Genomic DNA, 218,625 nt, shown 5'->3' with positions numbered 1-218,625 from the left:
AAAAACAAAGCTATTTAATAATAAATCTAGATCTGAACATTCCAAGTTGATATTCACGAACAAAACTAAATAAAAAAGAAGAAGAATTATCAAAGTAAAAGTTACCTAAATTTAAATCAAGACTATAGGTCGCTAAACTATCCGCCACAAAATTCTTTTTAAGTGGATAGGCGCCAAGATCTTGAAGACAAAACAAGGGGACCAAAGAATAATTATTGACACAACTTGCAACACCAAATGAACTTTGAGGATAGAGTCTGATTCCACTAGTAATTTATCAATTTGTAATCTCCATGCCAATTGTAATCCAAATAATGTCCTGATGACTTAGCAGTGAGAATCTCACTTGTGCCCAAATTGGCGCAAAACTCAAAAATCCATTAACCATAAGAATCTCTTAAAACGCTGCCTAATCCAATAGAATATTATTTCCCTTATTGCAACCATCAACATTAAGCTTAAACCAATGAGCTTCCCAACAGAGCAAAGATTCAATACTATAGGGTTTATTAATCTTGTGAGTCTTAGCATTCAACCATTTATGAAGGTAAGTACAAATATAAATTGTAGGCTTGTCAGTCATTCAAAATCCAGCTAAAACAAATGTATTTCTCCAACACCAAATAAATCAACAAGCAACGGAAAAAAAAAATGAATGAAAATGGCTTGAAAACTTTGACTTTTAATGATAAGGACAAAATAAAGGGTAAAGTGAATAGTACCAGGTTTGACTTTTTAATGTAAAAATGTGGTTTTCGTTAAAGTGAACAATACCGTGGGCTTTTCGTTAAAACTCCCATAAAAAAACCAGTCTATACTCTCAACCCCCAATATGAGTGATTTAGTAGTGAGATTAAAATGTAGTCAATTATGAAAATTAATGTGGTCTGGTTGTTAATTATACATTCCTAATAAGTTTTTCAATTCTAGTTCCTGGTTGACGTATATCATATTTATTTAAAGTAAACATAAATTTTCAGGTTTTTCTTGACATGCATGTGTTATAGGAAAACGTATACTGATTTAGGGTTTGAAACCCTCCAATATAAAAATGCTTACACTAATTTTCTTTTGTTCTGCAGTTGATCAACTCCAGGAAATCGATAGCAGTACACATCGATTAATCACCAAATCTGAAATTATACACGGCAGTATTCATCTAAATTTGGGCTGTGCATATCCATTGATTTCGTGCTATGTGATGAATGGCTGGTTTGGTATTGCTGTGCTTTGAAAAAAAGCTGCTGTGAGAATAAGCGGTTGTGCTGTGAGAATAAGCGGCTGTAAAATAAATCAGCAGAGTATTTGGTAAATTTTTTTGTAAAAGTGCTTTTGGAAAAAAAAAAGCAGTCTGATAGTGGGTCTTTTCATTAAAGGAGCACTGTAGCTCCCTGTGCTTTGAAAAAAAACCAGTTTTCCAAAGCTGCAAATAGCAACTTCAGCTTTTTCTTTTGATTTCAGCTTATTCTCATAGCAGCTTCCAAAATAAGCCCTTTTTTTTTTAGTTTATACCAAACACCTAAAACCCTCACAGCTTTTTTTCATGGGTGCTTTTTTTTTAAGCACCTCACTCCCAAACCACCCCGAAGACTGTGATAACTAATTAAGATCAGGTGCACAGATGAGATGAATTATTAACAATTGATCGTTGATTCGAACATCGTATTAATCATGCATGCATGCAATACTGACTCAAATGATGCCATACTTGTAACTTTTAAATTTAGTGACACACATAATTAAACAAATGAAATTCGATCTCTCTACACAAATATTAAATCATGTTTAGGGATTTTTATTACGAGATCGAACATAGTAATTATACATATTGTGTGATGGATCGTACGTGTATTGGTCACTATTTGATTATCCCTCCCTGTGATCAAGAGTTGATCCGTTCGAGCTTGAAACGTTCTTGAACCGAGGAAATATAGCTGGCAGCCTTCATATCGACATCCTCGTCACCAGCACCGCCATAATGATCAAAGTACTGCTGCTTGACGAGGCTGTTTTTGGTGTGATGATCTGCAGCGCCTGCGGGAAGTATAAACGAAACCTTCTGCTTTGGCTGAGCTGCTGCAATCACGTAATCCTGGCCGTGGACTGTATACCCAACTGAGTAAGCTGGTGAAGTAGTAGCCTGGCTCGGCTTCACCTTGCTTGTTGTTATGGCGATGCTACTATATTGCATACTTGTTTTCGAAATAGGTTTTGCAGCTCGGTAGAACGGCATCAACTTCCCCTTCATGAAACCTCCGCGTTTGCGATTTGACTCCATTTTGTAATCTGAGTCCCTTTTTTCTGTGTAGCTCTATATCAAATGTGTTAGAGCAAATATGTTGTAGTGCAACGACTGAGGAGTCTATATATATATATAGATAACATTTTTTGTTGCGGTACGTATTTTCTTTTTCTTTCGAAAAAGTTGCTGATCAAGTTGAAATGGGTGCAGCAGATGGACATGGTCGATCAGTATATATCGTGGTCCTTCTACTAAATATCTGGAAGAATCATCTTTAATTATGTACGTGTTCCATTTATCCCGATGTATGGATCATCACTATCAGCTAATTAGATAACAAATACTTTATAAGATATGAGTATTTGTTTTTTAACTATTGCCAAATTTCAGAGAAACGAACTAATTTTACAACACAATATCATTCACAACTTACCCAGCTGCTAGCTCAGTTGGAATTGATTTTTATCATAAAAGTTTCCGGTGCAATAAAAATAACACCATATATTATCTATTGCAATTAGTATTGTCAATTTTTCCATGTGGAAGTTTCAACAATTATTCTTCTAAAACCAATCATTATTGTTTGATTAATTATGTCTTTCACATTGTTTGGGGAGGTTAGGGACACTAATAAACTAATAATTAGTTGCCAGTGACAAATAAAATAAGTAAGCGTTAGAATATATAAAGAGAACAGAATCACTTGGAACACTAATTAATTAAGAACTTATAGAGAAAGGCCATATATCTTACTGCAGTTAAATGTGCCATTTTAGAGAATTAAGCAAGAATTTTATGCTTCTCCCACTATCTAAACTATTACTATTAGTCTATGTTACAATTAAGGACATGTTTTCGTGATGTATTAAATGCTTAATTTGCATATCTTGATCATGATTCCCCAAGTTTTAAAAAGTGATTTTTAATCAACTTTTTGTTGCTTGATCCATGAGGACAACCAAATAGATTATACATACGTCTCCAAAAAGAGATAAAGTGCTCGAAAGAATAACGATCGGTAGTGCATGTGTTGCAGATCAATTTTCAAGTAACTGACCATGGAAAAATATCATGCAACTGATCGTCATCGTCATCGTCATCTTTTACAAATTTACAGGGATAATTGTTGGAGTTTTGAGACTCTTAGTGTCCCATATCGGTTTCCATTGCCATTTATATAGGTCTAGTTCTTTGTTCTAGTAATTAAAACTTGGACCATTTGGAAATGGATTGAAGGCTTGGGCCTTATGGTTGTGTGAATTGCCATTTATATAGGTCTAGTCCTTTGTTCTAGTAATTAGAACTTGGACCATTTGAAAATAGATTGAAGGCTTGGGCCTTATGATTGTGTGAATTTGGTTTGTATAATATAGCCTAATGCCTTGGAAGTTAAAATTAATCCAAGTTCATTAATTTTAATTTCAGATTAAGTTTTTTAATCAACGTGTTAATTAAGAAATGTTTGATTAAGAGACATAGCTCTTAGAAAGAGTTGTGTCTTTTGAAATACGCTCAATAGGTATTTGAAAGGGTGTGGAACAACCTATATATTTGCAATCACAGTTTCCAAATAGAATCATCTTTTCTTCATCTTTCTCTTTTGTACAAAATTTTTAGAGAGTAAACACACAAAACAATTCGCTAGAATTCTATAATCTAGTGAGGGTTATATAATTAGGTAGTTGTATCCTGGTCGAGCAAACGTTGTAGAACCACAAGCACAAGGTGGGACGGAAATACTGTTCGAAGGACATAGCGTTTGCGCTAGCCTCTACCTATGGTTAATCAAGTTAGTACCAATTTAATTGTTGTATTTATTCCTGTTATTTTATTCTGTATAGCAAGTATTTTTCGTCAATAAAGTATTTCAAGTTCTGTTATTTTTTATTTATTTCTAAATTGTTCTCCAACAAGAATATATGTCTATGGTGGTACACTGGTAGCTAGCAGGCACTAGACAATACCTTATGCTTCTTGTTTGTGTGCTTGGGTCGTTGGACGAGGCATATGGTGCTAGAGACTTAGACAGCAAGCATAATTTCTTGAAAAAAAAAGAAAAAGAAAAAAAAAACCTAAACTGGCAAACTTGCAGGGGGCATATATTTGGTGGGATAAGAACGGTGTCTTTTTCAAAGTACACCAGCACTCTCGGTCGATCCACTTTCATCTTATATGAGGAGATTCAGATTGCTTTGCTTTTCATGTAGCAAATCTAGAGAGTGCAAACTCAGACACATGATATATATACTGATCAGCATGAAGTAATTACGAATTATATATATACACACAAGCCATTTCTTAACAAGAATATCGTTATACTGTAGCAAAACCGGAATAAAGATATTAGCGTTGTAGTATATATAGTAAGGATCATGTATTTACCATATACGTACAAAGAGATATACCATATCTATGTAGTAGTATTTTGGAGGTTAATGAAAGAGAGAGAGAGGAGAATATGATCTGATGATATATACTTTAGGATGATGGATCAAGCTATGGTTAAGGATACTTGCAAATTGGGATGCTTTGCTTTACTCAAGCATGTGCTATCTAGACAGTAGAAAGAAAGTGATAAAAGCTTCCACATTTCTCTAACTTTTAAATTTCGCGGATAAGATATTCTTTTTCTACCTGATTGAAAAGTCCGTATTCCTAATTCCCTCTCTATATACAAGTTGGTTTATTAGTGCTTGTTGGAATTCTTGTTTATTTTCCATGTTTGCTTTGTTTTTCTATCTTCTTTTCTCCAAAAAGAGTATCTAATGATGTAAGTTCCTTCTCCCTCCCAGCCTTTGACTCTTACTATGTTCTCAGTTTGAATTTTGAATTTTTTTATGCGGCAAGTGATCGAATATTTTCATGAACCAAACTAGCGTGGTCGCTTTGCATCCATCCACAACTTTTGTGTTTGTGCGATTTTCTAAGGGGTGAGGAGAGACTTTGAATTTGAGATGTAACAGGCTTAAAGAGAAATACTCTATCCATCAGGATAATCCACCATTTACAATACTTCTATAGTAGTTGATTTCGCTGAATAATAAGAGCAACTTTTAATTTATTATGAGCCCAAACGATGGATTCAATAATTTCTTGCCAATAACCACACCCACTGAATAGAAAGATTAAACTAAAAGGCTATACAAAATGAGCACCTAGGAAAAAAAGACCATACACAAATAATGAAGAACCATAAGACTGATTACTTTAACATGACAACAGAGATTTCTTTTCCACTTTTTGGGGGTCTCAATTGTCAAGGAATTCGACTAATCCCAATCCAAGGGCCGTGACAACATGAATTGTCCCCAAGATAGGATCTCATCTTAATTTACTCAAATTCTTCTATATTAGCATGGAAGCGAGAAAAACTTGATTTTGGGTGTCGACCGAGAAGATGTTATTCAAAAGACACCTTTCACAATAGGATGAAACTCATATGATTCCGTTTTCACTGGACCCACAATGGTCTTACCAGTGTGCGAGTTACTAAAATTAGACAACACTAGCTGACTAAAGGAGAGTCCATTTTGTCTGAGTTTTGGGCTTTCGCCCTTTTCCCATCCTGGGTTTTCTGTCTGAGTTCGTAATTAAAATTGATGAAGCCCAATGTATTCCACAGAGAAGAAAAGGCCACAACAAGAAGTTAGAACTTAGATACACACAATGGGAGGACTATCTATGTGTAGTGTGTACACATTATGTGCAGCATGTTTGTGTTTTCTAATAAAGTTGTTGGTTGATGAGGTTTTTTTTTATTGGGGAGATACGTGAAGTGCGGTGAGATTGAAGATGATATTGGCACGGTTCAATTAGATTAATGACCCGATCAATTAACCATCAAGAACTTTTGTTTGATTGAACCATGCCAGCATCATTGTCATCATTCCACCAAATCATTATATGTATGATAGAGAGGAAGATACTGAAATAATGGCTTTGGGTAAGAGAATGCTTGGAACTTTGAAATGTTGGCTTCTTTTATTGAAGAAGGGAGCGAAACCCATGCAGAAAATATTCATAAATCAGTATTAAAAGTCTAAAATGGTGATTTTCTAATTAATGTCAAACTTTGAGGCAAAATATTCAATCAGGTACATTTTAAGCACACTAATTGGCATCATGAGCTCAACTCTATATCACGACGAATTCTTGAATGTATCCAATGTTATATCTTATTTCTTTATCTTTTTCGTCACGTGATAACACATGTTAGAATTCGGCCATCATCTTAATTTGGTCATTTTATGTTGGGAATCTGGTCATTTTATGTTGGGAATCGATTCGAACAAATAATGATTAATTTTACTATAGTTGGGATTGTTTGGGAGCAATTGCCTTCAAACTTCATCCGAGTTTCAAGATGATGCCTTAGCTTAGTGTCGATAACTCTTTGAATTCCTTCCTCAACCATGGGCTTATATTGTTGTCTATTATAAGAGAGGAAACTCTAATAGAATGTATGTCATGGGAAATAATTTCGGCACTACTCTCTTATCCTTCTAGCCACTCTTGTTTATTTCTATCACTTTTTTTTTTGTCGAATTTATTTATGTCACTTGATTTTTTTCTAATTTATTCAATTCAAATACTAAAAATAAACACGGTAGTCATGTAGAAAACAAGTGGGTGTTAAAACTCCTGATATCATCCGTCTCACTCTTCAGACTTTATTTGATTATATATTGATATAATCAAGCACAAATCATACTAACTTTTCATCTCCAAGTTTGGAAATCAAATGGAAGAAACATAATTGTTCGTTTCCATAAAACACAAATACTTCAAAACATTCAAATGGTTGGGGGAGTTTTCTACGGTTGACTAGTCCCAGATTAGTTGTTCAATCAACATCAGAGAAACTAGTAAAGTATCAAAAACACAAGCTACTCCAATAAAATCGGAAGCATTTGCGCTCAGTTGTCCCAAAAGCAATCAGGGCGCATTGGAAACATCATTTCTGGATTTACAGGCCTGTCCTCCACATCATGTGAGCATGGATGAGTAGTGGTGACAGTGGACTGAGCCAAGTGGTCTGGCCCACTCACTGAATTTTGTGTTGGATGAGATGACAGAAGATAGAGGGCACAACTCTTTGTGCTTTTTGGTGAGGCAGCAGCAACGGTTGTTGGAAACGTCTGCTGCTGGCACATGGAAGCTTGAGGGGCTGCTCGGTTGCCTGCAGCGGCTTTAGGATCATTAGCTTGCAAGAAAATAAATTGTTTATCTCCTCCGCCGTTGAAGGAATTGGGATGACTTCGTTCGTCAGTTGCGGACAACCACTGGTGGTGGTGGTTAGAACGCATGGATTCTGCTCCTTTTTTGTCCTTAACAGGCCAGATACATCTCACATTAGTTGTTGCACATACTCGTGGAATACTAAATTGCAGGATCCTGGGACCTGAACGTTAAGAAATAGAGAGGCATAAATAACAATCCCATGATGTTGAAATATCTCACATCGGCCATAGAAAGAAAAAAAGAAGAGTTTAAATATTCTAACCCCACTTTATCTAACACCGAAGTTTTTTGTGATAAAATCTCACACCTGTCGGATTGTGCAGGTGATAATTAACAAGTTAAGGATAATATCGGTGTTGTTTGAAGTGGGCCGATGACCCATCTCTCTGATAATTTAACATCGAAGCTTTTTGTGATAAAATCTCACATCTGTAGGACTGTGTAGGTGGTAATTAATAAATTAAGGACAATATCAGTGTTGTTTGAAATGGGTCTCTGATAATTTTACACGCAAGACAATAATCAATATAGATGACTACCAAACGAATGAAAATATAAAAAGTCTCCATACAGGACGTCTGTCAATAGATATTGTAGGGGATATTGATAAAAATCCATCAATTCATTTCTATTTGTTTTGTTGGTGACAATGATACCAATAATTTGTTCTTTTATTAGAACGGTGTGTCAGTACTCTTAAAGACAAATGTACTCTCTCAAGTCTCAATTCCATTTTTGGTTCTAAACCAAGAGTTAATCACAATTTAGCAAAATAAATCCAGTTCGGAAAATATCTATCAAGACTGAAGACTGCAACAAAAATATAGTTACTTAGTCCTAATTAAACAATTCAAGTGATTTGGTGCATAGACTCCATACCTTGGTATGTGGAGAAGAAGAAGTGGGAACTGAAGTAGAAGGATTCCGGTTTAGGTTTCCGCCGGCGCTGGTTGTGTCCATTGAGACGTTTTCTGCAGCTTCTCTTCACCTTATCAAAGTCCACCAGAGAATGGAATCTACAATCATATCTAAATATTGTGATTCAAACTGATAAAAAAAAAAAAAAAAACTCTTTGTTAATCAATTGTCCATAAAACTCGCCGGGCAAGATACATAAAACAACGAAAACACCGGAGATTATTCATTTTAGAAAGATAATTCATCGGATGGGAAGTAGCTTTAAGCCTTGAACCAACTACATTAGGACTTGTTTGAAACTGTTTTTGTATAAAGCACTTATGCTAAAAGTGCTCTTGTTACAAACATGTAGAATTTATTATTAACATTCCAGTGCCTTTCTATGAAGTATTTATACGATAAGTTTTCAATTGTTCAAAAATACTTTGAAGTTTTAGCCTTTGCAGAAGCAATATAAAACCTACTCTTACTATCGGATTTAAATAAAACAATTAGACTATTCTTACCAAAAACTATTAATTAAGCATGGTGAACTGTTCGTATATATGTGTGTGCGCGCGTGTATATTAATCACTGTTCATATATATGTGTGTGTGTGTGTGTGTACATATATTATGCACCTGCTGCACTGCTGGCAGAATCGCTTCTGTTCGCCCCTGACGACGACAACAGGGGCCTTGGAGTGGAGCTCGCAGACTCTGTGCCGCCGATGATATTCCCGACAACGGCTGAGGTCTGCCCTGCAACCGTCGACCAGGCATAGAAATTTCAGTTGATCACCTCCATTGTTACTACCACTAAGCCTTCCGGACGATGAGAGCTTCACTGGGTCCTCCTCCAATCCTAGTGATTCAGCTGGTCGATGCTCCATCTGGGGTTGTGAGATACTGGACCCCACCAGAGCAGCAAGGTCGCTGTCCTCGAAGTCCCAGTACTCCATTGCTGCTCGGTGTAAGAATAACTCGGATCTGCTGGAAAAGAAAAACAGAGGAATTTAATTCCTTAGAAACTGGGTTGAGTTTTGAGGATAATGAGCACTATGAACTATGATAATTCTGTTCCCACTAAAACAAGGAAGGTCAAGGGATTCATTGCAAAGTGAAAAACCCAAGTTGGAAATATATAAGTTTAATCCCCTCCACTAAGAGACTCAGAGGGGAATATAAATACATAGATTTCCCCATAGTTGGTAAATTGTTTTTGTTTAAACACTAGAAAGAGAGCAGATAAATCAAGGGAGGACCACCTGAGGCCGAGAGGTTTTGGCTTAGATTTCCCCATAGTTGGTAAATTGTTTTTGTTTAAACACTAGAAAGAGAGCAGATAAATCAAGGGAGGACCACCTGAGGCCGAGAGGTTTTGGCTTGTTTTTACTTTTATTATTCTGTTTGTCCCTAGTTTATTGGCTTCTTTATAGAAAAATTAATTAAAATTGTTAGAAAATTTTGAATTTTAAACAAGCTAATAAAAAATGTTGCAAGTGAATAGTATCAAAAGTGAGTAAAAGTGTTCTCAACGTTAAAAATGAACAATACCATGAGTGTTTCATTAAGATTTCATTTTTTTATTTTAGTGCAAAATAAATAATAATTTAAAGAACAAAAGTTGTATGATATTGAAGATAGAGGTATTTATCAATTCCCCCCCTAAACTTGTGATCATTGGCCAATTTCCCCCCTCAAATTTAATTTTGGCCAATTTCCCCCTTCAACTCTCATAATTAGTCAATTTCCCCCTTCAACTTTAATTTGGCCAATTTCCCCCCTCAACTCTCATAATTAGTCAATTTGCCCCCTTCCGTTAAATTTTTTTAATTTTCCATCTATTTTTTTTTTTTTCTTTCAATCTTTCTAATAACTTCCAACAAAGTACTAAAATTAACATAAATTCACCTGCATAATATAGGGTAAAATGTACAAAAACATAATACAATTAGTATGTGATATGGGTTGATTATAAGAAAAAGTTATGAATCGGGTTTAAAGCATGTAGAAGAAGAAATAATAATCCTAAACTCATGGATCAGACCTATTTCAATAAAATTGGTTATTCTTAATAAGGAGTTGATAATTATGAATTGACTAGCCATTTTTGCACTAAAACTCAATTCTCCGCAATTTACTTGAACTTAGCTTTCACTTTTATAAAGAAAATTGTATTTACATACAAAAATGTACACATCAATCATTTTCGTTATCAAATTTGTATAGTAAAAACTCAAACAAAATTACTCCATACTGATTTATTATGACTAATAATACTATCTATGATAAATTGTAAAATTCTAAATTTTAATCTATTTGTAATAGGATAAAGACATAGGAAAATGATTAACATACATCTTATTTAGTTTCTTACACACACTTGTTTAATTATGATCAAATTAAAAAATTAACAGTAGGGTGCAAATTGACAAATTATGAGAGTTGAGGGGGAAATTGGCCAAATTAAAGTTGAGGGGGGAAATTGACTAATTATGAGAGTTGAGGGGGAAATTGGCCAAAATTAAAGTTGAGGGGGGAAATTGGCCAATAGTCACAAGTTCAGGGGGGAAATTGATGAATACCTCTTGAAGATAATTATAGGGAGAGGACTGGTAACGAAAGAGACAGGTATATTTTCAATCCAGTTGCACATTTTATAATGATCAGCATGGAGAATATAAAACTTGTAATCATGTGAATAGTAATGCTAGGAAGATCTTCTATTTAAATTATATTTTGTAAATTATATGATTTGGTTATTGATGATTGATTGAATTATTATTTAAATATTTATTAACGTGCTTATTTCTTATTTGTGACACATTACATAGTTTATAAATTTAGACTAAAAAATTAATCTACCTAGCATTATTAATGGAAAATCCCCTTCTTGAAACGAGAAAATTTGGTGTACAAATATTTGTCGCATAACATATTATTTCACATATTAGTAATTGAGTGTGCGAAATGATTGATATACGAGGGTGTGCCTGAATACATTAGAAAAGCTCTTCTCGAAAATTGGACTACTTACACACAAAATTATTCACATTACATACAAAATGCTCTTGTATTAGAGAGTGTATCACAGTGTTGCCAGTTTTGTGTCTAATTGACATTTTTGAACATATAAATGTGTGATTCTCTAAAATTAGAAATGAAACCTTTTGTGCTAAAATCTTAAACATGTAATACTAGTAAATGAAAGTTAGGTTGATATCGACGGTGATAAGTAGTGGCCTAGCAAGCCCATAAATTTCAGCATCCATATTATAATCATAAAAATTTCAGCATCTACCATGAGTATAATCATAAAAAATTCAGCACCTACCGTGAGTATGACCAGGCTCCATTTCATTCCACTTATGATCCATATGAATCCCAAAAATGGTATAAGAAATCTTAAGGTCGGCTTAAGAATTAGGTTATACAATTCATCAAGATAAGAACGACTACTTAAACACTAAATTAAAGAATAGTGTTTGGATTATAATCATAAAAAATTCAGCATCTACCATGAGTATAATCATGAAAAATTCTACCATGAGCATGACCAGGCTCCATTTCATTCCACTTATGATCCACATGAATCCCAAAAATGGTATATATAAGAAATCTTAATGTCGGCTTAAGAATTAGGTTATACAATTCATCAAGATAAGAACGACTACTTAAACACTAAATTAAAGGATAGTGTTTGGTGTTATTCAAACACTTTGTTAAATTTTAGCCATTGATATTTTTTAGTTCATTAGATCCGACGGTTGAAAATTGAGAAATGTGTGTGAAAAATAAAAATAGATATGTGGATAACACTACCCCAATTGAAATAATTAATAGTGATGAAAGTCACTACCATATCTTAGTAGATATAGTGGTGAGTTTCAATTCATGCGTTCGGGTTTGAAACTTTTTTTTTCTTAATCTTTTTTATAAGCAAACAATATTATTTACATTAAGAGAAATCAGATGAATTTAGGGAAATAATAAAATTTAAAAAAAAAATTGAAAGTCACTGCCCACTGTGCCCACGCCCATATCTTTAATTCAATTTTAATGAATGGGTCGCACCACTAGTAGTATTAGATTATTCGTACGAGTAGGACTCATTCTTCTTTCACTCATCCCTAATTTCATATTCGTGGTTTGGTGGTGACTCAATTCATTAGTTCGTGGTTTGGCATTATTTTTTCATTGGGTAATGTTAGGGAGACTTAATTTAGATACTAAATTTTGAAAATTAAAAAACATGAAAGTTTATGATTGATTTATTACTTAAGCATAAAATAAAAACCTAATGTTGGCCAATATATTGCGAGTTGTGGAGAAAACTACTTTGACACGTAAGCAAGCAAAAAATCCAAAAATCAACCCGTAAATGGAAAATGATAATGCTATGGAGACTAAATTTGCAAACTAAATTATGTGTCACCAATAGGTACGGGTTGATTTTTGGATTTTTTGCTTGCTTACGTGTCAAAGTAGTTTTCTCGACAACTCTGCAATATATTGGCCAACATTAGGATTTTATTTTATTTTTTATTAATGGCTATTTGAAAGATACGTAATAAAATAAGTTTGATAGTAAGTCTCATTCCTTTTCAAGCCTTTGTTGTTCTACTTTAGCTTGGATTAGGTAGGTTCGAATTTTCATTCCTGGTCCTGTATGTGGATAAGCAACTTATAGCTTCTTCTAGAATCTCAACTGAGTCTTGTAAAGCTCCTTCTATAGTTCCTGAGTAATGTCAAAGTGAATCAGATGGTCTTACTAAAGTTAACCCAAGCCCTACAATTTGTTGTTGGTTTTTTGAGATTCAGCAAGTTATTTTTTTGGTGGTTTCTCCCTGAGCTTGGGGCATCATACTTCTTTCTATGCGAAGTTTCATGCTTAATCCTTGTTGTGGAGTTGGCTTATGCACGTGATTCGAAAATTTTATGGCTAGAAAGTGACTCTTTTAGTGTGATATCTTTCTTTGCTTTTGGTTATTTTTCTCCTCCTTTGGTACTCCAGACCCATTGGAAAAACAGTATATCCCAGTTGCAGCACATGGTTTTCCATTGCTCTCATACATTTTGAGAAGGGAATGAAGTTGCTGACAAATTACCTAATTTAGGGCTTCTCTTGCCTTTACTTGTTTGGCATGACACTCATTCGAAGGGATCTTCCTTTCCGAATTTAAATTTCTTCAACATGTCGGCCTAAAGGTTTCTTTCCCCTTCTTGATGTATGATTTTCTTTTTACCTAATCCTTTTGGATTTTCATTTTGTTTTGTAGCTTATCTTGCATGGTCTTACCTTTAAGGTTTTATTTTAGGGCTGGTTTGGTATTGCTGTGCTTTGAAAAAAAGCTGCTGTGAGAATAAGCGGCTGTGCTGTGAGAATAAGCGGCTGTGAAATAAATCAGCAGAGTGTTTGGTAAACTTTTTTGTAAAAGTGCTTTTGAAAAAAAAAAACAGTCTGATAGTGGATCTTTTCATTAAAGGAGCACTGTAGTTCTATGTGCTTTGAAAAAAAACCAGTTTTCCAAAGCTACAAATTGCAGCTTTAGCTTTTTCCTTTGATTTCAGCTTATTCTCACAGCAGCTTCCAAAATAAGCCATTTTTTTTAAGTTTACCAAACACCAAAAACACTCCCAGCTTTTTTTCATAGGAGCTTTTTTTAAAATCACCTCAACCCCAAACTGGGGCTTAGAGGGGTTTGGTCCTATGTCCCCCTCCCATTTTTTTCTTGTATTCATTTTTAAGAGGGGTAAAGTTTATGTCCCCTTTTCAAGAAAGGCAAGGTTTATGTCCCCCCTAATTAGGTGTAACTTTTTTTTTTTGTATGAGTAAAATTTTCTTACCCTTGTTAAAAAACTATAGTTCAAGTAAATATACATATATATTTAGGGCTTTTTAGCTAAAATAGTCCATGAGATTTGCACAACTCCTCACTTTGGTCCTTGATATTTGAAATCAATTGAAGTGGTCTCTGAGATTGTCCACCATCAATCATTTTGGTCCTTAGGTGAAAAATTATGTTAAGTAAGGACCAAAATGATAAAATTACCCTCAATTTAATAAATCATATGCCAAAATAATTTGACCAAAATTGAGGGTATTTTTGTCATTTTACTCTTATTTTATGGAGATTTTTCAATTCTATCTATTTCAAATATTAGGAACCAAAATGAGAAGTTATGCAAATCTGAGGGATCATTTTGGCTAAAAAGCCTATATTTAGTTCATAAAAGTGACCACACCCCAGACTTGGCCCTAACGGCTAAAGGCAAACATGTAGTATTAATATGTAAGCTTATGAATTATTTGAAGAAATTATTTGTGAACTACTCATGATGAAAGAATGAGTTGAGTTGTTGGGAAAGAATTTTTGGGAGTTGTGTTAGGATCTTTTTGAGTTCAATTCTTTGTAGGTATCAAGTCTCAAGTCAGTTCAAAGTGCACATAGTCTTTATTGGGTAATTCAGAACTGGCGACAAAGAGTTAGGCAAAAAGATTAACAAAATATGGGCCTTGAATGTTTTGTGAAGAGAGTTAGTTCATATAATTGAGTATACCACATTGCCACTACTGTATTATACGGATTAACGGAAATATAGGTGGTGTTCAACATTGCGTTCATGCATGCATATCATTTTATATGTGCGTTTGAAGCAGGTATATGAACTAGGAAATCCAAGAAGGTAGGCAAGTTGAGGTCAAATTAATTAGATAGGAGACGAGAAATTTTCTTGTATCATTTGAAGAATAGGAGTTTTATTATTGCCCCCTTATTGTTTCTTTGTAACTTTGTAAAGAATTCTTGGTTAATTATATAAGAGGCACGTGATGGTAGTGATGAGGACCCTGATGTGCCTCCTGGTTTTGGTTGATGAGTTCTCATGCTATTCCGTTTTCAGTGTTATTATGCAGCCATCAATTTACGTAAACAATGCGGTAAATGATGGCCATGGTAACTTCCTGAGGAAGCTTATATTGAGGTGATGCAGTGGGAAGCTTTATTCGCGATTGCCTTGATAGAAGTGAAGATTAATTATTGAGTCTTGGATATTTAGTGTATCGAAATGTTTAGCTTCTAGATGGTTAGACCTGATGCCCTGATGTGTGAGCAACATGAAATCTGTATTCGGGTTTGGCAGATCATGAACAAGATGCCAACATTTGCTACAAAAATGTGCAGTTAAGAATTGAAACACATAGGACAACGATCAAATAATTACGGAATAGGAAGTTGATGTGGGGTGTACGTAGGTGTATGTAGAAAATATGGGATGTGAGAGTATGGAAAAGTTTATAAGGTTAATTGAAAAGTAGATACGGGGGTTAAAACATCCTTTTTTTTTTAAAGAGAATCCTTGTAGTTTTTTTCTTTCTTTATTTCGATACCAATAATAGTGTGAGAGAGGAAATCGAACCTAAGACTTTGAATATTAAGGTAAATTCTCTTAATTAAATCAAGGGCTAATCACAATTTACACCCTTAAGGTTTGAGGTGATTTTTAAAATGGGCCATGAGGTTTTAATTTTCTCAACTTGTCCCCTAAGATTTTAAAATTATATCAATATACAACTTTTGTATATTTGAATGTCTAATTATTCATTAAAATGATGAATTTTTTTTGTCAATATGGTGTAAATGGCTTACATATCAACCACTTACGAGTTTCATGCTCACCATGTTATCAATTTAATGAAAATTTAAATAATTCCATAGACAAAAGGTGTAAATTGCCACAATTTCACAACTATGAGAAGCAATATGAGAAAATTGGAATTTCGTGGCCCAATTTGAAAATCACCCAAACGTAGAGAGGGTACGGGGAATGTATTCAATTAAGAATGTGAGAGATTTTAATTGATTTATATAAATCCGTGGATTTTTATGGAGTTTAATTGATTTGTAGAGATTCCATATAAAATTTTAATTAAATTCCCTCGAAATCTCATGGGAAGAGATGAGATTTGTGGATGCTTAAAATACACTACGAAATCTCTCCAATTCACTCTAATTCCTCAACTTTCTCAAATTCTTTAAAATCAATTTCTAATTGAATACACCTGGAATGTTATAAACTTCTTTAAAATCTTAATTGAATACCGCTGGATTTCTAAGGATTTTAATAAACTATCTTAAAATTCTAATTGAATACATCTAGAATTTCAGAGAATCACTTAAAATCCTGATTGAATACCCCTAGATTCATTAAAAGAATTAAAATATCTTAAAATCCCAATTGAATACACCCCCCGTAGTTGGCCCTTATTTTAACTACAAACCCAAGAATCGTATAGTTTATAATCAATCTATATAGAAATGCTTTGATACCATGTAAATATGACTCCGTTAACATACAACGTCTACAGATCATTCCGAATTAACTGCCTTGAATCTAACACAATCAATAGCACAAATTAGCTAGTGAGGCAGATGCTCTAGGGACTTCAAGGCATGGACCCTAGTTGAAAATGAAACCTACTGAGATCAGATTGAACAGAATTTTGCCAAACTAATTGAAATATTCTTGAATTTGTGATTGGGAAGAAAAGAAAAACGATAAAACTGAACTAAAGAGAAGACATTGTTCATCTTCCCTAACTAATTGAATTAACAGAACAGCTCTAAAAAGAATAATAATATAATCAATATAAACCCGCATGCACTTGATAAATTAGCATAGCAAAACCAGTCAATAAATCCACTGGCCACTGCCTAGTCAATTAAGATATATATAGCACAAAACTCCATAATAATATTGACGAGTGCAATTTCTTTTACAAAAGCAAGCAAGCATATTACTTGGATATTTCTATAAATATATATACGGAAATTATGTAAACTGAATAAATGAATACTTAATTATAATTTCAGATGTGGGTGTAAATTTGCATCTGACTCAAGATATGTTCAAAATTATCAGATGGCTTGTCGATGGGATGGGTGTGCATTCCTTCGTAAGTGGTCACCACAATGCCTTCGTCCTTGTTTAGGCGTTGGACTTGTTTTTTAACGTTGCACCCTTGATACGTGCATCGGTAGTAGCTTCTGCAGATTAATTAGCAAGATCCAGTATTGTTATTTCATATATATTCAGGACATATCATACAATTAATACAAAGCAAGCATACCTGCATGCAGGCATATGTGTAATCACATGATTCAAAAGATAAATATCAGTTGGAAAATGCATTATTCTTTAGGCATTGAAAATTTGAAATGATCGATCACGTTGCACTGGTTCTGATTATTGATGATCTTACACTGCTACCTGGTGCAGTTCCCAGACGATAGAACTGGAGCAAATCTATCAACAAATAGATTGAATATGTAACACCCTTTTGTGTAGCTTGTAGTTCTAGCATATAGTCATGGGTCACGGCATGTACGTCTCAAATATATTACAATTTACACACAAGTTGTTTGTTCCGCATCAAAAGGTAAACTAACATTTACATAATTGTTAGGAAAACTTTTGTACGGATCAAAACTTTTTGCTCCCAGTTAGCTAGAGAAAACCCTAGCTAGAACTCAAAACAATGAAAAATAAATTAAACACTAAACAATTTGTTGAATAATGATCCCACATCGAAAATCTTAATAAATTTTAGGAGAAATTAGGATGCAATCCCCAACCACCAATATCCTTTGATTGAAATCCTATTGATTTTAAATTTTTGACCAAAGTCCTTCTACTTTATACACATCAACATGTTTACATTTAAAACTTTATGCCACCCATAAATGTAATTAATTCATTTCTTTTCAAAATTTCATAAGATTATTGAGAACTAATCCATTCCTATATATTTGGCAAAACAAAATATGTTTTGGTACATAACTTTTTATTTCGTTTATATCTTAGTTTGAATTCAAGTTTTATTTCGTTTATATTTCTGGTACATAGCTTTTTATTTCGTTTATATCTTAGTTTGAATTCAAGTTGCGATCTCGCTTAACTTCGGAGTTCGTACGGAACCCGAAGTCAGTGAACTTCTAAAAGGCCTCGTGCTAGGTAGAGATGAGAATATACATATAAGGCTTAAATGATCCACTCCCTTGAACAATGTGCGATGTTACACATAATCATGTTATGGTTTTTCTAGACTTGTTACATATGCAATTTTTATAACGTGTATATTTGAGTTCCACATTACAATTGGTACATTCTTTCTCACAATTCCTTTGTTGGGGTACAAGTACAGTGGGTATATATAAATTTGAGATAATATTATAGATGGGTACAAAGATGAACACAAAAGGCAGGTTTAATTTGCACTTTGTGGGTAGAAAGACAAGAAAATTTTGGTTCATGGGTACAAAGATTGAAACATAAACAATTGTACTGCAAATATAATACAATTAACGGTGTTATGACTTTGTACTTGCAACTTTTGGATTGCTTGGGTGATTTTACAGAAGAAAATTGTGTGTGGGTTCTCGTTGGCTAGGTTGTACCCACCAGTAAGCAGTGCAGATTATTTCAAATCTGAAAATCAAATTAAACTAATATTTGGTGTGCCTGATATCACTGATATGTGATATAAATTTGGGATAATTTGGAGGTTAATTAGATTGGATAATTTGGAGGTCTCAGTGGAAAGGTTAGTAATTTAAGGTGCATATATGTTTATCGTTAAGGTGAGCTAGTAGAATGTAATTTATCACAATGTAATAAATGGAGGACTTGAATCAAAGTTTTTAAACTAATAAGATGTGAGTCTATAATATATGATCAAAAGGGACCGGAAACCAAGTGTCCCAAGCTAAAGTAAATAAAGGAGAGATCCCCCAATTTTCCTTCGCCTAATGCCTGATACACTTCTTAATGGAAAATCGAGTTAGGATCTTGCTTTATTGGTGGAATCTACTAGCTTGTACTAATGTATTTGCAAAAAACAAAACAAATCTGAAACACAAGCATCAAAATCACATAAAGAAAATCAAATGAAACACAAGCACCAAGGCATGGTATGCACCGAGTTTTCGAGATGTCTTATTATTTTGGACCATTTGACTGAATAAAAATAAATAAAGGATTTTAGCTTTTCATTGCCCCGATTCATGTCATACACCAAAGTAAGATAGATTTTTCAACAATCATATAGAAAGATGAAAGAAACAAAAATATAATGAAGGTATAGCTATATGTATATACCTGGGAAACTTGTTGGCTTTCACAGCTTTTTGACCGTATTTTCTCCACCGATAGCCATCGTCAAGTACATCGACCTGACTTCTTGTTTGAAAAGCATATTTTGGCTTCTTCATCTTCTTCTCCCCCTTCTTCTTTTTCTCTGAATAATTATTATTGGCCCGATGAGGATCGACGCTGCTCTGATCACCTCCAACAACAATATTATTCATGCTTGCATTTGCACTCGGATAATACTGCTGATAATATTGTTGGTACGGATGACCATCTTTATGAACTAATACTTCACCTGACGATGATCCAACGTGGTCTTCCGTTTTCGTCGTCGAACTCAAGCGCAACAACCCATCTGAAGTTTGATCAACACGCCCATCAAAGTTATTCGTGTAAACGTGAGAGCTTCCCATATGATGATGATCTGTATTTATGGAGTTAGGGTTTGGATAATTAGCTGATGAGGAGCAAGGAAAGAACATTTGATACTTCTCCATGATGGGGTATCTAGGGTTGATGTAGCTAGCCTAAATAGAAGCAGTATATATAGCTAGCTAGAGGCGGCTAGCCTATGGCCAACAACTTTGTAAGTTGTAAATATATGATTTGAATGTATGTGGTCCAATATCCTAGTGGATAAAGTGTTGGGTTTCTATACATGCGTATCAGGTTCGAAACTCTTCATCTCCTAAACACATATATACAAAGTTGTAAATATATGATTTGAATATATGTGGTCCAATATCCTAATAAATAGAGTGTTGGGTTTCTATACATGCATTCCAAGTTGGAAACTCACATCTCCTAAATCATATATACAGCAGATATAAAATAATAAATTAATGCTAAATTCAAAAATCATGGGTGATATGATATGTGAGAACTGAGACATGTCGTAAGGGGCACGAAAATTGTCCAAGTTAGTAAACGATAATTAGAGCTTCATCATCGGATGTGATTAGAAAAAACGAGTGATGATGGTCGTTAGAAGGAGCTAGCTAGCAGTGAGGCAGCTGTTGATTCTTTGTTGGAATAATGGTGGCGGCTTCATCATTACCATTACCATTACGACTACGACATTACTTCTTTACTTTTTATTAGTTATTTATTTTGGATAAATGAATGGCAGAGTTTGGAGTGAAATAATATCGGATTATAAGAGAATAACTGTCATGATACTAGTGTATTGTCAATCACATATCAATAATATAACATCATATGTACATTTTTTATATAATGTTGTCTAATTAGCAAATAATTAATTATTATAAGAGGTATAATCGTGTCATAAATGTTGCTCTCTTGTTTTAGTGTTCAAAGTAGAAACACACACGTAAATGAGAGTTCTACAAATTTGGCAGTGATGCATGCTCGGTTCCCTGTGCTTGGTAATATAAATAATATGCAGGTATATGTTCACACAATTCTCAATTGGTACAAGTCAAAACGTAGACTAAGAGCAGTTGCCTTTGGAATGGAGACTAGCTATATACAGAGTAATATATATATATATATATAGACATCGCACATGTGTTGAATTTTGCAGTAGTTGGACCATATGTCGCGCGTCCAATGCGGACTCTGTTTAATAATAATAATAGTATCTTTACTTAATTAACTTTGATCAAACCATGAAATTAATTTTACGGCTAGGTTCTTGGTTTTGTAGTGCATTATATATATATATATATATATATATATATATATATATATATATATATATATTTGTCTGCAAATTGTTTGCAAACACAAACAGACACCCTACCCGTGGTTTCCACGAAATGCTAGCTTAGCATAAATATGTAAAAAGTTGTTCACTATAACCTTTCATATCATGCACCATTCAATTTTTTTTTTTATCATGTGCATTTTAAGAACAAACACCTATATTTTAAAGGAAAACTAATGAAAATGTCTTGAAAACTTTGAGTTTTAATGATAAGGATAAAATAAAGGATAAAGTGAATAGTACCATGATTGACTTTTTAGTGTAAAAATGTGGTTTTTCGTTAAAATGAATAGTACCGTGGACTTTTTGTTAAAACTCCCATATTTTAATGGTAGCCAGCATCCCGATCTTCTGGAAGGAGATTTTCATTACCTTTTTTTTGTTCAAAAAATATTTTCATTACTTGTACTTATGTACAAGGTGAGTCCCTAAAAAATTGATGATATATCATATATGCATTTGTGTGCGTATAAAGATTAAACATTTGAGGCATAAGTATATTACCAAATGACAATTATGAGGACATTTTTTAAGATGTTTAATAGAATTTTTTTAATTTGTATTTCTTAATTACAGGGATATTAGTATATTAATTAATCTTAAATTGAAAAGGATTTGAATCCGGATTGAAGAGTTAAGACTTTTATTCACCAAAATAACCCACCACTGGCTTTACATCCTTGATATTTAAGAGACTAAACAAAAACTCAAACACACAGACCAAAAATACAAAACAAAAACAGTAAACTCGTTTAGGCATTCACCAGGAAATCGAAAGCTGATTAGTTTGGTCTTAAGACAAATTCCGAAATACAAAGACATGTGTTTGAATTTGGAAAAAGAGGTTCACGTGATTGGGACTTTCCCCGCAGCCCTCCATGATTATCAATTTGAAAAGCAAACTAAAAGTTTTGGATTTTTTTCAAAAGATGTTGAACCCTCAAGTAGTCAAATTCCACACGTTATGTTGCAAACTTGCAATCATGCACACGAGCCCCTGTGCTTGATTTTTCTTCTTCCGGATTTCAACACATATTTTCCTTTTTTTTTCTTTCCATATTTTTGTTTTAATATTTACTGAACCTATCAATTTTCCGGCATTTGAAAGCAGTGGTGGATCTAAAAAATTTAGAAGAGGTGTCAAGAAAAATAGTGCACGTATTAGAATAGTGCACGTATTATGTAAATTTTTTTTTTTGCCCGATAACATCTAAATTGACATTTTATTGAGCCGTGATATGCCTGAGGTCATTTACCAAGTCATATTGCACGCCTACTGGCTAACACCAACTTCCAAGCAAGCATGTCAATTCATGTGAATAACTTTTGAAAGAACATGTCGACATATGGTGAGTGAGCCTATCGAAAGATGCCCATAGCAACACATACAAAGGCATGAGGCTAGTAGCTCTTCCATGGAGAATTTCTAAGCTTGGGGGAGTCAGTTGACTCACCTTGCCCCAAGGTGGATCCGCATTGTTTGAAAGATCATGTTTGTTGGGCCAACTCTGAGAATTTGGGGGCCTTAGGCGAATCTTCGAATTGGAGCCCTAAAATTATCTGATCTTTGATTCTTTGTATATTTATTTGTATAAAAAAGAATTCACTAAATGCATAACAAGTTTTATTTTCACATTAAATATCATTAAAAATTAATATCAAAAGAAGATAAATATACAAACATTATTTAAACATTACACAATTCACATTTTTAGACACAAATGTACTGAATGTTTGCAGTTAAGAGTCTAAAATTGAGAGTGAAGAACAATAAAACTTGATGATCAAGAGAGTAAATAACAATAAAACTTGATTGACGAGTATAATAAATTCAACGCCAATTGTTTATTCTTCTAAAAACAACATCACACTAACGAATTGAATATTAAAATAATCCATTGAATAAAAGTTATTGAAAAGAAAAATATAAATCCAAAGTTTTGATTACCTTAAAGTACAATCTTTAAGACCATATGATAGTTGATTTAAACATTCAATAGAAATGGAGAGAATGGGAAGTTGGTTTAAACATTCCATAGAAATGGAGAGAATGAGAAGTTGAAAGAAAAAAGATTGCAAAGAGACTTGAGTTTTATAACTTTATATGCATTTGGACAAATGGATTGAGAAGAGTCTAAAATTGAGAGTGAAGAACAATAAAACTTGATTGACGAGTATAATAAATTCAACGCCAATTGTTTATTCTTATAAAAACAACATCACACTAACGAATTGAATATTAAAATAATCCATTGAATAAAAAGTTATTGAAAAGAAAAATATAAATCCAAAGTTTTGATTACCTTAAAGTACAATCTTTAAGACCATATGATAGTTGATTTAAACATTCAATAGAAATGGAGAGAATTGGAAGTTGGTTTAAACATTCGATAGAAATGGAGAGAATGAGAAGTTGAAAGAAAAAAGATTGCAAAGAGACTTGAGTTTTATAACTTTATATGCATTTGGACAAATGGATTGAGAAGAGTCTAAAATTGAGAGTGAAGAACAATAAAACTTGATGATCAAGAGAGTAAATAACAATAAAACTTGATTGACGAGTATAATAAATTTAACGCCAATTGTTTATTCTTCTAAAAACAACATCACACTAACGAATTGAATATTAAAATAATCCATTGAATAAAAAGTTATTGAAAAGAAAAATATAAATCCAAAGTTTTGATTACCTTAAAGTACAATCTTTAAGACCATATGATAGTTGATTTAAACATTCAATAGAAATGGAGAGAATGGGAAGTTGGTTTAAACATTCCATAGAAATGGAGAGAATGAGAAGTTGAAAGAAAAAAGATTGCAAAGAGACTTGAGTTTTATAACTTTATATGCATTTGGACAAATGGATTGAGAAGAGTCTAAAATTGAGAGTGAAGAACAATAAAACTTGATGATCGAGAGAGTAAATAACAATAAAACTTGATTGACGAGTATAATAAATTCAACGCCAATTGTTTATTCTTATAAAAACAACATCACACTAACGAATTGAATATTAAAATAATCCATTGAATAAAAAGTTATTGAAAAGAAAAATATAAATCCAAAGTTTTGATTACCTTAAAGTACAATCTTTAAGATCATATGATAGTTGATTTAAACATTCAATAGAAATGGAGAGAATTGGAAGTTGGTTTAAACATTCGATAGAAATTGAGAGAATGAGAAGTTGAAAGAAAAAAGATTGCAAAGAGACTTGAGTTTTATAACTTTATATGCATTTGGACAAATGGATTGAGAGTTAGACAGATAGATTGGCAGTAAATTTGAAAAACAAGAAAGATCTAGTGACTACATTTTCACTGCACTAACAAATGAATTATGATATTTCTTTTTTTTTTTTTTGTATTTATATGTTAATTACAAGATGTGAAATTTTTTTGGGGCCCTTTCGAAGTGGGGGCCCTAGGCGGGCGCCTACTTGGGCTACCCTTAGGACGGGCCCTATTTGTTGAAGTGGTAGATTGCCTTGGTAGATAAAAACTTTCACTTCAACTCATTGCATCCCGGATCCAAACTCTCTTTCTCTCCATAATTTAAATGAATTTAGTGTACATAATTTATTGTTTGTAATTCTAATGAATAGAGAACATATAATACTAATGAATCTGATAATATTTTGTTGACAGTTCAAACTTTCGGCAAGAACTACTCCTACAACATAACGAACAAAATATATACTAATGATTCGATGTCTTTGATTCGTCATATTTTGATATTATTGACCGATTTGTGCATATATGCAAAAATCTTTCTCATTATTATAATGGATTTTAGAGAAAAAAGAGTTTATATCGAATAAAATATATACTTCAACTTTCTTGTGTTAAAACTTCAACTTGTAAACACAAAAGTACTGTACGAACTTTTTTGAAAATATTAAGTTATAAATTATTGGACGAATTCTTTACCGAAGCCATTTGAACTTTGATTATTCGAATTGGCAAATGGTTTAACGAACGACGGACCGTAATATACCAGAAAGGCAGTTGAAAATTCAACAACCAGTGACAAAAATGTAGGCACTCTAATCATTTCCAACATAGACAAAGGGAAAATGCAGGCATCTACTTTCCAGTTTCAATCCAAGTTTGAAAATGGGTCACGTTAAACTCATTGCTTCGTGTCTTCAAGCGTCGAGATAACCAGATGACGGAATCTTATCCAAACATTTAACTCGGCAGCTCTGCTCACAGCTTTAAATCGTTGCTTACACATTTCCATCACAGATCATGAAACCGGGCGAAAGCAGTAATATTTGACATCTTGAGCCTCAGCAAGCTTCGCCCACCATTTCTTTGTAATGCGATCGATTTAATTTTGTGATTCGTAAAGGAACGGAATTTGACAATACTGTTTCTGGAATGTGGGTTGTAAGGTGCTTATTCCAATTACCTCACTTGAATGAATGCATGAGCAGTGACGCAGCACGAGCGTATAAGGATTACAAATGTAAATTATGAAGAACAAAGGTTTCTGAAATCCAACAGAGATTGGGATAAAACCAATGGTTGTTTTGATTATTTCTGAATTGGTGTCTTATCTAGGGAGCAAATGACTTAAATAGAATTAAACACAGCCGCGGAAAGGCTAAGAGCCTTTGGAAATTAAAAAAGATATTAATCGGACGACAAACGAAAAGTCTGATTTTTATTACTGAATTTAAAATACAGTTTTGGAAGCCAAAACAACTTCAGATGACTAAAATTCATTATAGTTCATGGCAAAGCAGTGAGTTTAAATCGGAATATTGTGCTCTTTTCAGAAAAGTACTATACGCTAAAATGGAGCTTGGACACCAGATCAGCAAAAATCCGATGCATCTGGTTGTCTTATCAATTTTAAAGAGCTTCCTTGTTTTACTTTTCCTCGTAAAAATCCACTCCAATCCTGTCCTAAATCAGTCACCTTCACTCGTCACCTTCACTCATAAAGAAGTTGCCCTCGGGTTCATCTTACAAAGAACTAGGGTTGACATGAACCTTGATGAGTAGACATATACTTCAACCCGACGAACCCAATATTCTTGGTGTTCAGTTGGTATCACAAAAGATCTAATACCATACAAAAGATTAGAATATCCAACTTGATAATCTAGCCTCTTCATGCATTCCATATTTACTTGTTTCCCCAATCTTGCAGTTTAATTCCACATCGACTTTATCACCGACAACCATGTCAATCTTAACATTTTCAGATTAAACAATACCTTGATTTTCATGGATGTATTCTTGTGGGATTTCAACTCGCAGGATCTCGTCTTCCTCAATCTTGTTCTCCTTTCTCATAATCTCCTCAACTTGAGAAGAACTTGACCGCGACTTCTCTTGTATTAAAGACACCTCCACATTGGTCTTTTGAGGTACATCTTTTATTTTGTTTTCGTTCGTAATCACTTGTGGAGTTTCTCCTTTGTGAATATATTTTTCAACTTTGATAGGGTTGTCAACTGGTTCAACAACTTCCTTTTTTTCCATTTGCCCAACATGCCGTATCAATTATTTTCTTAAGAGCTTCTGAAATTTTCTTTGTTTGCTCTATCAATTTTTCACAAGCCAATTTATCAAATTTGATTGTACGATCATCAACACCATCAACTATAAAGCCATATGAAGGAAAATACCATTCGACAAGAACTCTTTTCATCTTTCGCCATGTTTTGATCTTCAACTTGCCTTGTCTTTCTCAGGGTTCTTGTAGATGATTCCACTAGGAAGCTACACTTTTAGATAGTCTAGATGAAGCCCTCTTTACCATCTTCTTTTTTGGAACTTTCTTGATCTCAAAGTAATGCCCGATTTCATCTACCCAATCTTGAAAATTTCAACATACAAACTTCCTCCAAAGTAAGGAGTATCTTCAATATCTTCAAAGTTATATTGATGTGGTTGGCCACGGGGAATCCCACAACATTCCTCTTCAATATTTGGTACTGTCGTATGAATGTTGCCGAGGACTTCGCTACTCACATGATCGATTGTCATTAGAACAATCAAATTCCTGCTCCGATACCAATTGACGCATTACAAGTATAGTAAAAGGAATACAAGCACAAACCCAAAAAAATTGGAAAGCTGGAATCCACTAGAATAGAGATAAAATCTCAAAGGTTATGACTTATATAGAATTAAACACAACCTTGGAAAGGCTAAGAGTCTTTGGAAACTAAAAACAAAACATTAATCGGGCGACAAAAGAAAAGTCTGATTTTTATTACATAATTTAAAATGAATTTTGGAAGCCTAAATGATCTTGGATGACTAAAATCCATCATAGGTTACATCAAAGCAGTGTGTTGGAACCGGAATGTCATGTTAGTCATACTAAACATATTGTCCACGTGTTCTTCTCTTACTGGTTGTAGTTAATTTTTGTCTCCACAATAAACATGAAGTTCCAGAAATTAGCCACAAAGTGTTTTGAGGAGAAATTCATTCACAACAACTTTGAAGCCAAGTATCGTTCATAAGCAGAGATGTGAACGATGAGGTTGTTAAACAATGGTAAACATACATGTGTTTAAGAAAAGTAACTATAGCATTGTGCTTTTTTAGTACGATCGCCACATCTTAATATCTTATTATTTTTTCACTCATGTTATAATACGTGGATTATTTATTAATACTATATCTTATTTTTTAGTGTGAATGATAACACTGAAAATTTTATCCTTTTCACCAAGAATTTCACGTATTTTTGTAAAAATAGTTTATTCTATTATGTTTATATAACAATTGTCGTTCATAAGTATGAATGTCAGTAAATCAAATGGTGCTTCAGTCACAATCAAGAGAAATTTACGCATGAATTGTTGCTGCTTTGTACTAATGCTATCGTTTGACAGAAGCCCTTCTAATTCTAGGTCAATTGGGTCCATAGGTCAAGGCCCTCTTCAGCAAGCCTTCAGAAAAAAGTTTGAGTGCAACTTCCATTCATCCTACGACTGCTTGAAGCCCAGTTCGGTCACCCCTGTCAATCAACACCACGAACTTACCACCACAAAATCCCACTTCGCCACGCGTCTATCTTTGATCAGAAACTTGTATTTATTGTGCATGTCGAAAAAGAAGTAGCCACCAACAAAACATTAGGTAATACGACCAAAATTATAAACAATGAATAAGTTGATGGTTCATGTTGTTACCTATTGGTTAGGTAATGTTCCCTTCATTCAATGATATATTTATAGGAAAGAATTTGAAAAATAAATTGGTTACGGATTTATCATTTTTAAAATAAACTTCGGATTTCTCAAATATTGACTCATTTATCCATGAATATTAGGTACGTACCTTACATTTATTGGTACGGTACTATTAGGGTTTTCATCCCTTCAGTTGATAATGTTTATTTGACGATTTATCATTAACAAACATACACCATGGACAATATGTTTTTAGAGAAACAATTGCCGAAAATTTAATTATGAAGAAATAGTTTTAGATGAAGTAGTAGTTTTAAATAATTTGTGAATAAATAGTTGACGGTGCCATCAAACTTTAACTTAATTAAAATGATATCACTACCCCCAAATTCGTTGTATTCTTGATACTGCTATGGCTCCATTGTTTTTGTCCTTGTTATTAACAAAAGTTTATTAGGTGCTTTTCATTAAAGGTTTTTCTTTTAACTCCACAAGAAGTTAACTAGCCAAACATCAACAGCAGCATGGAACAAGTTCTCAAGTTTATATATCATGAAAACTGAAAATTATGCTTCTTTCCACCTATAATGAAGAGTAATGTTAGATGGCTAAATGTGTAGATTAAATTTCATAAACTAAATAACATGATTAATAATTAGATTATTATTTAAGTATTAATTAACGTATTTATGTTTTATTAATGATACATTATTTAGTTTGTAAATTTAATCTACCAATTTAGTCTAGCTATCATTAACTTTAAAATGAAACATGATAGCTCCTGTTCCAGTAAACGGTTTCTTACCAACTGACGTTGCACACAATTGCAGCCAGTGCCATCATGTCACCATCTGTACGGGTCTCTCACAGGGTCGGACTTTAACCCGACATTTACTCAAGTATCCAGCGTCACAGGGTCGGACTTTAACCCGACATTTACTCAAGTATCCAGCGTTACGATTTGGTTCGCATACACTAAGCATTAAGCAGCGCTCATACTTAATCCATCGTCTTCATCGATGTCAGCGAGAAGACGAGACTGACCGAGCCCGCCTCCAACAATGTAACTCGCTCGCTTTTCACGTGTTCTTATTACATACACACCATCCTTTTTTAATTAATAATAATTATGTATACAAGGGTGTCAGCACAGCAGCTTGATCCTAGCTTGATTATATCAGCCAACAAATGGGGAGTCCTCCTGCGAAGAAAGTCCTGATCACCTCCAATGGCAACGAGATTTCACAGAGCATCGCCTTCTCTCTGGCCCAACGCGGCTGCAGGTGATTAAACCTCAATGGGTTGAATTAAATGGGTGAGATTTCTTCTGTTCTGCGTATTAAAGATTTGATTTTTGTTTGTGGTTTTGAATAAGCAGTTTGGTGTTAATGGGAAAAGAGAGCTTCCTGCGGGGTATTGTGCAGAAAATAACGGCCTCACTGGAGTGTGCGGTGGCGCCGGTGGAGATGGTGGACGTGGACATGGAGGACGAGAGGGAGGGAGCTTTTGATGAGGCGGTGGAGAAGGCATGCAACATCCTGGGTAATTTGGATGCCTTTGTGCATTGCTATAGTTACGAAGGTCTATAAGTTGACTAATTTAATCTAATTTCTTCGCTCGGAGATGATTTGAAAGATTGTTTTACTTTTAAGTGCATTGAATCTAGCGATTTAGCAGGTTATCCAATCCAAATCAATAATGTGTGCCAAACGAGGTGAGGAGTAATACTTGGCACTCGATTCCTGTAAAGTTCTAATAAGAAGTTGTCACGATTTTGCATTGTTTGGAAGTACTATTATTATAAAATATAGAGAATTGTTATTGACACTCCAAAAATCTTATTTTACACTTCAACATTTCTATTTAAAAAATAAAATGTGAGGAGGAGGGACTAGTATTCTCTCCCCTCCTCTTTCCATTCTCTTTCATCCCCTCCTCTCACATTCTCTATTTTGTCTTTGTTTTTTTATAAAAAATTAATATAAAATGTTGATGTGACTTAACCGTGACCGTTCAAATAAGAGAGGAGGAAAGGGGAGGGAAAAAAAGAGGGGAGATAATCTACTCCGAGAAGGAGTGTAGAATGGAATTTTAGAATACTAATAGCAATTCCCAAAATAAAAGTACATACAATGAATAAAAGAAAACAGGGGAAAAACTTGGATTAGAAAATTGTATTAAGTGAACAAATTTTTTCTTGGAAATATGTTGATCCCGTGTTAAAACATGTTTTAACAAATTATTTTACATTCGGACATTCTTCGGTTTTGTGCATATATGTAAAGTTTGGTGCAGTAATTTTTTTTTTTTTGGGACAATGGTTTGTTGCAGTTTAATTGAACCTAAGCATAGTGATCATTTCTGATTTTGGGAACAGGAAAAATGCAAGACCAGCTACAATTACCTGAAGGTGAATTAAAAAAGATAATGAAGATTAACTTCATCTCTGCGTGGTTTCTGTTGAACGCCGTTGGCAGAAGAATGCGAGATCATAAGTCAGGTGGTTCAATCGTATTGTTGACATCGATAATTGGAGCTGAAAGAGGGATTTATCCAGGAGCTGCTGCCTATAGTGCATGTTCGGCAGGCCTTCAGCAGTTAGCTAGGGTATGTTTATTGGATTCTTTCGTGTACTTACACTCTGATCTATATTACTGCTGCTGCATCTATTTTCTTAATAAGGAAGATGAACCTTTATAATATCAGTCAGGAGTCACGCCAACCATTAATATCTGTATATGAAAAACAAAAGCAACCCTTGGTTTTACGGGTTTTATGTGATTGGTTTTACATTAGGTGGCTCGTCATAACCAGCAGAAGCAAATTAATTTTCAGGGAAATACATTGAGAGTCTCATGATCATGATTGATTGTTATCACGTCTACTGGATAGAAGTAGAGAATAATAAGTCGCCACATCAATGAGGAGAAGTCTAATTGAGTTTGCTAGCATAGTCCTAAAATTTTGATCAGTCAAGAAGCTACTAGTACTTTGTAGACGGTAGGGCTTTTTAAGTACTTCAACTTCTATCTTTGTTCTAAAAAATATCTCCGATTGCTATTTTCAGACGTCAGCCTTGGGGATTGGTGTTAGCAAGAACATATTCCTATATACATGTAATATGAACCACAGACCTCAAACACAAAACCATGTTCATAACCTTCAAACATATAGCAAGATTACTTACCTGCAGATGAATTCGAAGAACCTGCCATGACTTGTTCCTGCAGCAGATCCGAAGTGCACCTTCTCCTCTCTTCAGTAATCAATTTGCTCTTAACTAATAATAGGTCTTAGTCCAGAAGAATAGAGCGTATGTACTGCGAGAGCAGAGGCCACTATATATACAACATAATCCTAGCCAAGTTCTATTAAGGATTCCCCTATTAAAATCCATATAGACAACCAACATAGTGTTTCAGCATAACATAGATTACAAATCCATTCTCAATAAGACTTCCTATCCAAACTTAAATCAAATAACTTAATCCACGGATTCATACTCATGCTCATATTCTAACAATTGGACGATGCCAGATCAGGGTCTATGCTATTGCCCGTGGTTTGCATCTACAAGACGAATATCCAAAGTTTGTGGGAGTGGAAAGAGCGAAGAAGCTGGTGAAGGAGGCAGCTCTATTGGGGAGATGGCTTGATGTTAAAAATGATCTGGTTTCAACTGTCATATATTGGTCACGGTACATGACAGGCACAACAATATTTGTGGATGGGGCAATGTCTCTGACAAGACCTCGGATGCGTTCTTTTATGTGATTCTTCTACCCCATTTTCCTAGCCATTAGTTGATTTTAGGTCTGCTTGATGTAGGACAAGATGAGGAAAAATAAAGAAAAGGAAGCGCTTTAAATTTGACAAGATAAAAGAACGCAGCGAGAATTTCTAGATTTAGCGTCTGAGCTCTCTTTTGGATGCATAATATCTTTCTGATGTATTATTAGGATTTTATAGCTAAAGCAATCCTGATACGATTAGTAAACCTAATTAGATATGAATCTAAAGTTCAGGTGATAAAGTCTTGTTCGAGTAGAATTACATGATGGGAGGTTCCCTACTCAGATTACACCTCTTTTACTATATAACAGGTCCCTGCTCTCACACTCGACACATGGAAATAACCCTTCTAGCCCCATTGAATAGAGTTGTGATAAGGTGAGTGAAAGAGAGTAGAAGATCATTTGTTTTGCTATGGAGTTGTCACGATACAAGGAGAGATGCAAACACTCAGAAGATTGTTCAACAGAGGTTCTAATCCCAGATAAGTGTTTTAAGTTGATTATGAATTTCCTTCTTACAATTACGTAACTGTCTTTTTGGTCAGATAGTTGTCAGGTAACTAATTTATGATTTTTTTGGTGGTGCAGATTCTACATGTTTCTGAGGCAGAAGTTAAAGAGATCAAAATGATGGAACATGCTCCCATAATTATTGTAACGGTAGGATTTTTTTCGATTTTGTTTTCTATTTGCGATTTGTTTAGCAGATGTTGATATAATGATATCCATTTTTGATGAATTTAACAGTTCCAAACGCAGCAAGTGTACTGTGTACGAGATAGAAATGGTGATGTAACAGATGGTGGTAAGTTAAATATTACTACACACACACCCCTACACAAGTTATATAAAATGTGTTATATTCCCCATTCACACCATTGTTCTCTACGAAAACATGTGCTACAGTAGTATCGGGTCGTTATATTGTTTATCAGAGTTTTTATATGTACGAACTCTCATGTTTTGTTAAATCGTATTGTTTCATCAGGACACAATCCACACGGTGTATATTATGCCTAGGCCATGCAACAGGTGGATCCAGAAGAACCTGGCGAAGATGCTAATTAATCATCCAATTTGGAAAGTAAGAGAGATGCAGCAATTGGAGTTCCAGCCCTCATTTAGTGCAAGCTTTCTTCATGGATGTTGTAACCTCCAATTTTAGATATGACTGTCAAACTGCTTAGCTTTTCAAATCCGTTCAACGTGGTTTCTCGAATCAAACCTGCTTTTTTGCCATCTATTCAGTAACCTACTTGTGTTTTTCTTTCATGACAAACGCGTAGACTTCCTCCAATCCCGTAGTATAAAACTGCACAAGACGAATCCACAATCCAAATTAAGCTGAACGAATCTAATAGCTTATAAAAAATAAAAAGCCATTATAACACTCTTCGTAAGAATCGCAACCCTCCAGGCATCCACTAGCCATCTCTTGCTTGAGACTGAGGCTTCCACCATGCAGCCAGAAGGACTTGGAAGAACTTCACTTCCAAACAACAAAGCAAACTCGACAAACCTAAAGGCATCACCAAATCTCGAAAAAGCCATGTCAAATCCATCACTTCTGCTGCTTTTTCATCTTCTGCTTTTGCTTTTGTTGGACTAAAACCCTACAAGTTTCTCCAACTACGTTTCAAATGAAGAGGGCGTCTCGCCCTACATTTCCTCTACAACGGCGGTAGCACTGCACATATCTACGTTGACAATCTTTTTAAAGAGCCTGTTGGGATTGAGCTGGTGGAGAGTTCTCAGCCTCAGGTGGCGAAGTGCAAGCAAGCTTGTTGCTGCTGCCGGTGCTGAAGGTGGGGCGGAGAGAGGTTGCTCTACGGTGGTTGATGATATGTGGGAGTCATTAGGATTTGCTTCCCCGATGATGTATGGCAATGATGAGAGAGCATGCAGAGTTCATACCTAAGTTCAGAAAGGAAATGGAGGTTGAGGAGAAGTTGGCACGTGAGCGTTTGTAGCATAATTTTTTTTTTTAAATTGTGGATTAAGAAAGCTACATTATGCATATTGAGTGTGATTATTCTGAAAAATAATTTGTTTCGCATGAATTTCTGTTATATTTATTGGCTTCAAGGGGAAGGGCAAAAAAAAAACACGAGTGAGAGGAAGAATAATAGGAAGCTTTAGCAACTTTTACATAATGGTTGCCAAGGGGGAGATTATCGGCTGTCCCCGAGGATATGATGTGATCAAGTGATGGAACACGGCGGGGATATATTCCATTGTTCCTATCTCTTTAAATTACGTAACATGATCACGTGATGAAACATATAAGAATAGCAGAATATATCTCTAGTTGTATGCAAGAATCTAATAATGTAAACAAATATATATTCCGATTGTATGCAATCAATTTAATAGATATAGGATGATTCATCAGAAGTGTATACAGCATTTTTGCTTGTCAACAATTTACCAAATATCATCATGAGTACCTGAATTATGTTGGAAGTTCAAATCAAATACAGTGGCCGAAAGTGGTGGAACACTTTTCAAAAATTGTTGGAACACTTTTCAGAAAGTGTGAGCTACTAGCAGAGAGGTTGTGATGTTTGTTTATTAAAGATGGTAAACACCATAATTGATTGCATGTGTGTGTATTTTTTTATTAAAAAGCATTTGAGTGGTTTGTAACTTATGCATGTATAATTAAGCCTCTTGTAAGGCTTTAAAAAAACCATCCGAATTCTCATTCCATTAGAATCCCATTTCCATTTCAGCTTCTAAGCAATTGAGTTTGAAAACTCTTATTAAATATATCAAAGTGTTTTGCTTGTTTGCCGTGCAGTTTGTCCAACACAAAAAGTTTGCTTCTTCATTTACTTTTTTTCTTTTCTTGTCCAATTGTATTGAGAGTGATAGTGAGAGGTGTGATAAAGTTAGAAAACTTATCACCCACATATTTTTGATATTGAGTTAGTAAACTTCGAATACCAACAAATTCAAGGTAATGCCATGATAAAAGATGGTTTCAAATTCGCAGCATGAGTGTGAGACAAAGGTGGTCTTGACGTAAATGAAGAATAATCTGAAGAAATTAAGACATAGACATCTTGAAAGAGAAAGCTCGAGACAGAAATGACAGCGACTGAAAAACGTCTGAATAATATTCTGTTACAAATGAATGAAACTTAAACTATAAAAGAAGGAAGAGAGGCGTATATTATAGAGACAATTAGATATAAATCCAAATGCACAATGAATGATTGGGAAATTGAGATAAAACTTTGTCAACAGACTCACAACTCCATCAGCACACAGAAGAAAGATGATTACAATCTAATACTTCTTATCTTTTAGCTTGATTCATCAACACTCGCTCACTAACAAATACGCCCACACTGAAAGATAATATTACAAAGCACAATGTTGACATCCCGACACACAAAGGACGACCACTGTCTGTTTCTTACAACTGCGGTTGCTACAGCTCCAAGACCAAGTCTGCAATGCAAAATGCAAATAGTGCCAAACTGTTAAATGTATTCATAGTAGGTTCAGTTTTCCAGACCTTGAGTACATAATGTGGTGCTTATGTGGAAAAACTTGCTACGAAATGACTAGATAGATCCGAGCGAGTTTTTCTTTCATGAAATGACAATATATTCAGAAACATTGTTTTTTGGGTTAATGTATTCTGGACGTTAATGTCATATTACAGATCATTTTTATTTTTACTTGGGTTTTTCATTTCCTTTTTTGTTTGTTCCAAGTTTATGTGTGCTCCTTTCCTCAAAAATCTTTTTCTAGAAGTACAACAGTAGGATCTAGAGACTTTGAAAGAGACTGTAAGAAAAGATAAAGAGTACTTGGAGCTAACGAAAGACTTCGCACAAAAGTAAGCCAACCCCACTTTAGTGGGATAAGGCTTGGTGGTTGTTGTTGTACAATAGTAGGATATAGGCTCAGTTCATTGTGGTTTCTCTTAAAGTTTCTTTTTTCGTAACGGCTGATGGTAGATTTTGAACTTTTTCTTAGATGTTGTGCACTTTTTGTTCTCCTGGATTTTTGGTGTTCTGTACTTGATTTGCCAGAACCTGTGGGGACTAAATCAAAATATGTCAGCAATGCATAAAAGTGATACTTACATTCTGCATCTGTTTTGATCCAGTGCTCTCCCTTTCTCCTAGAACTGCTGCCACTCTGCCTGTATTGGGGAAAGTTCATGAATTTTTTACAATTTTCAGTCCCCTCTTTTGCCATTGCCCCGTCAGGGAACCTTCCGTTGTCTCCACTCATGAGCATCATATTTTCATTACAACCACTACCTGCACTGGAATTATTCTTCTTCTCGTATTTCTCGGACTTGACCGATTCTCTAGCAGCTATAGAGCATTCAGGATGGATCCTTCTATGGAACATACGTAAGACCTGCATGTAAGACACAATAAATTTGAATGTTAAGTTTTATCTTTTTTTATTCCCCGTATAAGTGATGGCTGCACCAGGCAGTTTGGGACAAATTATTAAAAGAATGATTGTTGTCTGATGAAGACATCTAATGGAAATAATGGAAACACTACCATATATTGTTTAACTGTTCTGTGTGTGTATTTGTGTGTGTGTGTGTGTGTGTGTGTGATGAAGAGCCATCAGATGCACTGTTCTCAGAAGATCTAGCTGTAGGAACCCAACCTTATGGGGTTTCTTCTTGGTTGAAAGCGAATCAGATGCCTCACCAAGTTTCTTCTTGATGGAAACAGGATCAGTTGCATCACCACCTGTAGAAGGGGAAGATCTCTTTGAAGAAGCATGGAATTTTTTAATCATATTCTTCATGAACCCCATTGCAGATTTATGCTTATATTTGACTTCTATCTCCTCAGTCTCACTTTTCTCCTTATAATCAGTTGTGATTTTGGTCCTGTCAAACAGCTCTTGCAGTGATGCCCTTTCTTTCTTTGCCTCCATTGTTGTTTCTGGTAATTCAGTTGAGGACCCAAAGAGATATCCTTTGAGCGGATATGCTGCAGTCCAGTATTCTTCATCTTCGGATTCCTCCATTTGCATGCCACTGAGTGTAATAGAGCTAGCATTACTGTCCCTTGCTGATGATGCATGGACCCCTTCTTCCTTTGTCTCAGCCTCAAGAAACTTCTCTAGCTCATAGCTGATGAGCTTCAAGTCGTTCTCTGTTACCTCTGCTTTTTGCTGAGTTAAGTTCTCTAAAGTCGTCGCAAAAGTTGGTGTTTCAGGCTCATTGATACTTGATTCTGAACCAAGAGTTCCAATGGTGAGAAAACCATGAAACAGCTCTGAGATGGTAGCAGATGTTTCTCCTTCTCTCTTGGCTTCAGATTCAGCTAAAGATTTTTCTTGGTCTCTTGCAGGTGGCTGCAAGGATGTAGATCCGTATCTGGAGCCAAAGCTTGACTTCATATAGGCATCTTGGTCATCAAGTGATGGCTGAGCTGAAAAAGCAAACACAAGGGTTCCCTGAAGTTAGTTACACAAAGAATTAGGTCCGAAAATAACAAAGGAAGAAAGGGTTGATCTGTGCGTATAAGCACGTCATCTCAGTGGCGGCACTGCTCGCCAAATAAACTGTCAGCTGATGGCTGAATGACTTCATTAGTTAGTATAAGTTGGTCCGTGGTCGAGAGACCACTTGGTTTCCAACTTTTTCTTGAGATTCCGAGATTTTTTCGGACAAGCAGAATTCAAATATCGGTTATTCATGTCAATTATGTAGAATCGATGAACTCTTAGTTCTTAACTGTAGCATAATGTAGCAAAGGCGATTGTTATGCTAATTTTGTAACCTGATTATGTGTGAATTCTTAGTACATTACTTAGCATTACTTACTAAGATCCTTGCGAGGCTCAATGCTACCGTGCCGAAATTTGTAGTGCACCCATTGTAATAACTGCATCAATGTAAGTAATGCGAAGATAAAGTAAAAAAGATTGAAAACATCTCTCGTTCTAAATTTGGGTCGAGTGTACACGTACCTTCATTTTTGTGTTTCTTTGAGGTCTTGATGTTACATTAGTTTGCATGCAAGATTGGCTTTAAACAGAGATGTTAGGAAGAGGGGCAGAACAACTTCTTTTCGTTAGGAATTCCAAGCGAGGTGGAAGTCACTAATTGCTAGAAGAATCTGACGATGGTTGACCGTTGAGTAGAGAGAAACATTTAGAAAGATACAAGACTGTAGTTGGCTATTCTTGTCAAGGCCAAATCATGTAAACAAATTGAAGGGTGGTTCGAGTATGCATTAGTATATTCTTGTCAACGTGTAATAATGTTTCACATAAATCTCCATAAAGGTCATAACAATTGTGGTTTGGAGTATCGCAACGATGCACCCGAGGGGAAAAGGGGTATAGGCAATTCTGCTTGTTTCCTTCTGTATACGGTACTAACAACAATACTAATACCAGTAATCTAAACCTTTCGAGCGGTTATAATTTTGACGTCATTAGCTATTGATCGAGGTTTGGTTTCAACCGGTTGTCTTGTTCATCGTGTCTAAGTATCTTATGGATGGAGGAGGCAGCAGGTCAAGGTTGCTGGCCCAGAAATATTAGCATGCCCCGCACACATCTCTGGAAGTTAAGTATTTAGGGAAAGGGTAAAGCTGCTGTAGGCTTAGAGACAAAGCCATTAGCCCTTCGTGCTTACATCCTCGATTAGACCTCTTACCGTCTTACAAGTGGGCTCGGTAGTTACGCATGGCAGATAAAGCATAGAAGAGAGATTTTTTAGTGTGTCTGGAACACGGATACATACGTCATATGCCATTTTATAAGTGGATGAACACTTGAAAAAAAGATCTCCCATCACTTGTACAATGACATGAGGCGTACCGCCTTGTGTTCCAGATGCACGGAAAAATCTCTCATCGAGGAGAAATGAAGATTCCTTTACAGAAAGTACATTCATAGTTTATGCATGTAAACCGAGTCTAAGAATTCGCTTCAAAGCATTGAATATAACTGCTTTAGCAGAAAGTATATTGATAGTTGCAGAATTTGTTATGCAAATGCAAGAGATGCATCGTGTTAGTCCGGTGGGTTTATATACCGGACATTCTATTGTTATGTCGTCGATATTGTGTTAAAAAAACAAACGTTCTGCACATGGAAGTAACCCGTAATATGAATAGCATCTTCGTTTTGTTTTCCTTTTTTGTACGAAATGATTTTGGGACAAGACTGGTGAATAATGACTCACCCTCTATAATTGAGACAAGCTTGCGCAAATCTGTCAAAATACCAACCATTAGTTTTAGGGTATCCTTATTTTTAGCTACTTTTGGAGGACTAAAGACAGAGACAATCACAGCCCATTTCACCTTCCATACACCACAACAAACACTTCCAATCCAGTAGTTTTGGAAAAGTATTGGATTGGACAGTTTCTGTTTTTTGGTCTGATTCATATTCTTTGTTGTTTTTGCATGGTATGGAGTTACTGCATGATCATACCCATCACTGTTGTTATTGTTGAAACTCAGTTCGTTCTTATTTGCATGAACTTGTTCATGATCATAATGTGATAAGACCCCAACTTAAGAGAGCAGTTGAGCGGATGAGGATCCTCTCCGTGTGGAATCCTAGGAATCCTCACATTATGGCCGTTCATCGTACATCGTGCGATCAGTTTTCGTTAAATATCATTTGTGTTTAATTTTAAATAAATAAATTCAAAATGATTTCTGATTGCATGATGTATGATGAACGGTTAGGATGTGAGGATCTCTTGTATTCTCACAACTTGGATCCGGATGGGATCCAAATCCCAATTTAGCCATCTTAATTTTTTAATTAGTGGATAAAACCAATTTGGTTTCTAGGCATTGGATTATCATCATGGATGGTTGCATTTCTCTATAGTGTTAAGACTTGTATTTTCTTTTTGGGAGTTGTTACTGAGTTTCGAAAAAGTCATCTTGCACTTCTTGAATGCATCTTCATTTGTGTTTTCATAATAGAAGAATCAAAAACTACATTTTTTTTCTATTGGGTTACAAAAGATTACTTTCTCTGAGTGCTAATAACACATCTTAACATTTTTCCAATTCGTAGAATGGGGGTTAACACGAACTAACAATACTTGAGTAGTGTAAGATCGAGCGGACCAAAATAGAGGGCCTTATGATTTTATGCGAGCTTTCCTACTTATGACGTGGTCGGATCCACCTACGTAAATTTTCTTCTGAAATCATATCAAGACTACCATAGAAAAGATATTTGAAATCGTTGACATATTAGGACTACTTTCACACCAAGTGATTCTATGTATGAGGCTAGGTATGATTAAATTACAATGTTATTCTATATTTTGTGATAGGTGTCTTACAAATGAGGGATGACTTATCTATACTCGAATGCCTCATGACATCCTGAACTAATGACATAATATCACGTGCTTTAACTTTCTCACGTTTCATTGTATCATTAGTTTGGAATACCACGTCGAAATCGCCTCAAGAAAAATTATCATAATTTAACCTAGCAAAAGACATTCAGCTTAACGTAATCAAACACCCTACTGAAGTTTTTCACCCGACGCAAAAAACAAAATGATAAAATAGCATTCGCAATGTACAATATCCATGAAACAGCTCAGGGGTGATGACAAAATACAGGGAGCATGATGGGGCGATACACGCGGCATATTTTAATTGGACCAACAAAAATTTACCCGCGTCCGGATTGGTTGGATAAACTGAGATTCAACAAACTTTCAAAACGGCGCCGGTAGCTTGTCCAGCTACGTCTCTGCAACTGCACGCCTCCCCACACGCCATCCCTCGAAATCCATTGACCTCGATTGAATAAAAAAAATTCCCTATTCATATCCCAGCAATCCACACCGTCTGATCACCATCTCAGAGTCATGGGGACCGAATCATCAACAGCGTCCGTGGAGATATCAGAGCCGTTGCTTCACGATTCCGACGACAAAATCAAGGCCGTCGACTCCGACTCCGACGACCAAATCCCCGAATGGAAGGACCAGATCACCATCAGAGGGCTGGTCGTCAGCGCCGTGCTCGGAAGCCTCTTCTGCATCATCACCCACAAGCTCAATCTGACCGTCGGGATTATCCCCTCGTTGAACGTCGCCGCCGGGCTGCTCGGATTCTTCTTCGTCAAGTCATGGACTGGATTATTGGGAAATTTAGGGTTTTCAGTTGCCCCCTTTACCAGGCAGGAGAACACCGTCATCCAGACCTGCGTCGTTGCCTGCTATGGCCTCGCTTTTAGCGGTAAATCTAATTGCTTCTGTTCTGTTCTTCACTAATTAGTATTTATCACATTACTAACTGATAAGCTAGTTCTTAGCTCTCGCTCTCCCCCTTTTGTTAGTTAATTTTGATGTTAATCATGGAAAATTGGTGTTTCTTTTATCGTGTGTAGTCATATAATTTGTCAATGTGAAATGAATTTTCAGGCGGGTTTGGTTCGTATTTGATTGCCATGGATGAGAGAACGTATAACCTAATTGGTTCTGATTACCCGGGTAATCGGGCTGAAGATGTTATTAATCCGAGCTTGTGGTGGATGAGTGGTTTCATGTTTGTTGTCAGCTTCCTCGGCATTTTTTGCCTTGTTCCGCTTCGCAAGGTGACTACTTTTTCTCTGGATATGAATGTCTTATGGGTGCTACCTATGTTTTTGACTTTGAGCTAATACTGATGTTAACTTTCTAACTGAATACTGCATTGGTTCTGGCGTTTCCATCGAAAGAATCATCTTTTTAAGTTGATCTTGGCATCTTGATTCATTCGGTTATGTGATAATTGTTAGACCCTTTGATAGAAGCAGTTGTTCCTTGATGTGTGTTCGTTGGCTAGGACTTTTTTATGACAGAAGTTAACGTGCCCGTTGGCTACCTATTATGGTATTTTTTGTATACTTGTCTTTTGTTAATGTATCCTATCTCATCTTTATTAATCTGATATCAGGTTATGGTCCTGGATTACAAACTAACATATCCCAGTGGGACAGCCACGGCAATGTTGATAAATAGCTTCCACACTAAGAGTGGTGCAGAGCTTGCCGGGTAAAGTCTCTGTATCAAACTACTTTGTCGCTTTGTGTCTGTTTTTATAAAAACAGATGCATTAAATGAATCTTTTAAATTAACACCGTCATAATCTTACTTTGCAGGAAGCAAGTTCATGCTCTAGGGAAGTATTTAAGTATAAGTCTAATTTGGAGCTGCTTCAAGTGGTTCTTTAGTGGTGTTGGAGATTCATGTGGATTTGACAACTTTCCTAGCTTTGGATTGACACTATTTAAGAACACGTAAGGCTATTGGTTCTTTGGTTTTCCAACCCCTCCCTTTCGACATTCTTTCACCCCTTGTGTATAAGTTGAGAAAGTGGCACACGCTACTTGGTGGAGCTAGTGGGGGTCCTTTCTTCTTCTTCTTTTTTTTCATACCAATTTTGGGATGAAATATCAAAATCAGAATAGAATTGGTGTTTTGCATTCCCTAGTTATGAATGGTGAATTCCACAAAAGCAAATAAAAAGGCTTTCTAAGGAAGTGGCATTCGTTTTAGTAAGATTTACAATATTTGTACAGCAGTGAAGTTGCTGATGTTTTACATAACTGGCTTCATGCAGGTTTTATTTTGACTTCAGTCCAACATATGTTGGATGTGGTCTTATATGCCCTCACATAGTCAACTGCTCGGTTCTTTTGGGGGCTATCTTATCATGGGGTTTTCTTTGGCCGTTAATATCCCAATATTCTGGGGTCTGGTATCCAGCTGACCTTGGTAGCAATGATTTCAAAGGTCTTTACGGATATAAGGTATTGTGCTTCGATTTCCATTTCAGGCACACTACCTTGATTCTTAGGCTAATTGCATGGGTGTAGTACTGTAGTTTAACTATTTCTAGTATGGATTCTATTGCATTTCTTATGACAAAAACCTAAAGGTAGAGTAAGGGAGCATAGACTGTTGACTACACACTCATTCATAGTTATTATTTTTGGTCATCTAATTTGCTCAAAAAGCTATATACGGAGCTAGAAACTTCTTCTAGTGGGGGCAACCCGAAAAACAACTAAGAAAACCTTTTTATAGTATGGCTTATACCCAATAGGGATGATTTCAAATGATGATGTATCACAATTCCAATGTTACAAAAATTTTAGTATAGTAGTGGAAAGTGGCAAAGTGATGAGAAAAATATTAATACATGATAGGCGGGAGAGGAGTTTTTCGGTTTGAATGACAGAACAAGAGCACTTTTGCTCATATAATATTTGATATGGAGTATAAGTAGTATGAAGGTATGTTGGATATTAGATACATATATTTTCTTCAAAGATAATGCATGTATATTAAATAACTATGGTTTGCAACTTAACAAACAAATTACTTGAGTGGGGACATCTGCCCCCAGTGAGCCTTCGTTGGCTCCGTCCATGTTTTCTTACCCATTATGTTGTTTGCAGGTCTTCATAGCTATTGCCCTCATCCTAGGGGATGGTATCTACAATTTGATCAAGATTATAGCCGTTACTCTTAAGGAAATATCCAATAAGAGTAACAAAAAGAGCAACCTTCCTGTTGTCAAAGAGGTCATAGGTCAGTATTTACATGGTCTCTGATATTCATTGAAAATGTTGTCACTGTTCGTTCAATGCCAATGTTGTCACTCTTCACATTAGACAGTTTGAACCCATATAGGCTGGCATGTGTTCACAGCACTGATGTTTGAACTGTATGTTCCTGTAGTAGTGCTTGTATATTAGTAATCTTGTTTGAGTTGTGACATAATAGCATAACTGGCTGAATTCTTACTATCAATTTTGGCTGTAACAAAATCTAATGTATTTACCACAAGCAATGTATCGTGCTATAAATAGAAACTAAAATTGAGTTTTCTATTGTATTTAAATGTATTAGGTATTTTCAAGAAAGACTCAAATTTTATACCTTTTGTAGGGTTCCTTGAACCAAATTGATTTTTCGTGGCAGCCTTTATTGGCTAAAACATGTGATTGGTGTGATATTGCCTCATGTTAGCAGATAACCTGTCAAAGAAAAGAAGAGGGGATAACATCTTACACTTGGCATAGTATAAACAGATTAAAGTTTGCATGCATCTTAATTATGAGGTAACCTATTCTATGCTGAAGACTAATAGGTTTTTGATTTGTGCTAAGCAGGTGATGAGAGTTCAGAAGTAACACTGGAGCAAAAAAAGAGGGATGCAATATTTCTTAAGGACAGGATACCAACTTGGGTTGCCGGTGCTGGATATCTGGGCCTAGTTGTAATATCCACAGCAACAATGCCAATCATCTTTCCGCCTCTGAAATGGTATTTGGTTCTATGCTCATACATCCTTGCTCCTGCCCTTGCCTTCTGCAACTCCTATGGCACTGGCCTCACAGACTGGAGTTTAGCTTCAACTTATGGGAAAATTGGTCTTTTCATCATTGCTTCATTAGTTGGAAGTGACGGCGGGGTTATAGCTGGGTTAGCAGCCTGTGGGGTGATGATGTCGATTGTCTCTACTGCAGCTGATCTCATGCAAGACTTCAAGACAGGTTACCTCACTATGTCTTCGGCCAAGTCTATGTTTATAAGCCAGTTGGTGGGAACAGCCATGGGTTGTGTGATTGCTCCGTTAACATTTTGGTTGTTTTGGAGTGCATTTGATATCGGGTCACCTGATGGTCCATACAAGGCACCCTATGCTGTTATATTCAGGGAAATGGCAATCCTAGGTATCGAGGGCTTCTCTGAGCTCCCCAAGCATTGCTTGGCTATGTGCGTTGGTTTTTTCGTGGCAGCTGTGGCTATAAACCTGCTGAGGGATGTGACTCCTACGAAAATATCACAGTTCATTCCAATTCCCATGGCAATGGCAGTCCCATTCTACATCGGAGCATACTTCGCCATTGACATGTTTGTTGGGACGGTGATATTGTTCGTATGGGAGCGAGTGAACAGGAAGGATGCAGAGGATTATGCAGGGGCAGTCGCTTCGGGTTTAATATGTGGTGATGGGATTTGGACAATCCCGTCGGCGATCCTCTCTATTTTCAAGGTCAATCCACCCATCTGCATGTACTTTGGGCCTTCGAGCAGATGAGTTGAGCCACATGCTGTGTTGTAACACTGTTGGTTGCAAGTTCAAAATTTGAGCTGCTGGGAGGTTTGGTTAGACTTTGTAAATCACTACTTATGATTCAGTTGGGGTTGTCCTTCCATGTACATTAAACAAACGGTTGCATACTCCGAATTCGCAGTCTCGTCTTGCCTTTCCCCTTTCATTTCCCTTTTCTCAAAGAAATGTGGCGAGAAGCACTATTGTCCACAAGTGCTTTTTCTGTAGTCGTTTTTATTACAAACGCATTGAAGGTTTTTTTTTAAATTCAAGTGCTTCTAGCGCTTTTCTTCTAATAAGTGGTTTTATTAGAAATCCGTCGAAATTTTAATCACGGACCCAGTCGATCATAAGCAACGTAAATGTCTTTTTAGAGATAATCACGTTAAAATTCCTGAGTGTTTAGTGGAAAAGTAGTTGGAGGTGCAGATTAAGATATGTGTGAAAAGGAAATCTAGATATGTAGCTAAATCAAGAGGCTAGGTACCAAAACTTGAATTTTGAAAGCGAATATTTTTGCTCACCACTCTTAAGTAATGGTTACGTGCTTTGCTCATTATGTAGTGGATAGACACGAATCTTAAAATTTAAACATATTCAGTGATCATAAATAGGACGGTGAGTATTACCACCGCTTAAAGGCTGTGAGCAAATGCACACATCTCAGAAATGGGGCACATGGCATAGATGGTGACCTTTCTAGCCTCTACTTGGCACTTGCATTTCCACTGGATTCCTTTTTTCAATATCCCCAATTTTGATGGATTGATGCATCTAAACCACCCATCAATTGGGTAATGGGTTATATCTATCCATCCAAAATTATTGCCATCAATTCGTCAAGTAACATCATCGACCAATACCAAAAAGTGCAAAGTCATCACCTGTTTTTCTATATATATATATATGTATATGTACATATATATTTGTCAAATTTAGAGGTTAAATAACCATATAACCTTATGAAATTTACTTTATACATTTCTATGAGATTTAGTTTTTATTATTTATTTATTTTAAGAAATTTCTTCAGAACTTTGGCATGTTACAGAAATTGAAAAAAATCTGAGTGTCGATAGAGAAAATTACACAACTTAGAAGTCCAAAACAAATTAACAAATAAAAAGCAAAAGAAGGGGATAATGGTGAGGTCCATGTCTCTCTCTCTCTGTCTCTCTCTCTTTATCTTATCAAAAGGAGTCATTCAGTTAGAGATTCTGGCTATTTATTAATTGGAGCTCAGCAATTGGAGGTTGTGGCGCTCTTGTTTGATGTGCACCATGCAACTTCTGCTGCTTTTCCCATTTCTCATCATTGTTCTTCCTAAACCATGTATCATCTTTATAAAATATAAATTATGCTACTGTAACTATCTTATCTATGTAGATGGGAAATAAGTCTTCATTGACATATATAAGCAGCGGTAGATTCAAGATTTGATTTTTAAGGGATCCCAATATTAACGGTCCAAAATTTTAAAATAAAATTTTAGTTTTATTTACTGATACATTTCGTTGAACACTTGAAGTGTTTGTTATCGTCAGCCGAATCAAGTTGCTATGCTGAAGCAATATGATAAGTCGAGAATTTGCCGAGCGTTGTCGACGCAACCTGCGAGAAACATTTCGTCAAACACTTGGTGGGTACCAAATGACCTGTACTAAATATTCAGATGATTCTCAAAATACCTTCGCATGTATATTTTTTGGACTTCAAGTGGTCCTGGAACCAGCTCGGTCTCAATGTGCATCCGCCACTATACACAATTAGGATGATTCTATATGCATGTAAGCTAATAACCTATAACGCGTTCTAAGTAGTTTGATTATCTTGAAGTTTATACATTGTTGATGTGTCCTCTTGAATTATAAATGGTGAATTATGTTTCTGTTCAATATAATTTTTTTTACAGGTTGCCTTCTACTTCGATTCCTTGCTATATAAATCACCTATATTATTATTATTATATATACAAGTCATTCTCTTTTCACAGAGCAATTAATCTTATATATGAACTGAAAGCAAAGTTGTTTTCGGATTGAAGATTTGAATTCATAGGATATGTAAAACGGGGGTTTGATATTTCAACAGCTAACTTTAGAGGAGGGGCCTCCTTTGTCTCCACGATGGGATGCACATACGACTACCAATTCAATCACCACCACACACATCGCCGTTCCCGCCATTATTATCATCACACAAATCAATAGGTCTTCTCCCACACCACACCGTATCAAGCACAAACCTCACGAATATATATATATATAGCTTTGAATATTTTCATATACACAAAGAAAAAAAAGAAGAAGGAAAAAACCATGCTCTTTAACGGCCTTAATTAAAGTTGCTTAGCAATTGATTATGTTCATCATATTAAAAATTAAATTTAAATATAGATCCCACTACGGTGACCGAAAGCTGCATGCATGCATGCATGCTTGCATAAGTTCAATTCGTTCATATATTCATGCAGAGAAACTGAGGAAGTCAATGAGTTAGCGGTAGAATTGGTGACTTCGATTCTTGCAAGGGAAGAAAAATCGATCGGTGGTCTTTGTCAAGTTAATTGTATATATGCTGAGTTCCTAACTTAATAGTAAAAAGGAAAACACAATAATCATATCAACTTGCAAGCTTTTGAACTTTGAAAACTAAAGCAACTTTGGACCAACTAAACCGACTGATTAAACCATTCTTGTGGTTGTCGTCGACTGGTTTATACATCACGAAAGTGATATTGTTGGCTCCTTTAAGTTTTTTGAAAAAGAATGAACACGTAACCCTTCAAATTTCCATTAGGGTTTCATCATTTGTTTTTTCTTCTAAGGTTCTAGCTAGCTAGCTTGAGAATATGTACGTCCTAGATTATATATAATCCACAATATTGAAGGGGGTCGATATATATATCAAAGAAGGAGATTCCATTTTGCACTCAAATTTGTTTGTAAGTTAATTTGTAACCTATTTATGCATGATATAATTCACGACCTTTTATTTCCGTTTGTCTGCTTCGACCATTCTCATCACATCGTGCGACGTGTGATAGTATTGATGGTTGTTTTACAAAAGCTACCATGGTAAAATTAAAAAGCACTTCTTTTGGTAATATAATAATGGTAAAGCAAATTGTGATCAAGTAAGCACAACTTAGTAGTCAGAAAAGCATAATTAACTCAGTAGTCAATTCTTTATCCTAAAGAAAAAGGAAAGTCTGAAATTTGGTTCAAATATATAACTAGGGCACAGTTAGGTAGTGGCTAATTTATCCTCGTTTCATCCCATAATAGCCCACAAAGTCAAAAAAACATTTCTAATTTATTTGGTCAAGCAGTTTGTTGAACAATTGGCAAACTCTTATCATTGTGTGCTTAACATACATTTTCGCTCTTTAATGCTCTTTTAATTGTGTCTTTAGGTACATATTGTTGTAGTCAATCATACAAAGAGCAAGGAGAGCTAGCAAAATCCCAAGCTTTCGCAAGCAGTGAACGATGCCACACCATCGGATTGGAAGAAGACTGCCCCACAAAAGCATGCAGGTTAGATAAACAAAAATTGAATGATAATACTAGGAAGATCAAATTTTAAACCAAATAATATGTCACCAATAGGAAATAAGCACGTCAGTAGACATTTAATCAATAGTCCAATCATCTACAACTACATTATTTAGTTTGTAAATTTGATTTAAATTTTTGATATCCCTAACATTACCCAAAATTAAATTAAAGAAGCGAGGTAATGTGCATTGACCGTAATGTATATCATCATTGATTCTTCAACCTTTACCATCCACACTGTAATATTGTATAATGATAGTTAGGGATAATTTGGTAAATTTCATTTCGTAGAAATTAAATAATAATGTGGGTTGATAAATTTAAAAAAAATGTGGGTATTAACAAGTAGCTTAAGTTGAACTTTTATGCTTTAAAAAGTGAACTTGTGTGATTATTATTATTATTTTTTTTTTGTTCTTTTTTTTTTCTTTCAAAGTAATGGAAGAAAACATAACGTGTGTGCTTGTTGTGATTATAGTATATTTAACTTAATTAAACCCTTAAATTATGAACGGTAGAGAACACACACACACATGCACTTATCTCATCAAAAATAATAATTCCCTTGTCGGGATTATTCATATCTTATGATATCTAATTAATTATGTGGTGGACATTAACACACAGAAAATCGCTTTCAAAGTACAATTAAAAATGGATTTAATTGTTTAAGAAATTGAGATTAGGCATCTTTGTCATACGAGAAATTTAAGGGACTATTTTGTCACCTTGCTGAGTTGTTATTGGCATCCAGTGCTCACACCAATTATCATTGACAAGTGTGAATCTCTATCTCATGCAGAACAATCTCTTCTACTTCTACCATCATTCCCATGGAGACCAGAACAATCCTGAGAGATAATTACCACATTGCCATTATCCTTGAACACTAGGGAATATTATTTCTTTTATGTAAAAGTTAATTTCAAGGTTCAAGAGAAGGGTAAAAATGTGCATGAACTTTGGGATGAAGGGAAGTGACATAAGCACATAATTTTTCTCTTTTTTTTGCATATAATTCCTTTTTGTTAGAGCATCTTTAATGGTATAGGCAATTGAGTAGTCAGACCGATTTTGATGAGTCACATAGGCAAAAACTAGCTCCAATTGTATAGGCCTTGAGTTTGCAAATGTTGCCTATGTTAGAATTCCTAAGAACAAGCCCTTTAAATATAATTACCCCACTATAACTAACACTGAGGCCTTTTGTATTAAAAATCCCACACCTGACGGATTGAGCAGGTGGCCAAATAGGGACAGTATCGGTGTTGTTGGAGTGGGCCCATAGCCCGTCTACCTGAAATTTAAGATGGTATCAAAGCCAGGGGACGGGTCCGTACATCCAGGTGAACATGTGGGTCCCCTTTGGCCCCGCGCAAATGGGTGAGCCCCGACTTGGCTCCACGTAGGCCAAGAGATGCCACGTGCATTGGCCCAGCGCAAACGGGTGAGCCTCGGTTTGGCTCCATGTGGTTGCCGATGTGTGGAACTCCACGTGTGACCCATAAAATAAGGTCTCACGTAAGGGGGAGTGTTAGAATTTCTCTGTCCCACATCGGCCACAAAACTTGAGAACAAGCCCTTTAAATAGAATTACCTCACTCTAACTAACAACGAGGCCTTTGTATTAAAAACCTCACACCTGACGGATTGAGCAGGTGGCTAAGTATGGACAGTATCAGTGTTGTTGAAGTGGGCCCATGGCCCGTCTACCTGAAATTTAAGAGCCTACCCTCCCAAAGTAGGCAATGTTGCCTACAACACCGTAAAGTAGGCAAATGAGACCGCACATATCTTTATATGGTAAAAAATTCTATGTGGAGGAAGAGCACAAAACCAAAAGGTAAATGTAGATGTTACAAATGAAAGAAAATAATAAAATACAATTTTGCTCATTTGATTTGTCTAATCTATTAGAATGAGATTTTTTTATAAGGCAATTGAATAGACAACATGTCACGTCAGCCCTTAATATAATTTTATCTACTTTGGTTGTCCATGCCATTGGATTTGGGTAAGGAAAGAAGAGTAATTTCTAATTGTAAACTTCGAATATAGCAAGCATGCTCCCATGAGAAGTAAGATTTTGTATATGGCCCATGAACTGTTGGAAATTAGAGTAAAAGGCCCCACCCCATACGGGCCCACTAAGTTAGTATCATCTTTATTTTTATTTTTTTTGGGTCAAAGAAGTGTAATTAGAGTATTGTGACGTTTTTAATAAATAATATAAAATTATGTTAATTTGTTTCATTGAACCAGAATATTAGAATAAAATGTAAGGGTGTGTTTGTTTCCCTTCACTGGCCCTCACTGGATTGGACTAGACTAACAGTTGGTCCAGTCCCGTGTTTGATAGCAACCAGGACTACGTTTAATGGAATTAACCGGGACTCGCGTCGACTAAAACCTTCGCTAGAAGGTCTTGGCGAAGAACCCCCAGAATGAGCGGACTGCTAGTCCCGCCCTCTCCCTTCTCTTTCGCACCTTTCGCCCTTTCGCCCTTTCATCTTCTTCCTCGTCGCACCATCGCCCTTTCATCTTCTTCCTCGTCGCACCATCGCCCTCTCTTCTTCTGCTCCTTTGTCAGTTTCCAACCGCGTACTCTGCGTTCGCCACCAAAGGCCTCCTCGAGTGGGTGGATAAGCACTGCGTTCGCATCCAAAGGCCCCCCGCACCGACCGATTCTCCAACCCCAACAGCCTATTAATTAGGTTTGTGTTAATGGGGTTTGATGAATTTATGTTAATTTGGGTTAAATTTTGTTAATTTGGATAAATCTCGTTAATGGGTTTGATAAATTTATGTTAGTTTGGATAAATCTTATTGGATATTAAAATTCAATTATTGTTCTTTTTTTTTGTCTGCAGATTCTTGAAGCAGCAGAGAAAAAAATGGGAGTTTCAATTGTTTTGGAATCATTGGTTTTGGCATTGGAAGTCTGAAGGGATTCTTGGTGGGTTTCCATGTTTTCGTCAATTCAAAGCATGAGGAAGTGAATGTAAATTTTTATTATCTGAAGCTTTTGATTTCTAGGTTTTTGAGATGGTGCAAGAATCTTTCAGTGGAAATTATTATCCCTGTGTTTTTTGTTGTTATTCATGGTGTTTGCTCAATTGATTGGGTATTTTGTGTTTAGAGATTTTGGATTAAGCAAATTGGTTGAACTTGTCAGTCTTGCATGTATTTGATTGCATTTAGTATCACCTGCATCTCATGAATCACTGAATTTTGCAGGGACATTGTTCTATAGCTCTATGAGAGGTACAATTGCTCGTGTATGATTTCTTAGAATTGATTTAAATTCCAATGATGTAGTTAGATGTACGTAGTTGAAGGGCATTGAAGAATATGTGAAGGAACTCAAGTTTAAGCACAAGTAGTCGCAACTTGTAAATGTATTGATAGCTGATGGTGAAAAATATTTGTAGACTTTCATGTAAAGCAAAATCCTTTCCCCATTTTGTTTATGAGATGAATAATATTTTCAATAAAGCATCTTTTATATCTTAAAAAAAAAAAATTAGATAAGAAAGTGGAAGTTTTCATAATTAAATATAAAAAAATAAAAAATAAAAATTTAGTCATAGCTAGTCCGGCACTGCACCAAACACTTCACAATTCTAGTACTGCTTAGTCCAGGCCAAGCCAATCTAGCTTAGTCCCTGAAGCTAGTCCAGTCTAAGACAGTCCGGTGCAACAAACGCACCCTAAACTTATTCTATGTAATTTACTTGACTTATTCTTTAGAGTAATTGTTTGTTTAATACCTTAAAATTTCTTAGTTTTCAATATTTTATACATCAAGTTTTTTTTCATCTCAGTTGATATCTAACGTGGTAATTTTGAGACACTTTCATACATTATTAATTTTTTTTTATAAAAACAACCGTTAATCTATGACGTGACGTCTACATGGACAATGACTAAGTGCCACGTTTCCATCTAAGTCCACATGGACACTAAAAAAATTAAAAAAAAAACCCTCTGTAGTCTGTAACAACCAACAACAACAACGTAATATGTACAGACTCCATATCACCAAGCGTTGGTGTTGCTGAATGCTGCTGGGCCACTCATACAATCTTGTTCTTTCCCTGTGTGTCTTTTTAAAATTCATATATCAATTTTTATATAATATATCAAAGATGGGTCTAGAGCTAGAAGAGTGGGTTAGAAGCAAACCCCACCACCAGCCATTCATGAGTTGCCAGGTGTCGAAATCTCAAGCGTCCAGCTGGCAGTTGAGTCCCTTACAAGAGATGGCATCATAAATATTGGTTTGCTATTGCAATTATAGCATATGCAGGAGAAATCAATAATGAATAAGGGGAATCGAATCAATGATCAACCCATGGACCATGGTCCCTATGACTCCATGGAATGTGGGAAATATAAGGGAATGGGCTTTTGATTTATCTGCTCCAAGATCTTAAGGTGCGTTTGTTGTGCCGGACTATTTCAGACAGAACTAACTTCAGGGACTAAACTGAATTGGTTTGGCTTGGACTAAGCAGGATAAAAATATTGAATTATTTAGCGCAGTGCCGGACTATGTCGTAGACTAAAATATTTTTTTAGCTCAAAAACATTCATTTCAATTTTCTTTTATTTTATTATTTCACTCTTCATCTGTTGCACCCCTCACTCAACAAAATGCAATACAAACAACCACCCACTCGATCAATTGTTCAAAATTGATGGTTTGAGAAAGTAGTAATCTGATGCATGCCTTGTGTAAATCTATACAACGCTTCTTTAATCAGAAAGCAAGTTTCTTACCTAATGCTAAAAACTCTGTATCAATTTATAGAAAAATATAAAAAGATGGTTGGAAAAGGATCCTCGCCATATCATTTTCCTAGGGATCCTGTAATTGTGTTTGTTCATCGTACATCGTATGGTCAATTTTCATTAGGTATTATTTATATTTGAATTTTAAATTTTAAATAATTTATTACCACACAATCTACGATAAATGGATACAACTACATGGATCCTTCTCCTTTGATTTACATTCACAACAATTATATCACTGCTCCTGTCTCTTCTTTGACCTCTCTAACTGTAGCTTTACAAATATCCTCACCGTGTCCTTGGATAAATTTTTTAATCCACGATGATACAACAGGTGCTAAAAGAGACCAAAAATTCAAAAATAAACAAAAAAACCCAGAAATCGGTCAAAAGCTCCAGTGACAAAAAATCAATCAAGACCCAGTATAATTTCACGAATTTTCATAACAAAATCGAAGAAAGTGAAGAGAAAATGAAATTAATCACTTCGGGCAACAAACATGGGACTAGCTAATTCTTAATCCAGTCCAGTGCAATGAAACTTAAGGAAGGCAAACAAACGCACATTTAGAGTATAATGATTTATGATATATATTATTAGAACGATACAATGTGCGTTTAATGATTTAAGAGAATTTAATGGGTTAATTCAAATTTAAGTGATAGTGTAATATGATACATTGATGTTTGGTAGAAAGACTCGTCTATTTTATCAATATACATAAAGCCAAGGGCCCAATGAATTGTATTTTTTGGTGTCACAAGCTTCACACAAAATAATTAGACAAAAATGCCCATCAAATAAAAAACTTCAAAAGCAACTCAAAATAATGCATCAAATATAGTAGAGGTCTTTTCGTCATTTTAATAGTGTTTTTTTTAATAATTAATTTCTTTTGTACAATTTTTTTTAATTAGTACCTCACAGTAGACTAATAATAATGTTATTTAATCAATTTTTCATTAAATATTACTTTCTCTATCTTTAAACACGTTCAAAACATCTTAAGAGCCGTATAATGTCGGTTATAAAAAAGGTTTTTCGCACGCGGATAATAATGTGATTAAATTAGCTGTCAAATGATTTTTTTTTTTTTTGAACAAACGATATTATTAAGGGGATGGGGTGGGCGTAACCTCACAATAGGGTAACAATAATGTGATTCAGTCAATTGTTCATTATATATTATTTTCTCTATTCTTAATATAAATTCAATAGACACCAATTTTAATATGTGAATTCAGCTGCTTTAATTGGTTTATGAGATGTTCCTTCTAGCTTGATTTAAGATTATTCATTTACTTAAAATATTTGACTTTTATTTTATCAATTTACGCATATAAATATAAGGTTTTAAAACGTATAAGTCGTACGTAGCATATTGTAATTCAAAAAATGTCTTAGGCACCAACTTTTTGTAAATTAGGAGGAGAATTCAAATTTTGAATACAGATAGTAGAACACGTTGTTCTTAAATACTTTGCTAAACTCATATTTGCTTAGAAGGAATCTTGTCTGACTAATCATATCTTGTCGTAAGTTGAACTCGTTTATATAAATGTGTAACTAATTTGAAGTACCGACACACCGATATTTGGAGACCGGAGGGTGAAAACACGAAGTTGGCAGTCGAAACTTGAAGTTGTGTTCATATCTGCGTAGTCAAAATCCGCTACAGTGTCAAAAGTGGCAAGAGAAAAAGTTAAGAAAGGAAGGACAGGTTGCAGAGAGAGAGAGAGAGAGAGAGAGAGTAAAAAACAACCAAAGGCAGGCTGCCGGGAGGAGAGAGTAGAATTTGACAATGGGATACGTTCGGATTTTAATATTTTGATGGTTTTGTCATCTCCTTCTTTACCAAAACAGTGAAAACTAATGAAAGTGTAGGACTTTTCAGGTCACCTTCTTCAATCAAAGAGGACCCATTTTTCTCTTTTTTTCATTTTATTTTTTGAATCCCCTGTTCATGGATCCCAAGGGCTCAAAGCAGACACAAGACATACCCAGCTTCTTGAGCCTTCCCCCACAATCACAACCACAACCTGAGCAGCAGCAGCAACCACAACAACAACCTCAACCCAACAACAACATGAGCGACAACAAACCTGCTGAAATCAAAGACTTCCAGATTGTAATCGCCGACAAAGATGAGTCGGGAAAGAAGCAGTTGGCGCCCAAGAGAAGCTCCAACAAAGACAGACACACTAAAGTCGAAGGCAGGGGAAGGAGGATACGGATGCCGGCCCTCTGCGCCGCCAGAATCTTTCAATTGACCAGAGAGTTGGGTCACAAATCCGATGGGGAAACAATCCAGTGGCTCCTCCAGCAGGCCGAGCCGTCGATTGTTGCCACCACCGGGACCGGGACGATTCCGGCGTCGGCTTTGGCGGCGGCAGGGGGCTCTGTTTCGCAACAGGGGACTTCTTTATCAGCTGGATTGCACCAAAAGATCGATGAATTGGGGGGGTCCAGTGGGGGTAGGACCAGTTGGGCAATGGTGGGCGGGAATTTGGGGAGACCCCATGTGGCAGGGGTGGGCGGGCTATGGCCCCCTGTCAGTAGCTTTGGGTTCCAGTCATCATCTGGTCCTCCATCGGCCACCACAAATCTGGGCACTGAGAGTTCAAATTACCTGCAAAAAATTGGGTTTCCTGGCTTTGACTTGCCTGTCTCTAACATGGGTCCGATGAGTTTTACTTCAATTTTGGGTGGGGGCAATCAGCAGCAGCAGCAGCAGCTTCCTGGGTTGGAACTTGGGTTGTCACAGGATGGACATATTGGGGTTCTGAACTCTCAGGCTTTGAGCCAGATTTACCAGCAGATGGGGCATGCTAGAGTGCACCAGCAGCCGCCGCAGCACCACCACCAGCAACACCACCACCAGCAGCAGCAACCGCCTTCCAAGGACGATTCTCAAGGATCCGGACAGTAGTGGTCGCATTAGATTTTGTGAAATTTGGATGGGAGAATGCAAAAAGCAGTAGCATTTTGTTGGGAGACTGAGTTTGTTGTTTTTGGTAATGGTATTTGTATTGTATAATTGGAAAAAAAGTGAAGAAAAAGATACTTGAGGGAGTTCAATAGGGACTGGATTTTGTTTTGCCCCTTGTTTTTCTCTCCACTGCATGACTCAAGTCTCCATATTTACAGGTGCTTTTGCTTAAATCTGCTTAATTTTTCAGCATTCTGTTAGCTTTAGCCTATAGGGGAATTTGATTGTTAAAAAGTGCTTTTGCAGGTGGGATAATTGTTGACAGTCAAATTGCTTTGGGTTTGGGCTCAACTGCTGCTGCTTTGAATTCAGAGGTGTGTTGATTGTAGTGTAAGGCATCCTTTTAATTGGTTTTGTTCTCCACTTGGTGTGGATCAAGTGGTGCTCAGTTTGTTTGTGAAAAATTTAAACATAGAGTTCTATAGTCATACTTAATCTCCAATTTTCTTCTTAGATTTCTTAATTATATTATATCTTCATTGTGCTTTTTCACGCCACTTCCGAAGAACGCCTCTTTGGACCAATCTCGCTTCGTCTTCATAAACCATTTGTGTTTTCCCCCCATGAATTCCTCACTTGCAACCCAATATTATTTTTCTTTGTTATAACTACAGGGTTTAGGCTGTTAGATATGCGTTTTGTAGGTTCTCTGTAGTTGATTCATGTGATATTGGTATCACAGCAGTGGCGTCGTTAATAGGCTGATAGCCTAGTTGCCTTCCATGTTGTCTACTTGAATGTCCAAGTGCATTTCACTCCCTGGACATGATATTGCATTCTAACGTCTTTGACTCCAGAATATCAATTAGGTACTCAAATTTTTTGCAGCTTTGCTAATCGATCTGGTTTACCGAACTGAAATCTATTGCTGGATATTGGCTAACATTATCATGACTCTTGAGTCCAATTAGAAGACTTATCCTGGATGCTAATTGTAATTCACTAAGAATATGCCAAAGTAGGTCACTTTAAGGATCTTCAGAGATTTTCTTTCTTTTGAGCATCTGAGTTGTATTTGCCAGTATATGCTGACTACTGTATTCTGTTCCTAGTTAATGTTTCATCGTTACACAGCTTAAGAGCCATTAGTTGTGCTTAGTGTTTATATACAAGTACAGTACATTTGTGAGACTTTGTAACCCTCTCAATTGGCTTTGGCATATTCCAAGGAGTATGATGAAAATTAAGCGTCTTTTTTTAGTTTCAGAACATAAGAAGGGAACAGCTAGAACTCCATCTGGTTTCCCTAAGAACACGACTTTTCCGTCAAATCTGTTTGAATATCTTGATTGTCATTACCATGGGGAAAACTGCTTCACTAGGTTACTCATCAAACTTGTCTCGCCTCGTGGTGTCAGATTGGTCTTTGGTTTTGTACTATAATGTAAGCATCTAGCAATTTCAAACCCTTATCTAGTTTCAATAGCTTTTCTCCAAGGTTCGCATATGATGGATCATCGCAGGACAGATGATCAAGAAGTTTCGGTTTCGTGGGTTCACATTGTAAAAGAGATTATGCAGTTCATCGAACTTACGGGTTTTGGCTTTGTCTAAATTGTTTGAGAGGTTTATCTGTGTGTTTGAAAGTGACTTGTGAGGCTGAAGTTATGCGTGGTCAGCATTAGCCTCTCATTCAGTCTTTGTAATTGGCAGCAATAGAGTCTTCGTCAATGGAATATCTTTATGCTTCTCCCTTATCTCCTTTATCCGTTTCTATCATATGGTCGAAAATGCTATAAATTGATAAAGTTGACATCGATTCGACCTAGCCAAGTGATCGAATTACCAGGAAATCCATCCATACGTATGCTTCTGATAGTTGTTAAATCTTTGAATGTTCGATCCAGCATTTTCACCAGTGTCACCCGAAACAGCAGAAATCTGGTTTTGCTATGTCGGCACAAAACGAAGAAACCATCTTGTATAAATGTAATGTCGGACAATTTGTGTGTTGTTTATGAACTAGTACTGAAAGTTATCATTAAAACCCCACTAATTATGATTTAGACTCTTTCCCGTGAAATTTCTTGGTTCGTACTCTCAGTACTCATCCACTGTTTGCAGATTTGATTGAACATAATTTTCGGTCTTGGTTTGGAATCGAATATTGGTGTACATTTAGTCGTATGTGAGATTCTTGAAGCATAAAATATATAAAAGCTGCCTTCAAGGGTACGTACGTTGCCGATGATGCGCTCATATATTTGACGTTTTAGTTGTAGGAGAGAGGATTCTCACCAGATACTTTTTGTGAGAATCTCATGGATCTTTCAATTATATCTGTTCATTGTGTATCGTGCGATCAGTTTTCGTCAGGTACTGTTTGTATTCAATTTTAAATTAAAAAACTTACAATAATTTATGGTCGCACGATGTATAATGAATGGATATAATTTGAGGATCCGATGAGGATACTCACTCTAGCTGTATACTATCATCATGAGTCCCAATACCCGACGAGAAAAAACTAGCCTTGTGTTTTCCGATATGTTATTTGTAAAGTAACTCTCAAAATTAACAATACGAGATTCTTGTATGTTGATTTCACCCAACTTGTGTTGGTCACGCTATACAGACCCATCGATGTTTATCTCGACCATCTACCATATGAACTAACAATATGTAACCATATGTAAAAGTGCCACGTTACCAAATTAGAAGAGTCAACGACTTTAAGTCTTTCTACACTAAGCTGCCATTTCCATGAAGATTCGTAATTCGTCATTGAGCTACCCGAGCAAACCACATTACTAACACTCCCCACTGTCCATTATTAAGGCATGGTACTTATGCACTGGAGTTTTAGACTGCAAGATTCTTTGGACTCTTTGTTGACCCTAAAAACTATTAAGCCTACGTGGTGCGCATGCCGAGTAACTAATGAGCTAACTACGTCATTCGGTTGTGTGGAGGGTGTGCCAACTCAACAGCTAAGCTCGGCCGGGGAGTAAAATGTGTTGATATTGCGTTGAGCGCACTACTGATTTCTTGATCTTGCGACTGCAACCGAGAAAGGAACACGTCTTGGCCTTCGAGTTCTAGAGCCTGAAGACAAGGCTGCTAGTTTTGCGAAGTTCAATATTAGATTCGGCTTTCAATGTGCCGAATGTAGTAACCTGGTAACATCTCACTTCGCCAAGAAGGCTGATGAGATGACCTCTACCAACAAGGACTCGAAAATCCTTGTTGACCGAGACTTTGATAGGTAATCAGTCGACTTCGAAGCAGTGTTGTTTATCCAAATTGAAGGTGCTCCGCAATTAACTGACTCTACAGCAACAATGATGTTTATCCAAACTAAAGATGTCACCGGTTGTCATCATAGTGCTGTTTATCCAAACTGAAGATGTGTTGGCGGAAAAAAGAAAATAAAAATATCAAGGTTGTTGAGAGGTTTCTCGTAGAGCAAGAGTTTGCGCATGACAGTTTGTGTATTCAATTGGAAGGGCTTAAATGTATGCTCCATCCTCTATATATGGTAGCGAAACCATTCATAGCCGGGCTAAAATCATACTCGGATTAGAACTTTTCAACCTAATCTGATTAGGTTTTGGCCAATCCTAACTCCAAAAGGACTTTGAACCGAGCTAATCATCAAACCAGATTCATCTCCTAAGTCTCAACATCCTTAGCCTCTTAAGACTCCTCATTGCACTAGGTCTCGACTACTCCATCCTTATTTAAACCAATCCGTCCTGCAATAGGATTTGGCCGATCCTAACTGGACGGCTCGCAATGACTAGACGACTCATGATAATTCTAGAAGAAGATTACTAGGTCGAGAACAACTCCTAGCTCTGCCCAAACACTCTTTGACCAAATTTAAAAAAAAAAAAAATAAATAAATAAAAGTCTTAACTTGCATTGCTTTTGATTTATGTCATACACCAAAACATGATAGAATTTTTGCGGACGAGAAGCGTTTGATTGAGTCATAATGGGCTGGCCTTCACCACGGTCTCACACTTGTGCAAAAAAGCCGCATGCGACGGGTCGTACATAAGAACTTTCCTTAAAGTCGAGAGGAATAATATAAAAGAATGTAAACCAACAAACTAGACAAAACATGGTTCTCCTCCATCACCGCAAGAAGACACGTACATAGACGATAGACTGGTCCTTCCATAAACAATTGAGGTTATGAAGAAGACGCGTACAATTGATTAGTTTAAAGGATGAACCCACGCGACCTAGAAACTTGACCAATGTTTTCATGAATGAATTGTTTCGGTTAATTGTTTTCTACATGGTATCAGGGCCAAGGAGCGGGTCAGTATTATATTGCCACGTGATGGGTGGGTCCCTTTGGCCCGGCACGATGATGGTGGGTCCCTTGGCCCCGCGTGTAGGGTGAGTTCCCTTAGCTCCACGTGGTTGCCGATATGTGGATCTTTCACGTGTGACCCACTAATTGGGTCTCACGTGAGGGGGTGTGTTGAATCCCACATCGGCCATGCAAAAAGAAAAGTAAAAGTTTAAATATTCAAACCACACTTTAACTAATATCGAGACCTTTTGTGATAAAACCCCATACTTGACAGATTGTGCAGGTGGTAATTACCAAGTTGGGGACAATATCGGTATTGTTGGAAGTGAGTCGTATGGCTCGTCTCTCTGATAATTCTACATAGTCTACTTATTATTTCTTGCCGTTCAAGCATCCATAAAAGAACAAGGTAAAAAAAACCAGAGAAATACTCAGGTGTCATCGTCAAAATATCTAACTGTCTCACGAGTGTATACACATAGTCTACTTACTATTTCTTGTCGTTCAAGCATCCATAAAAGAACAAGGTAAAAAAAACCAAAGAAATACTCAGGTGTCACTATCAAAATATCTAACGGTGATCAGTGTCTCACGAGTGTATAGACGTGGTAACACATAGGCAAAGTAGAACCAGTAACAAGTAAAAAACGAAAACCCAAGAGCTATGAGGTGGAAGCCCAAAAATTTGTTCCACCTCTAAAAGCAAGCCCATATATGTTGGAACGTGCTCATCATATTTTGGTCAACTTGTGAAGTGATGACGCTTGTTTACAACCTCCTGCTGACGCTGTAAAGTGTATCCCAATTGTAAAAGTCGATGCATGCATGCATGGATGATCTAATTTTTGGTTTTCTTGTATTAATGAAATATTGTGTATCCAATTCTAGTATCTACTTTTTCTTACGAGCATGACGAGGACTGTATGAATGAATTGAATTGTAGGTATAGTATCTTGAAAAGTCCCAAGTACACCTAAGTATCCATATATTCTTAGGAGGTCTTCATTACGTTCAACTTTTATGAATATGACAAATTTGATATTTAATTATAATTATCCTATTACGTGATTTGGCCTAATTTTCACCCTTCAACATTGTTGTATCTAAAGCAATAGAGAATTGAAGAGGGAGATATGAACTTAGATGTCAACAGAGAGCAAACTATCCTAATTAACTTGGATAGAATAAATAGTTTGGCAACAATAAGCAATCCATTCTAAGTTTCTAATATGCATCTCGTCTCATCAAAAAGATTATATATATATATGATAGCGAGTGATTGACTTGTCGTAATTTTTATCTATCATTTCAAGCTGCATGGAAGCCTCCATCCCATCCCATCCCGACTTGTTCATTAACAATTAATTTAGTAGACTTTATAATTTTGGGGACCCCATTTTGTTATCCCACCACAACAAGTGTGCAACTGTGAATCCATCAAATCTGCTCTCTAATGGCCCCATTTGGATATTGGGGTGCCTAATTTCTCCTTTTCAAGTTCCCCGAGGGGCAAGCTAGCTATATCCTGGCTGCTGCATGCTTCCCTTTCACTTTTAATTATTCCCAGAATCCTCGCTTTCTAGCAGGAGGGATATTTCTTCATGGACCCGGCTTCTCTACCTCTCATCCCCTTCTATTTTGTGGGATTAAGCCATATTAATATTTTATATTGATTTTTTTATAGAGATAATAAGACAAAAAATAATAGTAATATAAAATATTGACGTGACTTAATTGTGACCGCACAAATAAAAGAAAATAAGAGTGTATGGAAAGTGGGAGGGCAGAGAAGTCAGGTCCTTTCTTCATTGGGTCATTTACCTACATGTGATCAATTCAAATATATAACTGGATTATGCTAACTCCTTGATCACGCCAGGTGGATGAAACTGAGTGACGTTCGTTCACGTTGGTGATGCGATCTGGATGAGAGATTTTTCAGTATGACCAGTACCCGGCATAACACTATACAAATAGTAGGATATGTGTGTTAAAAAGTTAATAATTTAAAAAATAAAATTTCTCACCGCTCCTATTAAAACACATGACGTACCTATTGTGTTTTCATGACAACTAAAAATTTCTCTATATGTACATGTAGCTGAAAGATATATACATTATTATATGCCAAATAGGCTCATATTATCTTTTTTATTTATTTATTTAAATAGAATAATACTTGGGTAAGATTTTCAACTCTTAATCCTCCTTATCTGATTCTCCTTTGTTGAAGTTTAGAAAAGAGAATCCAAGCTGCCTGGAAACAGTGCCTCTGTGCATGTAATTTGCGATCGAGATTAATCCTAATTCAGCCAAACTAATCGTCCTTCGCCCTAAATGGAATAAATTATGAGACACATATGCGTGCCTTGGAATTATGGACCTTTATTCTTTCCTTCTTTACACTGCAGAAGCCAGCTAGCAGGCAACCTGATCTGCTACTACCACCCACCCTTCTAAATCACAACTGCATAAATTCCTAAGGCTTCTTAGACTACATATTCATGTCATGATTTGCCATATTTTTTAGTTCATGAAATATAAGAATAATGTTAGGTATATCAGCACTAAATTTGTACACAAAATATGTGGCACCAATCAAATTTGTATGTTAATTCAAGTATTTTATAAATCATTGAAATGAAAAAATGGGAGACTTTGAATGCGGTCCCTAACTACTAATGTTTTTTGACTGAAACCTTGGTGGTTTTTAGTTTTTGATCTAAGTCCTGACATTAATGTAATAATGTATTTCTATTTAGATTATTATATTTTTAAATAAAAAACTGAAATCTGTGGTTGTTTTATATTAATGAGATTTTAAATAAAATTCACAGTGTATGGGATTAAAAATATTAAAGAATAAATTATACTCTTTAATATATTGTGTGTGTGTGTATATATATATAAACATGGGGAGTGATCCTTAAATGTATATTCTCATCCTTACCTAGCACGAGGCCTTTTGAGAGCTTATTGGCTTCGGGTTCTGTAGGAACTTGGAAATTAAGCGATAAGGAGGCCAGAGCACTACTAGGAAGTTGCTCGTGAATTCCCAAAAACAAAACCGTGAGGGAATGGTAAGCCCAAAGCGGATAATATCGTGCTACGGTGGTGGAACGGACCCGGGAAGTGGTTCGTCCCGGGCCGGGATGTGACAAATGGTATCAGGGCCAATCCTTGGCCGGAAGTGTGCTGACGAGGACATCGGGCCCCTAAGGGGGGTGGATTGTAACATCCCACATCGCCCAAGGCAGTGATTCTTAAATGTATATTCTCGTCCTTACCTAGCACAAGGCATTTTGGGAACTCACTGGCTTCAGGTTCCGTAGGAACTCCGAAGTTAAGCGAGAAGGAGGCCAGAGCACTCCTAGGATGAGTAACCCACCGGGAAGTTGCTCGTGAGTTCCCAACAACAAAACCGTGAGGGAATAGTAAGCCCAAAGCGGACAATATCGTGCTACGGTGGTGGAACGGGCCCGGGAAGTGGTCCGCCACGGGCCGAGATGTGACAACGTTTATCAAAACAAACCAAATAATTATTGTACCAAAACATGAGTACATTTTTCAAAAACACCCAAAAAAAACATTAGGCTTAATAATCTTCCATTAAACTTAACATGGATACATTATTTAGTTAACGAAATAGAATGTACCCATATAAGTTCAATAAAAGGATTAGAAAAAAAAAAGAATGTATTTTATATAAAAATGGGTACATTTTACATATAAGAAATTGGTGTATTTAAGAATGGGTACATTTAAGATTAAAATTTTGAAAATCATTTTATAAAAAATTAATGGGTACAAACTTATCCTAGTTTTTATTTATTTTGAAAATGTTTCGAATTGAAAATTAATTAGGAGTTTAATAAGGGTGTGAGTATTAAAATCCTAAATCAATTACTAATTTTTATTTTGTAAAAAATTATGTAACTGACATATAAATTAATTAATACATTAATGTTAGGGACTTCGATCAAAATCTGAAAACTGATGAAGTCTTAGTCGATGAACATTAGTAACTAGAGACCGGATACTAATTTTTCCTAAGAAAATTATATGGTATAGATAGAATGTGCTACATCGATTAGTGCACGATTTTGGTGTACGTAGCACCATCGAAGATATAAATATATATGATGTTTCTAAATGACAAATGAGATAACTTAACTTCCTCAATTCGAGGAAATTGATTTCCATACACGTGTTATTATTCTGCACATGCATGTTTATTTGATCTATTGATACTCTATTGACTTCCTCAATTCGAAGATTGCAAATAACATGGGTATGTACAAAATGATGTGTGGAAATAACATCCTCTACACACACACACACACTACACACACATATATAAATGTATAAATATATTTGGATCCTTTGTTTGTTGGAAAATCTCCAACGATATCCGTGTTATGTAGTTTGGGATGCTCCACGCTTGTGGCTTGTTTATCACTCTCTCATATATCTCCAACTGTAGATATATCATCAACTCCCCGTTAAATCGATCGATCGTTCTCAATATATATACGTAGTGACAAGATATCACCGATAAATTAGGTATACGTTAATATCAATGGCATAGCCAAGAATTTTTTGGTGGGTAGGCTAAGTTAAAATTATTACTGCAAATTCAAATTTTTAATCTTTTGTTGCCTACCTAAAGTTAATATAATAGTAAACCTGAAAGTAATAAATTGAAACAAAAAATTTATACTATGTTTTCCAAGTTTCTAGTCTTCAAAAATGTCAAGTGAATAAAATAAAGAACCATTTATGGTATGTAAGTTTTAATGTATTACTATTAAATTATAATATTGGTTAAAGTGACGAGTTTATTTAACATTTATTAGCTCTTACCTTCCTTAAAACAGCCTTAAAATTCAAATTTTCATTTTCTAAAGGGAATATGACAATTAAAATCATAAAATAGCTCAAAAGATTAATATTTTAAAGCTTAAAGATCTACCATTCTCCCTATGCTATAGTCTAAGAGAGCCTTGTACTTGACTCCGCCAATGGTTAATATAAATATTAAATACATATAATATGTTGCTTGCAAATTGCAACTGCTAGCTATATATATTAATAAGTGTTGGTGGCGATGGGTTGTATTTGGACGGATTTGTGCCTTAATTACGAGATATTTTTAGCTATGACGGGAACACAAGTGGTATACTACGTGTTTTAATAAGAGTGATGAGAAATTTTATTTTTTAAGTTATTAACTTTTTAGCACACATATCCAATCATTTGTATAGTGACACGTGATGTATCATCCCATGAACCGGTCACACTAAAAAATCTCTCCCTAATTACCAAATAACAAGATTAAGTGAGATTCTCCTCCCAACTATAACCAGATTTAGCCTCGAGCTCATCAACTTCTTTCTTTGAATCTTTTCTTTCACTTTTCCACACTCCAAATTAAACCATACATTCTAATTTATATGCTTATTTGTAACATAAGTTGTGTTGAACGTCTGAAATATCGTACTTACATTGAGACTTCGTTTGGCACGCCGTATAAAGTATTAGATATGATAAATAATACAAAAGTAGTTGTTTGGTGTACTTTCGTACTAAATAAGCACCCGCTTAATTATCCAGTCTATCAAATTTTATACAGTTGACACCGTACTATTAAAACACCCCAAAAGCTAGGGATAATTAGCCAGGGCGCTATCCTCTCCATCTTCACAAAGCCGCCGTTAATGACTTCTCTGAGTGGGCCTTTGAGCAGTTCCTCGAAGAGTTCTCCACCCCGGGCGCCACTCCTCTGCAGTCATTCGCCGAGCAATTTCCCGTCTCGTCCAGCGGAAGGCACACAGAGGAAAAAGGAAGAGAGTGAAAGAGAGACGAATGGAGACCGACGGTGAAACAACGTGTTCCACAGGGCTATATAGAGAGAGAGAGAAAGAGAGTTGAGGAATCCGCTGCTCGAAAGCCGAGTACAAAGTCGCGCAAGGACAACATATGTGGTTGTTGGGTAATCTAGCGTATTGGCTGATATCTGGAGGCGCCACTCGACTCTTCCCCTCCTCCAAATCGAATTCTGTCAATGCTTTTCTCCAGCCCAATGCCCAAAATCACAGTCAGCCCCAATTTTCTCTCCGATAAGCCTTCTTGGTTTGTTGAAGAAAAAAAAAATGGTGCCCTCCGTGAATTTCCATCCAAATTTTTTGAGGAATAATAGAAGGGATGTGATATTCACACACCCCATTTTACTTCTCACACACCTTTTTAATTTTCAACCGTCTGATCGGATGAATTGAAGAAGATCAACTGATAGAAATTATCAAGGGGTGTGTGAGATTTAAAATGGGGTGTGTGGATAGCAAACCCCTAATAGAAAACAAAGTCCTCTAGGTGAATATTCTTGGTTTGTGGTGTTTTAATTTTTCCCATTTTTCATTTTAAGTTTTAACAACAATTATTTTGTGAAATTTTTTAGAAAATTATTATAATCCGACATATTGTCTGATGCACAGATTAATATGATACAGCACTAAATGCACGACTAATTTAGTCATACTATTCAATGATTATTTATCATATCCGACTGAAATAGTTAATACAGTCCAAACTGCCAAACGAGGCATGAGTGTATATAACGATGAGTAATATTATCAACTAAACAGTTTGTTGATGCACAAAACTGGAGGTCTTGGTACAACGTAAATCCGACCGTGAATCTGCATGAAAGGTAAATAACACAAGAGGTATCGTGGTTCACCCCAAGGTTTGGGCTACGTCCACACTGATTATGTATTTATCTGAGAAGTGAGGGAGAGAGAGCTCTGAGAATGAGAGCTTTGAGAGGGGGTGAGAATGCCTAGGAATTGGGCTCTCCCTAATTGTGAGGGGTGAGAGGTCCTTTTATAGAATAAGGACTCCTCACTTATTACATATTTGCCTCTTCCTTTATTACATAATTACATTTAAGTCCCTCAAGTATTTGCACGATATCTAAATACGGAGGCCCTAAATATGGTATAAACAGTAGTCTCCCAAGTCTTCAGTCAAGAGAGTCTTTTGGCTGGAGACTTGAAATTCAGTCCATGTGTGGGCCGAAGTAACTATATGTTGTCTTGAACTGATGCTCGATATGAGGCGGTGCTCAATCTGAAATGATGCTCAACTAGAAGTAGCCCACGCTGCGAGGCTTGTGGCTTATGTTGCCTTGGTTGGTTCAGCTTGTGGCGTTTGACGGTGGGGGAGTTCCTTTTATAAAATAAGAGTTCGCTCCTCAATACATAAGTGAGGCCGTTGCTCAGTAAGCGGCGATGCTCTCTAATGATGGTGATGAAGTCCCTTTTATAGAATAATGGCTCGCTCATCAATACATAAGTGATGGGTTATGAGTGATGCTCGCGGCGAGGCGGTTGCTCAGCTGGCGGCATTGCTCTCTAATGGTGGTGAGGGAGTCCCTTTTATAGAATAAGGGCTCGTTCCTCAATACATGAATAATGAGTGCTCTCTAATGAAAGTGAGGGAGTCCCTTTTATAGAATAAGGGCTCGCTCCTTAATACATAAATAATGGGCTAAGTCCCCCAAGTATTTTTCATGAGGCCCAATATATGGTAAATAATGTAGTCCCCCAAGTCTTCGGTCAATAGAGTATGTTGGCTGGAGACTTTAGATTGAATCCATGTATGGGCCGAAGTGGCGATTGTTCGGGGATGATATTTGTATACCCTGCATTGAAGCTTTGTAGGTGACTTTACAAGTGAAGCTTTGAAGCTAGAGCTCTGTAAGTGAAGCTTTTGAAGCTGATTGACATGAGTAATGCTCATGAATGTTTATGTTGATTGACATGAGTGATGCTCATGGATGTTGTCATGAGTGATGCTCATGAATGTTAACATGAGTGATGCTCATGAATGTTGACATGAATGATGGTCATGAATGTTTATGTATGATTGTCATGAGTAATGCTCATGAATGTTTATGTATGAATGACATGAGTAGTGCTCATGTATAATTTTGAAGTACTGGGCGTACTTTTGATCACCTGGTTGGTGGCATGAAGGAGAGTACGGGTTGTACATTTCATCACCTGGTTGGTGGCATGAATGGCTAGTTGCCAAATGATTTTAGAGTACGGGTTGTACATTTTATCACCTGGTTGGTGGTAATAGCGGCAGGTTGCCGAATAATTTTGGAGTACTGGACGTACTTTTGATCACCTGGTTGGTGGTAATAGCGGCAGATTGCCGAATAATGGTGGAGTGTTGGGCGTACTTTCGATCGCCTGGTTGGAGCTATTTTGGGCTTATGGGCCTTCGCCCTCCACAACATACTAGCCTATTTATTTTGGGCATTTTCATTTTTTTTTAATTTATTTTTAATTTTTTTATTATTACCCTCTGATGAGGTTTATACAGATGTCTCTGACAGATAAGAAAAATAAATTACATCATACATCTGCCAAGAAAAGTAAATCACATCATTCTGGTGGGGTGTTTATTCCTTGCTTTTGCTTTCTCTTTTGCTTTCTCTCTTTTGCTTTCTCTTTTTGCTTTCTCTTTGCACTGTGCCTCTCCAACAACCGAACCAAGGATGCTTTGCGAGTAGCTTGGACAGATAAGTGTTTCATCCTGAGACCCATGTAGCCTTTCAGAATCCTCGGTCCCCTTTTGACAAAGGTAACCCCTACTTTCTGTTTTTTTGAAATCTGAGCACGTGACTGCACATCATTATGTTCCTCCTACGCAGCTCCAGACTTCAAATCATTATGTTCCTTTTCCTCTGAATCCTTGACCTCATCGGGAACAAAATTTCTAGCGAGGTTCTTGCCGGCCCAATACCAGTCTCGCTCACCAACCTCTCCAGCCTCCTGCACATTGACCTCTGAAACAACAAAATATCGGGCGAGTTAACCCGAGATTTTGGCTGACTCGGAATTTAGAGAGAGAGGCTGTGCCGTTGGGTCAGGTTTTTTAGGACGACCGACGAGGAATGTGCTTCCTCTGTAAATAGGTGAGGGGATAACAGTGAGAGTAAGGAGGATTAGAGTCCTGCTGCCTTAGTGAAGCCATGGTTGGTTTATCCGTAGCTGTTATTGATAAGACTGTTCACAGCGTTTTGGTTGGCAGTTGAATCCACCACCGTCACCTTGCTCCGCCGCCGCAGCTTCAGCAGCGCTCATCTCTCCAGCACCTGAAAGGTGTCGTCTTTTTTCCAATTCGCCGATTCTGTACCCAGTGAAATTGATTGGGTATATTAAGTGGCGAGGGGATGAGGTGGATCTTCCTCTTGGGTGTGAAGGGGAGCTCGAAAAATAAAAACAGCAGAGAGATTCGGAGTTGTGCGTCAGTTCAGCGGAGAGTCAAGAAATAAGGAGTTCTCTTCTCTGATGGGACAGAGACGGAAAGAGAGAAAAGTTGGTTCTTGCTTGTGTGAAAGGCACAACTGGTTCGCTAGCCGTGGGAAGATTCCATATTTATTTTCCCCATTTGTGCACCGACACAATTCAGAGAAGGATGAAGCCAGTGGGAGCTAGCCTACCGAAGCAGTGTTTTTCTTTGATCGACCCTTACTGGGCTATGATAAATCCAGTAACAACCCAAGGATGAAGCCAATGACAACTCCTGGAATGAAGTTCTTTAGCTTAAAGCTCACTGCCAACCATTATCTTTCTTGCTTTTGTGGCTTGTTTGGATGCTGAGAAGCGTTTCGAAATATAGGTTTCGGTCAGTGGTTTGAGTTGAGAGCAACGAAGACGAAGAGTAAACTGCTAAGTACTCTGAGAGAAGTAGAGAGATTTTTGGTGGGCTGAGAAGAAGCAAAGTGAAGCTGCAGAGAGAGAAGGAGGATGAGAAGGTGGCTCCGTGGGTTTTCTGGGAAAGCTTTGGGTTTTTGGGTTTTTGCAGATTCACGGAGGTGAAAAAAATGAAAGAGAACCGACACAACTTTTTGTATTGATTCCCACAGACGACGCCAAATGTTGATGCACAAAACCGGAGGTCTTGGTACAATTGAAATCCGACCGTGAATTTGCATGAAATGTAAATAACACAAGAGGTATCGTGGTTCACCCCAAGGTTTGGGCTACGTCCACACTGATTATGTATTTATCTGAGAAGTGAGGGAAAGAGAGCTCTGAGAGTGAGAGCTTTGAGAGGGGGTGAGAAGGCCTAGGAATTGGCTTCTCCCTAATTGTGAGGGTGATGGGTCATTTTATAGACTAAGGACTCCTCACTTATTACATATTTGCCCATTCCTTTATTACATAATTACATTTAAGTCCCTCAAGTATTTGTACGAGATCTAAATACGAAAGCCCTAAATATGGTATAAACACAGTTAAATTAAAAATATATATATAAGTATTATACTGTACGCAATACATATCCATGCATGCATCCAAAATAATAATAATAAAACATTAGTGCACACACTTGTGTGTGAGAGTCTTAGATAGAACAAGCTAAGTAGTGTACTATGTCACGCTTGTAAAATTATCAGAGAGATCGACCAAAGACTCACTTCCAACAAAACATTGATATTGTCCTTCACTTGATAATTATCACCTGCACAATCTGTCAGGTGTGGCATTTTATTACAAAAATGCCTCAGTATTAGTTGGATGGGGTTAGGATATACTGGCCCGCTCCTCTAATACCTTGTAGAATTATCAGAAAGACAGCCCAAAAACTACTTCCAACAACATTGATATCATCCCCAACTAGGTAATTACCACCTACACAATCTCTTAGGTGTGAGATTTTATCACAAAATGCATCGGTAATAGTTAAAGTGAGGTTAAGATATTTAAACTCTTTTTTCTTTCTTTCTTTCTCTGGCTGATGTAGGATATTTAACAACGTTGATGATGCTGGATAATATGGTTGATATGTTTCACTTTTACAAATTATTAATCATTATTAAAACGAAATTACATATTAAAGTTTGACTGTAACAATAACGTCACATGACCGTGTTTCAGACGTACCTTTAAACTATAAATTTAAGCAGCAATATGTATTCTTCCAGATAATAAAGTTAGGTGCTCATGCATCAATAATATTTTCTTGATTTTACATCAAATAGTCTTTTTCTTCACTTTGCATAAATATTCAATAGCACTTAATAATTTATTTTTCTTATTCAACTGTTAATTTGCAAAATAAGGTGGGCAACCGGCATATGATTTCCGTGGGCAGGAAACCAGGCACTCACGCTGGAATTGACGCCAGAAATACCGGCAAATCTGCGACCAAATTGTAACGAACACGTGCCTCGTGTCAACTCACCGCCAAAAAGTCACGTGGCATTGGAATCCCTCCCGGCCAATTGTACGGACGCCCATACCATGCCCAAAATATCAGCAATCGTTGAAAAATCACGAGTCCTCTCGAAAGAGCGTCACAAGCCAATGGACCGCGGGCTGCAACTGACCCGCTGGCCAAGCCAATCACAATTCGACAAGTCACGAAAGTACAGCTTTCGATGTACTCTTTTGCCCTTCGAAACGGGTTTTTCGGACCCCACGGCCCCCTGCCCGTCCTGCCCGCTGCCCCGCTCAGCACCTTTCGTTTCGTTGGTCTTGTTTAAAACACACTCTCTCTCAGCGGGGTGGATATTTCCTTGATTGTTGGAGGCGGCATCATTGTATATAGTATCTTTCTTAAAATCATGTACTCTCAAGTGTAAGATTGTCGGTGTTTTTCTAAATTCGGTCTGGTTTGAGGTCTTGTGTTGCTCGGAAATCTCCGGTAGATTTGGAAGAGAGGAAAGAAAAATGGATGATGAGTACGCCAAGTTCGTCAGGAGGATGAACCCACCGAGGTATTTTCCCCTAATATTTCTGGGATTTTCTGTTTTCTGGTAAATTGTTATGCTTTTTTGGTTTCTGGGTTTTGTTTGTTTTCGTTTTTAAGATAAAGGGTCTGTTGAATTATTTTGTTTTCTCCGGTTACGATTCTGATATAATCCATGTGTTCTTTGTTCTCTCAAGTTTTGATTTTTGTACCGTTTGGTTGATGAAAAAGCAGAACTTTTACCTGTTTCAGTAAAACTTGGGTAACAATCATTCCCTTCCTTTCCTGTTGAGTCTTCTTCTTCTTTGATTCAGAAAGTAAAGATGTGTTCTTTTAATTTTCGTTTTGTGATTGAATTTTAGTTTTACATAGAGGACTTATGGGCAGCTGACTTTTCTTTCCCATCTCTTCCCTTTCCATGAATTGTACGCGAAGTGATTTCCGCACGCACATTTTCTCCTCTGCACAATTTGTTTGTTTATGGTTTTTGGATTGAATTATTCAAAAGAGAATGAAGGGACAGAAATAAACACTTCAATAGGGTGTGTGTAGAAGGAGAAAATGAGTATGCGAAAATCGTTTCCTGTATGCTAAAAAAGCCAAGGGTTTAATTTTGGAGCCTATATGGGCATATGAATTTTTTTTTTAATTTGGACCCCCCCTCTTCAGGAAACTACTTGGTTTGTCCCATTTGATTGTCCTCTTCTTTGAAGTGTGTATGAAAAAGCAAGAAGCTTCATCTGATTTGCCCGTTGTTCTTGATTTGATTGTCCTCTTCTTTGAAGTGTGTAAAGAAAGCAAGAAGCTTCATCTGATCTGCTCGTTGTTCTTGCAGAGTTGTGATCGATAACGATTATTGCGAGGATGCCACCGTTATCCAGGTGAGGCTGCTTGTACCTTCTGATCATTACTTTTTATGTTGTCCTATGAGATGTATTTGTTGATTTCGTTCATGTATATTGGTGCGAAGAATTCGGTGAAGATTTGAATATCCAATTGAACATTTTTTTTTTCCTTTCAAATTTTGATTAGGTTGACAGTGTCAACAAACATGGAATTCTGCTGGATGTTGTCCAAGTGCTCGCCGATGTGAACCTTGTAATAACCAAAGCTTATATCTCATCTGATGGTGTATGGTTCATGGATGGTAAGGTTTTTTTATCCAACTTCCAAAGTCAAGGCTCAAGCTTTCCATTTTTCTGTATTTTGTTTCTCTTCTTCTAGTTTATCAAGTCTTTTTCTGAATTTTCTGTTTTTCAGTGTTTAATGTGATTGACCGTGAAGGGAAAAAAATCAGAGACAAGGACATTATCAATTATATTCAAATGGTAAGGATTCGTTCCTATTGCAGTTCCTCTGGCTGTTAAGAAGTCGGGAAAAGAGTAGCAAACAAACTTTACGTCTTTATGTTCTTTTTTCTGAAGATGATGATAAGGCAATTAAGTTCTTGGATTTAAGGTCGTTTTCCTAGATTTCTGATGGGAAGAGACAAAGTAAATCGTTTAATGTTTTATGACAAATCGTCGTTTAGAAAAACATGATTTCCTCTGGCATCTAATTTATGCTATAATTTCAGTTTTGTTTAAGGAAAGCTGTTTCAAAACTAAAATAGATATGTTGTTGCATCTGACGCCTACCTTTCTGCATTGTCTATGATCTTTTCCTGGACCAAGATATATAGACCTATGGGAAAAGGTCGTCATTTTTCATTTCATTTTTTTATTTTGCAGAGACTTGAAAGCAATGGTGGCTTTGTACCCTCTATGAGAGATTCCGTTGGCATGATGCCCTCAGAAGAGTACACCTCCATTGAGCTCAGTGGTACCGACAGGCCTGGCTTATTGTCTGAAGTGTGTGCGGTTCTTGCAGACCTTCACTGTAATGTGGTAAATGCTGAGATATGGACACACAACGCTAGAGCTGCAGCTGTAGTTCATGTCACAGATGATTCCACTGGCTGCGCAATTGAAGATCCAATTCGTCTCGCTACAATTAAGGAGTTGCTTTGCAATGTCCTCAAAGTAAACAGTGAGTTGAAGGCTGCTAAAATGACACTTGCAACCCCTGGAGTTACAAACAGAGATAGAAGGTTGCATCAGATTATGTTTGCTGACAGGGATTATGAAAGGGTTGAAAGAGCAGAACTAAGGAGAGTTGAGGATAAGGGCTCAAAACCCCATGTAACCGCGTTGGATTGCAGCCAGAAGGATTACACTGTCATTACCATGAGGTCAAAAGATCGACCAAAGTTGTTATTTGACATCATCTGCACTTTAACAGACATGCAATATGTGGTTTTTCACGGAATGGTCAATACAGGGAGGACGGAAGCTTATCAGGTAAGAAGATAAATTCCTATTGAAATTGGTCTGATGTAATGGTTCTGGTTTGCAAAGCGAGCAAAGCACGGCTGGATTTGACATAATGATCAAATGGCAGACATTCATTTGCAATTTTCGCTCTTTGGGTTGTGGATCTCATTTCCGTCTAACACATGAGGTATTTTTCTTTTTAGGAATTTTACATTCGACATGTTGATGGGCTTCCTATCAACTCAGAAGCTGAGCGAGAACGTGTTGTACAGTGCCTTGAAGCAGCCATTGAAAGGCGGGCATCTGAGGTGCGGTGAACTTTTACCTGACGAGAACCCTCATGTTCAGTTTTCATGTCCACGAAGTTACCAACACATGTTGCTTTACCATGCAGGGCCTGGAGCTACAACTGTGCACAGATGACCGGGTCGGACTTCTCTCAGATATCACCCGGATATTCAGAGAGAACAGTTTGCGTGTCACACGAGCAGAAATTTCAACTAAAAGTGGAAAAGCAATAGACACATTCTATGTCACGGACGTTACAGGAAGCCCCGTAGACCCCAAGATTATCGATTCAGTTCGCAGACAGATTGGGCAGACCATACTGCAGGTGAAGTGTAACTCAAGCCCTGCACCAAAGCCTCCTCAAGGGACAACAATGGGATATCTCTTCGGAAACTTATTCAAAGCTCGAAGTTTCCAGCCCCTTAAGTTGGTTCGATCCTACTCTTAGTTTCTCAATGTTCTGGAAAGTAAACACTGTAAAAAGAACAAAATTACCAGACGTCTTAAGCTGTATATAGGAAGAAGAAACCCAGAAACCACTCTGGATACTGTCAAGATAGTGGTTGGGTTTGTATATTTTGTACATTTGTAAAGATATATATATATATATATATATATATATATATTGTAATTGTATAGTTTGGTGTACAGACTACAGAGGTTGTAAAAAGATAGAAGATTGTACAGATACATTCATACATAGCTCAATGAGGAAATAATATTAACATTTGTAAAGATATGTATATATTGTAATTGTATGGTGTGGTGTACAGACTACAGAGGTTGTAAAAAGATAGAAGATTGTGCATATACATTCATACATAGCTCAATGAGGAAATAATGTAAATATTGTAGATTAAATTGCTCTCATTGTCTGCTTAAGATGATAGATTTGATGCGTTTTCAACTTTGTGATGGATGGTTTCCGTAGCATTGACGTTGTTGACTTCATCTTGGTTTACTATCAACATTTTTACTTATCCTGCTGATTTCCAAGATACATGGCATAATATTAAGTGCACGTTAAGTGCAGTGACATTTAGATTCAAACAACAGATCTTATTGAGTATGATAAGGTTTTGTTGTTGTTGCTATTGATTTCTACTTTTAATATGCTTGAGGGCCTAGTGAGGCAAAAACATTGTAAAATAGGTTTTATAATGTTATTTTAAGAAATTTACAAAACCAATAAAAATTGAGATGTACAGCTCAAACTTAAAGTTATTTGAATACAATCTTATTATTTACTATTATATTTGTAGATTTTATTGAATTTTTAAGCTGAAAAAGAGTAATCATCATAACTAGGACAAATTTCTCCCAATCATAACATCTTTCAAACGTCTTGTATGAATTTTGAAAAACTTCTAGTACTTTCAAAGTGTAAAAAAATAGACTATATGTTAAATTTTTACAAGTACTGAAAACGTGAGTTTTCGTGTATGCATTTGAAAGCTAGAGGATTCTCGTTAGAACCGTGGTCTAATCATATTTGTTCATTATACATCGTGCGATTAGAAATTATTGTAATTTTTTTATTTAAAATTAAATATAAATAATACCTGATAAAAACTAATTGTACAATATACAATGAACATATATGATTGAAAAATTCTGGAGAGTTACGAGAATCCTCACCAAAGGATCCGACGAGGACCCTCTCTCCATTTGAAAAAGTTGTTACAAGTTATTTGGGAGCGGTTTTAAACTTTTTTTATCGAGTCAAATTAGTAATTTTAGTTGAGTATTAACCAATGAAAATACCAGTACAGCATCGCTGCTGATGAGGCCTCGCCATTGTCGCCAGCTCTGTTTCCGCCAATGAAAGCCTCGTCGGCAACGGAGCTAGCCAGTCGAATAAGCCGGGTTCTGATCTCCGCTTCCAACCACACAAGGCCGACTCGCTCATGGGATCCTTCTCTCGAGACCATTCTTCACCGCCTCGGTTGCCGCGACTCACTGAGCCCCTCACTCGTGGCCCGAGTTATCGACCCCTTCCTCCTCAACCACCACTCGCTCGCTCTCGGCTTCTTCAACTGGGCTTCCCAGCAACCTTCCTTCTCCCACACATCCCTCACCTTCCGATCAGTCCTCAAGTCGCTCTCTTTTTCCCGCCAATTCAACTCCATTGATGCTCTCCTCAAGCAAATCAAAGTCCAGAAGATCAGCCTCGATGCTTCGGTTTATCGATCCGTAATTGCTTCATTTATCATTGCAAAGAAAACCCACAACGCTTTTTTGGTCTTCAGTGAGGTTTCCTCCCTAATTGGAGATATTGGGCATGAGATTTGTAACTCATTGTTGGCTGCGCTAGCTTCAGATGGATATTTTGAGTATGCCCAGAAGGTGTTTGATGAAATGACTCTTAAAGCTGTCCCCTTGAGCACAGTTGGTTTTGGTGTTTTTATATGGAGACATTGTGGAAATGCTGAATTGGGTAAAATTTTGAGCATGTTAGATGAGGTTAGGAGAGGTGGTTCGGAGATTAACGGCTCCGTTATAGCTCTTTTTGTTGTTCACGGTCTTTGTCAGGCTTCTAGAGTATCAGAGGCTTTTTGGGTATTGGATGAGCTGAGGAGTAGAGAGTGCAAACCTGATTTCATGGCGTATAGGATTGTCGCCGAAGCACTTCGGTTAACTGGGGACGTAGTTGGTACCGAAAAGGTTTTGAAGAAGAAGAGAAAGCTAGGTGTAGCTCCTAGGACTAATGATTATAGAGGGTTCATATTTGATTTGATTTCAGAGAGGCGGATATGTGAAGCAAAAGAGTTGGGAGAAGTGATTGTTAGCGGGAATTTTCCGATTGACGATGATGTTCTCAATGTCTTGATAGGATCAGTGTCGGCAATTGATCCTGGCTCGGCGTTAGTGTTCTTCAAATTCATGGTTGGAAAAAAGAGGTTCCCAACTCTTTTGACTTTGAGCAATTTGAGTAGGAATCTGTGTAAGCATGACAAAAGTGATGACTTGCTGGAAGTCTTTCGAGTTCTATCATCCAGTGGCTATTTCAGAGATTTGGAGACTTGCAATGTGATGGTGTCGTTCTTGTGCAGAGCAGGGATGGTGAAAGAAGCCTATGGCGCTCTTCAGGAGATGAGAAAAAATGGGTTAGGCCCGGACATTTTGACTTACAATTCTCTTATTGAAGCATGTTGTAGGGAAGATCTGTTGAGGCCTGCTAAAAGGCTATGGGACGAGATGTTTGCAACTGGGTGCAACGGAAACTTGAAGACTTACAATATCCTAATACATAAGTTTTCGGAAGTAGGCCAGGTAGACGAGGCTCAGAGGCTCCTTTACCACATGCTGGGTAAAGGGGTTGCACCGGACACGATGACTTACATTTCTCTACTTGAAGGGCTTTGCCAAGAAAAGAAGGTTGAAGCCGCTTTCGACGTTTTTAACAAGTCTGTTCAACAGGATATGATGCTTGCACAAACTGTGTTGGGTGCATTTACTCATTCTTTGTGCAAAACAGGTATCTTCTGTACCGATGATTATACGCAATGGACGTTTCAATTTTCACATCATTTACCTTCATGCTTCGCCAATAAATGTCCAGCGCGGAGTGCCAGAGTCGGTAGTTTCAAATGTTTTGGCTTGTTGCTTATGCGTTTCTGCTCTGTGCAGGTCTTTTTCTTGCTGCTTCTAAGTTACTCTGCGGCATCAGCCATGATGTAACACAGTCCGATTCCCATGTAACTTTGCTGAAGTATTTAGCTGACGCCGAAGAGATTCCGGTTGCCATTGAACACATTAAATGGGTTCGACAAACGTCACCCTCGATGTTGCAAATTATATCAGCTGAACTTTTAGCATCCCTGTCTTCTTCTTCGAGACCAGAGCCAACTCTGCAGTTGCTTCAAACAATCCGGGAAATATCAGGTCTCAAACAATAATGCTCTAGTTTATGTTGCTCAGACCAGAGGTTCAATTTAGATCGTAGAAGTTGGCGTTTGGATATTATAATTCACAGCAATCATTGCATGTTTATTTGATTGCTCCGCAATTCATCTAGCACCCCTTCCGGTTGAATGGTGAAGTTTTCGTCTGTCGGCTCACCAAACCTTATCCCAATAAATAAAGTCGACTGTATGAATCCTAAAACGCTGCTTGCAGTTGAATGGTGCAGTTGAATGGTAAAGTTTTAGTCCGTCAACGCACCAAAAATTAATATAATAATAAAAATAAATAAAAGAAATTAAGGGAAATTGGTTTCTAATAAAATTTACGATTCTGTCGTACAAAAATTGACATTTGTCAGTGAACTTTGTTTCTCAATTTACACTATACATCCGGTCAATGACTGCAACGGTTCTCTAACTATGTAAATGTTCTACCTTGGTATCCAGAGGATTGGAAAACTAAGAAGGGGGAAAAAAAATCTGAGATAACCATGTCTCTTAAATTAGCTGTACAGTTTTTATACCGAGAACGAAAAACATTACAGGTCGTACAACATGGGTTAATCGTTAAGGCGATGGATCTCACCCATCAAGATCCGGTTGCTGGTAACCTTAAAGCCGAGGAGAGCAGGATCGATCTGTCTTCCCTTCTTCCCTTTCTTCTTGCCAGTGCGCCCCGCTTGGCCACCTCCATCAGACGATTCCAGTGCAGCTGCTCTGTTGGCCGCATCAGCCTCTGAAATGACTGGTTTCTTGAGCATGTCTATGAATGATGTCTCGGACACAGATGTGTCATTGTAAGACGAAGTTCTCCTAAATTGCGCATCATTCTTGCTACATGCTTGAGTTTCAGAGACCTGGGTTGCAGCCGGATTTCTTTGTTTGACAGGTAAAGGAAGTGCTGCTTCAGACAAAACGTCCTGGGAAGATAAAACTCGGCGTCTATTCAAAGCATTGTCATACCCTTTGGTTACAATAGAAGGCAGTCTGTGAATGGACCATCAAAAGTTACAATCAGATTGACATCTCAAACACATCATCTGTGCTATAAATCACCAAAGTAGCTAAGAGAGAGAGAGAGAGAGAGAGAGAGAGAGAGAGAGAGAGAGGTCTATCATAGAACTTAGAACGTGCAAAATCATTGAAATATCCTTTACGTGCACACTACAGCAATAGTGTATATGCAACATATAGGTAATGAAATTGACTCGGTCATCTCATAATGAACCAGCTAATAGCGCATCACTTGAGAATAACGGATATTCAAAATGACGCACATGAGGCTACAAGTTCATGCAAAGTTATAAATAACCAAACAAATAAACATAAAGTACCTCTCTCTCTCTCTCTCTGTCGCTCGCTCTCTCACACACACACATTCGAATAATAGTATTGCACATAAAAGGAAAAAGATAAGAAAATTACCTCCCATTAGAAACCTCTTCCCCAAGTGGTTTATCTATCCCTGTCTCAGAGCTGTAAAAACTCCCACCTCCACCTGTACCATCAAAAGTGTTTAAAATTCGTCCAAAATAAAGATGAGACTAACTAAGAAACAAGATTATTTGAACAATTACCAGCACTGCTAAGTGACCTCTGCCTGCTATGGGCATTACTACGAAGATCCCTTGATGTTTCTTCTTGTTCTCCCATGTTGCCTTCATAGCTTTTCACTCCCTGTTTCTTCCAATTATTTCCCTCCAACTCTGATAAATCTTCCACAAATGCTCTGGAATTAGATCTAAAAGGCCCTTCTGTGAAGGAGTTGTTCATACCAACTGGTTGATCAGGAAGAAGATTAAATGGATAATGTACAGATTCTCCCCCACTTCCGGAGGACGATAGGTGATGCTGATAATCAACTTCTGATAACTGTACAGATTGACTGAATTTTTGGTGAAGGTCCATCAAAAATTGTTTTGAGTGTTCTTTATCACCATCGGATGAAGCCCATATACCTGAATCAGCAAAAGCCATGGTAGCTTCTGAGTCGCGGGTTTGCTCAGCATGACGACGCAGTGATTCAATGGAGCTATCTTCCAGATGTCCATTGTTCCCAAAGGGCAAGTGCTCCAAACCAACTGGATGAGAAGAATAAAACTCATCCAGACCCCGCCCACGTGCACTCAGAATATCCAAGTTCATCGCATGGGAACTAGCAGGAACAGATGACCTCTCAAATTCCAGAGAGTTAGGTTCGTAGAACCCTCCCTGAGGTTGCTCCCGTGTGGCATGATTCCAATTGAGATGGCTTAGTTGCTGTTCATGGGTGGGAAACCTCTGCTGTTGCTGGTAATTTTCTGAAGAGCTAAATCCTACCATCTGAGCCTGGTGATGACCAACAGGATTCCTGACAACTTGGCTTGCTTCATCTACGAACCGAGGCCCACCGACATGCCTTTCCCCTTCCATCTGCAGTTGCTCTCTCAATGCTGCGGACAACTGCTGTGCTTGCAGATCCGAAATGTGCATATTCCCTTGCTTGGCCTGAGATATGAGGTCAAAGAAATCAGTCTGTCCTGAGCGTCCTATATTTTCTTGGATGATATGCTCTAACAATGGATCGTGTCTTGAGGAATGGGATATCTGGTGCAAGTCATCTAGAATGTGCTTCCTTGAATGTAATTGATCGAAAGGGTTGCCTCTTGTAGCATCCGCCTTCCACTGCCCATAACCAGAATCCGATATTTGTTGATGCAAAAACTGTTCAATGAGCACATGTTGAGCTTGAGATTTCTGTTGTTGCTGCAATTTCATTTGGTGTTGGTGAAGCTGCTCCTGCAAGTGACGCTTTTGCTGAAGCTCCAGCTGACGCTGTTGCTGCTGAAGCTCCAATTGACGTTGGTGATGCAGCTCCACCTGATGCTGGCGCTGCAGCTCCACCTGACGCTGGTGTTCCTGAATCTCCAACTGACGATGCTGTTGCTGAAGCTCCAACTGACGCTGGTGTTGCTGAAGCTCCAACCGACGCTGGTGTTGCTGAAGCTCCAACTTACGCTGCTGTTGCTGAAGCTCCAACTGACGCTGCTGTTGCTGAAGCTCCAACTGACGCTGCTGTTGCTGAAGCTCCAACTGGTGTTGGTGTTGACGAAGCTCCAACTGATGCTGCATTTCAAAAATATGTTCCATATCTGCCACCGGATAATGGAACGACGGCTGGATATTAGGGTTCTTGCTGTCAGGAAAACCAAAGCCAGGGAACCGGTCCACTCCTGTTCCTGCACTATGTGCAACAGTAAGTGGAGAAAGATGGTTCAGCTGCTGAAACCGTTCTTTTAGTAATTGTTGTGACATTATATACTCTGCCGGGTCAAAGCCACTGTTTTGTTGTCCCAAGCGAGATAAGTGGTGAGGATCTATAGAACCCAGACTAACATTAGTGTTATTTTTTATATAATTATCAGGCTGTATCTCCACAAAGCAAGGTTGATCAATCATGGCAGTAAGGGAATTCTGATTAGCAACAGTGGCACCTTCCTCAAAGAAGGAATCTCTAAAATGAACCTGATCATCAATGCGGAAAGACGCATGAGATGATTGAGCAGGCCTTAAACGTGAGTTGCCCCTGAGCTCTGACATCAACAGGCCAAAAGGATGCAACTTATCGTCCTGCTGATCAGGCATGCTAGTTTCTAAAACTTCATTTGCAAGGGAATTAAGGCTGGGAGGATTTGCAAATGTGCCATGAATGTCAGCTGAAGACCTCAATAGGCAATCACTGCTGCTTTTGGGCCTTCCAGGAAATACGATTTCTGTACAAACCAAAATGAAAGAAGCCATTAAAGTAACAGTGTAGTAGACATAAACAATAATATAGAAAAGTAAAAACAAGAAACACAACACACCCTCATCTTCTGCTACAACATTCTGAATGCCTTGATTGTTTAGAATTGCAGACCCCCCATCATAGTTAGGAGCAGATGTTCTCTCTTCCAAGCTGCCTCCAACAGCATCCAATGGCTCTAATTGAGTAGGCAAACTAGAATTATAGACAGGCCCAGATTTAGTTTTCAGATGTGGCATCACTTCACCAAGTTCTTGAAAAAGAGATCCATTGGGCGCATCAAATGAACGAACTGGCAAGTCAATTCCGAAAAATCCTTGCTCAAACCATGCAATTATATCGATCCCCAGGAAAGGCCCTTGGATATTCCCTTGAGGATCGAGGTAGCACAAACTCATATCCTCAGGTGTGACAATTCTTTCCAATAGCTGGGCGTCCTCATTGCTCTTCAAATACTGATGATCACTGCTTGCGGTTTGCTGAAAATTGGAAAATGAAAAAGAAAACTTGAATCATCAGGAAACTGGTTATCAATTTCAACTGCATCAAATTTAATGCAGTCCAATAAAGGATGCTTCATAGACCAAAATCTCTTACCTCCTGGCATCTTGAACTTTTTAAGTCAGCGTCATCATTACTGGGATCAATCTCCCTATCACCCACTGCTGTGACCGCCAGAACTTTCTGCTCACCTTCAGTAGCAACACTTTCTGGAGGAAGTGTAAACCGTGTATTAAAATACAGCAAGTTGTAACACCAATAATTTCAAACGAAAGGGCAACAAACATAAGGTCTACAAAAGCTTTTCCACACCTTTTAAAATATGTGTTTGTGAGCCACAAATAGGTGACTCAGCACCAGTAACCGGAAAAGAATTGTTTAAATCGACCTTTTCAGCAGATTGGACATTTTTTCCTTCCTCCTTGCTTACACTGACATTGCTAGATCCTGAATAGATGGAAAAAACTAGTTTCAGAAACCAATGAGAAGGATAATGCGGCAAGAGTCTCACAATATGCAACGTATTTACCTTTAGCATCTTCATCTAATACATTCATGTCCCCAGACGGGTTGTATACCACTTCACTGCTAGTAATTCTTCCCTTATATATGTCACCCAGACCAGCCTGAAAGCATCACATCAGCAAATAATGGTGGTCAGAGAAACAAGTCAGTGCTTGCCTGTTTAACCAAGATAACTACAAAGCAATTCCTTATGGATAATAAGCATGTCATATATTCCTACATATGTCTGTGTGGATATTTAAATAAATATTTAACAACAAATCTGTATACCTCTTCCTCTGCATCAGGGGCAACAAAAGCCAATGGCTCAATCGAGCCCACTTGGGTTATTGGTGATACATGCTCCATCCCATCAGGCATATCAAAAGTCGAATCCTTCTTTTGCTTGCGATAAATATCAAGGAGCTTTCCTCTGGGATAGCAATACATATTGGCAAAACAGCTAGATTTTCCTAGTACAAGTTTGCCAATCTGTAGGCTTCCATTAGTGTTAGACCTCCCTCGTCCAGCAGCAAATCCTACTTTTTCCACCTGCCCTCGAGCCATCCCAAATCCTGGTGCAGCACGATATGGGCCTGCCCCAGCTGATTGACAGTCTATGCGATGGCGCGGCCTCCACTTATCACGAGAATCACTATCACGCTCAGAAGCGGAACGGTTGCTGTTGGAAAAAGACTGCTTCTCGACATGTACATCTTCCCTCTCAACATCAGTCTTTTTCCCTATTCGTGAGTCCTTCTCTTTATCTTCAGGCCCCCACCTTGATGACCATTTGTTATCTCTTCGGGATTCAATCCAGCGGTCAGAAGACAATACTTTATTCTCTGCAGCATCCTTAGTTGTAGTCGCACCTACACGGCGATCTTCTGCTCTAGTCTCAGTATTATCCCTGGTCAAACTAGTACCTAGACAGCGATCTTCTTTCTTTCGATCTCTCCTACCAAGTAAGCCTGTTTCTCTCTCCTCTTCACGCCAGCGGCGACTACTATCTAAATCAGGTGCATTCCTCTTCCAATCTTTTTTCTCCTGAGATCCATCTACACGCCAAATGTCTCTCGAATTGGGATCAGTTGAGTTTCCATGAGACAGAGAATCATTTGCATGCACTTCCTGTCATTTTTATCGGTATTTAGAAACGGATAATGACGGTTGAAAACAAGGAGAATTATAATCCTTTACAGAGAGAAAATCTAAATCCTTCTAATCATTTTTTTTGAAAACATAATAATTCGCTCCTATGATAGCTCAATGTCCTTTTTGAATTAAAACACTAGATCAGATACATGGCTTAAAAGACATTAACAATATCCTCAGAAGCATAAAGAAAAACACAAAATTGAGAGGCTTCAAACCACTACGGTGCATTTAAATTACTAGAATTCAACAAACTATGGTCTCCAGAAAAAAGAGAGGGGTAAGGATATCAAAGTATGACAGCAATCACTAAAGAAAATAAGGATCTGACAAGTTGTCACATCACTTGTATGTAAAAAGGTTAGAAACTGTAAATCTAGTTGTCTGCGCTAACATTTAAGTTTATAAATAATTAACAGCAGTACAATTAAGGGAGAAGAACTGAAAAGGACATACCCCTGACGTTCCAGTTGCTAGTGTCTTGGAATCTGGTTTAGCATATAGCCATTGTGGAGACAAAGGGATGCTGCTGTCCGAGGCAACTTGATCTGCAATTAGGACCATGTTAAGCTAATTAATTGGCAGGCTCACACTAATCATAAACAAAAATACAGTAAATGAAAGCCAATGCGGTGAACAAAATTGAACATGGGAAAACAATGGATAATTAGAAAGGGAGCACAACCACCAATTGACAAGTCAAGGGACCCCGTTAGCGCCTTCTCCTCACTGTTTCCGTGGAAGGCTTCATCTAAGATGACAAACAGAAAAGATACATATTTACTTACATTCTTCGAACGCAGATTGTCCATAATTTAAAAATCCAAGAAGTTCAAGGAAAGTAAAAATAAAATAGGCCGAAAACAGTGTACGAATAGTCCAATGAACTGCTAATAGCACCAGCACTACTAATGAAAAACACAACAGAAAGGAAGATGACATGAGCACCTTGGCAACAGAATTATCCCAAATTTCGTCTCCAAACTAACATCGAAAAGAAAAGCGATAACGATATCATGAGCATCTAAAAGTTTTTCAACACATGACATTCTAAAGAATACAGATATATGTATATGCATATGTAGGTGTATGCATGAATGCGATTCAAATCGAGCAGAAAAGAAACTGATGCGAAAGCAACAGAGAGAATCGATGCAATGAGAAGAGATATGGATTGAGAAACGCCGAAGAACGCAAACCTTTGGCGGAGAAGTGTGAATCGACCAGATTCGAGGGGAGGAGATCTTGAGGGAGACTGACTTTTCCATGCGCCATCGGAGGCCAAAACGATTCGAATTGCAGAAGATTTGCAGGCGAATTACGGAGACGAGAGGGCAGCTAATCGGGCTTCGAGATGCGGAAAGAGAGAGGGAAAGCGGAATTAGCCTCTGCAAGAGAACACTTGCAGATGGGGAAAATGGGAGGAAGACAGAGAGACAGAGATTTCTAGGGTTTGGGGAATTGCAGGGCTGGCAGGCAAACGAGAGAGAGAGAGAGAGAGAGAGGTCGCAGAGGGGAAGAGAGAGGGTGAGGGTTTGGGTTGTGTATGATCGGAACAGGCAAAGCGAAGTGTAATTTTTGTGGAGACCTTGCAAAAATCTATATATGCAAATATAGGTGGGACCGAATTTTGTTTTTTCAGTTTTAACTTTTTTACGATATAACGAATTTTTATTTTTGGAAAATTTTATTTTAAATCTCTTTTCTCAAATGCAAATGCAAATTTGTGTTTTTTTTTTATTAGAAAACAATTTTTTTTTTTTTTTTTTGTGATTATGTGGCCACATTAATAAACTTGTTCTAGCTTTTAAGTCGTGGTATTTATTTTTCTAATATTACAAGTTTTAATGTCTTATCATCATTTTAGTGATGACCCGCACATCTTTACATATAGATTAATGGCTAAGGGAAATTTCTTTTTCATTCTTCAAAGTTATTCATCTTTCTATCTAATGTTATAATGCATATTTTTGTATAACATTGGCTCGTTTAGAATGCTTTTGTAGAAATTGCTTATGTCAGAAGCAATTTTCTTCAAAAATCAAGACTTAAAAATACTCTCTAAGAGCAGGCTCTGCGATCGTTTAGAAAGTGATTTTAAATGATTAAAAACATTTTAAAAAAAATGTTATTGACACAGATCCTAGTAAAAATACAAGTTAATCCTACAAAAGCACATGAAGAAGGAAGCTTTTAAGTTCTAAAAACGTTTTCAATCATTTAAAAGCACCTCTCAAACGAACCCCTATCGGGAACAAATGCAGGTGAACTATGAAGCAAGCACAAACAAAAGCTCATCCGGTACATGACTCATACAAGAAAAGTTCAAATAACATGGCATACCAAAATAAGCATAGTGCAAATGAATTGTGCAACAGAAACAATCATCATAAAACATATTGTAATTGCTCATCACTGGATATCCCCAAAACCGTACCAAAATCGGCATGTCCATTCAGTCTTAATCCAACCAGCTAAACAACATTGCGGCATTTAAAGGAAAAGAAAACCTCAGCGGTTGATCTAAATAAACTTTAACTACACAAAATCGAGAAGCAGACTCGGACAATCTTTTCCCAAGTAGAAAGAGGTACAAAAAACAACCAAATTTAATTAAGCCTTTGCGCAGCTTCTTTCGCAAGGAGCTTCTCCTTCGCCCTAGTTTTTGCCTGGGATTTGGAACCCATGATGCCGCCACCCCACTTTTTCCTGTACTCCTCATACTTGTCATTGAAGTTGGCCTGCAACAAAGCGAGGACACCAAATTAAACAAAGCGTTCAGTATCAATATGGACAACGTAAGCATTACAAAGCAATCAAACAACAGCTTCGAGAAATTGGTCAAGGAATTTAATTCAATCCCACCTTGATTGCCTCCAAGACCTTGCTGAACTCCAACTTATCCTCATTCTTGACTGTTGTCAAGCACAAAACTGACGCAGTTTTCTTGTGGACAATCTGAGAAAAACGTTTGTTCTTAGTTCATATATAATAGACAAACCGACTTAAAACAATCAAGAATCTAGAAATATAAGAATATTACAGATCCCAAGCGTGCTTTGCCCTTCACAATGCAATATGGGACTTCCATCTTCCTGCATAAAGCAGGAAGCCAGACAACCAACTCTATTGGGTCAACATCGTGTGCGATAACAACAAGCTGGGCCTTGTTCTGCAAGTAAAATACAGTTGCAAAACAACATTACTCAAAATGCAAATGCCATAACAAAGAACACAAAACACATGCACATGGCAGAGAGCAAAACCTGCTCTATGAGGTAGGTCACATGGTTGAGACCATACTTCACAACAATAGGTTTCTTGGCCTCAACAGATTTGCCTTCGGTCTCGGCCTGGGCCCTTTTCAAAAGGCGCTCCTTCTTTGCAGCTTTGTCCTCAGGCCTGTACTTGAGAAGCATCTTGAACAGGCTGGTGGCTGCACACAGGTATAAGAGACAACGTTATAATTTGAGCGCTTCCATAAAATCCAGCAGAAACAACAAAGGCCACGACAATACAGTCACAAAACAGTTTGGAAACATAGCAACGAGCTGGTACACCCGACATACTATAACTGTAATACCTATCAACATCTCACATTTTCTTCTATATAATGAAACAAATTATATTGTGCCGTAATCATATCAAGGAACATGAATTTGAGAAACTTGTAATCAGCACATTCTAAATGATAAACACCGAAAATATAAATAGATAAATTTCTTCGTAAACTTATTCATCAAATCAAAATCTCAATCTAACATTCATATATTGGAGGAAAAAAAGAAGAAGAATAACAGTACTATGAGGGTTCCAAACAATTTCCCCAAATAAAAATACTAAAATGCAGAACCAGGAAAACGCAATCAAAAGGCAAGAGTTATCGAAAAATACCGAGGTTCTTATCGAGGGTCTTGGTGAACTGGTTCAAAGCTGGAGGAACCTTCAACCTCTGCTTGAGGATCCTCTTCTTCCTCTGAATCTGAACCACCTTGGGCCATTTCACGAACCGGGTCAGATCCCTCTTCGGTGGCAATGCCCCTCCGATACCGAACTGCTTTGGGCGCTTCTCGAACAGCGGGTTTACAACCTTGTCCTATAAAACCACCACACAGCACCACCCATCACAATCACCATAGAAGCGAATCGCAAAATCATCAATATATATACACACATATATATTGACACAGAAGATACATACCGTCTTCTTCTTGGAAGCTGCGACTGGAGCTTTTACGCCTCTTTTGGGGGCCTGAGTAAAACAAATGAAAATGTGAGAAGAGAATCAAGACAGTGAAGATTAATGGAAGTTCCAATGCGACGGAGGTGGAATGGGAGGCGGAGGAAGACGGTGAGGGAGCGGATACTCACCATTTTCGGAGGCTGCTGCTTCGACCTGCTTGGTAGCTCTGAAACTCTTCAAACGGCGTAAACCCTAGAAGAAAGGCTCACGATTTATATATTAACTAACAGTGACTGTACGGGCTGGGCTTTCAGTTGAGTTATGCGATGCCTTGTGGGCCGATGGCCCAATTTATAGGACCCAAGGCCCATAACATCTTTCCTTCTTCCTTGTTTTTCCTACCAACACGACTTCTCTCTCTCCTGCAGTTGAACGAACTTCAGGTTGAAGAAATGCAGTAGAGGAAACCAGCAGCAACAAACTCTCATCAGCAGCAGCTGAACATGAACAGTCGAAACGTCGTCGTGTGCGACAATGGTACCGGGGTACACTCCTCTCCTCTATCTAGCTTTCCTGCTTTCCCTCACACACAAGGAAAAGCACTTACAAAAAAAGCACTTGTATTCTAATCTGTGTCTAAGGGTTTCAACGATCCAGCAAATTTTGACCTCTGTTTTGGATCCGCAGGTGTTAAATCATAATTTAATTTTTGGGTTTTGTTAATTTCGTTTGATTGAGTTTGCAGTATGTGAAATGTGGATTTGCTGGAGAGAATTTCCCCACCTCGGTATTCCCTTGCGTAGTTGGAAGGCCACTGCTTCGATATGAGGAATCACTTATGGAACAAGAAATAAAGGTTAATACTTTTAGTTATTTTTTTAACACAATTCATAATCCTTATTAGCTCGTGATTTAGTGATTGGTTCAGAGAGCATTTTTTTCTTGTAAATTTTATAAATGAGTTTAGGATGTCATTGTTGGAGAAGCTTGCGCGGAATTTCGGCATCAACTGGATATAAATTACCCGGTTAACAATGGCATTGTGCAAAACTGGGATGATATGGGTCATGTCTGGGACCATGCATTTTACAGTGAGCTAAAGGTAAACTCTGGCTGCCTTTGATTGTGAATTTCGACGGTATAGTTTCATTCGAGGTTGTTAATGCTCTGTTGTGTACTTTTGGTCGACAGATAGATCCTACCGAGTGTCAGATTTTACTCACAGACCCGCCTCTTAATCCTACAAAGAACCGTGAAAAAATGGTATCTTTTTTGTTTTGGTAATCATATCTGTATGATAATAAATATCGGGAATTGTGGCATTGTTGGCTCATGATTTGGGGCTGTTCAACATTTCAGGTTGAGACCATGTTTGAGAAGTACAATTTTGCTGGTGTCTTCATTCAAATTCAAGCTGTTCTAACATTGTATGCTCAAGGTGCTTATAGAGATAATTAAAGGTTAAATGCTTGTGATGTTGTTTTTACACATCCCCCCCCCCCTCCCAAAAAAAACTTCTTTTGTTTCTACCTTTTTCGTTTTCTTCGTGTTTTTTCTACAAACAAGTGTCTTTTTTACTGTTGCACTTTCAAATTCTTGGAAAAAGCACTTATTCTCATTTCCCAGAATTATATGTTGGAACAGAATTACATTAAGTTTTACTTTTTCTGGGTCATGGGCTTCATTGTTTCCTTGTTTTTTTTTACAGGCTTGCTAACCGGATTAGTTATTGACTGTGGTGATGGTGTTACACATGTGGTAAATTCCTCAAACAAAACTTCTATGTTTTGTATTAAGAGTACTGGGAACAGCTTGCATAGTGTATCACTCACTCTACAGTTATATGTTTGAGCTGATTAGTTCTTGGATATTGCACAGTAATGAAAACCATTGAAGGGAAATCAAACTCTATATCAACTTTTAATTAATTTTCTCAACTTTCTAGGTTCCAGTTGTTGATGGCTACTCATTTCCTCATCTTACGAAGCGAATGAATGTAGCTGGCCGGCACATAACATCATATCTTGTTGATTTGCTCTCACGGAGGGGGTGAGAACCATTTGCTTATATTTTAGTAAGATCAATATGGTTTGCACTATCTTTGGTGTGTTAAGTGAAACTTTCATTTGACTGAGGATTGTAACTTTATTCGTGAAGGTATTCAATGAATAGGACAGCTGATTTTGAGACTGTTAGGGAAATCAAGGAGAAGCTCTGCTATATTAGGTAAACAAAACCTATATTCTTGTGCTATGGAACATTTTGTTTTTGGTGCGGAATGTTGTGAAAATTATTAGTTTCATGAATTATGTATCCAATTTGATGCAGTTATGATTACAAAAGGGAGTATCAGTTGGGACTTGAGACCACCATACTTGTAAAAAACTACACTGTAAGTTAGTTTCCGTAGCATCTCATTAGATATCCAATTCTTCTATGCATGGTTTGACGGAAAAGACATAATCAGGGGTGGCCATATTATAAGTTCATCTTTTATTTGCCTATGCTTTTTGTATGTCACGCTTTCTTTGCTCTAATGGCAGTAATTTTTTTCTTCTTATTTTGGTGATTCTTCATTTTTGTCTGTCATTTTTCTCTTTGGTTCCCTCTTTTATTATATCGTTATAGTTTTAATCAAGAGTTATATATATTTTGATGCTAATTCTCTGATATATGATGGTTTATTCAGCTGCCAGATGGAAGGGTGATTAAAGTTGGCACCGAAAGGTTCCAGGCTCCTGAGGCGCTTTTCACTCCTGTAACTTTCAAGTGTCCTGTGTTATTTTCTTGATGTTGGTTATTTAAACTTTTCTGTAGTCAATTAAATTGCTCAAATGTTTTCAGTCTAGTCTCCTGTTAAATCAATTATCATTTTGTTACATATAATACTAAAAGGAATTTGCACCTCTTCAAAGTGATAGTAACACCTACAATGCTGGGTGTATAACAGGTTCAAGGCTTTGAATTCTTGTAAGATTTTCCTTGTACAGGAACTTATAGATGTTGAAGGTGATGGGATGGCTGACATGGTATTCCGCTGCATTCAGGAAATGGATATTGACAACAGGATGATGGTACCTATATGAATCCCATTGCAAATTGACATTGATTATTCCTTTATTCATTTGACTTCCTGTCATTGATTGTATGATCTTTTTGCCTTTGTTGCAGCTCTACCAGCATATTGTTTTAAGTGGAGGGAGCACAATGTATCCTGGATTACCCAGTCGGTAATGTCTTACCCTTCATTGTATCACTTGGATTATAAATTTCTTATTTGAAGTAGTTTTTTCCAGTTATATCTGACAAGGGGATGTCAGATTTCTGTATGTTTAGTAATTAAGCTTGAAATTAAATTTACCCTTTTACATCAAAAACTGTATGAATTATTTTCATCCTATAGGCATTCTGTTTTCTTGTTAAAATTTAGTTTAGGAATTGATAATGTTCTGATATTAGATATGGTGTTTCTTCAGTTTGGAGAAAGAAATACTGGACCGCTATCTTGACGTTGTTTTGAAGGGTAACAAAGATGGGCTGAAGGTAAGATAAGAGTTTTGTGTTTCATGGATAAGAAAGAGAACAAACCGAGCTTTTGGAAAAATTATGAAACAGTCGGAACATAGCATGTGTATTGTGTTGGTATTGAAGTAGTACCAAACTGACTATGGTTAGGTCGGGATATCCTGATTGATATCAAAACTTTAGTGATTAGAAAGAATGTCATCAAGTTGAATGTGACATAATCGACTGAGCTCATTTGTTCTGTTTCTCATTCTCCAAAGTTTGGGTTGAACAGAAATTGCGATTGCGAATTGAAGATCCTCCACGAAGAAAGCACATGGTGTATCTAGGTGGTGCAGTCCTTGCAGGAATTATGAAGGTACATGTCATTGCTTGTTCTCTCTATCTCTTAGATCGAGTTTCCATACGATGTCATCAATTCCCCACATTGGAGTGGGTAACTGCAAGTGGTCTAAGAAAATTTCAATGTGGTGGTTAACACATGCAGGACGCTCCTGAATTTTGGATCACGAGGGAGGATTATCTAGAAGAAGGAGTTGCTTGTCTAAGCAAGTGTGGTCAGGCATGACTTTTTTGAGGTCAGTGTGCCACCTGCTTAGCTGTTTTCAGTAGTTGGAATCGAAGAGTGACAAGTAAAACCATGTGTGCCCAAGAAATTGAAATATCAATTGGTGTTTTGAGGAACCTATAGGAATGGTGTTTTGACTTTTGAGTAACCATTTTGCTAGCTATCTATAAGCCTGGTGCAAAGAGTTTGTTGTATCCGTATGGCTGGAAATGTATACCGTAAAATTGTAGCGATTATTTTGTATCTCCGACTCTGTTTCCAGTACAATTTATTCGTCTGCGACACTTTTTATACACCCTTGTCTCTATCTCCCTCCATGGTCTTCAAAGTTCTAAAGCATGTCGCTGTCTGTTGAAAATCAACCTCACTGTTACTGTGCCATTTCCACCGCAATGATCGCAGGAATTACGAGTCACGAGTCCCGCCCAAAAAAAAACTACAAAAACGTGAGAGCTGGGAAGCAAAGGTTAGGACATTATTATGTGATAACTTGTAATTGTTGGAGAATGGGATCCTGCATCAGTCTTATGGTAAAATAATATACAATTAATATATGGGAGTTTTTACCCCTAAACCACCGAATGTCTTTTGTGATAAAACCGAACGCCTAATAATGATGGTTAAATTGGAATAGTATTGGTGTTATTGGTGGACCAGGTTATTTTTCGACACATATTCGGCCCAATTTACTAGGCTTAAATTTGCCTCCTTAATTAGTTAGCCTTCTGAATGACTGGGCACTCGAAAAGTTGCGTTGGCTTTAGTCTCTGAATGATGATTGGGCTTTCAAAAAGTTACGTTAGTTTCGGTATAATGACTTGACTAGTTCCTATGTGGGAATTGGTTTCCTTTGTGACGTCGTTTGGGGCTACCCGTGAGAGCGTGTTTGAGAATAGGATATTATCACATCAATCATATGACAAAATAGTTAGAGTTTGCGTTGTGTGTTCAGTTAAAGTTTGCGCTGTCGTGATTTCCTTCATTCAAAGAAAAAACTTGGAGTAAGAGGAACCAAAGCAAAAGGGAGTTATAGAATTTGGATACCAACCCCACCAAAAAAGCCCCCACACTTTCTCCCCTATGACATTAGATTCCTTGTCTGGTGTGTTAGGTTTCAGTACCAGTGGCCTACCCTCACCCATCTTCCTGCCCTATACTCTATTTCCAGATGAAAAACACAGCCTCTGCAGTTTCATTTCGTAGCCCGAAAACATTTGGATCATCAGATTTCAGGCACAACTACCTGTCCCTTTTCACCATTACCTTCTTTTTCTAAAACAAGTAACGCAATTGATAAGTTGCGAAATTCCACCTTTCTATAACTATCCTGCTCCTCCAGTCCTCCTGGAACCTCGAAAGCCATTCCCTTTGCCGATCCTCATCAGTTTTCGGGTTCTTCATTCGAGTTCTGAGCATTCCTTTCAGCTATTTTCAGAACTCTCCTTTCCGTTCATCAGCTTGCTCATATGGTTTGTTCTCTCATAACTCACTTTAAGGGTTTGTTTGGAACTGCTACGAGAAGGGCTAAGCGCTTATGACAAAGTGTTTCGGAGTCATAAAAGCGCGCTTTCCTCTACAAAAAAAATTCGTATTTCTAATAAAAGTATTTCTAGCAAACGTTTATGAACACAAATGCTTCTTAAAGAAGCAGTATCGAATGAGTCCTAAATTCCTTATGATCTTGCTTCTTCTTTTCTGCATTTTTTGATACTGTGTTTTCAGGTTGCTGAATTCGGAGACTCTGCCGCAATGGACAGCAACAACACCAATGGCGACGCATTCCAGCTGAGAGTGAAGCAAGGAGAGCCAACTCTGGTTCCCCCTGCGGTTGAAACTGAGAAGGGTTTGTACTTCCTCTCGAACCTCGATCAGAACATTGCGGTGACTGTTCGTACTATTTACTGCTTCAAGTCGGATGCAAAGGGAAATGATAAGGCAGGGGAAGTGATCAAGGATGCTTTGAAGAAGGTTCTTGTCCACTACTACCCTCTCGCCGGACGATTAGCAATCAGCGCGGAGGGAAAGCTCATTGTGGATTGCACCGGGGAAGGAGCTGTTTTCGTTGAGGCTGAAGCAGATTGCGCGATAGAAGAGATTGGAGACATAACAAAGCCGGACCCCGAGACTCTTGGGAAGCTGGTTTATGATGTTCCTGGTGCAAAGAACATGCTGGAGATTCCTCCTCTGGTGGCTCAGGTTTGTGACTAAATCTCTGCAATACAATTTCACTTCTCGTCTCTTGAAATTACGTTTGTAAATTAATGATCATTCCATTAGGTGACTAAATTCAAATGTGGAGGATTTGCTCTTGGCCTGTGCATGAATCATTGTATGTTTGATGGCATTGGCGCTATGGAATTCGTGAACTCGTGGGCTAAAATCGCCAGAGGTTTACAATTGACAGATCGTCCGTTTTTAGACAGAAGCATACTCAAAGCGCGAAACCCACCTAAGATAGAGTACCTGCATCAAGAATTCTCAGAGATTACTGGCACTTCTAGCACCAACAATGACCTTTGTGATGAAAAAATGCTATACAGATCCTTCTGTTTCAACAGTGAGAAGCTTGAAAAACTCAAAACGAAGGCCAGGGAAGACGGGGCGCTTGAAAATTGCACTACATTCGAAGCCCTCTCTGCATTTGTGTGGAAAGCTCGGACCAGAGCGCTAAATATGCTGCCTGAACAACAAATAAAGCTCATGTTTGCTGTTGACGGGAGGCCTAAATTCAGCCCACCGCTGCCAAAATGGTACTTTGGCAACGGCATTGTGCTGACAAATTCCATCTGCCAGGCAGGTGACTTGCTGGACAAGCCACTGTCAAATGCAGTCGGACTAGTTCAAGATGCAATCAAGATGGTCACTGACAGTTACATGAGATCTGCCATAGATTATTTCGAGCTGACGCGAGCCAGGCCTTCGTTGGCCTCCACACTCTTGATCACGACTTGGTCTAGGCTGTCGTTCTACACGACTGATTTTGGTTGGGGAGAGCCTGTGCTGTCGGGCCCGGTGGCATTGCCGGAGAAGGAAGTGATCTTGTTCCTTTCTAATGGAACAGAAAAGAAGAACATAAACGTGCTTCTGGGGCTTCCAGCTTCTGCCATGAATGTCTTTGAAGAACTGATGAATGTCTAGAGATCCAACAACAGCAGCATGAAATTGTTTTTTCGTATTAAAGCTCTTGTATTTCGAAATTATTGTCACTTGTTGTAATCTTATTATTATTCGTTTGTGTAGTGCTGCTAAACTTTATGTAAACAGTCAGCGAGATTGCTGATGGTCATTGGGTGTATTTTATTTGTGGAAGCATAAATTAATGATGGTAAATTTATCATATTTTGCTTATGTTTTTTATTCGACTGATGAGGTCATTCCTCCTTTAATTTCACTAAATAGTAAATATTAATCTCAGATAAAAAGGGTCCTTATGTCGGAGGTCGAGAAGATTTATAAAGGTATTTCAACATTTCTGATCATTATTGTGTGATTTAGCAACGCATGAATAAAAACTCAATAATAAGTTAATAACAAACAACAATAAAATATGAGAAACGTTAAGGCGGGGTTGTCTCTAAGATTTTGGAGGCCCTATACGAAATTTATGAAAGGCCCTTCATTAAGATAGTTTTAAAAAATGTAGGACAATATATTGACGCTAGAAAATGATCACTTAAATCAAAACAAAGTTTAGCACTAACTAATTGCAAGTTTAAAAATATCAAAGAGCTACAAATATAACGTTCACTAAATAATCAAAAGCAGTTCAATCTTAAACAACCAAACAAGAAAAAAAAACTTAAAAAATTCTAACTTTAAAGTTTCACTTGAATATATAACATTATTATATAATAAAATTGAAAAAAAGAATACCATTTTTAAGGTGTTAGAAAGGAAAAAATTACGTTTATAAGGAGTGCACAATGAAATTTTAAAGTGTTAACAAAAATAATTTTTAAATATAGAATGTTATTACATAACAAAAGTAATTTTTAAATACAAAACATTATTACATATAAATATTAGATTAGGACAAAAAATTTGGGGGCCCTATGCGACTGCATCTTTCGCTCTCCCTCAACACCTCCTCTGTGTTAAGGAGACTCACTATAAATTTTATGCCACTTCATAATTTTAGCATAAGTTTTATAATATTGGCACTAAATTTTCATTAAACTACGATATGGTAAAAAGTCGATGACAAATTTCACTTTTAAGAAAATTTATTGACGTTAAACTGTAAAGCAGCGCAAAGTCTACATAAATTACACATTATCAAAATTATACGGAAAGTGAAAAACAACCTTAGACCATAGCATACGTGAGACATTGTCCGAACCAGTACGACGTCGTGGCTGGATAACTTTTGTGCAGTTGACAACTCTCCCGGCTAAAACCCCTAAACATAGAACTCACCAACACCGCAAGCCAAGGGTGCTTTCGGAACTTTAAAAATCCCCGACGGTGGTAAGAAAAGAAAACTCAAGAGAGAGAGAAGGAGAAGAAGCGGTTGAACAACTTGAACTATAAAAAGATTCCGTCTTTCGGAGTTTTCCGAGTCCGAATTCAGCTGGGTAAGCTTACCCCCAATCCTTCATGGACGAACTCGAGATTGCTACTTGTACCCGCCGCTGAATTTTTTTTTTCTCTGGCCACCGCATTCCTATCAACGCAAGAGGTACCTACTCCAAGCTCTAGGGTTCCAATTTTTAGTTTATTTTTGTTAATTGTGTTTTCTATTTCTTAATTCTACTTTAGGGCTGTAGAGTTTTACTCTCAGGCAATATTTGAAGAATCTTTTTTTGTTTGTTTCTGAATTTTTGAGTAATATTTTGAATTAACTGGTTTAATTGGACAGGAAAAGTTAGGGATAACATGTAGATTATGGAAGAAAAAAATTTAGGTTTTGGCTGGATGCTGATTTTGTTCATTTTTTTTCTTTCTAATTAATCTGTTGTGAATCTGTGATTAGTAGTTTCAGTTAAAGGAAAACTAATGATAGGGGCTTGAAAATTTTGAGTTTTAATCAAAAGGACAAAAATGTGTTGTAAGTGAATAGAATCAGGAGTGATTTTTTTAGAGTAAAAATGTGTTTTTTGTTAAAGGTGAACAGTATTGGAAGTGTTTCGTTAAAGGTGAACAGTGCCGGAAGTGTTTCTTTAAAACTCCCGTCAGTTAATTGATTAATTTAGTTTGATTCGTCATTGACTAATTGAGTAAGTAATGTTGAGTAGCCGAATGATTTGAAGATGGAAACTTTATAAGCAAGCACATTTGATGTTTGGTGGTTTGTAGATACCACGAGTGAGTATCAGGTGTAGCAAAATTAGGAAGAGATACTGCCGATTGTGTGAATTGGCGTAGAAAATTGGAATCGGCACAATGATTGTTCTTTGTTTTTTACGTTGTCATTTTGGTCTAGGAGTTATTGCCAAACTGTAGATTGTAGTGCGCAGTCTATTTGGGAATACCGTTATTGGTATGGACAACGAAGATTTTACTTATCATTCATTAAGGGAAACTTGTCGGTCATTCATTTCATAATCATTACATGTTAGGCACCGGGCCATATATCGGTCGTCAAAGGAAATAGAAGTACGTAATAGGCAAACAAAACGTCAAAACCAATTTCAGGAATCTTGCATCGCATTTGTACAGAAGCGCTCGCATCTAGAAACATCTAGAGCTAATCTTATTTGCGCACATCTGCTTCTAAACCTATAGCCCAAAGATGAAGACGCTATCCGACCATGTAGCCCATGAGCAGGCCCAAGGGCTAACTAATGGCCTACTCTATCATCGGAAAGTGTGACCAAATCATCTATCCCCCATATTTTCATCAGTTTCACAAACGGTTTAAAGTGCATAGGCAAAGAGATCACCATTACGTCCAATAATTTCTAGTTATGGATAACGGATTTTTCATTCTTTATTAGAGGTAGCCATCTGAATCAAGTTTTGACTGTATTCTCTCCTCCGAAATCATTGGGCTTGGGCACTTACTTATTGCCAGTTAGCACACAAGTATGGTATTTATTGTATTCTCACACTGGACACAAGTGTTACATTTCTGGGATTTGTAGAGGCATAATAGCCAACTCCAGATGCAGAGTCAATTCACTTTCTATATTTTCTTCACTATCCCTGACTAGATCCCTCTTCACTATCCCTGACTAGATTTAAAACATTTATATTTTTTTATCATTTTTTACTAGTTTTCGTAGGCTCATTACAAGCTCTTGTTTTAGGTGAATTTGAGAAGGCATTATCCTTCCGCTCTGGTTTGGGTGCTTGAATCATTATAAGTTTTAAAAGTAATTTATCATAGGAACTGTTTGTAATCTAAATTTGTAGACACAAAATGATATTATATGCTATTTCTCGCATGTGATGCTAGAGGGATGAATAGTTGATATATTGTCCATGGTTACAATTTGATCGTGACTGTTGCTTTCCTAGATGCAATGTGCAAATGCAAGGTTTCCCAATCTTCAGTCTTATGATGACATGAAATTTTGTTTTGGTCGATATACTGTGCTTCTAGGTGTCTTACCAGGTGGAATCTGTTACTGTATATCTAAATGTTTATTTGTTTTGCTTGAAGGTTTTCTCAGTTTAAAGGCTGCATTGTGCAGTATAAGTTGGACCAACTCTTGCTGGAATCATGGGAAGTACATTCAATCAACAGATTTTAGTGGAAAAGCTAGCCAAGCTCAATAGCTCTCAAGCAAGCATAGAGAGTATCCTTTTGCTGACATCACATGGATATCAATGTTCTTTTTAGCTTTTTCATAGAGGAACTGTAGACAATTTTTCTGGCTGTTCTAACTTTCATAGCGAGCCAGATTTCCTTTTGTGGGACAATTTAACCACCCTCTTGTCTCATAACTCATTTCTTTGGAAAACTTAATTGATTTTGAAATCCATTGTCAAAATCCACATATCCAATGCATTTTCCCTGCCAAATTTGAATCCTTTTGCTATTCCATAATCACTGTTTTGTTTATTGTCTAGTTGATATTATACTTTTCTTGTAAGTTTTAATTTACAAGTACAACTTAGTGATACTTGTGCATCTTGAGCTTTGGCATATCTCATTATTTTTGCACATGTTGTCGATGCTTGTTATCTTTGTTGTCTGAGTACGTGGTTGTTATCCTTAATGCAATTTAGCTCTATCACATTGGTGCATTTTCCATATGAATAAAGCAAGACAAGTTGTTGAAACATGGGCTAGGCAATTTCATTCTGCTCCACGCGACCAGAGATTGGCTTTCTTGTATCTTGCTAATGATATTTTACAGAACAGTAGGCGAAAAGGTTCGGAATTTGTTGGTGAATTTTGGAAGGTTCTTCCAGATGCTCTTCGTGATGTAATTGAAAGTGGAGATGAATTTGGAAGAAATGCAGCACAACGATTGGTACAACTGCATAACCTGTTTCTACATATTTTTAAAAGAAAAAAATAAATTGGAATTGGTTGTCATGGAGATAGTTTCTATTGAGAACAGATTAATCCAAAGGAAACCTTGAGCAAAACCAAATTTTTGGTTTATAAGATGGATAGAAGAAGGACTCAACTCTTTATATGTATGCATGTGCATATGTACTGTTTCATTTTCTTGTTTTCTTGTTGTTCTAGAAACTAACCTGCAGCTGTTGCTGATTGTTGGGGTTCAATGTTTCTACTTTGTAGGTTAATATATGGGATGATAGAAAAGTTTTTGGTTCTCGTGGCCAGATTCTCAAGCAAGAGTTTGTTGGACAGCACCCGGAAACTAATAACAGAAATGGGAAGCATTCGGGTGCCAGACTGGTAAGATCGTATGTATTGACTGTATTGCGTGAGCATTTGTTTCAGCTTACAGTTTGATGGCTAACCTTTTTTTTCCTTTTACCTTTTTCGTTTGAAAAAACAAGAAGCATCCTGCTGGAACTTCATTGGACAAAATAGTTTCAGATTATCAAGTTATCCATGGGCAGATGGACGAGGATACTATATTGAGCAAATGCAGGAGTGCTATTAGCTGTCTTGAGAAGGTTGATAAGGAAATTGGTGCCGATGTCACTTCAGGTATACCCAACATGTGTAAATTCTTGAGAACTTTCTCTAACTTTTAACATGTGTAGTGTTCGTGACTTACTTTGCCCTAAATTTTCTTTCTTCACTAGGGCAATTTCATGGATCTGCATTTGTGGAGGAGGTTCAGGGTCAGCATGCTATACTGAGGAACTGTATTGAACAACTAAGAGCTGTTGAATCATCTAGAGCTAATCTTGTGTCTCATTTGAGAGAGGCTCTTCACGAGCAGGTTGGTTGGCAGACAATCCTATTAGCAAAATATCAGAATTTTCATTTACTGTTTTTTGACGTTATGATTTTAGTTGATCTAACATGGTTTTGGTATCAGGAGTACAAGCTGGATCAAGTCCGAAACCAACTTCAGGTAAGCCGTGTGTATCTATCAATCTCATTTAGTTTTGTCGTGGAACTGTGGAAGTATAACATAACTGTATGAATGTTGGTTAATTCATCACAATCAAATTAAACTGAATGCCGAAACTTTAGTTAGATATATAAAGATTCACCAATTGAGAGTTTAAATAAAAGTGAGATTTTTTAGATTGGTAAATAACTCTGAAACTTATGCTTATCGGAGGAGGGTGAGTTGGTTTCTTGTGGGACTCGTATATAAATCTTATGCTTATTGGAGGAGGGTGAGTTGGTTCCCTTTCTTGTGGGACACATATGTTGATGCATTGTGATACTCCATGGGGTTGACTTGAGTTCCCGCACTTACGAGTTTAAGGTAAATTGCAATGCCCTGCATATACTGTCCAATATCCTTGGTTTTGGTTCAACTTTATGCAATTCAAATTCATGTTGAATCGACTAATAATGAAATCCTTTGTCAAACTAACTGATCTGAATTAAGTAGTAAATAAACACTTATACAGCTAATTATATATTTATCGCGTATTGACTGTTGGTTGTCTGGCCGTTTATAACTCTAGTTGTATAGAATACATTCTAAGCGTACACTATGCATATATTGTTTTCCAGGGTGCAGAGTCCCAGTCAGAGCTGGCCACTAATATCTGCCATCGGTTAGTGAATGGGGATAATGCACAGCAGATAGCAGTCCAGAGCTCAAAGGAAGCTTATACCTCTGTAGCACCTCCCAGTTTTATGGTAGGAAGAGAACAATCAGCTCCGGTAATGTACACACAGCAGGTTCCTTTTGCCGAAAAATCTGGTCGCGTGGAGGAAGATCCTCGCAAGTCTGCAGCTGCTGCAGTGGCAGCAAAGCTGACCGCATCAACATCCTCAGCCCAGATGCTCTCTTATGTCCTTTCCTCTCTGGCATCAGAGGGTGTCATCAGCAATCCAATTAACGAGTCTTCTGGTGATTATCAATCCGAAAAGAGGCTTAAGCTGGAGAATGACCAATCATCGTCCTATGTACCCCAGAGCCCTAACCCGTCTGCATCTCCTCCCTTCTCGCGTTCTGATTCTCTCCCGCACAATGTCTCTACCACCAACCAACAATACACTCCCAATGAGGCACCACCTCCCCCATCATCTTCTCCTCCACCATTGCCACCATTACCACCGCAACCACAGTACCAAGTGCCCCAATATGTGCCGTCTCCTGGACAATACACCTACAACGTGGCCCAACAACCACCACCCCCAATGCCTAGTTATCAAGCAGGAGCTCCAGTAAATGGCATTTCTCCGTTCATGGCACCGACAAACACTTATCAGAGTTTTCAAGGTTCAGACGGTAAATTCTACAACCAGCAACCACCGATGCAGATTTCTAGGCAATAAAAATCTCAGTTTCGGGAGAGAAGAAGGTTGTGCTGTAGTTTGTCCCTGCGGAGGGAACTTTGTTGCTTATGTGCCTCTACCTAATTAGATCTGCACATAGTAAATGTTTGTAAGTTTAAAATTGTCGAGTTACTTTTGAACTGCCATTCACTGTTTGGATGGAGGAAAAAGGATTAGGATTGTTAACTTATGCCTATCAGCTATTGCCGGTTGTGGGATGTTTTGGTTTTTAGGGTAAAATTCAGATACTTCCGATTGGACAAAGGTTAGATTTGCTTAAACAAATATCTGTAGTTTCCATTGATGAACTGTTTTGGTTACATAATTATATGGGAACTTTAACGAAAAGTTTTCGGTACTATTCATTTTAACGAAAAATTATATTTTTACAGTAAAAAGTCAAGTCTGGTACTATTCACTTTACCCTTTATTTTGTCATTTTCGTTAAAACTTAAAGTTTTTAAGCTATTTCTATTAGTTTTCCTTAATTATATTCTTATTAAGTGTTAATTTTTTGTTACTGTTCAATTTTCTGTACAAATGAAAACTTACGGAAGTTACATGGACTCAGGCAGAATTGGGCCTGGTTGTCAAAAGACAACCATGGGTCCGTAACAGGCCCATTGGGTTGGAGTTAATTTCTGAATTGGAGTCCATTTAAGAGGCCCATTATATGGCGGTTGTTGTAGTATGAGCTTCTAGCTAAAGCAGTAAGCCCCCAAGTATTAGGGTAGAGACCCCACCTAGCACATCTCCACAATTATTTGTTCTCACTAAAAGCTCCAATCTTCCAACAACTCAAAGCGACGAAAATACTTAAAACTGATTCGTCCTTATTAAGCTGGAGGCTGTGGACAGTGACGGAGCCAGTAGTATAGTAGGGGTTCAAATGTCTCAATCTGAAATGCAGTTCTGGTTACTTCGTCATCTGATGAGTAACCGACCAACGTTGTCTGGGTCTAGTAGATCATCCTCTTCTATAATCTAAACCCCATGCATCTTTGACTTTCTTCCTCTCTCCCTTCCCTAATCCCCAGACTAAATTCTTACTCAAATCTCACAAGTAGCAGATTGTCTGAACATCATAGGAGCCAAAAACATCAAATCAAATCCGATGAAAGAAATTAATATGAAAAGGTTGGATTGAAATCTTGAGCCTAAAGAAAACCTTGACAATCATAAGCACAACACTAAACTTTTATGCGTGACAAAATATCAAGATGAACATGCAACCATTGCCTATTAAAATGATAATCTCCTTATTTCTCTTGCGCACATCCTGCTTTCTTTTTTTCGAGCTCAGTTTATCGTATATACAATTACGAATACGACGTGCCCCGCATCTCTTACAATACAAAACGGAGACCATATGTATGCATCATGCATGTTTGCTGATTGGACGTCGTTGCTCTCTCTCTCTCTCTCTCTCTCTCTCTCTCTCTCTCTCTCTCTCTACTGTCTGTCAATGGCTTAAAATATAAGAAATTTTAACGAAAAGTTTCCGGTACTGGCTTAAAATATAAGAAATTTTAATGAAAAGTTCCCGGTACTGTTCACTTTAACGAAAATTCACATTTTTCTACTAAAAAGTCAATCCTAATACTATTCACTTTACCGTTTATTTTGTCATTTTCGTTAAAATTTAAAGTTTTCATTCTTTTTTTTATTAGTTTTCCTTAAAATATGAAGTGAAAAATAAGCGAGTAGTGGAAATGGACGCAGACCATTGTCTACTACCGTCTCATTCTTTTACTTATACATTAACATGCCCAGCACCACAACACATATCATATCGTCGCATAAAAATCGTCTCTTGATCAGTGATACAAAAATACTGTATCAAACCACGAGACAAAACGCATAAAACTCGTTTTGATGGGATTGATATAAGAACCACGACATTAGAGAAACTCCACCCATACCAAAATCACCATACCAAGGAGCAAGAGTTGCACGTAAACCCCAAACAAAAAACCTCCGGCAGTACCACGTTGCCGTGGCAATCAGTGGGCCCTATCCTCCCCAACTTATCCCAAACACTTCTGGCCCTAGATGCTCAGTCAATCTAACGTCTGGCAGACTTCAGCATGACATTAGTCGCGTTTTTCCTTTAATTTTGAGATTGTAGAGTATAGTTGCATTAATTTAGAATGGATACTAACTGTCTTCCCCTTCCCCTGCCCCGGAAGCACAATATAATTTGAGATGTGATATTCACACACCCTATTTTACTTCTCACACATATTTTTAATTTTCGGCTGTCCGATCAGATGAATTGAAGAAGATCAACGAACATAAATTATCAAAGAGTGTGTGAGAAGTAAAATTGGGTGTGTGGATAGCACACCCCTATAATTTTGTCATAACACATATAACATAACATGGTGCCCAACTTTGTCTCTTAAAGTTCCGCGTACTAAATAAAGGAATCTGACTCGACCCTCTCCCCTTTCCCCATTCCCTAGTCCCCACAGGCAGCATATATTATATGGTCAAGAGCAAAGACACAAACAAACGACAAATAATTTGTTAATGTTGCTGGCAAATCTTGAAAAAACACCAAACAGTAAGTGTAAAGTGTAATAAAAAAGAAAAGGAAGTCGGAATTCGATCGAAAAATCAATTGACAGTATCAAAAATTGTCTAATTACTTATAAATATATACAAAGCTCTCTTATTTTTTCGATGTAAAATTTACTCTCAACACGTTCTTTACTGACGTGAGTATTAAGCAAATGGAGGGAGCCAATCAGGGACCAAGACAGAAGAGATGAAACCACAAATTGCCGTGTGGCATGACGTTGAGTTTGATTACTTGCCCTACTAATGTTGGAACCACATGGTGAGACAAAAGCACCGACATAGGACATTAAATTCCAATTGCAAATATTAAAGGTGATATTTTGTTTTACCATTTTCAAACGTTATATGATGATCGAAATTATAAGTAATTATTTAAAAGTTAACTCCGTAAAATGAACTAAATAAAAAAAATGTATAAGCAACTAAGTATTTAATTGAAAATATATAATTTATCTGTTTATTTGATGATCTTTAGATGGCTAAATATTTTTTAATTTAATAATTCTGTAAAGAATGGTCTAAAAATACATTATTCAAAATGTATATAAAAAAATTAAAGAACAAAGTGTAAATAAAAAGATTACTAACATTTCTCAATTTAGAACACTTTTTCTCTCTACCACTAGTTTTGTAAATATATTTGTGTTCACACACACTAATAAATAAACAAACAAATAGAGATTATATAAAGCTGAAATTCCTAAAAAGAACAGGAAAATGGCCTTGATATTGGAAGTTCCTGAAAAAAGTGAACCGTGACTTGTCACCAATTGTTCCTCTTTTAAAAAAAAAAACATAACATAACTAATGTTCATGACCATAAGTCATATTTAATTAATAAAAAATATATTTGTAAGTACCAAACTTAGTTTTTTTTTTTTTTGGCCAAATACCAAACTTAGTTATTAATAATATTAAATATAAATTTAAGCGAAAGTGAAAGCGACAAATGGGAGGCTAGAAGGGCAGTAAAAGTTGGGAAAGGAAGAAAGAAAAAGCAGTCAACGGTGGGCTAACGTCATCCGGTTAGCAAAGTTGAGGAACAAAGGCTGAGAAAAGCCGTCATGTCGTTTCGCTTTAACGGCTCAAGGAGCTATGGCCAAATATTTATATTATTCACCATTCTCTAAAGTAGTAACCAGCATTGCCTCTTACTTTAATTTTTTAAAACGATAGTTGCGTCAGACTTTGCTCAACAAAACTACATCATCATCACCATTCAGATCATGGAAGTATTTAAGTAGGAGAACAACTTATACATGTGTATTCTGTCTCTCGTTGGAAATGTTTTTAAAATGAATTAAAGTGTTTTTGTTCAAATTATTTTTTAATTTTAAAATTACTTGAAGTATTTTCAGCAAGAAGCATAAAATAGTACATTTTGTAAAAAGCACTTCAAATATTTTTCCACAGTCATTTACATCTTGACTAATGGATGATTCCAAAAGTGTTTTCAGTAATTTTATAAACACTTTCAAATGAGCTCTTCATTTCTCTAAGTGTTTTGATTTAGTGTTGTTAAATAGAGAGAAGTTTAAACAATATTATATCATGCTGCTTCGTGACATTAAACTCGTCCATCATGAGAGAGAGGGGAAGTGCATGCCAAATAAAGAAAACGGTAATGTTAAGAAAACTAAATTTGTAAACTAAATGATATGGAAGTTAATGATTTAATTATTATTTAAGCATTAATAAACATGTTCATTTTATTGATGACACATTATTAAGTTTATAAGATTTATTCACAAATGCATTACCCCAAAATAAAATATTTGGTCAAATAGTTGCATGCCGACCTAATATACCATAAAGTTTCTTCTTCGTGCTGCTCCGGACCCATAAAATGCTTTCCATAAAGATATTAAATTCATAATTAACTGTGTTTACGTTTTACTAATTTAAAACAAGCGTGAACTTCACTAGTGTTTCTTTTTAAGTTTAAAGCGAAACCCTAAACTTGTGTATATGGAGCCGAATTCAGTGTGTTCATACACTACTATGTGATACACACATATACTACACTTTGAGCGGATTACAATAGCATCGACAAGTTCGAATAAAATTATTTGAACCATGTTATTGATCACTTTACCTACTCTCACATTTTAATAAAAGTGAGGCTTATTCCTTTGGAACCTTTTTTTTTTTTTTTTGTTATAAATGCTCATTCCTCATTTGGGATATTTCTGGGCACTCCGGCCTGTTTTTTCTCTGCATGTTCCTCTCTAAATGGTAAACTGATCATAAATTACCAGTCTGAATAATGAATCAGCTGCTAGCTGATAACAGAGAAGAAGATAAACGTTGCGACAAAATCCCAAAAAGCTGAGGATTTCATCACGCGACCTTTAAATTCATCCCTGCCAAATGCCACACAACGATACAACTTTTGTATTTACCATAAACAATTAGACCGAACACAACTTTTGTACGATTGAATCTAATATTCTTTATTGGTTTTCCCCCTTTCCCACTTAAAAAAGAATTAGATTCCCGAGAGTCAAAGTTTACTCCTCCACCGTCCACCCCCGGCCGTCCGATGAATTGTACATTACCATCCCACGGCCACAATTTTTTATACAATGAAGTATGTTTTTAATATGCACCAGTATATAGTACACAATACAAATCTTTTGATGTTAGTTTATCAGCAATAAGCTATATATATTGGCCATTTACAACATCTATTCATGCAATGCAAACTATGCACGTATACTGGAGCATAGGAGATTTTTTTATGGTATGAGTCCCTTGATTTGTTTGTTGAAAGTTTAAACTTTAAACCGTTGGATTCCTTTGAGTTTTGGCCATATAGTCATATAGATAGTACGTACGTTGAGTGGAGGGACATTCATGCCTGTTGTGTCATTTCAATCCTTTAAGCCCTTGACAAAAAAAAAAGTGTAGTGCAGAAGCCTATATGTGTTTGTGTGTGCACATATACAAATATATATATATATATATATATATATATATATATATATATATCGAAGTGTTTACAGTCCAGGCTCTTTCATAAAATAAAGGAAGTCCAGGTATTCACGGGCTGCATGTATATATACGTGGGTGTATACATGATGCATGTAAACAATATTTACAGATATACGTTGGTATGGCGTATGCGTGAAGACAGAAAAGGGAAGAGGGTAGAAAATTAAATAAGAGGCAGACAAGTGACGAAGCAGAATCGAATAATATCAAGTTCTTTTTCTTCGCCCAGCTCCTGCTCCCGCTGGGACTTTTATTAGGCCATGCATATCCTTCGCGCCCAGGACATACCCTTAATTGCTTGCCTCTGTGCCTGTGCACTGCACTGCATCACCTCTTCACTCTTCAGTCTGCCGAGAGCTAGCGACCCCAAAAAACTAAACTACAAGCAGAAAACCCTACTTTTTCCCGCCAAGCCTGTACGGACTTCATCTCTCTCTCTCTCTCTGGGTTTTGTTTGGCTTGGTTTGGCTCTCTCCTTTATCTGTAATATTAATTAGAAGTACTATTACTGGAAATTGATCAGTGAGATTCAGGAAATGTTATATATATGAAACCCTAAATAATGAAAAAGCTACTGCCACACATTGGACATGCTGCATACATGTCTAAGCATGCGCGCTGTGAGCCATGGAGCCAAGCATGCATGTTCCCCCACCTATTGCTACATTTATTCATTACAAATCATTCAAAGCCAATAAAGCTAACAAAACATTATTAGTAATTTAGTATAGTAGTACTATACTCGTTAATTAATAAGCCACTTAATTTGATTTATCCCTCTTATTTTGTCAAATCGAATCAATTGAAGTAGATTAATAAACAAAAATTAATAAGAGTGTGTGTGAGGTAAAAAGGATGTGCATGTGAATAGCACTACACTATAACTTTATCCTAGTATCCCCTTTTTGAATTAACGTAGACTTCAACTTAATGCTTCCCATAGATAAGATTTTGATACATGCGATAGTCTACGCTAAATTCATCTAAATGACATAGAGGAAGAGTCTAATTTTGTTAAGAAGAATAGTATATTGTTGTAGCCAACTTAACTAAACTTATTAAGTTTGAAAATTAATAAGATTATATTCTAGAGAAAGATTAATAGGCACATATCTATTAGTATTAAGTGAAAAAGATGAACTCAAAGGATAAAACGTATAAAATAGTATAAAATAACTAGTAATGAATATGAATCCCCATCCCCCGACATGCAATATAGAAGAACAAGATAATATATATACCAGATTTTGTATATATGGAAGAATTTGTTTTCGATAAGACAGAAATTAAAAAGCGTACTAATCCATTATATACAATAATACATCATGGAGCTTGAGAATATTCATCTAATCCTAATTTAGCTCTGCCGGGGTCTACAAAATTCGATCTAATCCAAAATTACAATTTTCCAACGGTATCAATAGAATTTTGTTTTCTTAATTAGAATAGCATTCCGAGGGTAAATTTTTCGTCAACAGAAGGAACAAAGGTTTGTGATCAGCACGTTCTTGCTTTTTTTAATTTTATAAATTTGATAATTAATCGGATGGCGTAGGGCCGACAACAAGGACGGACGCAGCCGTCTATTGCCCAACTCTCTCCTGAAAAAGCCTGACCTTCATGTCTCCTCTCCTCTCTATATTATAAGCTCTCTTGTTTGTATTATTATTCTCCATTAATTTCAAAATTTATTCAAATTAATATAAGAAAATCTGACTTTTTAATTATAAATATTATTGCAGAATTAAAGAAAACTTGCATGCGCTGACGACTACAATATTAGATTTAGACCCACTATTTTTATCTTTATTCCAAGAATACCCATTAAATAAATAAAATATAACGGAAGGAAAAAAATACCCTTCAAAGTTGAACCAACAGGCCTATAAATACAGACCCTCTTCTCCTCCATTCCTCACCAAAATCTCACATACTCGTATTACTGCTCCTCTGAACTCCCAAGTACTTAACCAGAAAGCCGCTTTTCTAGTCAGATATCTATACATTCCTTCGCTTCACTTCAACCTGAACCCTAACCTCCTCAACAATTTAAGCTAGCACAATGCACTACCAGACCGAGTCATGGGGCTCCTGCATGCCCACAAGAACCTCCATGGGCATAGAGGACCCTCTGGAGCGCATAGAGCGGATGGCGTCGGAGAGCGCGGTGGTGATATTCAGTATAAGCAGCTGCTGCATGTGCCACGCCATCAAGCGCCTCTTCTGCGGCATGGGCGTCAACCCCACTGTGTACGAGCTGGACGAGGACCCCAGAGGTAAGGACTTGGAGAGGGCGTTGATGAGGCTGCTGGGGACCTCCTCCGCCGTCCCCGTCGTCTTCATCGGTGGCAAACTCGTCGGCGCAATGGACAGAGTCATGGCCTCTCATATCAACGGCACTCTTGTTCCTCTTCTCAAAGAGGCCGGGGCTCTCTGGCTCTGAGATTTGTTCGTTCTCTTCTGTCTTGAGATAGTTTTTGTTGTACGAAAGAAGGGAAAACAAAATCATGATTTGTACTGCTACTTAATTAATTACATAAGGGCAGGCAGGCGGAGGAAGAGGAGTGGCTTTTGTGAGTCCACCTCCGTTTTGGACACACTAATTAATCACTAATGTCACTTAATTAGCTAGTTAATTGTTCATCTGGGTTTCCTTTATCTTTTCTCGAGGGTGTTGGACTGTCTTCAGGCTTTTACTGTGAAGAGATTTTTCAGTGTGACCGATACACGGGGTGGTACACCACGTATCACTATACAATAATACAAATTGTAAGATATGTATGCTAAAAAGTTAATAACTTAAAAAATAAAATTTTCCATCACTCCTATTAAAACACGTGGTGTACCGTCACAACTAAAAATTTCTCTTTACTGTGGGCATTCAGAGGTGAAATTTTTAGTTGTGACGGGAACACAGGTGGTACACCACGTGGTTTTATGTAAATGATGAGAAATTTTATTTTTTAAGTTATTAATTTTTTAACACACATATCCCACCATTTATATAGCAACATGTAGTGTACCACTTGTGTGACAGTCACACTGAAAAATCTCTCAATTCATAGATGTGTAATTGCTCCCTCCTCTGTATACAAAAAAATGGAAAGAAAAAAAAAGAGTTAAATATTTTACTTTAATCTCCACAACCTTGTCTTTGTCTCTGTCTCTTGTTTCATTGATTTATTTGCATTTTTGGAGAGCTAATTAACAATATTGTTACATTTTTAGGCTGCGTTCCATGTCTTTAATTTGCCATATATGTAAATTTTCAAAGAATATTAAGCGTAGGAAGAAGAGAAGGGCCAAAAATATTTCCTTTTGCAAACAAAAGGCTAGCTTTTTTTTTTTTTTGTACATCGATATTTTTATATTAAGGGAATGAGAGTTCGATAAAACAAAACAATGAGCAGCCTAATTTGGTATTAAATTCGTCATTTACGAGATTCGAACCTAAGACCCCTAACTTCCAAATGAAGAGAAATATCACCAGACTGTAGTACTGAGTGGCAACAAAAGGCTAGCTTTTAGATATTAATGGCATCGGTTTTAAGCATAAAGCAGTGGTGCCAATGCGTCACTGACTTTTTTCTTATAATGTTCTCACGTAATTCAAAATTCTAAAATACAATTTTGCAATGAACGACCTTATTAATATTCTCGCGTACTTAAATACACGAGTTATATATCGTAAACACGCCGTACGTGATTTATATATTGTAATCACGCTATACGCACTTTATATATTGTAAACACGTCTCATATAATTTGTCACTAATAAAAAACAAGCCGTAGCACTCATGTTATGACGAAGCATGTGACCGTTTCATTATCATTCTTCGACTTTTGGAGTATTTGCATCCACATATCTCTCAGGTTTGCGCCGCACAATTTGCCAGTTTAATCGACTCCGTTATTTTTGCTGTGATTGATAGATACCCAACTCCACTGTGGCAGCCACCAGACGTTGACGGTCCATGATCAAGCTTTGACTGGCCAGCTCATTGAATCGGTAAACTTTTCCACGGTGATCATGATAAATGGATGGATGGTAGGCTCATGTCTTTTCCGTTACGTGGAATGGGACCAATGGGTCCCGCTACAAGATCGTAACCCTCGTAGCCACGTCCTACAACAACATAGTCAAATTCCACCACGCAGGAGGACAGGACGTCAAATGATGATCTAGGTTTAGTTTAGCAGGTGAGCCGGTGGTGTGACTGGAGATAGATGTGATAGAGAGATTTTTCAGTATGACCATAACATGAGAGGTTACATTATGTATCCTTATATAAATTGTGAGATATGTGTGTTAAAAGGTTAATAACTTAAAAACTAAAAATTTTTCCATGTGTTGCATCTTCCTATTGCTATTACAGTATTTGTGAGTGACGAAATTGATAAATTATGACAAAAAGATGGACTAGTGATGATTTAGCGAGAATCAGCATTTTTAAATCACGAAATGCTCGGTTTCTTACCAGGGGTGATGGCATGTAGATCTATAAAGTTGACACATTTGGTAAGAAGGTTTCAATGTACCAAAATATCGACACAAGGTGTTGCGAACTTGCGATATACTTAATTTCAATGTGTTTTTGTTTTTTTATTAGTTGAAGCGGTACATATCAAAATTGTGGTGCGTATATTATATCTCGTGAAATGTTATATTACGTGGAAAATATTTTTGTACACGTAAAATTTTCACCGCATGGCCGATGTATTTTTGTAAAACAAATCTAAGAATCATTTTGATTCGAGTCCCTGATCAATCTAATTAGTAGACCAAATATCAGTACAATATTTATTACAAAAGAGTGAAAGAGAATGGAGGCTCCCGAAGTACATTATATTGGGAATTAGACTACATGCGATCGTATGTGACTAAATTTGGAGCAGTGGATTAGAGTGAAGTTATATGCTCATGCATTGGTTGAAAATATTTTTTTTTTCAAGTTTGCAAGTAATTACCATTACACCTTAATATACCGAACTGTATTCCGACATTCTAGAAAAATTGACCCAAATGGAGCATCATCTTTCTTGGATTAGTGTAGGGTAAATTACATAAAACTACCTCAACTATAGGTAGCGCCACAATTTCATACCTCATGTTTTAAACATTACAATGTCAAACCTCAACTCACAAATTCGTTGCAATGTCAGACCTCTAATAGTGATTTCGTCAAATTAGCCGTTAAGTTGATTTGGCAATAAATGGCCCATATATTTGCTGACGTGGCAACTCACTTGTGCCATTAAAATATATATATATATATATATAAAATAAATCATTTAAAAAAAAAGAATTGTTATTAGCACTTACACTCCAAACTTTATATATTAGAAAAGAAAAATACACTTGTGAGGAGTGTAAATTGAGATTTTTTGAGTACCAATAATACTTCTCTAAAAAAAATGATTGTCAAAAATTAAATTAAAAAGTGTGGGCCCCACAACCTTCAAATCACCGAATCCACCTTCTTTTCTAACATCTCCCCAATCAGTCTGGAGATCTCAAATTCCGATCTGAAATCGAGGTCCGAACTGTTGTTGCAGTTTTCATTGAAGCAGTTGCAGCGGTTCTGGCTACACCTCGTCACAGCCAATGATTGCTTTTCGTTGCTTTCCTCGATGAAATTCTGAACCATCTTTGTCAAGAACATGGAGCTCGGCTCGAACTCGGCTGATCCTCCGCCGTCGCCGTCGCCGTCATCTTTGTTGAAATGCAGCTCTTTGATTCCAATTCCACCGTTGGGCTTCTCCGTGGCCACCGAGCTTTTCAATACATTCGTGAGCTTAATCGAATTTCCTCCATTTCCACAAAGTTAAAGCTTCCTCTTGAGCTTAATAAAAAAATCAAGCTTGATTCTCTACCTATTATACAATCAATTTTCTCTCCACAATCAATTTCAAAATTTGAGAACGAAAAGGGCGAAGAGGGTGGTGAGGGTGCAAGTTGGGAGGTGGGTTAGGGGTGATGGGGGCTGAGATGGGTTTTGGGGGTTTGTGGTGAGAGTGTCGCAGAGCGGTTTGAGGGATAGTAGTAGGGATTGAATTGTGTTGGATTTGGTTTTGAATCAACGAGTGGGAGTAGGAGAGAAGAAATGTTTGAATTTAGGGTTTGGTTTCAGGTTTGAATTCAGAGTTTAGTTTAAACGGAGGCATGGCAGAGAATGGATTCAGCGTTTGAATTCAAACTGAAATGGGAGGTCGGTGAGAGCATAAGGCTGGTATGAGTGATTTGAAGGGGGTGGGACCCATTCTTTTTTAATTTAATTTTGACATACAAAATTTATTTTTTTAAATGATTTATTTTATATATAAAAAAATGTGAGTGGCACTAGTGGACTACCACGTCAGCAAATATCAATGTTCTAAAAAACGGCCAAGGCGCTAGGCGGTGGTGAGCCGAGGCATTTTCTTGCAAATCGGTTGGAAAAATCGGATGGGCTCTAGGCGGGGCTAGGCGGTTTTTTTTTATAATGAAATTAAAAACTAAAATAAAAAATCCTATCTAAATCTAAGTGGTTTAAATTTGTGAACTTGTTGTACATATGTCATCCTACAATACTCATCACTATGGTTATATGGCGTATATGCTTAATGTGTTTTTAAATTTTGGACTTGTTGGATACTCTTTTTGCATTTTATCATTTTTTAATTATCTTATCCATATATTTCATACAAGTATAATTTTAGGGATAATTTGATTGCGGTCTCTAATCATTAACATTCTTTGAATAAAACTTAATAGTATTCAAAGTTTGATCAAGGTCCCTTGACTTTGTACACCTCATTATATTACTATTAATATTTATAGTTTTATAGTTTTGACATTAATTATTTGATATTTTATGAGATTTATAATCCTATAAATTTAAAATCCCTCATTATAATACTATTAGAAACGGTTATAATAAAAAATTTTAAACATTTTAATTGAATAAATGGATAAAAACTATGTAAAAATAAGAAATAATAAATGGCAAAAGAATGTATCCATAGTGTTAAAAAAAAAGTAGTACATTTCACATATAACAAAGTGGTACATTAATAAAGAAGAATGGGTACATTATAAATAAATTAGGGTACAAATAAAATATTAAAAATTATGACTACAAATGGATTTTTTAAAATATAGGTGCTAAAAGAAATTAATAAATGGGTACAAAATAAAACTAAAAAGAAAATACTACAAATTTTAAAAAAAATTGTTGCAAATTAAAAGTGGGTACAAACTAAAAGTATAAATATATGATACAAAGTTTATGCATAAAACATAAATATAACTTATGTAATTTTTCTATCATTGATTAAATATATAATGTCATGTGATGGTATACACATGGGTACAAACACAAATAAAACTTTAGAAAATATGGGCACAAAAAGAAACTAATATATGGGTACAAATAAAAAATGAAAAGAAAATTGGTACAAATTAAAAAATATTTGCAAATTAAAAAGTGGTACAAACTAAAAATAAAAATATATGATAACAAATTTAGCCACAAATATAAGTATAATAATTGTAACATTTTTAACACTAAAGGAATCTATTTAAAAATAAAAATATTTTATTAGTCAAATAATTAATGATGTTATTAATACCCAAAGACCTTGATAAAAATTTGAAATGAATAGGATAATTTTCCCATAATTTTTTGTAATATGCACTTATTTACAAGATACACAAGAAATTTACCAAAATCCGCCTAAACCCCGCCTAGCCACCTAGGCATTAGGTACTAGCTCGCCGCCCGACTAGCACCTAGCGTTTTTTAGCACTTAACTAATTTGATGGAATCACTAACGAAGGTCTAACATTGCAACGAATTCATAAGTTGAGATATGATATTGCAATGTTTAAAATATGAGGTATAAAATTATTGTGAGACTCATAATTAAAGTAATTTTATGTAATTTACGCATTAATGTAATAATCAACCCTTCGTGTAGGAATTAGCAACCTTCACATCTACCTACCATTTAACTGTTGGTGGATGGACTCATTCACACATGGGAGGCCCAAAGCCCAAAAACTGCAGCAGGGCTTTTTAGACTAAAATTAATTCACTAGTACAAGGAGAGAAACTCTCTCTTGTAACAAAATACATCATTTGACAAATATTTATTAGATTGATGGTGCATATTTTGGGTACTTGTCAAACATTCATTGAAGGGGTTATGCCACTATGATTATGCCTTAATTGTAAAAGAGAAACTCCTCCTAATCAAGGATAGTATAATGAAGGGTATTTTTCTTTTCACTCACATAACCCGAGTATGATTCACTCATCTTCTTATATCATTTGTGTACAAAGAATGACTCCATTCATGTGTATATGAGTAATTTTCTTGTGTGACAATCGTATAGTTCGTACCACTACCTGTCCGCATATATTCTAACACAGATAACTGCGATGTTCCAAATTTTTTCATTAGGGTAAATTAAACTATTAATTTAGCTATATTTTTAATGTTAAATCAAATCAAGGTGAATTGCACTTATAGTAGCACATGATGAAGTTGATCGATGCGCAGATAAAATGTGGGTGTTTACGTCAAGCGATCTAATTAGCACTAAATATCTAATATATCAGATTTTCTTTAATTAAAGAAAAAAAATATCTACCCACGCGTCAAAGTCTAACTTCTGGTCAATGTACGTTTGTTAAAAAAAAAAAAAGTAAAAAAAACTCTGGTCAATGTTAACGGACACAGAAAGAGAGGCGACCCTTCCTACTCCCAACTCCCGCCACCTCACTCTACATCGCCAATCACATCGCGCCACCTCATATAAATTCTGCACACAAATATTCTCATTTGATAGAATTTCCAACTGCATGTGTTCCCGAACCAGAGGATCCAGATTCTTTTGTTCTTACATGGTCTACTTTTTTACTGACAAAAAAAAAAACCAGATACCATTTACTGACTGACAGCATTCAAAATCCAAATCTCACTAATTTCTTTTCCTTTTTTTTTTTTTTTTTTTTAAACTTTCTCTCTTCGTCCCGAGAAAATTAGAAAAATCGAAAGCAATTGCTTCCGAATAAAATAAAATTGAATTATTTTTCTTCTACTTCTGCTCGAGAAAATATCCCAAAGAGGCAAGATCGCGTCTTGAAGTTTTCTTCTCGCCGAAAACCCTAATCGGACACGCAGAGGCAAAGCAACAAAGCTCTCCCTTTCGCCCAATCCGCGTCTTCCTTTCGGTACGTTTCCTGATTACTCCGATAATTACGGATTAATTGGCGATTTTATCTGTTTTTGTTTCCTGAAAAAATGAAGAATTGTCCAGTACTAATGCAGTGATAAAATGAGCTAATTATTGGGGGATTATCAAAATTGTGATTACGTTGGGTGTTTTTTTTTGGTGGTCAGGAAGTAAACAGAGTATTGGAGTGGAAGCGTTTTGGGGTTGCGTGGTTGAGTTGGTGTGGAAAGTTTTGAGCTTTTTTCAAATGCCGGAGGAGGACCTGGTGGAGCTCAAGTTCCGTCTGTATGATGGATCGGATATCGGCCCGTTCCGGTACTCGCCGGCGTCCACTGTGGCAATGCTCAAGGAGAGAATCGTGGCCGAGTGGCCAAAAGGTCAGTGACCTCCACTTCGCATTTGATGATTGTTTGCAAGTTTTTACTTTTAGTAGTGGATGCCACTCTCATGGGTTCAATGTTATCCAATTTTCGTTTGGATATTTCTAGTTGAAGCATTCTGTTGGTGAAGACCTACTCTTTTCAGGTGCAGATTTTGCTGGCGTTTCGTAATTTTTGTTAAGTTTAAATTCTACAGAAGGGGTTGAGTTCTGTTAACACTCTTGAAATGTGCGATGTTTCGGAGTTGATCTGTTTCAGTTTCAATTGGGTTCCCTGATTCCAAGCAATCAAGTTATGAATCGTAGCACATTCGGATGTTGAGATAAAATTTTATTATATATACATTGAACAAAAATATTTCTGTTGTTTCTGGTAGCTCTTTGTTTCAGGTGTTTTGTATTTGTGAAGTTCTGGTTTCCAGATTTTATTTAAATATAGTTTTCACATTGAACTTGGAAAAGCTGTGTTCAAACTTTCAATTTATATTGGCACACCACCGCTTGCTTTCTGTTTGAAGCATGTGGGAAGCGAGAATTTAGAAGTGCAGTTGAAGATATGAATGAAAGTTGGAAAGCTATGATTTGTTTCCCATGGACCAGAGAAGTTACTTTTAGACAAGTAGGTTTGTGTTTATATTTTTTCTGAAGAAGAAGATATGAACCGACGGATCTGCTTGAATTATTTTTGAAATAGAAGCATTTTTATCAGTTAAAGCCACTTCCAATCGTTGGACCCAGATAATGGTGCCTATGAAAACCATTTTTATAGGATTATTCTTCATGACATCTTGGTTGGGCTGAATCATTAGTCCGGCAGACTTTGTCCGCCTAAGTGATTAGAACACGACTGTGTAACTTGTCTTGATCTTCATGCTTATGAAGGCAATGTTTTTTTTGTGTGCTTATTTTGACGATTTGTGATAAGGATCTGTTTAATCCTATAATAGGCCGCTTTCTTTCTTTAGCATACCTGAGATTTATAATGAGAAGACATGCTTTTGGGTCCTTTATGTTACTACTTAGTATGTAAAACAAACTTATAGTTATTATTGATGTGCTTTTTCTTGTTGCTTCATTCTAGTACCAGTGTGTGGTTTGAGGAGGTAGTGGACTTGTCTGCAATTCACTAGACGTTTCTCGCACACATGGGCTTTAAATGTTTAACCATGGGGTTTGTGTATATATCTCAATGGTTATCTTGTAAAAGTTATAGGTGTAAGTTATCTCCTCAGTCTAAGGGCTGGTTTGGTATTGCTGTGCTTTGAAAAAAAGCTGCTGTGAGAATAAGCGGGTGTGCCGTGAGAATAAGCGGCTGTGAAATAAATCAGCTGAGTGTTTGGTAAACTTTTTTGTAAAAGTGCTTTTGAAAAAAAAAGCAGTCTGATAGTGAGTCTTTTCATTAAAGAAGCACGGTAGCTCCGTGTGCTTCGAAAAAAAGCCAGTTTTCCAAAGCTACAAATAGCAGCTTCAGCTTTTTCCTTTGATTTCAGCTTATTCTCACAGCAGCTTCTAAAATAAGTCCTTTTTTTTCAGTTTACCAAACACCTAAAACCCTCACAGCTTTTTTTCATGGGTGCTTTTTCTTTAAGCACCTCACTTCCAAACTAGGTCTAAAGCCTATACCAAACCAAGGTGGCTGAATCTCTAAAATATGGTGTTCAAAATCTTACAGCAATTGGTTTTTTTTTTTTTTTTTTTTTAATTTTTAATTTGCTAAGAAGTTTCTCTCTCTGATGTTAATGTTACCAGTTCTGCTACGTTATGACTTTCAGATAGTGAACTATATTGAGCAGGAGTGTGGAGGAATTTTCGTTACAATACGCATGTCCCCTTTTCTTCTTTTTTATTATTTTCTTATGCTTCTTAACTTTAATCTGCTCATCATTTTTATCCTCTAACATTTTTTAAATGCTATGATATTAGATAAAAAGATTGCACCAAAAGGAGCAAACGACATAAAATTGATAAATGCTGGGAAGATTTTGGAAAACAACAAGACTGTTGCCCAGTGTAGAGCACCATTTGGAGAGCTTCCAAGCGGGATTATCACCATGCATGTTGTTGTTCAGCCCTCTATAGCGAAAGCAAAAACAGGTATTTTTCATCTTAGATTGTTGAGTGTGATATCTCTTTTGATGTGAAATTGGTACTTTGCGTACATGTTTATGCCTTTTTGGTCAGATTTCTTACTATTACGACCTAGGCTAGCAGCCAATATTTCTTTCCCCTGTTTATGGCTGGTCTGTTACGGGTTAGCGGCTCTTCCTACGTCCCTTTATCTTGTTTAATGTGACGAACTTGAAGTGTTCTTTTGTTTTCCTTGGCACTACCAAAGCACGGGTAGAATCAACTAGTCTCATTGCTAATTCTCTTTTTGGGCGATCACGGGCACCTTAGAGGATTGTCCTCGCTCAGCATCCTGCAGAAAACTTATGATTCCATTTTCTTTGATATATTATGATGGTGCTAGATTTCTAGTTCATTTCAGCTGAGATCAATTATGTGTTAAAGGTTGACTCCCGCGCAACATGTGATGCACGTTACATATTTGTTGATATCAGCTTCACTTGCTGAATGTTTTTTTCTTTCTGTTTTCATGAACAGAGAAGAAGGTTGATGAGGTCCCAAGGAAAAGCATGTGTTCTTGTTCGATATTGTAAGAGAGTGAGTCGTGGTGGCAAGCACGGTGAAGACCGTGAGGTTGCCTTGGGGTTGCTGAGGTCTGCTGGAACATGTTTAAGAGTAGCTGGAGAGAAAATAATTTGTACCACAGTCCAATCCCCCATCGTCACGCGATTGTTGGATGGAATTCCTGTGTAACAGTGCATATTAGTGAAGTACTTGGCGTTTTATAAAATGGACGCGTGCTTGGTGTATTTTTATAGCTCTTGTATCTATATTTACGAAAGATGCTGATGTGAATCGAATGGTCTCTCCGTTTATACTTCAATTCCTGTTGAAAGAATACGATGCTGTGGCAATATGATGCGATATTTGTCGGTCCATCGGATCGCTGTGGTGTTGAATTGCTTTGATCATATGAGTAACTAAACATAATTATTGTCAAACGTTCTGGGAATGATTCCTCTGTAATTTGCTCTGAGAATGTTGTAAACCTGAGCGATTTTACCTTCGCTTCTTTGCTTCTTTGCTTCTTTGAATGCGAGTCAGAAGTCAAAAAAGGCTGAGTAAATTTGATTCTTTTATGCTTCATTATTGGTTGGAAATTTGAAAAAAAAAAATTGCAACGAATTATATTAGGCCATGTCTTCGGCATACCAAAAAATTTCTTCAATTATTGGTCGTTTGGGCAAATACTATTGCATTGCCGACTATTAAGGCAGGCCCTGAAACTTGACCAATACTTAATAATCTTTTTTTAGTACCTACAAGCATTCAGTGTTGACATATATTTGATTATTGAATTTAATCCAACGATTTTTAACTACTTAATTAATTATGTTGGATCAAATTTAACAGTCAAATATGTATCTGCACTAAATATGTGAATGTAGGGTTAACGAAAGCTTGGAGAGAACTAAAATAAAGCTTGGCTACCCTAATGGTATTAGTAAAAACCTATTTGTGGCCTTAATGCTCAAAATTATTTTAACTCCAAATTTTATACAGGTAAACAGTGTACAATGGAGAAAACAAAATAACAGTTAAGGGAAAAATACACTACTTTGCTTCCAATTTTAAAGTTTGCATTCTGTTTGACTGTGACAGATGTAGTAGATTATCTGCCTGGCTATTTTGCCATCAAATAATTATATATCATATATAATTATATATATTAGTAACAAATTAAATATCACCACTCACTTTTTTTTTCCTTTAAAAAAAAAAAAAGAAGAAACGAAATGAATAATAAAATCCCTTCCTGAACGCACCTTACCATTACCAATTGTTATGAGATCTGAGAGGGCTAATTTTTAGTTGTGACGGGAATACGAATGGTACACCATGTGTTTTTATGTAAGTGGTAGAAAATTTTAATTTTTAAGTTATTAATCTTTTAACACACATATCCCACCATTTATTTAAAGACACGTGGTATACCACCTCGTGTGACGGTCATTGAAAAATCTCTCATCTCAGAGTCCAATGGTTACGACACAATGCTGGAGCGACCCTGTATTGAGCAAGAAGAATAATTAATTAAACAATGATTTAATATTTCTCCTCATTAATCAACAGAAAGAATAATATTTGTATTCTTAAGTAAGTTAATGGAATCAAGGGATCAATCAATATTGACTTTATATTCTTAGGATCATTCTCTACCCAGCAAACAAATTCAACCCTTTTCGTTGTTTTCTCTAACCTTCTTCTTCTTTGGATTTTTTGCATGGGTTTTCTTAATTAGACAAATAATATTTTCTAAAAAAATGGAAATCTGATCCAATTTAGAAAGAAAAAAACAAATTAGCAGGCACGTACGTGTACGTAGAAGCAAAAAAATCAGCATCTCCATGCAGAAGCAGCCATAATAGACCTGTCTTGCCACCCCAAGAGCAAACAACCGTTGTCCTCCGTCATCCTATACCCGTCGCAAGAATACAACCCTAGCAATATCTTCGACTGAGTCACCGCGTTCGCACTCAGCGCCACGCTCTTAAACCCTTTACTCTCCATCACCTTCCTCCACTTCTCCAACCTCTCGTGCCTCTCCGTCCGCTCCGCCCCTTCACACGCCACGATGTTCCGGATCTCAGGCGCAAATATGTACTGCTCCACCTTCGCCCTCTGCGCCGAGTCCGGCGGAAAGGTCGCATCTAACGAGTCGAAAATCGCCGAGTAGTAATGTAAAGCCTCGAGAAACCTGCCCAAAAAGTAGGGCCCGTTATGACTCGCTTCTTGTTCCACCAATGTCACAATGTTGGGTGCTTGGTCACGGATCATGGCTAGCAAGTTCCCGAGGTAATTGACCGGAACTCGGTGGAGTCGGTTCACCGTGTTTACAGCCAGCGCTTCGCCAATCCTCCGGTTGAACATGTGTGGCTTGAGATCTTCAAGTTGCTCCCCAACTGCATGGAACTCAAACGGGACGTGAAGAGATAGGGCTAGTTCTGTCAAACACCGGCCAGTCTCTTTCACTGCCTCTATGCAGGGGCCCACCCCTGTTATGCGGAGAAAGGGAGCCCCGCTGGGGCGGGCAGCTAAGGCCTGCATGAAAGCCGGCCACTGATACCCTTGAAGAATATCTAGGTCGATGACGTGTACACGTTCTTCAGACTCGAACGCCTCGAAGATGGCTTGGTTGGCGGTGAAGTGTGCGAATTTGATGTAGGGGCAGGCTTGGTAGACGATTTGGTAGATTTTGAGGATTTCAAGCGAGTTTGGAGGGAACGGAGAGAAGGGTTGTGGGGCGGAAGCCCTAGGGTTTGTGGTTAGAGTGGCGGCCAGGCGTGCGCTTAGGGCATCTGTGAAGCATGAAGCAACACGCTGCATGGAATCGCCTAGTGGCGTCACCACTCGGTTCAGGTGGTGGAGGTACCTTCTTGCTAACATGTAGTCTTCTTTTGCAACCGCCTCGGCGCAAACAAGAAGGAGGTGAAGCAATTGGAGCCCGCTATCTTGTTCCTGCATATTCATACGTGCATGGAATGATTCATTAATGAGAGGATTTAGGGTTGCTACATGTACAATATTTGTGTACACGTTATGCAAAAATGCTGCATACAATTTAATTGTGAAAGCAGCTGCAGATGAATAGTTGAGGACGTGATGTTTGTGATCTTATCAATATATAATACAATGGTAAGGAAGTTTGTTCCACGGGAATAGATTTTTTAGATGTGATTTTATAGTCACGTGATATTATTAATTCAAGTATTATAATATAAGTTTTCATTTAACGAATAAATCTATGCATTAAAAGGTAATTAAATTGATTATATCACGCGTGATAATATAACAAATCGTAATCAAAAGCTTCTCCAACAATAATAGGTGTCATCAAATGTGTTGACCGACTCGTACACATTATATCTCATAGAGTCATAGTATATCTTGTTAAAAATAAACAAATGAAGTCGGCCTCAAATTTGATAAGAGTGCTACCGGAGAGATCATATATTTAGACTATGTATTGTGGGCCACATGATGATGTAGTAATTGAAAGTTGAATTTTTTCTTTAATAATTAAAAAAATAAATTCAACTATACACATTATATAATTTACAAAAATATTAGTGACCCTAAATTCTAATCAAAGTATTCTGTTGGTCAATATGCATAGTCAAAGATTATCCTATGATCAATATGCATAGTCAAAGATTACCCATAGGATAATGTTAGAGAGATAAATTTGAAAATAAAATTTGCAAATTAAATGATGGGTCACTAATAGGAATAAACACGTTTATTAATACTTAAATAATAAACAAATCATCAACTTTCATGTCCTTTAATTTCCAAAATTTTGTCTACAAATCTAGTCTCCCTAGCATTATTCGAGAAATTTTTCAATATTACTGGAACACGGGATCGTACACCACATGTCACTATACAAATAGTGGAATATGTAACTTAAAAAATTAAACTTTCTACCACTTATATAATAACACGTGATATACCACTCATGTTTCCGTCACAATGAAAAATTTCTCGCACTGCCCTTACCGATAATGTATCTTCTTGTTTACATCGTTCAATTAAGTAAGATGTATGCACGTACAAAATTTAAATGATTAAGATACAAAAATTCACCTGCTCATGTGCCATAGGGATAGCAGGCGCCATCATATTATAATGAAGGTTCTGTTGTTGTTGGGGTTGGTGGTGGTGTTGTTTTTGCGGCTGTTGCTGCTTCTCTTGCATGCGTTCTTGTTGCAATTGTTGTGAAAGTGGCGCGCCGCTCATCTGCTGATAACCGCTACCGCTGCTTCTCTCTTGTGTCAGCTGAGAATTACCAGCCGTAACCAACGACGCTTCACTCGCCGATCTACTAAACCTCGAAGAGTTATACATCGGCATGCAGTCCAACGTGGCGGATGGAACTGTCGATGATGCTGGCAAGTGATCGTGATGATTGTAAGACTGTGACGAGCTTCCTGATATCTTGGACGATGCTGTTGTTGGGAATGCGGCTATGAATCCGTCACGTTCATAATCGTCCAAGAAGTCTTCGATGGAAACAGGAACAGGGAGTGACTGCGTGTTCTGATCAGCCGGCTCCATGTACTGGTTAACAGGAGAGTTGAAAACCCTACGGAGCGGGCTGAGTCCTTTGCCTTTAGGGTTATGGGTGCTGCTGAATGCTCCGAGGTGCGGCGAAAACCTAGGGGAAGAGCAGCCCGAGAGGCTCTGCCCTTGCATGGACTGAGCGTAATTGTAATTGTAATTCTGATGAGTTGCAGAACCACCGTTTTGGGGAGAGTTCGGCATGTTGTTTGGGACGGGCGACAAGATCATAAAATCGGTTTCGAATTGCTCGGAGAACAAAGACTCCCAGATGGAATGGTCGGGAGATTGGACTTCAACATCGTCTAGCTCGAACTTGAGCGTTGGAAAGTTGAGGCTCGGCGGAGTTAGGGTGCTCTGCTGATCCAACTCTGAGGATGGAGGAATTGTGATTTTCTTAGATTCTGATATGGACATAGACATCGTCGTGGATTCAGTCGGAGACGGGGGTTTGAGGTCGGAGCTGCATGAGTTCTCACTCTTGATAGACCCCATGCTTCCACAATGAGTATTGATCATCATGGTGATTAATATCAATTGATCCTTCTAGCTAGCTATCCACAACACAAATATTAATATATAGCTAACTATCAAGCGATGATGGGTTCAAGAGGATGATCGGCCAAACTGAACTTAAGACACGACCCAACAATACTGATGAAAAATATAAATACGATGTTAGAGTAATTAACTAGGGTTTAGAGCAGCTAACTAAGCTCTCATTAAGGTGGTAATTGAGCTCTTAGACTAGTTAGCTAGGCATAGAGGAGTTTGGTTTTGGTATAGAGAAAAAGTAGAAACTCTTTTTTCTCTCTACTTGTTGTTTAGAAGGAGCTAAGGTTTGGGATTTGTGTGTTGGCCCAAGATTGTGTAAGAAAGGGTTAAAGAGATTTAGGGATAAAATATTAAAACGAATAAAACGAATGGCTTGTGTTTGTAGGTTGTGATTTCGTTACCTCCATTTCATCTCCATTGTACCAAGCATAGCTGTTTTCTAGGGGCATTCTTTTGTCGTCTTTTGTACCTGATTTAACTGTATGTTCACTAGCTATGGCCTTGGTGAGCACAAGAGACAAATTCAGTTTGTTCGGGTCCCACCTTTCTTGGGCCGGCCCAGCTGAGAACAAGGAGGTTGGAATACTTGTGATAGATCTTCTTAACAAAAATAAATAAAAATCTTCTTGTTACTTTGATGTAAATTAATATTGTTGGCCATTGGTTGGACGAAGGGCTTTTTAATCATCGCAATTGCGAAAAGGACTTGAAAAATGGATATTGACAATGAGATACCTAGGCTTATTATATGTCTCTCACTCTCTCTCACTATCTTTAGACTTTTTCTAAGGTAAATGGGTACAATTGGGTAGTTAGAGGCACAAGGAAATGGTCCGATTGTAAAAGAGGAGTACAGGATGATTTGCATGTTAAAATTTAGGTAAAAACGTCCTCGTTGGTCCACTCTTAAGAGAAAGACAATTTTTTTTCTTTGTTTCATGGTAAAATCAGGCTTTGATATGAATTATTAAAGACTTACAGATAAAACTTGTCTTATAATCGCCACATAAAAAAAGAATGCCCAAAAGTTCTTAAACCACTCTAAAACATGCTATTTTTCCATGTTCATATGAAAAACCTTGCAGTTTACCTATAAGATAGTATTCGGTTGCCAATAAGGGAAAGTGTGGAGTTTAGAGAAAGACAAAGGGATGATTTGAGAGAGGTAGGTAGTAATTAATTAAGTGGGAAAACGCGGTAAGAGAGAGGGGAGGAAGAAAGAGGCCAAGAAGGGGACATTGGCAAAGTCGTCGGATGTGGCGTAGGTGGCGCCGCCTAAGCCTTGGATTTGCCAAAGGAATGAAGTGCTTGTCTCAACTCTCCGTCCCCTTTCCCCTCATTGCCCTCTTCAGCGGCAAACTCCTCTCCGTCTCTCTCCATCGTCATCAAATCGATATACTCTTTTGTCTGCAGTCTTTGCTTTATAACTACGATGCATGGACACGGTGATAACTGATATTCTCTCGTATTCTTGTGTTGTATTGTATTTCTTTGTGATCATACAACAATTCTTCTTGTCAATTTGACGTATCCTTGTTTCGTGTCATGTCATATTTCGTATATGTATCCATGTTCATGTATCGCAGCTTTATTATTAGTTCAATATTTAATTCAAATTAATATAGTTCATGGTTAAACATGAGTATAAGTCTGCAGCCCCACCAGTTAATGGCTAGTCCTTGAGAAATACTTACACTTGCGTCGATTTGTTGTATGCAATATATGTCTCGTATTCACATATGGCGAGTCTCTGATTTGCAATATCACGTGTTAATGTAAAATATACATTGCAAATACGTGACACATGTTGCATACAAATTTTTCTACCGTCACAAGGCATAATCTATGTAAGTACAAGGCACGCGGGATTTTAACTGATCTGCTGGCGTGGTCTATATTCTGCCCAAACATATGGCCAAGTCAAAGCACTACCAAATAGAAACCTCATTAATCAAATAATGTAATTGTCAACTCCATTGGTAGCTTTCTTCTATGAGAAAAAACTTATGTAGTGGGTGACTCAATGTCATTCGTAAAACACATCTTATATAAACATTATTGATCTCTTCATATGATTAAACACAATACTCAGTGTAAAACAATGCTTAATTAGACAACCTTGTTAACAAAGAACAGTGTGGTCAGTCCAAGATGGGCTCAGAGTTGAAACGATAAGAACTTAACAAAGGTCACAATAAGCGCTCAGTATACTCTAGCCTCTCTTTTCACTATTTTTACCCGACCTGTTATAAGGGGCACTCGTCCTCCTTATATGGGCCCCCAATGAACCCCAAGTCTCTGGGCTCGAATTTTCCATCACCTTTGCATTTAATGAACCAAGAGTGTTGACATGACCTGCTAGTTGCCCTCCCAATCTTTAGTCGACACATGGTAACAAAGTGACACTCATTTAGATCCACTTGCATGTTTTCTTGGCCAACGTGTACTGAGTGCCTTGCTCAACCTTGGTGTTTGTGGAAATCCACACTTGAGTGCTTGATCTGTTAGACTTTATGCCTCTTCATAGGTTTATGTTCTCGTTGTTGGGCACCACTTGACCTGGGGTTAGTACCCGAGTAGACATGCCTCAAGAACTTCGTGCTATAAAGTTGTTAGTATGCCAACTTACAGTCAGTAATCGGAAAGTACTTTATGAGGAAGCGCTTAGCTTTATTGCTTGCAAGCAAACCAAACTGTTGAGCGGTTGTCTATAGCGCTCAAGATCATTCTGTTAGTTCTGTTGAGCCTTGGTATTCCTTCCCTTGGGCCTTTATCCTTTCTTTCTTTGGGCTTTTATCTTTCGTTTTTAAGAACTATACTATTTTAGAGTTGACAAAAACGTTAATAGGCCCTACCGAAAATCCCTTCTTCTCCGGCTATTATCACTAATTATGCCACTATTTAAGTACTAATTGTATAAATTGGGTCCGGACCCAAAAGACATATGGGACTCTGAAAAGTTGTGAGAAAAATGAGGGACGTCTGTTACTTTTAAGCTCATACCTACAGTATAAGTTACAATGACCTGACCTTTTGACGTTAATTTATGGTCATCTTTATTCATAAAAACTATGAACCCTGCAAGCGTCACATTTCTCTATAACACGAAAACAAAGTTTAGGCCATAAGTAAAATGATTCACTACTACATATCGGTATAGTATAGAGGTTACGTTTTAAGCTTGAAAAATCACTTGATTAATTCTTTAGAATTCTTCAACGTACATCCAACCAAAAAATTAGGGTTTAGGGTATATCGCCTTCTCCAAATACAGATACTTCCTACTAGGTGATGCTAAATCATAACTCGTCAATATTTAGTTTAGAGCGCAGATGGTATAAACATAAACTATATACTGCAAAAATCGCTACCCTAACAAAACTGAAGCATGTAATTCACACTTATGCGTCCTAACTAACTTTTTTACCAGATGCTGAAGTAAGAATCGATTGCATATTCCAAGCGGTTTCGCCAAGAACCTCAGAGCACATATCGTTCTCGGTGAACAGAACTACAAACAGATATGAGGTGTACAAGTTGGAAATCCCATCTGTTGAAGGGATTAAATGTGCAGAAGATTCAGCAATTGTATCCTCTTGCTAGGCAAGCTTGATGTAGAGTTGTTCTTCTGCATGCAATGTTCCTGGTTACAAATCCACATCAGATAAAATCGCAGTCAAATCGAAACAGGCCAATCTCTGCATTTACAGCCTAAACGCCTTGAACTTCAGACCTTCAAAGAGAGGGTGGGAAGAAAAAATAAGACTTAATCCACACGTGTTTAGTTTTCGGAACTCGACTTAATCAAAAGAAAAACCAGTACCTTGGAATCGGCTTTCTTTTTTCCTTTCTTTTTTCTTGTATGGTTCTGTGATGTACTGGGGCTGGAATGGGATATAAATATTCATGCATGTACAGTTTGGATCCAAGGAGCCTGATTGATTGGTTAATTAACATATATTTTGTATTCATGAAAATGTATACTGGGGCTGGAACGTGACTCATTTTAACAGAAGTTTTAAAGATGTGGACGAAAATTAAGAACCATAGTTGCACGTTTTGATTGTTAAGAGACCAATAGTCATTAATTTTTAATTGAGAACCATTACTCTAATTAAGTTAAAGTTGAGGAACTATTGTTATAATTTTCTCTAATTACATAACAACCAAAAAGTAAAAAATTAATCAAATCAGAAACCAAAAAAATTACAATAATTAATTAATTAATAATTAGGCTGTGAGCCTGTGGGGGCTGTGCAATTGAGGAAGGGATTAGACAAACAAATGGACTGAGGGGTTTGGTTTAAAGAATGAATATGATGAGAACTGTTCATACAAAATTGAAAATTAATAAACAAAAGCATATATGAAATTTCTAAACGCCATATCTGATCTGGGTACTTCGGACATTTCACCTGTTCGGTTGATCATCACGTGATTAATTACACCTCGCTAAGCACATTCTGATCCTCGATTAATTTATGCTTCGTCTTCAAGCTTGCTACTGCCATTAAAGGGTCTTTCTTCTTGTTGTAATTTATGGTTTCTTCCTGAATACGGAGGAGTTGGGGTTTCCATCAAATAGCTCATCAATGTACGTCTCTATATCCTCCGGCTGGAATTTTATGTACTTCTCTGTTTGCCTACCCGCGTCAAACACCTGCGAGAACCGCCCCAAGAACGCCCGGTATGCCGGAATCATCACCGCCGATATCGAAACCCTCAGCTCCGACTGCAGCTGCTCGTCGCTCACCACCCACGTGCTCTGCGTCTTGTGGATCTCATCGAACAACGCGTTGAAGCTCTTGAACCTCTCCTTCAACACCGGCTTTGCCACCTTCCCGTTCACGCTCAGCCCCTCGGGGTTCAAGCACTGCAGCAGCCGGTTCCATGTCTCCCTCTGGTAATTTTTGTGGTACTGCCTTAGATCTGACGACCGCCGACGATACCACGTGTCGCCCATAAGCAAGTTGATCTCCGCCGACCCTTTGATCTTCTGCAGGATGTACCGCCCGTTGTTCATCATGAAGATGGAGCTCAGCGCCACGTCTTTGTACAGCTTCGCCTTCGTCTCCAGATTCGAGTCCAGCAAGTCCATCACGCGCATCAGCTGCAAGTGAAACGGCGATTGGTTCTCACTGGTGTTCCCGGATCCCTCCCCTGCCTCGTACTCGCCGCGATGAGGCCCACTCGTCGAATCTGCGCGCTCGATCTTCGAGTGCTCTCTAAAAACCAATTCCAGCGTGTCCTTGTACTCGCACGCGTACCTAAGGTAGTTTATCGTGTAACGGGTCAGCGGATGGACTGCCCCTCCCGGAACCGGGTTTCGACCTGTCTCGGCCTTAATCGAATTCTCCAGGTCACAGAAAGTACAAATCGCCGCCTCGCCAAGGCGGGTCCGGGCGGTGGAGGTCTCGTGCTTCAGCTCGTTCACGCAGTTCACCGGAAACAAGGTGTCCATTTTGGGGACCACCTCCCGCAACGCCTCGTACATGTCCAGCGTCTTGAACAGCTTTTCCGCCGACCGCTTCGATATCGCGATTCCTTCAGCAAAATTGAGAAGCTGTATCATCACTCCTCCAGCCAAATTGCTGAACAGGCTCGACGATATCGACGGGTAGTCGGCGAACACCGCCTCGACGAGCCTTCGCTCGCCGGAGAAGTAGACAGTGGCGCATTCCTTTAAGGCCTTCACCCACGAGATGATATCTCTCTCGAGCGATTCCCAATGCATTTTCTGAATGTCGTCGAGGCTGTGCTTCTCTAATCCCAATTCGTGCAGAGTCTCACCGAACAGGTACCTTCTCGAGATCATGTAAACCTCACAACACTCTGTTTCGTATCCGCCTGATATCATCTCTTTGGCTATCTTGTTCAGATTGTTCACCACCTCTTGAGCATATCCAAGAAACTGATCGGCTTGTAGTTCATCTCCGCCGCCACCCGACTCAGCCTGATCTGGCAATGCGCCGCCGCTGCTCTCTTGATCTTGTTGATCCTGCTGCTTATTGCTGTCGTTGTTATTATTCCCGCCCTTCGTACTATGGTCTTTGCTATCTTTGTGATCTTTATTGTCTTTATGATCGCTGCCGCATACAGAGTCAGTGATGGTGCAGGTTCTAGATTCTTCTAGAAGAATTCTGAATTCCTCTTCCAGATACAGCAACGCTCTGTGCTGAATGCTTCCGAGGCGGTTGATCAACGCCCCGTGACTCTCTTCGAATTTCAATCCGAGGAAAGAGAGATACTTGCTCAGCCTCCGTATCCGATCCAGAGAATCCAGAAACAATGCGTCGTTCTCAGGCTCCTGACACCACTTCACCTTAGCGTCGCCGGAGTCGCGTTTCGACACCACCTCATCCTCAACCAGATTCAAGAACTTTCCCACCAGCTTCGGAAGCTCATCTGGAAAGCTGACACCGTCCACGACGTCGTTTTCATTTTTTTGGGATTCAGGCAGACACGAGATGCAGCGGTCGAGATCCTCCGAGACCTTGTCGAGGGTCGGATCCTCTTCCGGTTCTGGTTCGGGTTCCAGAACCGGGTCTTCATCCAGTACCGGAAGTGGATCGCTCTGATCTTCAACATTCTCAGCGTTAAAATCCTTCACCCTCTTACTATTGACCCTCATACTGCTGAAACTTTTCAACTCGTAATCCGGGTCATCACCTTCGTTCCCCTGATAAACTTTGGTCTCAGATGGATTCACATCACTAACATTCGGATCGTCAAGCTTTGCAGTCGAATTATGCTCATCGTGAACCTCAGCCGTTGGATTAGACGACTTCTGATCATCAACTGGCTTTATGTCAGCGGACTTACGATCGTCTCCATCGGGATTTGTAGTAGTAGCGGACTTGTTATCGTCATTAGGCTTTGGCATTGCAGCGGCGGAGGAGGAGTCCGGTGGCGGTACGTCGGGTTTGGGCTGGTCGTCTTTCTCCGGAAGGTTCTTTTCCATTGTTCAAATTTGTGGGAATATTTTTGGACGGAATGATTTGCTTGCGTCTCTTTCTCTCCGCCTCTTTAATTTGTCTATTTGTTTTTTGAATTTCTGAATTTTTATTTTTATTTTGTTGTTAAGGGACGGTTTGAAATGGTCGTTGGAAAGGGCGCGAGAGAGGGGAACGTACGGACGTGGTGTTCGTTCGTTCGAGTGTTTTGGTGGTTGCAAATCTGAACGCTTGACCGTTGACTGGCCTTTCCCTCCCCCTCCTTCTTTTTTGTGGTCGCCACGTCTCTCATCCTCTGATTTTTGTTTTTGTTTTTCAATTAATACTTTTAGGGCTATTTACAAACTGCACCCCTCAAGTTTGGGGTCGTTTTTAAAACAAAAGTGTTATTGACACTTCAAAAATTTCATTCTACATTCCTCATAAGTGTATTTTTCTTTCTAAATATACAAAATTTGGAGTGTAGAATGAGAATTTTGAAGTTCTAATAACAATTTCCTTTTAAAATAGGCACAACCTTTCAATGTTTCACCTTATTACCTAAACTAAGTATTAAACCATAATTTGAACCACTATTGGTCTGGTACACCAAGTATAATAATACAATTAGTTAAAAACTTGAAAAAAAATGAGTTTCCAACTAATTATATTATTATATTTGGTGTAACGGCCATGTTCCTAACACACTGAAAAAATCTCTATTTGACTTGGTAGCTATGGGTTCCACCTTTTAAATGCAATCATCCCACATTCCAAATTATAGGCCTATTTTTTTCTCGTACGATATGAATGGTTAAAGTTTTAATACATTATAATAATGTGAATAAACTTAAGGCTAAATGAAGTTTGAATAATGCTATTTACACATTTATTTTTATTCCCACACACTCTAGTTGGTTTTTGGTCATTAATCTTCTTCAACTTATCCAGTCCGATGATCGAAAATCAAGAATTGTATGTAAGAAGTAAAAATGAGTGTGTGGATAGCGCTAACCATGCAATTATACCTTTCAATTTTAGAGTATTGTTCAAAAAGGGATACGGGGTTTTAATTTTCATATTGCACCATTAAGTTTTGAATTCTATCAGTTTACTATCATCTAGTTATTCGATTGTTCGGTATCTTTCGTTATTTGATGATCCAACAAGCATGATAACCCAGTTAAAGGTTGATTGTACCGCATGAACTAAAAGTGTGGTTCAGAGCTTTGGTTTTTTTCTAGAACACCAATCCAACATGTTGGTATCAATGGTGAATGGTGTAATTGTGACTTACACACATCCTTAAAACGGATACCTACATTACCAATTTAGCAGTGTCAAAGATCATATAATTAAGTTGTGAAAACATATACATTGACAATTGAGAGATCTTGCCCTCCGAATGGGGTCCAACCCAACTCGAGGGATTAATCCTCGCCTACGTGTGAGGAATACCCTGGATTCATCCAAAAAACATATACATTGAAATTTTTCAAAATTTTATGGTGCAATTTGAAAAGGTCGAAACACAATGGTTTAATTTAAAAAATGACCTAAAACTTGGGGGCCACGGCTAGAAAGAAACGGGGTCCAAGTTCAATTTAGAGAAAAAAAAGGCCCGCCTCAAATGTGGCCCAACCCAAATCCAGTATCTTCGTAGTTTGTCCGAATCAGCCACTTGGAGTGAGCTTGTTCACTGTTAGAGCTGGGCGGCGACAAAGCGAGTGATCTGTGGCTTCCAGATCCATATCCAATCACCGACGCACAGACAAAACGAAGAAGGAAAAGATGAGATATGGCGTTTGGGGTAGGAGGAGGGTGTCCGTCGGATCAATTCTGATAGTCTGTGCGTTGTGTGCTGGAATGGGGCTGTTGATGCTCAACTTACGACAAGTCGATCCTCCGACGAGCCCCGATTTCTATATGCAAATTGAAAATTTGGGTTCGGATTCAGATTCTGAAAACGGCGGCGGAGTTGAGCGGGAGACGGAGCCGCAGGGCAAGAGTAAGAGAAAATCGAGCTCGTGCGCGACGGTGGAGGAGATGGGAAAGGAGTTCGGGGGAGGAGGGTTTTGGGAGGAGAGTCTCAGAGTCAGGAAGTTTATTCAGCATCACTTTGACTTGAATGGTATTGTTACTCTTATTTTTCTGCTGATTTTAAAAGTGCTTTTACATAATTTTTCTGCTTTTTGTTGAAGTGATTATTGATTTCTTGTTTGGGTTTGTCAAACTTGATGGCATCATACTTTTGAGTTTGAGTGTAGAAGTTGGGGTTTATTGAGTAGAACTTTTAGGTGAAGGAAGCTCATGCGGTTCGTTCAATTTCAGGTGCTTCCAGGGTAAGAAATCTTCCACCGGCACAGTTTTGTCGGCACGGATTTGTGATGGGTAAAGCATCAGAGGCGGGTTTCGGGAACGAAATGTACAAAATCTTAAGCGGTGCCGCGTTGAGTATAATGTTGAACCGGTCCCTCATCATTGGGCAGACCAGGCATATTGGTTCTTTCCTCAAGCCTTTCTTTTTCGTATTTCATCGTAGTGTTCTTCCTGCTGTAACCTGAATTGTTAGAAAGAGCTGCTCATTCGCTTACCGCTAAAGCATGTTAAGTTGCAGCAATATATGTTTTTTTTTGTGCTCATATTGGTGTTGCTTGTTGCAGGGGAAAATTCCCTTTCGGGGATTACATTTCTTATTCCAAATTTTCCTTTACGATGAGAGAAATTAAGCATCTGTGGAGACTTAATAAATGTGTGAAGAAGTATGGGAGGCAACTGGTTATGAGGACTGATGACTTTGAGAAGCCAGCACAAACAAACGTTCTGTGTAGCAACTGGATGAAATGGAAGCAGCCGATTATATGGTAAATGAGAAACGTGCTAAGATATTGCCTATAACTCATCATCGGATTAGATATCATCACATGATTGTTGACACTATTCCGGCAGGTTCCAAGGTACGAATGATGCTGTGGCAGCCCAGTTTTTCTTGAAGAACATCCACCCTAAGATGAGGAATGCTGCTTCTGCCTTATTTGGGAAGCCAGAGGTTCTCCATTCTCGGCCTAATGTATTTGGGGAGCTGATGAGAGTGCTTATAACCCCTTCTGAGGATGTCCAGGAAGCAGTCAATTGGGTTCTTGGTGGAGCTGAACCTGATATTTCACTGCACATGCGAATGCTCATGAATAAGTAAAGCAACCTGCCTTTTAATTCATTGCCTTTTGATTCATTCTTTGACTACATTAATACGAGGTTCAGAAATATAGGGTTGATGAGGTAGGACATCTTAGTCTTGTTAAGCATTGAATGTTACAGAACAGAAATGGATGTAGTTTAGTGAAAATTTGAAAAGAAATTCTAATGTTGGCAATTAAAACAATACCACTGGTTTTGCTTCATCTTTGCGGTCCACTCATTTCGAAGTATTATTATCTGTAAGCTTCTCCCTGGTAGTTGATACCATCGGAAATCTGTCACACGAACATGTGCACACACAGAGAAATGCCACGTATTCTCCTATGAATTCAATCAATGACACAGGTTTTTGCCTCCTGTTTCCAGGTCTGTGAGAGCTGCACAGGCAGCAGTGAACTGCATCAAAAAAGCCGTGCACAATCTTGGCAAATCCCCAAAGCCTAGGGTGGTGTTAGTGTCTGACAATCCCTCTCTTGTGAAAAGTATTACACCAAATATAAATAAATTTGCAGAGGTAACGTACTTATATCCGTGGAATATCTGAAATCCTATTGCATAAATGCATTCTATATCACTCGTGAAATTATAACTGGACGTATTGAAAGTCTCTTTTATTACACTTGTTCAACAATCAATATCTGTCCTTTTGATTTTAATTCATCATTGTTTTTTCTTAGGTTATTCACTTTGATTATGAACTTTTCAAAGGAAATATATCCAATGGCCGTAAAGGATTGCACAGTTTAGAGTTTAGAGTGAAAGATTGGGGTCCAGCGCCGAGATGGGTTGCCTTTGTGGACTTCTTTCTTGCATCACGGGCAAAACATGCTGTTGTGTCTGGGGCTCACAGGCGTGTTGGGACTACCTATGCTCAGTTAATTGCTGCACTGGCTGCCGCAAACAGTCTTGGTACATACATGCATATAGTGCTTGAATCATATCTGTTAACAAATGTGGCTCAAAAGTGTTATAATCTCCGTTCTATTCTCTCTTTCTCAGGCGACGAACCAACTGGTTCAAGTTTTGCATTCTTAAGTAGCTTCCAAGGTGATTTGCTGAGAGGAGGTTTAAGGTTTCAGATTGGTTGGGGGCATGTGTGGAACAGATTTGCAGGTCCCCTTGGTTGCCATGGCCAGCCTAATCAATGTGCTTTCACACCACTTCTCCCTCCGGCGTGGTGGGATGGTCTTTGGCAGTCCCCGCTTCCTAGGGATATCAAGAGGCTGGCCGAGTACGGCATTGAGCTATCCGGTTTTGGGACGATCAACGAAAATCATCTTCAGTCTTTTTGTAGGTCAAAGAAAGTGGTTGTGAAAACTATTCCGTTCCTTTTGTAATATTTAACATTGCATTTCATTCGTGCTCATTACACATTGACATTGACATTGACACTGATATGTTTTGGCTCGTCGTCCACCTTTTATACTTGTAAGATTACTAGCAAACGCAGCTTATGAAATTTGAGTTTTTTTCTCTTCTACTTCTAGCAAGCACCTCTTCGTCGAACTGTTGCTCGGTTAAGTTGCAGCGCCGGCTGCCGTCGAAAGCTTCACCGTCATCTTTTAACTACCAATGTCAACGGAAGGTTTCGCCGTTCTATCACCGTCAAAGCCTATGGCTTTGATATTTCACAAGAATAATAATAATGTATGTTATAAAGAATTAATGGGTTGGATATTCGGAGTCAATGATCAAAATTAATCCAATACTGATTAATACGTAATCGATTGAACACTACTTGAAAATGAATACTGCTTGAATGGAAACAAAATCACGGAAGATTGAAGGGTATAAACATGAATGTATGATTTGTATCCATAATTTAAGTTAATTCCCAAAAACAGACGATATACTACTTAATCCGTAATATTTAATATTTAGCCTCTAAATAAATATTAATTATTATTTTATGAGTAATTAAGAAGCAAGAATGTCAAAGAAAAAAGAACAAGTTGACCGAAAAGTAAATAATAAATACAAAAAGAGAGATGGTGGGAGTGTGACATCATCATATTTGGCATTTGGCAAGATAATAGAGACAGAATGGATTCTCCTATTTAAAAAGATCCTCCCTCTGTCACTCCTCGTCCGCCGTGGTACGTCGTTTTTTCTCCCAACCGTGTGTGCGCGTTTCGGAATCGCAAAATCTCTCTCTCTCTCTCTCTCTCTCTCTCTCTAGATATCGTGTAGAAAACTCGACTGATGAGGGAGAAGAAATTAAGCTGAATGCTTAATTTGGGGTTTTAATCATGTGATTGGGATTTTTCGGAAACATTTTTTCATATCTGGTGGAGCGACATGGGCTATTGCCCATGTTTCGGGTTCAGGAAGGGGAGGAAGCTCGAGACCGGTACGGACGAAGCCAAAGACGACAAAACCGACAAAGCCGACAAGAAGAAGACGATAAACAACAAACCTCAAGAAAATGTGACTCAATTGTCATCTTCCGGTCAGTCAAATCTTTTGAATGCGATTGCGTTTCTTTGTTTCTGGTATAATTTCTTGGTTTTTACCAGTTTGAATAATGCCATGCGAGTTTAATCCGATCATAAAACTTTAGACTTGAAGAAAAGACTTGGTGATGATTCTGTTTCGTTCTTGTTTTCAGAATTTGGGTTCTCATTGCATGCATTGTTAACTGAATGCGATCGTGTTCTTGGAGTTTTCTCGATTTGGGGTTTTTGTTTTTGTAATTTACCAGTTACCACCTTCAGTTTCTCGGGTTTCCATTGAAAAATGACTCATCTTTTTGAATCACAACTCCCAAGTTTCCTTCTTTTAGTTTCTCGTCGAAGTTGACGCTTTTGAAGGGGTTTTTCTATTTTCGACTGGGATGTCATGACACATCCGCTTGAAACTTTGAAGGGAAGCAGAGAAATTAAGTGACAATTGATAGATTGAAACTCTTAAGTTTAGATTTAATAACTTAACATGATGCGGTTTAAAAAAAAAGAAAAAAAAAGAATCTTGGCGTGAAGATGGCGATATAGGAAGAGTGTTGGCAGTAGAATGTGTGAATGCGAAATCGTTAAGTGAGAAAGCTAGAAATATTCTGAAGGTTAAGTAGGATAAATGAGATGACAGCAATAGCTAATGTTGAAGTCATACCAGAAGGCTGTGTATCCCAAACCAAAAACGATGTTTAATTCGTAGCTGAGCTTTTTATAGTCAGAATGTACTTCTAGGATATTGCTTGCTTTGCTGAATTTGAGCTTATACGGTTTGTGTCTTGACTATACACGATGGATCTATTAGATGTTAACGAATCTTGTATGATAATCTGCTTCTTGTATGGAGTTCATATTAGATGTTAACGAATCTTGTATGATAATCTGCTCCAGAAGAAGATGGAATTAATGGAAATAACAAGGCTCAGACATTCACTTTTCGTGAGCTTGCAACCGCAACTAAAAATTTTAGGACGGATTCCTGTATTGGAGAAGGTGGTTTTGGGCCTGTGTACAAAGGGAAACTGGCCTCTGGTCAAGTAAGTGTTTCGAGGGCTGACTTACCTTCTGCACTTTTTATGATTTGAATTTAGTGATATCTTCATTCCCATCACTTTATTGATTTTCATGATTTGTGTTATTCAATTTAAAGCAGGCTGTTGCCGTAAAAAAACTTGATCAGACAGGTCTTCAAGGAGAAAAGGAGTTTCTGGTGGAGGTTCTCATGCTCTCTCTTTTGCGACATTCTAATCTTGTCAGTTTAATTGGTTACTGTGCTGAAGGAGAGCAGCGCCTTCTTGTCTACGAATACATGCCGTTAGGGTCCTTGGCAGACCACCTCCATGGTACATGCTTTGATGCCATTCATTTTTCACTTTATAACACGATATGCAGTTCCTCCCATGCCAAGTTCTCATTACTTGTTTTACTCAATTATACATCTTGTAAAATTACAGAGGACCTTTCTAAATTTCACAAAATCAACCAAAAAAAGGGTAAACAGAAACAATGAAAGACCCAAACCAGAGTTACAATAGTGTAACTCGTGAACTCCTTCCTGTTATAAAAAATGGATTGTAAGTGCTTATGTTCAGATTTCCCAACGAGTCACATTCCTGAGAACTTTAACTAGCCAAATTAAGATATGAGTTTTATAGCATCACATATGCCGGTCATCTAATGTATCTTTAGATAATGTATCTTGGTTTTAAATTTAATAACTGAAGAACGTGAATTTTTCCTCAATCTATGGGGTTGAAGTCATCTCTAGTCCGGGTAATAGAACGCATGCACAACTAATAAATGATGGACAATCTATGTCGTAGTTCACCTCAACACTGGTTTATACATTTGGTTTATACCGCGACTTGAACAGGAAATTTTGTTTCAAATCTGTACAAGTTGTATGTAAAAGTTAGTAGTACCACTGTAGAGGTCTAAGGACGTTTCCAACCGGTGTTTAACCATCACAGTCTAACTTCTAAAACATTTATGTCTCTAGACTCTAATGCTAATCCCATTTCATTGAACACGTTAGCATATATCTTTTACTTAAAGACTTCTGAAGTGCTAACCTCCCCATGTAACCATTGCCAGATCTTCCACCGGGTCAGGAGCCAATTGATTGGAATAAACGGATGATGATAGCTGCTGGTGCAGCCAAAGGATTGGAATATCTTCACCATGAGGCTGATCCACCTGTGATATATAGGGATCTAAAATCAGCTAACATTTTATTGGGTGAAGATTTCTTCCCAAAGCTTTCCGATTTTGGGCTTGCAAAATTTGGTCCAACAGGAGATAGATCGCATGTCTCCACCAGGGTCATGGGTACACATGGCTACTGTGCTCCTGAATATGCTAAAAGTGGAAAGTTGACGGCAAAGTCTGACATCTACAGTTTCGGGGTAGTATTGCTGGAGCTGATCACTGGACATAAGGCGGTCGATAGCAGTCTTGGTCGTGAAAAACATCTTGTTGAGTGGGTAATTCATTTTGTTTCATTTCGTTATTGTGATGTGTACCAGTATTCCAACATTACATCTGCATATTTTTGGTAGCGGTTATCGCATTCAGTTGTTAAGACAATTGTGAGCAATCATTATCTTTTCTCTGCATAAATCTAATGCCTCAGTTTTACCTAATAATTTTCTTTTTAAGAGAAAAGAATGCATAGCAGATTTAGCAATAAATAATGGTTTTGATAGTACTGTGCTCAGTTTATGAAAATGGAATTATCCATGGTTGATCCTATTTACTCGTCTTTGTAGGCACGTCCGTTTATGAAAGACCACAAGAATATTGCGCAACTTGCAGATCCACTTCTTAGAGGTCGGTTTCAGGTATCAATATTGAGGAAAGCCTTTGAAGTAGCTTTCATGTGTCTCAGGGAGGATGCCAGTACCCGGCCTTCCATGACTGAAGTGGTGCTTGCTATGAATTACTTGACCTCCCGCCTGTATAGCGAACCAGATGAGAACAAAGTGGTTGACATAAAGAATTCAGAGCCTAACACTCCAGATGAAACGACGGCTATGTTGAAAAAGGAGTCCGAAAGAGAGAGAGCGGTTGCAGAGGCCAAGATGTGGGGAGAGACTTGGAGAGACAAACGAAGACAAGGTGCACAAAGTACTGATGATGACTTTAGATAGCTAATTCGATAGTGCAATATCTGGGTTGAATTTACTTAGAAAATTTTCTTTTCTTGTGGAAGTTTTAACTTTGGCTGAATTGATGCCCGAAGTAGTTTTAGTTTTAAGTCAATATGCAATAGTTTCAGATTTGTTTTCTTCAAAAATGCAGAACACCGCAAAATCATGAGTTCATTTTGTTTCGGGGAATAACTTTTGATACTGATAGAGAGCAGAATCGATTATTTGATTGGAAATTTATTTCCCCAAATGTTTGACTTGAAATCAGGAACTCCCTAGATAAGTTGTTTCTGAATGCTGGTGGCTCAGGGTCTGTAACTCTATAATACTACTAGATCTGCTTCGAAGAAGCTCAGAAATTCCAGGCCTTGGCTGATATGGTGTGGTTAGCAACGATGTCCCAAGGACGAGCTTCAACCTTTGGTCTGCTATCAAAGGTAAGCTGTGAATTCTTGACGGAATCCTCCTTACTCTCTGCAGGCTGTAGCAGATGGTATGTTTTGTTCCAAGCTTTCCCAGAATCTCATGAGCATTTTTTTGTTGATTGTTCGTCTTGTGATGATACATGATAGTTTAGAGGGCACGGTAATTATGGAGTCCATGGAAAACGTAAGCAACTGCATTCTGCAGTCAAAACGCTTCGCCTGGTGGAGATTGTGAATGAGAACGAGCCTCCCACGGTTGTGCTGTGCATGTACTCGTCTAGCCTTCGACTTCCATGTTTTTCGATTATTCAGGAACGGAGGCCTTCTGTGGAATGTAGACAGAAAAAGCTTGTGGTGCTCAGAGATTGTGCGTGCCTTGATGCAGTCTTCCTTTTTTGTCTGTTGATGTTGCCCTCCGTGCAAGCAAAGGGTTTTGCTTCTACTGTATCATGTAGTCATGACGTGGTTAAGTACATTGACATTGTTAGTTATTTCTGTTTTATGTTGGTATTCAAACCTTGTGAATTATTATTCTCCTTTCTTATAAATAATGATTTACCTTTACCGGTTACTATTTACCCACCAAAAAAAGGAAGCGTTCATGTCAAATTTATAGACAAAGATTATCTCCAGGTTTCACTATTCGAGCAGACAATTCGGACTATTCAATTTAATTCAAAATTTCCCATTAACTTAATTCGTGGGCTCATCTCACGCAAATCAATGACGTAAATTACGTAGTACTTGGGTTCTGAATAGTAAACTCGGTTTTTTCTAGTAAAAAGTAGATCATAGTTTCCCCAAGGCAAATGTATTGTGATCCAGAGGCTGCTGATCATCTCTTTCAATTTTCCGTTTCCCAAAGCACATTGAAACCAAAACATTAATAAATAACAGCAGCTTGTAAAAATATGATAAATATATAGCAGCTCTACTCTTGATAAACTTAATTTTTTTTCTCATTACAATCGAAATTTATATTGCTATTCTATGTTACACTAAATAAACGTAAAATGTGGAGAATTTTAAATCCAGTAAAAAAATAATTAAAAATCGAATTTATTGTTTTTCAGTAAAACAGTACTATTTCTTGCATCTAATTTTATTAATTAGGAGTGCATTTTTCCTCACTGAGCATTACCATCACTGAAAAATGGTGAGCAAAAATAATTTCAATTAATTAAATTCCTATATCTCTAAAGTTAATCTTCTTTTTATCGAAATTAGGAAGGGAAAAAGAAGTTTAATCCTTTTAATCTTTAAGTATGTATTAAGCAAAGAGCATGATTGCAGCTTGTGTTTGTATAATATATTGGTGTAATGATGCACACATGGCTTCGTCGTCCAAATTCCAACGTCGGATTGAGTTTAAAATTTAAATGTGCAACTGCAACCATCATAAAGATTTTCATGGATGATGCCGCAATCCAATTACCATGGTTTTCACCAAAGAGTCTCGTTTTCTTGTTGTTGCTGGTTCGGGCTGGTTTGGTATTGCTGTACTTTGAAGAAAAAAAACTGTTTTTGTTGTGATGTGAGAATAAACTTATTTTTGTTTTCATCCAAAATTGTGAAAATTAGTTGTTTTTAAGTGTTTACCAAACACTTTTTTTAGCTCAGCTTTTTTTATACCTATTTTTTATAAAATCACTTCAATACCAAACCAGTACTTTATCTCATCTACGTCCAAGTTTACAACAATGAGTCCATCAAGTATGTGCATACCCGAAACAAAGCTCTCGTTGCGGATAGAGGATCAAAAGGGAATGGATAATTTACTATATACAAGACATGTTGATTAAAGAAATAAAAAGAAAATTAAAAAAAAAAAAAACTGTATCTAACTTCCAGGTATAATCTCTATTAATTAATGAAACCCTCTTTGTCAATCAAAAGATGATAAAAAAGCCACTTAGTCTTCTATCACACAAAAAGGGTAATATTGTAATTTCACATGTCCAAATTTTACTTTTTTTTTATTGAAGCCTCACTTACAGGTGCGGTTAAAATACCTCCAATATTAAAAAAAAAAAACCTCCCACTCCCCCCACATTCTTTCCCTCTCTCTCTCTCTCTCTCTCTCTCCCTCTCTCCTTCTCATTTTCTAAAAATATATGTTAATACATACAAAGTATGTAGGCAAATGCTAGTACTCATCAAGAAAACTTACGAAGTTTCTTTTTGATTAATTCTCTTCTAATTCATTTAAGATAAAATCTCATCCACCTTCATTTTTACTTTATCTTTGATTTTATAGACTTAATCATTTTAATTCAATCCAATGAGTCAAATGAAGCCGAAAGGTTTTTTTTTGTTTTTTCTTTCTTTTTTTTAATCATAAATATAATTACTTACAATATTTAGTTTTTTATTTTCTACTCATTTGTTTTAATCAACGAAGGAGAGAAACCGAACAATCCGGACACTTTCAACTATAAAGCTGGGCCGACGTCGGCATTCAAGAATCTCATAACTCATATTTTCTATTTGACCAATTTCAATGGTCTGATTTTCTTCTTTCTTTCTCTTTTGGTTCGTTGAATAGAAGAGAAAAATCTAGATTAAGAAATAATCAGTATTTAATCTAATAAGGAATTAAAACGAGCATATGGAGTGTAGATTAAGAAATCTATAATCTTTTGCATAGGGTTTTAGATACCTCAAGGCAATTCTTCACTCAACCAAACACAGTCCAAAGGTAAGGGCTCGTAAAAAACCGGACTAGAAGCGAAGGGGCTGCGTAGCGCTTACATATTCTCTCTGTTGGGTTCACCAACTACAGCCGGTACAGCCCTAAACCCCTATGACCAATCAAATCACGCCACGTCACCCAATCCCCTCTGTAAAGCGCAGACGCACAGCAGTGATGAGCAAACCTTTCTCTCTCTCTATCTCTCTCTCTCTCTGCCCTTTGCTGCTCATAACATAAGCCACCAAAAGGGATGATGAAAAGCCCTTTTGCTCCTTTCGCTTCAACCCCACCCGCCCGCACGCCTTGTCGCCCAGCTCGCCGGAGCCCGACCCATTAGCAATTTCCCCCGACCCGATCGACCGCTTCAGCTCCACTTTTCCGTTATTTCTGCTTCGGAGTCCGCGGCTAAGTCAAAAGCGACGACTAGAGAGTGGAATCGACATTGCTGTATCGGGAATCGAGCGAGGACGTCCTTAACGAGCTGAAGCTGAAGGGGTGGTTGTTGGCGGCAAGGAAGAGATGTACGTGGTGCCTCCACCGCAGCGATCGGATCCGGCTTCCGGATCCGCCGGCGCCGCCGATGATTTGCGAGTCTACCAGAATTGGAAGGGCAGCAATGTCAGTCCCCTTTTATTCTCCTTTTCGTCTTCTCTCTTTCGGCTGCTCAGATTTCTTTCTTTCTTGTTCCATTTCTGCTCCATTTTTTCCGGAATAATTTCAGTTTTAGAGCTTCATGTAGTATGGTTCCACTCATGCATTTTCATCGACAGGGTTTTTATTATTTTTATGCTGTTAAGATTGGTGTAATTGTTCGCAATTTTATGTCTTTTTTTCTTTTTTTTAGTCAAATAATCAAAGTTCGTATTTTTCCCCTGTGAAGAATTTGAAAGTAATAAAAGGATGTAAAAATGAGAGATTGCATATACATTTGAGACGAAAGCGAGTATAAGGATGATTTCGACTAAGTTTATGTTGATTAAGACGGAATTAAAGTGTTGGTGGCGTGTGTTTATAGTTTGATGAACATAATGATAACGTTTTACAATCATAGGGATGTCAAGCTTTTTGCTTTTAGAATTCAGATGGTGGTTGCAGGGCAGTAGCTTGCTTTGTCATGAATGGCATTGTGGAAAATTACATAAATGTAGTGTTTTTGCTTCTTTGCAGATATTTTTCTTTCAGGGGAGGTTTGTTTTCGGACCAGATGTAAGATCGTTGGGGCTGACCATATTTCTGATTGTTGCTCCTGTCACAATATTCTGCATCTTTGTTGCCAGAAAGTTGATGGATCATTACTCCCATCACTTGGGAATATTCATCATGGCTGTCGCTGTTGTATTCACAGTTTATGTGAGTTCTCTTTCCAATTCACACACATCTTATTTGTGTAAAGGAATTTTATATTTTGCCAGAAAATCTGCTATGTTATGTCGAAAGGAACTCTCTCTGTTTGTGTATATATATGTATGTGTCTCTCTCTTGGTGTATGCATACATGTGTGCGTGTGTATACATATGTGTAGTATTTGAGTGTACTGCATTGCAATGGAGTGTTGTACGTTGTTATAGTACTGCCGGCATGCTCCAAATGGGAATGATAAGTTTCCTATAGTTTTCCTTAGTTGAAAGAGTGTAAAACTTACATTGGTTGGACCGCACATTAAAAATGCTGTTCTCTAGTCAAAGAGATTAGGGAGGAGCATGGTAAGTTATGGAGGATAGCATTTGTGATGAGAAATGGATCAATATAAGTTGCTGTTATGTTCTTATGGAGAATATCACTTCCTTTGAGTACAATACTCTTTACCTCTACCACTTTAGACAGGCTCCTATCTGACTAGGTTTAGGAGTCTATTTTGGTAGTTAGTTTTCTTACGTTAAGAATTGTGTAAATGATAATCAGTTAGGTTTGTAGAGTTGTTGTAATAAGTTTTGCAGGTTCTAGTAAAACTGTTCCCTCAGAAGCACGCATTAGCAGGTGGATATAGTGATATAACTATACAAATGTCGATGCATTTGCACTTTGTGAAAAATGCTGACGCAATGTTCTATTTACAGGATTTAGTTCTTCTCCTGCTTACCTCTGGAAGAGATCCTGGTATAATTCCCCGTAACACACACCCCCCAGAGCCTGAAGGATTTGATGGGAATATAGAAGGTGGGGCTGGACAAACTCCACAGTTGCGCTTGCCTCGCATCAAAGAAGTTGAGGTGAATGGAATCTCTGTCAAGATCAAGTACTGCGATACTTGTATGCTTTATAGACCTCCTCGCTGCTCCCACTGTTCAATATGCAACAACTGTGTAGAAAGATTCGATCATCATTGTCCCTGGGTTGGGCAGTGTATTGGTCTGGTAAGTAATTCTTTCATTAGATTCATGTATTCTAATTCCTCTGCCAATGAATATGAATTGAGACAAACAGGCACACTTGTGGGCGTGAACACACACCATGTGTGCATGCTTTTGTACTATCCATAGTTATTGTAGTAATGTACGAAAGATTTGGAATATATAAATCTTCACATTGAATTAAACATTTTCATAGATGTCCTTTAGCTTATCTGGTTAAATGTTTGTGCTTGTGAAAAGACCTAATATGACTAAGATAGAAGGTACAATCATCGATACATATTTCTTGATTTGGCTTGATTTAATTAACTCATGTTGCTTATATGATTGCTTCTCAGTTGTCTCCTTTCAAATGATACTTGATGCGTGAAACTTTGAGTCTAAGGAAAATGAATCTGAACATTCACTAATTTGGTTGCAGAGGAACTATCGATTCTTCTTCATGTTTGTCTTCAACACAACTCTTCTTTGTATATATGTTTTTGCATTCTGCTGGGTGTACGTTAGAAGGATCATGGGAGCTGAGGAGACAACGATTTGGAAGGCAATGATTAAAACTCCAGCATCTATTGTGCTAATAATTTACACTTTCATATCGATGTGGTTTGTTGGTGGCCTTACTGCCTTCCATTTGTATCTCATCAGTACAAATCAGGTGAGGAGACCCATCTTGAACCGTCACAACCCTCTAGCATAGAACTTTATCTGTGTGATACTTATATTAGCATGAGCATGAGCTTATATCTGTGTGCATTGTTTTTACAGACTACATATGAGAATTTCCGGTACCGATATGATAGGCGAGCCAACCCCTATAACAAGGGAGTTGTCGACAATTTCAAGGAGATATTTTGTACCGCCATTCCCGAGTCTAAGAACCATTTCAGGGACAAGGTGCCAAGGGAGCCGGCGTTACCTCCTCGATCAGGGGGTGGGGGTTTTATGAGCCCAAATATGGGAAAAGCTGTGGAGGACATTGAAATGGGCAGAAAAACCGTGTGGGGTGACATGAGTGCTGGGGGAGATAATTACGAAGGGCAGCATAACGGCAATGATCGCGTGAATGTAAAAGATGGTGAATTAAGTGAAGTATCCCCGGATATAAGGACGACAGTAGATGAAACTGTGGATCGTGCTGGAATGCATCCCAGGCGAGCCAGCTGGGGAAGGAAAAGTGGAAGTTGGGAAATGTCCCCAGAAGTTCTTGCCTTGGCAGCTAGGGTCGGGGAACCAAACCGCATGGGCGGGAGTAGCAGCGGTGGCCCGACGAACGAGAACCGACATACATAGGCAGCCAAAATGCGACAGACCAGCAGACTAGCGAACCCGAAGATTTGATTGTCCAGCAGAGTGGCGGTTTGTTTTCGTGCGCGGCCATTTAAGTCCAACATTAATATTATGTGCAATACGGGTAAAGGGGCTTTCTTGTAAGGTGTTGGGTTTGGCCATTGTGCAATTTAGGAAGGAGTTGTGTGTTGTATGAGTGAGCTTTCTTGTTTTGTATTGCATTTGTGGAATTAGTTAGTTCCTAATTGTATTGCCATTGTGGAGTTTCTCTCTCTCTCTCTCTCTCTCTCTCTGGTTCACCAACTCTATATTGTTAGTTATTGTTACACCGTCACGTGTTGTTATTATTAACGGGACTAAAAGCAGTTCCCATGGGCCGCGATTAAATCGAAATCTCTAGTTTTTGGTTTCGAGACTTTGGGCAATTATGAAATGAAGTTCCACACATTTCCTCTGCATAAAATAAAGGGAACTTTAACGAAAAGCTCCCGGTACTGTTCACTTTAACGAAAAACCACATTTTTACACTAAAAAGTCAATCATGATACTATTCACTTTACCCTTTATTTTGTCCTTATCATTAAAACTCAAAGTTTTCAAGCTATTTTCATTAGTTTTTCTTAAAATAAAAGCTCTTTAAACAAGCTAGGTGAGTGAGATTAATGTTTGGCTCGTCTACACTCTTCCCCAAGACTAAATTTAACGTTCGTTACATTTTTTCTAATGCAGATCACCAACTAAGAGCTATATTTATATTATTAAACAACTCCAAAGTCAAACAGTGAAAGGCTAATCAACGCTATGGCCAGGAGGCCGGAGAAAGCGCTGGCCATGGAACCAAGGTGATGTTTAATTGCATTCATACCTTAAACCCGAACGCTGTCATTGTTAATTTGTTTAGGTTTTTTAATCAAAATATTTGTATAAAACATAATTTTGGTCCCTAAAATTTGAAATCAATAGAAGTAATCATTGAGATTGTTCACCATCAATCATTTTGGTCATTCCGTGCAAAATTATGTTAAATAAGAATTAAAATGACAAATATGCCCTCAATTTAATAAACAATATACCAAAATGATTTGATAAAAATTAAGGGTATTTTAGTTATTATATTCTTATTTACTAAAGATTTTTCAAGGAAGGATTTAAATAATTAATGATGGACAAACTCAAAGACCAATTCTATTGATTTCAAATTTCATAAACCAAAGTGAGTGTTAGAGTATAGTGTTTTAATATTGTGACACTTGTCACAATCCTAGTATAGTTAGTTAGTTAGCTGTTATATGTAATAGTATATATATAAGAACTCATCATGTAATTACTTAATCAGTAAGAAATACAACATATAGTTCTTCTCTTCCTAAACTTCTCTCGAGTCTCTCTTTCTTTCTTCTCTGTTCTTGATTCAGTATACAAGATTACAGTATATGTTAATCATCTGATATAGGTTAACATGGTATCAATCGCCATTGTTGCTTACGCTTGAAGATACGATCCTCTGTTGCTTCCGCCTTCTCTGATTCGGATTGGTTTCTTTCTTCTTTCTTGATCCGAATTCGTCTTCTTCTATTTCTCATTTCTGCAATTTCTAGGGTTTCCTATCGTTCTTTTGCTCTTCTTTGGTACGTGCTCAATTCTGCACACCTTGTGTTTGTTGTATTGTCTCACTGACAAGTTGATCTTGAATTCACGATGGTGACTGCTTCACAACTACAACTCCTTCAATCTCCAATTACGGGCTTGATTTCCTCCATTTCTACGTCGGTTAATGTCAAGCTTGATGATTCGAACTATCTCAATTGGCACTTCCAGATGCAACTTTTGCTTGATAGCAATGGCATCATGGGGTATGTTGATGGTTCGATTGCCTGTCCATCTCAATATGCTTCGTCATCCGGTGAATCTGGTATCTCTTCTTCTTCTCTGAATGATGAATATATAGTATGGAAAATGCATGACCGAGCTATTATGCAATTGATTACTGCTACTTTATCTCCTATTGCCATGTCTTGTGCGATTGGTAGTACTAGCTCCAAGGATCTGTGGTTTAGGTTAAAGGAACAATTTTCAACTGTTTCTCGGACTAGCATCTTTCAGATGAAATCCAATTTGCAAACTATTAAAAAGGGGTCCGATTCGATTTCTCAATATCTTCATCGCATTAAGGAAGCTCGAGACTATTTGTCTGCTGCTGGGGTCTTTTTTGCGGATGAAGACATTGTTATTCTTGCTTTGAATAGTTTACCTGCTGAGTATAACACTTTCCGGTGTGTTATCAGGGGGCGTGAAAGTGTGATTTCACTGAAAGATTTTCGGTCACAGTTACTTGCAGAGGAAATCATTGTTGATAATTCAGTACATAATCCTCTTCTGACAGCTATGGTTGCTAATACAGGTTCCACTTACACAAAAGGGGCTTCGGTTCAGTCTCAGGGTTTCTCTCCTCATCATGGTCAATCTTAGGCAGTCACTGGAGGCTTTAGACCCTATAATGGGAACAAGAACAAGGGCAAAGGTCGTTTCAATCAGGGCTCGAGATTTTATAACTCTAGACCAGTGTTTTCCCCCATGGCACATATGCTTCCTACCTCTAATCCTGGAGTTCTTGGTCCATCTCCTGGTCAACCGTTTGGTCGTCCTTCTGCACCCATGCCTCACATTTGTCAGTTGTGCAATTCTGCGGGACATACTGCCCCATTCTGTGGAGCCTCTTCACATGAGCCAACAAAATGTCACATTTGTGGTCGAAGTAACCATACCACTTGGTATTGCTTCCATAATGATAAGGGTCCCAATTACATGGGAATGCATAACCCTTCTTCTGTGTTTCCACAGTCATCATATGTTATGCAACCACCGCCTGTTCAGTATAATTCCTATCAAGCTCCTCCTCAGCATTCCTCATTCACACCTTCTCAGTTTCATGCACCGCAACCCCCTATGCAAGCCATGCACACAGTGCACAACTCTGCACCTCAGTCATCCAGTTCTTCAGGTCCTTCTCAAGTGTGGCTCACGGACTCTGGGGCCACCAATCATATGACAGCTGATTTGACTAATCTGTCCCTGGCATCACCATATCCATCAAATGAAACAATTCACACTGCAAATGGGGAAGGTTTGAAAGTATCTCATGTTGGTCATTCTACTATTCATACATCAGTTTCTCCAATCAAATTGACCTCTGTGCTCTGTGTTCCTCAATTAACTCAGAACCTGTTGTCAGTACATCGCATTTGCCTTGACAATAATTGCTGGCTTATATTTGATGCTTTTTGTTTTTGGATTCAGGACAAAACCACAGGGAGGATCCTCTACAAAGGCTTGTGCAGTAATGGGCTGTATCCTATCCACTCTTTGTCCACTTCCAATTTCCAGAAGAATAATCAAGCTAAGGCCTTTCTTGGACAACTTGTTCAATCTGATTTGTGGCACCATAGGTTAGGTCATCCATCAAATAATGTTGTCTCTCTGATGTTGCATCAATCTAATGTACCTGTTCCCAAATCCTCGTTACCTATGCTATGTCATACCTGTCTAGAAGGCAAATTTAGCAAGCTCCCTTTTCCAAAGCATGTCAAGAAGTCAGTCATTCCTTTTGAAACTATTCATACAGATTTGTGGGGTCCTGCACCATGTATATCAGTGGATGGTTATAGATATTACACCATCTTTATAGATGAATGTACCAGATATTGCTGGATTTTCCCTTTAATAAACAAGTCTGATTTGTTCTCTACGTTTGTTGCTTTTCATTCCTTTGTTGTTACTCAGTTTTCTGCCTCAATTAAAATTCTTCAATCTGATGGGGGGGGAGAGTATACCAGTCTCAAATTGAAACATTTTCTTCTTGACAAAGGCATTTCACATCAATTATCTTGTCCCTATACCCCTGAACAAAATGGGGTAGCTGAAAGGAAGCATAGACATATCATTGAAACCACTATCACACTGCTCCAAACAGCCAAGTTGCCACATCAGTTCTGGTCTTATGCTTGTCAAACAGCCACCTATCTCATCAATCGAATGCCTACTGTTGTCCTTCATAACCAATCTCCTTTTGAGATCCTATTTGGGACATATCCAATACTTACACATCTTCGAATTTTTGGATGTGCTTGTTTTCCCCTTCTCAAACCCTATAATAGTACCAAACTACAAGCAAAAACCACAAAGTGTGTGTTTCTAGGGTATGCCACAAAATATAAAGGTTATCTATGCTATCATGTGTCTACAAAGAAAGTGTTTGTTTCTAGGCATGTTATCTTTGATGAACAACATTTTCCCTACACAGATTTATTGACTGCATCTTCCAACACAGTTTCCACTGCACATAGAGTTGTATATCCATCTCCTAGTTTCAATTGTCATGCCCCTATAGTTACTCCCGAAAATAGAATTGTCTCATTTATCCCAGAATCACCTCATCAACCTTCTGCCTTGGATTTACCTGAAGTCTCTCCAAGTTCTCAGTCCATTACTGCTCCAATCCAAGTCTCTTCTCAGATCCCTGTGGTACCTGATATTAGTTCCACTTCTGCATCAGAAATACCTATTTTTAATCCTGATACTCTGTCAGTAGTGTTGCCCATTCCTCCACTTAATTTGCATCCTATGCAAACCCGAAGCAAAAGTGGGATTTTCAAAAAGAAGGCTCTCTTAGCCAGTGTTCAGGATTCTGGGGGCACTGATCTATCCTTGGTGGAACCAGCTAGTTATAAGTCTGCCATCAAAGTACCTGTGTGGTTAGCAGCCATGAAAGAAGAAGTTAATGCTTTACATGCTCAAGGCACTTGGAGTCTAGTTCACTTACCAGCAAACAAGAACCTGGTTGGCTGTAAATGGATTTTCAAGATTAAGAGACACTCAGATGGGTCTATTGCAAGACACAAAGCCCGGTTAGTTGCTAAGGGCTTCAGTCAAGAACCCGGATTGGATTATGGGGAGACTTTTAGCCCTGTAGTGAAACCTACTACTGTACGGTTAGTTCTTGCTCTGGCTGCTCAGTTTAATTGGTCTCTTCGCCAGTTGGATGTTAAAAATGCGTTTTTGCATGGACTTCTACAAGAGGAGGTCTACATGTCTCAACCTCCAGGTTTTGAAGATCCAAATCATCCTTCTCTGGTGTGTAAGCTGATTAAATCTCTCTATGGTCTCAAGCAGGCTCCTCGGGCCTGGAATGACCGCTTTACTCAGTTTCTTCCTTCTTTGGGATTTGAGAACACATATTCTGACTCATCTCTATTTGTTAAGCATGTTGGTCATGAAATTGTGGTGTTGCTTCTCTATGTGGATGACATCATTATAACTGGCAATGCTTCTGATGCAATTACACAGGTCATTAGTGCTCTCACCACTGAGTTTGATATCAAGGACTTAGGCCTACTCCACTACTTCTTAGGGATTCAAATCACTAAGACTGCACATGGTTTGTTCCTGTCCCAAACCAAATATGTTGAGGATTTGTTGGTTAAATCTGAAATGATTGAAGCCAAACCGTGTGATACCCCATGTCTTCCTTACAACAGGTTATTGAAGGAGGATGGGGAACCTTATTCCAATCCTACGTTGTATCGAAGTCTTGTAGGAGCTCTTCAATACTTGACTTTCACACGGCCTGACATTGCTTTTTCTGTGCACAAAGTGTGTCAGTTCATGCAGAATCCAATGGTGTCCCACTTTACTGCGGTTAAACGCATTTTAAGATATCTGAAGGGCACAATGCAGTTTGGTATATCATATACTAAAGGAGATTTGCAGTTGAAGGCGTTTAGTGATGCTGATTGGGCAGGGGACCCTAATGACAGGCGATCTACTACTGGTTTGGTGGTCTTTTTGGGTAATAGTCCGATTTCCTGGTCCTCTAAGAAGCAACAAACTGTTTCTCGATCCTCAACCGAAGCTGAGTACCGAGCTTTATCGTTTACATCTGCTGAGTTGGATTGGATCAAACAGTTGTTAGTTTTTCTGCACATTCCCTTACCTAGTGTGCCTGTCCTCTTTTGTGACAATCTGTCAGCCATTGCCTTGTCTTTCAACCCTGTCCAGCATCAAAAGACCAAGCACATCGAAGTCGACGTCCATTTTGTTCGCGAAAGGGTCTCACAGAAACAACTATCCGTGCAATTTGTATCTTCTCAAGAGCAGTTTGCCGATATTCTTACCAAGGGCTTGAGTGGTCCTCTTTTCCGAACTCATTGCCGCAATCTCATGCTTGGTTCATCACCGCATGTTCTTGAGGGGGGATGTTAGAGTATAGTGTTTTAATATTGTGACACTTGTCACAATCCTAGTATAGTTAGTTAGTTAGCTGTTATATGTAATAGTATATATATAAGAACTCATCATGTAATTACTTAATCAGTAAGAAATACAACATATAGTTCTTCTCTTCCTAAACTTCTCTCGAGTCTCTCTTTCTTTCTTCTCTGTTCTTGATTCAGTATACAAGATTACAGTATATGTTAATCATCTGATATAGGTTAACAGTGAGGAGTTATGCAAGTTTCATGAATTATTTTGACTAAAAAGTCATTTGTTTATAAACACCAGATGCAGATACAGAATGTGGTTCATGATATGGTCTCTATTTTTCTCCAAAACTATGTATTACTGCAGGGACTGCGACCTTATCTATTACACTAGGGTTATGTAATCTTTTTTTAGCAACATCCTAGTTAATTCATGTAAATTACCGACACAAAGATTCGAACTTTAAAACGGTAAGAAAAAACACATTGTTGTAATCAACTTAACTAAAATCGGGTTTGTGGCACTAGGGTTATATTGGTAGCTGGATTCTGGTTTCCCCAAAAGGAAGAAAATAAAAGCTAGATATTGGCTTGTGGCTCCTCTTCAATCCTGGTTGCTAGAAAACTGTGCTCTGTAATGGGAAAAGATTTGCTTTGAATTAATAACACAGTAAATAATCCTGTACACTTCCCTCGTCGGTAAAAAAAAAATCTCAAAAAGTTTGAATAAAATAATGAAACGGAAGGAAAAGAGAGGAATGAAAACTAATGAAAATGGTTTGAAAATTTTGAGTTTTAACAATAAGAATAAAATAAAAGATAAAATAAATAGTATCAAAATTGAATTTTTAATGTAAAAATATGATTTTTCGTTAAAATGAACGGTATTAGGAAAAAGTTCGCTAAAAGAAGCCAAGAGTAATTAAAGCTTCACCAATTCATTTCGTATTCTCTCTTTCTTCATCTTCTCTTCTCCACCTCTTCTCTCTCAGAAGACATTTACTATTAGATGCCTTTGTCCTCATAGACAGCCAATGTAGGGCTGACTGAGGAATCTTCTGGTCACTCACAACTAGTTCTGTTGGTTATCTTTCACTCTTGATACCTCTAAAGGCTCCTGCTTTTAATTACATGTAAGTTTCTTAACTATTTTAATTAGCATTTTTTTGTATTTTTTGCCATTTGAAATGGTGGGTTTTTCTTCTAATTATGTTTTGTGGGAGGTTTGATGGTTTTACGGATGTGTGTGTTTTGAAGGAGATGTATAAGAACCAGCTGCAGGAGCTTGCGCAGAGAAGCTGTTTCAACCTCCCTTCCTATGCCTGCACCAGAGAAGGACCCGATCATGCGCCGAGATTCAAAGCTTCCGTCAACTTTAACGGCGAGATCTTCCAAAGCCCGGCCTACTGCACCACACTGAGACAGGCGGAGCATGCTGCTGCAGAAGTTGCCCTCAATAAACTCTCCACCAGAGGCCCGTCCAGGTCTCTCACTGCCAGAGTTCTAGTAAGTTCATTACTTTCTTTAACAACTACCAAAAGCCTCTCTGTTTTTAAAGTTACGTTTAAATTTTAATTAATTAGCAAGTTTTTTGCTTGAACTTTATGTTATATACATATGTGAAGGATGAAACTGGAATTTACAAAAACCTCCTTCAAGAAACGGCTCACAGAGCTGGGCTGAAGCTCCCTGTGTACACCACTGTAAGATCAGGTCCCGGCCACGTCCCGGTTTTTACGTGTACCGTGGAGCTTGCCGGCATGAATTTTACCGGCGAGCCGGCCAAAACCAAGAAGCAAGCAGAGAAGAATGCTGCAATTGCAGCCTGGTCTGCCCTGAAAAGAAGTATGTGTATTCTCTGCATATTCTGTTTTAACTGTGTTTTGATTCACATCATGCAATTGCTTCATGAAATTGAAAATCTCTGTGCAATTCCAGACCTGGGTTTTTTCGCGAACAAAGAAGCAGAAGAAGAGCAGGCTGTTGTGACGAGGTTGCTCTCAAATTTTAGACCCAAAGATGAAAACAACAACAATAATAATAGCAAGCAATTTATGAGGAGGAGGGATCCAATTCAAGCAAGAAGAAGAATGGTCAGATCATCGTCGTCGTCGTCATCTTCGTCCAGTTGTAGTACTAGCTCTCTACAGAATCAAAACTGGAGGCTGATAGATCTGTTGACAGATTTGGTTCCACAAGTTTCAACAGTTCAAAAGCAGAGCACTTTTACATCTCTTCTGCCTCCACCTCCTCCTCGAACCGCCTCGAAGATTTTGCTACCAACTACAATGCTCAACAAAGACAAGTCCCCTTCCTACCCGCCGTTATCCAATTATAGGCCAATCCCAGTACAAGTGAATGCGAGGGGAGGTTCACAAGTCATCCAACCTCCATTGGAAGAGCACCAAAGGGATGAGGAAGAATGGCTTGGTATTGGAACGGAGGGTGCTAGTGGTTCAAATTCAAGTGGTATATTTGGTTCAGGTTCTCCATACAGGCAATTTCCTCCGTCTACTGCCGGAAAGTTTGGCGCTTTTGAATTGTCCGGTCCAATTAAGGCCGCGCCCGGTGTCAAGATTTCAGAAAGACGGACTAGTGGATTCCACATGTATAGTGGAGGGTTAAGTCCTCACAGGAATATTGCACCTGCAGTTCAAATGAGATCGGTGATCCCAGTTTGTGCAGCACCACCGGCACCGGTGAGACCCTCCTCACCAACAAAAGTGATGGCAATGAAGGGTATTTCTTCAGAAGCAGAAGCAGAAGCAGGCTTAAGTTTAAGTGCTTCTACTAATTCATCATCATCAGGCAGCTCAAAGTCGAAGATGCCCGAGTCAAGTTCAAGTTCCACTCGGCAGCTGGGTTCCGAGTTCAACAAGCTGCAGTTAGGAGGAGGCAACAAAGACGGTAATAAGATTATATAAACCATAATTAAAAGTTAATGTATTTTTACTTGGATGGAAATTAAGCAGCTGGGATGACATGTTATTACATGCATGCTGGAATTTTTGTATAAAAGGATGATGGGGATATCTCATATAATATTTCACCTTTGGCATGAATCAATTAAATACAGCCCAGTGACTGGCGGACTGGCCACAGAGAGAGAGAGAGAGAGAGAGAGCAATAAATGAGAGATTGAAGAGGTAGGTTGCAGTTGCAGAGAGGATAAGAGAGGGGGAGGGGGGGGGGGGGGAAGAGAGAGAGAGGAGAGAGAGAAGGTAGATGAGAGGGGGGGAGCAATGAAGGCAGCCTGAAGAGGGCCAACAGAGTCACTTGCAGCAATTAATTTAGCCCTTGAAATATTTAATGCTTCTGTCTTCGCCATTAATGCTCACTTCTTCAACTTCTTCGTCTCAGTCCCCTCCTCAGAAGGAGAGAGAGGCAGACAGCTTTTTCTTCATCTTATCTTCTTCTTCTTCCCGTTGCGTATTGTTTGTTTATTTAATTCAATAGCCTCTCCTCCTCACTAGAGGAAGAATTTATATGAAATCGGTTCACCGTCACGTAGGGCATTAACATGTGGAGAAATATTTAGTTATTTATATACAGTACTTCATAACCTCATCAGTAGATGAAAACATCCAAACGGTAAATTCGTTTTATATAAGTTGCTCTCCATCAATATTATAATAATGTGTGGAATTAAAATCACCACATCTGCCTTGCAAGAGCTACTTATATTAATTAGAGCTTATGCTATTTTGAATGAATGAGAGAGCAGTAGCCGTTGTGTTTGTGTTGTGTTGGTGTCATTGGAGTTGTACAGTTGCTATTGCACATACCAAAAACCAAACCTAAGTTTTTTATTTTTGGTGACGGTAATTTTCGGTTTGGTATTTATAGAGACAAAAGTGAATTTAAGAAACTTGGAGTGCCACGAAAATTACACGAAAAAATTAGGTCTCAAGTGATTTTTAAGGTTTGGAAAATCTTTTAATGAGAACATGAAAAATAAGTTAAAATGACTAGTAAGTCCCATAAATGTTTGGATGAAGAAATTTAAAATATTTTAAAATGACGGAAATTGATATGACGATATTTTATTTTTTAGAATTTGTAAATTTTCTTGTTTGATTAATCTAAAAGGACGATAGAATTGAATATGGAATTTGTTATCTTTAAGCTCTCAATTATATAAATTAGGAAATGACACCTATTTACATGGAATTTAAACTTGGAATTGGAGGTCTTAAATTCTAAGTCTTTTTTTTTTTCACGCGGAAATTCTAAATTCCTATGTCTATGAATCTAAACAATGGTTTTCTTTCAGTCTTTAGATTTTCTGAACCTAGTGAGCCCAATCAGATGAGAACACAACACAAGATTTAGCTGGGCTGGGCTATTCTACAGCTTCAATTGACCCAAAGAAAAGCCCAATGAAAGCATGAGGAAACGCCTTATACTATTAGAACATGTATTGGATGACTTGAATGGAACATATTTATCGTTATTAGTTTTGCAAATTAATAATACAATGTTATTTATAAGTTGTTTTTTTCACATAGTACTAGGGGTGGATTTTTTTGCCAAATTGCCGTGCCAACCGAATTGCCAACCGTGCCATACCGATTTTGTGCCAAATTTTTTGTACCAATCGGTAATGGTACGGTATTGTACCGCACCGAAATTTCATGGTACGGTATTGGTAATGGATACCATTACTACAGTATTACCGTACCATACCGAAAATACAATATAATATAGAATTTAGAAATTATATAATAGATAATTATATAACACATATTTATAATATTCCAATAATTTGAAAATAAAACCCTACTTATATTAGTATTGTTGTTGGCGCCTTTGATCTCTTGAAATTGTGGAAATCAAACACAAAAGAGTTCCTAATTCTTTCGCAAATAGCCAAAATATCTTTATAACCCCCACTTCTACTTTTGCTAGTGAAAATGCATTTAGCCTAGGGAGGAGGGTTGTGGACCCTTTAGGGTATCCTTGACTCCTAAAATAATGGAGGCACTAGTGCGTACTAGTGGTTGGTTTAGGGCAGATGAATAAACTTCTACAAGGAACCAACGGAAGATATGCTTCAATTTTACAAGGAAATGAAAGAAGAGAAAACAAGAAAGATATGTTTTAATTTTTTTAGTAAATTTGTTATTAAATGGTTTTCAACTTTAATTCTTCTTGCTACTAATTAATATGTTTTCTTTGTTTGTAATGTAGGATTGACACAAACTCAATCTTCTACAAGTTCAATGCCTCTTCCACAAGCTTTGACATTTTAAGCTTGAATAATTGATAAATGAATTCTCCTTTTTGAAGTTTACTTCCAATTTTCATTTGGTTTGAAACTTTAATTTATATTTGGATTGTTAACTTCTATTTGTTTTGATTCGTAACTTCTATTTGGATTGTAAGCTTAATTTTCATGATGAATCTTGATGCATCATTTGAATTATTATGTGTGTGAATTGTGAATGATGAATAATAGATGAATTTAATCTATAATGTATGAGATAAAGGTACAAAAAAAAAGTTTTGCCCTCGAATTGGGTTAAAAAAACAAAAACAGATTTTGTCCCAAAACAAAATGGCAATTACCATTACCATACCATGCCAACCGAACTTTTAGCAATACCGCACTTCGGTATACCAAAAGTTTGGTATAGTAATTGGTACAAGGGGTTTGGTACGGTAACCGTACCGAACCCACCCCTACATAGTACTGCATTATTGAATCGGGACAAAATCTTAATAACAAAGTTTATTTTTTGTTATTAGTAATTTTAGTAAAGTCTTAATAACAAAAAATAAACTTTATGCAAAAAATTAATAATAATAATTGTTAACGGGTCGGGTTGAACCCGACCCAAACTCAATAAACCCGACCCGTTTATAGGTCTACTTGGAGGAATAGGTTTTTGCATGTATTCCAACTCCTAATTATTTTGTTTTGTACTTTGAATTAGATATTTCAGTATATATGTCAAACTGTGATTGATATTTATAAAGGAAGGAATGACACCTTAAATATGAAGAACATTATAACAGGAATGCATTATTCTGTTAAATAATCAAAAGTGACAAATTTTTTTTCCGTAAAACAATAGTATCTACATTAGAGGGGAGAGTGAGATAAGCCTCACAATGAATTAGTAATAATGTGGTTCAAATTCCTCTTTAACGATAAACAAAGTTAAAATTCTCACTTACAAGTGAAGATGAATAACAATAGATCATAATACTTAGGTTTGTGAGTGAAATAAAATTTGTGAAAATCACGGATCATATTACGATGCGCTTTTTTTTATAGGAAAAAGTGCGAGCTAGCAAGGAGCTGGTATTCTAATAAAGTTCTCAAGCATGTTTCTCCGACATGCATGATCGATATATACATACATATATATATATTTGATGGAATATGATTCATTAAAGTGAAGAAAGTGCGGTAATAATTTAAGCATGCAATATGAGAGAGGAGTGCCACATTGGAACTCCATGACCTAATTAATTAAAATCCGAAACAAGACAAATCAAAGGATAGATTTCTGCAAAAAAAATAACGTACGATCAGATGAGATGAGAGAAAGAAAGAAAGAAATTGGCTTCATCAATCGCTCCCAATGGCCACTGTAATTTCTGATGACAACTGGGACCAGATTCTCTTTGCTTTAGTCACCATCCAACTCCAAAGTAACTAGTGATAGTGTCCGCTAATTATTAATGGGTTAATTTAATAGGAAAATTAATGAAAAAAGTTTGTAAACTTTGAGTTTTAACAATAAGAACAAAATAAAGGTAAAGTGAATAGTATCATGATTGACCTTTTAGTGTAAAATTGTGGTTTTTCGTTAAAATGAACAATACCGAGAACATTTCGTTAAAATTCCCTAATTTAATTAGGCCTCAAAGTTCATACTCAAACTACCTTTCTTCTATTCCTTTCATTTCCCCCTTTATTTGTAATATGTATTCTGTATGCATGCATATTAGGTAAAGACGGGCACACACATATACTTACGTGTGTGTGTATATACAAAAGAATAACTTGCACATCACATATATACCGTCACCTTAACGTTTCATTCCAATAATAGAATAAATAGGTCAAGAAAATTGTATCAAGAGAATGAAACGTCGAGGTATGAGAGAGGGGCATAGTTTGAGAAAAGCTAGATGGCCCATAAAATTTTGGAAATGCTGAACGTAAACCCTCATTGGACGCATTCTTAGTTAGTCCCGTTTCACAAAAGACAGGAACAAATGTGGATGGTTGCTGGCACCACCTGTTGAGATGAGATGAGATGAGATTGCATGTATGTTGTTAGGTTGGGGAAACTGTATCATTTGGTTGGTTCTTATTAGTCTATGTTATAATATGAGGGCTACACATCATGCATCTTCGCCTTTATCATTAAGAGATTAATACTGGTTTTGTCAATGGTTCAATATCGATATCGTTTTCCAACTTAATTTCTAGCTAACTCAACAATAGTGGAGTTTTTTTATACAAAAATTGGATGCAATGAGGAACAGAATCGTGCAATCATAAGTTGTAAATTGTTCAATGTGATGTATGACTCCTATCGCCTGGAAAAATATTGTAATTTAGATGAATCCAATACAATATACTCGCATAACAAAGAGAAACCGTAACATGGCAACGTCACGGTAGCTGTAATGCGAAGACGTGGAAGCATGCATACAATACAATCATCCCTACGCACCTAGCGGCGTCAGAGACCAGACACTTTCGCACCGCGCTGTCGCTACGCTACGCGGCGGAGCTTATCTCTTGGCGCTCTATGCTTTTATATTTTCATTTCGTAAAACAAAAATCAAATTTTATTTCTGTCCTGACCGTAGAAAATAACAATATTAGGTTTTTTTTTTTTTAACAAAACAATATTAGTTTTGCATTCGCGTCATCTTCCCGACTCCCGCGATTTCCAAAATTGTAATTTTTTTTTAAGAAAATCTAATGAAAAGGGATTGAAAAGAGTTTTAACTATAAAAACAAAATAAATTGTATAGTAAATAGTATCATAATTGACTTTATAGTGTAAAAATTTGATTTTTTATTAAAATAAACAGTATCAAGAGTTTTTCGTTAAAGTTTCATTTTTTTCCACACAGAAATTAGAACTGTTGACGGTTGACCAATGTGAAAATATGCTGGATGAATTAAGGGAATAAAAAAAACAACGCGCGGGATATTTGGTGAAAATGGGGTAGGAATAATGGAATATCCAGAGCATATGAGAAGATGGTAGGGGGAATATGCTGCGGACAAAACCCCTCAGTAGTGGGAGCAGGATTCCTCCGCCTTTCCTCCTCCAAAATAAATACCCCATCCTCCTCCTTCCCACACTCGTCCTTCCATCAACGTATTACACAACTCTTTCGCTTCCCAGCATCCTCTCTCGTCTCCCTTTTCTTTTTGTTTAATCTTAAACATTATGGCTCTCAAGGCCGTCCACGTCTCCGACGTCCCGAATCTCGATCAGGTGCCGGAAAATGCTTCTATGGCGCTCTACTCCTCCCGGTTCGCCAAAGGTATAATCTTTGATTAATTAGTCCTCTAATTAGTTTATCATCCTCTCATTAAATTAAGAAGGTTGTTAAGTTGAATAATATTGTGTTTATAGGTGCGGAGATGAATCGGGCGGCACCGCGGATACCCAGGTTTCTAGTGATCGGACACAGAGGGAACGGAATGAACGCGCTACAGTCGTCCGATCGGAGAATGAGAGCCATTAAAGAGAACTCCATCATGTCCTTCAACGCCGCCGCCAGATTCCCCATCGATTTCGTCGAATTCGATGTTCAGGTGAGGCCTTAATCTCTTTGTGTAATATCTTTTCTCAATTCAATCAAACCAACGGTCCCAATGTGGGTGGGCTTGTTGGGTATATCGTTTTTTTATTTGATTGAATTTGCCGAAACTTTGAACCCCACCTGCATTTTTTTGCCGCCGCGTACGCGGGTTTTTTTGTCGGCATTTGCATGAGACCGAAGTTTGATTTTTTTGGGTCGAAAGTTTGAATCTTGATCGAGTCTAGTGAAAAGCCGGTTCTGGGTTTTAGGGTATTTCTGTAATTTGGCTATTTTTCTATTTTTGGTGAATTTCCTAGGTGGGGTTTAATAAGCTCCTAAATCAAGATCAAGTCTTTTGTTTTTCTGTTTCCGGAAACCCGTTTTTGAGTTTGAAATGGTACTGATTATCTCCTTTTCTGCATTTTTTTCCTTCCTTAATCTTTGGAAATTGGATTAAAAAGAATGGAGGTGGATGAAAAAAAAAAAAGAGAAAAAAAAAAGTAAGGAAAAAAAAAACTGAAACAGGAAAGTGATGGTGGCTTTTTGTAGGTAACCAAAGATGACTGTCCGGTCATTTTCCACGACGACTTCATCCTCTCCGAAGAAAATGTAAGCTTATTTTTCCACCCTCCATTTGCTTTTTACCTATCGTTTTATGATCATCTAGTAATTAATTTTCAACTTACAAGTTAAATTTTGGTTTCATCAGGGGACTGTGTTTCAGAGGAGAATTAACGAACTGAGTCTGTCCGAATTCCTAAATTATGGTCCGCAAAGAGAGCCAGGGAAGGAAGGAAAGACACAGTTGAGGAAAACCAAAGATGGTAAAATAGTAAAATGGGATGTCGAAAATGATGACCCCCTCTGCACGCTCCAAGAGGCCTTTGAGCAGGTCGATCCGTCTCTCGGCTTCAACATCGAGCTGAAATTCGATGATAACATTGTTTACCAGGAGGACTATCTCTTCCGCGTCCTTCAGTCCGTCTTCCAAGTACGTCCATCGATCATTGTGTTTCTATATTTGTATCCGAGTTTAAATCCGAGGCGCCAAACGAGGCCTAATTGTTAGTTTCGATAATGCTTGTGCTCATCTGGAATATAATTTTGTGTAACAGGTGGTGTTTGAGTGTGGCAGAGATAGGCCGATCATTTTCTCAAGCTTCCAACCTGATGCGGCCCTGTTGGTTAAAAAGTTGCAGAACACCTACCCTGTAAGCACTTTTATCATGTATAATTTGCTTTTGAATGCGATCAATGTTTAATGTGACGAGTTACTAACTATTGTGCTTAATGAATTGATGATGGCAGGTATTTTTCTTAACAAATGGTGGGACTGAGCTTTACTATGATGTGCGAAGGAATTCTTTGGAGGAGGCGATAAAACTGTGTTCGGAGGGTGGTTTACAAGGTATTGTGTCGGAGGTTAAAGGCGTGTTGAGAAATCCCGGGGCGGTAACCAAGATCAAAGAGGCCAAGCTTTCACTCCTAACTTACGGCAAATTGAAGTAAGCTTGCGGAATTCTGTTTGCCTAATGCGAGTTGAATTTCAAAAATTATGAAGGAATGTAAATTGATCATAAAATTTATGATGAAATTGCAGCAATGTGCCGGAAGCAGTTTACATGCAATACCTAATGGGGGTCGAGGGAGTGATAGTGGATTTTGTGAAAGAGATCACGGAGGCGGTGTCGGATATGATTAAGCCATTAGGTGGGGCGGAGGAAGACGGGGGGAAGCGTTTGTTGGAAGAAGACAGGCCAATGCAGGTGAAATCAAAGCCGGAGTTCTCAGAGAGGGAGCTTTCTTTTCTATTGAAGCTGATTCCGGAGTTGATACAGCTTTGAGATTGTTTTCAAGATTTTGTCTTCTTTGTAAAATTAAATTAGGGGGCATAAGCATATGCATACTCACTAATCAGGTTGTGGAGGTTGTCGCATCAGGATATATGCAGTATTGTTGTACATATAATTTAGTTCCTTGAGAGTCACAAATCCTATACACATAAGTTGTGCGCTCCTCCATATGTATCTCAGAACAGAAAGTTTTATGTTAATTAGTTGAGCATCAGCAGTTTGTTTTCATCTTCTACTCTCTCTCTCTCGTCTCTTAATCTCTCTAGCTTTCACTACTCTAGTTCAGAACTTAAAGGAATAGCAACGGTTCGGGTATTCGGGTTGGGTACGAAAATGCTATAACCATTCTTATAACTACGAAAATCAACTATATCCATAACCATAAATTCATTATCGGGGATTGTTCATAGCCATACCCACTGGATAATAGATATTTTATCGATTAATGATTATATCCATCTTCGTCAATACAAAATATATATTTGTTCAGTTGATGCGTTATAATTTAGTGGATATTAATTTCGTCATTAAATATTTGATGTATAAACTGATTCAATGAACGAATCTTGTGAAATATAAAAATAAAACCACTAAAATTAAAACATTAATGATTTGGCTGATCTTTGATATCTTCTATAAACCCCATTGAATTCTTATTGATTTTGATTCAAAACTTTTGAACATTCCCACAAAATGCAACTCACACAATGCAACTTCTGTATTCTCAAGGTTTTCAAACCAAAAATCGAAACTCAAACATGGACCGGACCAAACCGAATCGAGCGGTTCGGTTTTTGAGGTTTTGAAACCGAATTGTAAGTTAAAAAAGAGGGTTTGGTGTCGGTTCTTAATATCTAATACCGAACCAAATTGCAATACAAAAAAATATTTTTAGGCTTTTTAAAGTAAATAACAACTAATGTAATTTATGTGTTTATGTTTTTGTGTTGTGTAGTGTTGATCAATTCGAATTTAACCATCGACTCTTTTATTTTTAATCTACAACCACAACAAGAAGCTCCAAGGCAATCTCAAGCTTATAGTTCACAAAGTTTAGTACTAGTTTGGTACTGAGGTACTTTTATAAAAAGTGGATATAAAAAAAAATTTAGCTCAAAAAGGTATTTGGTAAACACTTAAAAACAACTTATTTTCACAGTTTTTGGTGAAAAAAAGTTGAAAACGTGAAGCAGCAAAAATAAACTTATTTTCTCAACATAGCAAAAACAATTTTTTTTTTTCAAAACACAGCAATACCAAACCAACCCTTAATGGTGTATCATCCATTGGTTTCACTTTCACAAAGTCCAAAGTCTCCCTAAGTATTGCATTCTCAAGCTTGAATGCATTCTCAAGCCCGTTCATAAGCTCAAATGCCTCATAAACCTTCGAAGAGTAAGTCTCCAAATGGAAAGGGAGCAAGAAAGGGTCGAACGATCAAATTTTCATAGTAGTGACTTGAACTGAAACACCAACATTTTTTTTGTTGAATTGCATGAAACCAAAACCAAATCAATGCCTATCGAAACCAAAACCCTTTGAAACTTAACCAAACCAAAACCAAATGGTTTGGTTCCAATATGATGTCGTCATGTGCAGGGCTACTCCCTAACACTATGGTCGGTCACCTCCTCCTATAAATACCTCTATCTGTACCGAATCTTGGTGTTTTTTGCTACACATACAAGCCCTAAACAATCATTATTTTAAGATAAACTAACTTAGGCATTAGAGATCCATTGGCCAAACCCCCTCTCCTACCCCACCCTGTAGGTGCGTGCGTCTTTGGTTTTTTTTATAAGATGTGTTGATTGTTTTGTAGGTACGAATTCGTCAAGATTAAAGACGACGGATTTTTGCTACCACATAATACAATCACCATCACAATGGTTAGGTGGTGATTGTATTACAACAACAACAACAACAACAACAAAGCCTTTTCCCACTAAGTGGGGTCGGCTATATGAATCCTAGAACGTCATTGCGCTCGGTTTTGTGTCATGCCCTCCGTTAGATCCAAGTACTCTAAGTCTTTTCTTAGAGTCTCTTCCAAAGTTTTCCTAGGTCTTCCTCTACCCCTTCGGCCCTGAACCTCTGTCCCGTAGTCACATCTTCGAACCGGAGCGTCAGTCGGCCTTCTTTGCACATGTCCAAATCACCAGAGCCGATTTTCTCTCATCTTTCCTACAATTTCGGCTACTCCTACTTTACCTCGGATATCCTCATTCCCAATCTTATCCTTTCTCGTGTGCCCACACATCCCACGAAGCATCCTCATCTCCGCTACACCCATTTTGTGTACGTGTTGATGCTTCACCACCCAACATTCTCTGCCATACAACATCGCTGGCCTTATTGCCGTCCTATAAAATTTTCCCTTGAGCTTCAGTGGCCTGCGACGGTCACACAACACGCCGGATGCACTCTTTCCATCCAGCTCGTATTCTATGGTTGAGATCTCCATCTAATTCTCCGTTCTCTTGCAAGATAGATCCTAGGTAACGAAAACGGTCGCTTTTTGTGATCTTCGCTAGATTGCTCCGGTCATTAGTGTGGATAAGTATATAAATGGATAGAGATAGGAAAGCAAACACAAGATGTACGTGGTTCACCCAGATTGGCTGCGTCCACGGAATAGAAGAGTTCTCATTAATTGTGAAGGGTTTACACAAGTACATAGGTTCAAGCTCTCCTTTAGTGAGTACGAGTGAATGATTTAGTACAAATGACATTAGGAAATATTGTGGGAGAATGATCTCGTAATCACGAAACTTCTAAGTATCGGAGTGTGGTGTCGTCTTGACTTGCCTTATCTGTCTCATAGGTAGATGTGGCATCTTCTCTGGAAGTACTCTTCCTCCATCCAGGGGTGGTATCTTTAACTGGTGAAGATGCACAAGGTAATGTATCAATTTCACTTGAAGCTTAATTGTAGTTTCAGGCTTGGTCAAGCGCGATACAAACCATGTAGTAGGAGTCCCCCAAGTCGCCGAGCTAGGGGGTCTGCTGAAAGAGGTGACAGACAAGGTAAGCAATCAGAGCTCCGACTGATTGTTCACCTTCTCCCCATCTTGCAGCAGCATGAAGGATAAAGAGAAGAAAAATGAGAAGAGATGATATGAGATACTTTTGCTTTTGAAGAAGTAACTTTCCACAGGCTTATTCTTGAACTGAGCTGGAGGGTTTTCTGGTTTCCTCCAGAGTATAAGGCCGACTGAAGAATTTGAGGGTCAAAACAAGTCCATCAAATCTAGAGTACGTTCCACCCTGCTGATATGGGATACTTTTGCTTTTGACAGAGTAATGGATGTATCGGCACGTGTGCTGTTACGCTTGTCTCCACATGCTTCCTTGTATCCTTTGCACTTGCCCTATCTGTTCCTCAAGCAGATGCGGAATCTTCCCTGGAAACATAAGATGATGAAGATGAGTACTCGAGAGCAATGCCAGGTAAGTAATCAGGTAAGGGGTTCCAGGCAGTCAGTTCCTGGCTGGAAGCTTGATTCCAAGTGCTGACTGATTGCTCTCTTTCTCCTTGTCTTGCAGGTAAAAACAAGGCCAAAAGAAAAAACAGGGAAAAAGCATGATATGGGATACTCTTGCTTTTAACCCTGATGATATGAGATATTCTTGCTCTAGTATAGCTTGTTTGCAGAGGTATTATCGGGGGGAAAGAAAGCTGAATATTTCGAAAGGCTTTGTTGGGAGTGCCCTCTCAGATATGATGAAGGGTTGAGCATTTTTGCAGGTCTGCCTGTCCGTTGGGGATGGAGGTCGACATATATAGGAGTCTCCCTAACAACAAGTAGTAATGCTATTCCTTTACCCTGCTTGGTCATAGCACGGTAGTGGGAGCTGCCAGTTTCACATGTTTTAACTCTGTCAGAGCACTTTGAAAAAGTGGTCTGTGGTATCTGGCTCTCGAGATTCGGAGAACGATGCCTCTTCGATTTTTGAGAAAGCAATCATGCTGGGGGTCTGACTCTCGAGATTCGGAGAGCAGTGTCTCTTCGATTTTTGAGGAAGTAATCATGTTGGGAGTCTGGCTCTCGAGATTCGGAAGGCGGTGCCTCTTCGATTTTGGAGCAAGCAATCTTGTTGGGAGTGTTGTCTCGAATGTGAGTAAAGGTTGGACATGTTTGCTAGTCTACCTTGCCACGAAGCACAAAGGTTGACACACAGGGACTTTCCAATTATCCAGCAATGGTACTGTTCCTTTACCCTCTCTTCGATTTTGAGAAAGTAGTCATGTTGGGAGTCTGGCTCTCGAGATTCGAAGGACGGTGCCTCTTCGATTTTGGAGCAAGCAATCTTGTTGGGACTGTTTTCTCGAATGTGAGTAAAGGTTGGGCATGTTTGCTAGTCTACCTTGCCACGAAGCACAGAGGTTGACACACAGGGACTTTCCAATTATCCAGCAGTGGTACTGTTCCTTTACCCTTGTGGGTAATAATATGGTAGCTAGACCTTCAAAATTTATGTGTCTAAACTTTGTTAGTGCTGTTTCTTTGCTATTCTTTTACCTTTCTTGGTCAGAGCGATGTAGTGGGAGCTGTAAGCTTCACGTGCTCAACTTTGGCAGAGAATTTTGGCAAAGTGATCTGTGGTACCCATGAGTTATTGTTGCGTGTGGGAAGTGGGTGATTGAACAGTAAGATTCATGTGCTTTCTACTTCACCAGAAGTCTTCGACAGAATGCCCATAATTTCTGCAAAGCTGAGTGGGCGTGTGACAGGTGCTGACAAGGCTAGAAAAGTAGGTGCCTCTTCGATTTCTGAGATCGGCCCTCGTGGTCTCTGAGCAGCCCAGCTTTTGAGAAAGCGAGCGCCTCTTCGATTGATTCGGAGAACGGTGCCTCACCGATTTTTGAGAAAGCAATCATGCTGGGGGTCTGGTTCTCGAGATTCGGGGAGCAGTGTCTCTTCGATTTTTGAGAAAGTAATCATGTTGGGAGAGTGGCTCTCGAGATTCGGAGGGCGGTGCCTCTTCGATTTTGGAGCAAGCAATCTTGTTGGGAGTGTTTTCTCGAATGTGAGTAAAGGTTGGGCATGTTTGCTAGTCTACCTTGCCACGAAGCACAGAGGTTGACACACAGGGACTTTCCAATTATCCAGCAATGGTACTGTTCCTTTACCCTCTCTTCGATTTTTAAGAAAGTAGTCATGTTGGGAGTCTGGCTCTTTAGATTCGGAGGACGGTGCCTCTTCGATTTTGGAGCAAGCAATCTTATTGGGAGTGTTTTCTCGAATGTGAGTAAAGGTTGGGCATGTTTGCTAGTCTACCTTGCCACGAAGCACAGAGGTTGACATACATGGACTTTCCAATTATCCAGCAGTGGTACTTTTCCTTTACCCTTGTGGGTAATAATATGGTAGCTAGACCTTCAAAATTTATGGGTCTAAACTTTGTTAGTGCTGTTTCTTTGCTATTCTTTTACCCTTCTTGGTCAGAGCGATGTAGTGGAAGCTGCAAGCTTCACGTGCTCAACTTTGGCAGAGAACTTTGGCAAAGTTATCTATGGTACCCATGAGCTATTGTTGCGTGTGGGAAGTGGGTGATTGAACAGTAAGATTCATGTGTTTTCTACTTCCCCAGAAGTCTTTGACAGAATGCCCATAATTTCCGCAAAGCTGAGTGTGCGTGTGACAGGTGCTGACAAGGCTGGAAAAGTAGGTGCCTCTTCGATTTCTGAGATCGGCCCTCGTGGTCTCTAGGGAGCCCAGCTTTTGAGAAAGCGAGCGCCTCTTCGATTTCTGAGATCGGCCTTCGTGGTCTTTGAGCAGCCCAACTTTTGAGAAAGCAAACGGCTCTTCGATTTCTGAGATCAACCCTCGTGATCTCTAAGCAGCCCAACTTTTGAGAAAGCAAACGCCTCTTCGATTTCTGAGCAGGTGCCTCTTTGATTTCTGAAGCTCCGTCGAGTGCAGATTTTTATAGAGGCTGGCATTAAGTTCCAAAGCACACTTGAATCTCCACCAGTAGAAGCTTCATTCTTGCACTTCTAAGATCTTGATTTGTCCGACCTCTTCTCTCTTCAACACCTTTGAAAATGTCTGGCCCCTCCGACCGTCGTTTTGACTTGAACCTTGTTGAAGAGGCAGCCCCGCCTTCTCCAGACAACATATGGCGCCCATCCTTTGTCTCCCCAACTGGTCCTCTTACCGTTGGGGATTCCGTGATGAAGAATGATATGACCGCTGCGGTGGTGGCCAGGAACCTTCTCACTCCCAAAGATAACAGACTACTTTCCAAACGGTCTGATGAGTTAGCTGTTAAGGATTCGCTGGCTCTCAGTGTTCAGTGTGCAGGTTCTGTGTCTAATATGGCCCAACGCCTATTTGCTCGAACCCGCCAAGTTGAATCATTGGCGGCTGAAGTGATGAGTCTCAAACAGGAGATTAGAGGGCTCAAGCATGAGAATAAACAGTTGCACCGGCTCGCACATGACTATGCTACAAACATGAAGAGGAAGCTTGACCAGATGAAGGAAACTGATGGTCAGGTTTTACTTGATCATCAGAGATTTGTGGGTTTGTTCCAAAGGCATTTATTGCCTTCGTCTTCTGGGGCTGTACCGCGTAATGAAGCTCCAAATGATCAACCTCTGATGCCTCCTCCTTCTAGGGTTCTGTCCAGTACTGAGGCTCCAAATGATCCCCCTCCGGTGCCTTCTCTTTCTGGGGCTCTACCGACTGCTGAGACTTCTCCTAAGCAACCTTTGTGAAGGCTCCCTCTTGTGTGTTTATTTTGACTCATGTATATGTACATATTTGTAGCTTATCGGGGATATCAATAAATAAGCTTTCCTTCATTTCAACGTATTGTGTTAAATACACCAAAGCCTTCTTCGCTAAGTTCTTTGAATTTTCTTTTGTTGAAGCTTGTATGTTGAAGCTTTCTGAGTGGAGCATGTAGGTTGGGGTAGTGTTCCCTTAATTTCCCGAGTGAGGAAAACTTCTTGGTTGGAGACTTGGAAAATCCAAGTCACTGAGTGGGATCGGCTATATGAATCTTAGAACGCCATTGTGCTCGATCCTGTGTCATGTCATTCGTTAGATCCAAGTACTCTAAGTCTTTCCTTAGAGTCTCTTCCAAAGTTTTCCTAGGTCTTCCTCTACCCCTTCGGCCCTGAACCTCTGTCCCATAGTCGCATCTTCTAATCGGAGCGTCAGTAGGCCTTCTTTGCACATGTCCAAACCACCGTAACCGATTTTCTCTCATCTTTCCTTCAATTTCGGCTACTCCTACTTTACCCCGGATATCCTCATTCCTAATCTTATCCTTTCTCGTGTGCCCACACATCCAACGAAGCATCCTCATCTCCGCTACACCCATTTTGTGTACGTGTTGATGTTTCACCGCCCAACATTCTGTGCCATACAGCATCGCCGGCCTTATTGCCGTCCTATAAAATTTTCCCTTGAGCTTCAGTGGCATACGGCGGTCACACAACACGCCGGATGCACTCTTCCACTTCATCCATCCAGCTTGTATTCTATGGTTGAGATCTCCATCTAATTCTCCGTTCTTTTGCAAGATAGATCCTAGGTAACGAAAACGGTCGCTCTTTGGTATTTCTTGATCTCCGATCCTCACCCCTAACTCGTTTTGGCCTCCATTTGCACTGAACTTGCACTCCATATATTCTGTCTTTGATCGGCTTAGGCGAAGACCTTTAGATTCCAACACTTCTCTCCAAAGGTTAAGCTTTGCATTTACCCCTTCCTGAGTTTCATCTATCAACACTATATCGTCTGCGAAAAGCATACACCAAGGAATATCATCTTGAATATGTCCTGTTAACTCATCCATTACCAACGCAAAAAGGTAAGGACTTAAGGATGAGCCTTGATGTAATCCTACAGTTATGGGAAAGCTTTCGGTTTGTCCTTCATGAGTTCTTACGGCAGTCTTTGCTCCTTCATACATATCCTTTATAGCTTGGATATATGCTACTCGTACTCCTTTCTTCTCTAAAATCCTCCAAAGAATGTCTCTTGGGACCCTATCATACGCTTTTTCCAAATCTATAAAGACCATGTGTAAATCCTTTTTCCCATCTCTATATCTTTCCATCAATCTTCGTAAGAGATAGATTGCCTCCATGGTTGAGCGCCCTGGCATAAGGTGGTGATTGTATTAACAACATATATTCATATGAATTATATCTGATCGTCAGATGATGATTTTATTAAATACATGTAAATATTGTAGCAAATCCTGTAATTGCATGAATGAATTTACATAAATGGACCTAAACTGTTGCATCCCAATCATACCCTGGGCTTTGTGACGTTCCTTTAGCCCAATCTTAAACTTGAGGTTTCATACATGCGTACATTATTCAATTTATTTTGTTGGAAAGAGCATATTCTCCAAAGAAAAATATTATTGAAGTGGGAAATGCCCTTCTCAAGTTGTATGGATGATGAATGGGATGCGCTATTCACAAACTTTTGTTACTTCTCACACATTTTTTGTTAAATTATATCATTTATTTTTTTTCAATTCATTTAATCCGACGGTCGAAATTGAAAAAGATGTGACAATTATTGAAATGAACCACAAAATTGCAGAGAAGAATCCTTCTACTAGTTAGGCATCAATTTTGCTGTATAAATTGCCTTTTTAGATGGCTAGCTTCCAACTGTTAAATCCTAGTGTTATACGCAAACAGCTGGGATTAGGTTCTTGAAGGAAGAAAATGAATTAATTAATCCAAAGTTTAATTGACAAGAGTAGTAATTAATGGGCATCTCCACATCCACACGATAACGAATCTCACTGCAGCACAATACGTCTTTCAATTTTCGAGACAAGACCACACTACAAGGCACAAGGCGGAGCACATTTAATAGTATGTTTTCTTCAACTAGTGTTTTAATCAAACACGCTCATCGCCCTAGACATATTTAGCGTCTGGTGTTCTTCAAAGTTTCAACTTCGAGGCCATTTGTTATCTCTGATGAATCGTGTTGTTGTGTTTGAAAACTTTTTAGAAAAATGTTAAAGTGATTTTTAAAAGTGTGCTTTTTTTTATGGATTCTTATCATATTTTTGAAAGAATTTTCTTAACATTTCTCATTCTCTCATTCCTCAACTCAAAATTCATCACAGATGGTCGTTATGAGCTTGATTTTCCTAAAAGGTCCACAACTCCAAAAACACTATGCACCGTAGAAATCACTATTCCAGATGCAGTTTGCCAATTTGACATGCAAAACTGACAGGGGCTCGGTTTTAATTGGATAGTAATTTTAACGTACCTCATTTTACTTTTTACATATATTTTTTTAATTTTTTAATATTTATATGCTCTTCCATCCTTTTGTCTTTATCTTACAAGTATCGAATAAGAGCAAACAAATATTAAAAATTAAAACGATGCGTGAGAGATAAATTTTGGAATGTGTAAAGACCACTACCTTAATTTCCCATATATGTTAGGTAGCAATTTGGCTAAAACAAAACTATTTCCTCAAAACCTAAACTGATTGTAGTTTATGTCTTGATGGAAATGATGTCTACATATAATGCTGTCAAATCTTCTAATATATACACCTCCGATTCTTTAAATCAATAATTACTAGAAACGTACTTTGCAAGAAATCATGAAAATATAAGGTTAATCAAATATATTTGCGAAATGTACAGTTTATATAGATTTTCTGTATCCACAAGGAGAGTCGGGACAACAAGCACAAAGTAGGAAAGTCAAGAAATATAATTACAGCTAGGTTAGAACAAGAGAGTTCGTGTTTAAGTAGGTGACTGGTGAACGAGACCAAAACAACATATAAATTATAAAAATAAAAAAAAAAAAAAAAAAAAAGTCCTCCATACATGTCAGATACAGCACACAACGTGTCACACGTGGGGCTTAGCTAACAGTGTTTTAACTTTTCATTAACAGAGAAGAAAAGCATGCTTATTGACCAAAAGCTAGGCAATTAGTCCTCACACGGTTGTGGGCACAAAGACCCGTCAAAATAAAGCGGCAACCAATTCTTTTCCCGAGTCAAGGAAGGAGAAGAGCTTCCGAGTCAGACCACGAGTCAAGAGTTTCCTGGCACTGCACTGCACTGCAGCCACTACCCCTCTCTATTTATTAAAACGACACCTCTAGGTCTGTCTATGTATCTATATATATGTGTTGATTTCCTCACTCTCGAATCTGCAACTGCAAGCACACAACCGGCAGGCTTGCCAGCTGCCGCCCAACTCTTCTCCTTTTGCTTTAACTTTTGAATCAACTTCCACACATGCCATAAATTTCCTAGCTCTCTCCATCTCTCTCTTGTTGTTGCAGTTGCCCAACACTAACATATATTCTTCCTCTCCTACACAACTACTTGCTTCTGCTTCAATTAAGCTAAACCAAGCTGAATCATTCATCAGATATTTGATTAATTAATCCATCAAATATATATAGATAGAGAGATGGAGAATATTAAAGAAAACTATGTTATAAATGGAGGAGTGAAGATGCCAGTTGGGTACCGGTTTCGTCCCACGGATGAGGAGCTGGTGCTTCACTACTTGATGAGGAAGGTTCATGCCGCCCCATTGCCTGCTTCCATCATTCCAGAGTTCGATGTCTTCGAAACTCATCCCTGGGGCTTGCCGGGTTAGTTTTGTTCATGCTTTTTTTCTTACTGATCTTGTTTTTTCTCTCTGCAGACTTCATCCTTTAATTTATTCATGTTTAAATGAAATAAAAGAACATGGATGAGCATAAATCATTGGAAGTGTGTGGAAATCACTTTCCTTTTAATATCGGAGTTTTATTCAAATTATAAAGCAAGGCTAGCTAGCTAATTGGTTCATCGTTATTGGGCTGTGCAGGTGATGTTAGGGGAAAAAGGTATTTCTTTCACAATGAAAATATGAATAAGAATGTTGGCATCAACAGCAAGAGAGCTGCTGGATGTGGATACTGGAAGCCTATTGGCAAAAAGAAGCAGATTGTTAATAATTCTGAATCCAATGAAGCCGTTGGGATCCGGAAGACGTTGGTTTTCTGTGAAAGGAAGCGCCGCCGTTGCCACCACCACCACCATGGGAGTACTAATACTACCACTCAAACTCGATGGCTCATGCATGAATACCGCCTGTTGGCTTCTCAAGCAAATCCAACCCAGGTTTTGGAAAAGGAATCCGGAAACTGGGTGGTCTGTCGCATATTTCAGAAAAAGAGAAGGCCTACTCAAAGAACATCAGATGATATGGGGGTCGTTTCTCAACGCTCATCAAACTGCAAGAAGACTCGGAGATTATTGGAGGATTATATCTCGGCAGATGATCATTCACGACGTTCGGATCCTGATCTTACAACACTTTCTTCCCCATCATGCTCGAGTGACATCACTCATGAGCTCTCTTCCAATGACAATGGTGAGCTAGACGATGATCAGGAGGGACACAGTGTTAGCATGCCGATTAATATTTAGCTAAGTTATTATATATTGATCACATTAATCGTGTTTTGTTTAAGATCAGTAGTACTATCACGATAGCTTTGGTTAAGCTTCCTTAATTCCGTGTAATTCATCATGTAATCCAACTCTTGAGCAACAAATTAAATGAGAATGGCCACTCTAACAGCAAGAGGCATTCATATTGTTGCAAGTAAAAGACTTATCAGTGGTTATTGTCAACAGTTTCTTATAGTATTTATTGGTTTAATTGATCAAAATCACCATATATAACAATACTGAGAGGAAAATAAAGTGGTGCAATGCAAAGATGGCATATGATTTGTTTCCGAGTAAATCTGGAGGTAGTTTTTCTCTTTTCTTATCAAAAGGGGCAAATGATTTCTGAGACAAAAAGATGACCCCATTGAATTGGGTATATCTATCTATCAATATAATATGATGATGGTTAATAGTTAATATTTATTCGTGTAATGGTACATAAATTACTAAGAAAGCAACAAGATTGCTACACCAGAAAAAGGAATCCAAAGACACATAGGGAAAGGATAAGAGGTTTTAATTGTGAAGGAAACACAAGTGGTACATAACGTGTTTTAATTAAAGTAGTGATAAATTTTATTTTTTAAGTTATTAAATTTTTAGTACACATATCTAACTATTTATATAATAATACGTGATGTACCATCCCATAAACCGATTACACTGAAAAATCTTCTTTGATCTTGGCCTTTTTGGTTCTGGGCATAAATGAAAAGAGGTTCTTTTATTAGTTCTATATTATCTAATCTAATCATGGCACGTAAATATAAAATAATCAGAAATATGTTGGTGGTGGCAGAGAGCACATGTGGGGTGGGGGAAGTCGCAGACTCGCGCCCCTCTTTTTCTATACAATTCATAACTCAATACCCCATCCATAATATACAAGTAAATTAATGCTTCGCCTTATGGAACCTAGCTCGATGACCTTTTGGCATTTTAGTCCCTAATATACAATAATTGGAATTTAAAAAATGGTTCGGATCCTTTTCACAAAGTTCACGAGGCACACAATTCGAACATTTGAAATTTAATAAAATTATTAAAGTTATTATAACTCTTAAATAAACTCATGTTTGTAACTGTTGAATCAAATTTCAAATATCTGAATTATATGCCTTGGTGGACTTAGTGGAAAAAAAATCCAGAGAGGATCCTTTCTCTTTAAAAATGAAGAAGATTATGTCTTCTTCGACCATGTATGCGATCGATGATTAATTATATTGTTTAATTGATTATCACGTAATTAAAAAAGGGTGTTGGTTGTATTGGGGAAGGGTAACAAAGCACAAAATGTTTTATATGTACTTCCAGAGTTGGGATAACGCAACCTCTCTTGGGAGCTTGAGAATAAGATTCCTGCTATTTATTCCTACAGCCTTTATCTTTTTTTATTTTTTATTTTTTTTGAATACATCGATATTGGTATTGAATTCGTCATTCACGAAATTCGAACTTAATACTTCTTACTTATAATTAAAGAGAAATACCACAAGATCGTAGTACTAAATGATACCTTTTATCTTATTGATTATTAAGATTTTACCATTTAAACCCATTGATACTATACCCTAATTTTCATAATACACTGTGCACAGTTCTGAAGATTTAATCACAAACGTAATTAGAAGTAGCTAGAACAACACGGCATAAGACATGTGGGACCAATGCATAGTGGGCCAGACGGGAATGCAAACTCACAGCAGTCAATCAAGTGCTGAAGCAAGACAAATGCAATTTTACTTGGTAGTTCAAGCAAGGCAAGGCAAGGCAAAGACTAAAGACTCAATTCGAGTCAGTCACACATCAAGACAAAGTGATCGTTTGGAAAAAAATTAAAAAAATGGTTAAAAATGTTTTTGGTCAAAATAGTAGTACGGTGGGTCAATTTGTTAATCTTTATGACAATATAGATACAATGTTATTGTTATCTAATTATATAACATTAAAATTGAAAGATGAGTTTCTCCGCTTTGGTGATTTCCTTCCTTCATGGTTCTCATAGCCTAATTATCATCTCTATGGTCTTGTTTCTGATTGCAAAAGTTTGATCAAAGAGAACTGAAGTTGCAATTTGCAGTATTGTTATAGAAAACATAATTTTGCAGCCGAAGGGCTAGCCAAATTAGATTTGAATAGCGAGATAAATTTTCAAGAATTTACAGAACCTCCTATTTATTCAGTATAAACTATTTCCAATAACTGTTTTGATATCGCTATAGTTACATTAGTTGTTCTTTAGTGCTTTTTTTGGTCCTTTTTCTCATGTTACCGAAAATAAGAGGAGTGGGGGCACTCGTGGCAGTAGTTGGAAGGCTTAATTAGCAAGTAAAATTATGCACGTTACTCGTTTAGTGGCGTAGAAGGTGAAATTAATTAATCTGGATATATGTGAGTGATCTGACATGTGAAGTGGGCTTAGTCGTTGTGGTAGGCCAGGACAATGCATTCAATTCAAATATTTCCAGAAGAAACAGCTCCTTCCTATACATGTATGATGTATCTTTCCCTTTCGCACAGAAATTTCCTTCTAAATTACCTATTAACTCTGTCTTGGAGAACATTCGAACGTTACCAATGAAGAATCTTAAGCTAGGTTTTTGCATCTAATATTCATTGGATTTAGGAATTTTCAAATCCAACTACGTGAGGTTTTGTGCGTGCACGTATACATCAGCCAAGAAAGAAAGACCTACTTTACATTTTGAGAAACCTCAGGAAGGTTTTAAGAGGCTTAACAAGAATGGCCCTTTGGCAAAAGAACGGCCCATCATCACGTTTGCTGTGGATTTTTGACCTAATCCAAAAACACAAGCCTGTTGGTAATTGAAGCCTGTCAAGTTTTTCATGAACAAACACGTGATACAATTTAGACATGCAAAATAACATATTTGCATTTTTTAATACAATAAAACACACGTGTGTGTGTGTAATAGTAAGATACAATTTTATTAATTAGAGAGTGCACTAACAAGTGTGTCAAACATCCAAGACAAAGTTACATTTAAATAGTAAATATACGGGTCCAAGACAAAATTAAAGGCCAAGCACAAAGAGGGTTCTTAATTAATGGTTCTACAAATTAAAGTTATCATATAGCAGTAATAGTGTGAGAATGCGAGGATACAGTCTCATATTAATGAATGACTAAACTATACAAAGGTTTATAGGGAGTTGTACTACTTCTTATATTACCAATTAATTTTATAGCGAAACTTAAACTTTCTTCAAATAACACGTATATATAGATGCATGTGTTTATGAAACAGAATTATGAATTAGTTAAGCAATTTACGTAGCTTAGTAGGGCATGCCAATCCCTCTGGACCTCTGGTGCTGGGTTGATGGTTAATTATGAACGTCCTAACCCCGCAACATTCGTTTCTTCCCTCATTTCAACTCCCGTGAATATTAATTTTCTCATTTTCTTTCTAATTAATTTCCTTCACGTCGGACAGCGTACTCTCTTGATCGACCCGTTTAGACTGGATCAATTTTATTCAATTATTTTGATTTATTAATTCCGGGCTGCCGATCGGATTAATGATCGCTCTCTCCGCAACACCATCTTGATTGATCTCTCTTAAAGTTTACCGTTCATGTCTCTCCTCCTCGTGCATCGATACCTATAGGCGCAGCCGCCTCGTCGTAGTCAGCCAGCCAGCCGCCATGGGTTGCGGCATTTCAAGGTTGGATCGACTCGTGAAGGAACGGGGCATGCATGACAATTATACCGAGGAGGACGAAATGAAAGAGAAAGAGAGATTACGACGGGTGGAGAAGGTCAGAGAGCACACAAAGGAGGAGAAGCAGCTGCCACATGCACATGCAACAGCGAATAAGGGAGGCCGCCAATATTACCCGGGCGGCCGTCGAGATTTTGATGACGATGATCGTGACCAAATGCTACCCAACGGTGGTGACAGGGAGGATAGCTTCATAAATTGTCCGCGATCCCCCAGTTTTAGGGACTATTGCATTGACGACGACTCTGATGAAGAAGATAGGCACCACACCCCCATCAGCGGTATTAGTGTGTCTTTATGTCTGAATAATATTATTGTTCATTAGTTAATAATTTAACCTATTAATAATACATAATCATTTTGCAGGTGATGATGCTGATCATATTAAAGATCATGCAGCAAATTCAGCGGAATATCGGCATACCAACAAGGTAATTGATAGCTAAAAGTACAAGCCCTATCCGTTTATATATACTGCTTAATGAATTGATTAATTATTAATTAAATCCTAGCTAATTTGCTTTTCTGTTTTTTTAATTAGGTGCTGCAGGGAATATCAGAGGATGATGAATTAGTGAAAAAAGAGAGCAAAGGGAGATCACGAGGAAAAATTAGGGGTGCGTTATCGAAGGGCAAGCAAACGAAAAGAATTAAGTCCTACTTACACGTCTCCAACTGGCACCACCACAACAATCCAATCTCACCGTCACAAAGTCCCCAAAAGATGGTTGCTGCTGGAAATTGATTCATTCCTTCGTTAAATTAATCTGCATGTACATGCATCATGAGTATGTATCATATTGAATTATTAATTAATGACGCATGCATGCATCATATTTATATAGATCAGCTTTCCTTCCATTTCTCGATCGAGATCTCCCCCCCCCCCCCCCAAACATGTATAGTCACAAGGGTATACATGATTTATGCGATGAAGCCCGATATATTGATCTTTTATATATCCGACTCTTATTTCTTTCATGTAATAAAAAGTTCATCATGGTACAGAGTCACATTATTTTCATAGATATTAGGAGAACTAGGCATGATTGAGAATTCAGATTGACAATTTGTCATGCAGATAAAACCACAAAACCCTACATGCATGCATGCATGGGTGTTTACCCTCAGTCAGGGTTAACTTTGCACCGACCACTGCAAACTTTGTGTCCTGACTTCTACGGAAAATAATGTATCACAGGGATCTCAGGCAATGCTTCAAAAGGCGGCTAGCTTTATTTGAAAATTGCTGCTCCTCCGGGATCCATCTTTAATTTGTGTCTCATCTCGTCCCTCAGCACTCCCCTTTAATTTCCTCCCTTAGGCTTCAGGAAAACGTAACACACCTTTCCGAATTTTGACCTGTCAAAGTCTTTATTCAAACAACAATAATATCTTCCATATGTCGCTTTCATTTTCTTCATTTCCCCACTCCCCCTATAAATTCAAGGGCAAGCTAATGAACAGTATAAAATGAAAAAGATACATCTCTCTAAAGAAAGGCCATTTGTGTCTTCAAATCGCAACTGTACGTTTCTTTTGAAGAACCACATTTTTGCTATATGATGAAAAATGATGAACACACATCAATTTTACCACATCCGTTGTTTTTATTTGATTTACTTAATTTAATGACTAAAAATAAAGAAAGGCATATAACAAACTCAAAAAAACGTGTGACTTTAGTTCCCTTATAACATATGCTGACAAGCCAAAAGGCACTTCCTTGAGACGAAAAGTATATTTATATGTGCGTGTGTATGTAGTGAACAAGTTATTAAGTTGTCCTGATTTACTTGTAATGTTTCAAATGAGAGTCCCAATTGGTCCAAAACCTTTTCAATGATTGCATCGATCGTTTGCCTCCCTTTTGAATAGAGGATAATATAAGTTGTATTTAATGTGAAGTTATCTGAAATGTCCAAGGCAATTTGGCAACGGCGAAAGTTATAAAAGCATACACCTTCTTTATAGAGTATAAAGGGGTACCTATAGATCCTGGTCACATTTCCCGATCAATGTGGCATTAGGTGTAGTCCAGCATCAATTTACACATGGAAGCGGTCCAAATGAGTTAAAGGGATCTAACTTTTTCTGATTTGCTTTATGCAAACGAACCTTAGCATTAGGCCATCTCTAACCGATAGCTGGTCAGAGTGCTCGATTTAGCTTTCTGGCCCTCCAAGATCCTCTAAGATATTAATATTTTAATGAACAATACATTGCCATATTTGTCTCCGTCTCCAACCGAGGGCCAGAGGGTCAGAGGGCTCGTTTTAGCCATGTCACAAAAAACCGTCTCCAACCGAAGGCCAAAGAGGCATAAGGCCAAACATAATTTATTATTTAAAAACTACAACAACTTAAATTTAAAAACTACAACTAAAATTTAAAAATGACAAATTAAATTAAAAAACTACAAATTAAACTTGAAAACAACATTAACTTAAATTTAAATTTTTTGTGAAGAATGGTGAATGAATGGTTTAGGTATTGATAAGAAAAAAATAGAATTTTTGAGAATTAAAAAAAAAAAAGGCCCCAAAAAAAAACCTAAAAAAAATAAAATAAAAATTTGAATCCAATGGTAACTGGCACCAGCTAGCCGTTGGAGTTGAAATTCTTTTTAAGAATTCCTGTCGGTTATAATCGACAGGAATACATATATTGTATTTAATGTAAATGTATTACTGTTGGTTATAACCGACAGGAATACATTTATATTATTAAATTATATAAATGTATTCCTGTCGGTTATAACCTACAGGATTAAGCAATTTTCTGGCCAGCCCCGGGCTGGTTGGCTGGCTGCTTGCAACCAGCCCTCCAGCCCTCTCCGATTTCGTGGGGCCCTCTCAGATTCCACAGCCCTCTGGCCTAGCCCTCGGTTTGAGACGATTTTCGGGCTATTTTTAGCCCTCTGACCCTCTAGACTTTTCGGTTGGAGATGGCCTTAGGTTGTTGTACTCATGAACCAGTAATTGTGGTTTACTGGTTTACTAACTACATCTTTATGAATTGCATGTATATACTTGACACGAGTTATTGACGGCACAAAGACAATAACAAGGCTTATCATTCATGTCCGACATGTAAAAGTTTCACCGTGTTACGAAGAGGACAAGGACTAGAGGTAGCTAATCAACCCATTGAGTTGTTAATGGGTACCTATTTTAAGATCCATTTAGAAAATATGTAAACACCACAATTTTGAGTGGTACTCGAATCATTTTGTGATGAGGATGTTATTGAAACAACACGTTGAAATCTGACCAAAAAAGAAAATTGGACACCAAAACAAAAATTACTACTGATGATATTGGATCAGTAAGCAATGGAGCCAAAAACCAAAGATTAATGAAGAACACATCCACTTTTACCACTCACGCGTTAATAATACAAGAAAAAGAAAAGACATACAAAGATTGAAATCTGCGGCCCAGACAGATGGAAAGCAAACCAATGCTAATCCGAAGCACATGAAAATAAAGTCAAATTGTAAAGTAGCTGAAATATAAATGATAAAAAATACAGTAAAATTAAAATCATTTAATATTCATCCCATTTATACACAACTTTACACATCCAAAATAGCATAGGGTATAACGTGCATTCAAGGATGACTTACGTCACACAGCAAAAAAAAAAAAAAAAAAACAGTAGCTTAGGTGAAACAAAAATCAATAAATTATTTGGCCTCACTTGGTAAGATATCTTCAAAATCAAATCTAATAACTCATTAGAGTAATTAGATGTTAGATTAGGGAGCCAACATGATTTGAACCCACGCTATGGTGTAAGGGCAATACTCCTCTTCATCACTGTAATAAAGGAACACTTGTGACTAAAAATTGTTATATATCTACTTAAGACACTTCTCTTGTTGCCAACCAAAAAGTTAAATCTGATGTGGTAAATATAGATTGGCATCACTCACTTGAGTGTTAAAGTTGACAGCAATTTTATTTTTTTAAATTAATTGTAAAATGTATTATATTATTGTTTTTTGTTTCATAAAATTTATTATAATAATTTAATATAATAAAATAATAATTTAATTTAACTTATCGAGTAAAAATAAAAATTTTAAAGATGGCAAAGTATCACATGGTTTATCAATTTTAAATTTCATATATTTTAGTTAGACATCTCCTTTAAAGACAAGACATATTGGTTCGATACTGAGATTCTTTTATAAAAAATAGATATAAAAAAAAGTTGATTGATAAATATTTAAAATAGCTTATTTTAACCGTTTTGGATGAAAAAAAAGTTGAAAACGTGAAACAATACAAATAAATTTATTCTTACAACATAACAGAAACAGTTTTATTTATTTCAAAGCACAGCAATACTAAACCAGCTCTACATTGCCCGCTCATTCACCAAATTGAGATGGCAAAAACGGTAATTTGACATGAGTGGAGGTGCGGATCTGACCCACCCACCGGCGCGGTCAAAGTAGGACAGTTTTCGTCTTAGAACCGCTTCTTCCTCGTCATCAATATCTGACTTTGACTGTCATCCATCCGCTACAACTAAACGCCCGCGTGTCACTTTCACCCGCCACTCTTTTGTCTCCACGTCAGAATTCTGCCCATCCCCCTAGGGACGTGTCTGCCCTTCCTATTCGGTATCATTCCCGTATCTTTTTATTTCTGCGATCACGGTTAAATTATGTTAATATTTTATATTCTTATTATTTTTATCTTATTATTTATATAAAAAAATTAATATAAAAAATTAATATAGTTTAACCGTAACCACAGAAATAGAAGAAGATGTAAAATGCATAGGATGGAGAGGGCAGACAATCCAAATCCTCCCCCTAGACAAGCGTGCGGTGGATTTTTGCTCCACCACTGTCCCATTGCTTGAAGCTACTCGCATCGAGATTCCGGTTACCAAATTACCCTTACAGTAATACGTGTCTCTTTGTCAGTGCGCGCTTTTTACTCTGGTAAATGACGTGAGGACGATCCTTTTTTCCCCTCTGCTCATTTTCTTTCTTGTTTTCCCATTTTTATTTTCATTTCCCACTCTCTCTCTCTCTCTCTCTCTCCCCTTCTTCGTTGATATGCTACAAGTCGTTTTGTATGGTCCACCGAGAGTAGCTCCTTCTTCCTCCTCGTCATCCCCCTTCTCGAATGTCGTTTGAAGCTGTAGAGTTAATCGCAGTCGTCGATTTGGAGTCGAGCGTTTTTGAATTTCCAGGGATTTGAGTTTCACACTGTGAGTCGCTCTGAGTCGTCGTCCCCGGTCATTGCGTTAGGGTTTTTCAGAAAAAATGAAGACCTCGCTCGGCATGTTTCGGAGATTCGAACTGCACAAAAACGATGCCAAAGATAAGAGAGACATTCAACCATTGGCTCAGGTCGACGAGCTCGCTCAGGCGGCTGAGGTACAGTTTTGTTTTATTTATTTCGACTTTATGAGTATAATTTTCTTTAGGACCTTCTAAAGAAGCTGAATAGTCTTTCTCCAGCTAAATAAGCGAATTCAGAGGATTTTTTTCTGTTTGATTGAGGAAAATTTTCATATAATATTTACTCCGGAGTTGTTCAATCAGTGATTTAAGCTTTGTAGCTGCTCTTGAAAATTACTGGATCTTCGCATCTTGAGTGGATGATTGATTTGACTGTGAATTGTAGCTAGTTTGCGTGGCGGCAGATATGATTATGGAGGATTAATGGATCCAGAAACTCTATGCTTCACACTTATGTTGTAGTTTGCAAACAGTAGTGGTAATTACTGGAAAATTTAGTTGGTGAGACTTTGTGTGCATTTTGCAGGCCATGCATGATATGAGAAATTGCTATGATAGCTTACTCTCTGCAGCTGCTGCTACAGCAAACAGCGCATATGGTGAATACTCTGCTTCCCTTTCATATGTACATTAGTTTTTAATTTGATGGTTACATGTTTTTATTATTTCGATAACGGAGAATGCCCAAGTTTGTCGACTTCACCAAAATGTAGAACATGGTCTTATGCCTCATATATGACACACCTATCCACTTTAAGACACTTTTGACATATTATAACTCCCTCACGAAATCTTGATTGGAAGAAAAGTTATGCCTTAATCTTGCAAGGACTGATTAATAGGGGCTGCTTGACAGCTAACATTCTACTCTTCTACCATTCACCGTGAGTTCAAATGCTTATTATGAAGGTTAGGTATTATTTGAGGAAATGACAACAAAAATTGGTAATTCTGAATTCTTGAGTTATCTACAAATCATATGGAATTATTGGAATTCCAAATGTTTATTTTATGAGATTTAACTTTAAGATAATTAACTCAACGCCATAGAGTTCTTCCCTTTGACCTAATCTGTACTTTCAGAATTCTCGGAGTCACTGCGTGAAATGGGTGCTTGTCTACTGGAAAAAACTGCATTGCATGATGATGAAGCGAGTGGTAAGTCAACCAAAGTATCTGACCCTGGTTTTTTGTGGGATGGAGGTGGGCAAACCTTCAAGCTTTGTTTTCTCACCCATGGCTAAGGTTATCGGGAGATGAACATAACATGTGTATTATGTCCATGAATCTGAGTTTGGTGATTTTTAGTCTTTTGAGATGAACATAGCATTTGTATTATATCTGTGAATTTAATTATGAAGATTTTTCTTTTTCTTTTTGTGAGTATTGAGGATTTTATGATTCATATGCCTTGTACTTAATTGGAATGCAGGTAGAGTATTTCTGATGCTAGGGAAGGTGCAGTATGAACTTCAAAAACTTGTTGATAGCTATGTGAGTTCTTACTGTTGTTTTGTGCTCATCATGATATCTTTTTAATCCTTTCCTTTAACCAAAATACCTTCACCTTAACTTTGTGTTAACTAATTGCTTTCTTTACTTCAGCGCTCTCATATATTTTTGACAATTACAAACCCATCGGAGTCACTTCTCAATGAGCTTCGGACAGTTGAGGTTTGCTCATGTGGATTCTCTTATTTTATTTGGTACTAGAGGTTTTATCAATAAACCCTCAATCGCCTTGCAGTTATATGTTTCTACCCTAGAGATTTCTGCTGTAATTGATTATTAAGTACTCTAGCTGTGTCACAAATAAAAAGGAATTTCAAGTTCCTGTTGCATTCGGACCTGCCCAAAATAGCACGCTAGGCATGCCCAAAACAGCAGTGAGCATAATATGCCATGGGCTTGGTGCAGGCTTGGTAATTGGTTTTTGTAAACTTTAACCTCTAATGGTGTTCTGGAGATGTTGACTTTATTCAGTGAATGGAACCCTACCTTTTGCACCTGAGAGGGATTTTGTCTAGGTTCCATTTCCTTTGGTTTCACCTAGACGCAGTGGCTGTATACATTGTTATCTATATATTATTCTCTGTTCCCTTGGGTTTGTATCACTGAATTTTCTTTCTTGTTATCATATGCAGGAAATGAAGCGACAATGTGACGAGAAAAGGTCTATTCCACTCTCTTTGAACTTTTTACTCAATAGAAGTAAACTTCTTCTGAATTTGGTTTGGTGTATAAATCTTCAGAGAAGTGTATGACTACATGGTGGCACAACAGAAAGAAAAAGGGAGGTCAAAACGTGGAAAGGGTGACAATTTTACTTTGCAGCAATTGCAAGTAGCTCATGATGAATATGATGAGGAGGCGACATTATGTGTCTTCCGATTGAAGTCTCTGAAGCAAGGACAGGCTCAAAGTCTTCTAACACAGGCAGCTCGTCATCATGCTGCTCAGGTTTTCTTTATATCTCCAATCAATCATAAAACTTCAAAAGTCCCGTTCTTCTATTAGTTTGACTCAAAGTTGGCATTCTTGTTCTTTGAATCAGTTGAATTTCTTCCGGAAAGGACTTAAATCACTTGAGGTTGTTGAGCCGCACGTAAGATTGGTTACAGAGGAGCATCATATTGAGTACCAATTCAGTGGACTTGAAGATGATGGTGGGGATGATGTTGGGGATGATGTTGAGGATAATGGTGAAAATAGCTATGATTCTAATGAAGATGGAGAATTGAGTTTTAACTATATATCAAGCAAGCAGGGGATTGATGTCACCTCCGCATCAAGGAATTCAATGGAGGTGAGGTCTAATGTAATTAGGAATTTATGTTGTTTGTTTGAGGCACTATACTCTGTTTATCATGCGGTGGTAAAACTCTCAAAGATTATACTATAATCTATCTACTGGATTTTGAATTTCCCTTTTCCGTATGAGTGACATTTAACTTCATCAACATTATGTATTAGTTTTTATTAAAGATTATAATGTTCAAATTTTAGTTATGCTGATATTGATCCAAGTGCCAGTACTGTTGGTGGTTTCAATTGTTGTTCAACATAGTGCTCAGTGTGAACTTTTGTCATTATGGTTTCTTTGTCATATTTTGTTTGTCCCAGACCCTGCGTAAAGCGGGAGCCTTGTGCACTGGGTACGACCTTTTTTTTTTATGATCTAGCTGCTCATTTCTCAGGTCGATGAAGTGGGACTTTTGTCTCCTAAAGCTACAAGAGTGGAATATGCAGATGTAAGATTTCATTGCCTTCTGAATGGTAGATTTGAAACCAAACTTCGAAGACATAAATGTTTGCCTTTGAACTCCAAGTATTGTATTCATAAATCTTTTTCCTTGTAGATAAATCTAGATAGAAACCAATGGGGTCTGAGGACCTCAAGTAGAGAACCAAGAATAGGCAGCTACTCAGCCCCAATTTTTGCAGAGAAGAAGTTTGATCCTGCTGAGAAAGCTAGACAACTGCAGGCACCAGCAGCACGGAAGTCTAATACATATGTACTGCCCACACCTATTGATCCAAAAGGTTTGAGTTCTTCAAGAACAAGTAGCGCGGTTCCAGGAACAGGGCCAAGTAGACGCAATCAAAACTTATGGCACTCTTCCCCATTGGAAGAGAAAGATCCTGGTGATACGTTGAATGCATCTGGTACAAAAGCTCAGCTGGTACAAAAAGAGAGCAATGTCAATAGTACCTCCACCCAACTACCTCCTCCCCTGGAGGGACTTGCACTTCCACAGATTGATACGTTGAATGCATCTGATACAAAGAAGATCAAGAGATATGCTTTCTCCGGTCCAATACCTAGTAAGTCGTCATCATCAAAGCCTGTGTTACATGCCAGTGGTCCCATTGCATCAACTGAACTACCGCAACTAGTTTCCGGAACGCTGTCTCGTTTACCAAATCCCCAACCTTCTTCATCTCCAAAGGTATCCCCATGTGCTTCACCTCCCCGTGTTTCTTCACCCAAGATAAGCGAGCTTCATGAGCTTCCTAGACCCCCCGGTTCATCATCTGCCAAATCAACAAATCCCAGTTCATCAGCTGCCAAACCAACAAAGTCGTCGGGATTTGTTGGTCACTCTGCTCCACTGGTTTCCAGAAATCAAGAACATAGCATGCCTAATAAAAACCCTTCACTGGCATCAAATGCAGCATCTCCACTTCCAATTCCACCATTGATAGTTCCCCGAAGCTTCTCCATACCTTCAAGCAGTCAAAGAGCAATGGCATTGCATGTAGCAAGACATTTGGAGTCTCCTCAAGTTCCAGGCAAGGCTGAAGAAGTTGCTTCACCTCCATTGACGCCAATTTCCCTATCAAACCTCAAACCAGTATCAAATGTTTCTGAAGTGGCCTCTCGCTCTAGTCCGATTCGAGGTTAGCGTGCGTTTTTCAGTATTTTTCCTCACCAGTTGATGTTCCCTTCTTCTTAGAAGTTAGAACTAAATTGCTCCAGCACAGGACAAATATATGATGGGGGGTGGATGTCGGAACAGTTTGTGCTTCATTCTTCTTGCCATCTAATTTATTATTTGTTCCGCTAGGGTTGTGATCATACGGCAAAAGCCCTACCTATTTGTCCGCATAAAATTTACAGATTTTCTCTTGATTCCTGCTCAGTCATCTTCCACATCCACAGCCGAATGATAATTCCTGTTCTTAGCAATTCTGATTTTTGAGCATCTTCAGTGCATGCAGGTGGGAGCTGATATCACACAGATTGGTGAAGCAGTGAATTTCTCAGGTTTCCTCGTAAGATTGTTTCGGGTCTCATTTTTCTTTCATTTAAGTACAGAGGTCTGTAAATATGATGTTTAATGTATTGTTTAGTTTCTCATCCCAACCTTTAGTCTCTCTTTGTTGTTGCTTATGATGAGAACTAAACTGTACGAAAGTCGTGTCTTTACGATGTTTCATATATATTTCTTCAAATGAAGAATTTTGTTAATCACCAGTGCTGGAAAAGGTTTTTGCGTTCGTTGAACCTGCGGAAACAGGTGGATTGCTGAATGTTAGAAAATAAAATCCACAAGCTTATACATTTGTTTTCACCATAGATCCTTTCTATTACACTTTTTATTGTCAACTAGCCATAGTATTATTAAGCTTGATCTCATAGAATGGACGCTCAAGTTGTCCCTTGGATCAAATATCCATCAAATCGGATATTATTTATTCGTTTATATGTATTTAATTTTAGAGAGCTTTAACAAAAAGTTTGCGGTACTGTTTATTTTAACGAAAAATCACATTTTTACACTAAAAATTGAAATCTGGTATTATTCATTTTATCCTTAATTTTATTCTTATTGTTAAAATTTAAAGTTTTCATGTTATTTTAATTAATTTTTCTTTAATTTTATTGAATATAAATCTACGGTGTTGGTAGCAAAAGGAAATTATCATATGAATTTACTGTAGACTTTGATTAATCTTAGTTTTTTTCGAACTGGGGCGGGCCAGAGCCCAGAAAACAACACAACACTTGCACAACTAGGAATGGACCTGGGCCGGTTAAACTTTCGCTGTTTAACAGATAACGATACGTCGTCGTTTCAAGCTGTTGAAATCCAAGTACCTTCTCCTCCTCATCGTAGCTACCGGCCTGGGCGGATAAGGTGATGACAGTTTGTTAACAGTTATATCGTTACCAATACAGAGGAAGCAAAAAGCCGTAAGCCGCCGCCGTTTTGTTGTAAATTGTAGAAATGGAGATAACAAGGAGCCTCCTACCCCATTCGTCTTGCTCCAAGCTCCCACTCCGCACTCCCTTCCGCCACTCTCAAGTTCCGGCTTCCACTTTCTCAATTCCGACTACGTCTCGCCCCCACTTCCGAAAACCTCTCGCCGCCTCACGCTCCGCCTCCGACGGCGGCGATTCAAGTGAGTTAAAATTTTTAATTTCTGATTTATGCTTTCATGCGCGCCCTGTTTGATAATTTGCTCTTGTCACTTTGTTTATTTGAAGGCTCAGCAGCCAAGGTTTCTGTAGCTGACCCGTCTTCGGCAGTGAAGGTGAGCTTCATGTTCATGGATTCGCCTGTGTTTCATCATGAATTCTGAAATTTTAATTTTGTTCTCGTTTGAAGTGCTGATTGTAACTGTTCAGTTTTAATTCAGAACAAGGCAATAGATATAACCCCTGAGCTGAAGGGAACTTCCATATTTCTTGTGGGTAAGCATTAATTTACTCGGTGCTAAAATGCATTCAAAACTCGAATCCTTGCCTTGCGTGTTACGAAATAGAATGATGATGATCGTTTTGGTGGAAAAGGCATGAAGAGCTCCATGAAAACCAGTTTGGGGAAGCTCCTAGCCAATGTGTTGCGGTATTATTACTTTGACAGGTACCTCTATATGCTACATTTATAAAATACCAGGATAAGTTTCTTTGCTCTAGATGTATTAGCTGAACTTGTAATTTGTGTTGTTTTGTCCAGTGATAGTTTGGTTGAGGAAGCTGCTGGCGGTGGATCTGCTGCCAAATTGCTTAGGGAGGCTGACACAAATGGTTATCGGGAATCTGAGGTGATAGTTTTCGAAGTATCATTCTGATGTGGATTATTTTGGGTTTTATGCATGTATAAATTGAGATATTGGTGCAGACTGAAGTATTGAAGCAATTATCATCCATGGGTCGATTGGTGGTTTGTGCTGGAGATGGTGCAGTTCAGAGTTCAACTAATCTGTAGGATTATCAAGATCACTTAGTTCTGACATCATTGTTACAATCCTTTGTCATTTATTTATATATAATGTTAGTTGTGCATTTTCTGACTCGCTTCAGAACATGTATAGGGCTCTTCTGAGATATGGAATCTCTATATGGATTGATGTACCTCTAGACTTGGTGGCCAGGGGCATGATTGAAGATCAAAGTCAGCTTCCTGCACTCAACGTATCTGCTTCAGCATCTTATCCAGAGGTCATCTCTTCCTCCTCAAACTTATAACCGTATACAACGTACTCTTGTTGGCCTGAGAAGGAAAATAAATGGACTGTACCACTTAACATTGTGCAGCAGCTTAGTCCTGATAATTCGTACTTCTGATGTTGATAACCAGGTTTTGACTCACCTGAGTACTATGTATGAAGAAGTCAGAGGTGGATATGAAACAGCTGATGCAACCGTTTCCATTGAAAGTATAACTCTGTAAATCTTTCCTTGTTCTTAATGTATTAGATTATGTTTCCTCGGCAGTTCTAACGATTTTGTTTTTGTCCGATCAGAACTAGCTTATCAATTAGGTTATGATGATTTTGGTGATGTAACCACAGAAGACGTGGCATTGGAGGTATTTAAGGAGGCTAGTTTTGAAATGCATACATTGTTTGAAATTTAAGTCAAACTGATTAAGGAGGCAAACCCTTGGATTGTTTTCCTCTCTATCTGTGGATTCAGGTTCTGAAGGAGATGGAGAAACTGACCAGAGTAAAGAAGATGATGGAAGCGGCGGCAAGACCTTTTTGACAGTCGGGCAGTGCAGAGCCCCCATTTTCATCAGTTGGAACTAGTTTCTGCTGTAATATCAAATTCTGGGGATGGCAACCTGAAGCTTTGTGCATGTCGTGTGTTGGCTACAATTCTGTGTTTGTTTTCCTCATCCAAAACGGCGCATTGGCATTAGCAAGTCTCATGAATTTAAAGGCTGGGAATTCATTCCCGAGAAATTGGAAAACTTTGATGGAACGAGATGTTAGTGTAGTGGTAGTATTTTCAAGTTTCAACGCACCTTTTTTACCTTGTGGACGCTCTGCTCTTGTTGATTTTACTTTTAATTGTTTAATCTAAAGGTTTAATAAAATAGAAGAATGTGTATGAGGTGAGAAAGGGTGGTGAGAATTATTTCTCCAAAACTATATGCTTTTATCGTTTTGCTAAAGGGTAATTGTTAGAGAGATTAAATTTCTATACTAAATTTTGTAAACTAATTGAGGTGGTTGTTGATTAAATTATTGGGAATTTAACGAAAAGCTTTCGGTATTGTTCATTGTAACGAAAAACTATATTTTTACACTAAAATGTCAATCATAGTACTATTCACTTTTACCTTTATTTTGTTCTTATCGTTAAGACTCAAAGTTTTAAATCCATTTTCATTAGTTTTTCTTAGATTATTACGTAAGTATTAATTAATATGCTAATTTCTTATTGATGACACATCATTTTAGTTTACAAATTTAGTTCAAAATTTTATTCTCTCTAACATTATCCTTTTATAATACTAAGAAGTCAGAAAACAATTGAATTGGCAGAGGAGTCGTAGGATCCTGACATCCTGTCATGTGACACCACGTGCCCTATACAAAGCAGTAGGCCCTTAAAGTTTGGGGCTTGGCCCAATTGAAAATAAGGCGGGTTGGTGGTGGGTGGTGCATTGAAAGGAGCAAAGAAAGTGTTGTGGCAAAAACAATGAAATTAGCACGGGGGACAGGATAAGCCTCCTGAGTAGTCCCGTCCTGACTCAATTGGGTCGTCGTCAGTAGACTGACTGAGTGGTTATCTGTTTAAATGTGAACACGTCTCAAGTTGACTACTGGATCGCCAGCTGCCGCGTTATGCTCGGAGGCCCATGCAAAAGTGACATGGAGTAATGTTTTTGAAAAAGAAGGAAGAGTGGGCATGAGGCTGGAAGGGGACTTTGATGATGAGATTGGACTGTGCTTGAGATTCCTGGTTTGATTATTATGTTTTTACTGTCGATAAATTTTATTTTTTAAGTTACTAAATTTTTAACACATATATTTCATTATTTGTATACTGTTATGTGATGTACCATCTCGTATATTGGTCACATTAAAAAATCTCTCGTCATGGAAATTTTTTTTTATTGTGACGGGAACACAAGTGTTACACTACATGTTTTTATGTAAGAAGTAAGAAATTTTATTTTTTAAGTTATTAAATTTTTAACACACCATTTGTATAGTGACATGTGATGTACCATCTCGTGTGCCAGTCACACTGAAAAATCTCTTACTGTGGAGAAAATTTTTATTGTGATCGGAACACGAGTGTTACACTACGTGGTTTTATGTAAGTAGTGAGAAATTTTATTTTTTAAGTTATTAAATTTTTAACATGCATATTTTATAATTTATATAGTAACACGTGATGTATCATCTTATATATACCGATCACAATAAAAAATCTAACTTAGTCGTGGGAAAGTAGGTATAAAAGCAAATGCAGTGGCAGTGGAGGCGGGAAATAGTTAGTAGAGCGCGCTTTATACGTGGAGGTAGATCTCTGTACGTAGAGATTGCATATGCAAAACCATACAAAGTGAAAGGCCGTCAGGCAGGGTAAGATTCGTTTCGTTTTTAAACTCAAAGCGTCCAAAGGTAAAAAGAAAGTTAAAAAATTAAGAGAAAGACAGAGGGGAGAGAAGGCAACGCGGTGCGAAATTGCGAACGAATGGAAATGCGTTTTAAAATAAGAAAAATTAATGAAAAATATTTGAATTTTTTTTAGTTTTAACGATAATAAGAAAAAGAAGTTAGAAGTGAATAATATCATGATTGATATTTTAAAGTAAAAATATGATTTTACGTTAAAATAAACAAAACCGAAACTTTTATTTAAAATATATATTAATTGAGGATTTTGAAAATTACAGCCGAGAAAAGGAAAAGAAATTGAACATGGGAATGGGGATGACGCTTCTCGTATTTTGGGAGAATTGGGATTCGGATTGGGTTTATAAACTTGGCCTCCTTTTTCTCCTTCTCTCTCAGACTCCTCCTGTATTTGGTCTCTGCCTCTCTCTCTCTTCCAAAGCCAAAACCAAAACCAAAACAAAAACCCTTGTCCTTTCTGCTTTCAACCGGAATTCAGAAGCATCGGCGGTGGTTAATTTCACAGGATCGCAGTTTGCATGGAAGATCATATTTTTTGAGATGATTCGTTGTTTTATCTCCGCTTCTCTCGGTGGTGCCGGTGCGTCTTCTCTTCTACTGCTAAATTACTAATCACTCTCTTTTAACTTAATCCGTCTCTATTATTATATTATATGTATTACTAGTAAAACCAGTCAAATAAGTCAGTCCGTCCTCGTCTTTCATGGCGGCCTCTGTTTCTCTTGGTCGTCTCGAGTATACGTCCGTTCTGCACTCGGATTGCTCTTGCTCTTAAGATCAGTGCTTTGATCATCATTTTTCGCGTTTTCTCAACTCATTCATGTGAATATTGTTTCAGGCCTGGCTACTGATTCTTCAGGCATTTCATGACTTGCTGCGAGGGAGGCCTATGATCCTCGCACAACTCCCATGCGCTTAAGTTTCTCTTTGGAGAGAGTGGTAACTCAGATGTTTGAATTCTGGCTGCCTTTGGTAGCTTCTACAGACCACTTGTGTTCTTAATTGAAGCAGAAATTAAGAGCACTTATTATTTATACTCACCATTTTGAAGTACAGCTCTATCAATTGATGGGCTGATCTGATCCGATTCCCTCGACATCCCTTCCCATTCTGTTTGGTGATCAACCCTGTGAAATTTAGAAATGGGATTGCCTCAGGTACCCTCAACTGGAACTTCTGAGGAGGTGCGAGCTGCTTGTCTGGGGTCCTTTTTACAAAGCCCGCCTCGATTTTCAAGTATGAGCACATGTGATATGGATGGGATGCTTGGTGGAAGTGCAAGCCAAGTGGGGGGGAATCCATTATGCTCCTCTTTAGGAGATTACCAGACAAGGACCTCCCTAGAATTTTCAAAGCTCCCTGATCATTCACTTGGATTTAGAGGGACCGCGCGAGTCACTAACAATGTTCATGGTTTGTCAATTGTTTCTGTTGATAAAGCTGGTCAGATCACCCCAAGAAATGGACAGAATGTTCTGACCCCTGCTTCTAGGATTGTAGGCTTTGAATCAAGCGGAACAAGTTCTCTAAATGATGATGACTCCAAGCGTGTTTCATGTGGGCACGTTCACTCCGCTTCTGCAGTTAATGACACAACTAATGGAATTGTGACCAGTGGGTCTCTAGTCAGGAAGCGATTGTTGTCCTCTTTGAATACTATGCTTTTTCCGCACCAGTTTGAAGGTGATCATTTAAACATTGGTTGCAGAACTTCTGGAGCAAATTATCCTGCTGTGAGTGATAATTTTAGTACGTCTGTCGCACATGATTATAAGAAAGCAAATGTTGGGAGCAAACGTAGTTTTACCATGCCAACTTGGTCTCTACATAGTTGCTTGGAGCAGAAGAGCATGGCACATGATAGTGGTATTATGGAATCCATTTTTTTCACGAATGGCCCTTTGCTGGAAAACAAGGATATCGGACCTCGAAATAGTTATCAATCTGCACCTAGATGTGATGAGTTGAGAAAGCGGACTAATGCAAAAATCCAAAGTGGGGCAATATCCATATCTCCAAAGGAAGTGATCTCACCTTTGCATCCTTTGTCACCTCTTGGCCCCAGGTTGTCTGAAAGATTGAAAATTGCAGGGGGCTGCAGGACTACTGACAAAGAGTTGGAGGATTGTCATTCAACCTTAAGGAACGTAAAACAAACACTTGACAAGTCTGATGCAGACATTATCTTTTCCCCTGAACTAGGGGAGTTTAAGATTGCTAGTAAATTATTGGAAGATGTTGATGTTTTTCACAGGGAATTCCTTCCATCTTCTCTAGAGAATAGTACTGGCATAAGTTATTCTTTGTCCCACGGGTCAGCTCCCAACTCCCAGTGCATGAGTGGGCTTTCTGTCGGGAGATCCTTGGTTGGTTCATTCGAAGAATCTCTACTGTCTGGTCGGTTTATATCAGGGAAACCCAGTCAGGTTAGTGTCTATGTTTCTGCTGTGTAGTAAATCCTGTACATTATTCATTGTTGCTATGTTATAACTGCTGGAGTATTTAAATATGTAGAGAATCAATGGTTTTCTGGCTGTGCTAAGCATCACTGGGGGAAACTTTTCTCCGCAAACACAGAAGCTTCCTTTTTCAGTAACTAGTGTAGAAGGTGATTGTTATTTATTGTATTGCGCATCCATACATCTTTCGAGAAATTCTGCATTGAATAGGAGTGGAGTACAAAAGATTAAACGAGGCCTCAGCAATGATGGTTCACCGATTGTCACAAGCCGCCTGCGCATTCCTGTGAAGGGCCGTATACAATTGGTATTTGTTGTCTGTTCCTCCTGTTATAAGCATCCATTTTATTATCTATTGCCAGAGATATTAAAGGGTCAAGTTTTTCATTACCAGAGTACTTGTTTGACTGAATTACTTGTTGAAATCGTCATTTTATGGAGCATGTTACATTGCGATTGGTTATCATTATTAATCATACTAAATTAAGCTCTCCATACTTTGATTTATGCAGGTTCTAAGCAATCCAGAGAAGACACCTATTCATACCTTTCTTTGTAACTACGATTTAAGCGACATGCCAGCTGGTAGCAAAGTAAGTTGAGTGTTCGTATCTTGTCGCTACTATACTATGTGATGCTTACGAACTTTGTATTAAATATAATTTGTTGAAAATTTATCTATCATTATAAATTTGAAATATAGCGGAGTTGTAATCCCGCATCCAAGGAGAATGTATGCTTACATAGCAACTCATACAGCTTTCTAAATTGTATACCGTGCATGCATTGAATTAGATCTCTACCTATAATTTAACTTCAACTTGTGAATTATATTGCCTTTAAGCTGCATTGATGGATTTTGAAACGATTTTGTAGTTATAAATTCAATGTGTATGAAAAACAATAAAGGACTATAGAATTATGTTGTGTGGTTTATGATATTCCATGTTTCTGAGGCTAATTTAATATTTTTTTTTGTTCTGTTCATTTCTTATCTGTTCAAATCAAAGTAGACTTTCTTACGCCAGAAGGTCACCTTAGCATGCAGCCCAAATTCTTCCCAGTCGGGACATGGGAAGACTGATCTGAACTCAAAAGTCATAGAGAAGAAGGAAGTAGAGAATACAGCCGGAGTAGACATTGTACCTACAACAAGATCTGTGGATCAGAAAACTGAAATTAGAAGTGAAGACTCTAATTTTGTGGATTCAATAGATGAGGGGGATATCTCCAACTTATCCCCTAAACTGGGAAGGGGATCCAATGCTTCGTTCCTTGTTGAGAAGAGCCTCAACAATGAGGAGTACCGAAGCAGCAATGGAAAGGAGCGCGAGTTTGCTGATGCATGCTATGGAACCGACAGGAAGCACGGACATGTTTGTTCAAGGTTCAATCAAAACAGTAACGGTGCTCTCCGCTATGCTCTCCATCTCCGTTTCATATGCCCTTTTCCCAAAAAAAGTTCTAGGACAGTCCAGAGGTGCAAATCAGATCCCCTATCTACACCACAGAGAACAGGCTTAGACATGGATGGGGAGCGCAGATTCTTCCTGTACAATGACTTGAGGGTCGTGTTTCCTCAACGCCACACAGACGCTGATGAGGGAGAGGTAATGTGCATATTTACTTGGTCATGCAAACGCATCAAACGCTCACATATCAAAACAAAAGTGATCTTGATGAAGGGGATATTTTTGCATTGCTGCGCAAATATGAATGCCTATAAATTTGCCTTGTCTTCGCGTTGTGCTATATCTTGTGCAAGCTTAGCTGATTATGCTCTATTTTTTCTTTGGTTCTTTTAATCGCAGTTGAACGTGGAATACCATTTCCCGGAGGATCCGAAATACTTCGACATCAACTGAAGCGTCATTTTCCCTTGTTTTTGTTTTTTGTACTCCACTGTGTACATATTCTCATATATATATATATAGCTTTCTTTTGGTTGGTTGGTTGGTGATGGTGACTGATATTTTGTAACACGGAAATTAGTTTGGGCCGGGCCATTGCGCTTTGTTATTTTTGGCGGGAAACTCCCGATGTCGTGTTTGAATTTGTGGGGCCCATCAGCCGCACATACGCACAACAATGGAAAAAAAAAATGTTAATTGACGCAAAAGTGACGAGGGGATGGAAAAAAGAGGGTCTCTCTATGCAAATTACAAAAAGACAATCCAAATTAAAATTCATGAACAATTAAGAAACTCATTTGCTTAATTTTATTTTATTAAGTTGTCAAATATTTTAAATACTTAGATCTAAATTAATAAAATTTTGTGATTAATATGCATTTGAATCTTCACATGAGAACCTTAGAAGAGCAGGAGTTGGAAGTGTATTGTTAAAAATATTTTTTATTTTGGTTAAGAGATTGATGTGGCAGGCTCGAGGTGAGCTGAGTCAATTAGATTGATGTATCATGGTTAATCAAGGTTAAATAAATAAAATCAAAGGGGGCCAGCCATTGGCGGCATGACACCTGGAATGAAAGGGAATTAGCCAACCTTGTTTACCTTACAAGCGGCAGCTGTATCCGACAAGTGACGCCATGCACTAAAGGAAACGTTGTTATTGTAAGTTGCTAATTGAAATTTACTTAAAACAATTGGAATCAAGTAGGAAGGAAGGAAGGAAGGAAGGAAGAGAGCAATGCCATTCTAGGGTTTTCTTGCTCGCCACGCAACTACATAATTAACATATCAAATTACCCATTAGATTTTCTCCGGATCTTTTTTGTGTGGATCATGAGGATTTGTGAATTGTATTCGTTCATCGTATATCGTGTGGTCATTTTTTGTCAGATACTATTTGTGTTTAATTTTAAATAAAAATATTTAAAATGATTTCTAACCGCACGATGTACGATGAATGGACACGATTCACGAATCTCCGAAATCCTCACAAAGAGGATCCAGATTCATCAAATTATAGAGTGAAAGAGTGGGGAGTCAGTCAGTGTTTAGTCAGCAGGCATTAGGCATTAGGCATTTCTATTGTATAACGTCGCATGCACACAACACAAATGAATATATGAGAGCGTATCAGTCCTCCTCTCATCCATCTTCAGTGAGCACGGAGAAAGTGACGGTAAGAGAGAGAGGAATATTTGCAGCAGATCATGAAGGAAGAGGGCAGAGAGAGAGAGAGAGAGAGAGAATATGCAGAGACAAAACAGTTATATTAGGGGCTCGTCCTTTCCAGGATCCTCATCCATTTAATTTTCACCTTAATTCCTATTCTGCCCCTCTCTCTTTCTTTCATTTTTTTTTCACCTCTGTTATTGGGGTAGAAGAATCAAGAGTGTGTTGTTTTAACTTTTAAGTGTGTGTATGTGGAGTTTGATTGCATTTTGGAATATTATATGGCTTCCATTTACTTTGACTTTAAAATCTTAATTTTAAAAGAATAGGAAATGTTAAGGAAACTTTCTCAAAAGTTGGACTTTCCGTCACTTTATTTTTTTCTTTTTCCAAATCATGTGTCGACATTATAAAACAATGTGCAAAAAATATGAGTTGGTGGGAAGTTCATGAAATATCTCACTTTAAAATAATCTTCTTAGCATTTCTCTGAAAAGAAAATCAACCTCATTAATTAGTAACTAAATAATTATTAAATCAGTGGTAATAATATGATTTGATAGGATATGATACAAGCTAGTTAGTCACGCTTAACAACTTCAACCAATGTGCTCCAACTCGTCACTTTCTGTGCATACCATGCGAATGAGAGATTTTTCAGCGTGATTGGTATACAGAGTGGTACATCACATATCATTATATAAATGGTAGGATATATGTGCTAAAAAATTAATAACTTAAAAAATAAAACTTCCCACAACTCCTATTAAAATATGTGATGTACCACTTATGTTTCCATCACAACTAAAAATGTCTCTATGCAAAGGGCAACCTTGGTAAACAGAAACGTACCTACGCATTCTTCAAGTCCCAATTTTATCCTTTCTTCCAACTAAATTTCCATATTTATCCTTTGATTTTTCTTCTTGTTTTTAATTATATCTATGTTTAATTGTTGTGCAATGGGGAGTGGGGGTAGTCGTGTCATTTGGCGGCACCCAATCATATCTTTCCGTCCCTCCTCCCGCCCCCAACTGCAACAGTTTTTGTAATCGCTACAGACAAATATGAAATCTGTACTGACCCCGTTGTCTCCATTTATTCCTCCACTCGACTCCACTCGTGTCATCCTCCTCTGTACCACCCTTTATAACACCTACATCCCTCCCTCCCTCCCTCCCCATAAACCCCTCTTCTCCTTCTCTCTCTTCTTTCTCACACTAAAACCCACCTGCAGTCTACTGAGGGAGATAAGCTTTCTCTGTGCTCTCTGATACTGCAAGTATTGGTGTTTCAATGGAGGCAGAGGATGAGATGTATCATGACTTCCTAACTCAGACGAACACACCTCCCCCTCCACCTCCTTATCCTCATCATCCCAACTCTTCTCTTTCTTCTTCTCCCTCCCCCTTCCTTTTCAATAACCTCCTCTCTTCCTCTTCTTCCCCCGGACTTCCCCTGCCCCCCACTAAAACGCCTTCGTCCCACCAAATTCCTACCCATCCTCAGCCCCATACCACCCCCCACGCTCGCCGAGCTTCTTCTTCCACCGCCGCTGCAAATCGCATCTTCCAATGCCATTACTGCTCCCGCAAATTCTACACCTCCCAAGCCCTCGGCGGCCACCAAAACGCCCACAAGCGGGAGAGAGCCGCCGCTCGCAGGTCTCTTATTGGCGCCGGCGGAGGTGGCGGCTGCTCCTCCGTTCCCACCCACTCTCCTCACCACCCTCATCATGTCCCTGCTCTCAATGTCTCACCTCCCCCTTCTCAATATCAGATCATGCCCATCAACGCGCCACGTCAGCATCATGATACTGATGACCATGCTCAACAATATTCAACTGGGCCTCACCAATACCATCAGCTCCGGCGGAGCCACCACCAGCAGCAGCCAGAGGCAGCCGTACACGACAGCAGCAGCTGCTTTTTAATGGAGATGGAGCACATAATGCAGCAGGACAACCAGCCACCTTACTATTGGGCGGTGGACCTCTCCAACATCAACACTACTAACCACCATCACCACCACCACCCCCACATCCCTGCCGCCGCCTCCACTTGCTCTCTTCCCCAGATGATTGACGGCCCCACCACCTCCGAGCTGCCTCAGCCCCTCTTCTCACGTGCACCCCCTTCTTCCCACACCCATCAATATTATCATCGCCATCCTCAGGATGCCACTGCCGCTCATCCTCCTCGTGACAACCCCACTCTTCACAGCCTTGACCTCTCCCTCCGCCTTTAATCATCATTCCTAATTTACACCGTTCCTATCAGTGCTCTCTCCTAAAATCTGTCAGCCCAGTTTTCTTCTTTTTCCAGAGAAAAAAAAAACTCAATTGCTCTTAGAAATAGATGATTCAAGTCTTCAAGATATGGAAGGAAAGCGAAAAGTGGAAAAGTGCTTGTGGGTCTGTTTTTTTGTAGGTTTTTTTTCTTATTTGGTTTTGCAAATTAGTTACAGAAAGTCAGAAATGTTGGGCTTCAAAGTTGATATGTAATGAGTTTGACATCTTGTTACATGAATCAATCAATTTTTCAAGCTTTATACTCTGCATTGATCTCTCTCTCTCTCTCTCTCTCTCTCTCTCTCTCTCTCTCTCTCTTTATTATATGATGATGATGATGATGATGATCGTGCATGTCAAAATTAAGTGTCATCCCAAAAACAAAAATGTGTTGTGAAAACAGGGATGAAATGAATCGATGTAGTTTTTGGCACCAATCGAGATGGCATCGGACCATCGATGATTTAAATTTCTATGTTACGAATCTACCCTTCTGAATTCTGGAAAAATGCCCTGCAATATGCGGCGCGCGCGCGATCGATCACGATATTATGCTCGTCGATCAGTTGTGGTTCAGTTTTTGTACAGTGGGCCACCTCAGCTGCTTTTGAGGAGGAGAAAACCTCCCACTTACATTTTAATTTTTATGCAACAGCTGGCTGATTTGGTTACGGAGGAATAATGGTATTGCTTGCAGTTGCAGCCGATTGGAAATATTATTATTCCTCTTGTTTTTGGTCCGGCTTGTTGAAATTTCATTTCAACAATGCTCAAGTTTCCAACGTGTTCATAGGATCGTAGAAATAAAATCAATCGTCGAATCTTAGATGAAATATTGATAAAGAGGTCGACATTTTAAATTATTCTAATTTATAAAGAAAATGTCGAACCCTGGCAGCAACTATGTGACAGATTGAAAAATGACGGCACATGAATGGGTGTGTTTTGGGCACAAGGGTCGAGAGCCATATGCCAGATTTGATATGTGACTGATTTATCGTATAAACAATGGATGTGTTTTCGCGGGACTGATAGAGAGTGATAGATAAAGCAGATACTACTAAGATAGAGACTGATAGATACAGCAGATACTAATAAAAAGGAACCTCAAAAAGGGAGAGAAATTTGTTACTTAGTACTAAAGTTTAGTGGTATCTTTTTTTCACGTTTAAATGATGCGAAAATTTTCATTGTGATCGGAAATTTAATTTTTTAAGTTTTAACTTTCTGGTGGGATTATAGGATCAGCATGTGCTGCTCCTCCCTGGATGTGAACGGGTGGCAGATTGCTCCTTAGTTCCTACGACAATCTCCTCTTCACCTTTATGGCTATACCCATAGTTTAATGCTTGAATATGAAATTCTTGATTGGTTCTTTCAATGTACAATTCAGATGATTCCAACAATATAGATATTTTGTCTTCCACCGGAAGCTCTTGTGGCACATCAGGGTGCTCAAAATACTGTAGATTACATTCCCACATAAAATGAAGATGCTTTTTCAAACCTGGAGTGTATAATTCTGAATAGGGATCGTTCCGACACCTTTTTGAGCTGTTTCTCATATTGATATGCTTTTGTACAAATTCAGGAAAATATTCCCTTTCGGGGCATTGCAAAATGTCATGGGTCTTTAAACAGCAAAGAGCACAAATTGTAGGTTTAAATCCATAAAAACCCTTTTATGCTAAAGAAACCCATAAAGGCAAATCTCCAGCCGATGGTATCTCCATCATGGAATTGCTCTCAAGATCAACAAACTATAACCTGCGAAACAAATAAAAAATAAAATCAACAAATAAATAAAAGATATATACAAAAATAATTAACTAAGAATAAGATAAACACAAATTATTTGAAACAATCCCTGGCAACGGTGCCAATTTCTTGATAGGATAGGGATAAAAACACTTAAAAATACTTGCAAGAGTACAAGGTTGTCGTAATATAGCAGTTCAAGTAAGGTCGTTTTCCACAATGATTGAATTAATAATTTGTATTTGAACTAATTCTTAATTAATTACTTGAAACAAAGTTTGGAAAATATTGATTTTGGAATTTTATATAATAAAAACATTTTAAAATAAAAACAATTAAATAAATCAACTAGAAACCAATTTAAAGAAAATCAGTTTGTAAAAGCCCTAGAGTTCAGCCGTCACCTTAACAATTCTACGTAGTTCTTCCAATTACTTTTGAATTATTCATGCATATTTTGAAGGTTAAGTTTTCCTAATATATATCTTACTTGGAACCTCCAACATAAACGTATATCTAACATCCAACCAATGATTAAAATATCGATAATATCGGCGATATATCGCCGATATTATCGTTTTTCAGAGACACCGATATTTTCCCACGTATCCGTCTCATTATCGTCAAAATATCGCGATATTATCGATAATATCGATAATATCGCGATATATTCGATATTATCGAAAAAGTCGTCGTGGCTCTGTCGTCGGAAAGGCAGCCGAGGCTGCGTCGTCCCAGCTGCCCAGATCTCTCTTTGCAATCCAGGCTCAAACCCAAGATATGCGCCTCAACGACGCCGATTGCCCCGCCGTTGTTGAAGTCGCGACGAAAAAGCTCGCGGAACGGATCGCAGTTGTAGATCCAGAACCCGTGGTCTGTCCCCACGGCGAAGCAGGCGTGGTCTTGGTTGAAGCAGACGTGGAACAGAGACGGAGGCGAGCGCGGCGCCGGCGAGGCAGGCTCCGCGGGGGGAGGAGGAGAATGGGTGGTTGTTGTGGAGGTTGAGGTTGGGGTTTGGGGGCGATTGAGGGTCATGGTGGTCGTCGCTGGAGTCAACGACAGAGGTGGGGTTGTCGTCGGTGGGATCGGTGAGGAAGGCGGGTGCAAGGCGGAACCAAAAACACAAAAGCTTTGTGGAAACCCAGAAGCTGTGCGCAAACCCAGAAGCTTTCATTTCAGACTTGAAACCCAGAAGCTCTGTCCATCCTACAAACCCAAAAGCTTCGTACTCCCCATTCATCGACCACCAGATCAAAAGAGACACCCAAAAATTTATGAAGCCAAAACAGAGAGATACAGATAAAAGGATTCAAAACACAACAATCAAAAACTTAGATAATGATAGTTTCGAACCCAAATTTACAAATTTACAAAGAAGAAAAGGGGAATTTTAGGAATTTTCCTGAGATTTTTTTTTTCTTCTCAAAACCTAGATCTCAGAACTCGATAATTACGAAGAGAACTAATGCACTGCAAGTCTGCAACTTTTTGTGGGTTCTAGACTAAAGTAGCAGCATAGAATAGAAAGGTCAAAGAGGCAGTTTTTTTTTCTATTTTTTTATATTTTGTTTAGTATATAGAAGCAAATATGTGATGATATTTGGGCTTTAAGCCGATGGGCCATATTAGAGCTCATATTTGATGTACCATTATGCTTTGCAAGCAATCCATGTGTCTCTTTTTCCTCCAATAAACTCAATAAGGTCTCTATACTTCATTTAATTTTTTTTCAAATTCTCAATATATTACAACTACAAGTATATAGTTTTTTTTAATTGTAAATAGACATTTATTTATATAATATTTTATAAATTATTTAAATCCGTCTAGCCCGCCTAGGCGCTAGGCCCCAGTTCACCGCCCGACTAGCGCCTAATGTCTTTTAGAACTTTGCTTTTATCTAGTTGGGGTTCATCGACTTGTACCCAGTTCCTAAATTTGAAATGGAAAGGAAAAAGAAAAGGAATGAGTAGAAAGGAACGGAGAAGCTTTGACCAAAAAAAAAAAAAAGGAACAAGAAGCATCTGGAAAGGATAAGAAAGAGGGGGGGGGAGAGAAATAAAGAAATGACAAAAAAATATTTAGATCCCAAAAATAATTATTCCATGATTTAGTCAAACAATGTACCAAATATTCAATTATTCTTATACTAGTTAGTCTACGTCAAGCCAATCCAATTTAGTTCTTGAACTTAATTTAGTCCAAGATAGTCCGGTGAAACAAATGCACCTTAAGTTTATGACTAACTATGCACATGGATATACTATCATTTAACCCCTAAACTATTGCTGATAACTAATTCATTAAATATAAATGATTATGGTGTGTTTAAATTTCTTTCATTAATTACTACATATTTTCTACACTCACAATGTTTGCCAGCTCGTTATATAATCAACTTCAATCAGTTAAATTCATCATGCAATGCATTTCCTTCCAATTTTTTGTGATAAACTAATAGATAATTGACTAAATAAACATCCTGCAAAGTTTCAATAAAAATTTCCAAGTTTTTCTTACAATTTCCGTGGTTTCCATGTAATTTTTATCGATATCGATATTATCCCGATATTTCCATCGATATTTCCGTGTTTTCGGACTACCGATATTTCCGATATTACCGATATTTTCTTCCTTGCATCCAACCCGTCCGGATGTTCGTATCAAATATGAACATAAAAGACTCATTAAGTTTTATGAAAATCCTTTGATAAACCATGCACCCTTAAAAGGCGTTCATCTTAAGTGAAATTATAATTATTAACGACAAGAAGCCAGTGTCAATTTCAATGAACATTCAAACCAAAATTGCATCAAATTAATTTTCTAAATATCCTAATGGTCGCGAATCACTAAGACACGTAGATAGTTTAAAAAGGTGATTAATAATTCAAAACATGCATGCATAATATCATAAGTAAATTGAAAAAAAACTACATATTCTTGCTAAGGCTCAAGGTTTCGCCCTAGCAAAAAAAAAAAAAGTTATGAACAATCATAAAACAAAATATTATTATAAACATGGATAGAAAACACCTTGGAAATAAACTTGAATCCTCAATCCCAAATAGTGCATCTCCTTCTCTCTTTTTTTCTAAACCCTAATGGCTAAATATCCTTACTTATACTACTACAAAATAAAACCCTAAAAGGTTGTGGAATAAAACTAGGAAACATAATAAAATAATAAAACAAAAAATAAAAGATTTCCTATTTGAACTAAAATTCGAACTTCTCAGAAATCAGACTTTTGACTGACCAAATCAAGTCTGATTTGGTTCCAAAAGGTCTCTTTTGAAAGCTGGAGACGTCTCTTACAAATCCTTAGAAGGAATGTTTCTCAAAATATGACATTTTGACCTCCAAAATACACAAAACGTCCAGATACATCAATCTGGAAAACCTGCACATTGGGCCTTTATTTCATCGCCACAGTCAAACAGCTAAGTAGAAAAATCTGAAACTTTGATACAATCATCTTGAAAGACTCACGAACATCCTCCAATTGGAATCACTCTAAAATTTGTCCGTTTGATTACTTTATGCTCAATACGAAGTCAAATGTCTTATATTGAAAACACAATTCAAAGTATCAAAATTCACCAAATGTCATAGATTAGGGTAAAATATATAGTATAATATTGACTCATCATATCCCACCATTTGTATAGTGACACATGGTGTACCACCCTGTTCCGGTCACACTGAAAAATCTGTCGTAAGTGAGGGGTCTTGGGTTCAATTCTTGCCAAAGGTAAATTTGAACCACATTATTGCTATACATCATTGTGTGACTAAGCCCACCCCTCCCCCTGAGTGTAAATAACATCGTATGTTTAAAAAAAAATATATATCTTTTAGTGTAAATAATATCGTATGTTTAAAAAAAAATATTTGTGTGCAGAAGCACGACCTAACACACTTAGTGTCATAATGCAATTGGTTAAAGTTTTTGTCCTTCAAGTTTTTAACAAAACATATATAATATCTGTCATGTTCTCGGCATATTAAAAGATCTCCCCGAAAAAAAAAGATAGCGAATTTCAAAGAATTCAACTATATTATTATAAATAGGCATGAATATTACCCCTGTTTTACAAATAAACCAGATACAACTTTGAATCAAATTTGGCCTGCATATTGTGGCGTGAGGTTTGAGTACCAACTAGCAACCGATGGAGAACAAGGAAGATCATTGACGAATTTCTTCGTCGGTCAGATATCGAATGTCGGAATTTCAGATGTGAGGCCAGACATGGCCTGGTATTGTATCCTAGACAATAACGTTCTATACGGATCCTTCTCTCTTTTCTCCCTCAAATAAGCAAGGCAATTCTCAACTTCCGACTTCACTTGTAAATACAGTTCATGGGCTTTCTCCCTGTCTCGTAATTCCTGCTTCCTCCCTTCACATGGTTCCCAATAACATTCAAATAAAGTCAAACAGGTTGCACTTCTGATGAATTGATCATACGTAAACACATAAATAAGTATGCATCTAGAACCGCAGAATCGAAACCCACAATTTACCTTCTGTTTCAATTGGTTTTCCAAAATAATAATAGAACCTGCCAGGAATTTTCGGTATGATTCCTGGTAGGTGTACATCCTGGTTTCCTACCTCCCCACCAACGCCCTTTCTGTTATCACAAGATCACATTGATATTCAACGATAAAGTTAATCTTTGGAAACAAGGATGACGAGGAAATGTATGATCACACGAAGACACGAAGATGGATGGTTCTATGAGAACATCTCAGATCAATTACCTCACTTTCGCAACCTCATCTGTTAACTCCTGTATAAAGTCCTTAAGCGGAGGAATTCTCATTTGGTCGTCATAATCCAAAAATAGCTGTTACAAAGATGTCAATAATTATTCTGAGAATGAGTGGTGTGAATAACCAAAGCTCAGTAAATTTGTGCTTTTATTTAGCAAGGAAAGATAAATTAGATCACAGTAAATGTAAAACAAGGAGTGCAGCCTTACTTCACCAATATCATCTTCTCCAACGGCACCAAAAGGTACAATTTTGGCTCCAAATCTAGCTGCCATTCTCACAAACTCAGACTGTTCTGGCCAGAATAACTTATATTCCTCCCCCTGGATACGTTCCAAGTTACGTTTAGTGGAACTGATCCACTAAGATATTTGGATTCTAGGTTTATCTAGTCTTCTCAGACAAAAATAATAACAATAATAAAGTGACTGTTACCTTCCGGTGCAGAGCCTCACGCACTCCACCTGGATAGAGTAGGACGTGAGACTTTGTAGAGAGAAGTTTGTAAAAGTTTGCACCAGAGACAGGAACTGCACCCATAAGTCTGAATGTGTCGAATGCTGATAGATCAGGAAACTTTCCTTCTCTCAATTTTATAAACATCATCGGATGTGCTATTCCTCGCATTAGGATGTTTCTTTCCTCCATCATCTGAGTTACCATGGGAGCCAATTCAAACCCCAGTAACATGTGATAACCAACAAACAATACAGGACCCTCAGAAGGAATCCCGGCAAGGCCCCTCACAATCTTCCCATCTGGTAAAGTTGAGAACATCGCTGGGCTAGTGACCGTGGTTAACAATCTACGCATAATGCACAGTGATCAGACATTAGTATAAAAAATAAAAAAAAGTTGCAGAAGGGGAGGGGTGTTGGTTAGAAACATTGAAGCAAGCTTATGCATAATTTCCATCAGCTCTCTTGTGTGTGGTTCAATATAATATGACACATATAAATAAAGCTAATGTCTAGGATCAAACCATTAAGCATAAACAGAGACATAATGTAGGGGGCTTCATCGACAGCTAGGATAGCAGAAACTACAACTGCAATTGTAAATTCCATGAAAATATCACCCACCTGTTTGATTCAATTATATTTTTGACTTCTGAAGGTGTTGGCGGTATGTAATCAGTAACAAAGTCATGGGTACTGGAACGACGATAGACACCAGTTGCCTTGATGACAGTTACCAAATCAAAAGGATCTTCCTGCCATGGATTGCGAGAACAATAAACATATCAGAGTAAAAACTTACAAACTCAAAAAAATTTGGTTATAAAAATGACAGCATAGCATTGGAATATTAGAAATTGCAGACAGTAGCAAATTCAACAAAAGTTGATTCATTACTCTAATTAAATGACCCTAAGAATCTAACTCTACTATTTAACTTTTTTCCTTGGAGATGTTGGGTTTGGAAAAGTAGCAGAGAGAAATTCACTTATTTATCAGGGCTTATACTATCACCAATAAGACTGTACACAAGCACACAGAGAAAACAGCGTACCAAGAAGAGGAAATGGCCGCTGTTAGCAAACATACGAATCTCACATTTTGCAAGGGTGTGTTTCAGTCTTTCTCCTTCCGCTTGACTAGGTAACAACTGATCCTGTCCACTAATAGACAAATAAAAGATAAGTTAGCCTCATCATTCTAGAAAGATGACAATCGAAAGCAGTAAAGTGCTCTGATGCATGACTATACTTGACCAGTAGATCACAACTATTCAAATAAATTTCCGTAAACTCAAATTACACCTTATTTTAAATGTTTACTTGCAAACTCTTCGGGTCTGTTAATCATCCATAGTAGCGTTGAAATACAAATACATCAAGTCGAGTCCTCCAACGTTTGTTTCGGAATAGTTTTCTTGAATTTGTTTCTTTTTTAATTGGGAGAAGAGGGGTGGGTGGGTGGGTTTAAATTATCAATTGTAAGTGACTGCTTTCTTAGTCACTATCAAACGAATAAGCAGAAATAAATAAATAGACCTGGAAAGTATCAGCGTTTGAGCTTTTACAGCGTGGAGACGTGAATTGGCATATGGAGATGCTGATCTAATCATTTGTAGCTTCCACAGAAGTGTTTCTCTAGGTAAGATATCAGCAAGAACCTGTGGCTTCAACCATTAATTCTTTCCACTAGATTCAACTACACTTCATGAGATATAAGTACGCAGAATACACACAAAAGATCAGAAGAGACCAATCTCTTTACCGACTTCAAGAGTATTGATTATATGATAACATATAATGCTACATAAGAGATCCCTGAAAGCAACACGTCTAAAGCATCATAAGTATCCATCTATGGAATGAGGATTGAACAGATTCTGAATAAGTGCATAGAGTGATCCGACTTGTGGGTGAAAGTAATGTTAGTTTGTTACATAGTTGTGTCTTACAGAGAGGTAAGATGCTGATGCAAGAAGATCGCGTGATAGCTTCTCAACTGTCCGCGGCAGAAGAAGTCCAACTCCCGTCTCCAAGTTACCCATCAGAAAACCTAAATACATGAAAAAGAGTTGCAGGTTAATGAATAAAATTCTTTTGTAGCACGCACATGAACTATGAGCCAACAATTCATCATAATTTGGAGCAACAAACATAATAAAAGGTGGAATAAAGAAAAGCAGACCTGTCATTGAGCTCAGTATGTGAGGAAGGCTGAGAGGAAATGAGTCAGGAATGATCTGCAGTAAAGGTATTAATGGTTGAAGCTGGGACTTGCTGAAGGACGTAGCTGCACATGGATACCAGGTAGGAGCTAACCCGAGTGAGCAAAAGTATCAATTGAATAACTTCTGTCTTAGAGCTAAATTATTTGGCTTTTATATAAATGCTAAGCATTTTGCCTTTATCTTAAGAGGAATTGGTGAAAATTCAATGGACCTAATACATTTAATACATCATATCTCAGCATGCTTATTTAGTACTTATTTATCCGGGAATCTATAAACTTTGAATCAAATGACTTAATAGGAAGCAGCGTCTTACCTGGATTAGCCAAAATTAGAACAAGGTCAATATCAGGGTTAAGGGCAGCCACAGAAAGCGCAAGGCATGCTCCAAGAGATTCTCCAACAAGATATATAGGCCTATTTGGTGCGAGATGATGCTGTGACCGAACTGTTCTTTCAACCAGCTTCACTAGGTCTGGCACACGGAAATTAATAAAACAACCAAATTACATATGAATTCATCTCTTTCATCCAACAAAATAGGAAAACAGAAACAAGGTGCACCATTTTATCTTCTCCACATATGATTTTCACCACTGTTACGAATACTATGAGGACCGGATGAAGCAAACATTTTGTGCAACACAAGATCAACAATTCTAAATGCATTTAAGAAAAAGAAGAAGGAAGAACCTGTGAATGTTGTTCGATCCTTGGCAGGGATATGCAAGCACCAGACATCGAAAATCCTTCACATATCAAGTAAAAAAAAAGCATATATGATATCAAATCAAGTAATTAAATTAGTTCTAGCAGGAGGAACTAACTTATCAATTCCGAAATGCACTCAAACAAATTTGTGATAGGACGTACTTTCCAAGTTTCTGATGATGCCTTATCAGCCCAAGTCCAGTGCCATCAATTCCTGCACGATTCATTCCAAAGATAAAAAAAAATGGAAATAAAGTCGAATTATTTTTTGAATAAAGGAAAAGAAAATTATAAGGTTGAGCAGTAATTAGACTCGTGCGATAATCATTGAGCTTTTTATGTTAGTGAGCGATCGCAAATCAGAATCATTTTTTCGTAATTGAAAGCTCACATTTGCAATGATGGTGATGATGGCATCATTTGCAGAGATCTAAGAAAAGGTAAAAGTCGGATAAAGTGGAAAAGCGAAGGGATTTTTATTACCAGGCAAAAAGAGAAGCAGAGGAGAATCGGCCAAGCGGGACCCGCCGCCCAAAGGAGAGAACCAGCGAGGCGGTCCACCGTCGGAGCTGATGAAATCCTTGGCTTGCTCGAAGTAATCCTTCAAGCTCAGGCCTTGCTCTTCCGCATCGAACCTGTGCTCCTCCTGACGAGCCAGCCTCTTGGTCTCTGCAGCTGACGTCGTCGTCGTCGTCGTATGAGCTTCCTTCTCAGACGACCTGCCGCTTCCGATGTTCGCTGCTGTCAGAATCGTCGGAGTGTGGTCTGTTGACGCAGCGGCTAGCCTCCGCGACGGAATCGAGATCGGATTGAACTTTGATCTTCCGGATGAGGATGATGACGACGACGTCAGTTCCTGACGGATAACGGATGGCAGGCGGGCGGGGAAAGGACAAACTCCGGTGGAGGCCATGTAATAATAGAGGCAGCTGGCGGGACGGCCGAATCGGCCGATGGCTCCTGCTGGCGGTATTTAGAGATTTGAACGCTTGTTAGTGAAAGTTATTTTTCCATTTGAGGAATAAAGTTCAAGCGTTGAAATTAAATAGATGGATTGCTGGCCTTATATTGTCTTCATAAAATAATACAAGTTGTTTTGTTGTTTTTGTGTTTTGTTTTTGTCTTGTTTGCTTGGATTGCCGGAACACTTTGACTGTCGGCAGCTCAAGTGGAAAGGTAGAACACTGCCGGCTCTACTAAACGATATTATTTGGATTTGACAAGGGCAATAAACAAAAGTGTTCCTACTACGTAACAACAGTGGAGGAGGAGGGCGATGGACGGAGGAGACGCGGGTGGTCTAAAATCCAGAGAGGCGGCTGTGGAGTTGTCTACGGTGGCATTGTCCTCCTTTCTCGCTTCTTTGTCATTGTCGTTCGCAGTTTTGTCCAATTTGGGATGAAAGAAACGTTAGCACTTGGATGGCATGTCACTGCCACATAATGTATTCTTTTATGGAATTATTACATAGCTTGTATATGTAGGGTCCCATTTAGGTAAAGAATAATGCATTCAACCGAGAGAATTTATCATATATATACAAAACGCTGATACTAGACTCATTCCGTTGTCTTATTTTCACATCCCATTATAATCTCATCCATCGTAAAAATAAAAAAAATTAAAATCTATTTTCCTACCCACTATTATTCATAAAATAACCTTTATCACACCACCACCCCATCATTATCCTGCTTCCACCCCTAGTCTCTCTGGAACTTCCTTTAGCAGCAAAATGCGTTACTTTGGCAACCCAAAACACCAGAATCCAATACCTTAATTCAACTTATGAAATCAGGAATTTTCATAGACTAAGATTACCTCTTCAACTCAACAACGCCCATAGAGAAATCAGTATCATCAACGGACGTAAAGCATTTCATGATTTTTTGACAACATCGAGAAAATGGGTCAACGGAGGTCCAAGTAGAAAAGAAGACAAGTAACCTTGTAGTTCTTCTTCTCAAATTCCATTTTCTCAATCTTGTTCCACAAGCTATGAACCTCTAGATTCTGTATTACTGCAACAAATCATTTGCACTTGTAGCAACTATCAACCAATGAAGTTTGAGGTCAAAAGAAAGAAATTAAAAAGTTGATTAACATTTTGATGACCCTCTCAGTCTCCACGATACCATTCAAAATCCATGGAAATTGAAATTTAAGTTCCAAACGAGAGACGTGACGTGGCCGAGAGGAAAGGACTAGTCCTCTTGCCCTTCCTCCATCACAACAACTCTGTCGTGCTCCCCTTGATACTCCGTGCTTATGGCCGTGGCGGTCAGTGCAGAAGCCGAGATGAGAAATGAAACGGAAGATAGAGAAGAATGGGGGAGCGAGAAACGGGGACGCAGAGAGAGGGGGAGAGAAATGGGGTAAGGGTTTAATAGTCTTTTTATATAATGATAAACATGTTATTAATACTTTTAAGTTTTTACTAAAACGTGTGGGTGAAAAAATAGGACAATGGGGTGAGATTATCAGCACTCATCCAAAATTTACTCTAATTTCGTAAATATCAATTTTTATAAAAACTATCAAATGTATCCAAAATTTCAATGGAATAGACCTCAATACCCTCAAAGTTAATAACAAACCCTAAATCCAAACATTATTAGATAAAATTATGGTAATTCCACTTGTTTATGAATGAACCTGAATTCATTTCCAAGAAAATTTGATATTTAGCAATACCATCCACACCTCATGGTCTAATCCCCACCTCCTAAATAATCATAAATGTTTTGTTTTGTTTACAATTTTGGTTTTGCAACAAAAAATGGAATTTGTTGCTTACATGCAATTGTGATGGGCTTTTGACAGAACGAAGAGCTCCTAATGATCTGCGAATATATGGCAACATGCCGTCGTCGCTCCCAATTAGCCAAACCCTTTTTAACTTTGCCAATATATTTCCTTTTGATTTGTTAGGTTTCCAAGGCATACCGAAAGTATAAGAACAAAAATTAATTATTATTGTAATTTTTTTAATTGAACATTTCAAAACAATATGAAGGAGAAGGATAAGCAGAGGCCAGAAGGGGAGAGGGTTGCGGCAGTGGGTGGTTCGGTGACAACAATCTTGTTGTGAGTTTGAATGAAAATGAATTCCAACGATTTTAGGTGTTGTGTAATTTGATTTTAATTTGTAGGGCAGTTTGGTCTATTTAAAGCATGTTTTATGCTATAATTGATAGTTTTTATAAAAACTGACATTTATGAAATTAGGGGTTAAATATTGGTTATTTATGAGAAATTCCCTTCAACTAAACATATAAAAGAATCTATCATTACTTATACATCTTCAGTGGATAATACGATATATGTGCTATAACATTTTTCACGTGACATTGTATTATTAGTTCGGAATAACGTTGTCCCGTGTCTAGGAAAATCTCCTTCAATATCTTCATCTTGTTTGACAAATTTTTTATACAATGATACTGATAAAATGAGAATTTAATAAACCGACTGTATTTTATAAATTAGAAATAGATTGAGGAAACTAGTTTGTAACTTCAGAAAGAGCAGTGGAACATTTTGATGGACTGATTCAGCAATATAAATAAGAAAGTAGACGAAGGACTAGTGTGCATGAATTGAAGAGGACCGGGTTGCTGGCTCGCTTGCTTGCCCCAAACAATACACAAAATTAAATAACTTTCAACTTTGTCATACTTAACTCCAATTCCTTCTTTGATCCCAAAAAAAAAAAAAAAAAAAAAAAAAAACTCAAAAAGTATTTATATACTTCTTAGATTTTTCGCCAATGTTGCCCCATGTCAAAATTTTTTGCATTTTGTTCTTATTTTATATTATTCGTTTGGGTGTAATTGAATCGTTGGTTAATGAACGTGTGTCACTCTCAACTGCATAAAAATTAATTATGAAATTGTTTACTCACCCAAACAGCTTAATTAACTCCTTAAGCTAACACCAACTTAAACACAGGATCATCGTTTTATGTAATTCTTCTAGAAAGTATATATACAGAATAGTACAAGGAGTGATGATTAAACTACAACTCAACATGTGCCAATTAATCTTGGCCTTCATCTCTCTATTTTTTATTTGTGTAACTCCAAACTTGGGACTATTTCCTCATAGAAAGAAGAAAAAAAATGGAAACTTGGGACTGTTCACAAGACAGGACAGCTGGACGAGAAATTTTGTATTGTGATCGAAATACGGATGGTACATAACGTTTTTTTTATATAAATTGTGAAATTTTTTATTTTTTAAGTTATTAACTTTTAACACACATATCTCATTATTTGTATAGTGACACGTGATGTACCGTCCTATGTACCAATCACATTGAAAAATCTCTCCAGCTGGACCACCAACACCAATTGATCATGGCTGGTGTTATTCATAAATTTCTTTTGTGACCATTGCTCTCATTGTGACCAAATTAAAAATTACTTGATAATCATTTCATTTTTAATTTAAAAAAAATTAAAAATAAAAATTGAAAACGAAATCGTTATCAATCGATTGCTTAATAGTGCCGGAACTTTCATAGTTTATTGTGTCACTCTCAGTCATGAGTCATGTGACTTGCCCCGATCTAGGTTGTTTTCTTTTTGTTTCATGATTTGATTGGTCAAGGGGGTTGGAGTTTTCCTCTATTTTAGTTAAGGGGAAAACTAATGAAAATGATTTGAAAACTTTGAGTTTTAACGATAAAGACAAAATAAAGGGTAAAGTGAATAGTAACATGATTGATTTTTTAGTATAAAAATATGGTTTTTCGTTAAAGTGAACAATACTATAAGCTTTTCGTTAAAGTTCCATAATTCTAACGTTGTATTATGTTATGTTGTCTCTACCTCTCAATTTTCCAATTTTTTTCTCTTAATAAAATACAAAATAAGGATACACGCAAGATAGTCATGGCCCGCCATTGCCAAGCAACTGTTATGGTCAGTTCTCTGAGTGGACCGGTCCATCATAATCGTTAGGCCTACATTTCAGGCCTTATTGGGCCTATGAGCCACACTCTCAAGTCTCCGTTGTTGTGGCTATTGGCTACTCCATATTCAATTATTCTTGGTGGAGCTTGTAAATTTCCCATTAAATTAACCAACCTGCAACCAGTACATCATAAAAACCCTTCCACTACGTGGACCCAACCCTACCAATCTCTTTCACACAAACCTAACCTGTATTACGTTGGTTCTACTCGCAACAAAGTAGCAACCGCATATTAGGTGATCATGCAAAAATAATATGACTTTAGTTGGCTATTTCTTAGAGGTATACGACACGTTTCTGCAGTGGCGTAGCTATAATTTTTAAATAATGGAGTCATAATATCAATCAAAAAGCTTTATTTGGTTATTTCGTCGAGCACCTAGTAGGCATTTGTCAATTCTTGCCAACATATGCCTAAATTTTATGTCAACATATGTCGTCGACGACTACTATTA

General features: G+C 37.7%; 28 protein-coding genes, 2 long non-coding RNA genes and 1 other non-coding gene across 47 annotated transcripts; 22 read left to right on the top strand and 9 right to left on the bottom strand.

Annotated features, from left to right (window-relative positions):
* Positions 1-1,882: 1,882 nt before the first annotated feature.
* On the bottom strand, positions 1,883-2,278 carry LOC103442711 (uncharacterized). The gene has a single exon (XM_008381526.3). The coding sequence runs from the start codon at positions 2,276-2,278 to the stop codon at positions 1,883-1,885; it is 396 nt and encodes a 131-aa protein (XP_008379748.1).
* Positions 2,279-7,158: 4,880 nt separating this feature from the next.
* On the bottom strand, positions 7,159-9,341 carry SPL11 (squamosa promoter-binding-like protein 18). Its single transcript, NM_001294072.1, is given in 3 exon segments — positions 7,159-7,643; positions 8,363-8,499; positions 9,022-9,341. Coding segments are annotated over 3 exon segments (942 nt in total).
* Positions 9,342-17,077: 7,736 nt separating this feature from the next.
* On the bottom strand, positions 17,078-20,068 carry LOC103442120 (probable WRKY transcription factor 75). The gene is made up of 2 exons (XM_008380876.4): positions 19,540-20,068; positions 17,078-17,429 (listed from the first exon to the last, which is right to left on the bottom strand). The coding sequence occupies exons 1-2, from the start codon at positions 20,025-20,027 to the stop codon at positions 17,252-17,254; spliced, it is 666 nt and encodes a 221-aa protein (XP_008379098.4). The 5' UTR covers positions 20,028-20,068; the 3' UTR covers positions 17,078-17,251.
* Positions 20,069-29,450: 9,382 nt separating this feature from the next.
* Positions 29,451-30,003, top strand: LOC103442709 (uncharacterized). Its single transcript, XR_011571319.1, has 2 exons — positions 29,451-29,704; positions 29,800-30,003. It is a non-coding gene; the product is annotated as an uncharacterized protein (transcript).
* Positions 30,004-30,798: 795 nt separating this feature from the next.
* LOC139188119 (uncharacterized) lies at positions 30,799-33,439 on the top strand. Of its 2 annotated transcripts, none has more exons than XR_011571317.1 (4): positions 30,799-31,028; positions 32,525-32,875; positions 32,963-33,020; positions 33,204-33,439. It is a non-coding gene; the product is annotated as an uncharacterized lncRNA (long non-coding RNA). The 2 variants fall into 2 exon arrangements; XR_011571318.1 differs by lacking the exon at positions 30,799-31,028 and adding an exon at positions 31,964-32,191.
* A 2,212-nt stretch (positions 33,440-35,651) lies between these two features.
* On the bottom strand, positions 35,652-38,100 carry LOC103442710 (protein LAZY 1). Its single transcript, XM_070804684.1, has 4 exons — positions 38,034-38,100; positions 36,863-37,638; positions 36,316-36,598; positions 35,652-35,671 (listed from the first exon to the last, which is right to left on the bottom strand). The coding sequence occupies exons 1-4, from the start codon at positions 38,098-38,100 to the stop codon at positions 35,652-35,654; spliced, it is 1,146 nt and encodes a 381-aa protein (XP_070660785.1).
* Positions 38,101-40,788: 2,688 nt separating this feature from the next.
* Positions 40,789-45,481, top strand: LOC103442118 (probable metal-nicotianamine transporter YSL6). Its single transcript, XM_008380875.4, has 7 exons — positions 40,789-41,445; positions 41,631-41,803; positions 42,145-42,242; positions 42,350-42,487; positions 42,811-43,000; positions 43,652-43,784; positions 44,369-45,481. The coding sequence occupies exons 1-7, from the start codon at positions 41,073-41,075 to the stop codon at positions 45,298-45,300; spliced, it is 2,037 nt and encodes a 678-aa protein (XP_008379097.3). The 5' UTR covers positions 40,789-41,072; the 3' UTR covers positions 45,301-45,481.
* A 5,671-nt stretch (positions 45,482-51,152) lies between these two features.
* On the top strand, positions 51,153-52,345 carry LOC114823967 (uncharacterized). 2 transcript variants are annotated; one of them, XR_011571326.1, is made up of 3 exons: positions 51,153-51,589; positions 51,746-51,876; positions 52,113-52,345. It is a non-coding gene; the product is annotated as an uncharacterized lncRNA (long non-coding RNA). The 2 variants fall into 2 exon arrangements; XR_003772136.2 differs by lacking the exon at positions 52,113-52,345 and having other exon boundaries at positions 51,746-52,049.
* Positions 52,346-55,083: 2,738 nt separating this feature from the next.
* On the top strand, positions 55,084-57,104 carry LOC114826850 (transcription factor TCP20). Its single transcript, XM_029107631.2, has 2 exons — positions 55,084-56,820; positions 56,909-57,104. Exon 1 carries the CDS (start codon positions 55,637-55,639, stop codon positions 56,600-56,602), a length of 966 nt encoding a protein of 321 aa, XP_028963464.2. The 5' UTR covers positions 55,084-55,636; the 3' UTR covers positions 56,603-56,820; positions 56,909-57,104.
* A 14,991-nt stretch (positions 57,105-72,095) lies between these two features.
* On the top strand, positions 72,096-76,035 carry LOC103442112 (ACT domain-containing protein ACR6-like). Of its 2 annotated transcripts, none has more exons than XM_008380866.4 (7): positions 72,096-72,726; positions 73,534-73,579; positions 73,731-73,845; positions 73,959-74,026; positions 74,429-75,037; positions 75,214-75,318; positions 75,405-76,035. In XM_008380866.4, the coding sequence occupies exons 1-7, from the start codon at positions 72,680-72,682 to the stop codon at positions 75,744-75,746; spliced, it is 1,332 nt and encodes a 443-aa protein (XP_008379088.1). In that variant the 5' UTR covers positions 72,096-72,679; the 3' UTR covers positions 75,747-76,035. The 2 variants fall into 2 exon arrangements, with proteins under 2 accessions (XP_008379088.1, XP_028963463.1); XM_029107630.2 differs by having other exon boundaries at positions 72,528-72,726; positions 73,484-73,579.
* Positions 76,036-76,818: 783 nt separating this feature from the next.
* LOC103442113 (pentatricopeptide repeat-containing protein At5g14080) lies at positions 76,819-79,405 on the top strand. The gene is made up of 2 exons (XM_008380867.4): positions 76,819-78,776; positions 78,929-79,405. Exons 1-2 carry the CDS (start codon positions 77,120-77,122, stop codon positions 79,195-79,197), a joined length of 1,926 nt encoding a protein of 641 aa, XP_008379089.3. The 5' UTR covers positions 76,819-77,119; the 3' UTR covers positions 79,198-79,405.
* A 94-nt stretch (positions 79,406-79,499) lies between these two features.
* On the bottom strand, positions 79,500-86,727 carry LOC103442708 (protein ESSENTIAL FOR POTEXVIRUS ACCUMULATION 1-like). Of its 3 annotated transcripts, none has more exons than XM_029107627.2 (11): positions 86,347-86,726; positions 85,833-85,898; positions 85,604-85,695; positions 84,284-85,123; positions 84,018-84,114; positions 83,801-83,935; positions 83,585-83,697; positions 83,049-83,466; positions 80,781-82,955; positions 80,629-80,701; positions 79,500-80,190 (listed from the first exon to the last, which is right to left on the bottom strand). In XM_029107627.2, the coding sequence occupies exons 1-11, from the start codon at positions 86,420-86,422 to the stop codon at positions 79,764-79,766; spliced, it is 4,512 nt and encodes a 1,503-aa protein (XP_028963460.2). In that variant the 5' UTR covers positions 86,423-86,726; the 3' UTR covers positions 79,500-79,763. The 3 variants fall into 3 exon arrangements, with proteins under 3 accessions (XP_028963460.2, XP_028963461.2, XP_028963462.2); XM_029107628.2 differs by having other exon boundaries at positions 85,836-85,898; positions 86,347-86,720; XM_029107629.2 differs by lacking the exon at positions 85,833-85,898 and having other exon boundaries at positions 86,347-86,727.
* Positions 86,728-87,531: 804 nt separating this feature from the next.
* LOC103442114 (large ribosomal subunit protein eL8y) lies at positions 87,532-89,626 on the bottom strand. The gene is made up of 7 exons (XM_008380869.4): positions 89,519-89,626; positions 89,349-89,399; positions 89,042-89,243; positions 88,414-88,583; positions 88,191-88,319; positions 88,013-88,105; positions 87,532-87,888 (listed from the first exon to the last, which is right to left on the bottom strand). The coding sequence occupies exons 1-7, from the start codon at positions 89,519-89,521 to the stop codon at positions 87,757-87,759; spliced, it is 780 nt and encodes a 259-aa protein (XP_008379091.1). The 5' UTR covers positions 89,522-89,626; the 3' UTR covers positions 87,532-87,756.
* Positions 89,627-89,715: 89 nt separating this feature from the next.
* Positions 89,716-93,716, top strand: LOC103442115 (actin-related protein 2). 4 transcript variants are annotated; one of them, XM_008380870.4, is made up of 15 exons: positions 89,716-89,875; positions 90,076-90,186; positions 90,298-90,432; positions 90,522-90,593; positions 90,690-90,768; positions 91,039-91,088; positions 91,276-91,379; positions 91,488-91,556; positions 91,659-91,722; positions 92,020-92,088; positions 92,321-92,404; positions 92,502-92,560; positions 92,807-92,873; positions 93,130-93,213; positions 93,343-93,716. In XM_008380870.4, the coding sequence occupies exons 1-15, from the start codon at positions 89,834-89,836 to the stop codon at positions 93,421-93,423; spliced, it is 1,170 nt and encodes a 389-aa protein (XP_008379092.1). In that variant the 5' UTR covers positions 89,716-89,833; the 3' UTR covers positions 93,424-93,716. The 4 variants fall into 4 exon arrangements, with proteins under 4 accessions (XP_008379092.1, XP_070661320.1, XP_017189929.1 ...); XM_070805219.1 differs by having other exon boundaries at positions 93,116-93,213; XM_017334440.3 differs by having other exon boundaries at positions 92,306-92,404.
* A 633-nt stretch (positions 93,717-94,349) lies between these two features.
* Positions 94,350-96,762, top strand: LOC103442116 (omega-hydroxypalmitate O-feruloyl transferase-like). The gene is made up of 3 exons (XM_008380872.4): positions 94,350-94,892; positions 95,146-95,619; positions 95,701-96,762. The coding sequence occupies exons 1-3, from the start codon at positions 94,890-94,892 to the stop codon at positions 96,559-96,561; spliced, it is 1,338 nt and encodes a 445-aa protein (XP_008379094.3). The 5' UTR covers positions 94,350-94,889; the 3' UTR covers positions 96,562-96,762.
* Positions 96,763-97,746: 984 nt separating this feature from the next.
* LOC103442117 (uncharacterized) lies at positions 97,747-103,606 on the top strand. Of its 2 annotated transcripts, none has more exons than XM_029107626.2 (8): positions 97,747-98,101; positions 100,028-100,163; positions 100,597-100,844; positions 101,120-101,239; positions 101,347-101,497; positions 101,596-101,735; positions 101,835-101,870; positions 102,488-103,606. In XM_029107626.2, the coding sequence occupies exons 2-8, from the start codon at positions 100,088-100,090 to the stop codon at positions 103,256-103,258; spliced, it is 1,542 nt and encodes a 513-aa protein (XP_028963459.2). In that variant the 5' UTR covers positions 97,747-98,101; positions 100,028-100,087; the 3' UTR covers positions 103,259-103,606. The 2 variants fall into 2 exon arrangements, with proteins under 2 accessions (XP_028963459.2, XP_028963458.2); XM_029107625.2 differs by having other exon boundaries at positions 97,755-98,101; positions 101,344-101,497.
* A 7,138-nt stretch (positions 103,607-110,744) lies between these two features.
* On the top strand, positions 110,745-111,497 carry LOC103411116 (glutaredoxin-C1-like). Its single transcript, XM_008349773.4, has one exon. The coding sequence runs from the start codon at positions 110,898-110,900 to the stop codon at positions 111,276-111,278; it is 381 nt and encodes a 126-aa protein (XP_008347995.1). The 5' UTR covers positions 110,745-110,897; the 3' UTR covers positions 111,279-111,497.
* A 6,264-nt stretch (positions 111,498-117,761) lies between these two features.
* On the top strand, positions 117,762-121,384 carry LOC103442111 (membrane-anchored ubiquitin-fold protein 4). The gene is made up of 4 exons (XM_008380865.4): positions 117,762-118,053; positions 118,223-118,432; positions 120,358-120,528; positions 121,039-121,384. The coding sequence occupies exons 2-4, from the start codon at positions 118,303-118,305 to the stop codon at positions 121,092-121,094; spliced, it is 357 nt and encodes a 118-aa protein (XP_008379087.1). The 5' UTR covers positions 117,762-118,053; positions 118,223-118,302; the 3' UTR covers positions 121,095-121,384.
* Positions 121,385-122,898: 1,514 nt separating this feature from the next.
* Positions 122,899-126,141, bottom strand: LOC103442707 (GRAS family protein RAM1-like). The gene is made up of 2 exons (XM_008381522.3): positions 125,149-126,141; positions 122,899-124,020 (listed from the first exon to the last, which is right to left on the bottom strand). The coding sequence occupies exons 1-2, from the start codon at positions 126,139-126,141 to the stop codon at positions 122,899-122,901; spliced, it is 2,115 nt and encodes a 704-aa protein (XP_008379744.3).
* Positions 126,142-130,372: 4,231 nt separating this feature from the next.
* Positions 130,373-133,223, bottom strand: LOC103421444 (exocyst complex component EXO70C2). Its single transcript, XM_008359481.4, has one exon. The coding sequence runs from the start codon at positions 133,136-133,138 to the stop codon at positions 130,715-130,717; it is 2,424 nt and encodes an 807-aa protein (XP_008357703.3). The 5' UTR covers positions 133,139-133,223; the 3' UTR covers positions 130,373-130,714.
* Positions 133,224-134,780: 1,557 nt separating this feature from the next.
* On the top strand, positions 134,781-137,787 carry LOC103421443 (uncharacterized). The gene is made up of 7 exons (XM_008359480.4): positions 134,781-135,240; positions 135,441-135,603; positions 135,773-135,973; positions 136,059-136,301; positions 136,674-136,821; positions 136,985-137,216; positions 137,307-137,787. Exons 1-7 carry the CDS (start codon positions 134,901-134,903, stop codon positions 137,642-137,644), a joined length of 1,665 nt encoding a protein of 554 aa, XP_008357702.3. The 5' UTR covers positions 134,781-134,900; the 3' UTR covers positions 137,645-137,787.
* Positions 137,788-138,350: 563 nt separating this feature from the next.
* LOC103421442 (probable serine/threonine-protein kinase PBL7) lies at positions 138,351-142,902 on the top strand. 4 transcript variants are annotated; one of them, XM_070805561.1, is made up of 7 exons: positions 138,351-138,756; positions 139,649-139,794; positions 139,908-140,100; positions 140,852-141,240; positions 141,526-141,874; positions 142,175-142,343; positions 142,484-142,902. In XM_070805561.1, the coding sequence occupies exons 1-6, from the start codon at positions 138,606-138,608 to the stop codon at positions 142,183-142,185; spliced, it is 1,239 nt and encodes a 412-aa protein (XP_070661662.1). In that variant the 5' UTR covers positions 138,351-138,605; the 3' UTR covers positions 142,186-142,343; positions 142,484-142,902. The 4 variants fall into 4 exon arrangements, with proteins under 4 accessions (XP_070661662.1, XP_017183899.3, XP_008357700.4 ...); XM_017328410.3 differs by having other exon boundaries at positions 142,479-142,902; XM_008359478.4 differs by lacking the exons at positions 142,175-142,343; positions 142,484-142,902 and having other exon boundaries at positions 139,911-140,100; positions 141,526-142,151.
* Positions 142,903-145,014: 2,112 nt separating this feature from the next.
* Positions 145,015-148,933, top strand: LOC103421441 (probable protein S-acyltransferase 7). The gene is made up of 5 exons (XM_008359476.4): positions 145,015-145,641; positions 146,191-146,373; positions 147,081-147,377; positions 147,796-148,029; positions 148,140-148,933. The coding sequence occupies exons 1-5, from the start codon at positions 145,543-145,545 to the stop codon at positions 148,662-148,664; spliced, it is 1,338 nt and encodes a 445-aa protein (XP_008357698.3). The 5' UTR covers positions 145,015-145,542; the 3' UTR covers positions 148,665-148,933.
* Positions 148,934-155,850: 6,917 nt separating this feature from the next.
* On the top strand, positions 155,851-157,980 carry LOC103442108 (double-stranded RNA-binding protein 3-like). Its single transcript, XM_008380860.4, has 4 exons — positions 155,851-156,051; positions 156,176-156,424; positions 156,544-156,763; positions 156,857-157,980. Exons 2-4 carry the CDS (start codon positions 156,179-156,181, stop codon positions 157,840-157,842), a joined length of 1,452 nt encoding a protein of 483 aa, XP_008379082.3. The 5' UTR covers positions 155,851-156,051; positions 156,176-156,178; the 3' UTR covers positions 157,843-157,980.
* A 5,127-nt stretch (positions 157,981-163,107) lies between these two features.
* LOC103411114 (glycerophosphodiester phosphodiesterase GDPD1, chloroplastic-like) lies at positions 163,108-165,783 on the top strand. The gene is made up of 7 exons (XM_008349771.4): positions 163,108-163,441; positions 163,534-163,715; positions 164,252-164,311; positions 164,412-164,693; positions 164,818-164,913; positions 165,011-165,207; positions 165,303-165,783. Exons 1-7 carry the CDS (start codon positions 163,345-163,347, stop codon positions 165,544-165,546), a joined length of 1,158 nt encoding a protein of 385 aa, XP_008347993.3. The 5' UTR covers positions 163,108-163,344; the 3' UTR covers positions 165,547-165,783.
* A 10,041-nt stretch (positions 165,784-175,824) lies between these two features.
* Positions 175,825-177,189, top strand: LOC103442106 (NAC domain-containing protein 83). The gene is made up of 2 exons (NM_001328980.1): positions 175,825-176,182; positions 176,401-177,189. The coding sequence occupies exons 1-2, from the start codon at positions 175,996-175,998 to the stop codon at positions 177,003-177,005; spliced, it is 792 nt and encodes a 263-aa protein (NP_001315909.1). The 5' UTR covers positions 175,825-175,995; the 3' UTR covers positions 177,006-177,189.
* Positions 177,190-180,330: 3,141 nt separating this feature from the next.
* On the top strand, positions 180,331-181,622 carry LOC103442105 (uncharacterized). The gene is made up of 3 exons (XM_008380857.4): positions 180,331-181,059; positions 181,145-181,209; positions 181,320-181,622. Exons 1-3 carry the CDS (start codon positions 180,702-180,704, stop codon positions 181,521-181,523), a joined length of 627 nt encoding a protein of 208 aa, XP_008379079.3. The 5' UTR covers positions 180,331-180,701; the 3' UTR covers positions 181,524-181,622.
* Positions 181,623-185,769: 4,147 nt separating this feature from the next.
* On the top strand, positions 185,770-191,022 carry LOC103442104 (uncharacterized protein At2g33490-like). Of its 5 annotated transcripts, none has more exons than XM_008380855.4 (11): positions 185,770-186,179; positions 186,571-186,643; positions 187,128-187,202; positions 187,477-187,538; positions 187,650-187,718; positions 188,189-188,217; positions 188,297-188,504; positions 188,599-188,850; positions 189,242-189,295; positions 189,404-190,445; positions 190,767-191,022. In XM_008380855.4, the coding sequence occupies exons 1-11, from the start codon at positions 186,066-186,068 to the stop codon at positions 190,775-190,777; spliced, it is 1,989 nt and encodes a 662-aa protein (XP_008379077.3). In that variant the 5' UTR covers positions 185,770-186,065; the 3' UTR covers positions 190,778-191,022. The 5 variants fall into 5 exon arrangements, with proteins under 5 accessions (XP_008379077.3, XP_008379076.3, XP_028963450.2 ...); XM_008380854.4 differs by having other exon boundaries at positions 185,772-186,179; positions 190,758-191,022; XM_029107617.2 differs by having other exon boundaries at positions 185,772-186,179; positions 190,613-191,022.
* Positions 191,023-191,625: 603 nt separating this feature from the next.
* LOC103442103 (probable inactive shikimate kinase like 1, chloroplastic) lies at positions 191,626-193,925 on the top strand. The gene is made up of 10 exons (XM_008380853.4): positions 191,626-191,951; positions 192,037-192,083; positions 192,189-192,243; positions 192,343-192,415; positions 192,509-192,596; positions 192,674-192,756; positions 192,867-192,993; positions 193,133-193,211; positions 193,299-193,363; positions 193,471-193,925. The coding sequence occupies exons 1-10, from the start codon at positions 191,777-191,779 to the stop codon at positions 193,537-193,539; spliced, it is 861 nt and encodes a 286-aa protein (XP_008379075.3). The 5' UTR covers positions 191,626-191,776; the 3' UTR covers positions 193,540-193,925.
* Positions 193,926-195,804: 1,879 nt separating this feature from the next.
* LOC103442102 (uncharacterized) lies at positions 195,805-199,834 on the top strand. Its single transcript, XM_008380852.4, has 6 exons — positions 195,805-196,008; positions 196,267-197,854; positions 197,943-198,194; positions 198,400-198,480; positions 198,901-199,497; positions 199,699-199,834. Exons 2-6 carry the CDS (start codon positions 196,571-196,573, stop codon positions 199,750-199,752), a joined length of 2,268 nt encoding a protein of 755 aa, XP_008379074.3. The 5' UTR covers positions 195,805-196,008; positions 196,267-196,570; the 3' UTR covers positions 199,753-199,834.
* Positions 199,835-209,056: 9,222 nt separating this feature from the next.
* Positions 209,057-214,619, bottom strand: LOC103421439 (phytyl ester synthase 2, chloroplastic-like). The gene is made up of 14 exons (XM_070805215.1): positions 213,677-214,619; positions 213,356-213,407; positions 213,176-213,231; positions 212,799-212,957; positions 212,440-212,544; positions 212,207-212,307; positions 211,794-211,915; positions 211,310-211,418; positions 210,880-211,010; positions 210,233-210,602; positions 210,007-210,120; positions 209,786-209,871; positions 209,546-209,655; positions 209,057-209,421 (listed from the first exon to the last, which is right to left on the bottom strand). The coding sequence occupies exons 1-14, from the start codon at positions 214,104-214,106 to the stop codon at positions 209,231-209,233; spliced, it is 2,136 nt and encodes a 711-aa protein (XP_070661316.1). The 5' UTR covers positions 214,107-214,619; the 3' UTR covers positions 209,057-209,230.
* Between the last annotated feature and the right edge of the window lie 4,006 nt (positions 214,620-218,625).

This window comes from Malus domestica, chromosome 09, assembly GCF_042453785.1.
Source record: "Malus domestica chromosome 09, GDT2T_hap1".
Classification (NCBI taxonomy): Eukaryota; Viridiplantae; Streptophyta; class Magnoliopsida; order Rosales; family Rosaceae; genus Malus; species Malus domestica.
The sequence above is the reverse complement of the archived record's forward strand: the minus strand, read 5'-3'. Positions and strand labels throughout refer to the sequence as shown.

What these genes read in the sequence shown, in the direction of transcription:
- LOC103442118 (XM_008380875.4), top strand. Translation starts at nt 41,073, where the DNA reads ATGGGGACCGAATCATCAACAGCGTCCGTGGAGATATCAGAGCCGTTG. An exon ending in GCCTTGTTCCGCTTCGCAAG is followed by an intron (nt 41,804 to 42,144) that starts GTGACTACTTTT and finishes ATCTGATATCAG; the next exon opens with GTTATGGTCCTGGATTACAA. An exon ending in TGTTGTCAAAGAGGTCATAG is followed by an intron (nt 43,785 to 44,368) that starts GTCAGTATTTAC and finishes TGTGCTAAGCAG; the next exon opens with GTGATGAGAGTTCAGAAGTA.
- LOC103421441 (XM_008359476.4), top strand. Translation starts at nt 145,543, where the DNA reads ATGTACGTGGTGCCTCCACCGCAGCGATCGGATCCGGCTTCCGGATCC. An exon ending in CTGTTGTATTCACAGTTTAT is followed by an intron (nt 146,374 to 147,080) that starts GTGAGTTCTCTT and finishes TTCTATTTACAG; the next exon opens with GATTTAGTTCTTCTCCTGCT. An exon ending in TTGGGCAGTGTATTGGTCTG is followed by an intron (nt 147,378 to 147,795) that starts GTAAGTAATTCT and finishes ATTTGGTTGCAG; the next exon opens with AGGAACTATCGATTCTTCTT.
- LOC103442108 (XM_008380860.4), top strand. Translation starts at nt 156,179, where the DNA reads ATGTATAAGAACCAGCTGCAGGAGCTTGCGCAGAGAAGCTGTTTCAAC. An exon ending in CTCTCACTGCCAGAGTTCTA is followed by an intron (nt 156,425 to 156,543) that starts GTAAGTTCATTA and finishes ACATATGTGAAG; the next exon opens with GATGAAACTGGAATTTACAA. An exon ending in CTGGTCTGCCCTGAAAAGAA is followed by an intron (nt 156,764 to 156,856) that starts GTATGTGTATTC and finishes GTGCAATTCCAG; the next exon opens with ACCTGGGTTTTTTCGCGAAC.
- LOC103411114 (XM_008349771.4), top strand. Translation starts at nt 163,345, where the DNA reads ATGGCTCTCAAGGCCGTCCACGTCTCCGACGTCCCGAATCTCGATCAG. An exon ending in CTCCTCCCGGTTCGCCAAAG is followed by an intron (nt 163,442 to 163,533) that starts GTATAATCTTTG and finishes TTGTGTTTATAG; the next exon opens with GTGCGGAGATGAATCGGGCG. An exon ending in TCCTTCAGTCCGTCTTCCAA is followed by an intron (nt 164,694 to 164,817) that starts GTACGTCCATCG and finishes TTTGTGTAACAG; the next exon opens with GTGGTGTTTGAGTGTGGCAG.
- LOC103442707 (XM_008381522.3), bottom strand. Translation starts at nt 126,141, where the DNA reads ATGATCAATACTCATTGTGGAAGCATGGGGTCTATCAAGAGTGAGAAC. An exon ending in TCCCTATGGCACATGAGCAG is followed by an intron (nt 124,021 to 125,148) that starts GTGAATTTTTGT and finishes ATGAATATGCAG; the next exon opens with GAACAAGATAGCGGGCTCCA.
- LOC103421442 (XM_070805560.1), top strand. Translation starts at nt 138,606, where the DNA reads ATGGGCTATTGCCCATGTTTCGGGTTCAGGAAGGGGAGGAAGCTCGAG. An exon ending in CTTGGCAGACCACCTCCATG is followed by an intron (nt 140,101 to 140,851) that starts GTACATGCTTTG and finishes AACCATTGCCAG; the next exon opens with ATCTTCCACCGGGTCAGGAG. An exon ending in AAAAACATCTTGTTGAGTGG is followed by an intron (nt 141,241 to 141,525) that starts GTAATTCATTTT and finishes TCGTCTTTGTAG; the next exon opens with GCACGTCCGTTTATGAAAGA.
- LOC103442104 (XM_008380854.4), top strand. Translation starts at nt 186,066, where the DNA reads ATGAAGACCTCGCTCGGCATGTTTCGGAGATTCGAACTGCACAAAAAC. An exon ending in AGCTCGCTCAGGCGGCTGAG is followed by an intron (nt 186,180 to 186,570) that starts GTACAGTTTTGT and finishes TGCATTTTGCAG; the next exon opens with GCCATGCATGATATGAGAAA. An exon ending in CGACAATGTGACGAGAAAAG is followed by an intron (nt 188,218 to 188,296) that starts GTCTATTCCACT and finishes ATAAATCTTCAG; the next exon opens with AGAAGTGTATGACTACATGG.
- LOC103421439 (XM_070805215.1), bottom strand. Translation starts at nt 214,106, where the DNA reads ATGGCCTCCACCGGAGTTTGTCCTTTCCCCGCCCGCCTGCCATCCGTT. An exon ending in GGATCGAACAACATTCACAG is followed by an intron (nt 212,958 to 213,175) that starts GTTCTTCCTTCT and finishes TCCGTGTGCCAG; the next exon opens with ACCTAGTGAAGCTGGTTGAA. An exon ending in CATCAGCATCTTACCTCTCT is followed by an intron (nt 211,916 to 212,206) that starts GTAAGACACAAC and finishes TTGAAGCCACAG; the next exon opens with GTTCTTGCTGATATCTTACC.
- LOC103442113 (XM_008380867.4), top strand. Translation starts at nt 77,120, where the DNA reads ATGAAAGCCTCGTCGGCAACGGAGCTAGCCAGTCGAATAAGCCGGGTT. An exon ending in TCATTCTTTGTGCAAAACAG is followed by an intron (nt 78,777 to 78,928) that starts GTATCTTCTGTA and finishes TGCTCTGTGCAG; the next exon opens with GTCTTTTTCTTGCTGCTTCT.
- LOC103442105 (XM_008380857.4), top strand. Translation starts at nt 180,702, where the DNA reads ATGGGTTGCGGCATTTCAAGGTTGGATCGACTCGTGAAGGAACGGGGC. An exon ending in GCACCACACCCCCATCAGCG is followed by an intron (nt 181,060 to 181,144) that starts GTATTAGTGTGT and finishes ATCATTTTGCAG; the next exon opens with GTGATGATGCTGATCATATT. An exon ending in AATATCGGCATACCAACAAG is followed by an intron (nt 181,210 to 181,319) that starts GTAATTGATAGC and finishes TTTTTTAATTAG; the next exon opens with GTGCTGCAGGGAATATCAGA.
- LOC103442711 (XM_008381526.3), bottom strand. Translation starts at nt 2,278, where the DNA reads ATGGAGTCAAATCGCAAACGCGGAGGTTTCATGAAGGGGAAGTTGATG.
- LOC103442102 (XM_008380852.4), top strand. Translation starts at nt 196,571, where the DNA reads ATGGGATTGCCTCAGGTACCCTCAACTGGAACTTCTGAGGAGGTGCGA. An exon ending in TGAAGGGCCGTATACAATTG is followed by an intron (nt 198,195 to 198,399) that starts GTATTTGTTGTC and finishes TGATTTATGCAG; the next exon opens with GTTCTAAGCAATCCAGAGAA. An exon ending in CAGACGCTGATGAGGGAGAG is followed by an intron (nt 199,498 to 199,698) that starts GTAATGTGCATA and finishes TTTTAATCGCAG; the next exon opens with TTGAACGTGGAATACCATTT.
- LOC103442115 (XM_017334440.3), top strand. Translation starts at nt 89,834, where the DNA reads ATGAACAGTCGAAACGTCGTCGTGTGCGACAATGGTACCGGG. An exon ending in TTATGGAACAAGAAATAAAG is followed by an intron (nt 90,187 to 90,297) that starts GTTAATACTTTT and finishes AAATGAGTTTAG; the next exon opens with GATGTCATTGTTGGAGAAGC. An exon ending in CATTTTACAGTGAGCTAAAG is followed by an intron (nt 90,433 to 90,521) that starts GTAAACTCTGGC and finishes TTTGGTCGACAG; the next exon opens with ATAGATCCTACCGAGTGTCA.
- LOC114826850 (XM_029107631.2), top strand. Translation starts at nt 55,637, where the DNA reads ATGGATCCCAAGGGCTCAAAGCAGACACAAGACATACCCAGCTTCTTG.
- LOC103421444 (XM_008359481.4), bottom strand. Translation starts at nt 133,138, where the DNA reads ATGGAAAAGAACCTTCCGGAGAAAGACGACCAGCCCAAACCCGACGTA.
- LOC103442120 (XM_008380876.4), bottom strand. Translation starts at nt 20,027, where the DNA reads ATGGAGAAGTATCAAATGTTCTTTCCTTGCTCCTCATCAGCTAATTAT. An exon ending in AAAGCCAACAAGTTTCCCAG is followed by an intron (nt 17,430 to 19,539) that starts GTATATACATAT and finishes ATTAATCTGCAG; the next exon opens with AAGCTACTACCGATGCACGT.
- LOC103442103 (XM_008380853.4), top strand. Translation starts at nt 191,777, where the DNA reads ATGGAGATAACAAGGAGCCTCCTACCCCATTCGTCTTGCTCCAAGCTC. An exon ending in CGGTATTATTACTTTGACAG is followed by an intron (nt 192,416 to 192,508) that starts GTACCTCTATAT and finishes TGTTTTGTCCAG; the next exon opens with TGATAGTTTGGTTGAGGAAG. An exon ending in CAGAAGACGTGGCATTGGAG is followed by an intron (nt 193,364 to 193,470) that starts GTATTTAAGGAG and finishes CTGTGGATTCAG; the next exon opens with GTTCTGAAGGAGATGGAGAA.
- LOC103442117 (XM_029107625.2), top strand. Translation starts at nt 100,088, where the DNA reads ATGGGAAGTACATTCAATCAACAGATTTTAGTGGAAAAGCTAGCCAAG. An exon ending in GAAATGCAGCACAACGATTG is followed by an intron (nt 100,845 to 101,119) that starts GTACAACTGCAT and finishes TCTACTTTGTAG; the next exon opens with GTTAATATATGGGATGATAG. An exon ending in AAGTCCGAAACCAACTTCAG is followed by an intron (nt 101,871 to 102,487) that starts GTAAGCCGTGTG and finishes ATTGTTTTCCAG; the next exon opens with GGTGCAGAGTCCCAGTCAGA.
- LOC103442116 (XM_008380872.4), top strand. An exon ending in TTCCTCCTCTGGTGGCTCAG is followed by an intron (nt 95,620 to 95,700) that starts GTTTGTGACTAA and finishes TCATTCCATTAG; the next exon opens with GTGACTAAATTCAAATGTGG.
- LOC103442710 (XM_070804684.1), bottom strand. Translation starts at nt 38,100, where the DNA reads ATGCAGTTATTACAATGGGTGCACTACAAATTTCGGCACGGTAGCATT. An exon ending in TGAGCCTCGCAAGGATCTTA is followed by an intron (nt 37,639 to 38,033) that starts GTAAGTAATGCT and finishes TTGCTTTTTCAG; the next exon opens with CTCAGCCATCACTTGATGAC. An exon ending in CCAAGAAGAAACCCCATAAG is followed by an intron (nt 36,599 to 36,862) that starts GTTGGGTTCCTA and finishes TCTTACATGCAG; the next exon opens with GTCTTACGTATGTTCCATAG.
- LOC103442708 (XM_029107627.2), bottom strand. Translation starts at nt 86,422, where the DNA reads ATGGCGCATGGAAAAGTCAGTCTCCCTCAAGATCTCCTCCCCTCGAAT. An exon ending in TTCACACTTCTCCGCCAAAG is followed by an intron (nt 85,899 to 86,346) that starts GTTTGCGTTCTT and finishes TTGTCATCTTAG; the next exon opens with ATGAAGCCTTCCACGGAAAC. An exon ending in GAGGTCACTTAGCAGTGCTG is followed by an intron (nt 80,702 to 80,780) that starts GTAATTGTTCAA and finishes TTGATGGTACAG; the next exon opens with GTGGAGGTGGGAGTTTTTAC.
- LOC103421443 (XM_008359480.4), top strand. Translation starts at nt 134,901, where the DNA reads ATGAGATATGGCGTTTGGGGTAGGAGGAGGGTGTCCGTCGGATCAATT. An exon ending in ATGCGAATGCTCATGAATAA is followed by an intron (nt 136,302 to 136,673) that starts GTAAAGCAACCT and finishes TCCTGTTTCCAG; the next exon opens with GTCTGTGAGAGCTGCACAGG. An exon ending in ATATAAATAAATTTGCAGAG is followed by an intron (nt 136,822 to 136,984) that starts GTAACGTACTTA and finishes GTTTTTTCTTAG; the next exon opens with GTTATTCACTTTGATTATGA.
- LOC103442111 (XM_008380865.4), top strand. Translation starts at nt 118,303, where the DNA reads ATGCCGGAGGAGGACCTGGTGGAGCTCAAGTTCCGTCTGTATGATGGA. An exon ending in CGTGGCCGAGTGGCCAAAAG is followed by an intron (nt 118,433 to 120,357) that starts GTCAGTGACCTC and finishes CTATGATATTAG; the next exon opens with ATAAAAAGATTGCACCAAAA. An exon ending in TATAGCGAAAGCAAAAACAG is followed by an intron (nt 120,529 to 121,038) that starts GTATTTTTCATC and finishes TTTCATGAACAG; the next exon opens with AGAAGAAGGTTGATGAGGTC.
- LOC103442112 (XM_008380866.4), top strand. Translation starts at nt 72,680, where the DNA reads ATGGATGATGAGTACGCCAAGTTCGTCAGGAGGATGAACCCACCGAG. An exon ending in AGGATGCCACCGTTATCCAG is followed by an intron (nt 73,580 to 73,730) that starts GTGAGGCTGCTT and finishes AATTTTGATTAG; the next exon opens with GTTGACAGTGTCAACAAACA. An exon ending in TTGAAAGGCGGGCATCTGAG is followed by an intron (nt 75,319 to 75,404) that starts GTGCGGTGAACT and finishes TTTACCATGCAG; the next exon opens with GGCCTGGAGCTACAACTGTG.
- LOC103411116 (XM_008349773.4), top strand. Translation starts at nt 110,898, where the DNA reads ATGCACTACCAGACCGAGTCATGGGGCTCCTGCATGCCCACAAGAACC.
- LOC103442106 (NM_001328980.1), top strand. Translation starts at nt 175,996, where the DNA reads ATGGAGAATATTAAAGAAAACTATGTTATAAATGGAGGAGTGAAGATG. An exon ending in TCATCCCTGGGGCTTGCCGG is followed by an intron (nt 176,183 to 176,400) that starts GTTAGTTTTGTT and finishes TGGGCTGTGCAG; the next exon opens with GTGATGTTAGGGGAAAAAGG.
- LOC103442114 (XM_008380869.4), bottom strand. An exon ending in GCAAAGCACGCTTGGGATCT is followed by an intron (nt 88,106 to 88,190) that starts GTAATATTCTTA and finishes CGTTTTTCTCAG; the next exon opens with ATTGTCCACAAGAAAACTGC. An exon ending in AGGTCTTGGAGGCAATCAAG is followed by an intron (nt 87,889 to 88,012) that starts GTGGGATTGAAT and finishes GCTTTGTTGCAG; the next exon opens with GCCAACTTCAATGACAAGTA.